Here is a 288,358-nt window from a genome sequence, read left to right as displayed (position 1 = left end):
TAGGGGTCCAATGTTACCCCGAGACTTCTTCTTGCTACCTATATACTTGAAAAGGACTTTTTGTTATCCTTAATCCCAGAAGCTAATCTAAGCTCTAGTGCTGCTTTAGCCTTCCTTATCAAATCCCTACAAGCTTGGGTCAGGGAGGTATACTCCTCCTTTGTCCCTGCCCCCTGCTTCTACCGCCAGTACACTTTTTTCTTTGCCCTCAGGCCAGCCTGGCTATCTGCGCTCAGCCATGGAGGTTTCTTGGACCCTTTTCTCGCCTTCCTGTGCAGAGGAATTGCGTCCTGCTGCACCCCAAGGATAGTCTCCTTGAGGAAGCACCACCTTTCCTGGACCCCCATGCTAGCTACCCCCTGGGCTCTGAGTGCTTCCCTGACTACTGCCCTGAGCACATCGAAGTTGGCTTTCCTAAAGTCAAGCATTTGTGCTGTGCTAGTTACCCTTCCCACCTTTCTCTGAATAGCAAACTGGATCATTTCATGATCACTGTCCTCCAGCCTCCCTTGTACTAGCACCTCCCCCACCAGGTCGTCCCCAGAAGCTAACACCAGATCCAGTATGGCATTTTCCCTAGTGGGGACGATTACCTCCTGCACGAGGTGTAGGTCCTGTACGCACGTCAGGAACCTTCGTGAGTGGCTAGACCTGGCCAACTGCTCCTTCCAGTTGACGTCAGGGTAGTTCATATCACCCATGACCACAACATCCTTTGCATGCACGGCCTCTCCCAGCTGCCTGGAGAATTCCAGATCTAGCTCTTCCTCCTGATGTGGTGGCCTGTAGTAAACCTCTACCACCAGATCCCTCTCCCCCTGCCCTCCTTGAAGTTTGACCCACAGGGTCTCAGTTAAGCCTTCCTCTGGTCCCATTTGGAAGGTAGAACTGTTCCCTAACATAGAGCGCAACCCCCCCCCCCACCTTTTTTCCCCTTGCTATCTCTTCTAAACACAGCTGTTTGAGGACTTCTGGTGCTTGGGCCAAGTCCCTGAGGACTGGAAAAGGGCCAATGTGGTCCCTATTTTCAAGAAGGGGAGGAAGGAAGAGCCTGGCAACTACAGGCCAGTCAGCCCTCTATGTCTACTGCCCAGTCAAAAGTTTCATCCCACCATGTCTCCACTAGGCCAACCAGGTCAATTTTACTACTTGCAAGCAGGAGAGCAAGCTCCTCCTGCTTGTTCCCCATGCTTCTTGCACTAGTGAAGAGACACCTTAATCCCCCCATGGGAGCCCTGGGCACCCCCCCTTCCTGAGAGACAACCGGTCCCTTGGTATATACCTGAGCTCTCACCTGTGCAGATCCTACACCTGGTTGAATTTTCTCTTGCTCCTGTGGATCCCCATCCCCCGATGAACTTAGTTTAAAGCCCGCCAGAGGAGATCAACTAGCCTGTAAGAAAACAAATTCTTACCTTTGGGGGAGAGATGGAGACCATCATGCCCCAGGATGCCCTCTGCTCTGAAGTTCAGGTCGTGGCCCAGGAAGCCAAATCCGGCGTGATGACACCAACTCTGGAGGCTCCAGTTCACCTCACAGATACAGGTGCTCTGCCACTGATGGCCTCCACTAACCGGGAAGAGGGATGAAAAGACCACCTGGGCCCCCAACTCTCTAAGCTTGGCCCCGAGAACCACGTAGTCATCCATGATCTGGTCCGGACTACTCCAGGCCACATCATTGGTTCCCACATGGATGAGGACCATAGGATAGTAGTTGGAAGGCTGGATGAGGTCAGTGATCTTCCCTGTGATGTCCCCAGTCTTGGCTGCTGGGAAACAGTACACTTCTCTCATATTGGGGGTCTGTGCGGTGGATGGGTCCCTCCGTTCCTCTGAGGAGAGCCTCCCCTATGACATGACCTGCCATCTCTTCCTCTGGGTCACTGGATGATGCTCAGTTGGTACGGATGCTGGCTTGTTCGATGACAGCATGGCTTCCTCCCTTCCTCCTCATGCCCAGTTTCCTCCAGCACTGCCAGTTGTACCTGTTCCCCAGTTGTACTGGGGTGATAGTTGATGCAGCTACATGCTGCCTATGATGCCACCTGGCCCTGGATGTGACCATCCTCCATTCGCCTCCTGCAGACTCCTGGGTGGTGACAGCCCAAGGGGACAGGCCCTGTAGAGAGAGAAAGTACCTGTCAATCTCGTCCTCCATGACCCTGATCCCCCGCAACCTGCTCACCTCCGCCTGGAGCTCTCTCACCTGCCCCTCCAGTGTCTCAATCCTGGCACAGGTGGGACAGGTGAGAGAAGTCTGTTTTCATTCCCTGTTCATGCAGCTTAGGAGCACGGCTCCCACCCAGCATGGCTAAATAGGGTCAGGAGGGGAAAGAGTCCCCTGCCTGATCACCAGCACCTGGCCCCAGTCACTCCCTTCCCCCGGCTTACCTCCTCATTGCCGCGGCTGTCCCTCAGCTGCAGATTGCTGCTGCTGCTGCTGCCACCGCCTCGGGATACCGGGGGCATGTGCGCTTCCTCTGGCATCCTCAGCCGACTGGTCAATTTTATAACAATAACTTTACCTAACAAATAGTAAATAGACAAAGCTATAAATAAATATTGCAATCTAGGCTTACCCATGAAGAGAGTCTCTAATATGATACACATTGGTATACATGATTAGAGGGCTCTATAATGTTTGGGCATGGCATTGTGGCATAGCTCCTTCCACTCACATAAATTGCATTTGATATATCACAGGAATTTGGGTTCCAAAAATACGGTTGACAAATATAGGATACTATGCTATTCAGATAAAATAACCATATGCAAAATACAGAAGTTTAGACATTTTTCATGACTTTATTTCAAAATCCTGTCTTATTTATGTTAAGTACCACATACACTTGAAAATAAGTATGTTGGGTACCTGATTCTGCAAAACTATAGGAATAGTGATGAACTTGAATAACATCCCTCTTGGAGGCAAGTGTCCATAACAGTATACTTAAAGTTATACTGCTTTCAACAGATTACAAACAACATAACTCTAAGAGCTTAAACCAGGTTGCACAATTTTTCCTAAATGAAACTTTGTTAAGAAAGAATTAATAGCTAATATTGTGTTACACTGGAATCTGTAGATAAGAAGAGAGACCTTGCCATATCACTTCTTCAATTTTGTTTCATCCACCCCTACCAAAGCAAGCTATCAAATACATACAGGCCATGTCTACACAAAACTGAATATGCAGAAGCTCATAACTACTGTGCAGTACTGTCATGTGGCACGAAGTGTTATGCAACAGTCTTCTCTTGTCCAGACTACATAGAACCAGTTCTTTCCAAACTTTTCCCATTAGTCATGTTTCCTAGACCTCTAATCATTTGTGCTCCTTTCAACTGGAGTCTTTCCAATTTTCGCACAACTTTCTTGGAATGCCTAAATCTAAAACTGGATACAGTAGTTTTGGTGAAGCCTCACCAGTTCCAATAGAGTGGAAGAATCACCTCCCTTGACTTGCAGGTGATATTCCTTTTAATATATGCCAGTATACTATTGACATTTTTGCAGCAAAAGCATACTTTGGACTTCTAGCCAGCCTGTAGCCCACTTTAATCTACAGGTCCATTTATGAAGTAGATTAAAGGATAGCCAGCCATTCCCCAGTCCATACTTACGTATGAGATTTTTCTATCCTATGTGAAGGACTTTAACTTGTTCTTATTGAATTTCATGAATTAAGTGCAGATCATATCTCCAGTTTATGAAGATTATTCTGAATCCTCATCCTACCCTCCAGAGTATCTTCTACTCAAGCTGGCTTGGTGCTCTCTGCAAATTTGCTAAGTGTATACTCAATCCCATCTGCCAAATCAATTATGAAAACATTAAACTGTACCAGACCCAGGACAGACTCCTGGGAAACCCCACTTCAGAGCTCCTCCAAAGTAGATAGAAAACCACTGATAATGACTCTGAGCATGATAATCTAACCACTTGTGTATGCACTCTATAATGCCTTTATCTAAATTAAACCTGCTCTCTTTTTCTTTCTCAGCCAGATCCCATCTTTTTTGTGTCTAATGTCTTTTCAGTATTTCAGAGAAGACAAAAGACCTCCTGTCCCATGTGTCTCTATCCAGATCTTTTCCAATACCTTTTCTCAGAAAACACCCTTCTTAAAAAATAGCCCTATCCCTTTTTACCATATATGTAAATTAAAAAACTCCAGGCACATATTGGTGTAGAAAATATATTGTTTCATGAAGGTAGGCCAACCAGTAAGTGACAATCAAAGTTGGCTTTAATTGCCCTGGAATGTTTTTTATAAATTAGTCTTTAACCTTGTGTCAGGCATCATTCCAAACCTGCCATGTCCCCAACAGAGTTAAACCAGGAGCCAAAGCAGATTTCCCACAGTTATATGGAACTCCGGGGAAATGTAAGAAATTAGAGGTCTTAGGATGTCTAACACAGGTTCAAGGACTGGAACCACTGAACAAGTGTCCTGTCTTCCAAGTGGAGCTCATACAAAAAATCTGTACCTAGAAATGAACCCTAGGAACCAGTCATGGAAGAGCAGGTCTGGCTGGTTCAATGAAAGCTCCTTTTTCTGCACTCAGTCAGATTCATGTGCTGTGCCTGGCTAGGTGAGGAAAGTGAGCAGATCCCATTGCCCCTTTTCCTAATACCCAAAGGCAGGATCTCCTCCAGTGGGCTTTAAACTAGGCTTGTCGGGGGAAGATGAGGGTGGAGGAAGTCTTGGACTACTAAACCAAGTAGCACTCACAAGTACAGCCCAGCCTAGACTGACGAGCAGAACAAATACTCAGGTAAGCAACAGGGGCCAGGGCAATGCTGAGATTAGGGGGCCAGTGCACACATCCTCAGGAGGCCTCAAATGCCTCTGCACAAACGCTTGTAGTATGGGAAACAAGCAGGAGGAACTTACCCTCCTGTTAGCTGACACCAACCCAGACATAGTGGGGCTCACAGAAATGTGTTGGGACCCAACGCATAACTGGGCGGTGAATATCAAGGGCTATAGGCTGTACAGGAGAGACAGGACAGGGAGGAAAGGTGGGGGTGCGGTGCTCTACATTAAGGAGGAATACACATCTTCATTAAGTAGCACAGGGTCAGAGGAGGGGCACACTGAAATACTCTGGGTTAGAATACAAGACAGTCAAGGGGAAAGAGACTTAACGGTAGGGGTCTACTACAGACCACCCAACCAAAGGGAAGAGCTAGACCAGGAATTCTTAAGTCAGCTCATGGAGGTACTTAGGTCAAAAGACGTGGTCATCATGGGTGACCTGAACTTTCCAAACATCTGCTGAGAAGAGCAGTCAGCCAGGTCTGACAGCTCACGTAGGTTCCTAGACAAAATGCAGGACCTTCATCTAACCCAGAAGGTGCACAGCCCCACCAGGGGAGACACCCTGTTGGACCTGGTGCTGGCCACAGGCAACTACCTGGTGAGGGGGCTGCAGGTGTTTAACCACCTGGGCGACAGTGATCATCGTCTGCTGGAATTCACCATCCAGCACAAGGTGGCAAAGGCCTGCAGCAAGGCAGCAGGCCTAGATTTCAGGAGGGTGGACTTCAATGAGCTAAAGACAATAGTCAGGGAGGCACTGAGGTCCTGGATGGGAGGGGAGTCAGGTGTCCAAGAAGAGTGGTCACTGCTTAAGGAGACCATACACCAAGCCCAAAGGGAGGTAATGCAACACGGCTCAAAGGGGGCAGGAGGGCACAAAAGCCCCCATGGCTCACCAAAAGCATCCGGGAGTGTCTCCTAGTTAAAAGGGAGGCATACACCCAATGGAAGGAAGGGGCCATCACCAGGGAGGACTATACTGCGGTTGCTCGGGGATGCAGGGAGGTGGTCAGGAGGGCCAAGGTGGAGATGGAACTGGGACTAGCTTCCCAGATCAAGGACAACAAGAAGTGCTTTTTTAAATACTTAGGGGGCAAAAAGAAGGTACTGGGTAACATGGGGCCCCTGCAAAACATGCTAGGAAATCTGGTCATCACACTAGATAACAAAGCTAACCTATTTCACAACTCCTTTTCCTCCATTTTCCTGAGCAGGGACGAGATCAGCCCCCACCACTGGGCCCCCCCTTAGGCCCCAGGGGAGGCGCACCTAGGCCAAGGGTCAGTGAGGATCTAGTAAGGGAACTTCTGGAGGGACTGGACATATTTAAATCAACTGGTCCTGACAATCTCCACCCCAGAGTGCTAAGGGAATTAGCTGAGGTGATTGCACGACCCCTGGCACGGCTTTATGAGCACTTGTGGTGCTCTGGTGTGGTGCCAGAGGACTGGAAGAGGGCCAACGTTGTTCCCATCTTCAAAAAATTGAGGAAGGAGGACCCAGGAAACTATAGGCCAGTTAGTCTTACCTCAGTCCTGGGTAAGATTTTTCAGAGAATTATCCTGGCACATGTCCATGAGGGGACAGTGGGGGAGGTTATCCTTAGGGGCAACTAACATGGGTTCATTAGAGGCAGGTCCTGTCAGACCAACCTGGTGGCCTTCTATGACCTGGTCACAAAATCCTTAGAGGCAGGGGTAGCAGTGGATGTAGTCTTTCTGGACTTTAGGAAGGCCTTCGACACTGTCTTTCACCCCATTCTCATTAAAAAACTGGGGTACTGTGGTGTCGACACCTACACAATCAAATGGGTCGCCAACTGGCTGGAGGGCCACACCCAGAGAGTGGTGGTGGATGGGTCACATTCGACCTCGAAGGATGTGGGCAGTGGGGATCCACAGGGCTCAGTCCTCGGGCCCACACTGTTCAACATCTTCATCAATGACTTGGACAAGGGGGTAAAAAGCACCCTGTTCAAATTTGCTGATGTGGGGGGATGTGGGCATGCTAGAAGGGAGGAATAGGCTGTAATCGGACCTAGACAGGTTATAGGGGTAAGGGGATGAGAGCAGGATGGGATTCAACACTGACAAGTGCAAGGTGATGTACCTGGGGGGAAAGAACCAGCAGCATACCTACAGGCTGGGGAACTCCCTTCTCATCAGTGCAGAGGCAGAAAAGGATCTTGGAGTCATCATTGATGCCAAGATGAACATGGGCTGGCAGTGTGGGGATGCAGTCAGGAAGGCCGACCATACTTTATCATGCATCCACAGATGCATCTCAGGCAGATCCAGGGAGGTGATCCTCCCCCTCTATGTGGCACTGGTCAGGCCGCAGCTGGAGTACTGTGTCCAGTTCTAGGCACTGCACTTCAAGAGGGATGTGGACAACATGGAGAGGGTCCAGAGGAGGACCACTTGCATGATCAGGGGGCAGCAGGGCAGGCCCTATGAGGAGAGGCTACGGGACCTGAACCTGTTCAGCCTCCACAAGAGAAGGCTGAGGGGGGAATCTGTGGCCATTTACAAACTAGTCAGAGGGGACTAGCAGGCACTGGGGAAGTCCCTGTTCCCTCGAGCACTACCAGGAGTGACTAGAAATAACAGTCACAAGCTGGCAGAGGGTAGTTTCAGATGAGACATCAGGAGGCGCTACTTCACGGTCAGGGCGGCTAGGATCTGGAACCAACTTCCAAGAAAGGTGATACAGGCTCCTACCCTGGGGGTCTTTAAGAGGAGGCTAGACAAACACCTTGCTGGGGTCATTTGACCCCAGTACTTTTTCCTGCCAAGGCAGGGAGTTGGACTAGATGATCTGCTCAGGTCCCTTCCGACCCTACAAACTATGAAACTGAAACTATGACAAAGATGTATGTTTTGCTCAGTGAAGCAGCTGGACTGTGATACATCGTGGCCCAGCTGATCCCTTTCATTTGGCAACATCTATTTCTAGCCCTAGTCAAAAACAGACCTACAGATGCTGACTTAAAAGCAATGCGGTCTCATTATTTGGGTCCACTTACAAAAGATTGCTGAGCACCCAAAAGGAGACTGGGGAAGGGCTTAACACAGATGACGGAGTTACATTTCATCCTGGCCAAAATGTAGAGTATTAGAAGGAAATTAAAATAGCAGATCAGGCCATAATATTAACAAGCATGATTTTGGCCTTCATCTGTATTTCTAAAAACTCCCTGGTCGCTTCAGTTCTTTTTTTTTACTTTTCACTGAATAAAATGGATAAACAATACTTGGAAAATTTCTGCTCCACTGAGAACAAGTTCCCAGACCACAATCTTAAGCCATCTTTTTCACGGGCACTATGCCCCCTCAGTGAGCCATATTCCCACTAGTTTGTTTCCCTTTGATTAGCCTCACATAAATTCACCATCTGCTTCCTCAGTAGGCCAGCTTCAAAGAAAGGGCTGAATAGGACTTTGGTTAATATCTAGCCCATGGCCTTCTGATTCAAACACTTAGCTAGGAAAATGCAAGTCCAAATTCCCTCTGGATGAAGAGTGCCTAGAAACTGAAACTTTCACTTTCTGAGCTCTAACCACCAAACTATTGAGCTTCAAGGTGGGAAGGTGCTTGGCTGCCTCTTCCTCACTTCCAGAAAGCAGATATACAAGGTGAGCCTGTTTCACCATAACTAAAATAGAATGCCAAAATAAGTGCCAAAAACTAGTTTCACAGCTGTGCAAATATAAAGTACCTATGTATGAGTGAGTGAAGAAGAAATAGGATTTAGCCCGATGAATCTTAGCCACTTCTAGCGATCATCAGCCAGGAAATAGATTTGAAATATTAAGCCATTACTATTTAGCAGTTGCTATTCTCACAATTTTTCTGAAACCACAAGACTGTATCTAAGACATGGCACAGGGGAAAATTCATATTCAGAATCTTCTGAATAAGACCTAATCATTTTAAAGAGTACTATAAACACTAAAACTTTGTAGATTAATGAACAATTGAGGCATCTCATCAGGAAACCATTCCTGTAATGGCAAGCTGAGAAGACTTCAGAACATTGAAAACTGACAATGTCAGGGGAGTCATTGTGGAGGAGCTGAAGTTAATCACATGAGGTTTAAATCATGCAGCCAGCCCCTCCACTGCCTTATGCTGCCACCCAGAGCCTGGGGCTAAACCCCCAGGCCTTCTGCCAGCCTGCGGCTGCTCTGCCCCAACTCAGACTGCTGCGGTCCTGGGTGCACATGTAAACGTTGCACTAAGAAGCAGCTGACTCCAGTGCGAACTGCACTGGAGTTTATTTCATTGCATTAATTGAACTGGTGGATGCACTCACTAAGTGTAAGATTTAACCTTGTGGAACATTAAAAAACTAATTTTAACCATCCACTTCTGAAAACAATTCATTGGTTTTCTTTCATATGAGGCATCTCTGTTCATTCAGACATTATATTTTTTTACTATATTAAAAAATTATACATTGTATATGAAAAATGAACTCACAACCTGAAATATTTTATGAGCAAACACAGGTTAAATATATATCTAGTGTCATCCTGGGTCTTTCCATTGTTTATTTGGCTCAGAGATAACAGAACTTTCAGAATCTCTACTTTATATAGCTGGTGTTGCCCATACAACTCAAGAATACAGCTTATAATGCCACAAAGAAGTGGGGAAGGAGCCAATATAAAACTACAGAGTACCAGAATTCCCTGAAGTAGAATATTTTTAAATTATATTTTTAGTCACATTACAAATCATACTGAACCTTCTGCAAGACATGGATGATGAGCTGCTGTGTAGTAATTGTATTAATATTATACCAAGACTGGTTTACTGATATTTTTTCTATATGACTATATTAGGATAAATATTGGCATGTTTGCTGTAGGAATATGCTAAGTTACATCAACAGAACTGTTGGGAAATAAACAGTAAGGCAGACAAAGGCAGCCCTCCCCAAGAAGCATTTGTGGGTTGTTACAGGACAACGGTAGCTCAGTTGGCCCTAAAGAAACTTGCTCAAACTCATATGGAGCCCACCAAACTGGTTTTGCATTTGCTTAGTCAGGCACCTAGCAACTGAGAGAATTCTGCAGGAATAACTGATTCTCTTGAAGTCTGCACTATAGATCCTCAATGGCAATTAATTTTATATCAAGCAAAAAATGAAGTACCATGTTTACTTGAATACAAGACAACCCTAAGTGTAAGGGAGTCCCCTAGTAATTAGATTCTACACACAGGAAATTTATAAATTTATTATAATTTTCCATTCATGGAATCTAATTATTGGAGGATCGTCTTAAATTCATTCTGCACAACTACTGCAGATGGTGGGGGCAGAGGTGATAAGGGGGCAGTAATGAAGCAAGTGGTAGGCAACAGTGTGGCAATAGTAGGAGGGGCATGTTGTAGGGCAGACAGAGGGCACTAATGGGGAAGGTAGTCAGGGGCAGGTCGTAGGAGACAGGCAGTGAGAGAGGCAGGCAACTTTCTCTGTCACCTACTGTCCCCGCACTTACTTCCCATTGTGCCTGTCCCCTCTGCTCTGCTGCCTCAGGCTGCTCCAATTCCCCTTTCTCCCATTCCCCCTTCTGCCTCTCTCCGCACCACTTCTGCCACCCGCAGCCTCAGGTCCCCACTCCCTTTTCCTCCTATCTCCCCCCGCAAAATCTTTTCCCCTTTGCCTGCCCCTCAAACCCTGCCCCCTTACCTTTGCCAGCTCTGTGCCTGTGGATTGCAGCAGGGATGGAGCTTGCCAGCACAGAGCAAAGGTACAGGGGGGTGCAGCACAGGGGGAGAGAGAGGGAAATGCAGCACTGGGGGGGAGAGTGGGGGCTGCAGAAGAACAGTGGCAGGGTGTGCTGAGAGGGTAGGAAGCAGCATTGGCTCCATCCTTAGCACCAGCACCAGCTCCAGCCCCAACCCCAGATTGGGACTGGAGCTGCAGGAGCCCCTGCCTTCCTCTCTCCCCCTCCCCCTGGCTCATGCTTGACTGTAAGGTGAGGGGCTTTTCCCCATGTTAAATGAAGGAAAAAACCTCATCTAATAAAGTAAATACAGTAATAAACTGGTATATAGAACAACATGTTGTCTTTTCTCTGGCACTGGTAACTCACTCTGAGTTAATATATGTTTTTAAAATACAATAGTTCCACTAAGACCTGCTTTTCCAGAGATAATAAACATAATATAAAGATAGGTACTGGATTTACGCAAATCCAGGACATTCTTGAATTTAAGAATTGATAGAATCTAGTTATTGGAGGAGTGTCCTAAATTCATCCTCCCCTCACGGCTGCAGCGGGGAAAGCATTGGCAGGGAGGCAGATAGTAGGGGAGGCAGTAGGGGAGCAGGTGGTAGGTGGGCATCAAGCAGCCTCTTGATACCTACCTACCCCTGCTTCTTGCACCTCCACACCTTGCCCTCTGCCACTTGTCCTCCCCAGCACTTTCCCCTCCCCACAGCCTCACATACCCTGCCTGCGCTTTCCCCTCCATGTCCTCCCTGAGCCATTTACCCTTGCTCCACTCTGGCAAGCTCTAGCCCTACCCCGGTTTGACCTGGTAGCAGTGGCAGTATCATAACAGCTGCATCCCTGGCTGTAGAAGATCAAAGGTAAGTAGCAGGGCGAGGGGGAGTGGAGTTGGGGAAAGGCTGCAGTGGGGGAAGAGGCTGTAGGGGCAGGCGATGAGGGCATCAGACAGCAGTTGTAGTTCCAGCCCCAACCCCAGGGTTGAGGGTAGCACCAGAGCTGCAGCAACTGCCTGCCCCACATCACCTTGTATTCAAATTCAAAACGAGGGGCTTTTCACCCCATGTTAAACTTGGGGGGCGGGGAGAAATCTCATCTTGGATTCAAGTAAATACAGTATCAGCACTTAGCTGAAGTGTCAGCTGTGAGCTCATACGTTCCAAAATGCAGTATGACAGTAAGCACAGAAACCACTGCAGTGCTGCCAGCATAGAAGCCCATAGGCATACTCATAGGGACACATCAGTCATGCATACACATATAAACAGATTTGTGAGGAAATGGGCATTATACAGAGGGATACACTTTGCTGTTCAGAAAAGTCCTTGTTGCATTCACACCCCTCCCGTGAAGCCTAGTTGTACTTATTTGGAGTTGTGGTTGTTCAGTCCTGTGACAAACTTATTGTTTAATTATCTAAAGATAGAGGTAGGATCCTAATTTGAGAAATGAAGTTTGATAATTTTGCCAATAGTACTAGCAAACTGGTCTAAATGAGCAACATAACATCCCCTGCAACTGCAGAAGGCTGTTGCTAGGTAGCAGTTTAGGGCAGGATGACACACAGTATTTGCATTCAAGCATATACCCTTTCTGAAAGCTATGACTAAAATGTTTTTCTTCTCCTGGTACTTCTATTAACTAAGCAAATAGCTAATATCTTTTCAGAAAAAATGACATTTCTGTAATGGTCACTATTGTATTTTTTTATCTTACTATCATGCTGATTGATAAAATACTTTCTAAGAACACTGTAAACCAATAAGCCTACAAAACAACACATGAATTTTTCTAGATTTATATCCTATGAAGTAGTAATCTACCTCATCAAATACATAGTTTAATGTGAGGGTTTTGTTTAATTGATATTAAATCTAACCCATTATTTCTCTATGTAATGAGCCACTTTAAATAGAAAGATAAAACTAGATCTATAATCTTAAAAATAGCTTTAAAAAATTTCCATGAGAACCTAAGAAAAAAATCTTTTTCACTTATCCTGTACCATGATGTTGTGGATAATGAAAATCTAATGATATTTTCATTAGATTCATAAAGTAAAAGTTACTCTCATTAAGGGAGGCAAGTAGAGGAGGCACTAGAGACGCAAATGCCTTACAAAGCTAATTTAAAAATTACATCAAACCTTTTCCCCCCACAGGTTACTAATTAGAGATGTAGGTCCCATGGTAGCTCTTCTACTAAAACCAGTAAATTATCAGTTTTAGTGAACAATGAATGTAAAAAATAAGATTAATCTAGTGCCCAACACATTAGCACAGATACAGAAATGAAACTTTCTAATTAGACTTCAGGATTACACACAGTGGTTAGGGACAGAAGAATTTACCCACAGCTGGCTACTCTGGGTTTCTTATACCTTTTTTGAAGTTTTTGATACTGGAAAAGAGGAATTTGGATCAGACAGACTTCACAAATGTGTTCCTGTATTTATTGTGGTAGACAAGAGGATGCTATGAGAGGGGGAAAAAAGCTGTTTATTAGGAAGCCAATTAATCAGGTATCATTTACACTGCCTTTACCTGAAGGTGTTAAAAAAGAGCAGTCTCATCCCCATTTCACAGAAGATCATTGACTTAAAATGTTAGTAACATTTTTTATTTGATTATGATACAAGCCTTTGGTTTTACATTCAATATGAGAACGTCCATCTAAATCATACTGTGAGCCTGTTTGGTAGAGAATTTGATGGGTCTATGTCAGTTGCATCCATAATCAGATGTAGGTGGTCTCCTCCTTAAAATATAGATCTAACTTGGAGTGTTTTTCAAGTATGCAACTCTTGAGAGAAAATTTAAGAGAAATTTCCATTGCATAGCACCGCAAAATGCTTGGCTGAAGAGAGATAATTCACCCCTCTGTTATAGTTGCAGACATCCAGACTGATTGCCATGGGTACTTAATGTTCATGTGAATGACAGTTCTTTTGAGTTAACCCAGATATTAGGGTTGCTATGCCAACAGTGGGAATAGCCAAAGCTTGACGTATGTGACTTGCCACCTTCTGATCTTTTTTGAGTTGGAATTAAAAGCTAGCAGATGACAAACCTAAGGCCTCCCTCTTTGTCAGGTGTGCCAAAGACCAGAGGGAACTGTGTACATGAGTGAAAAAGAGAAAAGCATTGATTTAGAGTATTGAGGAGATGGCAGGGGCATAAGAACATTTTGTGAGAAATAGAAGGAACAAATGAGTTTCTGTAGCAAAAAGAAACAGATGGATTTGGTTATAAACTATTGTCTGTATAAACAATGTGTGTAACTGCTTGGATAAAATGTGAGGGCATCCAGAGACATTTTGCTTGAGCTGACTTAGCCTGTGAATATAGCCCTGGCATGTTGTTTGTTATCTGCTCATGCCCAAGCTTGAGCTTGGATTATTTTAATGTGCTTTACATAAGGCCTACGCTTGACCATTCAGAACATTCAAGTATTATGTAATACAGCTGGCAGCTTGCTACACAAAGGGAAAATTACATTTGTACTTTAGTCCATCCCTGGGTGCCATCCAAGGTGCTTTTCTTGATGCACAAAATCTTTTACAGTTTGTGTCTTGGCTATCTGAAAGACCAGCTATCTCCTCAAATGGTGCTATAGCAATGGAGATCACCTAAGGTATCAAAGCTACTGGTGACCAGGTTAAATGATAGAAATGTAATAACTATATTCTCACCAAGAATTGTCAGTAATGAAATTGGCTTACCTAAAATAAGTAGATTCCTAGTCTGTTGCATAAAGCAGGGTTGACATTTTCATTGCTTTATTCTGAAAGGTTTGGATTGGAATTTAAGGTACATGGACATAAGGCAAATTGCTAAGTGTATTTTTAAGAATCAAAATACAGGCAGTCCTCAACTTACAATGTTTTGAGTTACAATGTTTTGCACTTACAACATTTATAAATTGACACCCTGTTTCAACTCTACGCTAATGCTTGTAGTACCTCTACACTAATGCTCGTAGGATGGGGAGTAAGCAGTGCCTCCTGATTGAGAGGGGGGCATGGCGAAAGGGACCTTATGGTGGGTGTCTACTACAGACCACCCAACTGGGGGAAGAGCTGGACCAGGACTTCTCCAGTCAGCTTATGGAGGCAGTTAGGTCAAGGGATGTTATTGTCATGGTTGACCTAAACTACCCTGACATTTGCTGTGGGGAGCAGACAGCCAGGTCTTACCGGAAGCGTAGGTTCCTGGCTGTATTACAGGACCTTCACATTATCCAGGAAGTGCACAGCCCCACTATGGGTAATGCCTTGCTGGATCTGGTCCTGGCCACAGGGGATGACCTGGTGAGGGGACTGCAGGTCCTTGACCCACCTGGGCAATAGCGATCATCACCTGCTGGATTTCATTATCCAGTGCAGGGTGTCAAGAGATTACACCAAGTCTAAAGCCCTTGGCTTCAGAAGGACCAACTTCAATGAGCCTAGGAAACTAGTGGAGGAGCCACTGAGGGCCCAGAAGGTAGAGGAGATGGGAGTCCACAAGGGATGGTTCTACCTTAAGGGGCGATCCTCCAGGGCCAAAGGATAACAGTCCCTGAGAGAAGCAAGGGGGGGAAGAGTGCTCAGAAACCCCCTTGGCTCAGCAAGGGCATTCAGCAATGCCTGAGGACTAAGGGCGGGGGTGCGTACAACCAGTGGAAGAGAGGATCTATCACCAAGGAGGAGTATCACTCATCCTCAGCCCATGAGGGCTATTAGGCAGGCCTAGGCAGAGATGGAACTCAGGCTAGCGTCCAGGATTAAGGACAACAAAAAGTCCTTTTTCAAGTACATTGGGAGCAAGAAGAGGGCACCAGGCAATGTAGGGCCCCTGCAAGATGTGAACAGTAATCGTGTGGCTATGCCAGACAAGAAAGCTGATATTTTTAACAGTTTCTTTGCCTCTGTTTTCTTGAACTGGCACCGGGACATGCCACCTACCAGAGGTAGGGACAAATCTCAGGGATAGCTCTGTCAGGCCAACAGTCAGTGCAGATGTAGTTAGGGATCTTCTGGAAGGGCTGGACATTTTTAAATCTGCAGGTCCAGATGCCCTCCACCCAAGGGTGTTGAGGGAGCTGGCAAGGGTCATTGTGGAGACCCTGGCCCAACTATATGAGCATTCGTGGTCATCTGGCCAGGTGCCGGGGGATTGGAAACTGGCTAATGTCGCAATTTTCAAGAAAGGGAGGAGGGAGGACCCAAGTAATTATATGCCTGTATGCCTCACCTCGGTGCTTGGGAAGATCTTGGAGAGAATCATCAAGGAGCATATCTGTGGGGGGCCAGCAGGGGAGATCATGCTCAGGGGCAATCAGCATGGGTTCATCAAAGGCAGGTCCTGCCTGAACAACCTGATTGCCTTTTATGAGCAAGTAACTAAATCCTTGGATGATGGTGTCACCGTGAACATAGTCTTTCTAGACTTTAAGAAGGCCTTTGGCACTGTCTCTCACCCCATCCTCATCAATCAATTAAGCAACTGTGGCATTGATGCCTACACAGTTGGATGGGTAAAAAGTTGGCTGATGGGGCGCACCCAGAGAGTAGTGGTGGATGGGTTGTACTCAACCTGGAGAGATGTGAGCAGTTGGGTCCCCCAGGGCTCAGTCCTTGGGCCCACACTGTTTAACATCTTCATTGGACGAGGGGGTGGAAAGCACGCTGTCCAAGTTTGCTGATGACACTAAGATGTGGGGCGAGGTGGACACATTTGAAGGGAGAGAGAGGCTGCAAATAGATTTAGACAGACTACAAAAGTGGACAGATGACAATAGGATGGGGTTCAATGTAGATAAATGCAGGGTGCTGCACCTTTGGGAAGGAATCCACAGCATACATACAGGCTGGGGAGTTCCCCTATTGAAAGCACAGAGGCAGAACGGAATCTTGGGGTCATTATTGACTCCCAAGATGAAAATGAGCCACCAATGCCAGACCACAGCCAGCAAGGCCAGCCATACCTTGTCATGCATCCAAAGATGCATGTCAAGCCGGTCCAGAGAGGTGATACTCCCCGTCTATGCGACTTTGGTCAGGCTGCAATTGGAGTACTGCATCCAGTACTGGGTGCCGCACTTTAAAAAGGATGTGGCCAGTCTAGAGAGGGTTCAGAGGAGAGCCACCCACTGGGTGAGAGGGCAACAGGAAAGGCCATATGAGTAGAGACTGAGGGACCTGAACCTGTTCTGCCTCAGTAAGAGGAGGCTGAGAGGGGACCTGGTGGCTGCCTACAAACTCGTCAGGGGAGATCAACAGCAAATAGGTAGAGCCCTTTTCTCCCCAGCACCACCTGGGGTGATGAGGAACAATGGTAATAAGCTGATGGAGAATAGGTTAGGTTAAAGATCAGAAGGCAATATTTTACAGTTAGAGTGGCCAAAATCTGGAACTAACTTCCAAGGGAAGTGGTCCTCACCCCTACCTTAGGCAAATTCAAGAGTACGTTGGATGATCACCTGTCTGGGGTCTTGTGAACCCAGCATTCATTCCTGCCTGTGGCAGGGGGTCAGGCTAGATGATCTGTTCAGGTCCCTCATGACCCTAGCTACTATGAAACTATGAAACTTTCTGATGTCAGTTTCGACTTTACAACGCTTGGTCTGATGCCACGCCACTCCAGCAAACAAGTTCACTGCATCGCCCATCTCCCTGGAGAACATCTGTCCAAACTTCCTTGGACATTTTCTTTAAGAAATTAGACACACTTCAGCCAAGACTCCTGAGAAGACTCCAGCCAAGAAGTCCCTTTAAAGACCCTTTAAAAAGTCCAGTAAGGTCACCTCAAAAAAGTCCCTCCAAATCAATATGGTTGCTATTTACAATATGAACGTTAATGTAGCTATATTACTCATCTGTAATTGATTGAGTACAAAATTCTGCGGTATTTTTGGTGAAAATAGGGTATCGGGCCTTGGTTCAGGAACCAACCCCCCATTTATAACATTGTTTCCTATGGGAAAATCAGTCCTGAGTTGCAACGTTTTGACTTAAGATGTGGTTTTCAAGAACCAATTGTAAGTTCAAGGACTGCCTGTATGAAGATAAAATATTTACCCACATGTTTTCATATACAATCAGGCACTGTCAAGGCTTTCACCTCTGCATCCATGTTGATTCCTGGTATCACAAGAGATCAAATGCTGTGGTGAAAGGTTGTCCATATACTGACCATTGGAATAAACTGCTATTCTATCAGCAGCAACACCTGTGTTGAAAGAAACCCTTTTTTTTTTGGTTATTTTTAATGCAATATTTAGATATTTAGCTATTGTGACAGATGCATGAAAACACTGAAATTTACAACAGTATGAAATTCTTCAAAAACAGTTTGGAGGCCATTATTATAGATATTTGAAGGGAAAAATAATCACTATTTTAAAAGTAATTAAAATCATGGTTACTCTGTTGTTACACTCATTTATCCCTGCATCTAAAGGTCAGAAGCAAACTTCAGGATAATCTAGTCTGCCCTTCTAAGAGACAGATGCAGGAAAGTGTGGAGTGCTTAACTCTCCATCTGACTTTAATGGGAGATGTATGTTCTCAGCACCTCTCCAAATATATGGTGCCTACATATTCCTTCCCTCTCTGTCTTCCCTCTTTCATTCCTTCTTTGGCAAAAAAGAGTTTAATTAAAAAACATGTAAGTCAAGGTTGAAAATACATATTGGATTTTATGCAACTGCTTTTTGCTACAGAGAATATGTTGGACTTCCCCGTGTATTCATTCATTAACTCTCTCTCTCTCAAGTTCCATGGAAAAAATAAGCCTACTAGCCATATTGCTAGAAGACTAAGGCAGTTCTAGCCCAGAAGCTAGAGCAAAGGGCTCCAGTGATGGGTGGTCAAAAGTCAGGTAGAGGTCATGAGCTAGAAGTTAATATTTGGAGATGCCCAGTCCAGGGGTGAGAGTAGAAGGCAAATCCAGTACACCAGGTCAAGATCACATGTCTATATAGTCTACAGCCAGGACATCAAGCCAGCCCAGCTGACATATATGCTATGTATCTCAGCTGTCCTGTAACTCAGCTGAGATATATATTGTAGACCGAGACTGTGTACAGTAAATCTGGCTTTTAAGCCTGTCCAAGGCTAAAAGGCCTTCCCATTACTGGAAGAAGGAGGAAGAGAAGAGGGAGAGCTGAGTCAGCTAGTTCATTAATTAAAGTTTAACTGTGCAACTGACTGACAGCAACAAAAATATTTATTCTTTTATGTGATAAACACTTCATACATATATAAGCTGTGGGGTTTGGTATATGAATGACACACGAGAGAAAGACATGGTAAGCACAAGTTTGTGTCATACTGGACTGAGTGTCCTATTCAGACAAAGGATTTAAAAATTCATGCAAAGGTGTTTGCAACATATAAACACCTAGGAAGGAGAATTATTTAGTGTTAAAAACTAATGGGATGAGTAAAAGAAATGGAGTATGAATTTAAAAAAAGATGCAGTTAAGATGCATTTGCAGTGTAGAGCCCTATGTTTCATAACACTAATCTCAACAGTTATCCAAGCAAACCAAAGATGAAGGGCTTGGCACGCTAAAGTCTTAGTCTTTCTGTATCCCAATTCTTGGTGTTGTTTATACCAACATAAAAAACACACCTTATATTTTAATGGTAATTTTATCGCATTTTTCCCTAAGCGTGCTTCAGGTATAGAGCTTTTAACATTCTCTAGAGCCTGAGCTAGGTAGTTCACAGGACTGAACAAATCAACTGACACCTTTTTGCCTACATAGGTTTTTTCCTAATAAAATGTTTGAAACTGTATTCTTTCTCCATAAAGGCACTCATATAATGCTATGTGAACAAATACACTTATACCAAAAACTTGCTTTTCCTTTCATATATATAGGCTATGAAGAGCAATAGAAAAAAGAAAAGATTGCAAATTGATTTCTAAAGCTTTAGGGACTACTTAATGGAAGATGTGTAGCCATTTACAAATGTTATAATTTGCCAATAAAAGCAAACAATAGCTCTTACAACTACAATAAGCTTCTGTCACATTTTCTCTGTGCAATACTATTACAAGAAGTTTTACAAGAATAAAAATAGCATTACTTGCACTTGAAAAAGCCCAGGAAGCACCACAGGTTTTTTTGTTTTTGTTTTTGTGTTTTTTTTATCTAAAGGATCATGAATTAACCTAAGCCACTCATAGGTGGCTATAAACCATTCAGGAAAATCAATTTCTGTGAGTTCTCATAAAACAAAACATATACAAAACATATGATGACTTTAGTTCTATACTGAAGCTTACTAATACAATATACTCTGGTTTCTCTTCAAATTGCATAAATCTTTCACCTTTACTGTACTAATTTGCAATATATAATGTATTGGCTTCAGCATACTGTGGCAAACCTAACCTTGTCTGCCTGAAGTCAACTATTGAAATATTCTTTGGCATCCTTTCATTTGTGAGAGACGGTGGATATTGCAGTCTATGACATTAACGGTTTGCAGTATCTCATGTGACTGAATAATCCAGTCTGAGATTCACCTGATCTGTGGCAGTGGTTGCAAGCGTGTGTCATGGCTGGATGGTTTCGGAGCTGCTTGATTCCTATGGTTTCTTTTCTTTTTAAGCTGCCATGGACTTTGATGCCCTAGTGGAGATGATGATGCCAGTTGTTCCAATCTCTTGCCAAGGTTTCTCATTGGTCAGGATCAATTCCAAGTGCTTTCATATTTTGCTTGCATGTGTCTTTGTGACGAAGCTTTGGAAACCTTGTTCTTGTTCCTTCCCATAGTTCCCCATATAGCACGTCCTTGAGTATACGTTCATCTACAGACCTCCCACTCAAAGTCCCGAGCTTGACCAGGAGTTCGCCCGGGAACTGACTGAGGCCGCTTGCTCTAGGACCTTGGTTGTCATGGGTGACTTCAATTACCCGGACATCTCGTGGGAAGATCACTCAGCTAAATCTGAGTGGCCGCAGAGCTTTCTCTCATGCGTGGATGACCTCTACCTGACTCAAGAAGTCTATGGGCCAACGAGAGGCAAAGCGCTGCTTGACCTGGTACTGGCTATGGGGGACGACCTAATCGGCGACCTAGTGATTGATGGGAAGCTGGGTGACAGCGACCACGAGCTGATCACCTTCACCATCCGCCGTAAAGCTGGCAAGTCAGTCAGCAACACAGAAGTCCTTGACTTCAGAAAAGCTGACTTTGATAAGCTCAAGAGGCTAGTCGGTCAGGCCCTCAGGGACCATGACCCCAGAGAGATGGGAGTTCAAGAAGAGTGGTTGCTTCTCAAGGAAGCGATCCTCAGTGCACAAGCCAAATCTATTCTAACACGGAGGAAAGGCAGCAAGAAGGCACAGCAGCCCCCCTGGCTCTCCAGAGACCTAGTGGACCTACTGTGGCTAAAAAGGAAAGCCTACAAAGGATGGAGGATGGGATTCACCTCCAAGGAGGATTACTCTGCACTGGTCCGGTCCTGCAGGGACCAAACCAGGAAAGCCAAGGCTGCAACTGAACTCCAACTAGCTTCAGGCATCAAGGACAACAAAAAGTCCTTTTTCAGATATGTGGGGAGCCGGAGGAAAAGCAAGGGCAATGTTGGACCCCTACTAAACCAGATGGGGCAACTGACAACTGACGCCCAGGAAAAAGCCAACCTATTAAATAGGTACTTTGCGTCAGTCTTTCATCAGTCACACGGGATGCCCATGCCTGCTATGGGACAGGGAAATCTGGGTGAGGGGGATCCCCTACCCTCCATCAATGCTGACCTCGTGAAGGAACACATTGAGAAGCTGGATACCTTCAAGTCAGCCAGCCCTGACAATCTGCACCCCAGGGTACTCAAGGAGCTGGCGAGCGTCATAGCCCAGCCCCTGGCACGGATCTTTGAAAACTCCTGGTGCTCTGGTGTAATGCCCGAAGACTGGAAGAAGGCCAATGTGGTGCCGATCTTCAAGAAAGGGAGGAGAGTGGATCTGGCTAACTACAGGCCCATTAGCCTGACTTCTATCCTGGGGAAGATCCTAGAAAAATTTATTAAGGAGGCCATCCTTGATGGACTGGCCCAGGCTAACATTCTAAGGGACAGCCAGCACGGGTTTGTTGCGGGTAGGTCTTGTTTGACCAATCTCATTTCCTTCTATGACCAGGTGACCTATCACCTGGCCAAGGGAGAAGAGATCGATGTCATATATCTTGACTTCAAAAAAGCTTTTGATCTGGTATCCCATGATCACCTCTTGGCCAAACTGCCCAGTTGTGGCCTTGGCTCCACCACGATCCGCTGTCTGGGAAATTGGCTTCGTGGTCGGACCCAGAGGGTTGTGATTGATGGCAGTCACTCATCATAGTGCCCTGTGACCAGTGGGGTCCCTCAAGGCTCTGTCCTGGGACCCATCCTGTTCAACATCTTCATTAACGATGTGGACATTGGAGTCAGAAGTGGACTGGCCAAGTTCGCCGATGACACCAAACTTTGGGGCAAAGCATCCACGCCAGAAGATAGGCGGGTGATCCAGGCTGACCTGGACAAGCTCAGCAAATGGGCAGATGAGAACCTGATGGTGTTTAACACTGATAAATGCAAGGTTCTCCACCTTGGGAGGAAAAACCTGCAGCACCCTTATAGGCTCGGCAGTGCTATGTTGGTTAGCACTACTGAAGAAAGAGACTTGAGGGTCATCATTGACCACAAGATGAACATGAGCCTCCAATGCGATGCTGCGGCCAGTAAAGCGACCAAAATGCTGGCGTGCATCCATAGATGCTTCTCGAGCAAATCCCGGGACGTCATTCTCCCCTTGTACTCGGCCTTGGTGAGGCCGCAGCTGGAGTACTGCATCCAGTTTTGGGCTCCACAATTCAAAAAGGATGTGGAGAAGCTTGAGAGAGTCCAGAGGAGAGCCACGCGCATGATCAGAGGTCAGGAAAACAGATCTTACGATGACAGGCTGAGAGCCATGGGACTCTTTAGCCTGGAAAAGCGCAGGCTCAGGGGTGATCTGATGGCCACCTATAAGTTTATCAGGGGTGAACACCAGGATCTGGGGGAACGTCTGTTCACCAGAGCGCCCCAAGGGATGACGAGGTCGAACGGTCACAGATTCCTGCAAGACCGTTTCAGGCTGGACATAAGGAAGAATTTCTTTACTGTCCGAGCCCCCAAGGTCTGGAACAGTCTGCCAGTGGAGGTGGTTCAAGCACCTACATTGAACACCTTCAAGAGTAAATTGGATGCTTATCTTGCTGGGATCCTATGACCCCAGCTGACTTCCTGCCCTTTGGGCGGGGGGCTGGACTCGTTGATCTCCCGAGGTCCCTTCCAGCCCTAATGTCTATGACATCTATGAAATCTATGAAATCTTCCAATTTGCTTTGATGACCTAGTCAGCACAGTCATCTCTGTTTGAGTAGGGCTGTTACACTTAGTAAATCTGCACTTTCAAGAACCTCTGCATTGGTAAGTTTATCTTGCCATTTGATGTTGGGTATGTGGTGTAAATAGTGCAGGTGGAAGCTGTCTGACCTTTTCTCTTGATGTGCATAAGTTGTCCATGTTTCCCCACCATACATGATAGTGTGGAGTATACAAGCTTTGTACACGAGCATTTTGGTCATAATTGTAAGCTTTGCATTCTTCCATGGTCTTTTAGATAATTCACTGAAAGCAGCGGCAGTCTTTCTGATGTGCACATGAAATTCATCATCTAGTGAGAGGTTGGTGGTCACTGTAGAACATAGGTAGCTGAACTTTTGAACTACTTCTAGCTGGTTTTCATTAAGAGTGACTGATGGATTTTGTGGAATTCCCTGTCCTAGTACAGCTGTTTTCTTCACGCTGGCTGTGAGAGAAAATGTCAGGCAAGCTCTTGAGAGGTGATTCATGAGTTCTTGTAGCAGGTCTTCAATGTGGGCTATAAGGGCAGCAGAATCAGTGAATAGAAGCTCCCTGATAAGCACCTTTGTATCTTTAGTCTTTGCCAGCTCCTTCAGCACCCTGGGATAAGTTTCAGCAGGCACTGCTAACTTAAATTCATTACATTTTTTCAAAACTCTGATATACTCTTTAGTTGTCATGATCCTCAGCCCTTTTTCTTCTTGTCAATGTTAATTTTGTTTGGTCATAATTAATTTTTATTGCAAAGAACAAGGAAAGAATTGGGTAAATCAACTTTCTTTACATCCTTTCTGAAGAGCTCCCCCTGGATATTGAACACTGGATCCACAGTTTCCTTGATCTTTCTTTCCTGTCTAAAGGAAGGGTATCTGAAGGACACACTCTGACCAAAACTTCCTCCAACATTTCTTACAGGCATACCATTCATCCCCCAAAAAAATGTAACCAAAAAAACCCCTTTGCTTTCCTGTTGTCTGATATTTTTATACAACCTTTCTTATTTTCCTTTGTTGTTTGTATCCCCTTTTTTGCCTTATGTTGTTAAATCAGTTAAGTGATTTTTTTAAAGATATCCCCCTTACCTACATTAATCCCATCCTCATTTGAATCTTGATAAATTATAAGTATTTTGCACTAACTAGTCAGTCACGTGGACTATTTTCTTCAAAGATCTGTTAAAAACATGTGGCTCACAACTCCAAATATCACGTACAAAGCAGTTGTTTGAAGAAGACTACCTAGATAAATGATCATTAAAATTAACAAGCCCAATTACAATTTTACTTTGAATACTGATGACATTTAAAAATTGTATTCATTTGTCTGATACAATTTCTCACAAGTGAGTTGTAGACAAGTTATCAAGTAAAATTTGGCCAGGCTGACTTCATATATTTATTTAACACTGAATAACACTTTAAATTATGTAGTTTTAGACAATTTAAAGACCAAATAGCCTGATGGTCTAATCCAGTATGGTAACCTCCATTTTCCTAAACTACCGCCAGTGTGCCTAATAGCTTAAAACTGTGAATCACAGCACAGACCACTTCACTAACCCTCATCTCTATCATTGCATAAGTTTAGCACTGAACAGTTACTAGAAACATACCCTACTGGCTGTTGATATTCGGAAAACCCTCTCCACCCCAAATAAGATATTTAGACAGGTAGAGAACATATTTTTTAAGAGCAATCCTGTAGAAAAATTCAATCAAGACTTACAGAAGAAATTATCTCTTTTATTAGACCAACAAGATTTTTGAAAAAAAAGTCTTTAATTGCAAGCTTTTGGGCAGAAACACCATTCATCAGGCATTCGAGCAAATATTGTAAAAGTTTTCTTGGGTAGAAATGAAAGTTCATATTTCATAGGATTTCACAGAGTCAATAGATGGAAAACTTCTCTGAGCAGTCAGTTCATAGCTGGTAAGAAGCCTCTTACCTCCTGTGAGAATCTGTGATGATGAAAATTACCTGGAAACAAAGGCAGGAGCAGAATCTCAGGTTTCAGGTGCTCACAGTTGCTTCCTGCTTGGGAAAATATGAAGGTTTCATTTTTTTAAAAAAGCTAAAATTTGATATCTTCCATGTGTCAGGTATCCAGGTTGTAGCCATATTGGTCTAGAGGAAAAGGCAATCAGAACTCAGAGATGATATCTTTTATTAGACCAACAAGGTTTGTGAAAAAAAATGTCTTTAATTGCAAACTTTCAGGCACAAACACCCTTCATCAGGCATTGGAGAAACCTGAGATCCTGCTCCTGCCTTTGTTTCAAGGTAATTTACATCATCACAGATCCTGGCAGAAGGTGAGAGGCTTCATACCAGGTATGAACTGACTTCCCAGAGGAGTTTTCTATCTATTGACTCCTCTGTGAAATCCTATGAAATATAAACTTTCATTTCTATCCAGGAGAACTTTTACAATATTTTCTCCAATGCCGGATGAAGGGTGTTTATGCCTGAAAGCTTGCAATTAAAGAATTTTTTTGCAAAAAACTTGTTGGCCTTATAAAAGATATCATCTTTACTATAAGTCCTGGTTGCTTTTTCCTCTAGATCAATACAGCTACAACCTGGATACCTGTAGAAAAATTCTTAACTTAAGCAATTCAAAGGTCAATATACATCCCGCTGTCTATAAAATTTGCCTTTCAGAATCAAAATTGGTATGACTTTCTTTATTTTGCCACATCGCAAAAAGGAGATGGAATAGTAAACATAAGTGCTGTATTATGGGAAGTTGTGCTAAAATGATTTCCATATTGAAAGCAAATTTGAAAATGCATAACTATGTATTGAAACACAGCAACCCTATCTTTAATAAAGCAGCTGTACACTTTGTACCTCATAATATTTAACTTGTATAATGCTAAGATTTTTTTTTGAGCTTGTGTTTTCCAAGTGGTGCTTTGAATCTAATAAGAAATGAAGTGAATCTAAAAAGTTTGAGAGCCACCGATGTACAGTAAAAATAAGAATGAGCATACTCCTCCCTTAAATGATTAAGCAGTTTAGAAATATGTCCCTTAAAATGCAACAAATGCAGCGGTGCACCTTGAGAAATGAAGTTTTTTGGCTTTGTAGTTACAGTTAACATGTTTAGGTGTCATGGTCAAGCCAGGTTTTGAACCAGAAACTCAAGTTTCACAATAGTTCCTTAATCTAACTGAACTGCAGCTCTTAGCTGTGAAAAACTTTATTATTTCATCATGTCACATTTTATTATTGCCTAACTTGCTCAAATGAACCAGATGTACATCAATTCTGGGGAATGCTAGTGCAACACCTTAATTTTGTGTGCGACTCCTGTCTCCACAGTGGGTCATATCTGAATGTTACAACCTGTGCCAATTTCTACTATGCAGCTCACCAATATTCCCCAATTATGCTTTTTGCTGAGTATCCCCAGAGGATTAAAGGTTGATAACTGCCAACTTCACTCTCTATTTGGGAGCAGAGCAATTTTTTTAAAAACCCTACAAAACTCCTGAAATATGTATTTTTCAATGAATTCCCTAAGATGAGACATCTTTGTCTTGCTATTTTCGTTTAATGTGACTAATCCAATGGATCATGTTCTGTCACTGGATGTGTCAGCCATAGAAAGAACTAAAAAGGCTTTACTCACAATTAATTATTTCAACAACACTCAGAACAAAAGCTCTGCTATAGATGAAAAGTGACTAACACTATGCATTTCCTTCATGATTTTTTTCTGCATGTAATTACTAGCTATAAAGCCTTTCCCACACACATGCAGCCCCTTCCATCCACACAAACACCCCTGCATGTACAACCACCTTTCCCCTACCCATACGCAAACACACTTTTCTAAAACATTTTAGAAACAATAAAAATGAGATGTGTTGCTCAGAATCACAGAAACCCAGGCAGCAAAAATCCCCATTTATGCACGAAACAGTAGATTGGCAGCATGTCTGAGAAATGATTTCCTGTTTCACCAGAGTTATGTTTAATGCATGAGTAACTTGCTGGCAAAAGGAAGAAAGGTGAAAAGGGTTTATTGAATGGGTACAAGATAAAGCCGGTAACTCCTGAGTTCTAATCCCATTTTTCATCAACTTGCTTTATGACTTCGAGTAAATCATATAGGTTCCTCATCTCTTCCTCTTTATGTCACTGGGAACATATAAAAAATTAATTATGGCCAGTTCTACTCACAGTAGCTATGCCTTGTCTTGATGACAAGGTTCTACTAAATGAAATGGTGGTGAAGTCAAGAATTAATACGTGTATGTGCTTTGAAAAAATACAGAATGCCTTAAAAGCCTTGAGAATCATTTGTCACAAAAAGGGATTTTGCATGCCTCACAAAATAGCAGCAAGGCAGATAGTTATTCACAGGAAGGTAGTTAAAAATGCAGTTTCTGTGAAAAAAATAAAAGCTACTTGTTTGAAAAAAATGGCTGGAATTAAGTACAGGTGACTACTGATGATGTAATAATTTGGGGCTCCTGCCTAGATTTCATAGATTTTATAAACATTAGGGCTGGAAGGGACCTTGGAAGATCATCGAGTCCAGCCCCCTGCCCCAGGGACAGGAAGTCAGCTGGGCTCATAGGATCCCAGCAAGATAAGCATCCAAATTTCTCTTGAAGGCTTTCAAAGTAGGTGCTTCAAACCACCTCTTATGGCAGGCTATTCCAGACCTTGGGAACTCGGACAGTAAAGAAATTCTTCCTTATGTCCAGCCTGAAACCGTCTTGCAGGAGTTTATAACCATTAGACCTAGTCATTCCTTGGGGTGCTCTGGTGAACAAATGTTCCCCCAGATCCTGGTGGACACTCCTTATAAACTTAGAGGTGGCCATCAGACCTCCCCTGAGCCTGCACTTTTCCAGGCTGAAGAGTCTCATAGCTCTCAGCCTGTCATCATAAGTTCTGTTTTCCTGACCTCTGATCATGCGCGTGGCTCTCCTCTGGACTTTCTCAAGCTTCTCCACATCCTTTTTGATTTGTGGAGCCCAAAACTGGACACAGCACTCCAGCTGTGGCCTCACAAAGGCCAAGTACAATGGGAGAATGATGTCCTGGGATTTGCTTGAGAAGCATCTATGGATGCAAGCCAGCATTTTGTTCATTTTACTAGCTGCAGCATCACATTGAAGGCTCATGTTCATCTTGTGGTCAATCATGACCCCCAAGTCCCTTTCATCCATAGTTCCAACCAGCTTAGCACTGCTGAGCCTATAAGGATGCTGCAGGTTTTTCTTTCCATGGTGGAGAACCTTGCATTTCTTGCTATTAAACACCATCAGGTTCTTATCTACCCATTTCCTAAGGCTGTCAAGGGCAGCTTGGATTGCCCTCCTGTCTTCAGGTCTGAATGCCTTACCCCAAAGTTTGGTATTATCGGCGAACTTGGCCAGTCCACTTCTGACTCCAATGTCCACATCATTAATGAAGATGTTGAACAATATAGGTCCAAGGACAGATGCTTGAAGGACCCTACTGGTCACAGGGTACCATCACAGTTGACTTCCATCAACCACCACCCTCTGGATCTGACCACGGAGCCAATTCCCCAGCCAGCAGATCGTGGTGGACCTGAGGCCACAGTTGGCCAGTTTTGTCAAGAGGGGATCATGGGATACCAGATCGAAGGCTTTTTTAAAGTCAAGATATACAACATCAATCTCCTCTCCCTTGTCCAGTTGACGTAGTATACATATCTAATTAAGCTCAATATGATCAATATAGAACCTTTAAATTTCCCACCAAGCATTCCCTCCTTTGTCAATAACTCAAAACAATATCAACATAATCCCTATCATTCATACCCATAACCCATGCCTCATCTTCAGTGTGGCTATCTGTCCAAATCAGGGGTTGGCAAAAATTGCCCATGGGCCACATCCGGCCTACCAGGCACTTTCATCCGGCCCATGGGCACCCACAAACAAATTGTAGCCCACTCAGCCCTTCCACCAACAAGGGTGGGAGCAAGGTTTCCACACATACACACACACTCCAACATACCCCATTTCACCTTGCTCCCACCCTCTTGGGCAGAAGGGCCCAGCCCAGCCAGCAGCAGCTTCCAGGTGGGGCTCCTACTGGCCCTGCTGCAGCCACCCCATGGGAATTTGCTTGGCTTCCTCAGCATCCAGCTCAATCCAGGTAGTAGGTAGGGTAGATATGAGAGTGGGTGTGGGGATGGGAGCAGTGAAGCTGCAGCTGGGAGGAAGTGCTGAGTGCAGCACAGAGCCCATGCTTGGGTGGGGAGGAGTATGGAGCTCGGGTTGGCAGGGTGTGGGTGTGAGGGATGGTGGGGGGTGTGGTGACCCCCACACACTCCCCCACATGGTGCATCAGCAGGCAGGGATGCTCAGGGTGGTTGTGCCAGGTGCAGGCACTGGCATCCAGGAGGACGCAGCTCCAGCCAGTGCCACATGCAGGGGTGAGGGGCGCAGCCAGCCTGGCTGCCTCTATGATGGGTTCCACACTGAGTACCTGCAGCTCCTGCACTCACACCAGGTTAAGCCATGTGCTGGAGCCAGCTCCCTTTCCCACCACTTGCTGCACAGATCCCTGGACTCCACCAGGAGTGGAGGGAGCCCCACCCCTGCTTCTGTGTGGAGTCCAGTGTGGGGCTTCCTCCAGTGCGAATTCAGTGTAGTATTGCAGTGACTCTAATTGCTTTAATTGCTTCTCTTGTTATTGACTATAATTGTTTTAACTGTTTATTTTGTTATTTTTCTTTTTATATAAGGAAAAGATTTGACCATTGAGATAAAGTTAGTATTTGGATCCAACCATCTATTTTAAAATTCTTATTGTTTAGCATAAAATATATTTAATATTGGTCTTATGATTTTAGACATGTTTGACTCATGACTTTAGAACTTAAATTTAGTATAAGGAGAATGCTTGTGTAAGGGTTTGTGGTATGTCTGGTGTGTGTGAATATGCCTGGTTTATGTAGAAAGCGGTAACAAAAGAATAAATGATGGACATATGTGCCAGTGACACAGAAAGACAGGCTTCTTGAAAATAGCCTTCTGTGGTTTAACTGGTAAGAGCTGCAGTGACCTAGAGTCAGCAGTAAAGGATTACCAAACACTAAATCATACTCCATCCTGATGGCTAAAGACTGCAAGCAATGGCCCCTAAAGATTCCAGACCACGAAGCCAGAAGTTCATGACCTACCAATCCCAGCCTGCCAACAGGACAAGAAGGACGGCCTTCGCATCTGACTCAGCGGAATCCATTATGGACAGCTATTACTGTAAAGAATGAACACAAAGACAAGGCTTTGGGTCTCTTCCATCTGCAAAAAGGAGTTTCGGGTACATCCAGCAAGACCTGACTCCAACTTTCTTGGTCAGCCTGGCTGGCCACCAGACTGCTCTTGAGCAACTTTGAAACTTGGTAACACCTTAACCTTTGCAGGACTGCCTAACTTCCGTGTGTGTGTGCTTGTCTCTTGAATGAATGGATGAATGAATGAGTAAATAAGTATGCATGGAAATGAGTGAAGCAAATAACCTTACTGTTCTTTATTCTTTTCATGTTGCATGTTTTATGTTCCAATAAATTGACATTGTGCCTTATCCCCCAATAAGATTCCAGCTTGTTTTTAATTCACACTGTACGCCCTGTGCGCACAACAGCAGGAGCTGCAGGTACACCTGTGCGGAGTGCCCACAGTAGAGGAGGATGGGCAGGCTGTGCCCCTCACTGCCGCACACAGCTCTGGCCAGAGCCATGCTCCACTGGGCACCAGCACCTGCACCAGGCACAAGTGCCCTGAATGCCCCCACCTGCTGCTGGCAACAGGAGCTGCATGCCATTTGGGGGAGTGTGTGGGGAGGTCTCGACTCCCCCACTCTCCCTGACATCCAAGCTCTGCCCCTACACCCTCCACCAACATACACACACACACCCTCAACAGCTCGTCAAAACTTGTTACGTGGCCCTCCAGCCAAAATAATTGCCCACCCCCGGTCTGGATCCTCACATCCAAGTTGTATCTAAACCTTACCAGTTCTTCTGGCAATACACCTCTCTGATATGCACTTTCCTTAATATCTATAGAGCTAAAATTCTTGTCCATTTACTGCATGATCCTCTTCTCTTGCCTCAGCAAAAGCCTTCCTTGGGTCCATTCAGAATGCTGCTACAAAGATAATTTTCCTAGCTCATTTCTTTAACAAAGTTTACCCTTTCCTGCCACATCTCTACTGTCTTCCCTTTCTCTACCACAACAAGCATAAGAAACATGTCTTCACTTTCAAAGCCCTTCAGCACACATCTATGTTCATCTCCTAGGCTTCCTATACACATGCTCATTGGTGCTTTAATGAGAACACATTAGAGCAGACTCTGTTAATCAAAGGGTCAAGGATTATTAATTGAGTCTGTCCACATTTTAATTAGACTACTGCAGCATCACTGCAGCATGACATGCATTAAACCCTTGCACATTTTAAAATAGCTGGGGGGTGCTTTAACTAAACCTTATCAGATGAGGTTTAGATAAAGCATCCAGTAGCCATTTTAAATGTGTGGAGGCTGAATACATGTGATGGTGAGGTGTTTTAATTAGAGCAGCTGCCTGGGAGCTGCTCTAATTAAAACAATCCCCCACCTCCAAGCACATGTATAGGCAGCCTTAGATACTAAGGACTTTGTCACAGGTTACATGTATAATGCTAGAAATCCAGGGACTGTTGTGATGACAAAGTTAAGGCAGTTTTAGGGCAGCCACAGGTGAAAGTTTCATGCCATTTCAGACCTCCACAATTGTAACTTTTCACTAGTAGAACTGGTGAGTAGGGGTGTGGAGAAAGTTGCCTGATAGGAGGATAAGTGAGAGGATGGGTGGGAAGCTAGCAGCTTAGAAGCCACTTCCCCAGGGATCTTTAGTCTCATAGAATCACAGAATCATAGAAGTAGGGTCGGAAGGGACCTTATAGATCCTCAAGTCCGACCCCCTGCCAGAGCAGGAGAAAAAACTGGGATCAAATGATCCCAGCTGGGTAGGCATCAAGCCTCCTCTTAAAGACCCCCAAGGTAGGAGCCAGCACCATTTCCCTTGGAAGTTGGTTCCAGACCCTAGCCCCCCTAACTGTGAAGTAGTTCTTATGGATGTCTAATCTAAACCTACTCTCCAACAACTAGTCTCACTGGGCATGTCTCAAGTGATATTGGTGTGCTTGAATAAACTCTGGAGCTTATTGCTGTTGCTGGTTGCTGTCACTTATAATTTAACATCCTTTAATCAGTGAATGCTTTCAAGTGCCTTTATGCTGGTTTTAAGGTAACCTGTGACAAAACCCTAAGAGAGAAAAGCAAAGACATTACCTTCTATGTAGTAAACATACTGTCTATTTTTCAGGGAAAAATTTTACCCTGGTTCTGATAATGTACTACCCTTAGCAGGTCTGCACATGGTGTATGTGCTTCACTTTCTATCATAAGTCAGACAAGCCAGATTTTATCTGTGAAACTGTACGTAAGGCATGTCTACCCATGAATTTATGTGCACCTAAGCTGAAGTGCACCTAAGCAACAGTTCCTGTGGGGTGCCACACTGCTGCTAGGTGCCATCAAGAAGAAGAAGCTGAGGGTGCTGTTGTCCAAGGTGCAGTTGCTGGAGCTGGAGTGACAGTTCCCATGGGCTCTGCACTACCACCAGGTGCTGCCAAGAAGAAGCAGCAGCGGTGCTGTTCTCCACAGTGCAGACGCTGGAGCTGGAGCTGGAGCTGGAGCTGGAGCTGGAGCTGGAGCTGTATTGGCACTTCTGGCAGCAGTGGCACCTGTTGGTGTGCCTACCAATGACTTCCCAGCTTGGTCAGCACAGTGACAAGTACCACTTCTGCCAGTACCACCACTCCAGCTTCAGCTCCAGTGTCTGCATCTTGGAGAACAGTACATGCCACTTCTTCTTCTTGACAGCACCCAGTGGCAGTGAGGGGCCTTGCAGGAACACAGCTCCAGCTCCAGTATCTGTGCCTTGGAGAACAACACCCACTACTTCTTTTGGGCAGTGCCCAGCAGCAGCAGGGAGTCCTGCAGGAGCCACCACTCCTTCTCCAGCATCTGCACTGTGAAAAACAGCACCCACTGCTTCTTCTTCTTGGCAGCACCCAGTGGCAGTGTGGAGCCCTGAGGGAACTGTCACTGTAGTGCCAGCATCTGCACCTTGAAGAACAGCACCCTCTGCTTCTTCTTTTTGTGGCACCTTGTGGCAGTGCAGAACCCCACTTTGGCCCACTCAGTCAACATACACAGTTTTAAGGTGCCTTAAGGTCCCTTAACTAGTTGCACCTATATTTGATACCTGATTTATGCATGGTTAAATGAAAATCACCATTTTTAAGGCTCATTAAGGGAATGAAGGTGTAGACACATGCCCTTAATGCACCTTAAAATTGGCTACAGTGCCTTAAATTGTCACATGTAGATGCACCCATAGTGTAATGAAACTGAAAACGGAATAATATACAGACAAATTTGAAAAATGTTTAAATTAGGGCTATTCCTTAAAAAAAAGTTCCAAGAGAGAAGATGAATCTATTAATGGCTTGATTGGAACAAGTTATAAAGTTATTTCACATTTTTGTGGAAAAACTTTCTAGCTTTTGGGGTTTTTTATCACATCATTAATTGATTGAATGTGTACCTTCATCACAACTTAAGCCATGATTACCTGGTTAATCACACCCTAAGTGTAACATGTAAAGGGGGCCTCAAAGCTACAACTGAAAAAGTATTTGACAAAGTATGTTATTGCCTACAGAAATTATTGCCTCTGTGAATCAGTTAGTCTCTAAGGACTGCTATACACATGCAGGAAGCCTGTTCCAATGCCAGTGCATCAGAGTAGACTCTGGATGGAAATTAACTTGCTCCAGGAGACTCTAGCATAATGTGTATCAGTGTCCCCACACTGAATAATGGTGGTGGGGCACTTTGAATTAAAGTTCACTCAATGAGCCTTAGCTCAAAGTGCCCAACCACCATTTTTCAACACAGGGAGGATGATACATGTCATGCTCAGGTGCTTTTAATTAGCTTGGCTCACTAATTAAAAAGCACTCCCAACACCTCCCAAAGAACATGTGAAAATGTCCTAAGATGTTACACTGCCATACCTTCACTCTGAAAATATGAGCACTTAAACTTAGCCTGCAAAATTTAGGGATTTAAAAACCTCACAAAGTATTTCCATGTACAAATTTCACTATGTTTATATAATATGTGTGTCATGTACAAGCATCTGGGTTTTCTGTTTCCCCAAGAAAAATGGAGAAAACCACAGATTTCCTGGTTTAATCAGAGAAATCAGATTTTCCCTCTTAGCAAGGAAACCCGCAGATTTACCCCTTTTGCAAAGAGCTCTGCAGGCTGGCTAAGTTCCAAAAGGGGCAGAAAACCCCCAGACCTCCCCGGAGGGGAAGATAGAGGGGGAAAAGGGTGGGACCTGACACTCTCACTTACCAGAGGCTGCCTCAGAATCACTCTTCATTCCTGGAGGTAAGTGGGGCTTGGAATTGTGGGGCAGGGCAGAGAGGGTAGCTGGCTGGGGATCAGGACTGGGGAGGCTGTGGGGGGGAGTGAGGGTTGTCCTTGGCGGGAGCTTTAACTTTTATCATGGTTTTTGGATTTTTTATCAGAGAATCTGATTTTTATATCAAGGAAAACCAGGATCCCTGATCATGTACAATGTGTGCAGTGCATATGTGGCAGTACACATATTACTAAATATTTGGACTACTAAATTTGGGGATAGGGAAAATATGAAAGACTTATGAACAACAAAAACAGCTTTCAGTTAGAAGCTGCAAAAGATGTAACAGATTTATGAGCAAGAGAAACAGTAAGAAAAAGCTTTCAGTCAGAAGGTGCAAACAATGTCTTGCCTTTTCAATATGCTGGCCAAAAAGGAAAAAAGAAGAAAAAGAAAAAGGAACAAATACTCAACATTCAGTTTTTCCCTTATTTATAACTGCATTCATAACCTTCCATAGCTTTGGGAAAGGTTTCTGCAGATAGAATTTTGCAACCAAACATGAATTTATCTTGTTCTATTCTCTTGATGAATTTAAGGAGGAAAATGCATAATTTTGTCATTTTCACATGTGCACCATGAAGAACTATTATTATTTGTAGGAGAGCATAAAATAGAAGTATATTTACCCATAATCTCCTGTATTGATGTTCTGAATTAATTCCAAATGTGCAAGGCATTTATGACTTGAACATTTCCAATAACCATTTCTGAAGTTGCTGAAAAGATAAGAAAATAACTCAGCAAAAATTAAACTGAAAAGGCAAATATATTAAAATTAAATAATAGAAGTTATTTTTAAACAAAATAGTTAAAGAAGGTCCCAAATATGAAAGTTCACTCACTACTAACAAAAAGATATCCCTTTTTAACATTTCCTTCCTCCCCTGAGTTTGGGACCTGCTCTCAGAGGAGATGCATGGGCTGACACCCATTGTGCCCCCAAGAACCAAAGACCCTTGAAAGTCACCAACCTGCTGTGACACTGACCCTAGGTGCAGAGCTAAGAGGTCTATAAGGGTCACAGCGGGTGAGGTCCAGCAGCTGAGCGGAGCTGAGGAGGGGAATGCCCCCATCCCCTGCCACCTACTTAGCGCAACCCCCTCCCGCCAGGAACTGTGCAACCAGAGCACACAGACAGACCCAGTGTGTGAGTTAGCATGGGAGATTGCATGGAAGAGCACATAGGAAGGTCACAAGGGGCTGGCAATAAGCATGAGGAGAAGCGAGTACTTGGTAGCAGTAAAAACTATCACCCATACAACGTTGGGGACACACCGTACCCCATGGGTTCCAGCTCCAGCTGGAACTGCACCCCTAGTACCACTGAGGTTTCCACCCAGATGGAGCCCTTGGCTCCAGACTGTGAAGGCTGCCTGGCGTGGCTGCTGGCAACTGGGCATGGAAGCAAGGTCACCCCCACTTGTGGGGTATGCTCCCCACTCGAGTCAGTCTCTGGAGTGCCAGATAAGAAAGCTCCAGGCTGACCTGATCAGGCTGCATACCATCAGAGCCTTGTACTCGGCCTTGGTGAGGCCACAGCTGGAGTACTGTGTGCATTTTTGGGCTCCACAATTCAAAAAGGATGTGGAAAAGCTTGAGAGAGTCCAGAGAAGAGCCATGCCCATGATGAGAGGTCAGGAAAACAGACCTTATGACGACAGGCTGAGCGCCATGGGACTCTTTAGCCTGGAAAAGCGTAGGCTCAGGGGTCATCTGATGGCCACCTATAAGTTTAACAGGGGTGACCACCAGTATCTGGGGGAATGTTTGTTCACCAGAGTGCCCCAAGGGATGACAAAGTCGAACGGTTATAAACTACTGCAAGACCATTTCAGGCTGGACATAAGGAACAATTTCTTTACTGTCTGAGTCCCCAAGGTCTGGAATAGCCTGCCATCGGAGGTGGTTCAAGCTCCACTGAACACCTGCAAGAGAAAATTGGATGCTTATCTTACTGGGATCCTATGAGCCCAGCTGACTTCCTGCCCTTTGGGCAGGGGGCTGGACTCGATGATCTTCCGAGGTCCCTTCCAGCCCTAATGTCTATGAAAGTCTATGAGCAGGAGATTGATGACTTCTGCTGGCTCTTCTCCAGAAGAATGAAGAGGAAACAAGGATGGCTGACGACATGAGGATGGACAACTGGAAGATCAAAGGAGAAGCCCAACCAGGGGTTGATGGAAGATGGTCATCTCCAGCCCCAAGACATGCAGCCCCAGGTGTCATGGAGTCACGTAAGTGCCCCGTGACTGTGAGTGTGATTGGCAGAGCTGCCAATCACCTGGGCAGCTCAGGTGCCGGTTACCAGGGCAACCAGGCGGGTCACATGGCCAGAAGGGGGCAGGGCCGGGCGTTTATAAACAGCTTAGGCCAGAGCCTGCCTCACAGTTCCCTTCTGGCGGCCGCAGGAGGAAGAGCTCTGAGTGGCCCGAGTTAGTGGTCACAGCCTTACCACGCTAACCAGCTGCGATGATGCGGGCAACAAGAAAGCCCTAAAGGGAGGTAGGCTTGAGAGCCTTGGTGGGGCTTGTGTTTATGTTCGGAGCAGGGAGACTCTGAGTGGTTTATGTTACAGCCGGGTGGCTTGAGCTTATGTTACAGTTTGCACCGGAGGACCGGGTGAGGCTGTAGGGGAGTGAGGAGGCCTCACGGGTGCTCCCCAGCAGCTTGGGGGTTCCCGGTGCCCAGTAGGGGCACAGTGCCAGTGGGGCACTATTGTCTGTGCCGGAGAGGCACCGTATTGTGCCGGGGGGGCGCGGTATGCGGGGTTGCAGACCCCAGCCCATAAGGGCAGTGTTTTGCCCAGTGGGGCAACCAGACCCAGAAAAGGGTCAAGGGGACAGGCACGGCGGCGATCGCCTGTGCCCCTAGTGTGTGGAGCGCGGTAGCGGCCCCTGAGAGGGCAAGGCCCCAGAGCAGGGCAGAGAGGGAGCGCGAGGCGCGCGGTGTTGGCCCCAGAGAGGGCAAGGCCCCAGAGCGGGGCAGAAAAAGAGTGCGAGGTGCGCGGTGTTGGCCCCAGAGAGGGCAAGGCCCCAGAGTGGGGCAGAACAAGAGAGAGGGCGAGCAGGCGAGGGAACGCAGGCCCGAGGGCGGCAGTAGCGAGCCAGGCCCGAGGGCGCAGGGAGCAGGCTGGAAGATAGGAGCCCGGCCCAAGGGGGCGCCAGGTGGGCGAGGAGCCCAGGGTGCCCGAGACAGAGAGAGGGCACCAGAGGGGCGAGGGACCATACAACGTCCCACAGAACAGCTACGAGGCTTGGGGCGTGCTGAAGGGGAGGTTTGGAGGCACACATAGCCCTTAAGGCGGGGCACATAGAGATACCCCATTTTCGGAGTAGGGGCAGGAACATCGGTACCGTCAACTAGGGGAACAGAGGCAGCCTCCCATACAACTTATTTGTCATCAAAGTCGTGGCGGGTGAGATTCTGAGGGTGCTGAGTCCACCCTAATGTGACGGTAGGGGGTGCTAGGGAGTTCACGGCCGCTCCTAGGCCCCACTCCCTCACACCAGGATTACTCCCACTCTTGAACTGTGCAATAGGTATGTACACCTCATGACACCAGCAGAGCCACCAGCAGAAGCACCAGTGCCTGAGGAATGAAGGCAGAAAGCTTCCACCTCAAAGAAGAAATACAGGGTGGTCATGGTGGGTAACTCCCTCTTGAGAGGAACAGGAGCGATCTGCTGCCCTAATCCCCTAGCCCACAATGTCTTTTGCCTCCCAGGGGCACATATTTGGGGTGTGGCAACAAGGATCTCTAAACTTATCCAGCCCTCCAACCATTACCCCATGCTCCTCATTCATGTGGGCACAAATCACATGGCTAGGAACAATCCTGGCCAGGTCATGAGTGATTTTTCAACCACAGCATGCACCTTAGAGACAGCAGCTTGCTGAAAAGGGATAGCATCCACTTCAAGCTACTTTTTTCAACTAGTCTGGCAAACCTCCTGGATAGGGCTTTAAACTAAGATCACTGGGGGATGGTCAGGAAACTATTAGAACAAACCCAGAAACTGGCAAGCAGGAAACCAGTAAGATGGAAAACAATAGGAAGAACACTCCAACTTGGATGAAAGGATCAGACACTCTTCAGCAAAACAGGAATTTCAGGGGCTCCAATGGTAGACTTGAATGCCTGTACACAAATGCATGGGGAACAAGCAGGAAGATCTGGCCCTTCTGCTAACCACTAAGGAATATGATCTTATTGGGATAAAAGAGACCTGGTGGAACTGCACCCATGATTGTACCACAGGTATAGAGGGCTACACCTTACTTAGGAGGGACTGCAGAGGGAAGAAGGGTGGAGGTGTTGCTCTTTATGTGAAGGAGCAGTAAACATCCCTGGGAGTCAAGAAAGGCACAAAAGAAGGGTGACTTGAGACCCTCTGAGTTAAGATACAGGGAAGACGTGATGAAGGGGTCTTGATGGTAGAAGTATACTACAAACCTCCGAACCAAATGGAGGAGCCTGCTCTGCAATTCTCCAGAGAACTGGCAAAGGCTGCATGCTTTCAGAACTTGATCATTATAGGTAACTTCAGTTACCCTGGCATCTCATGGTAAGAGCGCTCAGCTAGATCTGAATAGTCACATAGCTTCCTACCTTGTATCAGGGAACTCTAAATGTAGTGTAATGGCTGACCAGGGACAAAGCACTCCTCTATTTGGTTTTGGCCAAAGGGGATGATCTAGTGAGTAACCTAAGGATTGAGGGTAATCTAGGTGACACTGACCATGAGATGATCATTTTCATCATCCATAGTAAGGTAGGGAAATCAGTCAGTAGGGTAGAAGTCCTTCACTTTAAGAAAGCTGACTTCTACAAGCTTAGGAGATTGGTGAGTGAGACCCTGTGAGATCATGGGGATGGGCGTCTAAGAAGAGTGATAGTTCTTCAGGGATATAATACTTGGAGCACAAAGGAGGTCCATTCTCATTCATAAGGAACATAGCAAAAGTGCTGGGAGACCCCCCCCCCGGCTCAACAGGGAGATCATGGATCTCCTGAAAACAAAAAAAGAAGCCTATTAAAGATGGAAGCTGGGAATTACCCCCCAAGGAGTACACAGGTACAGCCTGCACCTGTAAAGGTTGGATTAGAAAAGCTAAGGCAGAAGCTGAATACAAACTGGCAACAGAAATCAAGGACAATATAAAGTTCTTCTTTAGATACAGAAGCAGAAATAACAATAAGGGAAACATAGGACCCCTGTGGAACACAATGGGACAGGTGACAACTGACACTCAGGAAAAACCAAACTCCTAAATGAATACTTCAAGATGGCATTCCACTAGACAAAGGACATTAACTTGCTAGACAGAAAGCTGGATGGACAAGGTCAGGATGATCACCCATGTATATTTAGCAAAGGTCTTGTGACAGAATACCTAGAGCGGCTAGATATCTACAAATCAGCAGGACCCGATGAACTACACCCTAGAGTAATGGCAATGCTATCCGAAAACTCATGGTGCTCAGGTGAGGCCCCAGAAGACTAGAAGAGGGTCAATGTGGTGCCTATCTTCAAGAAAGGAAGGAAGAAGGAGGATTCAGGGAATTATGGGCTGATCAGTCTGACCTCAATCCCTGGAAAAACCCTGGAAAAATTTATCAAAAAAATCCATCATTGATAGGCTAAAAGAAGGCAGTATTCTAAATGACAGCCAACATGGCTTTGTTGCAGGCAGGTCATGCCTGACCAATCTCGCCTCCTTATATGATCAAGTAACTCACCACCTGGATAATGGAGATGAGGTCAATGTCATACTCGGATTTTAAAAAGGCCTTTGACTTGGTCTCCCACTATGTCCTCATGGGGAAGTTGTGGCCTCAACAACTTAACAGTCCACTGGCTAGGAAACTGGCTCCAAGGACAGACCCAGAGAGTATTAATAGACAGAACCTAGTTGACATGCCAAAAGATGCTCATTGATGTCCCCCAAGGCTCAGTTCTCGGACCAGTGCTTTTCAACATTTTCATCAACAATTTGGACATAGGTGTGGAAAATGTACTGGCAAAGTTTTTTCAGATGACACCAAGTTATGAGAAAGTGTGGTCACGCTGGAAGACAGCTTCAGGATACAGGCTGATCTGGACAGGCTTATAAAGTGGGCGGATCTAAAACTGATGATGTCTAACACCAAGAAGAGTAAAGTGCTCCATCTGGGGAGAAATAATCCACAGCATTAGCCAGCACCATGACCAAAAGAGATCTGGGGGTCATGATTGACCATAAAATAAACATGAATCACCAGTGCAATGCTATAGGTGGCAAAGTAAACAACACTCGGGCATGCATCAAGTGATTCATCACAAGCAAGACTAAGGGTGTAATCCTCTTGCCCTACTCAGCATTGGTGAGGCTGCAGCTGGAATACTGCATCCAGTTCTGGGGCCACAATTCAAAAGGCATGTGGAGAAGCTCAAAAGAGTCCAAAGGAGGGCCACGTGAATAATTAGAGGTCTGGAGAACAGACCATATGAAGAGAGGGTGAGGGATTTGGGACTGTTCAGCCTGGAGAAGAGAAGACTCAGGGGGGACTTGGTGGGAGCCTTTAAGTATATAAGAGGTGAACATTAGGGACTAGAACACCTATTCACCAAGGCACCCTATGGGAATACTAGGAATAATGGTCATAAACTGATAGAGGATCACTTCAGATTAGACATTAGGAAAAACGTCTTCATGGTTTGTGTGTCTAGAGTCTGGAATAGACTCCCCACAGAGGTGGTACAATCACCTTACTTGGGGATCTTCAGAAGATGACTGGGTGCACACCTTGCTGGGGTCATTTGACCTCAGCAGTTTTTCCTGTCTTTAGCAGGGGGGCTGGAACTGATGATCTCTGGGGTCCCTTCTAGCTCCTAACATCTATGAATCTCTAAATCTAGTAATAATGTTTCCCAGCCAAACTATGTTCTTCATATGGCATAATTAGTTCAGGCTCGAAAGGCAGAGATTTCAATTTAGGGGACATTTTATTTTTTCAAAATCTGGTCTCAGTTTACATCAGACTGAAATAAGAAAAGTTTTAAATTTTCTGAAAAGCAGGAATTCTAGGACTATTTCAGCAATATATAGTTGCAAGCCTCCCAAAATTTATTGTTCTGGGACTTGCAGGCTCTAAGTCTAAGCTGAGGACTAAGAAACCTATAAGCACTAGGTTCTCAACACCTCCGGGCTTCCTGCTGTTGAGCTGGTACTTGCCAGGCAGCTCTTAACATGGCTGGCTGCCTCAGAAACCATGTGCTCTGGAGTCCCACGCAGTGGAATGCCCTTAGTGGGGGAACCCAGATTCCAGGACATTACTTGACAGGTCAGGTGCCTCTCTGTGTAATCGTGGGCTTCTGATTCTTTGTTCCTAGCTTCCTGCTTATTCCCTGTTGGTTTCTGGGTCCTGGATGCAGACTCCTTGTTCCAAACTCCATCTGGACCTTTTGCTCTAGACTTGCCAACTTCTTGCCCTTCCTTGCCTATGACTCCAGTCCAGGTCCCTATCTTTTGACAATAGGTTCCTGGTGGGTTTAGCTTGGCAGTCACCCATGACCTGTTCCCCTACACCTACAGCAGCCTCCTCCAGACCCCTGACCAGTAACATTGATCTGGATTGGATCCCTGCTTCCTACTTCTGACCCCCTTGTCTTATGGTTCTACCTCGGTGACCACCCATGTCTTGTTGCTATGCACAATCTCAGAGAAAGGAAACAAACTCCTTAAGAAAACCTATACCCTGCTCACCCTCTTCAAAACCAGTGGCAGCCTATCTCAATATTTTTTCCAAAATGATTGACTCTCCAAGAAGAAACATCTACATTACTACAGGCAGACCTGGACAGGTTGGACAAATGGGCAGAAAACAATAGAATGCAATTTAACAAGGAGAAATACAAAAGTGCTGCACGTAGGGAGGAAAAATGTCCAGCACACCTACTGCATAGGAAATGACTTGCTCAGTAGCACGGAAGTGGAAAGGGATCTTGGAGTCCTAGTGGACTCCAAGATGAACATGAGTCGTCAGTGTGATGAAGTCATCAGACAAGCTAACTGCACTTTATCATGCATCAGCAGATGCATGACAAACAGAACCAAGGAGGTGATACTTCCCCTCTATCGGGTACTGGTCAGACCACAGTTGGAATACTGCATGCAGTTTTGGGCGCCACACTTCAAGAGGGATGTGGATAATCCTCGTATGATTAAGAGCTTGCAGGCCAAACCCTATGAGGAGAGACTAGGGCACCTGGACCTCTTCAGCCTCCATAAAAGAAGGTTGAGAGGCGACCTTGTGGCTGCCTATAAATTCATCATGGGGGTGCAGAAGGGAATTGGTGAGGCTCTACTCATCAAGGCACCCCGGGGGTCACAAGAAATAATGGTCATAAGCTAGCAGAGAGCAGATTTAGACTGGACATTAGGAAGAAGTTCTTCACAGTTAGAGTAGCCAAGGTCGGGAATGGGCACCCAAGGGAGGTGGTGCTCTCCCCTACCCTGGGGGTCTTCAAAAGGAGGTTGGATGGGCGTCTGGCTGGTGTCATCTGAACCCAGCACTCTTTCCTGTCTATGCAGGGGGTCGGACTTGATGATCTATTGAGGTCCCTTCTGAACCTAATATCTATGAATCTATGCATCTCTTTTTCCTGGTTTTGCTTCTTAAACAATGTCAAATGGAAAAATATGCTGATTAACATAGTATGTTTGCTTTTTTGCAGATTTTAATCTCATAAATATCTAAAGGAAAGGATCCTTCCTTTGTGCCATGAGACAGAGGAATGTTTACTGTGTGCCTTTACATCCCAATTGCTAGGGAATGCAAAGGGTTTAGATATCTTCAGCTGATATCAAGGTACAAAGAATATCCAGGTGTTACTTAAGGAACTTGCCAGGCAGGACAGATCTGTCTCAGTCTTGTCTACCAAGTCCCTGTAAGACCAGTAGGAGTTGTACCTTCAAGATTTGTACAGTGTGACACAGGACACTCCCGTGCCCTGCTCCTAGTGAGTTATGAACTTAAAGGGGGAGGTGTGTTGCAGGGCACTTCAGTGCCCTGCTACCAGAAAAGGTACAGGTGCTGGTTGCCGGCCAAACTGCAGTTGGTCAGCTGACCGAAAGTTGGCAGGGCCTGGCCTATATAAACAGGCCAGGCTGAGGCCAAGTAGGAAGTTCCCCGCTAACATCCAAGGGAGAAGGAGTTCTGCTAAAGTAGGCAGCCTATAGAAGCTTGATGGCCTGAGCAGCTTTGGCTCGAGGATACTGGGAGGAGAAAGCCTTGGTAGGGATTTGATTCATGATTGGCCAGGTGGCTTAGAGGTTTACGTTTAGCCAGGAGGCTTAGTTTGAGTTGTAGCCAATTGGCTCATGTTGTTACATGTTGTTGTTTGTGGTTACACCGGAGGACCGGGTGAGGCTAATAGGGGTTGGAGGAGGCCTCATAGGGGCTCCACAGTGGTGTGGGGACCCCAGTGCCAGAGAGGGCACAGCATTTAGGGGTGCACTGACCCCAGCCCTGAGAAGGGGCACAGTGCATTGGGGGCCAGGTAAGGTCGAGGCCACCTGAGCCTCACAGGAGTTGTATACCCAAGGAGGGGATTTAGGGGCCAGGCACAGCTACGGCCACCTGAGCCCCAAGCACGGAGAAAGGCCCTAGTGTGGGTGGAGCCCAGGGAGAGCGCAAAGGTGAGCAGCCCCACCGAGGGTATTTGGGGGCCAGGCATGGCTACGGCCACCTGAGCCCCGATTGTGAGGCAGAGCCCCAGTGCAGGCATGAGAGAACCCCGGTGTGGGCATGACCACAAGAGAGGCCAGAGAGCATCCGTGGGAAGCGCGGGCAATAGCAAGGAAGGAAAGGCCAAGGAGCATCTGTGAGGACACAGGCCAGCGAGAAAGAGGCCCGAGAGCCTGTGAGGGCGTGGGCCAGGGGAAGACGAGCCCGGGGAACCCATGAGGAGCCATGGGTGCCTGCGAGGGCACAGTTAGGATTTCAACTAGACGACGTCCGGTACATCTGCGAGGCTTGGGGCATGGTATCACAGGTGGTAGGAGCCACGCGTAGCCCCTAAGGCTTTAGGGCACAGAGTCACCTTAGGCAGGGCACAGACTTGAATACTTCGGGGTGCCGTGTCAAGGAGGACAAGAGGCATCCTCCCTTAATATTCTTAACATCAAAGATGTGGCGGGCGAGAATGAGGGTGCATTTACACCAACTTGGCATGGTAGGGGGCTCTAGGAGAGATCACGGCCGCTCCTAGGACCCCGTGCCATGACACAACGCATAAAAGGAACTCCTTCCCATGGCAAAAGTTAGAAAGATATAACATCATAACCTCCTCTTTGACTAATGGAGGTGGTAGGTACAATGAAGAAAGACTGGAAAGGACTCTTCCTGACCCTCTATGCCTATTGCTTCTAGAGGGGATCCTAGCAGAGAGGCATCCATCCCTTGTACAATCTCAGAGGATGGGGTCACACAAAGGGTTTTATTTTTTTTAAAGTTATCTGTCTCTCCAATTACTTTTTTGTGATAGTTGGATTGGAACTAAAATTGAGTTAACATTGGGACAGATATTCCAGTCATTTTGACTTCAGTGAAAATTGTATGTTTAATGAGAGAAGGATACTTGCTACCTCACAAGATCAAACCCTTGTTTCTTGACATATGCTAAGTGAAATTCAGTTTCCTGCTGTATAAGACATTATCAGTAATTGCAGTCATCTTTAATTACTGCTCTTCATAAAGTTGACCATCCTTGCAACAAACTGCTAACACAACATATAGATGAGTGAAAAGGAAATCATTTGCTGAAGTGAATTAACTCAAAATTCTTAATATCATGAATAAATGAGTGGCATGTAATATGCATAAATTATTCTGAAGAAAGACGACAACATCTATATCTAGTAAGTAGGAAGCAACATGAGTACATGATGAATTTTAATTTTATTTATCAAGGTATATTATTCATAATGAATGAGATCAGGAATGGATTTTATACAACACTGAAAAAAACCTCTTATGCGTAAATTATGAATCACTCCCCTTCAAGTAAAATTATTCACATTTTAAAACAGATGATTAATAAAATGGAATGGCATTCAGATTTTTCAGTTCCTAATTGAAGAAAAAAACTGATTCAAAATCTGTTGCAAAACAAACTTTCCATGGACACTAGTTAAATTCCCCCATCAATAAATATATTTTGTAGATTTCATATTTCACAGATTTCAGGGTCAGAAGGTACCTATTAGGTCATTGAGTCTGACCCCCTGCCCTAGGCAGTAAAGAGTGTTGGGATCAGATGACTCCAGCCAAGTGTCTGTCCAATCTCCTCTTAGATACCTCCAAGGACCGGGGCAGCACCACCTCCCTTGGAAGCGTATTCCATATTTTGGCAACCCTCACCATAAAGAATTTTTTTTCCTGATGTCCAATCTAAATTTTCTCTCTTTCAGTATGTGGCTATTGTTTCTAGTTATTCCAATGGGCACCCTGGTAAACATTGTATCCCTTACAATACATCCCTCACAAAATATTTCCTGATTCTAGTTCATTAGGACTGAAATATGAGTTCATCATAATCTTTCCTAAATTTATAATTATGCCCTGCATGAACTGACTCTTTGGCAGGATACTGCCTTTGAGATGCTGCAAGAGGCACGTGTGGGAACAAAAAAATGTTCCCCGTGCTGCAAATTTGCAGTGCGGGGCAAAATTAGATGCTTGGATATCCAGGGGTGAAAAAAAAAAAAATGCGGAGGAAAAAAAGCAGGCAACTGGAGGCTGGATCCTCCACAGAGACACTCTGGTTGGCCCTTGCCCTGGTGCTTAAGCACACTGCCTTCTCATGCAGGGCAGGCAGCATGCCAGCTGCAGGGAAATGGACCCAGGCTCCTGCCAATAAGTGGGGGGTAGGAAGGGCTGGAGGAGGAGGGAGGGGACCATGGGGGGGACCCCTGCTGGCCCCACCCACTCCCCCAGCCCCAATCTCTGTCTCGCCCAGCCCAGTCCCATCCCCCACCTGCCCACTGAGCCCCCCATCCCTGTCCCACCTGGCCCCATCCCCCACCTACTCCCGAAGCCCTGCCAAAGGTTGTTCCACCTGGCTCCATCCCCTGCCTGCCCCCCAAACCCCATCAAAGCCTGTCCCACCTGACCCCATACCCTGCCTGCCCACAGAGCCCCCCAATCCCTGCCTTGCCCAGCCCCATCTCCTACCTGTCCCCTGAGGTCCCCTGCCTGCCCCCCCAAGTCCCCTGATCGGTACCCCACCTGGCCCCAGCATCCCAGCAATCAAAAAAATAGCCTGACCTCACCAGCAGTAGCAGCTGCTGTCAGGGTCACTGGGGCCTGTGGCAGAACCCCCCAGAAGTATGGGGCCCAGGTGACAGTCACAGCAGCCCCAGCTAGAGCTGCACAGTGTCCTGTTGGCCAAAGACCCCATAGCCTGCTACTGCCAGTGAGTATGAGGCTTTTTTCCCCCCTAAGTGGCAGGAGGCTGGGGCTTGGTGGGGCAGCCATTGAGGAGCTGGGGGTGCAAGCAGGGGGTGGGGCTGAGTGGAGGAGCCATCTCGGGGCTAGGCAGGGCAGCAATCCAGGAAGCAAGCAGGGGTGAGGCAGATGGGCCCTGCAGGGGGTGGCCGCCCCTGCAGGAGCCATGTGGCCCTTGTTGGGGGGATGTAACTCCTGTTACAGGACTGTAGCCTCTATGGGGGGATGTGGCCCCTGTGGGAGGCTGTAGCTCTGTGGGGGTAGTCCATGAGCTGTGTAGGAGGCTGCACCCTGTGGGGGGCAGGGTACCCACCCCTCCTGAGCAGCCCCCCGACAGTCCCTGCACAATCCACCCACACCTACCCACACACCTCAATGCCTCCCACATCCCTCCACAGCCACCCACATCCCCACACACCCCTTCTCACCCCTCTCCTGCAAACCCCACATCCCCCCAGCACACCCTGCATGCCCAGCTGCCAGACAGGATGAGACCTACTGGCAGGAGCTGTGGCTGCAAGGGCAGCTGTTGCCACATCCTGGTTAGTGAAGGGGTCACAGAGAGCTCTAACTGCTCTTTGGTAAGAAAACCAGAGGCAAACTGCAAAACATATAGTTATTTAGAATTCATTTTATTTTGATGATAGAAACACTAGTAGGCTTCCAAATTGCTTTAACACTGTAGAAATATCAATAAAACATTGATCAACTGATCTCTCTCTCTTTCTCTCACATATATATAATCTTTTGTTTTAATTGTGGAGGAGTATGGATTTGGGGGTATTTTACAAAGTGATTTTGGGATTTTTTTATCAGGGAATTTTTAGTTTTCAAAAAGGGAACACCAGAATTCCTGCTAGGGAGGCAAGAGGCAGGACCCAGGCAGAGAAGCCTGCTCAGAGCTGGCACCTTGGACCCAAACGGAGCCAAGAGGACATGCTTTGACAGTTCAAAGCAGGCCACCACACTGGGAACATCTTCCAGGCAATAGCTGTCCAGATGGCCAGGCGGGGTCACACATGGCAGTAGTGCTGCACAAAGGTGAACTCTGCAGCCACAGCCCACTGACAGCTGGCCCAGAGGGGCAGATGCCTCTACTCACTGTACAGTCCCCATGTAGGTCTGGCAGGTGCACAGCAGGTCACAGCCAGGCAGCAAGTCCCACTGCCAGACTGCTGCAGTGGGTAAAGGGTACATGAAACTCTCAGGGATGCTTCAGCAGTTCAGTTGGCACAAGCGATAGTGTCCCCAGGTACCAATTGGCTGGGCCCCAGAAACTCCTGAGAGTAAGTAACCCTGAGTTACTTGACAGGACAGCTTTTTGTACTGATGGGCCAGGACAGGACAGGACAGCTTTTGATACTGCTGGGGACAACACAGGTACTGACCCCGGGCTCTAGCTCCTCCTGGCTGCAGATCTAGGAGGATCCAGGCAAGGTTATTTGGCCCCAAGTGGCACAATTTGCCCAACACCAAAGTGCGGGGCAAATTTGCATGTCCAAGCATGTGTGCTGAGGCAAAAAGCTGTGGCTCAAATTTGCACTGCTCCTATTTGAGCTGCTGCAAGCACATGTGCTTGTATGTGTGGATGTGCCCATAGATTTAATCGTCACTGTGAAATCTATCATATGCAGAGTGATCCCCTATGCTGATTCTGGCAACAGTTTTATGTGCTGTCACCCCAAGAAAGTGATTGAAATTTAAACAGAAAAGGAAGAGGAAGGAAAGAGTTGATGGTATATGCAACTTACAAATCAAAAGCAGTACCTTTTTCTCAAAATCAAATTGTCCCAAAATATCATTATGTACAGTTTTTTTTCTGCAGTCAAGCAAAATAAAGACATTGAGACCAATTGAATATCTTCTAGTGATGAAATCAAAGGATTCTGTATATAAATGAGGAGTGAAATTGGCCCTGAAAACACCATGGAAAAAATAAACAGTGCCTACTACTGAATAGTCTGAGGGCCTCTCTACACATTCAGTTAAAGACACAGTGGGCTCTAATGCATGATCCACACAACTGTGCTTCCTGCCATGCTCCCCCTGCACCAGCAGAAAGCAATCTCATATGGCTGGGAGCCCCCTCACTGCTACAACTATCTCCCAACCACGAAGATGAGGGAAACTCCTGGAGCTGGAAGATTGCAGCTTCTTGATCTCCCAGGCATGGAACTGTATGAAACCCTTGGGGGCTGCCATGATCTCCCAACCCTAGGAATTTTATGAATCCCCATGGCTTGGAGATCATGCCAGTTGTGATCCTTAGTGTGACTACTCATCCCTAATTAGGTAGGACAGTCCCGGCATGGGAATTACAAGTCCCAATCCTGGGTGGCATGACTCCAGGACAATATTTGTCCAAGATTTGCAGTACTATGCAGGGATCCAGGTTTCCCCTTGCAGGTAGGCAACATTCTAAGAGCTGCCAGGAGTGGGGCATGGGGGGTCCACATTCATGTCCACACCCACACACATGCATGTGGCTGGGAATACAGCCAGACAGCAAGGAGAGTCACTCCCTGCAGGTAAATCTGTTACACAAATTGCCAATTGCTCGAGACCACTATGGCTGGCACTTTTACCACTGGGTGGTGTGCATACCTTCAGATAGACAAACACATACACAGACAAAACTTACTATACAGATAACATACTGATGATCAATAACCTCAGCACAGAACTTTATTCCCCCCACACACATTCTACACCAAAAATGTTACACAAATTGCCAATTGCTCAAATCTCAAGAGGGACTCTATAAGGCAAGGTGCTGCCTTTATTGATCAGATGAGTTACACATAGAAGTTTGGGCACACCATTCATACAAACATCATATTCATGTTTATTCATGATACACATGAATAATTCATCATACACATCATTAAACACAGGCATACACACACACACAGAACAAACATTTCGGCCACACATACACCAGATATAGTTATCAGCAATAGTTGCTCAATATCAGTCCAGGGTGGCCAACCCGGGCTTATTGAGTAGATGATTTCAAGATAGCAGATTTGAAGATAACATCTGGAGTAGGATGAACAAATGGATCTGTGCTCTAGTGAAACTGCTGTATAGAAAGAGACTCACCCAACTTGGCATTTTCAAAGTGTTCTTTTATAGGGATTGGCATCCTTTGTTTCTGTGCTTTGGGGTTTTTTCATACCCAGCTTCTGCTTTTCTGGTTGTTGTTTTGCCTTCAGCTTATCTTAGCCTTGGAGTGTTTTTGTTGCCCATCTGGCAGGATGGGTGCATTCCTTCTCCTTATCTTTTTTGTGTCCTAAGCCTAAAAGAGATTCTTCAGCCATTCATTAATTAGCTTACTGACTGGTAACTTACATTTGGCACCTTGCTGCTTACATAAATAGTGCTTACATAAATAGTGCTTACATAAATAGTTAAATCTTCTTCTCCCATCACTATGTCATTCTCTTACCATTCACTCTTTTACACACACTCATACATAAAGGCTATGCAGAGTTTATTCACTTAAGTCAAGCAGAAGGATACAAAATGGAGTTTTCAAGTTGCTTACAGGACAAGACTAACATGGTTACATTGCACTATTATTACACTCTATGTTAACATCAGTTACAAGTTTATGGTGGGAGGGGTGTCGGAAGGCAAGGGGGGCAGATTGAGGACCCCATGGTGAGGATGGAGCTGGGGGAGCTGCCTAGCCAGGGCAGTGCATGAGGCCAGGAACTGGGGTGGGGAGCAGCACAGAGCAATGGGTGATTTGTCCGGGGGGGATGCTCCCTACTACTGTGTGGACTCCAGGGGCAGAGCATGGGAGGGCATGTGCCCCCACAAAAAAATTTGTGCATGGGGTGGGAGCTTATGCGGGCTACCCATGTGATCTTGTGGCTCCCCACCCTACTACCCTCCCCCCACAAGCTCCACACCACCATGGTGAGGTGCCCCCTGCCTACCTGGCAGCAATAGGACAGCAGCATGGAGTTCCTGCCTGGTGGGCAGGGGACATGAAGGTAGTAGGGCAGCAAGGGGGAAAGGTAGTATGGCAGTTTGCATCCATCCCCACTCCACTTGGTGGGGGTTGAGAAGGAGATCAGGAATGTGTCCCACCTTGCCAGGACCCACTTGGGTCTCAGCACCCAGCATCTGCAGCTGTGGGACTCTGGGTCCCCCTGCTTCCAAGATCCAGAGTTGACAGCTGCTGGGCTGAGAGTCTCCTCACTTGCAGGACTCTCAGAGAGTGCGGTGCACACCTGCCACAGGGGAGACCCATCTACATGTGCAAATTAAAGCTTGATAGAATCATAGAATCATATCACAGAATCATAGAAGTAGGGTCAGAAGGGACCTTGTAGATCTTCAAGTCCAACCCTCGGCCTGGACAGGAGAAAAACTGGGCTCAAATGATTCCAGCCAGGTAGGCATCAAGCCTCTTCTTAAAGACCCAGGGTAAGAGCCAGCATCACTTCCCTTGGAAGTTGGTTCCAGATTCTAGCCGCCATAACAGTGAAGTAATTCTTATGGATGTCTAATCTAAGCCTACTCTCCAACAACTTGTGGCCATTATTCCTTGTTATGCCAGGGGTCGCTAGGGGAAACAAGGTCTCTCCCAAACCCTTCTGGTCCCCCCTAGTGTGTTTATAGACAGTCACCAGGTTCCCCCCTCAGCCTTCACTTGTGAAGGCTGAACAGGTTCAGCTCCCGCAGTCTGTCATTGTAGGGTCTCTCCTGTTGTCCCCAGGTCATGCGGGTGTCCCTCCTCTGGATACTCTCAATGTTGTCCACATCCCCCCTCAAGTGGGGCGCACAGAACTGGACACAGTACTCCAGCTGCGGCCTGACCAGTGTTGCATAGAGGAGGAGGATCACCTCCTTGGCCCTGCTTGAGATGGACCTGTGGATGCACGACACAGTCCGGTTAGCCCTGCCAACCGAGACCTCGCATTGTCGGCCCATGTTTATCTTGGAGTCAGTAATGACTTCAAGATCCCTCTCTGCCTCTGTGCTCTCAAGAAGGGGGTTTCCCATCTTATACGTGTGCTGCTGGTTACTACTGCCCAAGTGCAGCACCTTGCACTTGTCAGTATTGAAACGCATCCTGTTTTTATTAGCTCACCCCTGTAACCTATCCAGGTCTTGCTGCAGTCTTTCCCTCCCTACTAACATGCTCACCTCACCCCAAATTTTGGTATCATCAGCTAATTTAAACAGGTTGCTTTTCACCCCGTCATCCAAATCGCTGATAAAGAGATTGAACAGCATGGGTCCAAGGACCGAGCCCTGGGGGATTCTGCTGCCTGCTTCCCCCCAGGTCGAATATGACCCATCTACCACCACCCTCTGTGTACAGCCCTTCAGCCAATCTGCAATCCATCTGCTGTGTATGCATCAATGCCACAGTCACCTAGTTTTTTAATGAGGATGGAGTGGGAGACGGTGTCAAAGGCCTTGCTGAAGTCCAGAAAGACTATGTCCATGGTGACACCTGCATCCAATGCTTTTGTGACCTGATCATAAAAGGCAATCAGGTTGGTCTGACATGACCTGCCCATAATTAAACTGTTCTGTTCTGGTTGCCCTTGAGCACCATCCCTGAAGCTGGCCCATCGCAGATGTGCTCCTTGATGATCTTCTCAAAGAGTTTCCCTAGGATTGAAGTAAGACTGATGGGCCTATAGTTGCCTGGGTCCTCCCTCCTCCCTTTTTTAAAGATGGGGACCACGTTGGCTATCTTCCAATTATCTGGCACCTGGCCCGAGCACCATGAGTGCTCATAAAGCCACGCCAAGGGCCCTAATATAACCCCTGCTAGCTCCCTCAACACACTGGGGTGGAGAGCATCTGGACCCGCTGATTTGAACATGTCCAGTCCCTCCAGAAGCTCTCTAACCCAGACCTCCCTAATCTGAGGTCTGGAGGCATTCCCCTTGAGTCCGTCTTGCATCATGGTGGGGAAGTCCCGGTCCCTGCACAAGAAAATGGAAGTGAAGAATTGGTTAAAGAGGTCTGCTTTCTCCTCTGGCGCAACCACCAGATTGCCCAGCATATCTTGCAGGAGCCCCAAGTTTCCCGGTGACTTCTCCATCCTCCCTATATATTTGAAAAAGGACTTTTTATTATCTTTGATCTTGGACACTAGTCCTAGCTCTATGTCTGCCCTTACTTTCCTGACAGCCCCCCTACAGGCCCGAGCAGAGGAGGTATACTCCTCTCTTGAGATAACACCCACCTTCCACTGGGTGTACACCGCCTTTTTGGCAATCAGGCATTCCCGGATGCTCTTGGTGAGCCAGGGGGGCTTTTGGGCACTCTTTACCCCCTTGCTTCTTGTTGGGATGGTCACCCCTTGGACCCTGAGTATTGTCTCCTTAAGGAACAACCACTCATCTTAGGCACTGAGTTCCCCTGCCCTCGAAAACCCAAGTACCTCTCCCACTAATCTCAACTCATTGAAGTTGGCCCTCTTGAAGTCTAGGGCTACCGCCTTGCTGCAGACCCTTGACACCCTGAGCTGGATGGTGAATTCCAGCAAGTGATGATTGCTATTGCCCAGGTGGTCAAGGACCTGAAGGCCCCTTACCAGGTCATCACCTGTGGCCAGGACCAGGTCCAACAGGGCATTTCCTCTGGTGGGACTGTGCACCTCCTGAATTAAGTGGAGGTCCTGTATCTCGGTCTGACCTGGCTGACTGTTCCTCCCAGTAGATGTCCGGGTAATTTAAATCATCCATGACAACTACATCCCTTTCCTTAAGTGCCTCTGCAAGCTGGCCCGATAATTCCTGGTCCAGCTCCTCCCATTGTTGGGGGGTCTGTAGTAGACCCCCACCGTTAAATCCTTCTCCCCACAGCCCCCTTGTATCTTGACCCAGAGCACTTCAGCTTGCCCCTCCTCTGACCCCATTCTGCTGGCAGAGGATGTGTATTGCTCCTTGACATAGAGCACCACACCCCCACCTATAGCCCCTAATGCTAACTGCCCAGTTGTGGGATGAATCCCACCACGTTTCTGTAAGCCCTATTATGTCTGGGTTTGAACTGGCTATTCTGAGGGCAAGTTCCTCCTGTTTGTTCCCCATACTATGAGCATTGGTATATAGGCATTTAAGGCCCTGCCTAGCTGCGTGTCCCACCCCCAAATTTGGGAGACTGTCTGGACCCCTGTTTCTTACCTGGGCAACCCTTGTATTTGTCACCTGTCTTATTCGGGTGGTGTCTCCATGTCTTCCTGCAGTCCCCTCCCCTGGTGATGCTAGTTTAAAGCTCACCGTTCAAAATCAGCCAACCTGGAAGAGAAGACATGCTTGCCTTTAGGAGAGAGGTGAAGCCCATCCCGCCCCAGCAAGTCCCCCACCCAAAAGCATAGGTCATTATCTAGGAACCCAAGGCCTGCCTGGCAGCACCAACTGTGTAAGCACCGGTTGACCTCGCCAATGCAGGCCTCGTGTCGCCATCCCCGTCTACTCACCAGAAGAAAAGAGGAGAATACCACCTGCGCCCCCGTTCGCCTTAAGCTTGTTCCCCAGAGCCTCGAATTCCTTCATAATGCGGTCAGGGTTGCCCCTGGCCATGTCATTCATTCCCATGTGGATGACAACCATGGGGTACTGGTCTGCAGGTCGGATGTAGGCCAGGATCCTCTCCATGATGTCCCTAACCCAAGACCCAGGCTTGAAGCAGACCTCTCGCACCATGGGAGTGAGAGTACATAGCATAGTAACCTGCTATAAAGTTAGAACACATTTGCTAGGCCTAATTTATAGCTGGTTGGAGCCTTTTATGGTGTGACAGCTACTTTGCATGTGTAACTGGTCTCAAGGTAATTGCAATTGCACATTTAAAAAGTAATTTGTGCCATACCTGTAACATTTAGAAGGGGCCTGAGAGTCTTAAATAAAACATTGAGTTTAAGTACTCCGTAGTCAAATAAACCATCTAAAGCATTTTAGTTTATAGGATTTTTTTTAAGGAATAAATTATTCAAAAAACACTGCAATTCCATTCTGCTTCTCCTGTTCTTCATTTATTTTAATTCCACAAATTATTCTTAAGTTGTTGACTGTTTCATCCCTCTCTTCTATATTTTAAAGTTTGTATATATATGAAAATATGCAATAAACAAAATTTAAGAAGTTGATTTCCCATGACTATAAGCTTTTGAATACCCAAGGAAACAAATAAAATAACCATGAACTTCTTTTGAGATCAATAAATAAATTGAAAACAACTCCACGTTGAATATAGCAGGAACCATAGGTTGAAAATAATCACTATGTGCAACATCTGTGCACAGTACAATAGTTGTGAAAGATGGCAAACATGCACACAAATTGGATTAAGAGGGAAAGGTAGAAACTGGATTCCACATCTGCCTTCTTTCACCTACCATTTTTCTATTGCCAGTCTTGCATCTACTTAGGTAGACACTGCAAAGTCCTACTCTGCCAGTGAAATACTGCAGCATTGTACATGTGTGAAACAATTTGTAGGATCCAGATCACTGATTACAAAGCGCAGAAATGAAACAGAGGTTCTCATTATATATGATTGGAGTGTAATACAGTAAGCCACTTACTAGCATGAGGCCAATAGGCAATGCTACGTTATAAGGAAAAAAATAAACAAATGTCTTACCCCAAAACAAATTCTTTATATTAGTAAAAAAAAAAAAAAACCCATAAAATTCTAATATGTTTTCTGCTGGTTATGCTGTGTGTTCAGTCCATGTAATTATCATGTACTATTTGGTTGCCTGGTCCTAAAAAGAATACAGGACCCTGAGGAATTTTCCATGTCCTTTACTTATACAATACTAAACATTTTCATTGGTCTTAGATTTGTTAATGGGTTATTTTTGTCTCAGCCCCAATGTGATATGAAGGTCTCTTTCTAGTGGGAAAATGCTTAAACTTAAATCCAGGTTCTAAGACTTTGAACAAATTTCTATTCAGGAAAAGACCTGAGGAAAGGAAAAGTTATTCTATGCCACTTTTGCATAAAGTAGCTAAATTGTTAGCTTTGTTCATTTCTGTGCTAGCAGTTGGTTCATCCCTAAATGCAAGTCAGAATAGCTAGCTGGTAATAAGCCATAAAAAAGGCATTATGATAATGGTTCAGGTCTCGCACCTTGACTCTTGTTGCAAGGATTGATCTTCAAAATATGGGAAACCAGTAGAAATCTTGTGACAGATTCTTTGGAAATCAGGACAACAATCTATAGGACCACAAGGTTACAAGGTACAGAGTTCATCACAATAACAGAGCTTTTCTGGAAATGTACAGAAAAGTGAAATTATCATCTCTTCCTGGACAACAGTCTCATAACTTACAGAACACTTACTCTATTAGGGCCCTTTTAGGTCTGGTCCACCTTGAATTGTGACAATCTTCAGTGGAATAGACTTTTTGTGGCAAATGACCCCTGGAGACATATTGCTTCTCTATCCACACTTCTGTTGCAATGCAATCCAAAACTACGATCTGGCTTTTGTTCTACATTCTTCACTATCCAACAATCTTCATATAGTTTCCCTGTGTTGCGATATGAAGATCACTGATTTAAAATTCTTTAAATGTGAACTGTCAATATAAAATCTCCAGCTATTATTCAGAATGAAATCTAAACAGAAACTTGCACATGAGCATTTTCGTTTAAGTGCAGATTCTTTGTGTGTTAAACATTAGACTTCAATGTTATAATCTACATTATTTACACAAGATGATAAAAAAACCCACAATCACTTGAAATAGAGCACAACTTTATTCATCTGTTAAAAAGGTAGTCATGTTCTCTTGAAAATGAGACATATTGTAGTACAGGTAATTATTATAGAGGGGGAAATATATGACTTAATATTTGTTATACTTTTTAACTTCCAAAATTAAAATATTATAGTGTCAAACAAGGTATGTGAAAGCCAGATGAAACAAGTGAAGTTACCACTCCTTCAATTTGTAGTCAAGATATTTCACTCTGAATGAATAAATCCTGTGCATTTGTAATTGCCTTGAAATTAATGAAATTGCCTTGAATTTTCTGTTCTGCATCTCCCCTTGTGGAAACCCATGTTCAGACCACAGAAATGCCTGCACATAATTTAAAAGAAAAACCAAGAGATTTAAATAGGGATCCATAGTGTCAAACACATTCTGGTAGTCTGCTGTGGCCTTTATGAGGGTTTTTTCCTGCTTATTATTTTTTCAAATAATAGTCAAAAAATGAATTCAATTACTTTTGGAAATGGGGTGCCTTTAAATTCAGAAAAGGTCTGAAGAGGAGCTTTGAGTCTAAGAAGATTGAGAACCACTAGTTTAAAGATGAATGTGTTGTTTGAAGAGATCTGATGAGTTTCAGCTGACTCCATGAAAGATATTTGTGAGGATTTATCATAAGACAGGGGCATCCTATTCTTGGTACCAAGGTACGGTATTCTTTACGGCTGCCTTTAAACAAATCAGATCTTTTCTTTATGGATTTATAGAACGTACAACAGAACCTTTCTGCTTCTGGAACTAATGTACATACAGATTCAAAGTTGTATCACCCAGCACACTTAGGTAATGACCCACTTGTTATTTTTAGTTAAAAACATTTAAGATGCAGTTTCAACTATGAAACAGTTGCTCAGAGCTGACACTCAGCAAATCCCTTGTTTGGGATAGAAGCAAACAGACTTGCGAAGTAGTACAATGTGGCTTTTAAGGACTGTGCAAGTGGAAGCATTATTCTATGCTTATAGACAGTTTTATTTTGAAATGTGAAACTTTGTCTTGTATAAATATAAATATCAATTTATATTTATAAATATAAATATCATCAGATTTTTCAGGAATCTGTTGGTTTATGTATAACTCTTAACAATGCTGGAATACAATTTATTGTGGACATGTATATCATATCTTGATTGTTTATTTGTAATTAATATCTTGGCAAAATATTTTGCCATTCTGTGTGAAAGAAAAATGTTAACTTACTATAAGTATTTAGTATTTTCTCTTGGTGACTGACCTATTGAAAACAAAAACTCATTGTAGTCTTTACTATTTATGGCTCAGTTCTGTTCTTTTATAGTAAAGCACAAATATCTTTAACTTTAGAATTGATTCAAAGCCCCCTAATTTAAAATAATTGACACTGGTATTACCAAGACACCTTTCTAAAGTGCAGGACAGGATTTGCCATACAATGGGCATTTTTTTAAAGTGAGGGATATATTTATATATTTCAATAAATACACTGACCACTTTTAAATATCTTTCCTAATCACTAGTTGCCTCAGTTGAAAACACTAGATTAACCTCTTTAAAGACCAGCGGACTCGGAGATGCACGAACCTCCAAAAGCTCACTTCATCAGATGCTGTGTGACTTTAAACTAACACAGCAAACTACCTCTCTAATGTCTTCAAAGTGATGACAGTCTACCAAAGTATGGCAAGGAGGTTAGCTCCTACCCAAAAGAGGTGCACATGAAGCAAAAATTAAAGTTGTTAAATGGTGACATGTCCAATATGCAGGTCCTTGAATGTACCATAATTCCCAGATATAGCATGATATTAGCTATGTGGGGATATGTACCGTTACGAAACTGCTGCATGAGACAATTTAAACCAGGTATTTTATGTGCACCGACTCAGATTAAACAGCACGAGGCAGTTAGAACTCAGTGAACAAACCAGATGTAATATACTGTCATGCTATAAAATAAGCTACAACTCCCAAAAGCCTCCATGGTACCAGAGAAAGAAACTGTAGTCTGGACTGCAATTCCCAGAAACCTCCAGGGGCCTGGGAAAATGAACTGCAGCATGCACTACAACTCCCAAAAGTCAGCTGGAGAAAAGGGGAAATGGAAAGCAGCAGTGGGGCATGGCAAAGAAAGGCTTGTGGCATGAGAGTGGGAAGCAGCTAGGAGTATGGGCTGCAGCAGCAGGGCTCACACATGGAGCCCAGACAGATGGCAATTAAGTGTTTTGGGACCAGAAACTGGTTTGGAGCCCTCTGGAGCTGTGGAGGGACTTTAAGGTTGTTCAAATATGTATACAACTGTGTTAGTGTTCCCTATTTGCTACCTGTTATCTGTTCTTGGCTGTTTCTCCACCTTGACACCATTTATTATCTGTTATATATATCCCAAGTGTATGTACGGTAATGTTCATTTACCTGTGCTTTTCCCAGTCTCTTTAGCCCATTCACTTGTGACCCTAATCCCAGCATCCCCTATATAAAAGTGGAAACCTCCATTGGCAGTTTTCTGTGCCAGTTCCTGGGATTGCAGGGTTTGGTCCACCGCTTTCACCTGGAGTCCTTGTCTCTGCACAAAACACTCAGACTCAGTTCAGGGCCCCAGAGCCACCCACAGGTACCAAGCCCCCCACAGAGGCTACAGGCGCCCCCAACAGGGGCTACTGCCCCCCCTACAGGGCCTAGAGCCCCCGCGCTCCAGCCCCCCAACCCACCCCCCCACATGGCTCCAGTTCCGTTGCCCACCCCCCGCACAGCCCCAACTCCTCGGATGGTCCCATTGCCCCACATGGCCTGCAGCTCACTGGCAGCAGCAGCGACCATCAGGGAGCCTGGAGCACTCAGCAGCCTCATGGCACGCCCCCCCCTCCCCCCATGCAGCTCAGGGTAATGGAGGTGCAGCAAGACTTGTTCCCAGCTGCCTGGCACCCAGCACTGCCTCTGCCACATTGCACAAGTGCAGTGCAGCATGGTGCCATGTACCTTTGGGCAGCTCCAAACCACTCAAGCTGTGACCTGGGGGCTGGCACTACTTGTGGGGACTGCCTGTTGTGCCAGGCCAGGTCCTGCCTCCAGCAGCAGTGCTGCCAGACCCATGGTGTGTGTGGAGAGGAGGCATGAGGTGGGACCCAGCCAGGCACAGCTCGCTAGCGTGTCTTTGCACCAGACCAAGAGGTATGGCTCTTATGCAGAGGCATGCTAGCTGCATGGCCAGGGCCGGGCTGGGTCAGGTCAGGTCAGCAGGGTGCATTTTCCATGTGGCTCAGGCGTCATAGCTGTGCACTGAAAATGTGCCCCTTCCACCTGACCCAGCCTGACCCACACAGCCAGCTTGCCTTTGCATAGGAGCTGCGCATCCCAGAGCCTTGCCTCCTGGTCCAGTGCAAAGGCATGCTAGCAGGCTGCACTGGGTTGAGCTGGGCTGGGCCGGGCCAGGCCGGGTTGGGTCCCAGTGCATACTTTGTGGAGGGCCCTGAGTGGGGGCCACCCCACACCTGCCTCCCACCCACTCCCCATGGCCCCTGCTCAAGCCCCTCCACAAACCCACCCACAAACTGCACATCCTCCCATCATTCCCCATACCCCCCAACTTCCCCCTCCACTCCCAACACCCCCCAACATCCCCCTGCCACTCCCCCCACCCCAACATCCCCCACCACTCCTCATACCCCGCTAGCCCCCCACCACTCCTCACACACACCTATAACCCCCCCCACCCCAACGTCCCTAACTTACCCATAACAGCACCGGGGGCAACAGGAGCACTGTGGAGCTGCTCTGGCCAGAAAGCAGAGCACCTCTCTTGGAGGACTGACTCCTGGGTTGCCCCAGCGCATGGGTCAGGGACTGTGCCCTGCCCCACTTTTTTCACCTGTGGTTTATTTTGGATTTCCGGGTACCAAATTTTGAGCCTGTACTGCAAATATGTAGTGTGGGGAATGTTTTATTGTTCCTGGCATGCATCTTGCTCTGTCTCAAACTCCTTTGAGATGCCACAAGAGGCATGTGAGTGCTCGTCTGGATGCGCTCTCAGAGTACATTGTAATTGTTGTTTATCTCTGGATCCCTCCAATTTGGTAATATTCTTCTAGTAATTAAATGTCAAAACCCAAACCTTCAGATGCATCTGAGCTGCACTTACGGCAAAACAAACAGGTTGCCAGATCTTGCAACTGGATTCAACTTACATGCGTAAGTGAAAGCAACCTCTGTCTGCTACAGTAGCCAGGACCAGCTGAAATACAAAACTATATCACCACTACACCCTTAAACATGGCCCCATCTAATCTTTCCAAATGAGGTACCCTCACAGCATGCTAAGGTAGCCCCTGCTACTGATTTTAAAGCTGTTCTTCTGCCAGAGGTGTGGAGAAAAGCAACAATATCGCAGCAGAAGTCCTTTCAAGATGTAGTTGTTTCAGATCTATATGGAAATTACATTTTCTATATGTTAGTCGAGAAAGGGACTGCAACGTATTGGGGATTCCACTGCGTATTTGCTTCATTCTTGGTGTGATTTGGACAGGCAGTAGTGTCAATGGGCATTTATCTAAGTAAAAGCTGAATAAACATGGAGAAGGATATCAGGATTTGGACTAAAACTGTTACATCCTTGTATTTCCATTAATGTTATACCTAAAAAAAAGGAATCCAGTCTTTCTAGCAAGACCTCTCATCATAATCTTTCCTTAAGAGATTTTTTTCTCTTCATATTTTTTCAATTTCTTTCCTAGGTATAATTGCCAATGCATTCTCATTTTTCATTTCATGACAGACATCATTTTCATAGTTTCTAGGGTCGGAAGGGACCTGAGCAGATCATCTAGTCCGACCCCCTGCCATGGCAGGAAATAATACTGGGGTCAAACGACCCCAGCAAGGTGTTCATCCAGCCTCCTCTTAAAAACCCCCAGGGTAGGAGCCAGCACCACTTCCCTTGGAAGTTGGTTCCAGATCCTAGCTGCCCTGACCGTGAAGTAGCGCCTCCTGATATCTAGCCTAAACCTGCCCTCGGCAGCTTATGACCATTATTCCTGGTCACTCCTGGCGGTGCTCGGGGGAAACAGTGACTCCCCCAATGCCTGCTGATCCCCCCTGACTAGTTTATAACAGGCCACAAGATCCCCCCTCAGCCTTCTCTTTTGGAGGCTGAACAGGTTCAGGTCCCATAGCCCCTCCTCATAGGACCTGCCCTGCTGCCCCCTGATCATGCGAGTGGCCCTCCTCTGGACGCTCTCCATGCTGTCCACATCCCCCTTGAAGTGCGGCGCCCAGAACCGGATGCGATGCTCCAACTGTGGCCTGACCAGTGCCGCATAGAGGGGAAGGATCACCTCCTTGGACCTGCTTGAGATGCATCATGACAAGGTGTGGCTGGCTTTCCTAACTGCCTCCCCACACTGCCGGCCCATGTTCATCTTGGAGTCAATTATGACTCCAAGATCCTTTTCCACCTCCGTGCTGACAAGAGAGGAGTTTCCTAACCTGTAGGTATGGTGCCAGTTGTTCCTCCCCAGGTGCATCACCTTGCACTTGTCTGTGTTGAATCCCATCCTATTCTCATCCTCCCACCCTTGTAACCTGTCTAGGTCTGATTGTAGCCTGATGCTTCCTTCTAATGTGCCCACATCCCCCCCACATCTTAGTGTCATCAGCAAATTTGAACAGGCTGCTTTTTACCCCCTCATCCAAATCACTGATGAAGATGTTGAACAGTGTGGGCCCGAGGACTGAGCCCTGTGGAACCCCACCGCCCACGTCCTTCCAGGTTGAGAAGGACCCATCCACTACCACCCTCTGGGTGCAGCCCTCCAGCCAGTTGGTGACCCAATTGACTGTGCGGGTGTCAACACCACAGTCCCCCAGTTTCTTAATGAGAACAGGGTGAGAGACAGTGTCAAAGGCCTTCGGAAAGTCCAGGAAGACTATGTCCACTGCTACCCCTGCATCTAATGATCTGGTAATCTGATCGTAGAAGGCCACCAGGTTGGTCTGACAGGACCTGCCACTGATGACCCCGTGTTGGTTGCCCCTAACCATGCAGTCCCCTCGTGGATGTGTGCCAGCATAATTTTCTCAAACAGCTTGCCTAGGATCGAGGTAAGACTAACTGGCCTATAGTTTCCTGGGTCCTCCTTCCTCCCCTTTTTGAAGATGGGGACTACACTGGCCCTCTTCCAGTAATTATAGTTTTAATAACTATATTTCCAATATAGTTTTAATAACTATATAAGCTCATTTTAATATACAAAGACACAAAAACACAGAGAACAAGGCAGAACTGAAGCAATTTATGTGTGTTGCATTTAACTGCCTTTTGCAGTTCTTTATTAGTTTTGTATTCCATCCACTTATGGGCTTTGGTCTACTAAGTTTCACTTCCCTAAGCTTTAAAACATGCTATTGGAATACTTATCTCTGCCAGATATGCAAAGCAGTCAGGGGGGATTCTGGCTTTACAAAGATAAAATCCAAGCCTGAGGAAGGCATCAGTTTCTGAAGAAAGTGAAAAGAAAAAAGTGAAGCCTTGGGAAAATGTGCAAAAGCTTATTAAATGTTTCCAAACCAAGTCACAGAGAGCATTGTTGTTCAAAACAGAGCATTGTTCTGCACTGCAATTAAGAGCAATTTAAAAGTTATTTTTAAACTAAATGTAAAAACTTTTAAGATCTTCTTAATATCTAGACTTTCAAAAGAGTTATTAAAAGATTGATCCATTAGACACACCTGCTTTTTTAATTTATCTGCTCTTTTTCTCCATTACCGTATTTTTCGGACCATAAAACGCACCTGACCATAAGACGCACCCAGTTTTTATGGCAGGAGAGACTGTGTGTGCCAGTGGCCGGCCATTTTTATTGCCGGCTTCCGGCCACTGGCACGGGCGCCAGCTTCCAGTGTAAACAAGTGGTGGATGTCCTGCTCGGGCTCCGCCGCCTCCCCAGGACATGGCATAAACAAGCGGCAGATGTCCTGCTCGGGCTCCGCCGCCTCCGCGGGCAAGCTCCGCCCTGTCTCCCCGGGACACACACCTTCAGACCATAAGACGTACGCTCGTTTTCCCCCCACTTTTGGGGGGGAAAAAGTGCGTCTTATGGTCCGAAAAATACGGTAATTCCAAACCATGTTGAGTTTATATTCAGAAATAGTGTCCTGAACTCCTTTAAACACTACCTTAGTCATTTTTGCCATCTATTTGATGGCTACATCCTCCTCCAGATGTGAGCACTTAACTCCTATTACTCTTTCTTGGGAAGTGGATTTAGTGCAATAGTACTGGTATCTTTAGCAATCCCTTCCTACTAGCACAAAGGAGTGCAATGCACATGCATCTATTTCCTATTTGTGAAAGGTTTTACATAAGTCATTTTCTCCCTAATTTACAAGTATAACTTCTTATCATTAAATTGGTCAAAAAGGATTCAGGACTGAATTCCTGTAGAATCACCACAAAAACATAGGGACTTTCACCTGCTGGTTAGTAATGAAATGCAATCCAAAGTAGTCATGTATTAAAATAACTATGGGCCCAGAGCTATAAAATACTAAAAAAACCTCAGTGCTTGGTAAAGTTTAATCACTTTAAAAATGAAAACACATAAATCTTATTAGTTTATGAACTAGTACATTTAATTTATTTATTTCATTCAAACACAAAAACCTAATTTCCATTGAAGTCTAACTAGCCCTAGACTTCAGTCTTAGACTGCTACATCTTTAACACATGGCAGTACTCTGTTAGTCCACCCAGGCTCCAAAGCTCCTGCAAACTGGGTACATCAGAATACATTGTCTGACAGTATGTGCAGAGGGTTCCACTCCTGTGACAATTCCTTAATTTAGGGATCAAGAGATCACACCCAGAAAACAAGCCCAGACTGCAGGTAGATTAAAAAAAAAAAAACAAAAAACCTAGTTTCCTTTGATCCTTTACTCTTCATACTACTGTATCTTGTAAGCATATTATGTAGGGACACATTCAAAAAAAAGGGCTCAGTCTGTGCCTATGTACACACATTCAAGTGATCTGGGAGAACTCCCCCAGGCTTGTGGTCCTGACAGAAAAATTTACACAGAGACCTCTGACAGACATTTGAATGCTGAGCTGCTGTGCAACTAGGATGTCATTATGAACACATCCTAACCTGCTATGGAGACTCCCAGTATTATACAGGGTAGCCTTGATTGGCTGATCCAGATTGCTTCCCGGGCTCTGCCTCCCTGCAGCACAATGAGGGGTTTGCGAAGGGGCTCCCTGTACAGCTGGAGCAGTAGAGTTCGGCAGGAGAGACTTACTGTGTCCCTGGACTCACAGGATGGGTGGGAGCTGACAGCAAAGCAGGCTGGGTTGCTGGGGGACTGTGCTGCTGTTTCTCTTAGAAAGTTCATGTACACAAGTTCACTCTCCCAGGAGCCATTTAACCCTGATTGTATCAAAATTATTATTCTCTGTGTGTGCCCCCTTTTTTTTTTTTTAATCTGGGAAAAAAAAAATCCTGAATTTCTGTACACTTGTGGTTTCTACTGGGACAGTAGTCACTTTCTCAGAAGAAGCTGAATATGTATACACAGCCTATGGAGATGGTACAGTTTATAAAACTAGCAGTCTTTTTAAAAAAAAAGACTACCACACAATGTTGATTTTTCCTTACAATCAGTATCTGCAGCTATCCAATCCCTAATTATTTGTCCCGAAGTCTGAAGGCTGGAATTGATGCCAATAGCCAAAAGGTACATGAATATTGCATGACAAGAAGAAAGATTCCAGAGTTACTGAGCATACTGACTGCAGTGGAAAGCGGGTGGGGGAGGACACCAATGTGAAGAAAACAATTAACTTCCTTGAATATTTCACAAAGCCTAGCTGCATAGGTGACAGTGAAATGTTGCTAAAATAAAAAGTATGGAAATATCTTGTTGCCCATCACATCAGTATCTGTTGTTTTCAGCATGTTATAACATTTGGAATTAGACTTGCATGGGAAAATGAATCACAATAACCAGATAGTAATATAGGTACAGTCCAACTTTACTTAATTTCAAAATACAACTTGTTTTCTAAAGAATATGTGCTATGTGCCATACATTAAAACTATAGCAAATGCTTCAGGAGGTTGTATACAAATCTCTCGTATTCATTTATAGATCTCTGGGGCTCTTTGTGCTAGTACATTCCAGATTATCTCTTAAATATAGCTTCAAATGCTATTTGCTGCATAGCAGTTATATATAAAAGCAATCTTAAAACGCAACCTTTATATCCATCTGTTTCTTGGATTTCATCACAGCTTTGGAATAGGCTTCAAAATACTACAGTTTTAGCTTCTGATCCTAGTCACAGCTGCAAAAGAAAAGAAAATTATTTTCACATGGATATAACTAAATAAAAATAAAAACAAAACATTCTAGGTTGTACCACCAAGTGTAGCTTCTCTAAAGTAAATGTAGCTTCTCCAGTTGATATCACCTGATATTCTAACTGATAAATATAGATGACAGAATCACAGAAATACATATTTCGAGGGCACCTCAGGAGATCATCTATTCCAAGAGTGCACAACTCAATCTATTGAGGGCCACATATAAGCTATATTTGAAGTTTGTTGATCCCATTCTTAAAATCTCCCTAAACAATCTGTTTTAGTGCTTATCTGTCTTTGCAGTTAAAACATTTTTCCTAATATTTAACCTAAATAAAACTACAGATTATGTTGATTACACTAAAGCAGCTACATTTTCTAAACTTCCTGTTTTTCTGTAAACTTTCTTTCTTAAAAGTGTAGTGCCCCAAACTGGACACAACAGTACAGCTGTAAATGTATTCAAGATGATAGGCTAAAATGTACCCCAAGGCATTTAAAGAGCTGCTTCTTCACCAGTGCTGAGTAAAGCAGAATAGCTGCTGCCTCTTGTTTTACATACAACACTCATCTTCAGTGCATGCTTCACTGTATCCTGAACTCCTTTTCTTCAGTATCGTTGCATACTCAGTCATTCCCCACTTTGTATTTGTGCATTTATGTAGTAGCTAGCGTTTGTCTTTCTTGAATTTCATCTTATTCTCAGGCCATCTTTTCCAATTACCAAGCTAAATTTGAATTTTTAGCCTGTTGTACAGTATGTTCACAGACCTCCCAGCTTGATGTCATCCACTTATTTTAGAAATACACCCTTGATTTCATCATCTGTGTTGTTAATAGAAATATTGAATAGACCCAGACCCAACGCCAACCCTTGTGTTACCTCACTAAATAAGTCTTTCCTGTTTGACCGCAAGACCTGGATAACTACTCTTTGAATACCGTTTTTCATTCATTTGGGTATCTGCCCCTCAGAAATTTCATTTAGACCATCCTTCTCCTGTTTGCCTATGTGAATGACATGACTGAGTTAAACCCTTACTTAAGGCAAGATATATCACATCAGCTGCATCCTCTCAATCCCGTAGGCCAGTTACCTTGCCAAAGAAAGAAATGAACTGGTTTAATACGATTTGTTCTTGACAAATCTATATGTGCTCTTTCTTGCCACCTAATTATAGTCTAGGTGCTGACACATTGATTAACAATTTGTTCCAGTATCCTTCCAGGAAATGAAGTTCAGGCTGTCTCTTCTACAGGAAGGAAACCTTCCTTCTTTTTTTTTTTTTTTTTTTTTTTTTTTTTTTTTTTTTAAGCACAGGTCATACATTTGACTTTCTCTTGTCTTTTGGGACTAAACTCATCCTCAGTGGATCTTAAAGATAATTGCTAATGGTTCAAATACTGCTTTGGCAAGTTCTTTAAATACTCTAGGATACATTTAGCCTACTATCTTGAATACATTTAAATTTATCCAGCTGTCCTTAAATGCTATTTCTATGTTCTGTCCTGTTTCCCATGCCCTTGTTGTCAAGATTGATTGTGCTAGGCATCTGGCCAGTTAACCTTTTTGTGAAGACTGGATCAAAAAAAGACTTCCCTATATCAGTTATTTATCGTGTTCCCTATTTAGTTATATCTACATTCTCATCTCATGTACTATCTGAAAGACCTGCATTAATTTACCATTATTAACTTTAATGGACCTACCCAGGCATAAATTTACCTGTAACCAAGTACCTAGTAATCTGAATACATCATTTGCCATTCAACCCTATTCTTTTGTTCCTGTTCATTCAATGCATTGCATGAAAAAAAATACAGCCTTTGGGGGAAGAAATTTATCTTTGCATAAATTCTCTGAAGTTGTGTAAATTCTATAGCACATACTTAAATACTATAATATATTGAATAAAAGCTGCAAAACACAAAAAGGAGAAAGTGATTTTTTAATTAGGGAGATTCCTTACTAGTTGTCCTTTAAATTTGTGCTCTAAAGTAGCTGTATTTTTACTCTACTGTATGACTAAGTAGAATTACTATATACTAGTAGATACTGGTAGAAGGGACTGTAATTGACAGAGCATAATCAAACCAAATTATTAATTAAAATAATGTAGCTAGAACAGTCTATCACTTAATTTTAACAGCATTTTGCATGTGTTGCAATAAAGTTAATGTTAATGTTGATGAAAATATATTAGTGGTTTGAGTATAAATCAAGACAAAACTGACTTTAGCTTAAGCAAAAAAAAAAAAAAAAAAGGAACATTAAAAAAGGCCAATACTTGACCTGGCAGAGACAAAATTGCCTCTTTGGAAACCTGTAGGAGAAAGATGGTAGGAGAGTGAAAATGAGTAGAAGAATATAAATACTGCAGTACATTATATATTACAATGCTATGAACACTTCCCTTGTAAGTAATTTGACCTATACGATCACTTCCATCTTTCTAAACACAAACTTCTCTACAGATATGATCCCCAATTTTGTTTATTGTATTCAGTATGATTATTCAAGTGTGCAAACATTAGTAGGATCATGCCTGTAATGGGTTTGGGGGTCCACCCCCAGCAGCCGATAACCCCAGGTGGTCAGACCTACCCACTGCACTCTTCAGCCTCCCTCACCTCCTGTCTCTCACCATCTTTGCTGCTCCCCCCTCTTAGCTCTGTCCTTGAGGCTTCTTCACCCCCAAGTTCAGTCCCCGGTCTCCATACTTCCCCAGGCATACTCCACCTTTAAGACAGCCCCTACAGGGACTTAAAGACTAAATATGGTCTTGCAGACCCTAAACATGCTCATTGGTCCTCGTGGTGTCTTATGGGGTATAATTGTGACCTCCAACTGCCCCCATAGTCATCCCCTTGCCTCACAGATATTATTGGGTCCCAACCCAGAGCAGGGCCCTCTGGCCCCAAACCAACACTCAGCCCCTCAGGGCGCAAAACATATGTTTGGGCTTCAGTCTCCACAGCTTCAGCCCTTTTTCAATGGCTGAGCCCCCCAGCCCAGGTTCACCACCTCAGACTTGACCTTATCCTTTCATATTCTAGCCCAGAGTAAATCTCAATTTGTAGAGCACCGCTGGCACCCTACTATATGGCCTCCAAACTTCCTCCATAGCTGCAACCTGGTCCTCTGGCCTAATCTGAACACAGAATGCTAAGCAAATGGTTCAACTCAAATGTGAACTCTTCCTTGCATTTCTACCTTCTATAGCTCTCCTACCTTATGGAGCAGGCTTGTTCCCCAAGCCTCCCAAGTACCTTGCTTAGACTGAAACACTCCTTCCAGCAGCCAGTTTTGTTCAGAATTCCTTCCCCTTTGACAGCCAGGGCCAGGCTGCCCACCCAAGCTCAGAGGCCAGGCTTATATGCACCTACGACCTTCTCTTTTCTGGTCACCTGACCCAGCTCTCTACCAGCAGGACCCAGGAGCTGCTGACTCCCCAATCAGCATTTTTGCATTCTGTGGCCTGCAGCTCACTTTAAACAGGCTACTCACACCTGCTGCCCCTTGCCATTAGGCTTTCTGCAAGCTGTCCTGGTTTTGTCCCCCCTTCCTAATAACAGCGGTAGGGTTCCCCTGTTAGTGTCTCAACTAGTAAAAAGCCATTTCAGTAGATAAGGTTTGGTTATTAACTTATGCAGTATCTGAATAGATACAAAGTAGCCTGACATATAATAATGTAGACAACAATAAGGTTTTTACAGAGTATAAAACCTTCAGAAAACTACAGTTTAAAATGCCTGCCTCTGAGTAAGCTCATGCCTCTTTTTATTACTTGTATCAAACCAGTACAAAAGCCATGCCTGAGAAATGGATAGAATTCATTAATGATAGCAGTTAAAATGGCATAAACTGAATGTGAAACTTCAACATGTCAAATTTACATAGCACTGCTATCCTGTTAGAGATGTTGTATTTGAACAAGTGCCTAAATAATGTATTTCCTATAATTTTATCCAGAAGACATTTAGGAACAAAGCTTATAGGCATATAAACTATAAATCAATGCTTATTTTTTACAGTAATACCATCATAATCCAATAATATTTTTTGTCATATTAGGGTAATAGTCATGGCAATGGCAAAAAAGTGTTTTCTATGTTACATTCTTCTGGATACAAACAAATTTTACTGAAGCCAGTAGATTTACCTGAGATTTACTCTGTTGCAAGTGGACATATTTGGGCTCTTTAAATATTACTCCTAGTTCTCCTTCAGCATCTGGTCCATTTAAGAAGTTAATGACTATGCACAGTCAACATTTGCAGTTATTACTTCCTTACGTTAAGCAGCAAAAGCAGCAACTGTTAATGCTTGTTTAGGCATTAATTAAATTTTTATTCCACTAAACCATTATAGGAGCATTGAGTGGGGCTAGTAATGTGGTGCTTGCTCAGTGAAAACTCATGAAAGTTAATGAGAATTTTGCTTTATGGAGGGATACCCACTGGCCATGTCTATACATGAACTTAACTGCAGAGTAGACTAATTAGCTGTGAAGCAAAGCATCACCATCTACACATGCAATGCTATTAGGCTACAGTAAACTAATTAATTCTGCTGTCAGGGACAGTACTATCTTACAGTGGAGTTATTAGTTGTGATTAAATGCATGCATAGACACTGACCACAGGCCTAAATTGTACCCAGTCAGCCCATCTAGCAGGGAGTCAGGCTCCTGCCTGGCCATATGACTCTGAACTTCTAGCATGCTCATGCCCCAGTAAGCCCATCCACCCACTGATGCTGCCATCTGGAGCCTGAGGCTGACCCCTCCCTCCCACACACACTCCCTGCCAGCAGGGCAGGAGTGGCCTTAGTATACACTGTTCCACCCTGATTCAAACTGCTGCTGTCCCAGGCACATGTGTAGACACTACACTCAGAAATAGTTTAGTCCAGATGAAACTGCTCCAGAATTTATTGCTTTGAATTAATTGCATATGTAGATGCACCCACTTTGACTCAAAATATTTTTTCCAAATTTAGAAGAAAAGAAAGCAGAATTAGTGTTTCAGAGATCGTTGTGCACTGGGATCTTACTGTATCTTAGACTGTTTTTTTTAATTGTGTAATTCAGGAGTCTTTTAGCTTGCTCTATGATGCTACATGTTGTCTGAGTTCCTACATCCATTATTTAACCATTTACTACCAACTAGGCCTTTAAACAGCTCTACTATTTGAGCCTGGGGAAGGTCAGAGAGGGAATATTGACTTTGCTTTGCCAAATTACACACCAAACAGAGTTCAGGTTGGCTATATATCTGGCAAAAGATTGACCCTTAAAATGTAATTTTTAGGACAAGGACTCCTTTATACTGTGGACATGTTACCCGCTGTGGACTTCTATGTATAGAAAACCTAAGAATGGTTATCATTAACAATATCTAATGCTGATCTTTGACCTGGGATATTCCATAGGGAAATATATACAAGAACAATGCATAGCATCAGATTATACTAACATTTTCATAGGTTTTATATATTGCAGAACTTTTCCCATTAGAGTAAATCAGAAGACTAGCTTCAAGGGGAACAGGTTGTTATTTTTATAATCTGATGAAACAGCATGAATGATTGTGACTATCAGTGAACTCAGTGGAGCCAAGGAGCCTTCATTTCTTTTCTTTTTTTCTTTTCTTTTTTTTTTTTTTGATAAATCAGGACCTTACATCACTGGATACCAGATATTTATTGTAGATGCTTTAGAGATCACAGGCAGAATAACATCAGTATATTGTTTAAACAAAATAACTCAGCTAACATCATATGAGCCTAATGAAGCTTTACAATGGAAACAAGATCAAAAACTTAATCATAATGGCATCTGAATCCCATATATTTTAATATAAAGGCAATGAGAACATATACTTAACAACAGTGTGTGGAAGCTTTTATTGACTCTGCATTGATATGTTTTGCACCGTGTCAAAAGGCAAACTCAGTACAGAGCATTATGAGTGCAGTTATAACACATGCATCATGACTTCAGAACTCTACAGATCTGTTTACTGTAACAGATGATGTTAACTAACTGGAATGACTGGCATACCTCTTAAGTGGATTTTAAAGCAGTGTCCCTCTGCTCTTCTGCAGGTATGAATCTTTCACTGTAGAGAGTGTTTTCAGGCTCTGGAAATTTTCCTTTGCTTGTTTCTTTGCTTTCATGGGTAGGCAGCAGGTTTGATTTGTTTTGTGCTGTTGCAGAATGAAGCTAAATGTGCATAAAAATAAAGTATGGTTATTCTAATTATGACTATATTTTCAAATGAGTGCTTCTTTGGTGGGGGGGATAAAAATGACTTATTAAATGGAAGTGCTACAACCCCTCCATACATCTCTCCAAAATCAAAATAATTTATAATTATGTGCTAATAATAATTCATAATTCATTACTGCCATGTTGATATTATTGACATTTTCTTACCTTTTAATTTCTTTAAGAAAAAATATATCTGTAGATGATTTCAGAAAAAAACATACTGGTGCGAAAAGAGGCTAGAAGACAGAAAGGTCTGGGATTCTCATTAGAGCACAAAGAGTCATGTCAGCTTTGTCACTTGAGTGACTTACGCCTCCATCCATTCAACTGTACAAACAGGACTTTGCTAAGAAATATATGCCATAGCTAGGGCTGAGCTCTGAAGTTTATGAAAGCTATAAAAGGGAGTATGGGAAACAGAGCATAAGAGGGTAAATTCAACATACTTTGTCTCTCCAGTAAGGAAAGGGTTGTGATGTATTTTCATATTTCTGAACAAGTACTACTGCAGATGCTTTACCTTGATCAGCTCCTGCCTGTTTTTCTCTGAGGTGAAAGGCAAGTAGAAACAGCATAACTATTGACTTGAGGATTCCCCAGTGTCAAACAATAGCCAGGAAAAAAGTATTGTGGCCAGAAAATGCTGCTATAATCCAACCAACAGAAAGTCTTTATGGGTGCATTCAGACAAGATGGGTGCATTCTTGTGGTGCTGCAGATGGGTGCATTCAGACAAGAGTGCACCACATACTGCATATACCACATATGCAGAAATTGTCACACTGCTAATTTGCAACATGGTAGATTTTTTTGATACTGGAAGATCTCAGTATTAAAAAAACACCGCATCTGAAAAAAGTGGGGTGGTGCATGTGGTGGCAGTGTGAGCTGCCCAAAACCAGAGCCTGGCCAGCTGGAGTCAGACCCCAGCTGCCAGCCAGGCTCGGCACACCAGATCATTGCCACTGGAGCCCCAGAAAACCCCCAGGACTGCAGGTAAGGCTGCTGGGGCCAGCCCAGGTGCTGGCCCCAGTTTCTCCTACTGGGAACAATTTGCTGTGTGCCACAGTGCACAAGTGTTCCCAGGTTCAAGTAGCAGTGGCACAACTATATTTGTCCTCATTTAAATGCATTTATGTACTCAGCTGGATGTACCCTATGTGGCCATTACTGGCTGGTGCCATTCAAAAGAGTGTCCCTAATGTCCTCCAAGCCAGCTTCAGGTTTGAGGATATAAAAAGTGCATAAAGCCACTGTCTACCACACCCAGGTAATATCTCCTCCCCTGTCTTCAGGCTTCCTTCTACCCCCAGAAGTCTACACCCACTGGAGCTACAAGCAACACACCGTAATGGGAAAGATACTTCTGATGGCATCCTCTAGACTAAGACTAAGCTCACTCTTAGGCTCCAGACATACCTTGGCCTCAGCTCTACTTCTCCTTAGACACTAAATTACTTTGCTCCCTGTTAGGATAGCCTGCATGAAGTTCCCAGCCCATGGTTCTTCAGAGAAAATCAGATTAAAACAAAATTAAAATAAAGCTTTTGCATAAGATGCCTCAAGTGAATACTTTACAAACCTTAGTGAAGGCTTAGTGAATTCCCTTTGGTTTTTTCCTTTCCTGACCACCATATGGACCACCATTCAGTCCTTCCATTCCGTTGGAAACATTAAATAACCCACTGCCTATTAGATGGCTACTTTGCTGGTAAGAGAGGGTGAGGGTATAGTACTGTACCTTTACAAACTCTCCTTTCCAGCAATCTTTTCCTTGTCCGCCTATGTCCTTAGACCAACATGGCTACAACCTATACCCCTTTCCAAACTAGGATTTTTGTGTTTTCACAAGGTATGCAGTATTACTCAATAATTCACTATGTAGAATAGGACGTCACCAGCACGGAGAAGACATTTTTAGCTGAAAATAGCAATGTCAAGATTATCAGTGTCCTTTCAAAATTTTAATAAATTGGTTGATAAAAAGTGACCAGAATGTTTGTTTAAAATGAGAAATATTAGCAAAACAGTTCCACAAATCTTAGCTTCATTTTAACACAGCTGTTCCATACCATACAAATCTTCAGAATTCAACACTGATCATCATCATTCTAGAAAATGGTGAAAACTCCACACTTTCAAGAGTATTTTCAGAAGCAGTACAGATTTCTCTATTGGATGTAGCATTTCTAGGAGTGTCTTATCCCAACGGTGCGCTGCCAGTACTTTTACAAAGCCTCCTAATTTTTTTCTTTCAGGACTGCAAACCTTAATATCCAGACAGCATAAATTGCTGAGAGATGCAACAAGAGAACAAATTATCTGTCCATTTGTTTGTTCTCTATATATAGCCATAAGCAAGGAAAAACAGTATAAATGGAGAAACAGACTCTCTGAGCTATATATATGTATGTTTTACTCCTGAAGGGTACACAGACCCAATAATAATGCAGCAGAGTGATAAATGTGTATCATTTAACAATGTATAAGGAAAGGAAAAGACTTTTGGAGAGAAACCACAGAACTCCTCCAGGAATTTTTTTTAAAGTATCTGACATACCTCGTATCTGTTTCATTCCCAAGGGAAAGTCATACGATCTCAGAAGTACCTCAATAACTCTCCAAACATGATTGTTACTACTGTACATCCATAAAAGGAACTACAAAGCATGCAAAGAACTACAGAGAATAAAAAGACAACATGAGTTGTAAATTCACTATGGAATCTTAAAGCAAAGCCAGCAAGGGACTAGATGCACTCACCATTCTCCTAAATTTTAAAAAAAGGCATTATACAGGGCAGATCACAATTTAGGGAGATACAATGAGAATGAGAAGAAGAATTGCTCTGAGGAGGAAGAAGAAAGCTGTGGAGGGGCATAGATCAGATGACAATAATCAAATAAAAGACTGGAAAAGAAAGGGAAATGGACAAGATGAAGGTATAAGCAAAAAGAGAGATGGAGCAGTTTTGGGAAAGGGAAAGGAGTGGGTAAGGAGTCAGATAGAGAGACATAAAGAATTACATAAAAAACACAAATGTGAAGATGATGTTTTGAAGTAGGTCTCTAAACCAAGAAAGACCTGATGAAAGGTGTAGGAGCAGGCACCAGTGTGGTAAAGTGGCTCAACAAAACTCCTGATAGCTTCCATTCAGAACCCATTCTAGTAATCCTGATTCAAAATGAAGGGCAAAAGTAGCCCCTCAGCTTAGAGAGGGGTGGACATCATGAGATTCAGAAAATTGAAATGATATGATTGAAAAATATCTTGCCTCACTTGGGGATTGATATTATACTCATTCAGAAAACCCCTGTGATTCATGTTGGATACAAAGGGGTATGCAGAAGGGAATTTTTTCCCTTGGAACTTTGGAGACTGAGTGATTTATCCCTGAGCAGGGGTCTCCAAATTCCTAAGTATTGGGTGGAATTGGGAATTTCTGGGGTGACATTTGGGTTGCAGAACTCCTAGTCAAAGTAGCATCAAATTAGTCCTCCTTGTTTTCCCCTTCCTATAGTAGGAGGGAGAAGGGAAATTGTAAGCCATGGTCCCCTAGCAACTTTGTTAAGGGTGATACATGTAGGGGTGTAACAGGGAACCCTATCCCTGTTACCAAGAAATAAGAAGGTTCCTTTAAATCCAGAACCTTCCAGGCACAGCTGGCTAGTTAAGTCGGGGTTAAGGACTGAGCGCTGCCTGCTGCTCAGGTAGCAGGAAGAGAAAGACCAGAACCATATAAACTGCAAGTGGAGAAGGCCAGGGAGGCAGCAGAGAGGGGGACTTTTGATGACTGTGGTATAGCTGTAGTGGCCTCTTTGGGAAGAATATGCTATGCTGTGAGACAGAAGCACAATCACATAAAGTAAGCAGGCACTTTGCCTCTCTTATTTCTTTATTATTATTTTCATTATATGGCCATAGGAGCCTATGGTTCATATTTGATGTTAAAAAGGCTGGTGGTTTGTGACTGAGGCTGTAGGGGTGGAGGAAACCTCATTAGCAAGGGGTGCCATGATAGAGGGCTCAAGAAGCCCTGCTCTACTAGGGGTGCTGCACTAGGGCTGTGAGCCCAAAGTTGCTTGAAAGGGAGATAAGAGCCTTGAAACCAGGTCCTAGCGGGTGGGCTTAGGCAAAACACCCTAACTACAGAAAGAGGGGAAAAGCTGAAGGGGCCTAAGGTCCCAACAGTCTGGCACCACAAGGGTGCACAGTGTAGAAGGGCCAGTAGGTCTGGTGTCATGGAGAGCATGTAACGGAAGGCCTTGAGCCTGAGTGCGTTAGAGAGCTGGAGCCTTGGGGTAAAGCCAAGGTTAGTGGGTTTTGACTGAAAGGCCTAGCTAGAGAGAGAGGGGGTAAGCCCACAATGACTGAGACCCCAACATAAAGGGAAATATATAAAACCATCTGTGAGACATGGGGCACATCAAGGGGAGGTAGGAGCATGTATTTTGCCCTTAAGGCAATACCTCATTATCCTATGGGTAGTGAGCCTGGAGCCTGTCTGGGAATCTGTGGGTCAGCCTCCCTCTTTCTTTAGAACCAAGTAACATCAAGTCATGGCAGGTGGCTAAAGGGGGGAGAAGCTGATCCCCAGGGAAGAAAAATCCAGCAAGATTTGACAGGGGCACACTTACCAGCATATATATATATTTTTTTCTTTATTTTATTTTTTTTTAATGCAGCTGAAGATGGCCCCCTGCCACAGAAGGAAAGGAACTGGAGTTACAGTAACAAATGAGGGTTCAGTGCCAGCCTTAGAAAAGGCTGAAAAGTTTAGGAAGCAGGGCCAGTCTTTAAATTTTTATGTTGTCCTGAGAAACAGCACTTTATTATTCCCACTCCCAAACAATAAGATTTGTGCCCACTATTTGGATGCCACTACATGTAGAACTGCCCTGAGAATTCAGGAAAAGGGAACTTAGTCAAATGATTTTAGAGGATCCAACTCTAACTTTGACTTATTTTCTATTGAAGGTGTATGAACACGTATGAGGAATCCCAAGCTTCCTAGTAAGGACTATATTTTAAAATGAATACTTCCCATGGAAAAGAACTGAACTTGTTTTTAAAATGTAAACTATTCTAATCCCCTAAAGGCAGGCTCTGGTAACAAAATGTGGGCTCACACACGTGATCTCTAGCACATTAGCTTCTATTCCCCATTATTACCCCCAGTCCTGTATTTTGTGGTATCCATAGGCATATGACTGTCTGATTTTTTTTCAAATCCCAGTTCATGTTTAGTGCTTTCAAATAGACTATAATTTCCCTTTTCTAATGATAAATGAAAAGAACTAGGTCAATGATGAAAGTGCAATTAAAATTTGAGGAAGATCTTACTTACGTTGCTAAACTCATCTAAAAAACTTTGAAATAATTAAGAGAATTCTGCCTTTGGTATAATGATGCCTCAGTAGTCAATAGCCCCTCATCTCCTATAGTTGAATTCATGCTGTAGCCAATAGATAGAAAGGAGGTTATGCCTTTTTATGTGAATTTCTAAAAAACCCTCCATTTTTTCTTAATTAAGATTTTCACTTATATTTCAAAGCTTACAATAAAGTATCTGGTAGTTAATTAGAGTACACATGTTATTTCAAAGTTGAGACAAAGATTTAAGTTCATGTTGATAACCTTACAAACAAGCTGCCCTCTTTTGACAAAAAGGTTTTTTTCTATTTTTCTATTTTATTTTTCTCTATGCTCTTGCATACAGTGAATTAGCAGCATGTAGGAAAGGGCTTCAGAATCATTCAAGAAGTGTATTATCTGATTGTAGACATTATGGTTTTAGAGCTTAGAGCTAGAAGAGACTGATATTAGGTCACTAAATCTATTCTGCAGCAAGTCTTATCTGATCTACTCTAAGATATTAAACTGTTACTGCATTTTATCTTAGCCAAGAAAATGACAGTGGGCAATACATGATGCAGCTTCCTATATACTGTCTGTTGTATTTTATAAGAGGGAACTGTCACATTTTGAAAAACTCAACCTGTTCACAGTTTCTGCTACTTGCTGTGAAAGTAGTATTTTCTGATATTTAGAATAAAGAAAGCTACTAGTACAGTGACTGCAGGGTGTGAAATGTTTGTTTCTTAATGGAGCTCATTATATACATTTTAACAGTTCCCATTTGCAGCTATAAAATGTGTGACAAGTATGAATCAGAAACCTGAAAAAATGGAACATAATACTACCTGAATTTCTTATAAAGGGCAGAGACACCAAAATGTTATTTCATTTGTTTGTTAATGGCAGTAAATCACAAACTTTTATGCGGTCCATGCATTGGCCCCAAATATTTTTGCACACTTTTATACAACAGAGGGTACCATGTGTCGTGGATATTGCAAAAGGAAGTCTAAGTTGGCATTTGTAGACAAGATACAACTAGAAATATAAATAAAACATTATTTGCTTACCTCCTTTGAGCTTAGTGCTTCATTTTCTGGAATAGGCACGATAGGATGACTGGGCTACAGAGTAGAGACAAGGACATTGAAGCAAGAGTGTACATGGAAAAAAATATGCAGGTGTGAATTACATTTCAGAAGGCAAAGTGATAGGGTCAAAAATGCCTAACAACTAAGGAGAACACTCTCAGATGAACAAAGGGCACGGAGGCATCCAGTTCCCACTGATGTGCAGTAAGAGAGGGGTACCTTTATGCCTTCGATTACATAGCCACACTGCCGTAGAAATAAAGAGCCACTTTGAAGAGACACCTCAGTCAGAATCACCAAAAGGGAAAATCCCTACATAAATGTAATATTTGGTACAAGCTATAAAATTATTTGGAACTTAAAGTCATTGTATTTACAGTATTTATCATTTACATTGTCTAAGATAGCTCTCAAGAAAATGCTCTTTAACCTTAGATTTAAAAGACATCAATCTTTCACCATTTAACTAAAAATGCTGTTTGACCATAATTAGTCCATGCAAAAAGGTTTGTACATTTCTGTTTGAGTACTAAGGACCTAATCCAAAGACCACTGAAGTCGGTATATAGTCCTACTGATTGCAAAGGCTTTTGGATCAAGCCCTAGGCGTACAAATAAACCAAAATATAGGTAGTTATACATTCAAAACTTGGTAATAATAGCATCATTATTTTCTGTTGTTCTTATTCATAGATGTTAGGGTCAGAAGGGACCTCAGTAGGTCATTGAGTCCAACCACATGCCATGGGTAGGAAAGAGCACTGGGGTCAGATGACCCCAGCCACGTGCCTGTCCAGTCTCCTCTTGAAGACCCCCAGGGTAGGGGAGAGCACCACCTCCCTTGGAAGCCCATTCCAAATTCTGGCTACCCTTACTGTGAAGAAGTTCTTTCTAATGTCCAACCTAAATCTGCCCTCTGTCAATCTGTGGCCATTGTTCCTAGTTACTCCAGGGGGTGCCCTAGTAAATAGAGCATCTCCTATTCCCTGCTACCCTCCCCAACGAATTTATAGGCAACCACCACCAGATCACCTCTCAGCCTTCTCTTGCAAAGGCTGAAGAGATCTAGGTCCCTCAGTCTCTCCTCATAGGGCCCTGCCTGCAGGCCTCTGACCATATGAGTGGCCCTCCTCTGAACCCTCTCAAATTTCTCCGTATCCCTCTTGAAGTGCAGCACCCAAAAATGGATGCAGTACTCCAACTGCTGCCTGACCAGTGCTGCACAGAGGGGAACCATCACCACCCTAGACCTATTTGTCATGTATCTGCTAACGCGTGATAAAGTGCAGTTAGCCTTGTTGATCACTTTGTCACATTGATGACTGATGTTCATCTTGGAGTCAACTATGTCTTCAAGATCCCTTTCCGCTGCCATGCTGCTGAGAAGGCCATTCCCCAGCATCTAAGTGTGGTGGTGGTTCTTTTTGCACAGGTGCAGAACTTTGCACTTGTCTTTGTTGAACTGCATCCTATTTCATTCTGCCTATTTTTCCAACCTGTCCAGAGCCACCTGGATCCATTCCCTACCCTCTGGTGTGTTAACTTTGTCCCATAATTTGGTATCATCTGCAAATGGTATCATTGTCATCATCATTATTTTCATTGTTATTGTTATTAATAACATTATTAACAACAATGAAGATGATGATGATGATGACAACAATAATAATGATGCTACTATTACCAGATATTAACAATGGTAATATTACCAGGTAATAACAACTACAGGTATTATTGTGAGATAATAATAATAATTTTGTAAAGTCTCTCTGAGCATATTGGATTTTGATATGTTGGAATGTATTCATATTTTCAATGAATGCCAAACATACCAAATAACTGTTCTGGTCTTATTATTGGTTATGAATGAGAAATTAATATCACTAGTTCAATTGATTAAACAAGTAAAAAGCCCTGGCTTCATACTGAATAAAGAGTCTTGAAACTTTATTGAAAGAAACAAACAGTGTATTTGTCAAACTGTTCAAGTGATGAAGGTGCATCATGTAGAGACTGATACTTCAACATGTCCAAGGTAACAAAGACATGATTGGTCTGTTACATGAAGTTTTATTATGATAGTCAAAATAAGTCCCAAATGACTTAGCCCAAACAAGTGTCTACTGATTCCAAGTGCTATTTTGAGGTTATGTCTGATAAATAAGAGAGCTGTGCCTGAAATCAACAAATAAAACTGGGTGCTTTGAAATAAGACCTAATAAATGGAACAAAAACTATATATATATTTCTGCCCAACACTCCTTTTTCAAGTACATAATTTGATATCGACATCTAGAAGGAAGTGCAAACTCACAAGAGTCAAATTTAACATCATAGCTACCACATCCACTAGCTCCTGGATCCACAACAGCAGTGCTGGGTCTTACTCATCCCGGTCCTCAAAAATCTCCTGACCAGATTGAGTGATCCTAGTAACTTTACCCCCTCTATCAGCTCCAGCAGTATCCCCAAAAACAACTGAAATATGAAACTTGCATTGCTGTTCTCACATCTCCCTCATGTCTGCCATTCCTTCCCATCTTATTTCATTGCTATATCTTTGTTTTTTACTTTGTTTAAAAAAGTCTGGTTCAGCCAACCAAGACTTTAACCAGAAAGGCAGATAAAAGTAAATCTTTAAACAACCTGATACAGACACAGGTTTGACAGCTCTTGGAGCAGCCGATAAGGCTGTACACTTGCCAGTCTTCCTCTAGTAGCAATACTGCACCTTAAAGTAAGCACCAGAAGCGGAAGCTGCATTTTCTATCGTTGCTGTTCTTTTGTCTCCCCTTTTCTGTATTTATATCTTGTCCTGTCTGCAAGGAACCAGAATAAGACTAATACAAGGGCAATAGATGCTCCAGCCCATTGCATGTAACATTTTATGTGGTCCACAAATTAGGTATTTATTACCATCATCAATATAGTCCAAAATATTTATTAAATTTGGGGCTTCCTTGTTAAAAACTAAAGGAATGGGCAATAAAAGATACTGCTAAAATGAAAGCCTTAACTAGCATATACCATTTCAAATGCTTTAATGGGTTTTCCTTCTTTTCCCTGTATCTTTCATAAAAGTTCTAAAAGAGTTTTAATAGTGATTATTTGGTGACCAAGCAGACCAAGGTCTCTCTGCTTGAAACCCCAAATTTAGCTCATAGGTGGAGTGATGTACAATGGCGTGGTACTGTCAATACCTTTGTCCCTCTGCACTTATTTATTGCATTGCAATGAACACAACCAGTGGATCAAGTATTATCTCAGTGGGATTTATCACTTCTGCATGTAGAAAAAAAAGAGTTAAATACAAAAACAAGAGAGACAGTCTTAACATCTTCCATCAGAAATTCTTTCCTAGCAGCATAAACACTAAAAATACTGGTACCAAAAGATAAACTGTAAACTGTAATTTCTTTCGCAATAGCTTAAGGCTCATCCATTTATCAAATCCCAAATAAATTAGCCCATGACACATGCTTTGGTTAGCTCTGAAAGGGCATGAATATGATTGCACCTATTTGACAGTGAACGTGCTGCTTATGAGCTGTTCATTATTTGCCATAATACAAAATTATATGCAACTTTGGTAAGATATATGCAGTCAGTCTGGATCACCAGTGCAGGTGAATCGCATTTTAATTTACCCATTGGTCAGCAATTGAGTTCTCTAGGAGGTATGACTTGCCCACCACTTGCTCAGAAAAAGTAGTTCTGTAAGCAGGTGGTGAGCTGAGGTTGCAACTATCATTTGTCTCCATTACGAAAAAAAATCCATTCTATGTACAAATTGTGCACACAGCAAGTCCATGAAAAAAATACTTTTATTACTGTGCCTTTGTACTGGTCTATCTTCTTGATTCAAATTCCGCACCTTATCGATTTTAAAAATATTCTCCAATGGGAAGCCCCATTGTCCATATGTCACTCTTCATCCACTACAACAGTGCCAGCCTTCTTCATCCTAATCCCAGTCTTTATCTCCTTCTCTAACTTCCGTTTTGAGCCTTCTCATTTTATAAATAAAATACATAATGGTCCCAACACAGGAAAAAAATTTACAAGCAGCTTTCATAAATTATTAGCTATCAATGCCCTTAAAGGAGACAGTTAAAAGATAGAGGGAGTAATGAATTGAACCAGTCAATGAGTATTTCAGTGAAAGAATGAAATAAAGAATTCTAATACCCTCTGAAGACTTAAGGAAATACTGGATATAGAGTTCATTGAGGTCTATTATTTCTAACTTCTGTAATATACAAATGCTCAGTCACTATCACTGAAGACTGTGTGGTCTAGTCGTTAGCACTATGAACTAGAAATCTGGTGACCTGACCTGGTCACTGAAGAGCTGCTCAACCTTTGGAATATCACTTCAGTCTACAGCTACAAAGGACCTAAGGCACTTGAAACTGGGCTTTTAAAAGAAAGAAATTCTTCCAGTTCAACTTTTGAGTGTCTAACTCTTAATAAGGGGCTCATCTCCTCATAACCCAAATTTACTGTAAAATTATAGCAAACGGGAAAGAATAAAAAATCCTACAGCATGTTAAAATTATTTAAAACTATCAAAAATGTATAGCTAGTATGAGTAATTATGTTATTACTGCTTCTCTACTGCAACACTGTAATATAGTGTTGCTAATATTCTTCCTGCTCTTTGGGAGATTTGTGTTCAGTTCCATGCTTCAGAGACTCAGTGATGTTGGCCATTCTATTCAATACCCATGTGCCTCAGATAAGAACGCTTGATTTTGTTCATCTTTCCTATTTAGCCTTCAAGTTATATGAGCAGGGTCTTGCCTATCAGTCTCAGGGTTTTAGTCACTGTCATAATACAAATAAAAATACAGTTAGACCTTGATAATGTCATAAGCACGCAAGTGAACAAGACCTGTGATACTAATTTGAACCAACAGTAACTGGAGGTTCACACCACGTGGCGCCTATTCCTGTTCCAATTGCTTCAAGGGCATCGCTATTGTATGTTTTTGTTAGCTTATGCAATACCTACTTATGGTGTGTATCTAAAATCTAACATAAGAAATGAGGTAAAAAACATAAAGTATTCTACGTTAAACATTCTGTGCATATTAACTGGAAGAAGGAGAGGCTATATCACCACATTAAGCCCTTCAAGGCTTCCCCCACCCCATGGCATGCTGTCTATGCTTCACTCACTCAGAACCTTTATTAATTTAGGGGTTTCTGTCCACACTCTAAAAGTTACACTATAACTCTAAAAGTTACCCTATACTATAAGCACTCAGGCACCCCATACAATTAAACTATGAGAGAAATCAGTAGGGCCCAACCACTCCCTACCTGATCTATTGCTCTGCTTTCTGCTCCCTGCCCTATTTAGCTGTGTTACCCATGCCTTCCCCAATTTGCCACGTAACACACACAAAAGCTTTCCATGCCACTTGGGGCATATAAGCCACATGATGGACATCCCTGAGATAAATCAGGTATGGCAGTAAAACCCCAGGCTTTAGGGTAACCATGAATCTCATTTTTGCTAGAACCACTGCATTTTAAATACTACCCTGGACATCCTGTCAGTTCATTCAAATGAATTATTTGTTTTCAGTGGAGACAAGTTTTTAAAATAGGACTAACCTGGCAAAAAATGTCCCCCACCCTCCACATTTATCCTACTCTCCAGTGCCCTCCACTCCTGCTCTCTCTTGCTATGCACACACCCCCCCCACTTAGGTAAGACTGGAGCTCAGAGATTGCTGGAGAGCTGGAGGGGGAACAAAACATCCCATTTTGAGACTAGGGAAACATGGTCACCCTACCTAACTTCGCAAGTGCTGAGCAACCACTTGACAAAACTCTTACAATTATATATAAAACATCTTTTTTTTTAGCTTTTATATGTCTTTACCTATATTTCTTCAAGACAAATTATTTTGCCAATAATTTTCTACTAACTTAGTCTTGGCACATCCATCCATAATTTCAACAAAAAATAGTAAACAACTCTGTTATGGTTTACAGAAATGTCTGGAGTGAAAACAAACAGAGGGTTTTTTTATTAACATTATGTATGGAAGTCAGCCACTGATGATGGAAGCTGAGATAATAGATGTATGATACAAAGAATGATATTTCCCTGGTTTGACGGCATTTCAAAATGAAGTATTATCGCAACCGTAAAACAAAGTCTTTATCTTGCACAATGACAAAAATAAACCCAGATCTAATAAGGTGAGAAAAAAGCTATTTCATTTTGAGACGGAATAAACTGGATTGAATGAATTAGCTGCCTTGTGTCTCTAACACTTTAAGTTCTTGCAACCATTCTAAACATGTGGAAGAAATAATATTCCAGCAAAGTATGATGATAATTTCTCTAGAAAGATAAGAATGCAATTTGGAAATATTTAGGTTGGGATAGTGCTCTCTTGAGGACCAATTCATAAATGGACATCATCACTCAGACATATCTGAGGATACAATTTATGTTGCATTATCATACACCACTTTTGTTCTTGTTGTCTATCTATTACCCATTCCTTTGAAAAGTGTTATATTTTCCATTGTCCTTACATAGTTTAGATTTAATTAAACTGTTACATCAGTTAAATTGGACTGTCTTCAATTTGCTCAGTTCTCCAGTAAACTGGCTTTTTTTCTTGACTAGGGATTGTAAATTGAATGGAAGGAGTATTTAATACTGTGAAAACTACCCTGACAGTTAGAGAATATAATGTTAAAAATAATCAAATGTATAAGTGCAAGTAACATAAAAGGGACAACCGTACATTGTGCTTCATGTGGCCTTTGCCCTATCTCAGAATGGAGAAGATTGTATAACAGCTTAATTAGACCTTTGCTCATTTAGCTCCATGGAGTAATCAACAAGCTGGTTTTGCCTTTAAAAGGTCAATTTATCTTTATTGTGCTGTAAATGACAGCAGCCACTGAACTAATAGAAGGTTTTCTAAAGTGTTAGAAGTATAAGGGATATTCATAAATCTAATTCATTCTCTAGAGGTTCTGTAATATTTGCTAATTGAGACAGAGGTGCAAAACTCTCTGGGAGATAATGTACATAAAAAATAAGAATGCTGCAACTATAGCAACAAAAATGAATCATATCTGCACTATTATTTTAATTATTTCATTAAGTCTCTAATCCACTCTGAAAATTTAAATTAGATGCTCTAAGCATTTATAAAACAAAGTTATTCCTTCCTGATATAAAGGACAGAAAGTGGCCTGGCTAATCTGTTTATTAATTCAAAGAATAGGAAATGTTTGTTTATAATAGCATCGTAAATTAACTTCTGGATCAAACTGCAATTGTCTAAGGCCCTTTTTAATTAGACAGCTAAAATTTAAAATCAAAACAGAACTTGTAAAATTATGACAAGGATAGTTATGTTAAAATTCCACACTATAAAATTAATTTAAAATTCAGCCAGTTAAGCCCATGTCTGTTTGGTATCTTTCATCTCTCTGTACAGGTACAGGTGGGATAAATGAAGTGCTGAGAAACTAAAAGGGAGATTCTAACATAATTTTATATAGGGATGCAGGTGATATGAATGAGTTTCTAAAAGTTTCCTTCCTATCACATGCCCTATCTATAGGAGTTGCAGTGATGGGGATAGGACGCAGATGGGGATTTAGTCCCTCCTGCATAGCAGCCAGTGGAAATGGACAGCAAAAGGAGTGAGAAGGGTGCAGCATAGAAAACCATGGAGAAGCGTATCTGAGGGTGTGTATCCTAGGTCTGTGTGAAGCTTTGGTCCCTGATTTGATTCAGCAGAGATTTGGTCCGACTTGGTGGCTGAATCTCTTAATCTGAATCAAATCAGAGGACCCTTTAATCTCTCCAAATTGAATTGGAACCCTCTGAATCAATTCAGACATAAACATGGCTTTAAATGTTTTTCCTACATACCTCTAGATAATAGGTGGCTCATGAATGCTGCGATGCTGGGGCACATGAAGCGTCCCACAGGATGGGGGGCTCCCCAGCGTGCTCAGCAGCAGACCCAGAAGTGAACCAGAAGCACCTCCGGCCCACTTCTGGGTCACCAGGGAGAGTGCGGGGGACCCCCCCATCCCCCAGCTCAGCCACTGGTGCCTCCTGTGTCTGGGGGGGCACCCGGGGTCCTCCCATGGCTGATCATTGAGCTGGGGGAGGTGCAGGACCCCCCCCCCAGTGCGCTACCTGGTGGACCTGGAAGTGGACCAGAAATACTTCTGGTCCACTTCTGGGTCCGCCACCAAGCATGTAGAGGGGCCTCCCACACTCCTGTGTGATGCTCCATCCACCTCAGCATTGTAGCGATTACAAGCCGTGCTGGTACCTCAAGGTATGTAGAAAAAACATTTAAAGCTGTGTCTATGTCCAAATCACTGATTCTCTGAATCAGCATCGAATCTTCAGATTTGGATTCAGCCAAATTGAATCAGGGACAGTGATCTGAAATCAAGGAATCAAATCACTGCCCCTGATTTGGGCTGAATCCAAATCAAATAGGGCCCACTTCATACACACCTTGTGTTTCCCCAGATGCCCTGAGAAATAATAACAGTCCCTTTAGTGGTGCCTCCTGGTAATGGTTAGCCCCTCCATCCTGATGCAGGATTCTTCCTAATACACAAAATAAACTCATAAATGACCATAGTTGCAATTCTTAGGATGATATCTTTTATTGGACCAACTATGTAGCTGGGATAAAGTTAGACAAGCTTTTGAATGCAAGATACTCTGTCTCAGGTTGGTTGGGAAATTTCTGTAACTTTTTTCTATTAAAAACACAAGACTAACCTTTAGTGTGTGATGACTTTGACTTTGACATAATTTTTTTATTACTCATATCAGCCCTATCAAGTAAGTATTATTTTCCTTAAATCAGGCTAGAGGTGCAGAATTGGAATTTGGCCAGGTCTGATTCTTTTTATAAGCTTTTCCAGTGTATCAAGACAGAGAGATAATTAAGAACATATTTTAGAGTCTGAATTCCATCAGTACTTGTAATAAAAGTAAAGTGATTTTTAATTGCATCAATTTGTTTTTGAACCATGATATTTGCAGAGGTGTATCAGATTTCTTTACTCTTCCGCTCTCCTTGATACCTCTAAAGACTTCCAAACAAAAGCAAAGAGGGAGGGGCCTCTGGAAACTTCAGTATTCCAATAGGACAAAGATACACATTTTGCATATTCCTAAATCTGAATTTCTTTAGAGTCTGGAGGTTTTTTATTCTAGGACTTAGTCTCTAGTCATCATAAATACAGAGCTCATGGCTGATTTAAAAGAAAAAACATCCAATTTATTTTTTTCCTTTGTAGAGCTTGGAGGTATTTAATTCCAAGCCCATCTATTCAAAAAAGAAGAATCAATATATCATTTTTATTTCCTATGTAGCTTGCCTATTTCTGTGTAGCCCTGTCCAAAAACTTGATTTTCTTCAATTAACTATTTGAATTCTGGTTTGCTGCTATGTAGCTTTACATCAGTAAAATAATAAACCAAAACAAAGGGGTACTTCCCAGAGTTTTTGTATACTTGAAAACATCTTGTTGACAAAGACATATATTGTTCTATAGTGCCATTACGAACTGGGGAACAATTTCTGCTAGATAGAAAATATGCTAAAATACTAACGTTCTATAGCTTCCAAGATTTAATGGAAATAGAACTAAAGCCTTTTCATGTTGTCTGCAGAATTATAATCGTAGGAATGTGAGTGACCTCTGAGTTACTGGGTCCAGTCTCCTCCTATCAACAGTAATCATGTCATATAATCAACCTCATAAATGAAAAGGTGAGGAACTCTAGAAGCAGAAACTAGGACTTGTGTAGTCTTTGGATTATTTTTTCGTTTGACTTTTCTCTTAGGACCATACATTCAGATATTATGTGATAATCACAAAGCAAAAGAGAAGATGTTTACTCAAGAAATAAAAGCAAATCATCAGTTAGAATAATTTCTTCTCCTCTCTTGTGCTGTTAAATATAAATGTTGTTTTTTTTCTCCCTATAATGATATAATCTGCAACTACAGCTATCATAGGATAGCTATATCAAAAGTAGGGAACAATACTAAAGGGCATGTAAACAAAGAGCTTTGAATAAGTAAGCCTCAGGATGGCTCAGTAAACCACATGCATGAACAGCAAAGGTATTTTTGGTTAATTTGGGGAAATTTTGAGGAATAGAAAAGCATTAGCTGTTACGAAGTTCTCAACTTCATTTTTAAACATCATTCTGATACAAATGATGATGTCTATCGAAGTGTATGCTCTACAGTTTGGAAGCATATAAAATAGGCAAAGCTTATGCACAAGAAACAATTACTGGGTATTTGAAGGGTATCTGCCCTGCTTTCTGCCTTGGTTTCAGTTGAGTGAGAGTGCACCTTAACACACACACGCTCACTCTCTCACACACACACACACACACACACACACACACAGTGTCACCCACCCATGTCACGAATTTTGTCTGTCAGCAGTTAGAGGTGCAGGGCCCCAAAACCCGGATTCCCCCTGCACCTATCTCCTTGACAGCTGGCAGGCTCTGTGGCTCAGTGGGGGCTAGCATGCCTGAAGTTTTCACCTTGCCATGCCTTAACACACACAGTGTCACCCATGTCACGAGTTTGCTTCTCCACAGCTTGAGGTGTAGTTTCCCCAAAACCCCTGCACCTATCTCCGTGAAACTTGGCAGGCTTCATGCCCTCAGAAGAGGCTACCATTCCTGCAGGTTTCAACCAAATTAGGCCAGACATGACAAAGTTATTGGGTATTTAGGGGTTACCCATTATAGTCTCTGGGCAAAATGTTGCAAGAGCAACATTGTTTTGAGGAAACAGAACAGAGGTACCCAAGGCCATCCCCCGCCACTAGCTGTACACCCGAAGTGTGCCCCTACTTTGCGTGTCCTAGGTACCATGTGAGGAGCTGTTTGCACAGACCAAGGGGTGCCTTACCCACTACACCTTGCTGATGATGATCTCCATGGTCCCCAAGTGAACCTGTGCACCTGGCACTGGACCATGAGCCCTGATGTTGTGGGAGGCAAGCCCAGGCTGCCCTGTAACCTGCACCCTGCCTGGAAGGCTCCTTGTGGCTATTCTTCTATACCTCCTCCCACAGCCAAGGAGGACATCACTGCCAGCATGAACACATTCTTCAGCATGTGGGGCATGTGCTCACCTAGCTGCAGGAGCACAGGCTGCTCATTAAAGTTTTGCACTGTCTCCTGTCTCCCTGCTTGCTGTGAGGAGGCAGAACCCAGTTGGCAGGGGAGCATGGCCAGGCTAGGCAGGTAGTGGTGGCTGGGGCTAGGGTGTGGAGGGCCCTCCCCCCAGTGCAGGGCTTACCACATAGCAGGGGCTGGAGCACTCAGCAGCTCCAGTCAGCCCCAGCTGGCAGTGACATCATGTGACTCCCCATGCGGTCATCAGTCAGATGGGTGCAGGTGTCCATCCAGGCCTTCCCTATCCCTCCCCCACCTCCCAGGGAGGAGCTGGTGCTGCTGGCAGCTGATGGTGCCATAGACAGCCACCCCTCTTTTGGCTGGGGCTGGGGCTGGGGCTGAGGCTGCAGAGCTGTCAGGGCAGGCACTGGCTGAGATTCCCCAAGCTACTGATGGAGCTACTACAGTCTAAGATTTACCCCCCACAGGGGTAAATCTTTATGGGGGGTAAATCTTAGACTGGGTTCTGCCATTTTTAAACCAGTCTGTGTGCCAACCTTCTGTTCTGTTAGACAGAATATAGACTAGTTTCTGATCACTTATATCAGTAAAAGTGTAATGTCTATACCTGTATTCTACTCATTCCTGGGTGCCTATATTCCTTGCTGTGTGGGGTAACTTGCAAGAGAAGTCCACAAATTCAATTACCAGATTGCAGTGTACAAGCAGATGATCTGGTTCTTAAAGATGTATGGGAAAAGAATCGCTTATTTGCTTTATCGATTCCAGAATCATAAAAATGTCAATGCAAATACAATATGAACAGAATAGTCTGCTTATCCCAAGCATTGCCAGGAACGAATACTCCCAAGAAATACTACAGTATTAGGATTAAAATTCCTGTTAGCTTCATGCTCAAGACTGCAGATGACTTCTCCAGTTCTCGCAGCTTTGGTTTGTCAACATGGAAGCAATTGTTCTGGATCATAGATAACATTAAAATGATCAATCACAATATGACTACAAGGTTACAGAAGTTGAATTTCAACACTAAATATCAAAGGTCAAAAGAAAGAAATTCTTTCTTTAGAAATAAAAGAAAGCAATGCATAGTCTGGGGAAACACTTTTCCATGGCAACCCTGAAATGCTATCTCCATTCCCAGCAAAAGTATAATTAGTAAATAATATCAATCTCCAGCATAGACTCCAGTAGATAAGGGGATTGGATGGTAAAGTAAACTTCACCACTAAACCACTGATATTATTAAACTACAACAACTGTGCAGTATTAAAAAGATTTATATTCCTTTTTGGTTTCGGGCACCTCCTAAGTTACAGGAGTGTAGAAATATTTTTCAACTTCTACTTGTATAGAGGAACAATATGATTCCAGGTTGGTTTTTGGGGGTAAACACGTTGGGCATGTCTACATGGGCAATTAATGCAACTGAATTGTAAACTAACCCCAATGTCACTGTCTATATGAGCATTAAATTGCAGTAAATGCCAGGAGCAGGTCTGAGCTGCATGAGTCCAGGCCTGTTACTGGCATTGTTTTCGGGGGGGAGGGCTCTGAGGGCTCTGGGTGTTGGCCAGCTGGTGCTGGAGGGTGGGACAGGTGAATTGGAGCCTCCTCTCACACCTCAGGGCCACTTTGGGGGGGTCCAATCCTCCCTCCCCCACCCTGCAGTGCTGGCTGTGCAACCCCCAAAATGAGCTTCCTCTGCTCCCTTCCTCCCCATCTCCAATGTGACTGTCCCATTCTAAAGACATCACCAGGCCTAGGGGAGAACAGCTGCAGGCTCACAGATACTCTAAACTTTAGCTCACTCCCTCAACCCCCCAGGACTCAACAGCAAACATCTGTCAGGTTTGGGGGAAACTGCTCACGGTGCTTCCTGCAAAGTGCCACGAGTTACAGGGGGAAGTTGCACTTCTCTCTGTACCCTAAGTGCTCAACTCTCACTGAACATAAGGCAAATGGAGTTTGAAAAGCAACAGGAATTGGATGCCTAGCTCTCTCTTGTGCTTTAACAACTCCCCATCTCTCAGGTTATATTTCATGCCTTTCCTTGCCCTGAGTGGCCAATTAAATGAATTATTTCTCCATATAATAAAGAGTGTTTGCAACTGGTTCTATGAACAGAAATACTAAAGAAAGTGCTCTTTAACATGGGTCCCAGCACATAGTGGATCCATTTATACAGTTTTAAGGTTGGAAAATAGAGGATCTGAACTCAGGATGACCCCTAAGGATAATCTACAAAAAAGGCTTTTCATTCAAGGAAGAATGAATGGCAACCAAATGATGAGCTGGTGGCATTGCTCCTTGGCTTCTTGCATCACTTTTACATTATATAGCAGGGGACTATGTTGTTTGTATTAAAGAATCTAAAGTAAGTACATGTGATTTGCTGTCCTATAATACCCGTTTCTCTAGGCCCTGTCTGTCTGTGACTTGCATCTCCTCTAGAGAGGTGGGAGCAGTAGCACAGTCCCCTCTTCCCTTGTAAGAGAGACTTGCTACCAGAATGGTTTGTGTAGCAACAGGAGACCCTCCATTACCTTGCCCAGCAGCTGGGGAATATCTGCTTGGCTGGGCTTGCTTTGCCAGCTGCATTCTTCTGCCATGCACAGAGTTCTCCGGTGAGTGATCGTGCTCCCATTCCTGAGGGTTCCATGTGCCATAATCACAAGGACCAGAAGCTTTTTTTAAAAATGTAAGCTGAAATTCTGAAGAAAATACATAACACTGTGGCCTAAGGAGTTAGACATGGGCCTATAATTCTTATATGTTAATCTAGTTGTGATACCAATATACACCAGAAGTCAGTGATAACTAAAAATCATAGGAGTAATCTTGTCTTACACTAAAGCAACAATAAAATAAGCCTTATGGGAAGGACCAGGGCCCAACACAACCAAAAACAGGTCATCTGAAGGAAAAATGTCTTATACAGAGATAACTGAAAAGAGAGAGGGGGAGCTCTAGCACCTGTCAGTGACAAATGCAATCTCTGCAATTTCTCTATACCAAGCCAATGCCACCCTGTAAAATGATTTTAGATATCCTATACAAGTTCAACAGCCCCAAAACTCACAATTTATTATACCGTATGAATATCAGCTGTATTAACATTGCATTTGGCTTTTCAAAAAAATCATAATCCTGCTGCTAGATCTAGGTGGTCAAGAAACCTTTCTGCCTATGCAGAACTAGTTGTAGTACCAGAACCTGACAGAGAATTAACGCTGCCTACTGAATTTCTAATCAACACAGGACTAACACCTGAAACCTTTTCACTGAAGTATTTCAGAAAAAGACACCCGCAATTTCCATGCGCCCTGGGCTAATAAATGAAGCGATAAAGATTCTCCACCTGACAAAATCTAACAAACAGATACTAATGCATGGAAAGATGATCTTTCTGTTTTTCATAAAACTAATTTAAGAGTGAATTCCTTTATGAGATAATTTCAAAATAAATGTTCATAGTACAAATAGCAAATCTATTCACTGTACCTCCCCTGCATATGTTAAATTGTGTACTCACAGTACATATATAAAATGATAGAAGTGGCTTATGACAGTGAGTCTTGCCCTCTAGTGGAGGATCAAATAAAGTACAGCATGTGATAGAATCAAGAAATTCTTCCTTTTGATACTGACCGGGTCCTTAATAGTCAGGAAATAAAGGTATTTAAAGATAGCTAGGAGGAAATAGAGGAGACAGATTATGGCTCAATCTTTAGGAAATGTTGCAGTACCACAGTTTTATCACTGCTATCAACGTTTTGCAACTTGTTACAGATACAAAACTAACTATAACTAGGGCAGGCAAGCAGAATCTCATCCAAAGGTTGGCAAACTCAGTGGAAAGGTGTCATTGACTTCAGCAGGAAATATATTAGGCTTCTTGAGCCAATTGACTGAGTTTTACATAAACCCTTGTTTCATTTGCTATTTAGCTCTGCTGTTTCTGCTTCTTTTCCAGAGACAAGCAGAAGGGTACTGTGGTACTCACTAGCTTGTCTGCAACCCTACATACTATACAGTTGGCCCAATAAAAGATATTGTCAACAAAAATCCTTGTGTCTCATATTTTTCCTGCACCAGCACAGCTACAACATTACCCCAACACTACCAGTTCTAATTTAGCATTTTGATATCACAGTGATAGGCACCTGTGAAATGCTTTCAGTTTCACAGAACACCAGCCATGTTTTGTTGCTAAAGAATTATATATATATTTAAGTCATTGTCCTGCAGTGAATAACATACATGCTTCATTAACATTTGAGTAATCCCCGACTTCATTGAGGCTAGGCAGATGTTTAAACAGGTACATAAGTATTTGCAAGATCAGGGCATTAAGGCTGTTTATCTATATCACAGTTTAAATAATAAACTATTCTACTATCAAAGAATATTTTAAACTGTTGTGATCCATTTCTAAAACAACCATTTTACGACAGGATAAAAGTACGACAATTTAAGAAAGGTATTTTGGAGAAAAATCCTTAAGTTCACAGGAGTTTTGCCTGATTCAGTATTATTGGATTTCTCATGTAGCACAAGTCTCGCTTTCACCATTTATTGGTCTTTTAAACTTTTCTTTCTACTTTAAAGTTGCTAATTTGTTTGATTTGAGGTTCAGTAGTTGATACAGCTATTGCTATATTAGTAATATTATTATATTTGTATATTATTAGTCACTACTATATTTTGCTTTCCCATCTTTATTAGATCACACTTTTTAATAAACGAAATCATTACTTTTGTCCTGACCAAAGCCAGGAGTCCATTGTACCAGGTATTGGGTACACCGTGCTTCACATTGAGCATGAGAGGAATTTGCTGTTGGTAATAGCCAAATGATGGGAAACAAAACAGAAACACTAAAAAAGTGAACTGTCTTGTCCAAAGTCATACACAGATCAATAGCAGAGTCTGGACCCAGGTCTTCAGACTGCCACTCTGTTGCTCTAGCACCATATTATGCTGTTACCACGTCAATATTAAAAACATTTTTTTAAAGTAAAATGCTCTGCTCTAATAAAAAGCACCAATTCGTAGGCTGCTTAGTTCTTCTACATCTCTCAATGCTGCTTGGCATAGAAAATATTAGAGCTGAAATAAAAAGATACCTGGTCAGATAAATATCTGTATACAAACATAAGAAGTCTATAAAGCAAAAAATTGTGAACTCACTTGCCTAATGATAGAAGAGGACCTTGGTTTAAACAGGCAATTCTGAAACATGGTAGTATGAAAAAAACAGTTAATGGGATACTGTAATAGGAAGGACAGATAGGCCATAGAGTTATGGCTGTATATATAAACTGTCCCTAAAAGATTGCACAGTCTAGTGAGATAAAAGTCCTGAAAGGAAAGAACTGCACAGTGGAATACAAAATCCCAAGCTGCAGAAATGAAAATAAAAACATAAGGCTATACTACCACTCTCTGGCTCAGGAGGTGTGTATTGGTTGCATAACATTAGCGAGATCAAAAAAGCAGAAAAGTCTCACACAGCATAATAATAGGAAAAGCTTCAACAGCTCCCACCCCCTCCAAAAAACCCTGAAAATAGTCAAAACTTACAGAAACAATTTCTTTTCACTAAATATTTGCATTTTTAACAGATAGTTCTAGAACACAAAAAGGGAGCTTATTCTCAGCCTAATCTAAATAACAGAGGCATCATTCAAGAACTAACATTAAATAAGTACTTAAATAAGACACCTGATACAAATAGAAAGTGTTGTTATAGAACTCCACTCCACTGTACTTTGGCCTGCTACATCCCTTGTATATCAATCCTATTTACTTCTGATGGTTATGTCAGTGGGATGCTCTTCTCCATAAGGAAAGTTCTCTTGCTGGCTGTTTTTGGCAAGAATCCATCCACAAATCACTTTTTATGTGGCTTGTACCTGTCAGTCTTAATTGGCTATCTTTCATTTATTCTATATATTATTACAGTCAATTGAAAGGTTGCTTTAAGGGATAGATCCCAATTTATTTGAATTTAAAACATAGAAAATAAAACTTCCTTATGAATGTCTGGCGTGAACATAGGACTGGTACAATAATATGGGTATCTCTAAATATTGCCAATATTTTCAAAGCCAGGTAGTTAAAGTTACACACTAGTTGAGCTTCCAATTAAAAATGGCCTGACTTTCAGAAGTGGTGAAAACCCACAAATCATTGTGAAGTCATACAGGCATTGAAATGTATTCAGCATCTTTGAAAACTAAATGATATTTATTAAAATACCTACATGGATTTAAGAACCTAACTTTGCAAATGTTTGTCTACATAACTAGTCACTGTCCACTTTGTAGATCCTCATGAACATGGAAATATTCTAGCTTTTAATTTGTATCCCATCTGCAGAGTTGCATAACAGGTGAAATGCCTACAAGAGACAAGTATTTTTAAATAACAGAATTTGTGGAAGCATTGATGGAAGCAGCCATATACATTTCTAGTTAATTATGTAAAAACTGTAGTTTGGATCTTTGTGGTAAGTTAGAAAATTCTCTTTATCACCGAAGTTCAGTGAAATTGTACTATATTCTTACAATGTGGTATATTCAGTGCCAGATTTAGGCACAAACTAAGTAACCTACAGCTTAGGGCCTTACATTATGAGAGGCCTCTAAATAAGGGGAAAAAATACAGTTAACCTCCCAAATACAGCATGCTCAAGACCGAGCATGTGCCAGAAATTTGAAAGCCGTTTTTTTAAACCAACACTGCAGCTGGTCACGGAGCTGAGGAGCTGCAGGAGGATTGTGGCAGCCAGTCTGGAATCACCAGCCACATGCAGAGCAGTGGCATGAGGTGCTTAATGGAGGTGGCAGCAGCCACATGCAAGCTTCCCCCACCTATTCCATTTTGGCCGGGCAGGAGTGGTGGCTCGTCCCAAAGCGGTGGGGGAAGTACCAGATTTTTTTGGTAATGCTATGGGGCCTCTTAAGCTTGACGTAGCTTAGGGCCCCAGCATGTCATAATCTGGCCCTGGGTGTATTTATTTCAGATCTATAGAAACATTACTCAGACATTTACTTGTAAGGGAAATAATGGGAAATAGAGGCACTTGTATCAGTTCTTAATTATATCAGTTCTTAATTCTTTAGTATCTGGGGCCCCTCCTCCTTTTCAAAGACCTGGTTTCTTTACATGGGCTACAGATGTCTTTGCTGTTTATTAGTGGCAGAAAAATCCCACTTTAGAAAAAATTACTCTTTGTCTATTGCCATCTGAATCAGTCTTAAAAAAAAAAGAAAATCTTGAGCCAGTGGAAAATAACTCATCATAATATTATCACTGAATTAAATTATCAGACAGGGTTAATAAAAAAAAATTAGTAAACAAAAACCACCATAGAGGAAATCTTTCATATTTGTTTGGAGTGCCAAAGGGTGAATGGAAATCTGCTTTCTAATTTTGTAAAAATCCAAATAAATACATAGACATTAATTAGGTGTGATTGGATCTCAGGAATTAGTTTCCCTAAAAGAAGGAACTATGGTGCAACATAAAGAAAAAGCTCCCACATCCTTTTTTCCAGCAAGTTGCTTTCATATATTCAACATATGGTATGTCTCAGGACAATTTGATGCTGAGATCATTTAAGTACCTAACAGATTCCATGCCAGCCAGTGAGAAGATGAGAAGGAGCAAGGGTGCCATACATTTAGCCCCAAGCAGGGGCTGGGCACACTCATAGGCTCCAGTTCTGTAAGCACTGAAATACATACTTCAAACATACAAGTAGTCTCTTTGTTTTAAACAGGACTACTAAACTGAGCAAAGTTAGGCACAAGTGAGGAGGGGGTGAGTAGGGTCGGTGGGGAAAGAAATGAGGGGGGGCAAGGGGAAGAAGAGCATGGGGAGGGAGCCAGGACTAGAGGAGGGAAAGATTGAGGAAGGTTGGGGGAAAAGCAGGTGGATGGCAAGTTGCCAGGCTGCTGCCCACTCCACTACTTGAATTGCCCCCGCCCCCTCTGAACCTCCAACTCCTGAATCATCCCCTTCACTCCCAAATCTCTTCCATGCCAATCCACCCTGACACCTGGACATTGCCCTACTGCTTCAAACACCTCTTCTGCTCCCCCACTGCCTCCCCCAATAGTTTCTTCTGCACCGCACTGGCCCCTCCACCCCTGGCTCTCTGTCCTGCCACCTTGATCAGTTTGAGTGGCAGCAGGCTGGAGGGGTTCTCCTGTCCTGGCCACTCCCAGGTCCCCTGCAGACTGAACCAGGGTGGAGGGATCAACTAAGGGAGGCAATTCAGGGAACAATGGGAGAGTAAGTAGGGGGGCCGATTTGGGGGCTAGGGAGGTAGGAGAAGTCATTCAGGGGGCTAGGAGGTGATTCAAGTAGCATGGGAAGAGTTCCTTCCCCCTTTGCTCCCTGGCCTATGCTGCAGCTGGAGAACCTGCAACCAGGGCAGGCACAGAGCAGCCTTGCAGCCCCTAGCCACACCACTGTTCACCAGCCCTCCAGCAGCAGGTCCGAGCAGTACATGTTAGAGAGGGTATTAACACTTTACATACCACTGTGCTAATGTGCTTAGCAAGACTGTGCTAATGCTAACACTGACTAACATTACTTACAATTAGTACTTAATAACTATAACATGTAATCTTACCCTAAGGCTAGGGACACACATTACAAATAAACCAGTTTAGGTGATCAGGAACTGGCTTAAACCTGTAACAGAATAGATGTTCAGTGCACATAACCCAGTTTGAGAATGGCTGAAACTGGTTTGAGATAAACCTGGTTGAATGTAGTATCAGACTTAACTGATTTGGCTCAAACTGGTTTATGCAGTGTCTGTCCAAAACCCCTTGTTGGTTTCAATTAAACCAGACTCCCCCAGCATCCTGGCATGCTCTCTGGGCTTGGTGGGTCTCTCTGCTCCACATCAGGGCTGGCCCCTCCTCTCTGCTCCCTGGCTGCAGCTTTGGCAGTCTCTGCAGCCTGGCTTCTGCTTCCCCCACACCCTCCTGCTAAGCAGGTATTCCCCCATCCCTCACAGACACCTCTCAGTATTAGCTATCAGGCCACATGGTAAACTGTGGCACACAGGACAAAGGCAGAATCAGTTTCCCCGATTTCTGCTAATTTCCCCGATTTCTTAATGGGATGATAAACATTGAGTTAGAGGTGATAAACATTCCCTGCTGGGCTGCTCAGTAGTGGGGGTGGGGGGAAACCCTCCCTAATCACAGCATCCTGCCTGGTCCTGGCCACACCCCCTCAGCTCAGCTCTGTGCAAGGGAAGGGACAGCTGCTGTAGTGCCCCCCAGCTTCTAGCCTGAGCCACTGCAGGCATGTGCCCACATTTCTGGGATATCTGTCTGGTTACAAAACTGATTTAGCCCAGCCAGGTTAAACTAACCTGAAAAGATTGAATCAATTCAGGCTGAGGCTTTTTGAATGTCTGTCCGTAGCCTAAAAGTTTAGAGGATTTGGGCCGCACTCCATGAATGCAAGAAGTGTGAGGTTCTTGCGCCTGCAGAGAACTAGAAACCCCAGAAGTGATGGAGAAAGAAGAAGACCATTATCCTGTTCATTACACACATTTGCAAAAACAACCTTTGGTGGAATGGACAATACAAGTTCTAGTGTATGAAAAGGTAATGATGCAGATATTATGTCTACTAACTCCAGGTGGTATTGTACCTGAGGCACATATCTCTCAGGGATCCCACTAGGAAAGTGACTTAAAAAGCCACTATTGAATTCCATCTACTTTTAAGTTTATTTTTAACATTAAAAAAGTTGTATTAATCATATCAGTATTACACATGAAAACAGAGAATGCTCACCTTATTATACAAACTGTTGTGACTGTAAGGACTATAAGAATTCTCAGGAACATCACAAAGGATGCAAGACAAATGACTGAAGGGTCCAGGGGTTAGAGAGTCAGCATGGGAGATAGACTGTGGATGTAATGAGGACTGAGTTGGAGGGATCGGTTTAGTCAGATACAGAAGGTGGCGGGGAGCAGTGTCCTAGAGAAAAGAGAATTTTGTTAGTGGGGGGTGGGGAAAAGCCTTGTATAGAAACTTGCACTCTCTTCTCAGGCCTTGCTTACATTAGAAAAATGCACTGGCAGAGCTATATTGGTAAACTCTCCTAGGGTAGACAAAGGTTAGCCTATTAGAATGAAAGAGGAAAGATAAGAGGAAAAATTGCGGGATTGGCATGTACACAAATCAACCTTCTAATTGTAGTTTAGTGAAGGCTGAATGCACCACTGATTTTCTGCCACTGATTCAGTTATGCAATCCCAGGATAACTGTTCAGACATACTTTGCAATGCCCTCGGACAAACTATTAGTACATATAATTCCATGAATCTTTTTAGGATTTAACCCAGGATAAAGGACATGGACATCTGAACAACTGCACTTTATCCAAGGATAAATTTCCCCTGGGACAAATTTCCCCTGTGTTCATAGCAAAGGTTTCAAAATGAATGTCATCCTCATCAACACCACTTCACAGGGTCAAACAGGCAGGCTTGAAAAGAAGTTTAGAGAAAAAAAAATCAATCAAATGGCACAATTAATTATTATCTACTCTAACTGTTTTTTTTAGGTTTTACCACTAACACATATTGTCACTTCAGGGATCTTGTAGGTGTAGGAGAATGATGGCAGAATGACTTTGGAGAGATGGTAAGTTTGTAAGAGAAGAATACTAAAACTAGGAGAACAAATTGAATGATGGTGCTGCTTAAAAAGTGAGTAGCTACTTCTAAAACTCTGATTTCTATGATAAAGGAGGAAGGACAAAGGCAGTAGAAATTTGCAATTATATCATGCATAATCTTGCAGGATTCCATCTCACATAAGCAAGGGAACGTGAGTCAGAGAGCCTAAGCAAAGAAATATCATCATTGGCTATCTAAAAAGAAGTTGATTGAAAAAAGAAATCAAAGCCTTGATTGATAGGAGCACTGAGAGGAGGGTCATCCATAAAAAATGTGAAGGAAGCATTTAGATTTTGTATTCCCCTTTTGACTTTCAACAATATTATAGTAGTAGCCATTGGGAAGAAAAAAGATGAGTTGGTCAAGTGGTCTACTTAGATAAGGTTTTAGATCAAAGAATTATCCACTAAATATATTTAAGTATTGATTTTTTAAAAAAATTCAAGTATTTTAAAGAATAAATGTTTGGGATTTAGTCCATTATGTTAAATGGAGTCATAGTAGTAATATTGTTATGTATGTGTCTGAAAACTTTGTAGAATTACTCTTCTGATTAATAAGTTATTCTATGATTTCCATGGAATTATGCCAATTTACACCAGCTTCTGCTGTGGCACTTAGTCACTATTCTCCATCATCCCTGGACTTCTTTTCCTTTCTCTATACAAATAAAATCCATTTCTTTCTGATAAACTCATTAATCTATTTGAGCAGAACCTAATTAATGCATGGTGTTTCTCACTAGAGCAAGACTTTATAAATATCACTGAAAAATTATAAGCCTTTTACAACAAATTTATATTTCACAATTCATGACAAATATTTATTTTAATCATTTTAAAATATACCGAAAACTCTTTTTACATAAAGAAATAAAATATATTTATTATGAAATAAACTTTTCCTTTTGTCAGTCAGAAGCCTATTTATTAAATGAAAAAAATATTTGTTCTTTAGCGGAGTCTTATTCTGGCTCTTGTTATAGCAGTCAGATTTTTGTACTGTTTTATTACTTTCCCAAAATTTCAGTAATACTACTCTAAACAGATATCAGTTAGAGATCTGCAAAAGATTGCATACAAATATAATTTGTTTTTTGTTGTTATGCAGGATGAAAAAATACCAAATCTCTTACTAGAAGTCATGGGAGGTGGGGATAAATAACTCAGAATATTTCCCAAGTAATATGTCTTGACAAAGGCCTGGCCTAGATGACCTCATGAGCTCCCTTCCAGCCCTATTTTTCTATGATCCAATGTCAGCTGGAGATATATTAATGATACTGTGCCATCTTATCTTTGAAACCAGATGCACTCAACCATCATAGAAATCTTTGACTTTCAAGACAAGTATATTCTGCATGTATGCTTAGCAGTGATCTGACAATTCCTACTATCAAAGGTAGGCCAACACTGGATGCTTCTGAACATTATAGTTATATCATTTAAACCTAGGAAATTGTTTTATAGTTTTGGAACAAAAATAAAAATTGGTAAGTGTGACACTTTCTTTTTTTTTTGTACTTATACAAGCCTATCAACAGATGGAGGTAAGTACACAACAAAATACAGCATCATCACAAATAGAATTTATATATGTGTACAATTTACTAAAATGCCATAAATTAATTTAGTCAACATGGCTAATCTTCAATGTCAGAAAAATGCAAGAGACAAAAACAAAATCCAGCCTGTCTTTGTTTTAAGATACAGAATTTCTTTACTTTATCAAAAATACTGTGCCACACAAGATGAAATTCATGGGTAGGATCAGCTATCAGATGAGTGGAGTTGGAAGCAAAGATAGGGAAGGAGATAAGATAGCCTAGAGTCATGGAAGATAGATTACAGATTACTTAGAGAAGGTGGATGCTTTCAAGTTGGAAGGGCCAGAGGGAATACACCCTACTATGCTGAAGGAATTGCCTGAGGAAACTTCAGAGCCATGAGCCATACTTTTTAAGAATTCGTGGAGGTTGGGCACGATTGGAAAATGGCAAAAATAGTGCCTAATCCTCCTGACTTGAATTCTAGAAAAGATCATGGAGTAGGTCCTCAAGGAATTTTGTATGAAGCACTAGAGGAAAATAAAATGATCAGGAATAGCCAGCATTGATTCACCAAGAGCAAGTTGTGCCTGACTTCCTTCTATGATAAAGTAACAGGCTCTGTCTACAGGAAGTGGGGGGAGAAGACAGTAGTGAATGTTTTATACCTTGTCTTTAACAAGGCTTTTGACACCATCTCCCATAGCAAATTAATACATTATGGATGAATATGCAGACTAGATGAAAATACTGTAAGGTGGTTATGTAACTAGATGGACAATCATGTTCAGCAAGTAGTCATTAATAGCTCAATGACTAGTTGGGAGAAGGTATCAAGCAGGGTTCCCCAGGGGTTTGTTCTGGGGTTGGCGTTATTTAATATTAATGACTTGGGATTAAGTGCATGCTTAAATAATATGTAGATGACACCAAATTGGATGGAATTGCAGACACTCTGGAGGGAAGGACTAGGATACAGAAGAACCTGGATAAACTAGAGAAATCATCCACAATCAATCAGATGAAATTCAACAAACACAAATGTGAAGTCCTACGCTTGGGATGGAATAACTGCATGCACAAATAGAGACTGAAAAATAACTAGCAAGGTAGCAGTACTGCAGAGAAGGACCAGGAGGTTATAATAGACCATAAGCTGAATATTAGACTGTAACAGCACGCTCTTGTTGCAAACAAAAGACAATCCAGTCTACTGGATTGTATTAACAGGAGTCTCTTGCATAGCAGGAGAAGTGATTCTTTTACTCTGTTCAGCACTGGTGAGATCTCGCCTAAAGAACTGTGTCTAGTTTTGGGGCCACATTTCAAGAAAGGTGTGAACAGATTGGAAAGAGTCTGGCAATGAGCAAAAAAAAAAAAATGATTTGGTGCCTGGAAAACATGATTTACAAGGAAAGCCTGAAAGAATTAGGTTTATTTAATCTGGAGAATAGAAAACTGAAGGTGTTCTGATAACAGTTTTTAAATACCTGAAGGGCAATTATAGATTGACTACAAGACTAGTAAAAAGTTGCAGCAGAGGAAATTTATGTTGGATATTAGAAAGAACTTGCTGACTATGAGGGTGGTCAGGAATTGGAACAGGCTATCCAGGGAGTGTCCATCACTGGAAATCTTCAAGGAGAGGTTAAACAGACACTAGGTTGGGCTGCTTTAAATCAAGGATGAGCTTGCCTTCAGCAAACTGATTAATTTAGGTTTAAATTACACCTGTTCATCATGACCTCATTGTCCATGTCCATGTCCATGTCCTCATTGGATTTTTCTTGAACAATATTTCTCATTCAGTGCATAATGTCAACCCCAACCTCTCCAAGGGCTTAGAAAAGATGATGATGTAGGAGGTCAAAAGGCGTATGATAACGTGATTATACCATTTTTATTATGATGACTTAAAAGCAATTTTTGCTTCCATTATCAAACATATCACTTAGAGTAATATCCTTAAGACCACTTCATAATGATTACTTATTCTTTCTGAGGCATTTGTTAGTTGTAGATAAACTGTCTCAGAGTAACTCAATGTATGTGATTTTTATTTTAATTCTTTCATTCCTCCCCATTAGGCTAATTCCATTGACCTTCCCAATAAAGATGTCTTGGTGTAAATGAACACTAAATGTATTTGTAATAACAATGGGCTCCAAATCCTGTCTGTGTAGCGCTAGATTTTAGTGCCTCTTTAGAAGAGAGGACTTGGCACCTAATCCCCAGATATAACCACCCTAATGTCAATTATTGTTATATAATCTTGTATGTGATGTGCTATAAGGGTTCATCTACACATTGCTCTATGCTGATGTTATTACTTCACTGCGCTTAGTACTGCCTTTTGGAAGGACAGTAACTGCCCATACTGCACCGTATATAATTTTTAAAATATTATACATTGCAACAAGATACAGTACTGCACTGGCTAGCTCTACTGTTGATGGTCAAAAACACACAGTCCTAATATGATTAAAAAATGGATGATATACAGATATTTCAGAATAACTATGATCGCAATTGTATGTAGTACAGGTCTGTATTTCCTTATCCAAATGCCAAATCAGACAAAAATAATACATCATATAAATTGGTTCAGTTTTAATAGTAAACTATTTAAGTAAAAAAAAAAAGAGGGAAATGCAAATGGTGCCAGTGAGCTAGATCCAATAAAACCCTAATGTGCACAAATCAAGATTTAGGCAGGATTGTGGAATCTAAGTTCAGAGTTAAGATCTAAAATGTCTGCTCATCAGGCATCAAACATGGCAGTATCTGAAATCATGAGGAAACTACCTGTTTGCTTCTACAGTTCCTTAGGCACCTGGGCTAGGGACAGATGTTACACATAAACCTGTGATCAGAAACTGGTTTAAACCTGTAACAGAATAAACATTCAATACACATAAACCAGTTTCAAAATGACTGAAACTGGCTTAAGATAAACCTGGTTGAATGCACTATCAGACTTAACTGATCTGGGTCCAACTGCTTTGTTTATGCAATATCTGCCCCACACCGCTTCCTGGTTTAAGTTAAAACAGAGTTCCCCAGCATCCCAGATGCTTTGCAGCCCTGGGCTGGGCTCTCTGCTCCAGAAAACAGGCTGGCCCCCCCGTCCCTTGTTTAGCCAGAGCTCGGGGGCAGAATGCATGCCCAGCAGAGTCTGCCTGGCACGAACTCTCGAGGAAAGAATGCTAGGTTCTGGATTCCACTGTATAAGCAACCTTGCTACCCAGCTCTGGCTTTGGGGTTCACCCTAGGAGTTAGGTGCCTAGATCCTATATTGGATTTCACCCAATTCTTTACTATTTCTTTTCTGAAAATAAAAGAATTTGGCCAAAATAATAGATCAAGATTCAATTAATCAGCTTACATGGGAATGACAACCACCAAAGGCCCTTCAGAATGATGTTTAATTAGAAAACTTACCTGTTCAATATCTGGGTCTCTGCTTTCTTCAAGATATTTTTTGAAAGGATTTGGTTGATATGGTTCCTCTTTTTTTAACAAGATTTTTGTTTTCACTGGTGCTGGACGAATGACACCAGGTTTTGTCTAGAACCACAGCAAGTCATGGGAAGAAAAAGACAGAGATTAATACAATTTAAGTAGCAATAATCTATAGATCCTATTTGGTTAAGCGTTCAGGAGTAGAGAAAGGTAGTTAGCCACGTTTGTCAGAAGTCAAACATAGTGGTACCCTGCTAGTTTCTGAAGTGCCACCCTGCCTTATCTTCAACTTCAGACCAACACAGCTAAGTATTTCTCTCTAGATGCTATTTGCTAGCTAGACCAGTTCTAGTATTATAGAAGCTATTATATTTCAAAGATTTCATTTAAAAAATTCAATCACAAAAAATGATTCCATTTTCTTATTGACTGGCCTTGTATTTTATTTCAAAATACAGAAAAAATGTGACATCAACTATTTTTGTAGCACAGAAACCTCTTCATTAAGATCCATTTGTTATCAGCACAAAAATAGAAGCTAGCCTGTCAAACTGTTGTTTGTGCAACCTTTTGCTAGCTGTTCAACTGCATCCTAATGACTTAATCAAGTCACAGTTTATGCATAGCCACATGTCTCTTTACACATAGCAAATTCCATTCTGAAGTTTTCAAAAAGGCGACTGAAAAATAAACAACAAAAAGGCCAACTGGTGATGTAGGTATCTTTACTGATACCCAGGCACTACCATATGGAAATAAAGCACTTTTTAGTAAGCCAAAACTTAAATTCCAGACAAATATCATGTGAGATATCCAAACATACCAGATATTAATTTAAAACAGATGAATAACGGAATCTTGGCATCCATTGGCACAGATGTAATTAGAACCCTCATTGCTAATACTGCAATATAGTCACTCTTCAATCATAGGGGAGAAATGAAGAAAGAAATGAGTGGGAAAGGATATTCACACGCTTCCCAAGGTGGGGTTCCTGGCTGCAAAACAAGACTCCTGACCATGGAAACAACTGAAATCTGGTTTCACTCCATATCACAGAGACAGACAGAAAGCCTCAACAGACTAGTCAGCGGTCCAAAGGGCAGGACTTTACCCTAGGAGTTAGGAAGCATGGGTTGAAAACCCTGCTCTGAATTGGGCAGATCTGAGGCTCAAACTCCCACAGGAGTGCCTGATAAATATGTTTCTGTGAAAAGTTTTGATTTTCTGGCAAAAGTCTTTTTGTCAAAATTGCTGACCAGCTCCTCCATTAGGAACTATTGCCCATTTCTAATGTTTGGGCTCCACTATCTCCATTTCAATTTGGCCAGAATTATCGTATGATGATCCACACAGAGAAGAGTCAAAACTGCAGGGTACATAGTAGCTAAAATAAAATCATCTAAGAATCCAAGATGAAGGAGTAATTCTTCCATCCTTATGGGTAAATGCCATCAGATCTAGAGATTAACTGTTCTCAGGAACTGGTCTTGGACTGTACAGTGAATTCACCCAGGAACTAAGAAAAAACACGAAGTTCCCCAACTTCAGTTCAAAGAACAATCTTCAAACTTGCCTTTTCTAACAAACACAGAGCTGTCTGTAGATAAAAAAAAAAAAAAGAGAAAAAGTTCTTTTTTATGTTCCTCTCTTCCAACCTCCCCCCTCAAAAAAACCCAAACCAAAATCCATAGGTTAAAATAGTTTTAAAAGTTTCACTGTTCAAACATGTACTGGTAGGGCAAAGTCAAGCTCTCAGAAGTTAGGAAACACTAGAATTAAGGCTGCTTGTGCATTTATTTGCCCTACCACTGTGCCAGTCTCAGTCTTGCCTCTTTCCCACTCCAGTACCATGCCCATCCTATTGGCCTCAACTACTCCAGTCTCCATTAATCAGTTATCTAATCCCAGTCCCAGTCTGTATAGAAAGTCCTCTTGACTTCCTATCCTTGTCCCTTCTCACTCCCAGCCCCTGTCACATTTTTCCAGACATTTCTAGCACACCACCAAGTGCCTGGCTCCTGACCCTAGTCTCTTTCCCCAGTCAGTCTCAGTTTCCCTTCTTCCTGGCTCTTGCTTTCATCTCTTCCCCATCTGATTCATTCAGCCCTGACCTGTAGTCACTGAGGTGAGAATTAGGCTGCTTCTTTAACACTGCTTGGACACAATAATGGTAACAATAAGAGCACAGAAGATAAAAGGTTCTTGCTCCCACCTGACATGCCAAAGCTCAGTCTCCTACAGGAGCATGCAGTTGCAGCTGCACAGAAAGTCCTGCTTCACTCCACACTTTGGCACGCTTAGTGCAAACAGAATCTTCAGGGAATTTAGCTCCAAGAATCAAAATTTCTGCTTGTTACCAGCTAACCACAATTTTTCTAAGAGTTGTAACTTGGGTGGGTTTTTATGGGAACAGCAAAATTTTTTTCCCTTGCAAAAAACCCCCAGTCCCTGCTAATTTTCAAGTCCCGGATACAAAGGATGGGCATAATTGTACTTTTCAACAAAAAGGCTGCTAGAGAGTTTTAGCTGACAACAATCTCAACTTATAGTAGATAACCCATATGAAAAATTTTACCTCAAAAGAGTGAGTATTGGCAAAGTTCTAAGCAACTGAAAAATGGTAACCCTAATTTTATTTGGTAACCCTAATTATACATGGTGGATGCATCTACATGTGCACTTTACTGCAGACTTGATGAATTAGTTCTACAGCAAAGTTTCACTGTTCACACATGTACCGGTATTAGGGTGCAGTAAATTAATTAATTCCACCATAAAAGAGTACTGTTGGAGACAGTGCTACCTCATGGCAGAGTAATTAACTGCAATCAAATGCTTGTGTGGATGGTGACTCCCCCACCGCAGATGCAAACTGCACCGTATCAGTCCAGCCAGCCAGGGGCCAGACCAGATTATCTTTGGTATTATTTTAATTAAACATACTACCAGTCTAGATAGCATCATATTTTCCAGTTTTTTAAAAAACAAACAATGGATGAGTAGGCAGAGAACAGAAATGGGAAGTAAATGTGTATTCTTGGTGAAAGCTGAGTGTTAGGGAGCTTTGGGGCTCTATGTTGTAATTACAGTTTTCAAATTACTAAGCCATGGCCTTGTCTAATATGGCTACAAAGAACAGACTAAGTACCCATCTGATATTTGTTGGAGACATGTATATTTATAACCTTAAGGCTGTTCCTGAATTGTTTTATAGGTACAGCTCATAGGAGCAATTTGCATAAAGAAAATCAGATAGATGGAGTCATGGCTTCCAGTACCCTTACAGCAGCATGTGAAGCAGCATACAGACAACCAATGCTCTGTAGGATTTTCTACAAAGCCTTAAGTAACATGATGAAGATACTGTGCTATCTCATTATTACCAACAATATAACTAGGTAGTTGTCTTTGAAAAAAAAGTTTAAGAGTATTTAGAATGTGGAACAAGGTTGAGAACTAAAGTAGAAAGACTTTTAAAAAATCAAAGAAATAGACAAACTGTGAACTCAATTTTAATGGAGGGTGGTTTAAAGCTGGTATGAGTAAAATGTTTAAAATTAGAATGGTTAGAAAATTTTCTAACAGTTAGAAAACTAACTTCTAAACAATTCATTTGAGATTGCTAGACTGGGAAATAAATGCAGCAACCTTGCTGTGTAATTTTAAATGCTTGTTTCATTAATTTTAAGTTTGCATCAAATTGACACCCATGGGTGCCCATCCCTGACATTAGACATATAATACAATATTTTTTTTTAAAACTGAAAAAAAAAAAACCATAACAAAAACCTCTTTGCCTCCCCTTAGTCACTTCCACAAAACACCAACTGTTCCTTACCTCCAGCTCAGAAGTCACCCAGGAGCCCTGCTGCCCAAGAGCTCCTCTCTGTGGCTCTCAGGGCTAGATTCCCTGAGCAGCTCAGGCCCTGGGCTTACATGCTTCAAGCCTGGCCGCCTTCTGGTAAGTCACTTGCTAATTGGCCCCTGCCACACCTAAGGGCTGCTTCTCAGGCAGCCTCTTCACCTCCAAAAATGACAGGCATGCTAAGAGCCCCGTCACAATCACTCAGTGCCATCCTCCCCCCACACTCCACCCCATCACCCCCCAAGTGGCTGGAGAGGATTTGCAAGGGAAGACTTGTCCTTTCAACAAAAAGTTAAATACATAAGAAATAAAAACAAAGACAAGATCAAGGTGGTATAGCTGTCACAGAGCCATTACCGTACAGACAGCAGGACCCATGGTCCTACACAACTGTGTAACTATATAATTAGTAGCCTATTGAGCTACCTCAGATCATCAAGGATAAGCTGTCTTTACATATGAAACAGCCTACAAAAGCGTGCTGTAGGAATGCTTTTAGAGCTGCATTTTCTAAACAGCATTGACTTCAAGTGCACCCAGTTAGATGAGTCATACCTGCCAACTGTCTGACACATATCAACTAGCAATCAGATTTGAAACACATTATTAGCTACCTGCAAAGTTAAACAAAATCATTGCTTCAAAAAGGAGAACCTGTACTCTTCTTTCACTAGCAGGAAAGACAATAAAGTCCCTGTAAGCAAGCTGAGATTCAGCTTTCCCACACTAATCTGAATCACAATGCTGTCACAAAAAATTCAAAAGATTGTTATTGTGTGGTAACAGCAAGCATTATAGATGAATAATAAAGTGTTAACTGAAAGAGAGGCAGGTATATGTTCGCCTCACTTTTTGTTACATTTAGAGTAGTTCCCAGTAGCCTTCTCAGCTTAGAGGCTGCTTCTTTATCAGGAATGAAATGGGGCTGCCGTTAGTAAATCTGATCCCAGCAAGACCTAGTTTTTATCTCTCAGTTCCTATGAGATGACAGCTGAGTACTTCTGGGCCCTACTTTCCTATAGCTCAGGGCATGGGCTTGTTATAATTGTGCTGAGCCCTTCTCTGGTTCCCTTCCTGTCACCGGGCCATTTCTGCCAAAGGTCAAGTGGAAGGGCAAGCATACTGCTCACCACACAGACTAACTCCTATGACTTTGCAGTAGTAGTCTTGAAAGCAACAACAGGTGCATCTACATGTGTAAATAATGGGGTTAAATTTTCTAAGCAGAAAAGTCAAGCACATAAACTTGCACCTGGGCATGCATCTGAATGTGTGTTCATAGGCAGCAAATTTGCTCCCAACAGGAGTAATTCAGTCCAGCGCTTCTCCTGCCTTGCTCTTCCCCACTGCAGCAGCCAGGAGGAGCTCCAGCCTCCCCCCCCAGTGCCAGCCCCAGACTAGTAGTAGGAACAGGGCCCCGTCCCAATCTCCATGGGCCAGGAAGAGCTGTCCCACCTCTGCTCCTGATATCCATGTGGTGGAGAGAGTGGTCTTGGCTCTGGGGGAAGCTGTCCTGCAGCTGAGACATCTCCCCCTACCCCACGGAGACTGGGGCTTAGCCAGGCAGCAGTGGCTTTCAGTCAGGGTCTACATGTATGCTTTTACTTTTACATCATCCTTCAAAAGATCAAGGAATGAAACAGTAATTTACTTCAGATTTTGTGCCATTAATGTGCCGTTTTTCTAGTACCTGTGTGTATTGGTACTAGCAAACAGTGTATTAGACTAATTTAATGCACAGTAATTGACATGCACATGTAAATACTGATGCTTTACTATGCATTAAATTAGTCTAATGCACAGTACAGCATCTTGTATAGATGCACCCAACATAATTTATTGATGCGTGACAGGAATGTCTTTTCATTGTTGCTTTGGGTCCATTTGTCTCTTCAACCCACATTTCCAAATCTAACTACAAAAGAGAATTAACACCATTGCAAAATTCTCTTCTTCTTTTCATGCTGTTATTTATTTCACTTGAGATATCACCAGAAGATACAGATTGTTTTTCTTTCCATTGCAATTTACTTGACAAATAGCAATCACTGAGGTGTGCTGTCCTTTTCACAGATACCATCTGTCTTCAGTTATTCCATTTAGAACCTCCTTCATAGTGTTAGGAGCCAGATCCTAACCTCTGTTCTGGCTCCTCTTCCCTAAACATTCCTTACAGCATAATCCCCGGTGCTTTGCCTAGTCAACTTTTCCCTACTATTCTTCTTCTGCCATGAGCTATTTTTCATGGGGTAATAGGAGTGCCATTGAAGCCATTTATACATTTTAATGTGCCATTATAAAGATCTTAAATTTATAAATGCAATAAAACATTCCATGGTATGAATCCAAGTATAATAATTTTCTCACTTACTGCACTTGAAGACATGAAGGCAAATACCAAGTGTAAAAATAATTTATATTATTTTGGCTACATAGTAAATTATTCACATATATCTGTAAAGACCTAAGAAAAGGACAATTATTTTATCTGCTGTTGTGCTGATGGAACAACACAACAGTGTTCAAAGAGTCACCACTACGTAGTGCAGGTTGTTAGTACCTTTGGTCACACACAAACATTTGAATTGCATGAACCCTGTAAAATTTTCAACTACTTTTATATATAAATCATAACTTTTTCAACTAATGCCGCCATTTAGGAAACAGGAAGATCTGATCAAGATCAACTGTAACACCTGAGCTTCCATCTACAACGCACAGATGACTCTTGGAGGATATACTCCTTAATAAAGGAACAGCAGTTGGCCTCCAAGTCAGCCGAACATTTACTAAAAAAATGTGCATCACTCCAGCAAAAGTTTCTAAATTTTCTTCACCTACCTTTCCCCCTGCAGTTTCAGCAGTCTAAAGCAGTGGTTCTCAATATTTTTAGACTTGAGGCATCTTTGGATAGACTGGGCAAACCCCTCAGAAAATGACACCTCTTCATTTTTACTTCTTTTTTTTAACTACAGACAAGTAATAGACCGATCCTTTGTTTGAAAGACCTCAGAAAAGCCACAAGAGATCAGAACTTTTTAACACTATAGATTCCCATATGAAAACTCTGGGTTCATCTTGTGAATCATGTTTGTATACCCAGTGCTAACACTGGGTAACATCCTGCAGCACCCCTTAAATGATCTCAAGGCACCCAAGGGTGCCCCAGCACCCTGATTGAGAGTCACTAGCTTAAGAATTTATTCTTTTGCTCTCTCAAATTATTGTGTAGAGTTTCTGTGTGGAATGTTCATATGAGTAATCCCCATTTCTTCCTAAATATAGTGAGAATTCAGTAATGGATAAAGTAATATGATACTGCTGTAAACTAGGCCTACCCAAACATCATTTATCTGCATCTAAATGTCAAACAATCAAGCTGGGCAGAGTACTGGGACACAAATAGATGTGCTGAGCAGGGCCAAGAAGAGGAACCTATGTCCAGTAAACCTGAGGTGTAACTTGGAACGATGAAGTGTTCTACACTACAACCAGCTCTGGCCAGAATTTGGTACATTAAGAGGTTACAGCTTGCTTTGTATCAAAGGGAATTATTGTGACATAACTCTTGAGGTTTAATTGCCAGTCTGCTCATTCAACATTTGATTTAGTTCACAGAATTTGGTGTTCAGCAACTTTGAAACTAAAAATGTTAGTAGCAGTCTAATGCATAGACTTATAATGAATGAATCATAGAAAAATCACTTCAAGGTGTTAAATCGTATGCAGTATAACTCAGGACTGATTGACTGCTTTATATTTACTGAGGCTTCCACACAAGTGTATCATGCAGAACATTATCTACTTTTCTCTTACTCCTTACAAACATATTTGACATATTTTAGCCTTCTGATTTATAATGCCCTCCACCCACATCTAGAATTAATATCACTAACCTGAAAGGATTTGAGTTCTCTGTGAATTGTTAATGCTGAAAACTAATTAGAGATGAGGAAATGTTGGAAGCTCTGCTTTGGATGAATATAAACACTAATGGATATAAACACCAACTGTTCTTCTATTGCTTGTGATTATACATATCCATCTGTCAAACCCTGCCCTTGAATAAATATGGACAATACTGGCAAAAGAAGGATTATAATATATGAACATAAAAGACTTAGAAAAATAAGCATGTGATAGGAACAACCAATGCAATTTGACTTCAGTCATATATACTTCATGTTGCAGGAAGAATGTTGCTATTGCTGGTGATGATGATAACGTGCAATTTTGGTTTTATAGCTATGGCCCTGGACTGGGTCATCATGGGATAATTACTTTTAGCTAGATTGTCAAGTCTAGTCAGAAGTGGCACAATATGAACATTTTGCTGAACATTTTGTCAATCAGCCCCCAGGTAATTGCATGAGCTCAGAGCCATACTGAAAATCTGGTCCTTGTCTTGCTGTAGCTCAGTTCCTTTCCCTACCTGTATACTAAGGATAATAAGATTCCCTTATCTGTTGTAGGGACAAAATATACAAACACTTTGGTTTTGCCTTCAAGTACTAGTTTGGATCTTATTCTCCTCTCACTTTTCACTGGTTAAACTACTCTTGAATTAAACATGTGAAGAGGAGTCCAGAAAACTGAGAAGAAATTTTCAATCAAAAATGAAAGTTTGAATGATTTAAAAATGGCCACCAGGAGGTAATCAGCCTCCAAATTACCAAGATCTCGTTCTATGTAAAATCTTGAAGTCTGTCCTATGTTTACAGCCCATTTGTAGAGTTTGTCAGGCATTTGTAACAAATCCATGTTCAGTATGGAGTATGGTAATATACTGCTTAGTACTTACATGCTAGAGTATGAACTGCAGAATCCTTCAAAGGCTCAAGGAATGAAACAGTTATTTACTTCAGATTTTGTATTTATCAGTATTTTGAAAAACAGCATAACTCAGACATAATGATACATACCAGCTGACTCTCTGTCATTCCAGGTGCTGATAAGTAAAGATTAGCCTGCAAAAAGTAAATATATACCATATTACATAAAGCAACATAAAGCCTTATAAAAGCCACACAAACTGAGACAGAAGAGAAAACTGATTTACAAAAGAGAGAATCCAAAACAAAAACTGTTTTCACAGATTATCAGTGGTTCCTGGATGATGGAAAGAGAAAAGTACATATATCTGTCATTTCACTTGCAGTAATTTTTCTGTTGCTGATTTCTATTGAAAGGAAATAGATAAATGATAGCCCATTTGCCTGTAGAAGTCTTTATGGCAGATGTAATGGTTTCCGTCAACTGAGTAGACATATAAAAGAAAAATAATTATATGCCTAGTTATAACTCATGTGGTAAAGCAGTTCCATAACCCTGGGAGAGGGGAAGAACATGATTTCCCTTTCCTCACTAAAAAACTCTGGTGGCTGGTGCCTACTGAGAATGACTCAGAAACTGGGCAGTTCCGTACTCTTTGGCCTTTCTGAATCATACAAATATGAGTAATACTGCTATTAGTCACATGCAGACTCTGGGCACACTATAATGTGTCTAGCCTCTGAATGTAACCTATTGAGGAGGAAAGTTCCTAGTTCCTTTCCCCACTTGCACAGAGATAGCCACAATTTATCACTCAATCCCGTGGCAAAGATGCAAATAAAGGCAGCATGAAATCTAATGTGTGATTCCCACAAACTCTTCCAGCCATGCCACACAAACATAGCAGGAGGCATGATTGTGGAATTGAGCATTGCATCCCATCATGACTTATCACTAGTGCATCATGATCCTGGGGTCTCCCTGAACCAGCAAGTAGGAAGTTGTGCAGCTAGAAGTCCTGTCAGCTGATGGGTCTTCTAGCCACAGGGACATGCCATGTTCTCACAGCTGAGAGCCCCATTGACTGAGGGAGCTCCCAGCTGCTGGGATGTATCATAAGCTCCTCTTGGCTGGGAGCCCCAACAACAAAGGGCTACCAGCTGCAGTGGTGCATGGTGTGCCCCCACAGCTGGAAGCCCAAGGCTAGCCACATGTTCAATTAATGGCATGATGGGAACGAGCCACAAAACTGTTACACATTTTTTGTGTAATAACTTTGTGGCTTATTCCTTGTTTTATCATGCTATCAATTTCATTAACTTGTATCTGAGTGTAATTAACTGGTTAATCACATCTTAAGTGTACTGTGTGCCAGGCAGCTCAGTGTACAGTAATAGGACTGAAAAAATTCATTGGACAAACTACATTTGCATTGGTGGCTCGAGAGTATGTTCACATGTTATTGAATTTCTTTCACGCACTCACCCTAATCTGCCACTGGATCTTATTGTAAACTTTAAGAAATTGAAAGAGCCCAAGGACTAAGTAATGGGAAATCTGTCAGTATAAACTACTGGAGCCAAATTTTGCTGTCAATTACACTAGTGTAATTTCAAAGTAAATCTGGTTTCAGTGGAGTTGATCCAAATTTACATTGGACTAACAAAAAAGTGTTAAAGAAACTCATTTATTTTCAGACATTGACATGAAATCTTGAGTCTTTTTTATTTGCCTTACATTGTCTTTAGGAAGCAAAGCCTGCAGATTTCTGCCTATTTCTTTTGCCGTAAACACTTTTTATCTATAATCATATTTTGCCTATAGCTCCTTTTTAGCACTTAGGTAAAAGATAAGGCAAAAGCACAGCAATAATCTGCATGTTAATACTCTTCCTATTGATAACTGGAAATCATAATGGCTTGTTTGAAAATAACTGAAGAACCATATGAGAAAATTCTAATATAATAATTCTAATACAATAAAGGGCTTAATCTGTCTGCCTGTCTGTCTGTCCATAATGCTCTTGGAGCACTCAAATTGGTTACTGAAACAACCAGTCAGAGTGCTCCAAGAGCATTACAGACAGAAGGCAGCTGACCGTCGCCACGACAGCAGGGATGGAGGGGACTGAGAGGGGGGCGAGGCCAGCTCCCTGAGGGCAGCAGCAGTGAGGGGTGCTGGCTGATGGGATGATAGAGTAAGGTCCCGTTCCTCCCCTCCTCCACCACTCCTGGGAGGAGGCGGGGGTGCTCTATCCCTGCCTGTCCTCCCTGATCCACTCCCCATGTCATTCCTGATAGACAACTGGCTAGTAGTTAATAACAGAAGATTTTGGAATTCTGTTGCAAAGAAACTGTTACTTTGTCTTTTCTGCAAAAATTGTTTGATCTTTATGACTTCCAAAATCCAAAAAACAAAGCTTCTTCTCGATTGACAGCATTTAATGAAAATAAAATGACCAAGGGAACTAAAATGCCACAGAAAAATGCTTATTTGAAATGTGAATTTGATCTTACACTTCTGTAAACAAGCAATAACTCTGCTAGTCAATGGAGATACACCAGTATAAAATGAAAGTAAGTGGGATTACACTGTGGCCATTAATAAGATTCTAAAACTAATTGCTGAAAATAGTGAGCCAAATTATCAGCTGGTGTTACCTACCATTGTTCCATCAAAGCCAATAAAGCTAGACAGAAGCTGGGGATGTGGGTAAGTTCCATAGCATATTAATAATGGAACAGACGTGTTTCATTGCTGATTCTCCACTACCTTGCTCAATCATGCAATTATTTACATTAATGGGAAGTTATATAAAATGAGTATCAAGTGAAAAAAAAAGGATAGCTGAGAACTGAGACTCTATTCATTTAGTTTCTAATTATGACCAAGTTCTTGTTAAGCCATTATTCAACAGTGTTCCATGCTGCACTTTCAACTGCCCAAATGATTGGTTTTAATGCTAGCTTGGGTTTGGAGCAGTCACGCATTAAGGCTAAAATCCTCCTCTGTCTTCCACCTGCACAGCTATGAATTGCCACTACAGGGTTGGTGAGCCAAGACTGGCTTCTATCCCTGCTCTTGCGGGGGGCAGAAATGGGTTGCAAGGATGGGTAGCTGGGAGGCATAGTGTTAATGGAATGAGGGTGAGTAATGAAATGGGAGGTGGGTGGGGGAACGTTGGTGAAATGAAGGAATTCAACCACTAAAGGAAAAGAAAAAGTAAAAAAAAAAAAGAATTTAAAAAGAAATAAAAAGGAAGTAAATTAAAGAATGCCTCATGTTTTAATAAAAAGGAATTTGGGATTGGTGTGGGGGGATACTGGTCATGCTTCTCAGGGTGACTGGGAGGTGGGAGCAGTGTGGGAAGGCGCTTTTTGGGGAGCTACTCTTCCTGCCATGGGAAGGAAGCTCCAGCTCATGGGGACATGATCCAACATCCTACCTTGTTCTCCCCCACCCCCTAAACTCCAGTCATCCATGTACTGACTGGCTTGAAGGCGCTCTGCTGGCTGTCTGCATGGGGTTGCACCCCTGGGGATGGCAAGGCCCTCAGGCTGGCCATTATCACAGGACACTGCTAGTCAAATGTTATATTCATATAAATACTAATGTTATGTAAAATATGCAAAGGGATTTAGCAGGAAAACAGCTTTTGCTGGGTCTGATTCACTCACCCACAAAGATAATCTATTTTTCTCTTAACCAATGACATATTCAAGACTTCTTTGTATTAAACATTCAACAAAAGATAGCATGCACATAAATAATGATAAGTATATTGTTAAAATACCATGCTAATCCTTCCTAAGTAAAAATGAATTTCAGACAAACAAGTTAAAAGCTACTTCAAAAGAAAGAAACATAATACAGATCTCTTCTAAGAAATTAAAAAATCATCGCTCCAAGAAAGGTCATCAGGCACAAGTCAGAAGGTAGTGAGCATGCTGGATGAGCTCACAGTTTGATATTAATACAACAAATGCCCTTTCAATATTCAGTCCAAGCAGTATATCAGGAAGCTCCTAGCTTTTGTATTGTATTAAGCAGGTTTTCTAACCTAGATCTAATTCTAGATTATATTATGGCCCCTTTTTGCTGTACTAAACAGGCAAAACAAACTACCAGGGAATAAACCTGGTTTCTTGAATACCCCAAAGCTGTGTTAATGGCTCAGCACTGGCCTGTATTGCAGCCATTGTTGCAGGCTACAGAGTTGATAGGGATTGTGAGTTGGTTATTCTCAGGTACCCAGTGGTTTCTAGGAGACCATTGCCATGGAATCTAACTTAGAGCTGCCTTAAGGACAAATGATTAATAATGAGCCCAATCAAAAAGGAGCTTTGGGACTTCTTCATCTTTGTAGTATTAGGGAGTGGATCCTTAGAGAGACAGATTTGTATTGGGGCCTTAAGGGTTTAAAGCCGTTTTAACCTCCACAGCTTCTCTTGAGTCAGAAGCTATGTTATCCTCTGAGGAAAACCCTAAAAGCGATCACTGATTTACAGTAGTAGAAGCATTATACATTGCAGGAAAATGTGAAAAACTCAGCATAGAGAAAGAAACTGCTGTTGAGAAGGGCTATCTAGAGAGGTGTTAGTTAAAATATCATGTCTGAATTGAGGTGTGACTTTAATTCTCAACACATTTGTAAAGGTCATAGAGAAAATGAACCTGACTAACTTTCTGTGTTAAATGGTCACACAAAAGCAATCTCCAAAAATAGCATCTCATTGGGCAGCATTAGTCACTGTATGTCACATGCTGAAAATTCCACTTGGAAAAATGTTGGGCACAGTTTAGTGAGCATAAGGATTACAGTGGTGAGCAATATATGTTATTGTCTTCAAGATACAGACAGCGAGCTTGTTTTTTATATCACTAAAAATTATCTCTTCCAGTCTCCTTCCTAATTAGGCTGAACCAGCACAATCTGTCAAGTAGAATCACAGTCCAAAGCACATAAGAAAAATGCACAACACTTCTTTTGCTACCCATTCCAGAAACAAAATTTTATTGATCAAATAGTGTATTGGTAGCAAGTAGCAATCTTTACTGGTTTTACCTACACTGCTCCTGATCTGTGATTCAAGAGAAAGACTGAGCAATGAATAATGGGCAGGCCTCTCATACAAATAAATGGGTTGTAAGTAAAATAAATCACCAACATTAACTGTTTATACTAATGAGAATGATAATAATATCTGAGTTTAAGGCTTTCATACTTATTAGAACAGATTAATTAACTTAGAGTGGTTATTGTATGTGTGTGCATGTGTGTGTGTGTGTCCATGCTGACACACTTGCCTGTGTATCCACACAACAAGGTAGCTTGTACATATTTAGGGCTAACTTGCATAATCCTAACCCAGTTGCTCTCAACCTTTTTAGACTCAAAGCAGCCCTCAATAGACCCCTCAATAGACTCAAGGAACTCTGTGGAAAAGGTCATCTCTTAAATTTGCACTCATTTTTTGACGACAGAAAAATAATAGAGCAAATAACCTGTTGAAAAGAACTCAGAAAGACCACAGCGGGACAGAATGTTTTTATGCTAAGGATTCTCATTTGAAATCTCTGGGTTTACCTTGTGATAAACATTTGCACACCTAATAATGTCAGAGTTGCTTAGCACCCCATAGCACCCTTGAAAATGATTTCAAGGCATTCTAGGGTGCCATGGAACCCGGTTTAAGAACCATTGTTCTAATAGTGTAGCAGGTGCTGGAAATTTCGGTAAGCCCCAATTTATGGTGTATGGGCAATAACTAAAAGGCATGATATGGCAGTAATGCACATTGGGTGCCTATACATGAGCAGCAAGGCTGCTCCAATGCGCTGTAATTACAGTGTGTCAGAGCAGGCTTGATTAATTGAGTCTGCAGATTCCAGCATCTCATCTTAAAAATGGTTGTGGGGGCACTTTAACTAAAGCTTGGCAAATGAGCAACCCTGCCACCATTTTTAAGTGTGGGGACACTGATACGTGAGATTCTCTGGATGCTTATATTAGAGAGGCTCTCACAGACACTCTAATTAAAGCACTCCCTACCTCCGCCTGGAGCACATGTATAAATGCCCAACAATTGCAAGGGTTTTTGGTTGTAGCCATGTTGGTCTAAAGACATAGGCAGGCAAGGTTCTTTGGGTAGATGTGACATCTTTTATTAGACCAACTGAGTAGTTGCAAAAAGGTTCTTAGCAAGCTTTTGGGCACAGTCACCCTTCATCAGGCATAGGGAGTCTCTGCAGATCTGAGACTCCAAGGAATGAGAGACATTTAAAGTGTGGAGGGATACTTCATCCTCACACACAACAACTTCATTTTTAACAACCAATACTTCCTCCAGACCATGGGTACAGCTATAGGCACCAAAATGGCCCCACAATATGCCAATCTTTTTATGGGCCATCTAGAAAATTTCTCAAGAACTGCACCATCAAACCCTTATTATACCTGAGATACACAGATGATATCTTCATCATTTGGACTGAAACCCTGCAGTCTCTGGTGGACTTCCACCAAAAATTCAACAATCATCACCCCTCCATCAGACTATTGCTTGAATACTCCAACACCAGCATTTCCTTTTTTACATGCCATGGTCAATATCCAAGATGGTAAAATTCAAACCACCATATACAAGAAACCCACTGACCAACATACATAGCTACAAAGAACCAGCAATCACTTTAAACACACCAAGAAAGCTGTAATTTACAGCCGAGCACTCCCACACCACTGAATTGGCAGCAAGGAGAATACTCATGATCACACCCTCACAAATCTCAAAAGGGCCTTCAGCCAACAAGGACACTTTTCCAGAGATAGATTGCACTTTTGAAAGAGCCACCTGGATACCACGTGAAGATTTGCTGCAGAACAAAAAGAAAATCCCCACAAATCACACACCATTGGTGATGACATATCACCCTTCCTTGGAACTTACATGGAAAATCATCAACAATTGCAACCCATACGAGAAGAAGACCTAATTCTCAATGAGATGTTTCCAGATCCACCCATCCTAGCCTCATTAACTTTGCTATCCCGATCACCAGAAGCAAACTCCCTATGACCCAAACCACACCAAATGGATCCAGACCATGCCAGGACAAGAAATGTAAAATGTGCCAAAATATCTCCACCACCCCCACAATTACTACACCCCACAACAGAGCCATCAGCATTCCTGGATCCTATGCCTGGGCCTCCAAAAAATGTAATATTTCTCATCCAGTGCACTAAATGCCCTCATGGAAAATAAGTAGGAGAAACCAAACAACAATTGCACACCAGAATGAACGCACACCAGAAATCTATGAAAGACAAGAATACCTAGCTACCTGTGGGGACATGCTTCTCACAGGACAATCACTACCTCTCCGATCTCTCAGTTCTAATCCTTAGTGGGAACTTACAACACATCTTTCATAGATGAGCCTACAAACTTTACTTCATCCACTTACTAGATACTAAAAATCATGGACTCAATACAGACATTGGATTTATGACACATTACAACCTGGCTTCACATCACAACATTACCTTGTTATTGCTAGCCTCTTTTTTACCTTGTATTATTATTACCTCTATATTGTTTTTCCTTTGGCCTTTTTTTTTGTCCTCTGTTTTCTTCCCCCTTCTTTACCTTTTGTTTTCCTACTTCTACCCTTTTATATTTTCACTGACATTCTGTCACACTTTTAGCTTCTCCCATTTCTGCTTTCCTGATTTCTAACTATTCCCTTTATCACAGACTGTCTCTTTTTCACCTTGTGTTTTATCTCTGTGTTCTCTCTCTGACTTTTCCTTTCCCCTGGTCTTCACTACTTTCCTTCCCCCTTTGTCTTGCTTATCTCTACCTGTTTACATTTTCACTGACATCCCTCCACACTTTTAGGTTCTGTCATTGCTTGGAGTCTCAGAGCAGCAGAGACTCCCTATGCCTGATGAAGGGTGACTGTGCCTGAAAGCTTGCTAAGAACTTTTTTCCAACTACTCAGTCAGTAACAGACATCACATCTAACCAAAGAACCTTGCCAAATATTGCAAAATAGTGTCCTCAGACTGTCTTCTCAAAATTAAACAAAAAAAGGAAATTAAAAGAAAAAAAAAGGCAATTAAAATTACTTTAAACTGGCATTGAGCTTGGCTTTCATTTGGCCAGGGATAATAATCATCCTGTGCTGAAGAGCCACCAAACAGGATGAATTTGAAGCAAGGGTCAGAGGTTTCGTCATTGCCAATACCCTGGCTGACTCACTTTCACATTCATAAAGAACTCATTTTCTACACCAGTTTCCACCCTTCTCTCATGCAGATCCAACTGGCATGGAGGGATGATTATTATTCCTACAAAGTAAAACATTTTTGTAGCTAAAACAGAATAATTATAAGGGGACTTACATATTTGGTTTCCCTTCCAGCTGTTCTCTGTGGCACTGTAGACATCTGTACACAACATAAATTGATATAGTAACATGCAGACAACACTGGAATAATTCTGTAAGCTTTTATCCTGGGTGTAAGATATTAATTGCTTAAAACTGTAAGACATGCTTATAATATGTCCTAAGTGAAGAATGATTCATTAATGTTTAACTCTAAGGCTCAGGTCTTATTCCACCTCTAAGATGTTTAAGTGACACTTAAAAAGAAGTCCCCAGTTCCTTCGTTGAAGAACCATGTTGAATGATTGAACTTGAGATCATGCTTACACCTAAACGGAGGAAAAAAACAAGCTCCCACCGCCATTTTGTCCAATTTTGGCTACAGCACTTTCCCAGATAGGGTAAAAGGGAGTTTGAGGCCCCACACCTATATCTCTCATTTCCCAGGAAAGTGCCCTAAACATGGGTTCCCTGGACAGAACAGGATTGGTCTCCTGAGGCAAGATACATGTTTTTAGGGTGACTTCTTGCAAAACCTTAATGGTCTCATTGCTGCAATAGGAAGAAGAATATAGGCATAGGTATTATTGTTTTAAAGATTATGAGGTTGCCAAAAATCTAAGTACAGTAGCTGACCTCATTCTGTTAAAAATGACCTTGATATTGTTAAAAATGACCTTGATAATACCTCCAAGGACTCCTTCTGTTAATCTGTTAACAGACAAGGGATGTATCCAAGCACCATGAGGGAACTCACTTCTATTTGCCTAGGACATTCTCCCTCATGCTGTCACTTGGCAAAAACTCTCATTTTTTACATTTTCTTCTGCTGCCTATTTCATCCAATGTTGAAATTGAAATGTTGGTAAGAACTAACTGATGTACATAGGAAAAAAAAACCCCTCAAATATTTATATACAATGATGGGCTCTAGATCAACAGTCACCACACAGAAGGTGCTACATGAGGCATTTACTGAGAAGTAAACTAATTAGCTCTGCAGTAAATGTCAGGCCTCTACACATGCCCTCTTCCCCCTCCCACCAATTAGGCTAAAGTTAACAAATTAACTCTGAAGCACAGTGGTACTTATACATACAAGTCCTATCCTGCTGCAGATTTTTTTACTCAGCAACGGTATACTTGTAGATGCTACCGCAGCTGGCTGGGGCATGAGGGTGTTTCAGTACGGGGCTGCCTGCTAGCAAGCCCTGCACTGAAGCAGTCTCATGCCCAGCCAGCCGCTCTGCAGCACATTGAGCCAGGGGAAGCAGCCCCAGGCTGGCAGGCTGATCCCTGGGGCCTCCTGCCAGCCAGGGCTGCTCTGACTCAGCTCAACATACTACAGTCTTTGGCACACGTTCAAATGGTGCACCCAGAAGCAATAAACTCTGGAGCTTTAATTGCATGTGTAGAGGCACCCAGAGTGAGGTAGTTAGCTATGATAGTCTAAAGTCAGGCAGAAGTCAATACAAGGTAGCATCTTCGAAGACTAATTGATGAAGTAGGCTGTAGCCTACAAAAATATATGCCTTTCTAAATAAGGTAGAGACTTTAAGGTGCCATCCTGCCCTACCATATAGGAAAGAGATCTTGGAGTCATTGTGGGCTGTTCACTAAAACAATTTGCTAACCATCAGACAAAAGGCAAATCAAATGTTTGGAATGATCAAGAAAGGAATTGTAGACAAGTCCAAAAATATAATTCTCTCCCTTTCTAGATCTATGGTGCATCCACACTTTGAATACTGTGTGAAGTTTTGGTCCCCACACCTCAAAAAGGATGTATAGGAATTACACAAGGTACAGAGGAGGGCAACAAAGATGATCAGGGGTATGGAGGGGCTTCCATATGAGGAGAGACTAAATAGGCTAGGACTTGTTAGCTTAGAAACGAGACACTGGGGGTGGGGGAGGGCAGGACACATGATAGAGGTTTACAAAATATTAAATGCTGCAGAGAATGTTCATAAGGAATTATTATTTACCATCTTTCCAAATACTAGAAGTAGGGGTCATTAAATGAAACTATTGGGTAGGAGGTTTAAGACTAACAAGAGGGAGTTCTTTTTTGCAAGGTATGTAATTAACTTGTGTAACTCATTGCCACAAGATGTTGCGGAGGCCGGTGGCTTAACCTAGTTCAAAAAAAGAATAGACAAATTTATAAAGGAAGGTGTTGAACAAGGTAGGTAGGAATGCAGTCTCAGCTTCCTAAACCTCTGAATGCTGGAAGCTGCAACTGGGAGAAGAGAAGGGGTAGAAGATTCTAGACATGCCCTGCTCACCTTCCTTCTCAGCATCCACACACTGCCACTGTGTGGGACGGGACTCTGGACAAGATGGACCTATGGTCTGACCCAGTGAATAGAATTTTGCATGTTCTTATGCCCATGGCATTTCTAAGGCTCTTACGTATATTTTCTTCTCATTTACAACTATTTCTCCCCCACTCTAATCTTCAAAGCCAAAGTCTTTATTCCAATGCCTACTTCTTATCCCTAAACTCAGGTCACACCCAGACTGCAAAGAGATATGAGCTGGCACATGGCCCCAACAGCACCTTCTCCACCCTGTGCATGCATTCTTCTTTCCTGTGCCAGCAGTCCCCTCCAGTGTCAATCCTTTCCTGCTCTCTTGCCCCACTGCAGTTTCTGCTTATCACATCTCCATTGTCAATGGCAATGGACAGCACTTAGTGTGGAGCGCAAGCAGAAGCTCCAGTAGGGTGGCACAACAGCAAGGGAGCAGCCCTTGGCACAAAGCAGGAAGGACTAAGGTAACCCAACTGCATGTCACCCTTAAAGGTTGCAAGCCTGTGCTTTAACTTGTTGTCCAAACCACATTGTCTTCTTCTCTCGTTGCCTCTGTTTCCTTTACCTGACCTCTTTTGTTCAGAACAGACTTTTCCACTGCCTTGGATCTGGTTTAATTATTTATACCAGTACAAAGTGGGTATAAATACTTTCTACCTATCAGAAAATTCATTCACAGTTACACTTCAAGACTTAACATCCACTTTACTCAACTGTAAGTAATTGTGCAAGGTATAGGCAGAAGAATTAAAACTTTCTACCTACAGGCATGTTCAAATATCTGATGCAGTAAAGAAAGGTGGGAGGGAAGAGAAAGTATAGAATGACCTTTCCTTAATTCCCAATTTTCTCTAAGAATTATCCTATTTCTACCACCCTCTTTCTCTTCAGAAGCCAATGGCTTGATTCACCATTGTCCTGTGTCACATGCATAGGGTATATAATATGTGTTTGAGCTTACTCACTTACTTTGCCTGTATCTGAATCCATGGGTGTCTGCAGGAAACTTGGGGAAGATTCACACCGGCGCTGAAAAATGGGATTCAAAAGTGCACAGGCTTAATTAATAACAGAAGGAGGAAAAGTGGGGAAAGACTGTTCTAATACCAGTTGACCGGTATATTACCATAGGCAATGGATCCTGTAAGACTTGATCAATAGTTGCGCAGAGTTCTTCAGTTTGCTGCCTGAGCTGGGCAGGGGAGCACATCTAGAAAAGTAGAAGCAATATGAGGATTAACCCTTAGTGTTTCCAGATAAAAAGATAGAGAGAATCATTGTTACCTCTGAATGTGTGTCCAAAGTGGTGAGCTCAGTCTCACTTGCTTTCTTAGTTGGCTCTTCTAATGCCTAGAAATAAATTTAAAGGGTTATGATGATACATCATCTTAAAATAAAAATAAGTTTTGCAGTATGACAGTTTCCATATTTGATACTACTTAGTGGAGTAAAAAATGGCAAGTTGACACTGTCCTAAGCTTCCTCAAAATAAAGTTAGTATATCTTGAAAATTAAAGTTGTTCTGCAAAGACAGAACACTAAATTCCAGTGACATTAAGAGGATACAGAGAGCCCCCATAAAGAATAAGGTTATGGAAACATCTCTATTTTTGGAATTCATTTACATACCAATGGTGCAAAGATGTATTTGACAGCTATATGTTATCTAGCCACTAGAAGCCTCTGTGTGCTTCTAGTGGCTAGATATTCACGCATTCTAGGTAAAGTGTTAAGCGTTTTGGTTTGTTAACTTTGTCTTTTTTCTTTAACAAATGCCCCCTGTTTAAAAAAGACTGAGATTTCAAATGTCAAGGCAAAGGAGGAATCAAGATTTGGGGCTGGTTTTACACAAAATTGGGTAACAGGAGACTTCTGATATGATAGAAATGTACAATATAATAGCTCCCTAGAGCCTGGGTGGCCCAAGTAGGTGCCTTGTATACACCCAGTATGTGTATAACTTTCCAATAGCTATTTCTGTCTCCAAAGCAGAACTGAAACATAATGAGGTCTGAGTACAGGTCAAGCTTTTAGACCTAAAAAGTTGATTGAGTTTCAAATTGGTCAAAATGAGTTTTCCCATCCCTAAACTTAAGCAATAAACCTAACCACACAGCAGTCAGGCTGAAAGGAAGGCTTAGATGAAAATTCAACATATTATTCCTTTTTTATGTTCTTCCAGGTGCTATGACGTACAAGCTAGCTGCTGTCAGCCTGTTTTTGCTTTGAAGTGACTTCCATGCAGGCTCCATGCTGAGATACTAAAATTACTCTGGAACCTTGCTGAAGCATGAAGCTGGAGTCCAGAGGGTCAGAGTCTGTGGATTTTTTAAATATACTTTGCTTTTTCACACTGTTCTTTTTTATATTATTTAATGGAAAAAGAAACTATAAATAAAGGAAAATGTGGTTCTTTCAAATTGCTTTCCCTGCCCCCTGCATATTTTACACTTCAGTAGGATTCTGCGGCAAATATGGCATCTCAGCATGGTAAATGCCAGAGATTCACATCACAGAAAATATAGCTGCAGCTGGAAGGGTTGTGGAATTCTGAACACTAGGGATAATCACATTTAGGTATTAATGCAGCAAATATCCCTCTTTTCCCAGCTGTTGAGGGAATGCAGCACATTGTTGAAATGTTACTTAAAACTGATCTTTCTGGTTATTTTTAACTGCATCCACAAAAACCTCATATACAATAGGCATGTACTTGGAGCAGCGTGTATCCAACCAGAAAAAAGAACATCCCAGTAAAGGGGGATTTTGCAGTCAAATGTGTTGCCCTTTTCTCTTCTCAAGCATAACTCCTACAAATCAAGAGACATTTGCTGGTCCTAAGGCAACTGGATATAAATTATAGGTGGTGCGTAGTAGGGAATGGGGGAGGGGGTACGTGCACCCCTGAGATTGGCCCTTGCTGGCCATGTGTATGTGTACATAGGGGGATAGTGGGGGGAAACAGCTAGGACTGGCACACAATTTTTTGGGGTCCCCTGCAATTTTTTGGCCCCCCCAATGTGAAGAAGGCATTGGAGGTGGGTGGTGTAGCAAGCATAAAGGCGGATTAAGGTGTACTGGGGCCCATTGGCAAGCACAAAATTGGAGGCCTCCTCTCCACATGGGAACTGGGCTTCATGGGGAGAGGGGTCCCTTCCCTTCCTAGTGCTGGCAGAGGAGTCTGGATGGACCCTGCCAGGCTAGGAGGTACATGCCTGCCACTTCTCCCTGCTCCCCACCCCCTGCCAAATGTATACATACACATGGCAGATAAGGTTCTTTGGGTAAATCTAATATCTTTTATTAGATGAACTAAATAGTTGGAAACATTTTTCTAGCAAGCTTTCGGGTTAAAAAACCCTTGAGCAGGTTATGCTCTTCCTGGCTGGAATGAATAATAAAGAAGCCAGAGGCTGGTCTGCATGCAAGCCAATGAGTGAAAATTTAAATTAGGGAGTCAGCAGATGAGAGAATCAGTGGGTGAGAGTCAGTGGGTTTCATGGTGAAAGAGTGAGTTTTGTTCAAGACACTATGGACTTTCTACGAAAACTTAAATACATAGACCACCTTCCTAGCAACACCCTCCTAGTCACCATTGATATTACCGGCTTATATACCAACATCCCACACCAGGACGGCATCAAAGCCTTCCTTACATACCTACAAGAGCAAGATAACAACTCTGAGTACAGACCCAAAGATATTACTGAAATGATATGTTTCATCCTCTCACACAACAATTTCACTTTTAATAACCAACACTTCTTCCAGACCGTGGGCACAGCTATGGGCACCAAAATGGCCCCACAGTATGCCAACCTTTTTATGAGCCACCTGAAAGAATTCCTCAAAGACTGCACCATCAAATCCTTGTTATACTTAAGATACATTGATGACATCTTCATCATTTGAACTGAAAACCTTCAATCTCTGACTGAGTTCCGTCAGAAATTCAGCAATCATCACCCCTCCATCAACTATCTCTTGCGTACTCCAGCACCAACTCCTTTTTAGACACAATAATCAGCACCCAGAATGGAAAAATACAGACCACATTGTACAAGACATCCTCAGACCAACATACATATCTGCACAGAACCAGCAATCACCCTAAACCCACCAAGAAACCTATGATGCACATCCAAACCCTCAGATCCCACTGAATTTGCACAGAGGAGAACACCCGAGATTGCTACCTCACAAATCTGTAAAAGGCTTTCACACAACAAGGACAGTCCTCCAAAGAGAGAGATGCACATTTGAAAGAGACACCTGGATACTACATAAAGAACTGGTGCAGTGCAGAAGGAAAACTCCCATGAATCGCACACCTTTGGTTATGACATATCACCCCTCCCTCGAACCTATATTGAAAATCCTCAGACAATTGGATTTTTACTATTCATTCTATCCAGGAAGAGCACACACCAACTGCAGATGCTTCCCCAGCCTGACCAAGGGCTTTAAAGACCAAAAGCTTGCTAAGTAAAAAGGTTTCTACCTATTTAGTTGGTCTAAAAGATATCACTGGAGGATGTTGGTCGCATGAGGCCTCTTGGCTGTGGGGCTCCTGCAGCCACAGGTTTCACAGGCATGAATGGGCCAGCCCTGGTAACAGCCAGTGCCCCACACCCTGAGAATGTGTGGATGCCAAAAGAAGTGCTGGTGGTACTTCTGGATTTTCTGCCAGCACTTCTGGATTGCTGCCGATACTTCCAGACCCTCCTGACCCCGGTTGGCAATCGGCCGCTGGTCCCCCCCTCCCCGAATCATGAGGTACCAGTCACCCATGATATCAATGATTTAGAAAGGGATAGAATTCCTCTCCTTAAATTTCTTTTTGACATACAAAGTTAAAGATATCTTATCTTGTGAGACAAAGCAGGATGATTATGATCTACACAGGGGATGTGGGTGGTTCAGAGAATAAGCCATGATCAATGTGGTATACCAGTTCTAAATCACCAATTCTATTTCAGCCCAGATTAACAGTGCCTAAAAGGTTCTACCTGATGTTTACATGTCTATACAAAATGACCTAGTAATCCCAGTCCAGTTCCTATTAGGCAAGCATTCTCCAAATCAACCTGTTGTGTATGAGGTAACTGGTAATGAGTTTATAGGTGATTAAGAAAAACGATCCTGTTTCTAGTAAGAAATGTAAATCAATATGTGCATAGAATGAAACTTTGCTTCACCAAACTCAGTCTTCAATAGAATACTGACTTCACTCATATATTATATCCCCTAGTAATATATATATATGTTCTTAGCTGGGCTGCAGCAAGTGTGCATGTGTGTGTTTGTGTGTGTGTGTGTGTGTGTGTGTGTGTGTGTGTGTTCCCCTAATATAGTCCTATACATCCTCAGAACACACCTAGGAGGTGAACTTACTCTGAAACAAGGAAACAGTTACCTAGGATCTATTGATTAGTGTTTCCAGAAGCACTACCTTTACAAAAAAGCTCAAGTCTGAGCAGCCTGAGAGCACAAACACCAAGGATTACTAGTCCATGTAATCTTTCTGGAAGAACAGCACAGTGTGGTATCCATTTTATAGAAATTTAAATTGCTGTCACCTTCGCTAAATCTGTAGAGATGAATTATTCTGAAGATTAAGCTATCAATCTGGGTTCTTTCACAAACATAATATCCACTATTTTAAAAGATAAAAGCAATGAGTTTTATCACTTTCCAGTTAATACTATTTTCTTTTCAATGTGGACAGGGAGAGCCATGGAAGATAGAGTACAGATAAAGTTGCTGAAAACATAAGAGGAAGCTAGATCATAGTTAGTACATCTAGTACAATGTTTGTATAAAAGAGTTCCTTTTTATATGAATATCTCTTCAAACTATAGCTGAATTTTTTTCTGATCAATGCAATATTTTAAATTTCCCAATGGGGAAGAACAGCATGTACATTCTCTAAAATATTTGAAAAGTAAGATTTTTATAAAAATTAATATTGTATTTTGTGCTACCAAAAGTGATATCATTTAATAATATAACTTTACAGATTTTTTGTTAGCAGCAACTCAAGCTTGTCATCCTATGCCTCTGATTTAACAATCTGAAAAACAGAACATTTCTGTTAAGCACTTCAATTTTTGTTTATGTATTAAGCAGTAGTAGCCATATTTTCAGAGTCAAGTGTAAGTTAGAGAACATAAATGCATTCATGAGCGAATCTGAGTGCAGAGCTCAGACAACAGCATGCTAAATTGCTTACTTATCCTTATGAATGTGAAAGTTTGAGAGTCCGATGCAGGCATCCCATTTATGACAATGATAATGATAGAGCCCTTGCTATCTCATTATTTAAGCAGAATGAAATCTGGTGACTAGTCTGAATTTAATTCTGGACATTTGATTAATAGAACCAGAACTTCTGACAGCACAATATGTACAACAATCACTTCACCTCCAATGAAAAGCATCAATTTTTCTGATGGAATTGGGCAGATATGGTAATTTGTACCAGCAACCCTGCGTAAGTTTCTTCTTATGCAAACGTTTGGAATCCTGCATTAAGCAAAGCTGGCAATGTTTTCTTTTCCCTTATCTCTCTAGTTCATTTCCTTATCAATGCATTTCTGAATCCTGAGCATGCAAAAATGTTCTCACTCATGTGAAACAATATTAGTTATCTTCAGCTCATCTTATCATCACACTACTCTTAAAGATTCTAGGAAATTACATTGAAATGATCCCATAACTTTTATAAGGAAGTTAAAAATCAAGTACTACAATAGCTTTGAAGGAAAAGGGAGCTCCAAAGCCTGCTTTGCAAAATCCATATGTTGCCTAGTTCTACCCAGAAGGCAACAGACATAAAATAATCCATTTAAGCAACAGAGGAGGGACAGAGGAGTCATTTCCTTAAACTTAAACATGAGTCTTTAGCTGTAAGAAGCAAGTATTTTTCCTTGAGGTGACTGTGTTTCTTTGTTATATTATCTAGAAAATGTGTCGTTAGATCCAGTTGGAAAAAATTGATGACACTTTTTGCCATTAAAACAAATGTTTCACAGAACTGTTTCAGTTACATCAAATATCTGTTAAGAAGTTTATCTGGTCTACAATGGAACTGAAATAGAAAGACCCACTTCAGAATAGCCCATAGCCTTGTAGGTGGAGCAATCTCCAACCTAGCAGAAAACTCACATTGAATTCCTACTCTGTGGCTAAGTAAAGACATTCAAAAAGCCCCTGGTGGAAGTGTTCTAACTTATTGTGCTTTACTCAAAGCACAATAATTTAGAGTGGGAGCTAACTTTTGCTGTTTGGTGGGAGGTGGCTCACAGCCTGGATACACTGGCCACTGGGAGCACTCTCTTATGCCTCCCAGGAGGCTGCCAGAGCAGCCCCACTCCCCAGCTCCACCCTGCACCACCAGCTGGCACCTGTCAGCAGTGGCTAGGGAGGTAAAGCAGAGGAACAGAAACTCCCCCCCTTTTCTTCCCTGCCCCCACTTACTGGCTGGATCAGAGGGGTGGTCTGGGTCTACACAGGAGGCTGCCTCCCTACCAGCTTCTTGACAGCTACAGCCAGGAGCTGCAGCATGATACAGCCCAGCTGGAGCTGCTGCAGGGGAAGGGCTCTGGGGTCTGTGTCCCCCCCAGAAGCCCTGCACAGACAGTGGCATGCTGCTGCCTGGCCAGGGCTATTGTGGCAGGGGATGGAAGGGACCCTGTGTAGCAGGAACTGAATTAAAGTAGCTGATATTAACACAGAGTGTCATAGTACTGAAATGTAACCATGTTAGTTTTGTTCTGTAAGTAACTTGAATACTCCATTTTGTATTCTTTTGCTTGACATAAGTTAATGAACTCTGTATGCCCTTTTTTGAATGAGTGCATGTGAAAGGCTGAATGGTGAAAGAGTGGCATAAAGACAGGAGAAGACAATTTAACTGTTTATGTAAGCAACAAGGTGCCAAATGTAAGTTGTCAATGAGTAAACTTATTAATGGGCAGCTGAAGAATCTCTTTGAGACCTAGGGCACAAAGAAGATAACGAGGAGGAGGGAAGCACACATCCTGCCAGATGGGCACCAAGGACACTCCAAGGCTGAGATACCAACTTTTACAACCAAACTGACCTTGGGCTGAGATAAGCAGAAGATAAATGAAGAACAACTGCAAAAACAGAAGCTGGGTATGGAAAAACCTGAAAGGACTGAAACAAAGAATGCCAATGCCTATAAAAGAGGACTTTGAAAATGCCAAGTTGAGTGAGTCTCTCTCTCAACTGCTGTTTGTTCAGAGCACAGACACATCTGTTCACCCCACTCCAAATTTTCTGTCTCTCTCTCAGTAAGGCCTGAGCTGGCCAACCAGTGCTATTATTGAACAACTGCTCCTGGTGACTATAATGTCTGAATGGAATGGTTGTTTTGTGTTTGTGTGTGCCTGTGTGTAATTATGTGCATGATGATCTGTGTGTCTATATGAGTGGCGTGTCTGAACCTCTGTCTAATTCATGTAACCAATAAACACAGCATTTTGCCTTATCCCCCTTTATATGGTCTCTCTCTTGATTTGGCAGTTGGAATTTAAAGTAACACCTGGAGCCCTTCCTCCACAGCAGCCCCAGCCAGGCAGCAATGCATTACCACCTGGCTAGGGCTGCTGGGAGGGAGAGACCCTGGAGCTCCCCAACAGCCCCTGCACTGCCTCCCAGGCATCTGCGGGGGCAGAACCCCCACCCCACCACCACCAGAACCACTAGGCTATGTGAAAGGCTGGAATCACAGGCTGTCACTGACTCAGGTCCAGCACTTGTGCAGAGCACAGGAGTTCTACCAGGGCTAAGGTGCAGCCCTGCACAATGCTGCCTGGGATGGCACTGATCACACTCTAAGTTAACTCTCAATGGAATCTGGCACAGCTGTTCAATACAGCACTCTAGCAGAAAACATTTTAGGTTAGTATACATCCATCCTAGATTAAGTCAGGGTGGGATCCACCATTTTTAGAGTACTTTATATGACATGTTCTATTCTGTTCTGTTACAGCTGTAAAGCACTTTCTGCAAGCTTAAAGTGCATTAAGTATAACATCTGTACCCACCCTATGTGATTCAGAGCAGCAACATGGATCTGAATGAACTATCTGAATAGAATGCCCTAAACACTGAACTACAGAATCAAGCCATCTCATTATTTAGATCATCACACTCTTAATAATTATGAGTGGGAAAGTTTCAACAAAAGAGAAGAGCTGACTCTGTAATCATTAAGGCACTTGTCCTTAGGATTAAAGAGACAAAATTTCACTTCCCTACTCAATCAAACAGAGCAGAAACCTGAATTTGAGTCTACTACATCTCTAATTAATGAAGTGTTGGCCGTTATACAGACCGTTCCGCTTGTTTTTTCCTCGGATCCCTCATTTTCTTTCTTCCTCAGATAAAAAATCAAACCTCTAAAGTTTTTGTATCCAATTCTATATGTGATGATGAGTAAGTGAATGTCCACATTTTCTAAATGTTTTGGTTTTTCTAGATGGATAAACTTAAAAAAAAATTTAGACTTATTTGCTGTTAGTCAAATAGCATATTTCTAACAGATCTATAATAAATATAGCTACAGATAGTTTAATTCAAATACCATATTTTCTTGTCTATAACACACTCCCAAAAAAACATGCACTTCTTTTTGGAAGACAGAAGGCAGGAAAAAAGGTTTTTCCAGAGTCATGGCTGACTCTTTGAAATAATGTGAGACATCCTAGAAACGACGAGTGTTCAGGAAGTGTGGCATCCCAGGAGACAGTCTGGGTTAAGCAGCAGGCAGCAGGAACTTCCTGGTACCACAGCAAGTTAGACCCTAGACCATTGCAAGGACAGCAGCAAGGCTGTTACTTCCCTGCACTAAATAGTTCTTTATAAAGTTCCTGTAAATAAGGTTTTGTTTCCACATCACAAGCCTCTTCAAGATACTACTAGCAGAGCATTTGCTGCTTTAGGCATAAGCTGCAGTGCTCACCCTACAGCTGTGGCTGTGAGAGGGTTAACAAAGGAATCTACCCCTTCAGCTTGCTGTGCAAGACACAAGTGGAAGCCATTTTGACAGCTTCATGAAAAACAATGTCTCCAGCTTCCTTCTTTTCCACCAAAGAAAACGGCTTTGCTGTTTAAGATATACACCCCAATCTTAGGGGCCTGATTTCAGGGGGAAGTATGTATTGGATGTGAGAAAAATAGGGTACATTAAAATCATTCTCAGTATATCCAAGCCAAAATATAGTGTCATCTTTGTATGCATTTTTTTTACTACTGCAATGGGAAGTCACAGACACTAATAGCACTTCAACTTGAAAGAATCAATTAGATCTAATCCTATGCAGGAGACTGAATGAATAATAAAATGTAAAGATCAGTGGAGTAGTAGGAGGCAGGCTTTCTTGGCTTATTGGTTTATAGTTAAGAAAGATATAATTGAAAATTTGGGATTATTTTCAAAACAATTATTTTTAAAACTTTTATTTAGGGTTCATCTATTTAAAGTATGTATTTTAAAAATCATTTCTATTCAGGGAAAAACATTATAACAATAGCATCTTGAAATCATAGGTCATGTCTAAATGTGCATGAATGTGCTGTAATTACAGTGCATTAAGTTTAGTACCTGTTATTACATCAGCTGTCATCAGCACCACTGCGCAGTAGCTCCAGCTCATCTCTTTTACATGATGCTAATGCTCAGTAGACTAATTCTACAGCTCGTTATCACATTAGCATGGGTTTTGCTGGACATGCACAGTAGAATTAGTCTAATATGCTTATAATGTCTCATGTAGACATAGCTATAGAGAAGTAGGGGTGAAAGGGACCTCAAGAGGTCACCAATCAAACCCCCTGCCTGAGGCAGGGAAGGTCATATGTCCCATATAGGGACTGAGCCTGTGACCTTGGGGTTATTAGCGTCACATGCTAACTATTGACAAGTTGATTTTAAAAAATTGCATACTAGATCATTTTGAGATAATTTATCCAGAACTTTTTTCAAATAGAGTTCTTTATCCTAATCTACTATAAGTAAAAGATATGTTTATAGAACATTTGATATATTAAATTTATAAATGATATACTACATTTGAAAAAGAAATACTCTTTCCCCAAAAGCTGCAATTCTGAGATAGATTCTAACCTCATAGAAGTTAAATTAAAGAAGAAATTCAAGTGTCAAGGCTACAGAAGTTAATTGTGAATATAGTCATTGATAATAAGGTGAGAAGGGACCACTGTGCTCCTCTTCTTCCTTCTTCTGCAACATAGGCCAGAGGACTCCCATGAATTAATTCTTAGTTGAACTAGATTATATCTTTTAGAAAAACATCCAGTCATGATCTGGAAGTTTCTAGTCCTGTTTTGAAGAACTCACCATACAACACTTCATGACTTGTTTCAATATTTAACCCTTTTCACTATGAAAAATGCATTCCTTATTTCTGGTCTAATTTGCCTGGCTTCAACTTCCAGCCATTAGATTTTGTTTGGCCTTTGTCTACTGGACTGAAAAGCCCATTAGCAAAGGCTTTTTTCCCTTGTGTAGATATTTACAGAATGTAATCTAGTCATTCCTTAATCTTCTAAAGCAAAACAGATTGTATTTCTGGTATCTTTCTTAGTAGCATGTTCTCCAATCCTGTAATCATTCTTGTGGATCTTCTCTATCCATCTCCAATAGTGGTTACACAAGTGCCAAATACAGATGTAATGCACCTATTACTTCTACTAAAATTTCCCTGTTTGTGGTTGCATCTACATGTTGCCCTGCTCCAAAAAGAAGTACTAGGGCATGGCACCATAGCAATTTTACCATATGGCAACATGTAGACGCACCCTATATATCCACAAATGTCACATACCCTTTGGACTACAGCATTATATTGGGACTCATATTCACTTAATTATTTATTATAAACCCCCTTTTGTCAGAGTCACTACTTCTTGGACAATTATCAAAGGCAATATATTTACTAAGTTACATCACGGTCAATCTTTCATATCTTATATAGGCAAATCTTTTATTGTATGTATGTACATTGATTGAAGGAATCTTTGTCTGATACTGAAATATGCTGACATAACAAGAAAGGAAATATCACAGTAATAAAAAAATATACCAGTGTGGGGTGAGTGTTCAGTACAGTATGCGAGGAGATAAGGATACATTTTCCAAACAGGTATCGAGAATTAATCATGCCAAATGTTATAATGTGCCAATTCTTGGTGAAGACATAACCATTTAACATGTCAGAGTAAACCTCTGTATCATGCAACATACTTAGGCTCATTTATGATGGCTTCCATTATCAGATTACTAGGTTCCCTATCTGAGAGTCAATCTACTAAGAAAATGTGATGACAATAAGGTCATGCAACTCTGTATATGAAAGAATTATAGTGATGTACCCTGGTTTAGGTAGATTTTTTAAATACGTGATTTCTGATTTTATAGCAGCTGTAAAAATCAGAAAGGAGGAGGAAGTAGTATAAACTACCTCTTTCATGGACAAAGGAAGCAGGATATGCTTGTGAAAAAATGATTACTAAAGATAACTATCAAAATTTATTTAGTTTAACTAACTTGCATTAGGCACAGACAGTACACTCTTACGGGTATAAGTGATCAAAAACCAGTCTACACCTGTAACAGAACAGAAGTTGGGCACACAAAACTGGTCTATACCCATTACAGAACAGAAGCTTGGTACATATATACTGGTTTAAAAATGGTGGAACTCAGTCTAAGATTTGCCCCCACAACAAAAGGGCAAATGTATGTTCTGCTCGCTATCAGTCTAAACTACAATGCTTACAGAAAACCTAAGCAGTAATTTAGATTGATTCTGCTTTGGGTTTTTTGAATGTACATACCTAACCTTAGAGTACTACAAGTAGAACTAATGCCTTTGGATTACAAAGGTTTGTATTTTCAGTTTCACATGCAAGGTACAATCTAAGAACATGCTTGTTGGCTTTTATTTCTCTAGTCTAAAGAAGAACATTTTGCATCTGAAAGGTTGTCTAATTCTATCCCAACTATGCAATTGGTCCCATAAAAATTATCACCCTAAGAAATCCTTACCTCTCACGTAATTCCTAGACCATAGTGGCTACAATATCATTCTTAACACTACCATAAATCTTGCTAGTCTTTCACAAACCATAGATAACCAAGATAACAATTAGTGATGGGAGAAAGATTGCTACTCCCATTGGTGCTGGGCTTGCTAGGGAAAAGAAAGTCACGTGATGTACAAGACGCACTATTTAAAATAAAAAATCCTTTCAGTTGTTTCTAGGGCTGTGTGAAGCTTCAGTCACTGACTTGATTCAGAGGAGATTTGGCCTGGTTTGGTGGCCAAATCTCTGAATCCAGTTTGAATTGGGAGACCTGTTAAAAGGTCTGAATCAAATCTGAAGCCTCCAAATCTACTGGAAAAAGAGTCAGAGAGATTTGGAGTTTCTCAGGACATCAGAGGGTTGCGGGGATTGCCCTCCCCCCCCCCCGCCTGGCACCTGTGTGGCAGCTGCCCCATGGTGCGGGTGCAGTGTGGCTTGGCAGGGTGTCACACACTGTCTGGAAGCTGGGGCAGATCCACCTGTCAGCTGGATCCTGGCACTGCTCAGCCTCAGCAGCCCCAGGACCCAGACAGCGCACAGCACCCTACTGAGCTCCACTGCACCTACACAATGCAGCAGCTGCCACACGAGTGCCAGGCAGGGGGGTGATCCTTGCTGCCCCCCACTGCCTCATGCTGCACAGGAGGGCTCTGCCACAAGCCCTCAGAGGCCCTGATTGCTGCTGCTGCAGCTGGTGAGTGCAGGGGTTTTTTGTTTTTTTGTTTTTAACTGCTGGGGCTGGGCGGGGGATGGGGCCGGGCAGGGCAACCAGGGGGGTTCCTCCTGTGGCTCCCCCACCCAGGGAGAGACAGACACAGCTGGAGAAGCCACAGGAGTACGTGCAGCCACCTGGCTGTGCCTGCCTCTTTCCAGCTGATTTGAATCTCTGAATCAGCACCAAATCTCCGATTCTGATTTAGCCAAATTGAATGGGAACAGTGATTCAAATCATCAGATTGAATCACTGTCTTCTAAACAGGCCAAATCCGAATCAAATACTTTCCTATTCATACAAGCCTAGTTGTTTCTACTGTCTAGCTTGTGAAGAGTCTTCCTCTACATCACCTAAACAGCTTCCGGTAAGTGACAGGGGTGGATCCAGGGGGCATTCACTGGTGCACTTGCACCCCAATGCCCCCTCGGATTCCTGGTCAACCCAAAATTTAAAACCAACCTCCAAGCAGTAGCAGCATTATTTCTAGTCAGGCAGTGCTGAGGCAATCATTTGACTTTATGGCTCATTACAATGTACCTGATTCCTACTAAACTCTTCATTCCATGGGTGTTAACAACCCTCTCCTTTTTATTGGTCTTGATGTTCCACCAATCAAGTTATCTTTGCTCTGCAGTTTTGCTGTCTGTTAGCTGCCTGGTAGTAAAGATCCTATTTCACAGTCCTCCAGATTGTTTTAAGCTCATTCCAATGGGGTTATTTTTGCTTTTGCTTCAAGCTTAAACTGAATAATACAGGCCTAGACCCCTTGCATATTAGTAAAGCTTCTAGTTTAATTTCAACTGGAAAAAATGTGTGTAGTATTATATGTGATGATCAGGGTTCTGGGTTTTCCATTTGCCATGAGAAACATGGAAAAAATGTGGATTTTCTCCTTTAAAGGAAAACAGCTGGGAAACCATGAGTTTCCCCTTGCAGACTGGCAGAGTTCCAGGGGCTGCTTGGGGAAGGAGACGTAGTGTGCACCATGTGCATATCTGCATGTCCACACATTCACATGGCAGCCAGGCAGCACTGGAGAGCAGCTCCCACAGCTCCCTCCAGGTAAATCTATGGGCAGGGGGGTTACAGATGACACATCGGGGGCAAAGAGGTACAGGTGACATGTCAGGAGGCAGGGGAACACATGCACCCCCATATTTCTGTGACCAAAGTGGGATGCAGGTCATGGGGTTGCAGCTGGGCCAGATGAGCTCCAGGCAGAAGCCACCTCCATGGCCTAGCAGGCAGGACCCAGGACAGGAGGGAGCGCTGCACTGTCATGACCACCAAGATGAGGTGCACCCTGCCTGCCCAGCGTATCAGGACACCAGCATGTCAAGGATGCTTAACACTACAAAGCAGAGGGGGGAACAGCCGCATTTGTCTTGCATCCTGATGAGCAAAGAAGCGGCAGGGGGATGGGGGTGGGGGGGCTCTTGTTTTACATGATAATAAAAAAACAAAATCAAACACCAAAATATATAGGTATTTAGAATATATTTTATTATAATGAATGAGCCACTGGTAAGCTTCCAAACGACTTTAATATTGTAAATATATCAATAAAACATTGTGTTCAACTGATACCTATATATATAGTGGTGTTTCATTTTAATCGTGGATAAACATGGATTTTTTATTTTTAATCAGAGAATTTGTGATTTTTAAATAGAGAAAACCAGGATCCCCGGTGATGATGAATCTCACCATTTGCACATCCCTTTTCAAAATCTTAGGTCCCCCCAGGATAAAAGAGTATCCCAAAATGTAAATCAATACCATGTAGTGAAGGGCTATTTTGGTATAATGGCTCCATAAAAAAAACACTGGTTCTCCAAAACATATGAGCATGTGTGCAAACCCCACACAGATAAAGATATAAATTGATTAAACAAAAAATGTTAGATACAGGGAGACATATTAGAAATAGAAAGCTAAAACAGCTTAGACAGAGAGCAAAATCAGCATATGAACTACTGCTTTATATGGACAATAACTAGATCATAGGCTTCAAGGAACTCATAAACACATTTCATAACACAACTCAAAGGATTTGCTATTACTACTCAAGTTCTGGAACAAGGACCCACTTTTATTTTTACTTTGAACATGCCTTTCAGATTCAATTGCGTACCAAGTTATTGCTTCTGATATAAGCAGACAATGCATTCCCAACCTGTGCTCAGCAGAGACTATCATGACTAATGGATGTCTTTGTTGAATAATGCAGACCAGAATAATGCAAACCAGCTGCAAGAAACATATCTGTAAACTGTACTTCTCTTGAATTATTTGCTTGAATTACTTTACTTGAATAAAGAAACTGTTTATATAATTAAAATCTTGTTCTCCTGAAGCTCTTACCACAAGAGTGCTGGATTCACAAATTTAAAAGATCATAGGTGTAAGAATTCGTAGCAAACAGCAATATCTAATTTTAGTCTAGATTGTGATGTGAATAAACTTCCTGCCAGAGGTGCAGAAGGGCAGGTATGTGCTCTGGGCATCAACAACACATGGGGCAGTGCTAGCTGCCATAGTACTGATGGTGGTGGCGCAGTCAGCCTCCACTGTGGTGGGAACTATTTTTGCAACACCCTCAAAGGTGGTGCTGTGGGTTGCTGCCCTGGTCACGTCCTCCCTCACCTCCCCTAATTATGTTATTTTTCCCTGATGCATTAAAGCCTGTGTAGACTACCCACATATTAGATCTGGGGGCCCTAGGTTTTGTACATTTTCTATTTCCTGGGTTAGGTTGCCCAAGAGGTTATGGGTCTAATGCAGCTGAAGGAGGGTGTTCTGCTTAGCTGCCAGTACAGAACAGTAGCTAATTGTTATCCTCTCTCTAAGGCAAGGGGGAAGCAGAGAAAGTTTAACATCAGAGATAGGTCAGAGCCACAGTGCCTCCTGTGCCTATTCTTAGCCGGAGGCAGTTTACAAGCCCCTTTTCGTCATGTTAGGGCCTACATGTACAATATAACCCTGCATATTCTAAATCACTAGAGCAGAAGACCTTAAAACCTCAAATAAAGCCAAATCCTAAAATAGAAAATCATATTTCTAGCAATGTTGTGTGAAATACGTTTTGTTTATTGCAGGATATACCAAGGTTAGCATTTTTAATGGAAAGGATAATCACTAAGGCTAGGTACAGACATTCAAAAAGTCAAATGGAGAATTGATCCAAGTTACTTTATTTTCTGTAAGCCGCGTAATTTAGATTGGTAGTGAACAGACCACATATTTGCCCCATGGCCATCAGGGGGACAAATCTTAGAAATCTTAGACTATGCTCTGTCATTTTTAAACTAGTCTATGTCAGCAGAACTTCTGTTCTGCTATGGGTATAGACCAGTTTCCGATTCCTTATACCTGTAAAGGTGTAATGTCTTTCTTGGCCTAAAGGTTCCTGTCTCAATGCAGGTGTTATTTCAGACAGTGCCTTCCTTCTTTTTTATCATCATAGGCATCACCTTTCTGCACACTTAACTCTGTGTGTTGGAAATAAGGTCCACAAAGCTGAATAAATATAGCAATTTTAGAGTGTTGCCAAAATAATTTCTAGGATGGCATTACTCTTCCCTTCTATATGTGAAATCAATATTCAAGAAAAAACATTTCATCCAAATTTAGGTAAAGGAAAACATTTTCTATGAACCTATATTTTATCAAAGCCTCGTTCAAAAACTTCAATGACTTTTTTTAAATGAGTGTATTATATGTTTTCAGTAAAAAAATCTAGATTGTATGTGCTAACACATTATTGCCTACTTGTCCACAATTAATTAACAACAGTTGACTGGAGCAAATATTTCAGAAGTACCCAAATGCTATTTTCAAAGCACATACGCTCATACTTTTAAGCTATTTCAACACTTAAATACTCATTTAAAATAAAGGAAGTTGGCAACTAAATGCCTTTCATGATCTGAGCTTTAGAAGTCTAAAGCTTGTTGAAATGTAATGGGTCTGATATTTTCAAGAGCTAGACTTACAAAGGTATTTAGATGCTATAGGATGCAGATCCATGCTTAGTGAAATTCATAAAAGCCTCCAAGCAGGCTAGATGTCCAACTTGCAGTGAAACCAGTGGAATTAATTGGATACAATGGGAGCTTTCATTCATATCAATGGAATCTGTTGAATGCAATGGGAGTTGGACTTGGCAAAATTAACTTGGGGAAAAAAATTGCAAACAAAAAAAAAAGAAAAGAAAGAAAAAATCAATGGGTGCTTTGAAGATTTAATTTTCACTGAAAATTTAAATTTCTACCAGCTGAATCATTGGTTGTTTTGTCCACATAAGGACCAAAACATTTGGTCTTTACTATATAGTTAATGTCCGGCACAAAACCCTTGACAGTGTTTCAAACTATGAGAAATTGGCTCTTTGAAGCTTTCAGAGGAACCTTTGTTGTAGACCTTATGTTGTAATCTACAAATTTATTTTAGAAGAAATGTTTTTTATAGGGGTTTCCTTGGAGGAATTCAAGTTACTGAAGTCTCAGGTTTTTTTATATGAAACAACTTGGCTTTGAGTAATAGTACCAGGTATAATTCTGAATAGTCAGCATGCAGAGTTTTCATTTTTAAGTATTCCCAACAGAAGTGTCAGGAAAGTATTAATTATGAAGTGTTATGTGAAGCACAATGTGTTTGAAAATATAAAGAAATTTTACATATTTGTGAGCTAACACTGACCTTCTGCTCCATAAGCAATGTGTTTGTAGGGATTGCTGCAAAAGCCTTGTAACTTGTCTTGATCTTGTATTGCTAGAAGGGTTAAACCAGAAAGCAGGAATATGAATAAAAAAGGGGAAAAGGTATGCTAGAATTAAAGATAAGGTTACCAGTCTCCCTGACAAGTTATCAATAACACAGTGATTGCAGGTTACCTGAAAAAGTCATTTCTTACAGAAGAACAGGTTTGCAATCCTTGGCACTACCTTCACTTTTTTATTAATATTTTAAAGAACTAATATCTAAATATCTTATATATAAGAAATAAACAGAGCTGGGTGAAATATGAGTAACAGCACATGCTTTCTTCAATGAAGTTGACCATTTTCTACTTGAAGTATTCTCTCCATTAAGCCATTTAGTCTTTTACAATTTTTGTTGTAAAAGATTTAGTGAAATTATTGTGCAAGTATATCTCTGCCTATAACATATATCTTAAAATTTACACTCTGCACCTGCCATATGGTCCTGGATCACTGAAGCCAATGGGTCATTGACTTTACTGAAATAGACTAAGATTCCCGTAGCTCGAGTTATTTGTTATGTATATGCTGTGTAGATTAGTTGAACAATCCATGCGATACTGTTTCTGACCCAGACTGGATAACTCCAACCTCCAAAAAACTTTTTCAAAAACAGGAAATGAACCTTTCCAGTATAAACAGCTAGGAAATATCAGCACATAAGCTAAGCATAAGTATTTAGCACGCATCTATTTGCATTGTTATTTGCATACACTTTGGTGCATAGTAATCTGATTACACCTGAAGTCAGGTGGTGAGGCATCAAAATGGGTATATCATATACAATTTTGTGTGAACTTTATTGCTTGCTGAAAATCTCTGGCATGCTATATAAAAAAGCACAAACACATTAAAGGGGAAGAAAGTAGCATTTTGCTACTGACTTCATTGGCAACGTAACCTAAGTCAATAGGGTAATAAATAAAAAGAAAAACAGATTTGTAGAGGAAAAATAACCAGTAAAAATATAATTAAATTAGGCAATGCGATAATATATAACACATAATGTGACAAACTCCCAAGGTGGAAAAACCTGGAGCTAAAGATTTTTCATTAATCTTTGAGTCATTGTTTCTGGCATGCATATGTTGCTTACAGCTCCTGTAAAACTTGTGCACAATACAGTAAATTAAAGGCAGAGTGAAATACCTTGATCTTGAATAATCTGACATTTCTGGTTTTAGCTCAGATAACAATAGAGCAAAATTTTAGTAGCTGTACTCATTAAACTGTGAAAACCCTAGAGCACATCAAGTAATTACATGCCTATTTGAATGTTCATTTACTTGATTTTCTCATATAAACACAGTCTGCCAGTGAACAGCTATTAGTTTTGTAGATATACTAATTTCAAGCTTAAAACTTCAGGTATTTAGTGTTACTTTCATGCATATTATTTTTTGTATATTTAATAGTTTATATGAGTATGTTTTTGCATATGTATGTGGCCACACATGCATGCGCCCATATACACATGCTCACACACACTGACCAAAGCATAAAAACTGGTAAAAAAATTGTGTAGTGTTACCAGAAGTGTATCAGTCAATTATGACTAACTGTTCTTTCAACACCATTATTGTGGTCATTCCATTGAGACCATAAAGGCTTTTCAAGGTCCTTCAAGTTATGCTGTGTTAAAACAATAATGAGCAAATCTCATTCTTTGTGCATGGGAAAGAAAGAGAAGAAACTAGAAAGTTTTCTTTTCCCATGCTGTCTCTTCCACGTGGAGGAGTCAATGACTTTGCCTATTTCTACTTCAGGCCTAATGAAAAGCAAAATATTCCTCACTCCATTGGTGAACCTGTGGCTCTACTGAAATCAGCACAAGTTTTGTCAGGCTTTCACTCCAGAAGGACATCCTTCAAGAAAATCAAGGAAAGTCCAGCTGAGTCTTTTGTTAGGGACCATAATCTCAGACCCATACTTCTGGAGAAAGAGCAGGCAGCCAGAAAACAAAGTTCCATAAGAAAGAGGTGAAGACAAATGAGTAGATTAAACTTTTCATGCACATGGGAAATAAACATGATGAGAGGCAATGTAAAGAATGGAGAAGAGGACAATATGAAATGAGTTATATATATGCAGTTGATTTGGGGGATAGAAACAAAATCTCCATCTTCTACAGCATGAATGTAACTAGAGATAATTTTCTTAACTTATCATAAACAACTTTTTTTTCTTTCAAAGTTTTACATGAAGCAGATGCAACATGGGTCATCCATCCCTGTTCCCTGGGTAAGTCTTCCACTAATGTTTTTCATTATTATTGAGCACAAATGACCATTAGAGACTAGACTGTACCTTTACAGTCAGGTCAAGCCTGCCCTTCTTACAGGATCAAGTGATTTTTATGAATATTTCAAGAGTATAGGATGTGAAAAAATATGGGATGTGAAAAAATGATTATTAGAAAAAGAAGTTTGCTAAAGCATTAGAAACCTCAGGACTTTTTCTTTTAGAAACTCATGTGCTTGAGAGCTCTTCAGTAGGGGAATGATGTACTCAGCAGACCACATACCAGAGATGTCACACTGAGTGGAAGCCAAACGTATACAAAGAATAAAAAAAAAAGTTTAATAGATTGTACTTCATGCTATTCTTACCCAGTATTATTGTATTAATCAAAACAATGTTTCCTACACAGCAGTAAAACAATGAAGAGGGGGATAAGGAAGTTGAAAAATATATATATAAATAGGTAAGTAAAAAAAAAATCTTTTTCTAAATACAAAGAAGTACAAGATAGAATGTATCTTCATCTCCTTCTCTTGAATTTAAGAATAACATGCTAACAATATTTTTTGTTATTTGTTTTTTCAAACCTCCTCCCAAAATTTTCAAACAAAAAATTTTTTTTTTGAGGAAAATAAGCAATCGGAGGGAGGGAAGAAATAAATGCATTGGTGCATTTAATTTTGAGGGCAATATTCCAGCACAAAAAAAATTGGATGGGTAATTTCTTAGCAGCTCTAGTAATAAGAAAAAGCAAGTGTAGTTTCAAATCACATACTGTATTTTAACTCAAATCCAAGATGAGTGTTCTTCTCCCATTTAGCATTGGAGGAAAAAAACTTGTCTTTGATACAGCTATGAGGACCAAGGCCAGGGCCACAGCAGCCATTTTTCTGCTCCATGTTTGGGACCAGGGTAGCAGGGGACAGGGCATGCAGCAAAGGCGTGCAGCAGTATGGGGAGGAGTTACACATGTGAGACCATACAGTGTGGGGTGGAAAGGAAGCACAGAGGAGGCTGCATGGGGTGGGGGGGCAAGGAAGACCACATAGTACAGGGTGGGAAAGAAATTTTAGGTACATCCCATAATGCAGAGGGCAGCACAGGGGTAAGCACACAGTGTGGGGAGGAAACCTTGGGGAGACCACACAATTCAGGGGGAGAATTGTGGGGGAAACTATACAGTGCAATTAGGGGGCAAAGCAATAAGAAGGGCAGGCAGTAGAGGGGTAGGGATCAGAGGAGGCAAGTGACCAGGAGGACAGGGAACAGGGAACAGGTGCTGGAGGGCTCAAGCACTCCGAGGTTAAGGAGCAGAGGGGCAGGCAAGGGGCACAGGGCAGGCCACCTGCCCCCACTGCTTTCCCCACAGGTATCCCAATTTATTACTTGCCACTATTAACACCTGACTAAAAGTGTTTAGGTTGTATAGTGACAACAATGGTGTAACTAGGATAGGGTGACCTAGGCCACCAGCCAGGGGGCACCAATGGGTGGGGGAGGAGACAAAAAAACAGCAATAGGAAGTCACAGCTGCCCCTGTGCCTCAGGAACCCCATCACATCCCTATGCCATTGGGTAACAGGCAATCTATAAAGAGAGGTGACTGTATTAGAAATACATTGCTGTCAGTACAGCTATCCTGGCTTACATATCCAAGGGTGTGTCTACACTGTAACTGCAAGAGCAACTTCAGTGTACTTCAGACCTGCCCTGAACTAGCCTTAAACTAGATACTTCAGGTTCCAATAGCATTCAAGTCATAGCAGCAAGGAGCTCAGAACAGGGTTATTTACTGTGCTTCTCAGGCATGTTTTGCAACCTGTGGTATGCTGCAGCTAGATTGCTACTGCCATATCAGCTAGATTGCTCCTGGCACATAAACTAACTTATTGAAAGCTACCTTATGGACCCCAGCAATAAAGTAAGGCTGTGGTAATGTGGGAGCTAAAATGAATGGTTGACAACCCAGAGTTGCGAGTTTGAGGCCATAGCAGAAGCACTTGTAGCATGGCCCTGTCAGATTCCAGCAAAACTGAATTCTGCTAAATATCTTATCACAAGGATGTGAAAAAGGAACCACAAAGCAGTCATTATTGTGAATATTTCATCGCTGTACTCTGGCTAAATACAGGGCTTTTTTCTGCACATTCTCATTTATATTTTGATATAGTAATATACGTGGCAATGTAGCCCCCATTCATACAATTATTCTATACTATATAAAAGGGCCATTGTTACAAATGACATGATAAATACTGCTGTCTCCTTTTTGCATGGCAAAGAGCTACTGAATAAGGAATGCATGTAGGAATGAGGTCAGAATCAAGTGAATTAGGGCCGTAAGGACTCCTAAGCCACATTCACATGAGCGCACATGTGAATTTTGAGGCACCACAAAACGCAGCCCACACACAATTTGATTCTCCACTCTGCATATATCGAGTGTGGAGCCAAATTTAGACATGGGGAAATCCCGGCATCAAGAAAAAGCCTGTGGGAAAAAAAGCAGGGCAGTACACATAGCAGCAGCCTGCACCTCCTGAAACAGGAGCCTGGCTGGCCAGACCCACGCTCTAGCTGCTGGCCAGGCTCTACACACCTGGATTGCCACCACTGCAGCCCCAGGAGGCCCCTAGGACCCCCAGTAAAGCTCCCCTAACCCATCAAGAGCATTTTTCCCCACACTAACCCCACGTGCTGGGATGTGCACCAGGGCAAAAAGCACTGGCACTAATTTGTATCGCTTCTTTTTTCACCATGGCAACCACATGCCCCTGCTTGTAGGGATACAGCCCTAGAGTTTCTCCAAAACCTTGAAAACTCCAGTCAAAACAAGGATTTATCCAACATGGAATCTAATTAAGTTGGACTAAAACTTTGAATCTGTGCAAATTAGTCACTTTTGTAAAGTACAGTTGGGAATATTAAAATAATATTTTGATATACAGTATAGTCTACTTTCTAGATAATTAAATAATGTTTATAATTGTATAAGCCATTTAAACATGTGTGTATACATGCCTACATATGCACACACATGCATATGGGTAGGTGTGAAAAAGTGAGAGAAAGGATGCATGCAACATAAAAATCTCCCCTAGTACTATCCTGCTAATCAGAAACTAATATGAAATAGGGGAGACAACTGAATGTTTTGATCGGTATTTAATATTAAAGTTGATTCTGCCACATGTTAAAAATAAAATCAGGTCAGTATTCTCTCTGTAATCTCAGTCTCTTTTCTTGCCAATTTGGGTTGAATTAGTGACTGTACAAATGACTCAGTACTCAAGCCTGTCATATTGCATTAAAAGACTTTTTGTATAACCTATGATCTGCTGATGAGAAAGTATATAATCACATTGATTTTGTGCTAATTAAAGAGTTTGGAAGTGGATACTGAAAGCACATCAGATTGGTAAAACTGACGTTTAATGGTTAGAAAACTGCATTAGTGCTTGCAAAACCTGAATCAAACAATTCCAAAAGTTAAAGTTAGCTACATTACACAACATAAGCTATACAGACATGTTAAGCATCAATAAAAATCAGCCAATGTGGTTTAATGCTATACCCAGTTCTAAAATCATACCCACTGGGACCAGAGACCTGAGCACATTGCTGGAATTGCTTCATCTCAAACTTCTCAATAATTTTCCATGAAAAAGGAGATTTGAAATAGGTTGCTTACTGGAAAGTTTACTAGCATCAACAAATGAGTAAGAACCTACTAAAACTACTGAGGTTATACAATTCTTGGATCAATTAAGTAGAAACAGGAAGGAAGGGAGAGGGTTGAATGTACACTATTCAACTTCAGATAAATGCTGTGGGTTTTAGATTTAAAAGCCAGAAGGGACTTTTATGGCAATCTAGCCTAGGGTTGTCTAATTTACCTTGTGCCCCAGGCCAGATCTGGAAAGCAGGGCTTTATGAAAGCTGGATCTATTCCAGGGCCGTGGGTGGCTCAGGTCTAGGGCAAATGGCGATATCACCAGCCCAGGACACATAGCAGCAGTGAAGAGAGCAGTGGCAGCAGCAGGTCTGACTACAAATCCAGCCCAGGATATATAGTAGGACCAGATGCAGAGGAGACAGGACAAGCATGTGGTCCAAGTGGCTGCTTGCTGCATTGGCAGTGATAGATCAAGTGGCTACAGGGCAACCAGGGATGCATCAATCCTTGACTGCCCTCCTGCCACTGAGTCCCAAAATTCTCAGCAGTCCATGTACCCCATCCCCACCCTCCAACTTCCTGAGTAGCCTAGCAGGCCAGATAGAGTGGCTTGGCAGGCTGAATCCAGCCCACAGCTGTATTTTTGCCACTCCTGATCCAGTCTGACCACCCAGATTAACATAAGGCTATAATTTCACTCTAATTTTTATATCAACCCCATAACTTCTGGCTGAGCCTAATTTAGAGACTTTCAATATAAAGAATCAAGGATATGGCTAGGAAAGTTATTTCAATGGTTAAATATTGCTAAGTCTTACTGCTAGAGGCTATGTTGTATTTCTAGTCCCAATTTGTCAAGATTTAGCTGGTTATAACATTCACAATTAGCTAACACAGACAAATTCATTCATATATATGAAGGCTCTATGGAAAATCTTATCAAAGTTTGGCTGCCCAGGGAAATTTATTACCATCCTAAGACCCCTTCATGACCAGATGACTTCCTCCATCCTATGCAGTGGTGCCACTGTGGAGCCGTTTGCAATTCAAACTGGCGTCAAGCAAGGCTGTGTGACTACACCAAGTTTGTTTTCCATCTTTCTTGCAGTCATGAAGTTGCTCATCAGTGACCTTCTGCCATATGGCATTGACACAGAGCACAGGATGGATGGGAATTTTTTCTGTCTCTACTGCCTCCATGTAAAACAAAAGTTACTTTGGCCTAAATTGTAAAACTTCACTACATTGATAATTGTGCTGTTGGCTTGACCCTTAACATTGGAAAAACAAAGGTGCATCACCAGCCTGGCCCATGGTAATCAACCCCCCCAGCAAAGAGTCTCATTGACGAATAGGAGCTGGAGAACATTGAACACTTTTCATTCATACCTCTGCAGCCATCTGTCAAAGAAAGACAACATAAATGAGGAGATTCAGTACAGGATCTGATGTACTAGTTCTGCCTTCAGAAGACTGAATCATTGTGTGTTCAATGATCATGACATCAGGAATCAAATAAAGCTCCTACTATATAAGGCTGTGGTAATCCCAACTTTTCTTAAGAGATATGAAGCTTCAGTGACCTACAGGGACCACCTGAAAAGCCTGAACCACCGTCACCAGCTCCGGAAGATCCTTGGCATAAAGTGGAAGGATCACCGCAAAAATGCCAGTGTTCTCACTAACGCTAACACCACCAGTATGAAAGTGTTCATTGTTCAATATCAGTTGCAGTGGACAGGGCATTGTGTGTGCATGTCTGATATTTGTATACCAAAACAATTGCTATACTCCCAACTCGGTCAAGGACAAAGTACACATAGGGGCTAGAAGAAATGTTTCAAGGGATCTCTCAAGGCAAGCTTTGAGAAGTGTAGCATTGACTCTACAAATTGGGGAAAACTAGCCTGGGACAGAGCTACATGGTGGTCCCCTTTGAAAAAAGGCATCTGTTACTTTGAGAAAAATTGTCTCGCCCTGGAGATTGAAAAATGATAGAAAGAAAAGCAATGGAAACAAGACCAAGAAATCTGTGATCTGATCCTCCCTTTAACCACCACTGGTGGCATTTGCCAGAGAGTCTGTGGTTCTAGGATTGGCCTTCCTAGCCATCAATGGACACATCTACAGCTCTTTACTTGACCCATGGGAATGATCATCCTTGACAATGAGGGATCACCAACAACGACATGTTATATACTCCTGCCAGTATGCACTCCTGCCAGTGTTAAGCGTTCTTGTTATGCAATCCTGCCAGTGTTATGCACTCCTGCCACAAGGTGGCTGTATTTCAAACTTGGTTTCTCCTCTGTACTGTCTGATGTTTTGCTTGAAAACCTGTCAGATAATCCTCTTTGTTTTGTATGATAAAGATGACTGCTCTGTTGCTCCCTGTCTGATCTCACTGGGACAAACAAAACTTTGCAATACACAGAAGTCTTGCTTGCTGCTGCACATGTGACTGCCCTAGCCTCTACCAAATCTGCCATGGACCCTAAGTTGACTTCAAAATATTCCATAAAATAGTAATTCTGAAAAAATATCTTCTGAATTTTTCAGATTTACAAATGTTCATATCATTTCACAGCGTATTTTATATGTATTATATGTATATTATTTAATGACAAGTCCATGATAATAATAATAAATAATATGCACTACTCTCACTAGTCTGACATGTGTTAAAATGAAAATAGAATATTATATTTTTAGAATCATTAAGAACAGCTGCTACATCTTATTTTCTTTTCAGCATCTCCCAACTATGTTGTAGTGAATATATTTGCTGTTTGTATACAAACAGAAGACATTTTGATTACACAAAAAAGATGATGCATTTTTTCAATCAGTGAACTTTCAGTAGCCCTTAGTTATTTAAACAAAATAAAATAAAATAGACTAATATAATGCCATATATCAACTGTTATATTCTGTCATATTCAGTGCATTACATGACAACATGCAGTATTGAGAATCAGGTTATGTTATCCCAGTCAAAGCATTACATTAACATTGCTATACTCCTTCCAGCACCCATGCTTACCTAATGCAGATATAGATATACTCATTCTGGTACATGAGCAGCACTAGCGCATATTATGTACTACTTCTGCTATTAATATGTCATGAAATAATGTAAAAATAACATAACCATGAAATAGAATAAAATTTTGAATTTTCAAAATTAAATTTTGAAATGAAAAATGTCCAAATTTTTAAAAAATCAAATTACTCCATAGGAAAATTTCATTAAAATCTGTAAAATTTTAGGAAACAAATGAGAATTCTTGAAACAGACGAAAGTATTAAAAAAGAAAAAAAAAAACACTTTCAATGGCAACCAGATCAATCACATCTACTATGGACATATATAGTTTGTTAGGAGTTCTAACTGATGCAGCTTGACACAGAAGAACCTATTATAGATGACTCAGTAAAGTATGACCTCTCTTCTAAGTGTGCTTCAGGTTTAAGTGGAGGGATGAGAGATAAGGAAGAAGAGGAATAACAAAAACTGCGAATACATAATACACAGTAAGATGAACAAAGATACCCTTTGACCAATTTTACCTCATCTCTTCTTTGTCTTTTCTAGTTTCTTTCATTTTCACATGTACATGTCTATTGCATTATTTTTAACCAACCTATTTTCCCTTTCTTTTTTCTCCCTCACACTGTCTTCCCTGTTCATACGTTCACATGAAGCATTTTTAAAGAATATCACTGATTTCCAAACCCTTTTACAGAAATTTTCATTATTGCTTATTCTCATGCGGCTGGTTCTCTTTCTCCTTCTAGTGAATGACATATAGAAGGCAGGTGGCTGATTCATCAGTGTGTGAGACAGTCACATTTATAGCAGCAAGTGTAGTCAGGAGATTTCTTCTTCCTTATACAGAATTTACAACAAAGACACAGAAGCAGAAGGTGACAGTCTAGAATTTACTAATCAAACTAGTTGTGATGACATAACTATAGCATATAGAAACAGCAAAACAAGAAAAAAGGATTAGAGCATAATGGGAGAAAGCAGAGACTTTAGCCATAAATGTAACACATTGCAGGAGCATCTACACGAGACGCTTACTGCACATTAGCCTAATAACACTGAGCAGTAGCGTAGCAGTTATTAACCATGCTGACAGCTGTAACTCTAGTTACTGTGCATTTAGTTTAGTACTTCTTATTGAAGGTACCTCATTAGAGCTACTAAACTAAATGTGCACCAACTAAGGTGCATTAATGAGCGTGTAGACACGCCCTGCCAGGACCATGGCCAAGAGCAGGAGAGATCAACAGTAGGAAAGAGAGAATAGATTTGGCACAGGGAAGTACTGAAAAAGTACGTACGTTTAATGGTAAACTTTGAGACACACCTAGTTTTCCATAGGAAGAATGGAAAATGACAGGAATAAGCTACGGGCCTGTTCTCTTAATGTGCACAGAATAAATTTTCTTAGATTTCATAGACATTAGGGCTGGAAGGGACCTTGAAGATCATCAAGTCCAGTCCCCTGCCCTAGGGGCAGGAAGTCAGCTAGGGTCAAAGGATCCCAGCAAGAAAAGCATCCAAACGTTTCTTGAATAAGTCCAGAGTAGGTGCCTGCACCACATCTGGAGGGAGTCTATTCCAGGCTATTTGGGGCTCAGACAGTAAAGAAGTTCTTCCTTACGTCCAACCTAAAATGGCCATGGAGCAGTTAATGACCATTGGTCCTTGTTATCTCTTGAGGCACTCTGCTGAATAGATGTTCCCCCAGATGCTGATGCACACCCCTTACGTACTTATAGGCAGCCACCAGGTCACCCCTGAGCCTGCACTTTTTTAGGGTGAAGAGTCCCATAGTCCCATAACTCTCAGCCTCTCATCATAAGGCCTGTTCTCTTGCCCTCTGATCATGCACATGGCTCTCCTCTCAACTCTCTCAAGCTTCTCAATATCCTTCTTGAATTGTGGAACCCAGAATTGGATGCAGTACTCCAGCTGTGGCCTCACCAAGCCCAAGTACAGTGGGAGAATGACATCCTGAGATTTACTTGAGAAGTATCTATGGATGCAAGCCAGAGTTTTGTTTGCTTTACCAGCTGTGATATCACATTGGTGGCTCATGTTCATCCTGTGGTCTATCATGACCCCCAAGTCTCTTTCAGCCATGGTATTAGAGAGTTCGCCACTGCCACGCCTATAAGAGTGCTGTGGGGGGTTTTTCCCCAAGGTGCAGTATCTTGCATTTTTTGGTATTGAACGTCATCAGGTTTTTATTCACCCACTTACTAAGCTTATCCAAGTCATCAAATTTATTGATTTCTATTTCACCCAGCAATGTATTATCTGAGTTTTCAAAAAATTGAAAGAAAATCAAATCCATGTCCAAGCAGTTGTAACAAATTGATACTTCATCAGCATATCTTCCCACTCACTATACCTTTTATTTTTATGCTAAAGACCTCTTGAAGTGGCTGCTCTTTTACTATAAAACACAGATAGCAAAATGTGATGTTACGATTTTAAAGTCATGGCATTAATATAGGTAGTAAATTTTGTTTCTTTAAAAACTTTAACCAAATTCATTAATTTTACTGTCTCTAAAATGAGCGTCATTTTCCTCTGAAGACAAAGGAACATTAGAAAATAAGCATGCAAGATGAGTACCTTAGCTTTTGTGTTTTCATGGTCAGAAGACAGTGAAAAAGTCTGTGGTGAAGTCAGCTCTCTGGATCTTGATAGAAGTGGACAAGGTGACCAATCTGAAACAGGAGGTCTACACTGTGCTACTGATGGGGTAGCTGATTGCTCAGGTCTCAGAGGTGAGGAATAAACTCTATAACTTGGGTGCAATGATGAGGAACTAAGTTTTGAGGAGTGGGGATGACTATAACAGGCTGAAGGAACAGGTGATGTAGAATTAGGACGCGAGGAAGACAATTGCATTGAGGCATTTGAAAGGGCAGGGGAGGCATCACCAAACTCCTGAGCAAACCTCTGTGCTGAACTTGCTTTGGATTTATATGTAGAGTTTAAAGGATTTGGAGAAGGAGAAGAGCATCTCTCAAAAGAGGGGGGAAATGTGCCCCTTTGATTGGAAGGAGAGGACAAAGGATGTGATTTACAGATGAGGGTGGGTGAGTAGGTATGTACTCGCCTTGACTTCTCAGGTATTTGGGATTTGGAGATAGGATAATGCATCTGTTTTGTAGAAGAAGATTCAGGGTTCAAAGAAGAGCGTCTTGGGACACAAGAAGGCATTGAATAAGTAGGTAAGCTTGGTTGTAATAGTGGAGAGACGACCGTCTTTCTATAGGAAGAAACAGTGGATGACAGAGGACTTAATGAGTCAGGAGATAGGGGTCTGGCATAAAGGTGATTTCTAGGGGAAAGGGATCTAGCTCGAGGTGGATGATGGGCCTTTGAAGATAAAGGCACATGAGAAAATCCCAGTGGCTGATGTTCTTCTTGGCTTGGAGAGTCTGACCTAACAGAAAAGCCTGAGACATATTTCTTAGGGGTAGGCGGAGTTGTTATAAACTTTTGATCTACTGAGAGTGTTGAGGAGCCAAGGGAGTTAACTGAAAACGTAGCAGGGCAGGAAGCAGGGGATAACGGTCTTTGCTGAGAAGGGTGTGCTTTCAGGACAGCAGTTAAAAAAGTGAGCCTTGTTGGCAGGGAGGCTCTAATTTCTGGCTTCAGTTGATTTCCAGTAGGTGACATTTGGCTGTAAGGCTCATTTATACTACAAATGGTTGAGGAGGAACTATAAAATGGAGAGGACAGAGGTTTAGGACTAGGTGATAATAAATGTGCTGTGACATGGACAGGTATGGCAGATACAGATCTTTTAAAAGAACATGAGGGCAGAGACTGGGCTGACAAGTCTTGAATTTTGCTTGAACTAGGAACATCTGAGGATAAACCTCCACTCCCATTTGGAAGCCCTGACCTAGTGACTTGTGATGGCTTGTAAACCCAGTCAGGTATAGAAATGGTTGGCACTTGAGAACTACCCAAAAACTGAGAACTGGAAGAAGGGCTACTTAATTCATAGTCAGATCTTTTGGACTTGGAAATGGGTGAACTATGAGTAGTAGCCTGAAAACATGTAGACGAATCTTGTTTAGAAGACCCAGTTGCAGACTGACACTTGTTATAGGATTCTTCCAGTGAAGAGGCTTGATTTAAGTTAACCAGGTCACGCTTTACTTTCAGATTAGTTGGAGAAATTAAACGGATAGCAGGTGGTTTATGGAAAAGATGGTCAGAGGTAGAAAGAGAAGTTAACTGGAGAAAAAAAAAGAAACAGTTAAGACAGGGTGGAATTTGTAAACTTTTTAAAATCCCACATGTTAGTTCCAAGAACATGCAGGTAGTGTTTCCACTAGCACTGTTCTGTGGGTTAAATGCAGAGGGCTATCTAAACTCTCAGAGATACACCTGACCCGAGATATGACTGTGGACAACTTTTCCACAAAAGTTAATCTGATGAGGAATTTGTTGTGTAGATACTATACTATATCTCTAGATTCAAAACTACTGAATTTTATACCTAAGCAATATCTAACACAAATATACCATCAGTAACCATATATTGTAACTAGAAATTATCGTACTGTGAAAAAGATATTTTTACTTGTATAACAGTAATCACTAAAATAGCCATATTTCTTTGAGAGAATAATGTGCCCCTAGATTGATAGATATATAGATAAATTAAGTGCCCAGTGCATCTACTGTGCATTGCTTAGTAGTACCTTACTCTGCCTGAGGAGGGCCTTACTGAATATGAGTGATAATGGCAGAACCAGTACTTACAGTAATCAAAATGATTTTCTTTTGTATGATATGGAGGCAATGTTATGTATAAAACTTATGTTCTATTATAAGAAATCATTGACAACTCTTCAGTGAGCAGAAGTTAAAAAGTACCTACAATGAAAAATCATCCTCTGTTTAAAAACAGGGGATACCTCTACTAAGGATATCCTTAGTCAGCAGTGATTTTCCTAAGTACCAGAGGATTCAGAACCCAACCTTAAGGTGTTATAATATCTGAAGTGCATACATTTAGGCACTTGGACACCTAAATTCTGGATATCGTAGCCTCAGAGAACAACTGATTTCTAATAGATTTAAGTGTTTCAGGTTCTTTATATAGAGATGTAAGAAATAACCCAGACAGCTTAAAGCAGGGTGGCAAACATGCAGCCCACAGGCCATATCCAGCCCATATAACTGTATCTTCTGGCTCACAATGCTGCCAGCTACATGAAGCATGCACTGGCACAGGTCCCATGAGGCGCATGTGACCCCTACCATGACCATGCTGTGTGAAGGCCATGCCAGCATATGCCCCAGACTGGCCACATGCCGTGTGAAGCCCGTGCCTATTATACATGACTCAGTAAAGTATGACCTCTCTTCTAAGTGTGCTTCAGCACCTGTGCCAGTCCATGCTTCATGCTTCAGCCATGGCAAGTCTGGCATGGGCTTCACATGGCGTGGGGCCAGTCTGGGGCATATGCTGCATGTGGCTGCTGCACCAGACCTCCCTTCCATGCTAGATCCAGATCAGTCCCACAGACAAGCTATCCATGTGGGATTCAACGTGCAGCATGGGATTCAGCGTGCCTTGTGCAGTGCATGCCTCAGGCCCTGCATGCTGTGTGCATCCCAAATTGGCCCCATGTGGCATATGTCACATGCTACACACCATGTGCCACGTGAGAGTCAGTGTGCTGCATGCATGCTTGAAGCACGTGCAGCTGTTCCAGCATGCATGGTACATGTAGTATTGGCACCAGACCACCTCTGTGGGTCTGGATGAGTTTGACACCCATAGCCTAGAGGAAATGATAAGGACAACTACACCTGGAGTGGCATCACTCTTCAAAGTTTAAGTGCCTGATTCAGTGTACCCTTAAGCCATTATAAGCCATGCTTGTCTGTACTCCTGAAATTCTGAAAACCCTGACTTTGAGGTCAGTGCCAGTGGGGATAATGCCCACGTTTTGTCCAATAACCTCAACAGAAAGCAGGAGACCTGAATTCCCAGCCTTCCTCAGCTTAAAGGCATGCACATCTCCTGCTTCCCAAGAGACAACTCTCACCATGAGGCTGTAGCATAAGCTTGATAAATGTACTCTCTATATCTACTATTGAAGCAAAGCCACTGAGCACCCCAGGGTGCAAAATGCATGGGGCCAGGAGAGCAAGGAAGAGGGCGCAGGCTTCTGTAACTTAGTTGCACTCTCTTGGAGGTAAGGAGAACAAAGTTCAAAGGACTTGATGCATTTCACAATAAGCCAGCCATTGGCTTATAAACACAAACAATTCTAAGAACAGGATTAACTCCTTGTTTTGGTGCCCCTAAAATCAAACTGGGGTCTGGCCTTTAGTCCATATAAAAGAGACTGTGTCAGATATTTATTTGAAGTGCCCCTTGATTTGTAATTAAAAAGCAAACTAGTGTTTGCAAGACAGCCACAAAGAGAGAAGTTGTTTGAGAAGTGTTTTACACCAATTTAACAAATTCCACACATCATTTATTAAGTTTTAATTTTAAAAATACTTGTAAGTAACAATAAAATATCTAAAGCTGGCATAGCATCTTTCATTCCAAAATCAGTTCTAAAAAACTTTGGGCCCAATTCTATTCTAGTGAAAGTGTATGGAATTATTGCCCGCAACTTTCCTAGGAGCAAGACCTGGCCTTTTATATGCAGGGATCTCCATTCATTTTTTCCATCATTAGTTTTGAAAAGAATGTTAAAACAAAACAAAACAAGAATAACCCCCAAAATTAAAACTGAGCCATCCTTTTCCAAGAATCACTATTTCAAATTCTAGGGACAGGAAGTAATTATATTAAGCAGTGAATATTATTCACCATTTTAAGTGGTGGTCACTATATCTGTGTGTAGAGATTATGTCACCCTGCTTAAAGGAAACCTTACCCAAGGGAGGCTTCCACAACTGTATATTACCACAAAAGGGCAGGAAAGATGAAGAGAAAAACCACTTTAATATACACAGCAATTTTAGAAATCCAAAATATAATTGCTCAAAGAAAGAGAGACTGAGGTGGGGCTGATACCAAATTCTTGCCAAAATTTAAAAAAGAAAAGGTTATTGGGACTTTCAAATATTAGGAGCCTTATTCTCTTGTGCACTAGACCTTTTTTTTGCATGGCTATTTTATAAATACATTTTTTAAAAAGTGAGTATAGGTGTGGGCTGTTCCCACTTTAATGTCCCTTCATACTATCTGACCAGTGTTGGTTGGGACTTTATTCTCATATACAGTGTTTGGGTCCTGATTTTTTGTTTTGCATCTTAAAAAAGAAACACTATAGAATGGTGTTATCACAATAGTAAGAAAGTAATTCAGTAGCAAATTGCAGGAAAAAATGTCACCTGTATTCAGTCTGTTTCTTACCATTCTTGAGAGAGAGCGGTAGCTGTGTTAGCCTGAAGTCAAGTTGAAAGCAGGGTAGATTTGCATCTTATAAAGTAACCAAAGTGTGCGTGCGCGTGGGGGGGGGGGGAGAGAGAGGGGGGGGCGGGGGCGGGGAGAATCTATAAGGTGCAAATCTATCCTGCCTTCTTACTGTTCTCATAACTTATGAAGCAGGCATTTGGTACACATATAAGCCAATATGTGCCCCGTGCCCACTCATACCTCAGAAGTTTCTTTTTCTTACAATCTAGTTGAAAATGTAGTGAATTTATTGATGCATACCTATTTCTAAGGTTTATATCTAACTCCTAACTAGGCTTTGTCAATAATGCATATGCATATTTCACAGAATCATAGGAAATTAGGGTCAGAAGGGACCTCAGGAGGTCATCTAGTCCAACCCCCTGCCCAAAACAGGACTATCCTCAACTAGATCATTCCAGCCAGGGCTTTGTCAAGCAAGGCCTTAAAAACCTCCAAGGACAGAGATGCTACCACCTCTCTAGGTACCAGTTCCATTGCTCCAACACCCTTCTAGTAAGATAGTTTTTCCCATCTTCCAGATCATTAATGAAGATATTGAACAACGCTGGGTCCAGGACCAACCCTGGGGGGACTCTCCTTGGTACCAGCTATCAACTAGACCTGGAGCCATTGATCACTACCTGTTGAGTCTGGATTCATATTGTTCATACTGTTAAAGAAAGGAATTGCACAAGGTAAACTTTTAAAATTTTGCAGACTTGCTGGGGAGACTACAGCAGTGTGGTTAATAACTTAGAAATATCCATTGCTTAGTACTAAAATGTAATGTGAAATACTGGGTTAAGAAGTCCAATTGTAAAGCTAAACCAAAGGCCTCCAAGTATGATATATGGTATAGTACCATCACAGTGCCAACACTATTAATCTATTATCTGGCATTTGGAAAAATATATGCAGTGTTATATCATTTAGTATCCACAGAAATATCCATTCCCTTCTATATGAAGCTATCCAAAGGCACTAGACTTAGACTTAGACTTAGACTCTAGAAGAGAAAAAAATCACAATATGTCTATATAGAGAATAAGGTAATCAATATATGTAACTAAAAAAACCCAACAAAATAAACAAAACAAAAAACTCTTAGGCAGTCTTACATCTGAAGGAAGACCAGAAGTTCCTCAGGAGAACAATATTGCTTTTCCATATAATGACAGAATCATGGAAATTTAGGGTTGGAAGGGACCTCAGGAGGTCACCTAGTCTAATCCCCTGCTCAAAGCAGGACCAACCCCAACTAGGTTATCCCAGCCACAGCTTTGTCTACCTGGGTCTTAAAAACCAAGGATGGAGATACTACAACTTCTTTGTAGGGCTTTGTGAAACGGCTAAGTTTTGTTTCGGTTTTGGATTCAGCCGTTTCAGAGGGACAGTGATTGGTTTCAGTGTTTTGGATCACTGTTCCATTTCAATTCAGCTGAATCTGTTTCAGTTTCAATGCGGTTTCAGCACTGATTCAAAGATTCAGCTGCAGCACAGGTGCCAAGTGGGGGCGGTGATCCCCACTGCTCCCTACTGCCCCTCACTGCACAGGGGAGCTCTGCCATGAGCCCTCAGAGGCCTCAATCTCTGTTGCTGCAGCCAGTGAGTGCAGGGCTTTTTTTTATATATATAAGTGCTGTGAGGCTGAGGCCAGGGCTGGGCAGGGCAGCCATGGGGGCTTTTCCTGCAGCTCCTCCCACCTGGGGAGAGGTGAGTACAGCCAGAGGAGCTGCAGGAGATGCCCCCATGGCTGCCCTGCCTAGCTCCATCCCCCGCCTGGCCTCAGCCTCTTAAAAAAAAAAAAGTCCTGCATTCACCAGCTGCAGCAGCAGCAATCGGGGCCTCTGAGGGCTCATGGCAGAGCACCCTGCATGCAGTGCATAGCAGTGCAGGGCAGTGGGGATCGTCCCCCTGGTTGGGACCCATATAGCAGCCATGTGCTGTCTGGTAGCGGGGGTGGCTCCACCTGTCAACCAGAGCCTACCACTATTCATCCTCAGTGGCCCCAGCTCCCAGACAGCGTACAGTGCCCTGTCAAGCTGCATTGCAGCCGCACGATGAAACAGCTGCCATGCGGGTGCCAAGCAGGTGGGGCAATCACCACTTCCCCCCCAGTGTCCCACACTGTGTTCGGGCACTCTGCCATGAGCTCCCAATTGCTGCTGCTGCAGCCAGTGAGTGCATGGTTTGTTTTTTTTGTGCTGGGAGGCTGGGGTTGGGCAGGGGATTGAGCCAGGCTCATCCCTGGTGGGGGGAGCTATGGGAGAAGCCCCCATGACTGCTCTACTTGGCCCCATCACCTGCCCGGCCCCAGCCTAGTCCTGGCACTTTAAAATGAGGGCTGCGGGGCTGTACCAGACTCTTCCCAGGGCGCCTCTGAAACATTTCAGAACATCCAAAACATTTCCAAAATGTTTCGGATGTTTCATTTTGTTTCAGAGATGGTTTGGAGCCTTCCATTTCATTTCAGATTCAGTGTTTTGGGCACCAAAGTGGGCCAAAACATGTTCAAAACTAAATGGCTGCCGAAATTTTGCACAGCCCTATTTCTTTGGTAATCTGTTCCAGTGTTTTACAACCCTCTTAGTGAGAAAGTGTTTTTCCTAATATCTAAACTAAACTTCCCTTACTGCAACTTGAGACCATTGCTTCTTGTTCTGTCATCTGCCACCATTGAGAACAGTTTAGCTACATTCTCTTTGGAGCCCCCCTTTAGGTATTTAAAGCCTGCAATTAAATCCCCCCTCAGTCTTCTCTTCTCCAGACTAAATAAGCCCATGTTCCTTAGCCTCTTCTCATAAGTCCTGTTCCCCAGCCCTCTAACTATTTTCATTGTCCTCTGTTAGACCCTTTCTAATTTGTCTACATCCTTTCTTCAGTGGGGTGCCCAAAACAGGACACAGTACTCCAGATGTGGCTGCACCAGTACCAAATATAGAGGAAAAGAATCACTTCCCTTAATCTGCTGGCAATGTTCCTACTAATGCAGCCCAGAATGCCGTTAGCCTTCTTTGCAACAAAGACACACTGTTGGCTCATATTCAGCTTATTGTCCACTGTAACCCCCAGGTCCTTTTCTGCAGAGCTGTTGCTTAGCCAGCTGTTGCTTAGTCGGTCCCTAGCCTGTACCAGTACAAGAGATGGTTCCATCCTACATGCAGGACTTTGCCCTTTTCCTTATTGCTTCTCCAATACTTGAAGTAAATTACTTGGAGTAAATGATTTTGTTCCAAACTATAGTGCTGTTGGAATTTTCCTCAGAGAGATATAATTTAACCTAATAACATTGACAGAAATAGTTTCAAACTATTATCTTCTAATTAACTGAAAGTTAGGCTAAGCATATGGCCATAAAAAGAAGACTTCCTTCTTGTGCCATCAGAAATATTAAAATCCCTTTCATGACAGCAAACAAGAAGTAGGTTCCTGGATATGTGCTTTCCTATAGCACCTAAAATGTTGTCCTAATTAGAGTTGTATTTCTGCACAGATACTCTTGCATTTTTATGCCCTAAGGTTATTGTAATCATTACTGAAACCTGCTAAATGATGTCTGCTACCATTTAAAGTTGTCAGATATATATGATTAAGCCCTGTTAGGACTGTATTTGAAATTGTGTCTTTCCTATACCGTTACTGCATCTCTGATAGCTGCATAACAGTACAAATCTGTTCCTCTTTTAAAAGCCTATTTTCTCAAACTCCTGCTTTGCCTTTCTCTACATTTCTTTTTTTCTTGCACTTATTTCCCAAACTAGTTTTTGAAACAAGGCATTGTTCCTTCCTACGTTCAAGTAACTGAGTGACAGGTAATCTCCCATTCTGCTTCTTCATAGACTACTGAACACGCTTTGAGTGCGTAGACATAGAGAAATAAAAAAAATAATTTCTCATTTCCCTTTCTCATTTTAACTTTGGCTAATCCATACATATGATAAAGGCCTAAAAAATCTTTCCATATACTTGTCCTGTTTACAGGTATTCCAAGTAATTCATACTTAAGAATGTATGAAATCTTACCAAACACTGTTGGCATTCTAATTCAAGAGGATCTTCAGAATGTAACTGAAATGTCTTTGTCTAATCCAACCTCTGATAACAAATTGCATTTTATACTCCTTTTGCTTTTTAGAATTTTAGTATTCACACTAGAATATTATCTGTTTCCTTCTAACACTTTTCACAGAAATATCCTTTCCCTATAGATAAGTAAACTGGGAATACGTTGCCATAATCCAACATTGCTTCATAAGCATGCTATACTTCCTTGATTTAAGCCTTAATTTTACCCAGCTGCATTGGACAGTAATCAAAGTTTCAACACTTTTCAACATCTAATTAGCTATACATAGTCTTTAAGTAAATACATTTTTTTCACTATTGGAATATCCTGTGAATTGTCACTGTAGCAACAAATGAAGATGTGTATGTACTAAACATTGCCACCAAGTTTACACAAGCAGCATAATTTAAATTTCTGTTTCCTTCAATCTTACAATTAAAAGACATTTCCCTGAAGGCATTCAGAAGTTATTTGGTCATGATAAGGATTATTTGGTTTTATGGTTTTGAATTTCTAGGTTTAAAGGCTTTGCTGTAGTACGTACAAATTTAATGGGATGAAATGGATTTGCATGCATTCATTTTTGTGACAAGTGATTCATTAAAATTTGCATTTGCTGATATGATTGTTGGAATACAGTATTGATTTACCATATTTTCTTGCATATAACACATACCTTTCCCCCCAAAAATAGCCCCCCAAAATTTGGAGGGGAAGGTGTATTAAGTGAAGAAGCTGTTCTCTTCCCTGAAAAAAAAAGAATGCCTAGAGAATCTGTGCATGCTATGCAGCTACCGAGATGCTTACTACTGCTTTGGCTCAGTAAACTGAATGGGTTAACTCCTGTGTTAACCCTCTTACAGCCATAGTTATTGGCTGAACAGTAATTCATTCTTGTGCCAGAGGTAGGAAATGAACTACTGGTAGTATCTTGATGAGGCTTATGATGTGGAAATATAGAAACTTATAGAAAGAACTACCATTCTTTTTACTGTTGTTTCAAGGGTCTATGGCTTAACATTGTGTGACATAAAGTAAGTCCTCCTGGTAACAGTCTGGATGAGACAAGTAGAAAACTTCCAGCCATACCAGGAAGCTCCTGCTGCCTGCTGTTTCACCCAAATGTCTCCAGGGATGCCACCCTTCATAGATACTCTATGACACACAGTCAGCCATAACTCCAGAAAAATCTATTTTTCTGTATTCTGCTGTTCAAAAGGCAGTATATTTAGGAGTGTTGTAACTGCCCAAACGTTGGTAGTCAATACTCACCTGTTGGCTCTCCCCCACATTCCCAAAGTGCCTTTCTCATGCCATGACTGAAATTAAGCAGTAGGACCTCAGTTCTGTAGGAGGAGCAACTTTATGTTCCCCTCTCCATAGGCACATTGTTGAGCTACTTTTACATGGGATCTTCCATGATTGGATCCCCTATGATCCCCTCTCTGGCCCCAATCTGTAGCCTAGGGGGCTGGACTCACTCATCTGGTTCTCAGCTAAGCTGAAACAAAACAGATTCAGGATGACCACCCTGCCTTATTATCTTGATATTGCATCTCCCTTTCAACCTACTCCTAGAATTCCCATCACCTCCCACAATCACTTCCACAGGGCTTACCCTGCATGCAGTCCCAGCCAAGGTGCCTTTTCCCATCCACCGGGCTTCCACCACAAACTCCTGGGGCTAATTCTATCACAACCCTCCCAGACATATTCCAAACAACCAAGTCCCAGCACCACTTCTTCCAACTCTGCCTATGTCAGACTGCTCTTCTCTGCCCCGGGCGCTAGGCTTCTATCCCTAGAGCTCCCCTCTTCTGGCCTCCCAGCAGCATACCTTAAAGACACAGTCTCTTTTTTCTTACTCTTATATTTTGTCTCTAGTAATGGGGCAGGGTTATTTGGGGATGTATTGTATGTGAGAAAATATGGTACATGAAACAGGTGTGGAATAAGCCTAGATCAAGTCAACAGTCAAGTGCTGTTTTCTTTTTATTGATTATTCGGTATAATATTATGTCGTAAATAAATGGTGATGTTTAATTATAACTATTCATTGTACTTATTCTTACTTAGTTTTTTTATCTAAAAAAATCAATTCACACTATTCTGATACGCTACTTTGACTTTTTCACTTACTATTTATGTTACTTTGACCTTGATATAGCACAAGAATGTATGGTCAAATTTGGGAAAGTGTATAACCAGCATTATATAACTCATTTATTTATCTTTTACATCTGTAATCCATTTATTTTTTCTTTCCTGATGATAAAAGCATATTTTCTTCTTTTCATATTAATTTTCTCCTTTTACCAACTTTAAACAAACTGTTTAAGTTCATTTTAATGTTAAGTTTCTTTGTGTAGTTGGAACCCACTAGCGCCTCTTCAAAAACTCTTGCCAATAGAACATTGGATCACTTTCCTTGAATTAACTCATAAATTAACAATGATCTATATTTCTGTCTCTTAATTTTCTTCTTTCCAAAGTGAATAAGCGGTGGTCAATAATCCAATCTTGCTTTTTTGTTTGTTTTCCCTGACCTAGTTGTATAAGAAACAAACAAGATGAGATTTTAAAAAGCAGCATAGAAGGAATATGGGCAAAAGGAGGATTTCACAGAGATGCTTTCACTATAATGCCTAAGACTCAGTAGTGCACTATGGGGTGGACGAGTGGGACATATGCCATTGGAGCCCCCTGAGGAAAAGGGCACCAAAAGGAAGGGGGCCACCTCATTCTCATCTTCTCTCCACTTGCATGGAGGGCTCCAGGAAGCACCTGGCACAGGCAAAGTATGTAATGAAGTGCAAGAACTGGAAATCACAGTTCTGTAGAGCAGCAGTGGCATTTGCTGCTTCTAGGGAGAGAACTGGTCCCATTTTTCCTGCCGAAATCAGTATTTCTTCTTGTTGTTGCTGTCCTCTTGCCAGGAGCTTTTGGAGCAAAAGAATGGGGTGAATATTTCCCCCTGGCAGCAAAATTTACAGCCATGCTAAAGAACTAAAACTTCCCAAAACGCCTTGGACTCCAGGATATGCTGCCTGGCCACAGCCAAAGAAGAAAATATTAGTCACCTTTTACATAATAGTCTAGAATTAGAAAATTTTAGTCAGGAAGTGTGCTCTGGCTCTCCTCAGCCTGAGGGGCTCCATTTCCTTCCTCAAGGAACCCGCCAAGCCAGAGACCAGGTTAGGAAGAGGACTTTCTGCCTCTCTTGCTGAAGCTGCTGCAAGTAAACCCTAGCTTCACAAAGGCACCTCATTCACGACTGTTCCTTAACACAGAAGAAGTATGGAATTTCAGCCAGCCCTCTTCCCCAGCACTTTTTATTTAGGTATATCCTCCTTAGACTTATTGACACTCCCCATTTAACGTATACAGGACTCAAACAACCAATTTTAGTGTATTTCTCTTCAGACATAGTTTCATTTGGCTCATCAGAAATTAAAGCTTCACATCCATGGATTTGTTGCGTGCAAACACAAGGCATTCGAAGACATGTATTGAGCCAACAGATGACACTGCAACTTTTTTTGTAATTCACCCCTTAAAACTGCTTTCACATTCAAATTGCTTCTGCTTTTTAAAACTAACACCCCTTGGACATAGTTTATTTATTTTTTCTTGTGTGGTTTGAGAGCTTCCTGCTTCCACAGCTGTGTAGAAGGGCATGGGCATGGGGTGGATGGGAGGCCCCGGGCCAGGGGGGCAGTGTTGGACTGTCCCACTGTCCTATAGCACCTGCCAGGGACCCAGTTTATTTCATTTGAAAACCTATTGTGTGTAAACACAGATGCACCACTCCAAGGCTTCATTCATTTGAAAACCTAGTGCATGTAAACACAGATGTAACACTCCAAAATAAACAAGTTTAAATTTTATCAACCTATTTAATTTAATGACGATTAAAACCCTTGGTGTGTACAGACAGTGCCTACAGACAGCTGACACTCCTCAGCCACAATAACACTGTATTTGTACAAACCCACAGGAAAGGAAGAAAAGAATGTTCTCTGTGTCCTATCACACAGCTATGAAGGTTTAGCCACCAGGTGGCCTAAGTGTACCGGTTTTTCAAATGAATCTATACTTGTGTATAGTATATCAGAAAAGGATAATTTAAGAAATAATGATTATTCAGTTCCTCCATTTTAATAAATCATGTATTAATAACATATGAGTTGGTCCAGAGTTTTCCCATTTCTTGTGTTGCAGGTCTTCCATTTTATGGCTATAGCATGAAGATTATTGAAACAAAATGGAGATTACTGACTACTTTATGGTAAATACTTCCCAACTATAAAACCTTTGCTGTTTCCGCAAGCTGATGGCAATAAAAACATAATTCCCTAGGACAAAATTATGCAAGTAACATCTGTGGAGCCCAACTTCAGCATGAGAAAGACCCTTCCTGAACTGCCACCAAAACTCAGAATCAAAAACAAATAATGAAAATAAATAATAAAAACAAACAAATAAACAGCATTGGATCACTGATCATTGTTAATTTACTCCAGGGAAAACAGCCAGAAGTTTTTCTGATATTTTTTATAACTATTAAAATAAATGTTAAATATTAAATCATCCTCCATACTTTGAATAGAACATGATATTTTCTAGTATGGGTCAAATGTACCAAGCCCTCCAAGGACAATAGGAGTTTCTTGCTATTTCACAGACTAATAAAGCCAGTAGAGATCACTGTGATCATCTTGTCTGACCTTTAGGATGAATCTTTTTCCTCCTCTCCTCAAAAATAGGAAATCAATGAATATGTTATTGGGTTTTTTTAAATGTTCTTGTGTGTGCACAATCACTGACTTTGTGGATATGAAGCTCATTCTCAAGTCTAGAATTTCTACTGGTGGATGAGATCTACTTATGAGCTAGCCCTGTGTAAAACACTCCTTTGAATATAGTACCCAGAAATTTACTAGCAAAAAGTGAAACAGCTATTTTAAACTTTTTATAATTTCCTTTCATTTCAAAATAGATCAATATATCCTATACTAAATACTAGACTATAGAGAATGAAAGAATAATGGGAAAATATCACGAGAGGAGATTTGAAGAAAGTTTTGAACATTAGGGAAAAGCAACTTAGTCCAAATGTAGTAATTTATTGCATACATAGTTACAAATGTTATGCAGAAAATAGATATGGGAAAGGTACATAAAGTTGTTCATCTGTTATCATATGACTTTGAAACAATGATGGGGAAATGCGTTTCATCAGCTATAACACATGCTACCTTTAAATAAACTCAGCTAATATGATTAATACAGTTTTATAGACTTTATTGGAATTTATTTAAATTCCAACTCCTGTGAAGGCCAATGAACATATATTTTCTCTGACACTGCAACAAAATCCTGCTCTTGTAATATAAGTACAATTATTTTTAACAAAAACGACACCACACGTATTTTACTGTCTGCCCTTAATCAAAGTGCTGTGTAATATTTTAGAGAAGCTAAAGTTCTTATTTTCCCAGAATACAGGAGCTGAAAGTGTTAGAAGTAAATATGCATTTTCCTTAAGCTTTCATTTCTTACATTCTGCCTCCATAAAGACATTTTCTTCACCCCCCACTTGTGCAAAATCCCACTCATTACACTGGAAATGTTAATGTCCAAATGAATAATTAATATAATTGTAAGGCTCAATCCTAAAGTCCTGTCTTATCTAGAATTTAATTGGTCAGAATTAGCTTGACTTTTTCTACATAAAAAACTGAAATAAGAAAACCAGGGATATAATCTCAGGACACTGAGATCTATTCATTTAATAGGGAAAGTAACTGGACTTACTTACTTTCTCTTTAAAAAAATGTTAGTATAAATTGGCATGGACCTACTGAAGTCAAAGAGATGTATCAGTTTAGTCCCTGTGAGGATCTCACTATATTAGGTTAATATATATATTGGGTCCTTCTCTTGTCCCTGTTTTGCTTTACTCTGATGTTTCTAGAAAGGTCATTGATAGTCACTATATACGTATGTATATATGTATATAGTGACTATCAGTGACCTTTCCAGAGGGGAGAAGGCCTACTAAGTCTGTACTACCTACTCATCTTACCCCTTTACATATCATCTTTATAATAGAAGATGTGTAAGATGTATACCAACTTTAGGTAGAAGGTTAGGAACTACTGACTAGGGCAAAGAGGGGTTAGAAGTTAGTAATAATCTTTAAAAGAGCCAGTGAACTGATATCCACCCGAAAGCAGAATGAAGTATCATATCTCAAAACCTTTGCCAAGTAAAATTTGACATGCAGAGCCAAAAACAAGCACCAGAGTTAAAAGAGCAATGTACCTGAGCAGTAGAACTGTGAGAAAGCGCTGCACCTTGTGACCGTGGAGCATTCATGTCACTAAAAGGTTTGTTCGATGCAGTAGGATCAAGAGATGTGTTGGAGGACTGGAATATTGTATGCCCATAGCTCCCTACAGAAGGTGGTTGAACTTTGTTTCTGGCAATAGTTTCTTCATCTTCTTCACCAGAGTCCGTAATAAAGATAAATTCAGCCTTAAAAAGGTCGTTCTCCTGCATTTTTCTTTTGCCTGTGTTATGCTCTTGGGGCTGGAAAATCTTTTGGGTGCTCTCTGGGTGAAAGGTAGATTTACTGTCCTGCTGGAATTGATTTTTGAAGGCCAGGTCACCAGAAGGTATGTGAGACTGCAAAAGAGGCTAAGATTAATTTAAATCCATTGCGGTTATTTGTTCTCCACAAAAACATAAGAAATGTTTAGTTTGCAGTCTGGGTTAGCACTATGCTACCAACAGTTGAAAAAATAAGTTAAAAACTCCCAACCCATGTTGTGAGGGAGTGGCAGGTTAGCAGAAACTGGCTGTTCTACTGCCCAGCTTCCCACTCCCAGCATCCTCCCTCCCACCAATACACTGGCTGATACACAATGTCTGTTTCAAAGGGAGACACGCATTGCATTTTTCCATGTAATGCAAAGCAGAAGACTCAACTGAATATGATAAATAGGACTTGATGTTTGGAATAACACTGGAATTGGAAAGAGGGAGGGCGGTGTCAAGCAGAATGAGCTGTAGGGCCAGGCTAAACCAGCCATGATAGGGCAGGAATCCTGACTGTAGAGATTCACAAGAGCAGACAATACCCATCACAACTGTCTGACAGAGAAATCTGGGGCAAAACCAATATGTGGTAACAAAGGACCTCAATCCAGGGCATTCTCTGAAGAGGAAACAAAAGGAACTGAGGTTAGAGAGATTTACTGTACGTTTGAGTGCTATCCTTCTAGAACAAAGCCTAATTGTTCTTTTTTATGTTCCGCATTTTTCAGTTTCCAATATTTAACCCCTCAAGTGCCCTGCAGTTGTGAGCCCATATATTGTCCAGTTGCCCAATAACTGAAATTACTAATATATTTTGTTTTCCTAGAAGGAGAGACAAGACAAAAGAACAGATTTACCAGGTGCTGTACAATAAATGCTGTGTAAGGGCCAGCCATGAAAACAGATCATCACTGACTGCAATTGAAATTACTGGCACTTAGCTCTTTTAAAAATAAAACCATCTATTTCGATAGCTAAATATTGATTTGGATGCCTCCTTTCAAAAATCTTGTCCAGGTTCTATACAGTTTGGAAAAGAGAACAAAGGATAGCATGAAGATGTTAACCTTGCACCATGCATCTAATGAATGTTGTCCGCATGCTGGAACAAGACAGAAACATCAGGGAATCCTGTCCTGACTTAATAAGAATAGTACTAATAGTAAATAAGTACTAATAAGGCCAAAGAGTGGAACATGGAGTTAAGTGACTATATTGCATTCTGAGTAATGTATTAAAAGTCATTTCTTCTCAGACGTGCTCCTTATGTGCCTATATTCAACCTATTTTTAGTATCACACTGTTTAATTAAAAAAATGTTCAAGGCATTTGAGACTTCCTTCCCTTCAGTTCAGATGATTATGTCTAGGACAGGACATAATTTCCATCCCTGTATGGCTCTGCCTATTTACATGGGAATATAATAAAACTGCAGCCCCATCTATATGCCATGCAAGGGCCTCCAGGTGCAAGATCAAGTGGGCATTATGAAAATGAATTAGTCATTATTATGTTATTATAAAATAACATAAAATAAAACTAAAAGAGAAGCGGGGAGGAAAAGAAAAATATTTCTCCATGTAGTGTATTATCAGCTTGTAGAATTCACTTTCACAGGAATCACTGAGGCAAATGTCACCATATGATCATGAAAAACATTTGTTCTTCCAAAAATTACATAGGATATTGGTTTGCGAGCAACTGAAGTAAAAAAGAAACGTCCTCCTTTTTTAACTGATTTTTAATTGCAGTGCAAAAATCAGAAATGCATCTCTATCAATTACATATACATCAATTTGTCCTCAGATTCATAGTAATTGCTCTTGTGTTTAAAAGATTACCCAGTTAGCAAAAGATACCTGCTTCCAGTGGCATCCCGATTTTAAGGAATGAGTTTCTTTCACAAAGTCATGAAAGCTTTCAAAACAGAGAAAACTTAAGTTGACCAAAATTGGACTAATTATGCATGTTGGCACCTTTATTTGAAGTATGAAATACTGGTCATCGGCAGGACTCTGTGACCAACTACTGATGGATTTCAGTGTGAGAATTCTACTCATCCCCCCTGTGGAAGTCAGGACGGGTTTTTCCCTCATGTGCCAAGGTCATAGTATTACATAATTGGCAGAGCCCATTACACAGACTGGGTAGGGTTTGTTTCGTGTACGAACTCTAGCAGAAACAGACTAATCAATTGCTCATTTCATTGTCTCCTCTGATTCTATCTATACAGTGTGATGGGTTCAATGGTGGTCCTGGAATTCACAATCAATTACCAAGAGCAAGGAGACTGAGGAAGATGAACAAGAGGGGTCCAGGAGGAATTTCTCCAGGACTTCTAATTATCAACGTAAGTAAATATGAAATCATACCTTATTTATAATTTCTTGTCTGGTGTCAGCATTTGGCTCTTCTGAAATTTTCACAAGGAATTTGGAGGCATCTACAACTTCAAAGTGAGATGGAAGCTGTCCAACATATGGAACAAATGTGAAGGTCAAGGGTTTGCTTCCAGATTCACCAGAAGGGACCTACAAGATACATAATGAATTCACCTTTTAATTTGCATGGAGATTAGCTCTGCAAAAGAAGAAAACATCTGTTAAATTTTTAGGAGTTACCCAACATAACATCCTCAACCTTTTAGATTTCTTCAGTAGTTATATTGATCACAGAAAGTTGTAGACTAGCAAGATATATTCTCTATAGAAACAGAGAAATTAAGCCATTTTTTTGTAAGAGAAGCATTACGTCCTGAACATCACTTAGCACCACCCTATTAATTGCAGTAGACTTGCAGAATGTGTGTCAAGGGAATACTTGGCCTCCAGTTTGATGTTTATGCCAGAAAGAGATGAATTCTGCTCAGTCAGTGTGCATATATAGCAGCGTGACATGGAATTCATATCAACATTTCTGAAAGCAAAATATGGCTCTAAAGCCTTATGTGGAGTTGCAAATGAGTAGCCTGAAAACTGAAAAAGCTGTTGTAGAAAGAAGAAGCTTTCAAATTTAGCAAATGAAAAAGGGACTGTGTATATGAAATATGCTTAAATGGAACCACAGTCACTTCTCACTTCTTTGTCATAATGCAGTTTGCTTTAAGTGTACATTGAACTGTACAAACATTTCATCTGTGAAAAATAATTCATGGAACAGAAGAAAACCAAACACTGCAATTTTTTGCCATGGTGAAAGGTTCTACAAATTACACACTTCCCAGAGTAACTACTGATGCAGAGCCAACATCAATGCTTCAAGGAGATAGTCCAGGATTGCAGTATACTCCATTCCCTTCCCTTCCTTACAGGCCCTTCAGTTTTATAGGCAAATTGTATGTCTGTAGCGGGGGAGACACAGAAGCAAGGAATGGCTCACCTCACCCCACTGAAAATTCTGTTTAGGGTACCATGCATATGGATTGTGCAGGAACAACATAGAACAAGATCAAGAGAGGGTGAGCAGTGTGCATTTGACTCCCCAGCACATAACAGAAACTCCATCTGAAAAGTTAAACAGTGGGAAGCCTTTTCATTGCCCTCTCCATCTACTGAAATCCTCCTTCATTGGGACATATCCTAGCAAAAGGAGCCCTTCTAATGGAGCTGTCCTATCAGAAATGTGGATATAGTGTTGCAAAGAGGTCTCTCAGGGTAGGTGTTGACTAACAGAACCCCAGAGAAGGTCATAACACCATGGATCTCCCTAGATCAAGACCCACTAATTTTGATCTATTGGTGACAATGGTTCAAAACTCATCCTTTTGAGACAAGACTAAGGAATTTATGTTTGCCTAACTTCAGGCAAACTACTAATCCAGCTCTTGGACTGAACCATAACAAAATAATTGAACTCTATTGCTTTTAATTTTTCCCCTGCTCATTTATTTACATTCAAACAGAAATTTGAGCATGACAGCTGTAGTTATGCTCCGTTGTAATTTGCATATGTTAGCAAGTAGCAATTTTAGAACATAAAGAAATACATTTATGTGACTCATGGAAGCAAGGCTAGGTCTGCAAAGCTTCTAGAATATTAAAAATGATAACCAGGGATTTTCAAATTAAAAAAAAAGATGCTGGTTTTCATTGGAAGCATTCAAATGAACCATAGGAAGTCTTGCAGTTTTGTTTCCCAGTAGGATAACCTACTGGTAGAGCAGTGTACAAATATTTGAGGGGTTGGGCAGATGCCATGCAGACAACCTGCACTGCTGATGGCCCACAGCCAGGCCCCCTGGGGAAGTCCTGCTCACAGTCCCCTCTTCCTCTTTCCCTATGGTAAGGCTTTGAGAAAGGATATTTTGTTAGTTATAGGCATATGAATTTCTGTTCCTGTACCCTGCAGTAAATCCCAACCCCTTTCACACAAGGCAATGGAACTTGGAGCTACACCTGCGCCCCCTTGACTTCCTGCACCCATCTTGCTGGATACTTAAGGAGATCTGGCATGCCCATCTTGCAGTGATACAACTTATGCCTATAGTAGCACACAGCCTCCTGTGCTGGGCTCTGGAACATGCACTCCCAGGTAAGACCACTTACCAGCACTTATGGCCACCAGGCCTCAAGGATCCAGTTGATGACTTCCATGTGGCTGTGGAAAACAAGGCACTACTGGATACTGTGCACTCTGGGGTGCTCTGGGAGGACCTCCAGACTGTCAACTGGCACTTCAGGACCCAGGGAATGAACAATGATTGGAGGGAGCATATCATCTTGGGGAACCTGGGACACCTAGCAGGGGCTGCAGAACTTCTGCATGTGGTGGACCACCTTCATGGAGATCATCTCTGAGTTGACCCCATACACTGAGCAACAGGATATCATGCATAAAGCCTCCTCTGACTCCAGCAAAACACATAGCCAGTCACTATCTGGAAACTCACAACTCACTGCAGCCTCTACTCCAGTTCAGTGTGCAGAAATCCATGACCAAAGTGGCAGTCCTGGAGGTCTGCTTGATAATGCAGGATGTGCTAGCAGACTGTCATCTGCCTCAGCAACCTGTAGGACCAATTTCTGCTGGATGGGCTCCCCAACTGCATCTGAGCTATGGGTGCCTCAAGGCTTCATCAGCCACAAAGTCTTCTTCTTCACCATGCTGCAGGGTATTGTGAACCACCACTGGTTTGGGAACATCACTGTCTATACTAGGACCAGGAAGAGTGGTGGGTAGTCTCTGGGTCTGCAGCAGGGGCCATGGAACAAACTTGCCCTGACATGGGAAATGGTGTCTCTCTGCACATGGCATCCCTCAGATTCTCAGGGGTGGAGGTCTATGGGGGAGTAGGTGCATGTTTTGAGGCTATCAGCAATGTAGATGGCACTGGGGTCTGCATGTTGACCACGAAACTGTCAGAGTTCTGCACCATGACCTGCCCCTCAATGCTCATAAAAGAACAGATTGAGAGATGTCAAAATTGGTTCTATCTCCAGCTTTAGGGTAATTTCTGTCACCTGCTACCCCATCTTCATTTCAGTGGCAAAGGTATATACAATGTTGATACTACGTTGATGCACAGTCCCAGTCATGGCCCTGCACTCTCATTTCCATGGCATTCCACAGATTACTTTGTTCCAGTGGCTCTTGCAGAAATCCTCTTGATTTTTCTCATCACCCCCCCAGGGCAAGGAAGTCCCTGACCTCTGCCTGGTTCCAGTTACTGGTAGGGGGCAGGCCCTGCCATACTGCATGGTTGTCGCTGGGTGGGTGTGGATGTCACTGCATATTAGGGCTGTGCGAAGCTTCGGTTCCTGATTTGATTTGGCAGAGATTTGGCCTGATTTGGTAGCTGAATCTCCAAATCTGAATTGAATCAAAGGACCCTTTAATCTCTCCAGATCAAATCAGAACCATCCAAATCAATTCAGAGAGATTTGGCGATTTGAATAGACACAGCTTTAAATGTTTTTTCTACATACCTCTAGGTAGCAGATGGTTCGTGAATGCTGAGAGGCTAGGGTACATGGAGTGTCCCACAGAAGTGCTGGGGCCTCCCCAGCATGCTCAGCAGCAGACCTGGAAGTAAACCAGAAGCACATCCAAGCCACTTGTGGGTCCACTGGAGAGCACACGGGGGGCCCTCCCCATGCCCCCCTGACTCAGCAACTGGTGCCTTCTGTGTCTGGGGGGGCACCCAGGGTCCCCCCATGGCCAACTGCTGAGCCAGGGAGATGCAGAGGGGGGCCCCCAGCATGCTCCCAGGTGGACCTGGAGGTAGACCAGAAGTACTTCCAGTCCATTTCTGGGTTTGCTGCTGAGCATGTGAGGGGCCCCCAGGCTTCTGTGGGATGGTCAATTTACCCCAGCATCACAGCATTCATGAGCCATGCCTGGTATCTCAAAGTATGTAAAAAAAACAAACAAACAAACATTTAAAGCTGTGTCTATGCCTGAATCCCTGATTCTCTGAATTAGCATCGAATCTTCAGATTCAAATTCAGCCAAAGCAAATCAAGGACAGTGATCTGAATCAACGAATCGAAACACTGTCCCTGATTTGGGCTGAATCTGAATCCATATCAAATAAGGCCCATTTCACACACCCTTACTGCATATGTATGAGTCCAGGCCAGGAGCAGGCAATTATTTGGGCAGAGGGCCACTTACTGAGTTTTGGCAAGCCATCGAAAGCTGCATGACAGGCAGCCCAGGGAAGATTAATATTAATTTTCTAAACTTTTTAGGGGCCCTGCAGGCTAGACAGAATGGCTTAGCAGGGCTCATCCAGCCCATGGGTCACATTTTGCACACCCCTGGTCTAAGCACAAGGGCCTCTTTCTCTCCAAGTAGGTCTAGATCTGATCAGGTTTGTCCTCCACTCTGTAATGACCCAAGCCAGTGTCTGCTTCCTGCTGACCCGAAGCGGCCTGGCCCTGCCCACCCAAGCCATGAGCCCAACTCTTTGCTGACCCAAACCAACCTGTCCCTGCACTCCCTGAACCTGAAATGCCAGAACTGGTTCATGTCCAGTGGTGGTGGGGCCAAACTGGGCTCAATTCTCTTTGTGTCAGCTACAGTAATGGGGGCATGTGAATGTGGGTGTGGGTGTGGGTGTAGGTCTGGGTCTGGGTCTGTGTCTTGGAGGCCTGGGTCATATGGAGGGGACACAGCTGCCTCAGCACCCTGTGCTTCCCGGCAGCCCTTGGGCATAGTGCTGGGCTGGTGAAAGAGGCTGGCTTTTCTTAGTCCTAAGGCTGTAAAGGGGAGGGGTTTGCTCTGTGCTCAGCTAGAGCACTGGAGTCCATCCTGAGTCACAGACTGTCTCCCTGGACGGTCGGAGGAGGTGTGGACAATGCATGGTGAGATGCTGGAGGGCTACAGACTATACCAAACTGAGGCAGATGATTGATACAAATGTAGCCCATCAAAATTTGCTTTGCAGTTTAGGATAAGACCTCTAGTCTACAAAACACAATCAGAACAATTATGTATTTGGCCAGCTCTAATTCCAAGAGTAATGTCTTAAGTAAAAATGCTGAATACAGAGATGTCTGCAAAAAATATAACTTCACAAGTCACACTTGCCCTTTTATAGATGTCTTACTACATACTATAAATTTTCTTCTTGCTTTCAGATACAGGTTACAAAGGGGCAAAGAAATAAATGGATTCATTGCCACTTGATAGCAACCAGTATAGCTGCCTGTAGCCAGGCTAAAATCTTCCACAAAGGTGGTGAAATAATGTACACTGGGAGTTCTTGGTGGTATTTTTGCTTCAAGGAGTTACAGTGTGTCCTGGAATTTACAGTACAGCTCACCTTTCTTTACATAATGCATGTAACTTAAATAGCACAATCTGGCCCTTGCTTTTCATGGATCAGAGCTGTAATTATTAAAGCCAAATGGGTTCTTCTGTAATTTCTTCCCACAAACTGATAAATATTCAAATTATTCTATTAACTAGTCATGTGCATAAATTTGGGTGTGGCCTTGTTTTTTCACAGGATCAGATTGCTAGAATACAGCCTTTTTGGTAAACTCCATGCTGAGGTTTTTTGATGGCACTTTTTTAGAATGAGTGCTACTTCTGAAAACTGTATTTCTTTCGCTCTTTTGTGTTTTACAATAACCCTGAATAATTTTTCAAGAGATGATAAATGTGTAAAAATGATTTATAGAAACTTACAAGAAAACTTTTCACACCCTGGGACATTCCTGAGCAAATATTTATGATCTTATCTACAATTACCTACACTCAAAGGCATCCGTCAGATTAGATTGCTGTTGAGTGAGCTTTTAAAGTTGACATCATCCATCACAGTCTTATAAAAAACCAGAATCTGAACTGAAACCTCATGTGACCAGCATTTTAACTATCCTTTTAAAGCAAATATTGATCTGTGATGGTACTTTCAAATTCCCACCCAAGTTAAAAATAAAGATACCATAATACCCTTGCTAGCCAACACTTTTTTGCTAACAATTTTGTTTCCTATCTGCCCACTTATACTCAAACTTATTTGACACTTGACATCAAATCTTATGATCAGATGTGGAGGTAATGGACCAATACTGAATAAAGATATTATTAGGTAGCTTTCAGTCCTTTCCTTTACCATTGTGTTATTCTGTTGGAAGATGCTATTACATCATACCTATGTTAAAGACACACCCCCTCCCAATCTATTTCACCTTTATTAAAGATTATAGAAAGGAAAACTACAATTAGAATTTTTTCCTGTATTTAAAAAAATCAGATTGCCATATATTTCACAGGATAGAATAAAAATTCATCTACTCAAAGAACCGTGCTTGCCACATCCTATTGATACATTCAACTAACAGCAGCATATAAAAACCAATCATGAAAACCAGACTAAGTAATACTAGCAGCAGGACTACAAGAACTGTAATAAAATTAGTTAAACCAATCAAAAGTGACCAAAAAAAATGAGCTTGACATCAAGTATTTGATAAGAAACAGAGCTATGGGACTCCATAGCCTGGAAAAGCACAGGCTCTGGGGTGAACCTATAAGTTTATCAAGGGTGCTCACCAGGATCTCAGGGAACGTCTGTTCACCAGAGCACCCCAAGGGATGACAAGATCGAATGGTCACAAATTCCTCTGTGACCAATGCAGGCTGGACATAAGGAATAACTTCTTTACTATCCAAGCCCCCAAGGTTTGGAATAGAGTGCTGCCAGAGGCAGTTCAGGCACCTACTTTCAATGCCTTCAAGAGACATTTGGATGTCTATCTTGCTGGGATCCTATGATCCCTGCTGACTTTCTGCCCTTTGGGCAGCGGGCTGGACTTGATTTCATAGATTTCATAGATTTCGTAGACATTAGGGCTGGAAGGGACCTCAGAAGATCATCAAGTCCAGCCCCTCACCCAAAGGGCAGGAAGTCAGCTGGGGTCATAGGATCCCAGCAAGATAAGCATCCAATTTACTCTTGAAGGTGTTCAATGTAGGTGCTTGAACCACCTCCAGTGGCAGACTGTTCCAGACCCTGGGGGCTCAGACAGAAAAGAAATTCTTCCTTATGTCCAGCCTTGTAGTAGTTTATGACTGTTCGACCTCGTCATCCCTTGGGGGCGCTCTGGTGAACAAACATTCCCCCAGATACTGGTGGTCACCCCTGATAAAGTTATAGGTGACCATCAGATCACCCCTGAGCCTGCGCTTTTCCAGGCTAAAGAGCCCCATGGCTCTCAGCCTGTTGTCATAAGGTCTGTTTTCCTGACCTCTGATCATGCAGGTGGCTCTTCTCTGGACTCTCTCAAGCTTCTCCACATCCTTTTTGAATTGTGGAGCCCAAAACTGGACACAGTACTCCAGCTGTGGCCTCACCAAGGCCAAGTACAAGGAGAGAATGACGTCCCAGGATTTGCTTGGGAAGCATCTATGGATGCAAGCCAGCATTTTGGTCGCTTTACTAGCCGCAGCATCACATTGGAGGCTCATGTTCATCTTGTGGTCAATGATGACCCCCAAGTCTGTTTCTTCCGTAGTGCTAGCTAGCATAGCACTGCTGAGCCTATAAGGACGCTGCAGGTTTTTCTTCCCAAGGTGGAGAACCTTGCATTTTTTGGTGTTAAGCACCATCAGGTTCTCATCCACCCATTTCCTGAGCCTGTCCAGGTCAGCCTGGATCACCCGCCTGTCTTCTGGTGTGGATGCTTTCCCCCAAAGTTTGGTGTCATCGGCGAACTTGGCCAGTCCACTCCTGACTCCAATGTCCACATCATTAATGAAGATGTTGAACAATATGGGTCCCAGGACAGAGCCTTGGGGGACCCCACTGGTCACAGGACACTATGATGATTGACTTATGTCAATTACCACCTTCTGGGTCTGACCACAGAGCCAATTTCCCAGCCAGTGGATTGTGGTGGATCCAAGGCCACAATTGGCCAGTTTCGCCAAGAGGTGATCATGGGATACCAGATCAAAGGCTTTTTTGAAGTCAAGATATATGACATCAATCTCTTCTCCCTTGTCCAAGTGATAGGTCACCTGGTCATAGAAGGAAATGAGACTGACCACGCAAGACCTACCCGCAACAAACCCGTGCTGGCTATCCCGTAGGATAGTGGTGTCAGCCAGTCCATTAAGGATGGCCTCTTTAATAAACTTTTCTAAGATCTTCCCCGGACTAGAAGTCAAGCTGATGGGCCTATAGTTAGCCGGATCCACTTTCCTCCCTTTCTTAAAGATAGGCACCGCATTGGCCTTCTTCCAGTGTTCAGGCACCACACCAGAGCACCAGGAGTTTTCAGAGATCTGTGCCAGAGGCTGGGCTATGATGCTCACAGCTCCTTGAGTACCCTGGGGTGTAGATTGTCAGGGCCAGTTGACTTGAAGGTATCCAGCCTCTCAAGGTGTTCCTTCATGAGGTCAGCATTAATGGAGGGCAGGGAGATCTCCCTCACCTGGACTGCCCTGTCCCATGGTGGGCATGGGCATCCCATGGGACTGCTGAAAGACTGACCAAAGTACCCATTTAATAGGTTGGCTTTTTCCTGGGCGTCAGTTGTCAGTTGCCCCATCTGGTTCAACAGGGGTCCAATGTTGCCCTTGCTTTTCCTCCAGCTCCCCACATATCTAAAAAAGGATTTTTTTATTGTCCTTGATGCTCGAAGCTGGTTGGAGTTCAGTTGCAGCCCTGGCTTTCCTGGTTTGCTCCCTGCGGGACCAGACCAGTGCAGAATAATCCTCCTTGGAGGTGAATCCAATCCTCAATCCTTTGTAGGCCTTTCTTTTTAGCCTTAGGAGGTCTGCTAGATCCCTGGAGAGCCGGGGGGCTGCTGTGCCTTCTTGCTGCCTTTCCTCCAAGATGGAATAGAATTAGCTTGTGCATTGAGGATCACTCCCTTAAGGAGCAACCACTCTTCTTGAACTCCCCTCTCTCTGGGGTTGTGGTTCCTTAGGGCCTCACTGACAAGCCTCCTGAGCTTGTCAAAGTCGGCTTTCCTGAAGTCAAGGACTTCCCTGTTGCTGACTGACTTGCCAGCTTTACAGAGGATGGTGAAGGTGATCAGCTTGTGGTTGCTGTCACCTAGCTTCCCATCGATCACTAGGTCGCTGATTAGGTCATCCCCAGTAGCCAGTACCAGGTCAACCAGCGCTTTACCTCTCATTGGCCCATAGACTTCTTGAGTCAGGTAGAGGTAATCCACGCATGAAAGGAAGCTTTGCAACTGCTCGGCTTTTACTGAGTGATCCTCCTATGAGATGTCCAGGTAATTGAAGTCACCCATGACAACCATGTGGCCTCAGCCAGTTCCTGGGTGAACTTCTGGTCAAGCTCTTCACTTTGGGTGGGAGGTCTGTAGTAGACTCCCACTGTTGTATCCCTGTGCCACATTCCCCATGGGACCAGAGGGTCTCCAGTCATCCACCCTGGTTGCCAATATCAGCTTGCAGGGATGCATAGCTTTCCTTAATAAAAAGAGCTACACCTCCGCCCCTTTTATCTACACAATCCCTCCTGTACAGGGTATAGTCATCTATACCCGTGGTCCAGTCATGGGTGGAGTCCCACCAGGTCTCTGTTATCCCTATGACATCATAATTATTTGCATTAAGCAGGAGGATGAGCTGGGGCAGGGGTGGGCAGGGGTGGGCTCCCTTAAATGCCTTGGCCTGCTGGCTTTGCAAGGGTTGCTCAATGGGCCAGCAGTAGCGGTATTCCCCCAGTCTCCCAGCAGGCTTAGTTTAAAGCCTGGTGGAGCAGGTCAGCCAGTCTGGCTAAGAAGAGCCTCCTCCTCAGGGGAGAGAGGTGGAGGCCATCTCTTCCCAACAGCTTGCTGCCTTTCTTGTCAAAGAGCAGGCTGTGGAGATGGAAGCCAAAGCCTTCCCTATGACACCAGCGCCACAGTCTTTGGTTAACTACGTGGATCCTCCTCTCCCTCCTCAGCCCATACCCCAAGACTGGGAGGATCAAAGAGAACACCACCTGTGCCCCCAGACCCTTTAGCCCTGCTCCCAAATCCCTGTAGCACCTCATGACCTGGCTGGGAGCTCTCTGAGCTGTGTCACTGGTGCCCACATGAATAAGGAGCCTGGGATAGTGGTTGGTGGCCTGGAGGAGCTTAGGGATCCTCTCTGCAATGTCCCAGATGCAGGCCCCAGGAAGCAGCAGACTACCTGGGCTAAGGAGTGGGGGGCGGCAGATTATACCCTCAGTCCCCCTCACGATGATCTTCTGAGGTCCCTTCTGGCCCTAATGTCTATGAAAATCTATGAAATCTATGAAGGTAGGAAAAATGAAGAATGGTTACAACCAAAAAAAATGGCTACATTTATTCTCTACAACTATTAATCGGGAAAATTCAAAATACTTCATGTCAACAAGACTGAAGTGCAGTCTGAAATTTCAGCAGGTGCTTTCCTGAATTAGGGTTCATATCATGAACTGATTCTTGAAAAGAAACTTTAAATCTTTTCCCTAAATTTATCTTATTTTTTAATGGCCATTCACAATCATTGGAACAAATATGAAAAATTAGTGGGAAAAAGTAGATACTACTTTTCAGAATACTGTGAGAAAAAAAAGGAAAGAATAGAAACTCACCAAAAAAACGTAAAGTTACAAGAATGGAAACAATTGCAATACATACAAAGAAATAAGACGCACTCAACTTTTAGATTACTCACATACATATATGTGCCCATTTCCTTTGCTGTACTTTCCTGGCATATATTCCTATTTCTTTGTTCAATAAAAGTGTATAGGATGGTAATTTAAATCTATATTTACATTAATTTTGTAAGGTCCCTAACATCTATGACTCTATGAATCTATGTAATATATAGTATAGAATATTTTTATTACCAGTTTCTCTGGATTCCAGAAGTATATTTGCTTCTCAGATTATAAATACCCACAAATTCACCTGAGCTGTATAGTAAATTCCAGGACACATTGTAATTCCTTGAAACAAAAATTAATTGAAAACTCACAGCAAATTGTTGTACCTTCAGAGCACACAAAAACAATAGAATGTATTCAGTGACTAGATTGTATCAATATACCTTAGACCATGCTTCAACCACTGGAACTGATGTTGTCAGACAGAAAATTTGTCCCATAATGACTATTCCAGATAGTGTTAATGAATTACTTTTGTGTTATCTCATCAGGTCTATTCTCAATGAATAAAAATGCATAGCTTTAAATGTGTCTTTTTGTGTGGTTTAGGTCTTTGAACAATATTTGTGTTTGATTTAGTTGGCACAGTCTTTCTATAAAATAATCACACTGGAAGGATGAAGGCTCTGGCTGACAGGTTGCTTAATAGTTCTGCAAGAAATGATTGCCAAGGCCTTCCTTTTATGTGAGCAGTTTGTAAACAGGTTTAATACATAGTTAACACTACACATTTGCCATTAGCCCAAGGAAAAGAAATGAATGTGTATTAATTATTATCTGTATTACCATGGTATCTAGGATTCCTAGTTATGGAACATAATGTTATTGTGCTGTCCTAATACAAAAAAAAGTAGAAATTAGAACTTCATTTTTCTCTCTCTCTCTTCCCCTACTTGTAAATTGTGAAAATTTGTGGTTAGGAATTAAAATGAAACCTAGTGTCAGAGATTAGTTCTTCTGGATTTCCCACATGACTGAAGGTTGTTAACATGAAATTGACTACTGTTGTTGAAATAATGACCTCTTCCAGCTATTTGCTAAAGTAATCGATTCCAGTAATAGCAGAATGGCAGCTTAGTGGTATTGTGTCAGAAAGTCTAAGTATTTTAATAGCAAGCATTTCCTCTTATGGTTTTTAAAAGGGGAAAAAGCAAATGCATATATCTAATATCACAGTAACAAATATGTTCATCTTTTCAGATTAATCTTATTATATAAAATGTCTGTTGACAGACATTGTCCATTGTTCTGAGTGCAAGTACATAATTCCTCATCCTTAAATATAGCTCTGCCATGCATAGTACATGCACATGTATAAAGAGTTACCTTTCTGAAATACACTTTCTAAAATTTGGCCAAACTCCATCTAGGCTACATAATGTGGGCATATCTCAGAAGGAACCATACCCAAGAATGAAATGTATATATTTCTGTAAACAAAGGACTACTTTTACCTGTTACTGCAAGTGCATTTATTCATTCATCATTTTCCAGATACTTAGCTTTTATTAGTTAAGCACATATAATTAAGCAATGTACAGCAATGTTTTCACAAGATACCATATTAAAGAAAATAAATTAGTTGGTCAATGTGCAGTGTGCGCTCTGATTTAGCTAAGAGTCTGTACAGCTAAAAATGACTGAAGTAGATAATCGGGTTAATTTAGGACTTGTCTATATTTTGTCAGTGACACACCAGAAAGCATGGGGCTGATCACGATCCACTTATCTACATCTGTTGATGTGCTCCAGAACTGGAAGTGCTCCAGTAAAACTGCTTTGGATGTGTACCAAGCATCCAGTCTCAAGCTGTCAGTCTCCCACAAACCTAGGTGGGAGCTCATATCCTATTTGCCCACACATTGTTATGCTGATGGTTATATGACCTGTCTGCAAGACAGATCCTAGATCATCTGTGGTGTCTTCAGCTGATGTCAGGCAAGACAAAGCGTGAGGAACTATGGAAAGAAACATTGCTAAAAGGGGAACACAGATTTTGTAAACTGATGACCTACAATTCCTTTGGCATTATGACACAACATCTCGTAATGCACCACTCAAATGTCCTGCAGTATATTGTACTAGAAAGTGACTTGGCCGTGTTAGACACAACCTCAAACCTGAGGCCTTGGCCTGCACAGTGCAGCCACTCACCCTGGCCTGTCTTCTCTCCATCTGACCATTCAAGTGGAGCAAGCCAGCCAGAAATCTTCATCCTTATCTAGCCATCCAGCTGCTCCCTGCCACCAGAGTGGGCCAAGGTCAGCTGACCGATCTCTGCTACTCATATAATCCAAAGAAGAGAGAGTGTCTGGGCAACAGAGTTCAACCTTTATGTAGATTGTCTTGCTGTTCCTTATGGCTTGCACCTCTATCTGCTCTTCACTTAATCTCTTGGCACCCAACTGGGCTCACTCTTTTACTCCTTGCTCTGCTTGAGGGAGCAGGGAGGTGTCTACAGGAAGCCTCACAAGGATGACCGGCCTGGCCTAATGGTGCTTGGACTGGGAGTTGTGTGCCATTGGGCTGGGTGGGAAGCCACACATAGAGGCACAGAGTCATGCACAATCAGGCTGGGTGGGCTTCTACTTGCCTCCATGTGCAGCTTCCCACTAGAGTGCTGAAAACACCATGAGGAAGCATGGAGCCTGCCCAGCCTGATGGCACATGCTTGCCGATCCATGTGCCATCAGGTTGGGCCGGCCACCTCTGTGCCTCCATGTGGGGCTTTCAGTACTCCAGAGGGGAGCCACTCATGGAGACACAGAGCCTACCCAGCCTGATGCAACATGGCTCCTGCCTGCAGTGCCATGATCTACATGGATTAGCATGACCCTCTGATCAATACCCCATGGTCCTTATCCATGTGTGAACAAATGATGTGGCCAGGAGCAGCCTGGACCGCGTCATGAGGGACTACAAGGCTCTGGGGCCCAAGCTCAAGGAGATGGGGGCACAGGTGTTTTTCACTTCTATTCTTCCAGTGAGCAGACATGGACAATGCCACAAGGCATGCATCCGTGAGGTCAACTAGAGGCTTTGGAGCTGGTGTTACCAGGCGGGCCTTGGGTTCTTGGACCATTTCTGCAGAGAGAACATGCTCAAACCAGCTGGGCTTCATTTCTCCCTGAAAGGTAAGGGTGTTTTTTCTTCCAGGCTGGCTGATCTCATACGGTGAGCTTTGAACTAGGTTTGCTGGGGGACAGGGATGCAGAGCAACATGAGGACACTTTGCAGTCAAGCAGGTGACACACGCAGGTAGTACCCAGGTAAGTGACAGGGCAGGCTTAGGAACAAGGGGAAGCACATGGACCCACAGGAGGCCTCAAATGCCTCTACACAAATGCTCAGAGCATGGGTACAGACCTACTGGGGCTCACAGAGACCTGGTGAGATTCTACCCATGACTGGGCAGTGGACATCAAGGGCTACAGGCTGTACGGATGAGACAGACCAGGGAAAAAAGGGATGGGGGGCATTGCGCTCTACGTCAAAGAGCAGTACACGCCCTCGATGATCAGGATGGAGTCAGAGGGGGGGCAAACTGAGGCACTCTGGGTAAGAATGCAAGAGGGTCATGGGGAAAGGGACTTGATAGTATGCGTCTACTACAGACCACCTCACCAAAGGAAATGAGCTGGACCTGGAATTCTTACGTCAGCTCAAGGAGGCTGTAAAGTCAAGGGATAAGGTTGTCATGGGTGACCTAAACAACCCAGACATCTGCTGGAAGGAGCAGTCAACCAAGTCTGACCACTCATGTAGGTTCCTAGCTGGTATATAGGACCTCCACCTAATCCAGGAGGTGCATAGTCCCACCAAAGGAAATGCCTTGATGGACTTGGTCCTTGCCACAGGTGATGACCTGGTGGGGGGTCTGAGGGTACTCGACCACCTGGGCAACAGTGATCGTTGCCTGCTGGAATTTACTATCCAGCACAAAGCGATGAAAGCAAGCAGTAAGGCAAAAATCCTTGGCTTCAGAAGGGCCGACTTCAAGGAGCTAAGATTAGTAGGATAGGCATTGGGGTCTTGGAACTTCAATGAGATGGGAGTCCAAGGTGGGTAGTTGTTCCTCAAGGAGATGATCCTCTGGGCTCAAAGGGAGTCAGTCCCAATGTGTTCAAGGGGGTTAGGAGTGCTAAAAAGCCCCCATGGCTCAGCAAAGGCATCCAGGAATCCCTGAGGGCAAAAAAGGAGGTGTACAAGAAGTGGATGCAAGGGGCTATCACCCAGGAGGATTACCCCTCCGTTGCTCATGACTGCAGGGAGGCTGTTAGGAAGGCCAAGGCAGAGATGGAGCTAGGGCTAGAGACTAGAATTAGGGATAACAAAAAGTCCTTTTTCAAATACACAGGGAGTAAGAAGAAGGCACTGGGTAATGTAGAGCCCCTACAGGAAAAGTTTGGCAACCGGGTGATTGCAGCAAATAAAAAAGCTGACCTCTTTCCAAATTCTTTGCCTCCATATTTCTGAATAGGGACTGGGACATCTCCCCCACTAGAATTACGGATGGACCCAAGGGAGGCAATGCCATGCCTAGGGTCAGGGATGACCTAGTTAGCAAACTTTTGGAGGGACTGGATGTGTTTAAATCAGCAGGTCCAGATGCTCTTCACCCAAGGGGGCTGAGGTAATTAGCAGGAGTCATAGTGGGGCCCCTGGCACAGTTTTACGAGCACTTGTGGGGATCTGGCCTGATACCGGAGGTTTAGAAAAGGGCCAATATGGTCCCCATTTACAAGAAGGGGAGGAAGGAGGACCCTGGCAATTATAGACCAGTCAGTCTTATCTCAGTCCTTGGGAAGACCTTTGAGAAAATCAACAAGGAACACATCTGCAAGGGCCCAGCAGGGGAGGTAACGCTCAGAGACAACAACATGGGTTCATTGAGGAAAGATCCTGCCTGACTAACCTGGTTTCCTTTTATGATCAGGTCACAAATTCCCTGAACAAGGGTATCAAGATGGATATCATCTTCCTGGACTTTAAAAGGCCTTTGACAGGGCTTCTCACCACATTATCTCAAAAAAACTAGGTGACTGCAGCATCAATGCCTATACAGTCATATGGCTGGCAAATTGGCTAGGTAGACACACCCAGAGGGTGGTGGTGGACAGGTCATTTTTGACTTGGAGAGATGTGGGCAGTGGAATCACCTGGGGCTTGATTCCGGGGCCTGTACTGTTCAACATTTTTATCAGCAATCTGGATGTGGGTGTGGAAAGCATGCTGTCCAAATTCACTGATAACACTAAGATGTGGGGTGAAGTAGGCACGCTGGAGGGGAGGGACAGAATCCAGCTAGATCTAGACAGGTTTACAGAGGAGGGCGGATGACAATAGGATGGAATTCAATGCAGACAAGTGCAAGGTGCTGCATCTAGGGAGAAGGAACCAGCAACAAACCTATACATTGGGGAACACCCTTTTTGTCAACAGAGGCAGAAAGGGATCTTGGAGTCATTGTTGACTCTAGGATGAACATGAGCCACCAACCTGAGGAAGCGGTCAGTAAGGCTAACTGCACCTTGTCATGCATCTACAAAGGGTTGTGGGGGACAGGTACTGCCCCACCAGGCAAACCCTAACCAGGATCTGTGGCCAGGGAGAGAGGTTAAACTCCACTTTTCTTAATACAAAGTTTCCCTGCCCTGCTAAACTTATTAAAAGTTACTGCTAGCAGTGACTGTGAACTACAAATCCCAGAGGCACCTGAAAGCAGAAAGATGAAGTGATGAGCAGCCCTGCAGAGTCCGACTTTTGTGATCCTGAGGTGCAAATCCTAGAGACCTTGGGGCGGCAGGAAGAAGTAATGAACATACAGCCCATGCTGGCTACATGCCACAGAGCCATGCTCTAGCGCCCCCCAGTTTCTGGCCTGAGCCACTGTAGGTATGTGTCTGCATTTCCTGAATCAAAAGTGAATGTCTGTCAAGTTGTTTTTCGGTTTAATCTCTGCATTTTTGACTTACCTACAAAGACTGAATTGATTCAGCCTCAGGCTCTTTGACTGTTAGTACTTTGTACCACAGGTCATCTAGTCCACCTCCTTCCCTGAGGCAGGATCATCTATATCCAAATCATCTGATACAAATGGGGTTTTTTTCTAACTTCCTACCAAAGCTACCCAGTCAACCCTGACAACACAAGATTCAACACTGTAACCTGCCACATCCTGCTGCTCTAAAAGTTGTCAATATATGCTCAAAAGATCCCAGGAAGAGGATCCCATCTCCACTACAGAGGAAAGCAAAATCTCCCACACTCCATACCAACCAGACCACAGGGTAATATCCCATCCTGATCCCAAATATGGCAAGAACCTCCAAGTTTAAGTCTCAGCAGGAGCACTGGCACAGCCCAGTCAAAATCCCCAGCCTTGGCTGTAACCAACACCCAATATCTCTGTGAAAGGCTTAAAAAATCCTCTGATACATGTAGCAGTGGGAGGATGGAGGGGGGAGGAATTCCCTCCATTCCTTTGTGGCACCCAGCAAAGCCCAAAAGCATGGGAAATACTAATAATACAATATAAGCATCCCTGACCTGTGGCTGTCCAAGCTCTTCTTGAACACCTCCACTAATGTAGAGTCCACAGCTTCCCTAGGTAGTCTATTCCACTGCTGCCTTCTTCACAGTGAAGAAGTTTTCCCAAATATCCAATATAAATTTACTTTGCAACAACTTCAAGCCACTGGTCCATGTCCTTCTCTCTGTAGCAAGAGAGAAAAGGTGCTTTCCCTCTTTTTTATGGTATCCCTTCAAGTATTTGAAGACTATTATGTCACCTCTCAAGCATCTTTTCCACAAACTAAACATGCCTTCCTCCTTCAGCCTCTCCTCATATGCCTTGTCTTCCAAGCCCATGATCATCTTTATTGCCCAGCTGTGGACCCTAACTTCTCCACATCCTTTTTAAAATGTGGAGCCCAGAACTGCACACAGTATTCCTGATGAGGCCTAACCAGTGCCAAGTAGAGAAGCACTATCACCTCCCATGTCTTGTACCTAATACTTTTATTGATGCATCTCGAAACCACATTTGCCTTTTGAACAGCTTCATCACACTGCAGACTTATACTGAGTCGGTGATCTATTCAGAGTCATAGCTCCTTTTCCGTAGTACTGCCATCCAGCAAGGCATCACTTATTTTGTATTTGTATTTATGATTATTCTTGCCATGGTATAGCACCTTGCATTTGTCAGCACTGAACTTCAGTCTGTTAGCTTCAGCCCAGTTGTCCAATCTGTTGAGATCACTCTGAACTGCATTCCCATCCTCCAATGTGTCCACAGTCATTCCTAGTTTCATATTGTCTGCTCAAGAAACATTCTATGCCAGCCTTCAAATCATTAATAAACATGGGCCTAGGACAGAATTCAGTGGGAATCCACTTTGAACCTCCTGCCATTCTGATATGGATCCATTTATAATCACCCTTTGCTTGCAGCTATTAAGCCAGTTGTTTATCTGCCTTATATAGTTTGTCTAACCCACTTTTCTCCAATTTGCAAATGAGGAAATCATACAGGACCTTGACAAAAGCTTTGCTGAATCCCAGATGCATTATAACCACAGTATTTCTTTCATCTGCCCAAGTAGTTACTTGGTCAAAGAAAGATCAAGTGTGTTTAACATGATTTGTTCTTAGTAAATCCATGCTGGGTGTTTAGGATCAGCCTTTCCCACTCCAGATACTTGCAAATGAGTTTCTTTCAGATATGCTCAAGGAATTTCCCAGGTATAGAAGTGAGGGTAACCAATTTGTAGTTCCCCAGGTCCTCCTTTTTGCCTTTTTTTTTTTTTTAGAGGGGCACCAACTCTGGCCCTTTTCCAGTCCTCTGGCACCATACCGAACTCCCACAAGTTCACGAATATCCAAACCTACTATCTTAGTACTGACTTAAACATCCCTAAGATCTAGCTCTGATAGTCTGGTCAGCAAGAAATTCATCATCATGTCATATTACACCAACATCCTTGGCTGCTTACAGAACTCCCCCAAAAAACAGGTCTGTAAGCTGAAGTGCCCCTACACCAAGCACAGGACATGCCCGGAAGAAGCATCACATTAGTTTTAGCCAACTCACCCCACATGTATAGATTGGGTGCTTCCATGGGGCTTTTGGGGGCTTTTATCTAAAAGCTGACTGAATCAGCTGTTAGTTAACAGTGAGAAAAAGCTCTGCCGAAGTGCCCAGCCTATACAGATACTGTGGAGCTGGGTCAAACTAACACGCTTCCTCTTCTGGTAAGGTGCCATTTCTTCATTTTTTTCCACATGTGCCCATAATTCCTGGTCCTGTAGCCCTTCCTATAGATGACATCTGATGAAGTGAGCTTCAGCCTACAAAAGCTTGTGTGCTCTCTCTCTCTCCCTCTATATATATATTCTTAGTTAGTCTGAACTACCCTGCCTTCTGGCTGACTTCGGATTAACATGGCAAACTACTCCTCCCTACAGCCCTCAGATAAAATAATTTGGTCATCACACCAGATGACAAAGCCAACATATTTAACGATTTCTTTGCCTCCATTTTCCTAAGCAGGGACCAGAACAGTCACCTCCCCCATGGGCCCCTAAGATCCCAGGGGAGGTGCACCTAGGCCAAGGGTTAGTGAGGAAGAAGTTAGGGAACTTCTGGAAGGACTGGATGCATTCAAATCACCTGGTCCAAATGATCTCCACCCTAGAGTACTGAGGGAATTGGCTGAGGTCATTGTGGGACCCCTGGCATGGCTTTACAAGCACTTGCGGTGCTCTGCTATGGTGCCAGAGGACTGGAAGAGAGCCAAGGTGGTTTCCATCTTCAAAAAGGGGAGGAAGAAGGACCCGGGAAACTATAGGCCAGTTAGTCTTACCTCAATCTTGGGCAAGCTTTTTGAGAAACTTATTCTGTCATATCCACGAGGGGCCAGCAGGGAAGATTATGCTTAGGGGCAGTCAACACAGGTTCATTAGCAGCAGATCCTGTCAGACCAACCTGATGGCCTTCTATGACCAGATCACCAAATCCTTAGGTGCAGGGATAGCAGTGGACATAGTCTTCCTGGACTTTCAGAAGGCCTTCGACACTGTCTCTCACCCTGTTCTCATTAAGAAACTGGGGACTGTGGTGTCGACACCCACACAGTCAAATGGGTCACCAACTGGCTGGAGGGCCACACTCAGAGAGTGGTGGTGGATGGGTCATTTTCAACTTGTAGGGATGTGGACAGTGGGGTTCTGCAGGGGTCGGTCCTTGAGCCCGCACTGTTCAACATCTTCATCAGTGACTTGGACGGGGGGGTAAATAGCACCCTGTTCAAATTTGCTGATGACACTAAGATGTGGGGGGATGTGAGCACGCTAGGAGGGAGGAATAGGCTGCAATTGGACCTAGACAGGTTACAGGGGTGGGCGGATGAGAATAGGATGGGTTTCAACACCGACAAGTGCAAGATGATATACCTAGGGAGGAACAACCGGCACCATACCTACAGGCAAGGGAACTCCCTTCTCGTCAGTACAGAGGCAGAAAAAGATCTTAGAGTCATCATTGATGCCAAGATGAACATGGACCGGGAGCGTGGGGATGCAGTCAGGAAGGCCAACCGTACCTTGTCATGCATCCACAGATGCATCTCAAGTAGGTCCAAGGAGGTGATACTCCCCCTCTATGCGGTACTGGTCAGGCTGGAGCTGGAGTGCTGTGTCCAGTTCTGGGCATCACACTTCAAGAGGGATGTGGACAACATGGAGAGGGTCCAGAGGAGGGCTACTCGCATGATCAGGGGGCAGCAGGGCAGGACCTACAAGGAGAGGCTACAGGACCTGAACCTGTTAAGCTTCGATAAGAGAAAGCTGAGGGGGAATCTAGTGGCCTGTTACAAACTAGTCAGAGAGGACCAGCAAGCACTGGGGAAGTCCCTGTTCCCCCATGCACTACCAGGAGTGACCAGGAATATCGGTCACAAGCTGGTGAGTGTAAATTTAGGCTAGATATCAGGAGGCACTACTTCACGGTCAGGGCAGCTAGGATCTGGAACCAACTTCCAAGAGAAATGGTGCTGGCTCCTACCCTGGGGGTCTATAAGAGGAGGCTAGATGTACACCTTGCTGGGGTCGTTTGACTCCAGTACTCTTTCTTGCTATGGCAGGGAGTTGGACTCAGTGATCTGCTCAGGTCCCTTCTGACCCTAGAAACTATGAAACTATGAAAAGCCCCAATGGGTGTGTTCAGATGAGTGCACACGTGCTTCTTGCAGCATCTCAAAGCAGTTTGAGATGCCACAAGAGCCACACTGGGAACAAAAAAAATGTTCCCTGTACTGCATATTTGCAGTGCAGACTCTAAATTTGATACCTGAAAATCCAGGTATCAACAAAAAAAGAACAAAAACCCACAGAAAAAAAGGAGGGCAAGGCACAGTCCAGAACCGTGGCCTGAGGCCACTTAGCAGTGGGTCCTTCAGACAGAGATGCTCTGGCATAGAGCATAGAGTTTCTCTATGGTGCTCCTGTTGCCCCAGCATGCATCCTTAGCTTGCAGGGCAAACAGAAGTGAGGCAAAACTGCAGCATGACTTGGCCCCTGGCACTGTCTCAGGTAAGCAAGGACTGGGGGTGGGAGGCCTGTGTGGTTTCTGGGGGGGATTGGCTGTCAGGGGTGAGTGGTGAAGGGGTGCGGGTGGGATGTGGGGAGTGGCAGGGATGTGGTGGTGTGTGAAAGGATGTGGGGTTTATGCAGGGTTTGAGCCAGGCCGCCACATGCTCACCCCACCCCACCCCACCCCCTGTGGGGCCAGCCATGCCATGCCCACTACAGCACTTCCTGACCTAATGTCTGTGTGGGTAAAACAGGCCTGGCCTGACCTTACCTGACCTGGCTCAGCCAGCACAGCCCACTAGGGCACCTTTGGACAGAACTGGCTCTGGGATCTGTGGCCCATTCTCCATGAGGGTCAGGTGGTGATACACAGCCCCACATCACCACTGACCCTCTTGGAGAATGGCCCTGGCCTGACCCAGCCTGGCCTACCCAGCTAGTGTGCACCATCCAAAGGCAAGCTAGCAGGCCATGCCATGGGGTATCAGGCAAGGTCAGGTTGGGCTGGGCCCAGCCCTTTCTCCCCACACAGACTGTGGGTCAGGCTGTGCTGCAGCAAGCACAACATGGCTGGTCCCATGCTGCAGGGGTTTGGGGGTGGGCATTTGGAGGCCCCCCTTCAACTCCCATATCTCCCCCCACACACACCCCCACACACACACCCACACCACCCTACATTTCCCCACACCTTCCACCCCCTCCTTCAAGCCCCAAATACCCTCCACCCACACCCCACATACTCCTGCAAACCTAACATCCCCCACACCCACACCTGCCCCTACCAACATTGCCCCACATCCACATACCTCACACCATGCCCATTCGACCCGCATTCTGCCACATCCCTTCTGCAAACCTAACATCCCCCTATCACACACCCAGCATGCTCAGCTGCCAGACAGGATGAGACCTACTGGCAGGAGCTGTGGCTGCAGGGGCAGCTATCCCCACATCCTGGCTAGTAAAGGGGTCAGGAGGCGCTCTAATTTTTCTATGATATGAAAATGAAAAGCAAATATCAAAAAATATAGCTATTTAGAATTGATTTTATGATGATGATAGAAACAGTGGTAGGCTTCCAAATTGCATTTAAATTGTAAATTTATCAACAAAACATTGCCCAACTGATCAACAACTCTCTCTCTCTCTCTATGTAGATATATAGTGGTCTTTTGTTTTAATTATGGAAGAAAATGGATTTGGGGGCATTTTAAAGATGAATTTGGGATTTTTTTTTTTCAGAGAATGTGCAGTTTTTAAGTAGGGAACACCAGGATTCCTGCTAGTGAGGCAAATGGCAAGACCTGGGCAGAGGACCCAGCTGGAGGACAAATGAGGTGGCTGATCTCCTGGCCATTTGACAGTTCAAAGAAGGCCACCACACTGAGGATATCTTCCAAGTGATAGCTGCCCAGATAGTAGTGTAGGGGCACACATGGCAGCAGTGTCGCATAAATGCCAACTGTGCAGCCTCAGCCCATGGGCAGCTGGCCCAGAGGTGCAGATGCCTCTGTTATAGTGCCCATGCCACAGACCAGGCAGCTGTGTGGTCCCTATCCAGATCTGGCAGGTGCACAACCTCAGGGCCACATGCTATCACAGGTGGCAGCAGGTCAGCCAGGCAGCATCTCCTACTGCCAGACTTCTGCAGTGGGTAGATGGAACCCTAGGTCAGGGCGGCTTTAGCAGTCTAGCTGGCACAAGACGCTACTGTCTCCAGGTACCAATTGGCAGGCCCCAGAAGCTCCTGTCTATTTATATCTTTCATATTAACCTGGGCCTTAAGGCCCACCAGTTAACTATTAGCCCCCACTGGGTGGGGCCAAAGGTTGAAGGTTGAATTATACAACTAATAATTATTTTTTTGTGAGATAACTAAGGAAAAAAGGGGTAGGGGTGATGTGGGGGGTCAAAGGTTCAAAATGTGAAAAGAACTTCTCTGGAGCAGGCCACAGAGCAGAGCCCCCCAGGTCACACCCACTGGTCCTCAAAGGCATCCAAGGAGCCAGTGGATGCCGCCCACTGGTGCTATGCCCAGAAACTTGCTCAGACAAGTAAGAGGAAAGCATTCCCACAGTCTCTGGGCACCTTCTCAGCCAGAGCCTCCTTCCTGGTCAAGTATAGGGCCCACTTGGCCAGGGCCAGGAGGAGGTTGACCAGGAGATCCCAGGACTTGGTGGGGGCCGCAGACAGAGTGACCAAAAACAAAAAAGTGGGGGATGAAATTCAACAAGAACATCAGGAGGAGGTTCTGGAGGTGGAGGTGGAGGGGCTGCAGCCTGGCACACTTGAGGGTCACGTGCACCAGGGTCTCCCTCTGCCCGCAGCAGGGACAGGAGACCAGGGTGTCTGTGAAGCTCGCCACATACATGCATGGAGGATCTGCCATCTGAGGTCCCCACTGGCTTGTGGGGTAAGGATGGAGTATACACTCAGCCACTGGAGTGCGCCAGCTATGCCCTGACCAAGCAGGTTCCACCACTTAGTGTCTGGGCAGGACACAAGGGTAGCATGATGGATCATGCAGCACATGAGCATATAGAGGTGGCAGCAATGGGCAGTGGAAAATCAGACCAGTCTGGTGTCCTCCAACTGGCTCAGGTAGGAGGGTGGGGAGTGCTGTGAGGTTGGGCAAGGCGCCAGCCTCACGGACACAGGGAGGCAGGTACCAGCACCATGCAGGATATTGTCAACAAATGCAAGGGCATAAGGAGGTACGGAAGATTTCACCTCCTGGCCAGACAGCAGGTTGCATATGTCATGGGTAGACCCATGCACTGGGTCAGCTCAGCAGGGTCCACCCACTCCTGCCTATTGTAGTTCAAGAGGTCTGTGATACAGGTGACACCAGCCAGGATCATCTTCTGGGGCACCTCTGCTGGGAGTTCCAGAGGAGGGGCTCAACGAGTAGATCCACACCCCAAGCAAGTGTTGCAGGGGACCTGGAGGCAGAGACCAGCCTCCAGGCCCAGATGAGGTCCTGGTAGAACTTTGGCAGCCTTCACAGTACTGCAGAGAGAAGTCCCACAGGCTGAGGAGCTGCCAGTCATATCAGAGCCCCCCAAAAGTGGCAGAGGAAGGTGTGCCCCAAGTGATGCCATGTCATGTGGCTACTCACACGATATAGCAGCCACTGCACGGCCTGAAGGTAGAACATCAAGACCTGGCTGCATAGGCAAACCAGGCCCTGGCTGCCCTCCTGCAAGGGAAGCTCAGGAACTGTGCAGCGACCCAGTGGCGTCCTGGCCAGAAATACTCCAGCACCCATCTCTGGAGCCCTTCCAGGACCTTAGGGGGTACAGGAAAGGTGTGTAAGCAGTGCCAGAGCATGGACAAGACCAGCTGGTTCAGCACCAGCACACTCCCACAGAGGCACAGACACCTCAGGAGCGCTGCCCATGCTCAGAGCTGCTCCATCCTTGCCTCCAGCTGGGGCCAGTTCTCTGGTGGAGAGGGTCCTATGGGGGACAGGTAGACCCCAAGTAGAGCAGCAAGCCCGCGCTCCAGCAGATCCCTCAGAGTGTGGGTGGGAGCAAGCCCACCTGCCACCCATCACCCACTGCCAGGCCAAAACTCTTGACCCAGTTGACCCAGGCAGAGGAAGCTGCCAAGGGCAATGCCTAGCAGGCCTCCACCTGAGCCAGGTCACCTGAGTCCTGGACCGCGAGGAGTATGCTGTCAGCATACAGTGACAGGACCAGCCGCACTGCTGGAGGAGGTTGGTCAGACTGTCTCTGGGGTGGGGGCTGTGGGTGCATGAATCCCCTTGGGGGCTTGGCTGGGATCTGCCCCCATAGTGGGGGGCTGCAGGAAGCTCTGTAGGGGCATCTGCACCCCTATACGATTCCTGCCCTGCCATTGCTTCACATGAGAGAGTGGAAAACAATAAAGAAAAATCAAAATATATAGTGAGGCTAGTGAATCTAATAGGGGCAGGCTGGGGCTGGGGGGAAATTGGGGCTGGGGGGGAAGGGGGCTGAAGTTCACTGAGCTACAGCCCCACAAGAAAAAAAAATGGGAGGGCTATGCTTGGGAAATGTGGGGGAGGGGGAACACACACACAAGGGCTGGGGAGACTCAAGCTGGCTTACTCAACCACACACCAAACACCAGGACAGGGTGAGTGGACTGTGGGATTTACCACACAAGGGCAAAAACACACCGGGAAGGCTGCTGAGGCAGATGTAAATGATGGCTGGTGCTGTGGAGGGTCTTTGTTTGTTGAAAATCAGTCCAGGAGCCCCTCAGACCTCCAGCCAGGCACTCAGCAGCAGAGCAATAGGCAGGAAAACAAAGCAGGATCAGATGCAGTAAGTGCAGGAGCAATCAGTCAGGCAGTAATCTAGTGCAGTTGTGGTGTTGAGTGGTGCAAGGTGGTACAGCAGGGAATCTTCCTTTCTCCTGAGAGGGGGCAGCAGCAGAACAGATGGCAGCAGTAGCAGCAACAGGAGCAGCAGCAGTGGTAGCAGCCATCCAGTTCAGCCACTCAGGGTGTGCTTCAGGTGAAAGTGGAGGTGAAGGCAGGGGGTGGCCTGCTAAGCAGCTGGGACAGGCAAGGCACCTTTAGGCTGTGGCAGTGATGGTGGAGGAGGGGTCCACAGGCAGTGTAGGCTCCCACTCCAGGCTGTCCCCCAACTGCAGCTTGGTGGTGGGCTGGCAGCAGGCTGGAACAGGGGTGCAGAAGCTAGGGTGCAGTGCAGTGCAGTGCGGTGGGCCCCTCCCCAAGCAGCAGTGGCATGCAGCAGAGGACCACCCCCATGGGGGGGGAGCAGCTCAAAGCAGGAAGGGGTGCAGCTAAATTGCCCCTAAAAGCTCTGAGAACAAGCCAGCAGCTAGCAGTAGGCAGAAGCAGGAAGGGGCCTGGCAATCTTCTCCACAGAAGCTCCTGAGACCAAGCTTGCAGCAACCAGCAGCAGCAGCTTGGGACAAGAAGGGGCATAGCCAACTTCCTCCCAGAGGCTCCTCCCCCAGAAGCTCCCGAGAGTGAGTAGCCCTGAGCTTCTTGCCAGGGCAGCTTTTTATACCGCTGGGGCTAGCACAGGTGCTTGCCCCAGACTCTGGCTCTCACTGGCTGCAGATCAGGGAGGAGCTGAGCAAGGTCATTTTGCCCCAAGTGGCACAACTTGCCCCACACCAAAGTGCATGTTCAGGCACATGCGCTGCTGCAAAAATCTCCAGCACAAACGTGTGCCACTCCCATTTGAACTGCTGTAAGAACACGTGCCTGCATGTGTGGATGCGCTCAATGAAAACAAAAGGTCAAGGATTGTTGTATCATGCCTCAGATATATTCTCACTTACAGTTTCTTCTATCTTCAGCTAAGCCCCATATAAATATAAATGAGAAAGCAAGTAGTAGGATATTACTCCATCTTCTATAGACCCTGAAACAGTTGGTCCCTGTCTTATACCCAAATTTTCCTAAATTTTCTTTTGAAGAATATTTTGTTGGTGATGGACTGATAAAAAGTGAATACTTTTTAATTTTTAAAAACTGGCATTTTTTTTAAATTTTTGGCTTAAGATTATCTAGGGATTGATTAAAAACTTGAACATTTTTTACAAGTTTTGCTTCATTAGAAAGTAATATTTTAATCAAAATTATTCTGACCAGAAATAAAATCAACTAGCTGTGCTCTCAGTTGCCTGTCTCCTAACATTCACACTATCCGTGTCCTCCTGTGCAAAGCATCCATCTTCACTTCTTTAGAGTACTTGAAATATTTTCAATGGATATCTGCTTCTGAACACCATGCTTATTGCCCTATTTCTGTGATGGTATCTTATAAAAATTATACATTCTTAGAACAGAAACCAATAAGAATAAAAATCCCATCTACATTTATAACATTATGACTTGGGTTTTCAAAGTGTAAAAGTGAAGCACCTAAATGCTACAACTAAAACTGTAATTGACAATATTTGATACAAAATGCCATCATTGTTCAAAAATCAGTTCAATATTCCCAAATATCTTACTTCTTAAGTTTTCTAAATCTATTAATAGAACATGCTAGAAGATAAAGTTTTAATACTTGCAAAACTATTGCTTTCTTGATCAATTGGGAAAAGAGCTTTATGATGAAGCTAAATCAGCATTTTAAATAATATAGTTTAACAGATTTCATACAGTATAAATTAACCAGTGGCACGCAGGTAGACTGTTGTTCTCATTTACAAGTAAGCTGTCCAGAGCAAAAGTTATGGGTCCAAGTCTGCCTTCTGATACACAGTGAGGGAGCAATGAGTGTCTTATAAATATCTATACAACAGATATGTGGTCTTACCAAATGCAGATCTATCTATTACAGAATACAACTGAGACCTACCTAAAATGTTCCACATTCATGCTGTATTCTAGATTCATGGAATATTTTGGAAAACACCAGAGGCAATCTCCTTTGATCTACTTTGATCATGAACTGAACACAATTAAAGCCAACTGGGATTTTCTTCTACTGATGACTACAGCACTTAGCCCTCTATAATTTGTACAAGAATTAAAGAATAAATTGTAAAAGTTGAGATAATCTAAATATACTGCCTCATAATAAAATAACTTTCTCAACTCTCAAGACATGTTACAAAGATTCAAAGCGATAATGACTAAAAATCTCTTACCTGTTCTGTATTAAGGAACTTCAGTGGACTGGCGACATGAAAATCTCTTTCCTCTGTCCGTTGTCCATACGTAGCATGCAGCTTGGAAGGGGAAAAAAGGGGCTTTAAACAAAAATGTGAATATGTGTGACAGAATGGGGAACAGATTATATTTTCCACTGTCCAGCTTTCTAGAATTTAACAGACTATTCATTTAAGGCAGTCTGTGTGGGTCTAAAAGAATTTTGGATACAAAGAGTCATTGTTAAAGTACACAACATGTTTCACAATAAAGAAAAAATTATTGCTTGCATATTTAATAACTGTAATAGAGAGGAGAGAGTAGCAACATATAATTTCCATGTTGTCTTTGACTGAGCTAATCAAAATCATTAAAAAATTGTTGGTTTTAGATTATTCTATGTGACTGGATTCTTAAGTTAGTTACCACACATGCCAAATTTAAGTGTACAAGGACCATTTTTGGTATGGATTTGCTTATGTACAAGAACACTAACACTTGTAATAAATTATTTTTAATCAGAATGGTTGTATTAGGAGTTTTCATATTTGTTTTTTTCAACCTTCACTTTGTCTTTTTGGAAAAATATATATTTTCTGCTTTTCCAGTGAGCATAAGCAGTTACTAAACATGGTCATGGTCCATTCTTCAAATGTTTTAGTGTGTGGGAGAAGGAATGGAAATAGATTTTCAAGGACATTGTGCATTTTGTACTGAGAACAAACCAGGAAGTAATGGAAGTTTTTGTAGCTGAGGACTGGACAGCAGAAAAAAATAATTCTATTCCTACTTCTGAATCAGACTTCTTGTAGGGCTTTGGGCAAGTCTCTGTAACCTTGTCCTAACCAAAATAGTTTGACAATACATGAATAATTTCAATTCCTTGGTGTGTCTGTAATCCACAATGTATCAATACAGTAGCATAACTAGGGGGAGCTAAGCAGGAACCAGACGTAGACATTGTTTTAGAGGGGGCACCAGAATTGCCCCCTGCACCCCAGGAGTCTTTCATAGATTTCATAGACACTAGGGCTGAAAAGGACTTCGGAAGATCATAGAGTCCAGCCCCCTGCCCCAGGGGCAGGAAGTCAGCTAGGATCAAAGGATCCCAGCCAGATGTCCAAATGTTTCTTAGAAGAGTCCAGAGTAGGTGTTTGCACCACCCCTGGAGGCAGTTTATTCCAGGCCTTGGGGGCTCAGACAGTAAAGGCATTTTTCCTTATGTACAGCCTGAAACGGTCTTGGAGGAGTTTGTGACTGTTTGACCTTCTCATTCCTTGGGACGCTCTGGTGAACAGGCATTCCCTCACATCCTGATTACTCCCTTATATATTTGTAAGCAGCCACCAGGTCCCCCCTGAGCCTGCGGTTTTCCAGGCTGAAGAGTCCAATGGCTCTCAGCCTCCCATCATAGGGGCTGTTCTCCTGCCCTCTGATCATACGTGTGGCTCTCTTCTGGACTCTCTCAAGCTTTTCCACATCCTTTTTAAATTGTGGAGCCCAGAATTGGATACACTACTCCAGCTGCAGCCTCACCAAGGCTGAGTACAGTGGGAGGATGATATCCTAGGATTTGCTTGAGAAGCATCTATGGATGCAAGCCAGAGTTTTGCTCACTTTACCAGCTGGCTTATATTCATCTTGTGGTCAGTCATGACCCCCAAGTTCCTTTTGTCTGTGGTGCTAGCAAGTGTAGCACTGCCAAGTCTATAAGCCTGCTGTGGGGTTTTTTACCCCCAAGGTGGAGTACCTTGCATTTTTCAGCATTGAACGCCATCAGGTTTTCATCCACTCATTTTCTAAGACTGTCGAGGTTGGCCTGGATCACCAGCCTATCCTCATGTGTAGACGCTTTACCCCAAAGTTTGGTGTCATCAGCGAACTTGGCCAGTCCACTTCTGACACCAATGTCTAAATTGTTAATAAAGATATTAAAGAGCATAGGCCCAAAGACAGAGCTTTGGGGGACCCCACTGGTCATGGCACACCATGATGATTTGCTTCCATATATCATCACTCTCTGGGTCTGACCACAGATTTTAACCCAGAGTTAAAATGGCAGGAGTTGTCCTGAACTGCCCAAGCAAAGGAGACAGACAGGCATGGCCCCTCACACAGTAGTATATCTAGGCAAGATACATCTCCCTGGTCAGATTTTGCCAGGGAAGTTTCATAGTTTCATAGTTTCTAGGGTCGGAAGGGACCTGAGCAGATCATCTAGTCCGACCCCCTGCCATGACAGGAAAGAATACTGGGGTCGAACAACCCCAGCAAGATGTTCATCTAACTTCCTCTTAAACACCCCCAGGGTAGAAGCCTGCACCACTTCTCTTGGAAGCTGGTTCCAGACCCTAGCTGCCCTGACTGTGAAGTAGCGCCTCCTGATATCTAACTTAAACCTACCCTCTGCCAGCTTGTGACCATTATTCCTGGTCACTCCTGGCAGTGCTCGGGGAAACAGTGACTTCCCCAGTGCCTGCTGATCCCCCCTGACTAGTTTATAACAGGCCACAAGATCCTCCCTCAGCCTTCTCTTTTGGAGGCTGAACAGGTTCAGGTCCCGTAGCCTCTCCTCATAGGGCCTGCCCTGTTGTCCCCTGACCATACGAGTGGCCCTCCTCTGGACCCTCTCCATGCTGTCGACATCCCTCTTGAAGTGTGGCGCCCAGAACTAGACATAGTACTCCAACTGCGGCCTGACCAGTGCCGCATAGAGAGAGAGAATCACCTCTTTGGACCTGCTTGAGATGCATCTGTGGATGCATGACAAGGTGCGGTTGGCCTTCCTAACTGCCTCCCCACACTGCCGGCCCATGTTCATCTTGAAGTCAGTGATGACCCCCAGATCCTTTTCCACCTCCGTGCTGACAAGAGGGGAGTTCCCTAACCTGTAGGTATGGTGCCGGTTGTTCCTCCCGAGGTGCATCACTTTGCACTTGTCTGTGTTGAAACCCATCCTATTCTCGTCTGCCCACCCTTGTAACCTGTCTAGGTCTGATTGTAGCCTGTTGCATCCTTCCAGTGTGCTCACGTCCCCCCACATCTTAGTGTCATCAGCAAATTTGAACAGGGTGCTTTTACCCCCTCGTCCAAATCACTGATGAAGATGTTGAACAGTGCGGGCCCGAGGACCGAGCCCTGCAGAACCCCACTGCCCATGTCCTTCCAGACTGAGAAGGACCCATCCACTACCACCCTCTGGGTGCGGCCCTCCAGCCAGTTGGCGACCCATTTGACTGTGTGGGTGTCTACACCACAGCCCCCCAGTTTCTTAATGAGAACGGAGTGAGAGACAGTGTCAAAAGCCTTCCGGAAGTCCAGGAAGACTATATCCACTGCTACCCCTGCATCTAATGATCTGGTGATCTGATCGTAAAAGGCCACCAGGTTGGTCTGACAGGACCTGCCACTGATGAACCCGTGTTCATTGCCCCTAAGCATGCAGTCCCCTGCTGGCCCCTCCTGGATGTGTGCCAGCATAATTTTCTCAAACAGCTTGCCTAGGATCGAGGTAAGACTAACCGGCCTATAGTTTCCCGGGTCCTCCTTCCTGCCTTTGTTGAAGATGGGGACCATGGTGGCCCTCTTCCAGTCCTCTGGTACCTCACCAGAGCACCATGAGTGCTCGTAAAGCCGTGCCAGGGGACTTGCAATTACCTCGGCCAGTTCCTTTAGAACTCTAGGGTGGAGATCATCCGGACTGGCTGACTTGAATATGTCCAACCCCTCCAGAAGCTCCCTAACTAAATCCTTGCTAACCCTTGGCCTAGGTGTGCCTCTCCCAGGGCCCAAGTGGGGCCCAGCAGGGAGGCGGCTGTTCTGGTCCCTACTTAGGAAGACGGAGGCAAAGAAATCATTAAACATGTTAGCTTTGCCGTCTGGTGTGATGACCAAATTTCCCAAGTCATGGTCCTATGTCCCATAGAGTATATGGGTGGGGGGAGAGAGCAAGCAGGGCACCTGGGCACAAGCAGCTTAAAGCAACCCTACCATGCAGCAAAAGCAGCTGCAGGGCATGCTGTTACAGCAACAACCATGGGTGACTGGTACTGCCTTAGTCGGTGGGGGAGGCAGACTGGAAGAGAGTCCCCCCGTGTCCAGTCCTGCGAATACTGATCACTGCAGCCAATTACAGCAGCCGCTGCCGGCAATGGCTGTGGCCACTTCTTGGAGCAGCTGCAGACATCAACCGGCACTTGCAGGGGGGGCACTGGCACTCTCATCTGCCCCCCCGGCCATCGCCTAAGCAGCCATCATGGCTGGTCAGGGGGTGCACTGTCACTCTCAGCGTGTGCATGTGCACCCCCATGCACCCCCTACATGTTGCCGCTGTCAATAGCCACAACAGTAGCAACTGCAGCTTGAGTACGGAGAGCAGGGACAGGTAAGACTTCTTTTCTCACCAACCCCCACTCTACAGTGATCTCCATATTCCCTTTCCCACACCTGCCCCTGGTGCTTAAGGAGCTCACTACCCTGCTGCACCCACAGACAAAAGTGCTTGCTAAGGTATGCAAGCACAGATATTATTGAAATGACTGTGTTTGCATTAAAGAAGTTGCCTTGTCGTTTAGCCCTGTGCCTTTGTAATGTTAGTGGAGTAAAGTACCCCCAATGCAGGCCCAAAACAATTCCAGAGTCTTCTTGAACACAATTCTCCCTGCATTCCTATACAAATTACACAGTCATTTATTTAGCTAAAATTCCCATTTGAGCACACAGTTCAATTTTTCAATTAGAACTATCCAGTTAATGAGCAGTACACAAATGCAACTGTCTTTTTCCCTCTGCCATGGAATATCCCTGTCATGATTGATCTCAGTAGTCAATATTTATCTCAATAGTCAAAGATTTCCTCCTCTGGCCTCTTCTAACTGGTTGGCCTTCTAGTCCCATGTCAGCTGGTATGGCAGCTGACCAATTCACCTGCCTTTTCTTCCTGTATTCCACACTGTCCTTGCTAACCTCTTTGTCCTATCCTTTACCTATTTCTTTTCTCCTTCAACATTGTATTCCCATCCACAAATCTTTCCTCCTTTACAAGCTCTACAAGCGACACAAGCTAGATTCTGCAGCACTTGAAATAAATCTGTAGAATGTGGCCTGCCTGATGAAAGAAAGTCTGCCAAAGGTTTGGTTTGATTTCTCTATATGTTCCCAATGTCACACCTTTATCACAGATATTTGCAAACATGAGAACAAAGTATAAAAGGCTTTGCCAAGAGGTGTAACTAGCATTTTGGGTGCCCTGGGCATGAGAGCAGGGAATGGGTTAGAAGGGGTATGCCCAGCTACTGTTGCTTTGGCTCATGCTTCCCACCCCCCTGCTGCTGTCATGCAGGCTCACCAGGGGCCAGCACTCCCTCTAAATTAGCAATGGAGCCAGTGCCCTGTTCATCCTGCTGTACTTATACTTTGAAGTTAAAAAAGTATTTAAAAAACTGAGCTGGTATGCCATCTCCTCATGTAACTTGATACTGTCTATTATCCTATCGCGGGCTTCCTTCTATTTTAAACAACATAGCAGGTATTCTAAGACCTTTACAAAAGAAGCAGAAAAAGAAGTTATAGAACTCAGAATGTCATGCACAGTCACCTCCAGTTACACAATGTTCTTGTCCTGCTTTGAAAAGCAGCTGTGTATATGGAGTCAATTATACTTCACAGTTAAATGAGTTTGATCGTTATTTTCCTAAATGGATCAAAGCCAAATGGGTGTTATTTTGTTCAAAGAATCAAAATTCCTTTAACTATTTTAGACTTTGGGCTGGCAGCATCTGTAAATAATATTGTCCACACATTTAATTAACATAAACTAATCAAAACATTTATAGTATTTGAAAAGTGGCTAGACCCCCCCTTTGATATGAACAGCAGTTTATCATGGTCACTGGTTCCATATCCAGATTTGCTGCTTATTTTTTTAGTTTAAATATAAAAGAAATTTTTTAAAGAAAATGATATTGAAATATTAACACAAAAATGCAGATCCAGCATTTACTTCTTATGTATCTGAGCTTTGATTTGACAGCTCTAAAATGAGTAAGGAATGGGAACTATGGGCAGCTATATCTGGTAGCTGCAGATAAGAAAAACAATTCAGGTAATTTATTGTCAGAACTACCACTCCAGGGGATTTTTATAAACAGTGGAATCAATTTTAAAAAACAAAATAAAAAAAAATAAAACCTTTCAAACCCCCAATTTCCCACAATATATAGAAAATCATCTTGTGGTATTACAAGGTGTTTCTAACATTAGCCATTCCCATCTATTCTATTCAGGTTCTTCTACTATATCTCCATTGCTATAGTATTTGAGAGCCTTCCAGCAGCCCATTAAATAATGTCACTAACATATTTCACATGTGGCTAGGGGAATCGTACTTGGAGAGTAATGTTTTAATTTGGCTGGGTTTGAGCTGGGTTTTTTTTTTTTTTGGATTTTTGCTTTGAAGTTGCAAATCTACAGTGTTTTGGGCTGTCTTTTCTTTACAAATTGTCAAATGAATACGTCTGTATTTGGAGCAAAAGGTGGCGAAGTTGTTGCAGTCCTTAAATTCTATGATCATATCAGAGATGGCTGGGGTTTTTTTACCTTAGCTATGGACAGCACTACTCTAATATAATAAAAGTCATACATAGTCTATGTGTCTGTCTGTCCATAACACCCTAGGCTTTCAGGGCATACGCTGCCAAATGGGCAGGTGCTGATTGCTAGGTGGCCCAGGCTGCCCAGGCCCAAGTTTGAGCCGCTGATGAGGAAATTTGGTAGTGGGGAACACGCCCTGGCCACCCAAGCAGTGGGGCTGCCCACCATAACAGTTGGCAGTGAGGTGAAGGCAGTGAGCAGGAAGGGAGAGGAGGAGAGGGGAGGCAGGCAGATAAGGGCCAGGTGGACACAGAGCAGCAGGGTGGAACAGGGCCAGATGTGGAGGCAGCGCAAGGCTCATACGCGAAGGGAGGAAAAAAAACTGGGGGGGGCTGAGCATAAACATGCGTGACCTCACACCCCAACCCGAAGGAAAAGTCTGCGAGGGGAGGGGGAGAGTGCAACTGGGAGTAGACAAGGATCGGGAAGGAGCAGAGGAGAGCCGGGATCAGAGCCCACTGCACCCGTACAGCCGCCCCTTCCCCAGACACAGGGCCACTGCCCAGTGCCAGCAGCCTCTGCAACACTGCAGCTCCCCCAGCCCTGCACCAGCCCCAGATGCCTCCCTGCACCGCCCAGGGGGGCCCAGAGTGGAAGACCTGTATGGGGCCAGCCTTGGCTGCACTGGAGGGGATGGAGAACTTAGGGCCCCCACACCTGCCCCAAGTCTTCCCTGGGAAGAGCCTGGCACAGCCCAGTGGCTCCTCCAGAGGTGCAGCACTGGGGTGGAGGGGCATGGGGCAAGGATGGCTTAAGCTGAGGCTGGGCTCTGCCTGCTCACTAGATGCGCCCCTCGCTCTCACCTTTGACAGTGGCGTGGCACCATGTGCATCCCCTCTGGGCAGGCTGGGCAGTGAGGCACATGGCACCACATCGCAGTCAAAGCAGCAGTGAGGTGTGCAGGCAGGGAGCAGATAGAGTCCATCCCGCTGCTGCAGCTGCCCTTACCCTGTGCAAAAATTGGGGCTAATATTCCCCGCCCCCCGACCCTTGACTTCCCAGTGCCATGCCTCTGGAAGAGTCACTTTCCGGGCATGACCCAGGGTGGGGCAGGCATGTGAGTCCATAGGGCTCTGGCTCAGTGGTGCAGCTGAGGCTGGCCCCGCTCCAGCCCTGGATCCAGGCCCCCCTGGGCAGTGCGGGGAGGCAGGCTGGGCCAGGAGGGCTGTGGTTTTGCAAGGTCTGCTGGTGGTGAGCAATGACCTCAGGCATGAGGGAAGGGGTGGCCACGCAGGCCCCTGGTCCAGCTCTGCTCCAGTCCCGGCTCCCCTCCCCCCACAGACTTTTCCACCTGGAGGGGAATGCATGCTTGCATGCTCAGCCCCCACAAAATTCTTAATCTCCCTCCACATGTGCACACATGCATGTGTTTGTGTGTCTGTTCATGGCAGGAGGGAGAGTGTGCTTATGTCTGTCCATTTGCAAAAAGTGAGTGAGTAGGGTGCACACGTGTGTGTGTGTGTGTTTATGTACATGCACGAGTGTGCATGCATGTGCCTGTGTTCATGGCAGAGAGAGTGTGCTTGTGTTTCTGTGTCCATGTGCAGAGTGAGTGAGAGCACGCACCCATCTGCATGTGTGTGTGCATGTGTTTGTGTGTGTGTGTGCATGCGTGCACCTGTTCATGGCGGGAGGGAGAGTGTGTTTGTGTCTGTGTGTCCATATGCAGAGAGAGAGTAAGAGTAGTGTGCACCTGTCTGCGTGTACCTCTGCTTGTGTGTACCTGTGTGTGTATGTTTGGCCATACTGGGACAGGGGGGCAGGGAGAAAGAAGAAGATGCGGGCCTGTGCCCACCCACCCCCAGTCCAGCAGGGTCCTCCCAGCCTTCCCCGCCAGCACGAGGAGGCGAAGGGGCCCTGCCCAGCCCCCCCACCCCCATAGCCCAGCTCCCAAGGGCAGAGGGGGCCTCCAATTTTGTGTTTGCCCAGGGCCCTAGTACACATTAATCCACCTCTGGGTGTGGGACTGGATGCAGAGTAGTGGGGGTTGGTGTGGGGCTGGACACTGAGCAGCAGGGGTTGGTGCAGGGCTGGATGCGGAGCAGCGTGGGGAGGACACAGGACCAGATGCAGAGCGAGGGGCAATGTGGGACACCGGCTGGCAGTGGTGGCCACTGCATGCAAGCTTCCCCAGCCCCTGCATCCACATTCCTGGGCGGCAGCAGTGGCATGGGGTGGTGGGTGCCAGTGCTCTGTCCCTGCCCACCCCCTTCAGTCCCCATCATTCTTGTTGGGGAATTGGCTAGTTTGTCATATACATCATCTGCACTTGATTCAACTACCCCCACACAACCAGCCACAGTTCCTTTGAGAATTACTTTGGAAAATAAAAGGTAAAACTGTACTAGCATAAGCTATCCCAGTTTAGTTGTCATCTACCATGTTCATCTTGCCATTTTTTAAAGACAAAGAAGTTATTGCCTGTTCAATTCCAACTCTTACCACACTAGACTGATAGCCACCTATTAGCAACTTCCCCTAGGTAACTGCTCATTCACTAACCTAGTATGGGGAGCTTTAAACTACATTCACCGAGGGATGTGTAGACAAAGACCTGGATAGACAAAGCCTTGGCTAGGATGTTCTAGTTGGGGATGGTTCTGCTTTGAGTAAGGGATTAGACTAGATGACTTCCTGAGGTCCCTTCCAGCCCTAATTTTCTATGAATCTGTGATTCTATGATCTCTCCATTCCTAATCCCGATGTAAACTTACATCAGTATACAAAACCAATATAACTTATACCACTGTATATGATGATCTCTGTAGGGCCAGAAATTCACCAGTGAGGATTTAGGGAAAACCAAAATAAGGATTTTTACATTTAGTGCCATTTTTTTTTTTTACAAGAAAAGAAAGAAAATACGCAATGCCAGATTGAGTGATCTTTAGCCTTTCATTTCCTATTTTCATTAATATTAAATAAACAACAGTTACAAGCATGGTTATTATTATACCCATGCAAAAAAATGGTTTTTTTTAGTTTGTTTTAATTACTTAAGTTATGAGCATTAAAAAAAAAACAGATGAGGTCAAATTTGAAATTTTGTAATATTTTCAAAATGTTCAGTGAACCAGAAAGTTCAAAATCTGTCTTTTTCCTGAACAGCAATTTATTTTCATTTTATTAAACTTATAAATCTTTAATAAAATGGAAGAAAAATGCAACATGAAGTGTTATATAGAACGTGCAAATTAAAAATATTCATAAAAATATTTAAACAAAACTTTTACATTTGTAAAGGTTTATTTATGAACACAATTCAAAATAACAACAAAATGAACATGCATTCACAAACTGTCTATATGCAGCTTAATTTTTGGTGATAGTATCAGCCAAAAAAAAAATTCCCAGTTCTAGTTATAATTGTTAATAACCTATCACAGGGGTAAGCAATTATTTTGCCTGGAGGGCCACTTAATGAATTTTGGTGAACTGTTGAGGGCTGCAAAGATAGCCCCACACCCTGACAGTTGCCCCACCCCATGGTTGCTATTTTGTGACCAGAAGTCCTGCCCCTTGCCCCTGGAAATACACCTGGAGGGCGGGGGTAGGGGTTGCTATCCTGGAACCAGAAATAAACAAAATCTTATACTAAAAATCAAACATCTACTATAACATATTTTAATTAATGTTTTTGAATATTTTTGACCTGGTTAGTGGGTGTTTGCATAGTGTATATAGAGGCAATTGCATAATAGCTCTAAATAAAGTTTTACTCTGGTATATTGTGTGTGGAGGAGAGGGTGGTTGGGGGTGGGTATGTGTATGTGGTGGGGAATGGGGGTGTATGTGTATGTGTGTGTGGGGGTGTGGGCAATGGTGTGAGTGGGGGGTTCATGGAAGGGCTTGTGTATGGAGGGGCATGGGGGAGTTTGTGATGTGGGATTTGTGGAGTGTGCATCTTATAAACTGTGGGATATCAAAGAAACTTTAACTTAAGCATTTAAATATGAAATAGGAAATATGAGTTGTCAAGTCTAACTTCAAAAGTTCTGCCTTCCTTTTCTCATGTCCTTGTGACAAAATATTTTGTAGTATTCATGGAATTGGTGGAAACTGACAGGGCTGCACCATGAGTGCTTCTGCTATAACCTCAAACTTGAGACCTCTGAGCTGTCAACTGTCACCTTGGCACCCATGCCACCCCAGCCCCCAAAAGCTCTACAAAACAGTGCAAATCATTTTATACATAAGTGATTTTGAGAAGTGTCTTTTCCCCACCCTTCACTTGCACAATAATGTTTTAAGAAAAAAATAGTGAAAGATAAGTGATTCAAACACTAGGAAGTACAGGGGCAGATCAGAAGCATGTGCAGTGGTGCAGCCACACCCCCACCGCTACCCTTTCTTACCATGCTGCCAGAGCAGCAGGACTTAAATCTTGCAGGAGGTAAGCATCCGCCCCATCCTTTCCCTTCCATGTTCAAAGGCATGTCTCTTCACCTCTCCATCTCCCTCCTCTCCCATTCCCCCCTCACCTGCCTGGGGCTGGGACAGTGTGGTGAAGGGGAGCTTCTACCTGCTCCAGCTGGGCTACACTGGGGTTGCACCCAGCCCAGGACAGCAACAACAGTAGCTACAGGCAGATGCATTTCCCCTCCCCATGTTCTACTCCAGGTGTTCCCTGCCAGCCGAGGAGCAGTCATGTGGGGGTGAGACACACTCCCTGGCCATTGCCACTGCTGCAGGGTCTCAAATGAAGGCAGCCCCTGCACAGCTTAGCTGTCAGTTGCACCAGCATGATCAACCACAGCCATAGTTGTGTTATTTTTGCACCCCTCTACAAAGGTGGTGTCTGGGGCTTCTGCCCTAACTGTTCCCCTCCTCCCCCCCAGTTACATTACCACAGTTGGAAATGTTGTGGTGGCATAGGAAAGCCAGATATTACAGAAAGCTGAGCAACATGGTGTAGAAAATAAAAACTTTTTAACAGACCTTCTATCTTTTATTATAGAAGTCATCTAAACACTACAATAGCAGCAAAGGTAAACATGTTGCTAATTATGCTTACACATAATTTGTAAAAAAAGTATTGGTTGGAAATGTATGGTGCCAGTGTGATTTCCTTAAATACTTAAAACTTCATGGTGGGCAAAGGCACAAACACAAGGAATGCTTAATGTAATCATTTGACTTCTTTAATTAATTAATTTGAGCACTTTAATTGATCTTAACTACTTTATCATTCAAGGCAGCTGTCATTTTGGGGTACAGAATAAATGCTGCCCTTTCAAGAATTTTCCACAAGACCTTCTCTCCATCTTTGTGGACCTTTACCTTGCAGAGAGGCACATGGATAAGAGTAATTCTGAGTGACCCTACACGTTAAGGCTGGCTGGAAAACATACATTCCATTTCCATAATAAATAAATACATAAATAAATTGAATCGAGTTTTTTGACGTTTGTTCCTATTCTAATGCAGACTAAGAATGATTTTTGATTTTTTTTTGTGAACTCTCTGTGTATGTATGTGTATAAAAGAGAGAGAGAGAGAATTCACCTCAAAAAACCAATAACTGAATGGGAGGGCCACTCACCTGAGATGCTGAGAAAACCAGGTTAAAACCCTGAATCATATCAAGATGCTAGGCTATTCTTATATTGGTCTCTCTTTCACCACAAGTTCTATCCTGCACCTGAGAAAACTTCCTGGTGGAGCTGATTCAAGACCAAGAGTTTCTGTGAGAGGTTTCAGTTTCTACAAATTGGCATTTTACAGTGGAAAAAAAATTAATTGAAAATTTTCTGATTACCGCTAGAAGTATGTTCAGCTACTGCTAAGGGGATGAATCCTTGAGTATATGGACAATACAGAATTAGTCAAGGTAGCACAGGGCCATTAGGTTCAACACTTTATTTCTTTCATTTAAATTAAAAGCAACATTTTTAAATAAATGAAATAATATACACTATCAGAATTTTAAATAATTTCCTACAGGGATTTTAGCCAGGAAACAGAGGGAAAATACTAGATATAGGAGGGCTTATGAGTCACTTTCAGAAATAACCAGCTTCATTTTCTTTACTCTTAAATGTGGGGTTTTTTTGCAATGCCAGCTTCTGAAGGATTATTAGCAGGGGGTGGGCTTTGAATACAAGAAGATGAGAGAGAATTTAAAGACTGCCTCGCATGATGCAATGGCTCATTTTGATCGCCTGTCATTTGATTAAATTCCCTTTGAAAATCAGAAAAAAGGGCATTTCACAAAGGTTAATGGTCTGATCCTGCAAACAGTTGTGCATGTACTTAACTTTTATACAGATGAGCAGTACCACTGTACTATAACCTCTGTTATAATTGAAACTCTATTTATGGTAATGTTTCCAGGAGTGAGTTCTAAAACCCTAATCACAATTCTTTCTGAGGAAGCAGATATAATCAGGAGGCATGTAAAAATATTAATCCATAAATATAATATAGCAATAATAGAAATGGCAAACCAAAACCCTTTTGAAAAGAAAATTTAGGTAGGATTTTAGTGCGTTTATGCACATTACCTGAATAAGTATACATAGATTTCATCACAAATAAATTAATTAATATGTGTTTAGTACAATGACTGACTAACAACTTATGTTCTCACTGTATTTTAACTTATTGTTTAAGTCTAGGCTTTGAAAATTGTATGTAAAATAACAATTTCACAAATATGAAGCTTGTGGCTCACATAGTGTTTTGTGCACAACATTGAAAATTTATTTAAAACGTGTGATTCCTTAAACTGGGCTGTAATTGTTTTATTGTCTGGAATAAAGAAGCAATTCTTAACCAGGGTACTGCAGCACCCTCATTTGCCTTAAGTTTCTTTTAGGCGTACAGCAGGATGCAACTTACTGTTTGGACTCAAAACCCCTCCAACCCTTGACACGGTGAGGAAAGTCATCAAGCAGATGAAGAAAAATAAGGCATGAAGAGCCGATGGAATCCCTGCTGAAATTTTCAAGCAGGGGGGAGACAAGCTCACATAATAGCTCCATGCCCTCATCTTAAGGATTTCAAATGATGAGGAAATCCCAGATGACCTCAGGGATGACATGACTGTGACAATCTTCAAGAAAGGAGACAAGCCCAACTGTGGAAACTACAAAGGGATTACCTTGCTGTCCACCACAGGAAAAACCATTGCAGGAACCCTCCTGAAATGTTTTCTTCCACTTGCTAAAGAGATCCTTTCCAGAATTTCAGTGTGGGTTTAGGGCCTCAAGAGGCACAACTAACATGATCTTCACAATTTGCCAGCTGCAGGAAAAATGCTAGGAACAACATAAACCTCTCTACATAGCCTTCTTTGACATCATGAAAACTTTCAACTCTGTCAACTGAGAAGCACTGTGGAAGATCCTTCTGAAGCATGGACGCCCACCAAAATTTATCACCATTCTTTGCTTGCTCTAAAATGGTATGTAAGCAGTGGTTCTCAGTAATGGGTCTATCACAGATCTCTTTGAGGTTAAAATGGGAGTTAATCAAGGCTGTGTCATCGCTGTAATAGTCTTCACAGTATTCCATACTGCAATGCTACATCTGACCACCAACACATTTCCAATTGGCATGGAGATAAGCTACTAAATGGATGGTAAGCTGTTTACTGTCCATCCAGCCAACTCCAATCCAAAACCAAGACCAGGAAATGGGATTGACACTGAACATCCAGAAGACTAAGGTCCTCATTAGCAAGCTCTTAATGAGCAGTCCTCAGATCTGGAAATTCAGATTCACAGTGAGATTCTGGAGGATGTTAAAAAATTCTCTTACCTTGAAAGCCATCTCTTGCAGAAGGCTAACATCAATGAAGAAATCCAACATCTCTTCAAATGTGCAGGTACAGCCTTCGGGCTCCTGAGGAAACAGGTGTTCAAAGAGCACAAGAGCAAATCCAAAACCAAGCTCATGGTTTATCAAATCAGTTGTGATCCCCACCTTACTGTATGGAGCTGAGACAGACAACGTACCAATCTTCCTTAACTATGAGGGATTGCTGATGATGACTATGACAGGAGACACCACAAGTCATTGGAGAAGTATCAACAATGCTGCCTGCAAAAGATCCTTCAAATGAGGTGGGAAGACAGATGCATGAATATTAGTGTCCTCTTGCAAACAAAGACCACGAGCATTGAGGTGATGATCATCAGACATCAACTTTGCTGGGCTGCCCACATCATCCAGATACCTGACTCAGACTCTTGAAACAAGTTTTATTCTCCCAGATCAGTCAAAGCATACACTCAAGAAGAGGGCAGAGAAAGTGCTTCAAGGACATCCTCAAGGCCAACTTCAAAAAATGCAACACTGACATCAACTCATGGAAGACTATCAGCCAGGACCACCCCAAATGGAGGAAGAGTTTGCTGAAGGGCTCTCAGTACTTTGAAACCTTATGACAACAAGAGAAGATGGAAAGAAACAGTGGGCACATCTACACAAGTCATTTAGTACTTGCTCTAGCTGGTGATACAGTTTGTACTTTCCAATGCTGTGTCACTGTAGTGATGACCTATGTCACTGCAGCTTTTTGCTATGGCAATGTAGCATCTCATGTAGATGTGCCCAGCCCTGTGTGTCGCAGACAGAACCAAGAATCCAGAGCCACCCATCATACATGGAAACACATGCCTGAGTTGCAGCAGTGTGTGACAATCCTGGATCAGTTTCCTCAGCCCTCTTTGGACCCACAGATAAGAATCTTGGAAGACAGTCATCTTCAATTGCAAGGAATTGCCGAAGAGGTGTACAAACATGATTCACAAGATAAACCTAACCATTTCAAAAAAGAATCCATAGTGTTAAAAAAATCCTGACCCATTGCAGTCTATGTTCAATTAAAAAAATGCTATTATTTTCAATAAAAAAATTGGTATTATTTTTCCATAGTCAAAAAATGAGCAAAGACTAAGAGCTAGCATTTTCCTGGGGGTGTTTTGAACCTAATTAGGGGTACCTTGAATCTAGAAAGCTTGAGAATCACTTCAATAAAAAATCTTAGTAAAAAATGATTTTCTGAACCACAATAAAGACAGTTTTTATTAAAGTTGAAATCTAGTGATATCTTTAAATCTTCTTGCTTGTCAAAACACTGGGTGAGAGTGTAATATATAAGTGATATAGTCTGTTCCTTTGAATTTAGATGAAGGATTTATTCTTCATTTCTAGTTTAATGATTTATGTAAGTGGAAATTAGAAAAATACACAAAATACTAAAAATGACAGATGGAGAACTGAACATTAAACACTGCCCTTCTTTTAGTTGTTAACATGCCTTCTACTTTCTCAGAACTGAATCTAGGATTTTACAAAGGGGGGTGCAGTTGCAGGTGTCAAAGATCAAAGTCTTCGATTTCAGATGCCGATGGCAAAAGGTCTGATGACAAAGGGTCAGAAGCTAACACAGCAAACTCTGTGGTTGTAATTTATGCCTCTGTATTAACAGTGTTGCATATACACACCCCTATCTGTGCCTCATTTCAAATTACTTAAGTTTTCATACGAAAGAGACAAACTGACCTTGACAGCCCAGCACAAAGGATAAAGTATCTATAGTAACGAGATTAGCTGACTTTAATAAAGTTGTAAAATTAAATATACTATGCGCGCCATCCTGTGACCAAACAGAACCAGTACCACCCAAGTAAAAATAACCCCCCTTTTTTTATGAAACCTGAGCAAACAAAGAAAGCACAAGTGCCAACTCATTAATTATTTATAATTGGCGTATAGTAATTGGTCACCTGTGAAAAGTATAACTTTGAAAGAACTTCTGCCCAAAGCAGAGAACAGAGAACTGTGTATACACTCAAGAAGAACAGATCGTGCATGAATATTTCTCTCTGCCTACGTTATCTTTCTGGCGTATCCCCGTTTATCTCTCTATCTCTGGTGTTATCTTTCTTATCAAGAGCTCTCGGTAATCTGCAGACTGTAACGGCTTATATGAATCGCTCGGAAGCAACTCTCTTACCCACCCTGTAAATGCTGGGTATCATGATATCTGCATGCTGTAACTGAATGAATAAATCAACTCCACTGCCTACGCTCTAGCCATCAGAAGCTTAAGTAAAATAAATCTTTTGTGAAAACATCACGCTGTGTTTAAATCATCCTGACTCCTGTTCACCGTTATCACCCACCTGCCCGGTCATAAATCCCCCTCCTCGCGCCAAGCTGGTCGTGCCGACCCAGGCTCGCAGGTCAAGGGTGCACCGGCGTTATGGGGCACGGCAGCAGGGACTGGTGCTGTAGGGGTGTCTGTACCCCCTGCTCATAGCCTTCTCCCATTGCTCCCCCTCACTGGGGCATACAAACGGTGCTAAGGATTTAAGTCCCAAGGAAGATAAATTGTCCCGCACCTTCCCCCCCATCCTCTCTCCATCCTTTTATTTCCCATTCCCCACCTCGCCTTCTGCTACTACCAGTTGCTGTCCTGGGGGTCAGAGTTGTTCCTTGGCTAACCTGTGTGTCACACAGATGCCCTGTGCATGGAGCTGTGCTGCTATACCTCTGCTCTACTGCATTTTTTGGGAGAGAGTGTCTGTGGAAGGGCACAACAGGGAAGAGCTGCATGGATAGAAAAGGATTCAGAAAAATTTTAGTCCCTGATCCTGCAAACAATTCTGTGTAAACAGAACACAGCAAACATATGACTCCCACTAAAATCAATGGAGCATGAGACAAAGAACTTGTGTCTGATCTTGTGTGATGACATAGGAGTATTTTAGATTTTGGTCCAATTTTTTGTTATGCAATTTGTAGATTAATTCATTTTAAGAAATCAAAATAGATTACATTGGCAGTCTAGAATTAGAGGGAAATAGTGAAATGTGTATGTAGCAGGCTTGCCTTTCAGAGCTTGGGTTGAGTTCCAGGCTTGAAATCTTGCTGCTTTGATTGGTGGAGCCCATCCGGACCTGACTGAAGACTGAATGCTCAGGTCTGAAAGACTTCAGGGGCAGAGCCCTGGAGAGTATAAAAGGAGCTGCGTGCCCAGCATAAGGGAGATGAATCTGGGACAGAGAAGACAGGAGAGCAGGGCTCAGAAGAGTTAAGGAGAGCTGCTCAGCAGGGTGAAGCAGTAGCCCAGAAGCACCCCTGAAGACTTCCATCAGCAGGAAATGGCAGACAGCTCTAGCAGCTAGATTCTCGGTGTGCAACATGGTGTTCAGGCCCTGAGAGCTGTGTCAGATGGTTCAGGTCTGCAACCTGTGGCATGCAGCCAGAGACACGGTGCAAAAGCCAGTGCATGGAGCAGGATCTTTTGAGCATTTGGGCGGCTCAGGTCTTCAACCCCCAGAACAAGGCTGGGAGCTCAGTGCAGGAGGCGCTGCACAGAGTCCGGGAGCAGACCAAGCCTGGTGCTGCATGAGGCAGCCCAGGACTCCAACCCATAGCAAAAGGTTGAGTCCAGGGAACCAGATGGTGGTCGAGCTACTCAGCCAGCAGACAGGGCTGAGTCAGAGGCCCCATAAGACCTGCATAGCAAAGACCTGTTCCAGGGGACAGCAACCCCCCCCGAAGCCCACCTCAGGTGAGAAAGTAGCTTGGTGCAGAAGACGAGGGCCACCCCTCTCCAGGCCTGGGAGTTGTGAGTTGCAGGGAAAAGAGGATTCCCACAGGGGAGGGAGAGTCTCCCCTAGTTAGTTAAGGGCTCCTGAAAGTGGAGGTCTCACTGGGAGGGCCCCCCTAATGTTACCAGCTTCCTTGTAGGGCTTGGGAAAAGCCCAAGGGCATTGGGGTTTCCCCTTGGGATTAAATTTATCTTTGGGGTTCTTGCACCATAAGTGGTGTGATGTCATGCCTTATATTTTGTGAACACTTAATGTTTGTAAATTTGTAGATAAGTAGAGTCCTGGGCCTCTGCTGTTGCTGTTATTTCACCTGTTGTTTATTTTTATTTATTTGTGGCTTATTTATTGTTCACCCATACTTATCTATAGTTTATCTGTTGGCTAACTGTGTTTATTTGGAGGTTTATCTGTTTCACATCAGATATTTCCCTGTATCTGAAGCACTGGTGTAAGGTTTTATAGCATTTACCCAGAGGGTATTGTTTATATTATTTGTTTAAATATCCCATATATATATTGTACATATGTTTATATCCATGCCTCTTTTCCTTGTGATAACTATATACAAATTTATTTACATTAACTTAAGTCCCCTGACTGTCCTGGCCTAGTTCTGTAGGGACAGAGGTAAACTGAGAGGTCTGCAGTTCGCCCACAGCACATCTGCCAGCTAACAATTCCCTTCAACTGGAGAAGGGGAGTATATATACCTGAGTTACCTGGGCTATGTGTATATTATGAGAGGTGACTTCACGAACATGACATTATTTCCTTACGTACAAATCAGGGGCCCAGTCCAGAAGTACAATTCCTGTTCATATGAAAACAGATTGGAAAGAGTCCAACAGATAGCAAGCAAAATTATTAGAGGCCTGGAAAGCATTACTTGGGAGGAAAGGCTAAAATGACTAGTGTTATTTCAGTCTGGAGAAAAAAAGACTGAGGGGGGATTTGGTAACTGTCTTCAAATACCTGAAGAACAATTATAGAGAGGATGGTGAGGGACTTTTTCCTGTGGCCATAGGGGACGGGACTAGCAGCAGATGTCTCAAGTTTCACCAGGGAAAATTTAGGTTGGAAATTAGAAAGCACTCCCTGACTGGGAGGGTGGTCAAGCATTAGAACAGGTTATCCAGGGAAGCTGTGGAATCTTTATCACTGGAAATTTTTAAGAGTAGTTTGGACAGACGCTTGGCCGTGATGGTTGAGTCAGAGATGATCCCATCTTGAACAGGGGGCTGGATTAGATGATCTTGTGAGGTCCCTTCCAGCCCCACTTTAATAGGATCCTATTCATATCAGTAGGCCAGATCCTAAATAAGAGATCCTTTTCTAATCCTGATTGATCTATGAAAGATACATTTTAAAAGATGAACTTGCTAAGACTGATTCTGGGCAGGTGCCAAAAATCAGGATTTTAGCTAAAGCACAGCTAAAGTATCTAAATCTCTTGCATTTGTGAGATGAACCTGCTTAAGATTTTTTTCCAGTATTTCCTGTACTTTTAGTCTGACCATCAAATCCATAAAAACTGTCTCACTAAAAATGCTCTCACATAGGATCTGACATATTATTCCACCCAATGAGAAACAAAGCTGGTGAAAATGCCCAACTCCATGTTAGATGGCCTGAATATCGTTATATTTAAATACCATGTAGGAGATCCTATCCAAACAACAGGTCAGTAAATGGACTAGCATTGATGTGTCTAGTATTGACTCCACTGGGGTCAGAATTTCATCCTTATTTTAAGATCATAAAAAAAAAAACATTGTCTCAAGCACTCTATAAACCTCAGTCACTTCAGGAAATCAGATTAGAGAGCTCCATTATTTCTCTTTCACTTTGACTTTAGTGGGGGTTTCACCAAGAAACCTACAGGCTACCTATTGCAAGAATTGAAAGAAGGCCATGACAAAAAGCGACAAAGCCATATCAGTTAGTGGTTACTGTATTCGGCAACAATATACAGCAGCAAGTAACTGCAACAACTTGGAATTTTGAGTCAGTTATTGTATTTTGCCACAACATTAAAAACCTGCCACTCAGGAGCACATTTTTAAAAGTGCATTTCTGCAGAGTCATGTTTTTCATGGATGCTGATCAGCAAGAAAAATAAAAGACTCGCTTCACTTGCTCAGACTTCTGACTTTAATTCTTTCAAGGTAGAAATTCAGTCGTGTGTGGGGTCAGCACAATATCTATGAATCATTTAAATTATCAAAGTAGAACTTAAGCTACTTTAATTACTGGCTATTTTGTGCTAGTTTTCTGCACAGAAGTGATGTTTACCCTTAATGACATAAATCTAAGAGCATAAAACTTCAGGATGTTTCTAAGGAGGACTCAGAAGTAGACCACCATTTCAGCTGAAAGTTAATAATATTATCCATATATGAAAGAGGGAAGTATTTGTACTGCACATCATCTGCAATTTCTTTCTCAAAAGATAGTTTTGTTTTATGTCTGTTTAAAGGGATTAATATTTTAACAATCTGAAGATCATTAACAGATGAAAAAATTGATGAGTAACCAACCTCTAGAGAAAAGGAGCTCATATTAAGTACATTTACTGATGAAACAAGGAAAGATATTTTCCAGAATTAAATTAGAATTAATTATGTAGCACTGATGTGTTAATTTGACACATTAATGGAAATGCCTAACATGCAATTACAAAGCATCTGGGGTGTAATTTTAAAAGGCAACAAAGGAGTAGATATATTAAGGGGAGTGGGACACTTAAGGCTAACTATGAAGACACTTAAACCTCCACTCAGTTGTATCTACTCCTCTAGGTATCTAAATACCCTCAGCACCTATGTTTCTGTTGGTAAAGTCCTCTACATTCATCAGCTGGATGGAGCACATGCATGATCGCCCAAATCCTGATACGACTGAGCTACTCAGAATCCTACCTCTCACATAATCCCCAGATCGTCAGAGTAGACAATGCCCCTACTTACAGTGCCTGTGGGGACACATCTGGCAGGCAATCCCATAGCATACAAAAACAGCTACAACAAACTTTTTTCTGGCTAGTTGTGACAGGAATGTGTGGGCCATTTTATTCAATAGCCCAGTGGTTAGGAAACAGACATAGGAAATGTCAGGCCCACTATCAAATCCCCCTCCACCTGATTTGGAACAAGAACTTGAACCAGTAGTGAAAGAAGTTATAATTTAAAGAGGTTTTCTAACAGGAGACTGAGAGAATTGGGAAATGGGAGATGATCTCACAGGGTACATGCAGACATTTGCTGCACTTAGTCTATGATTACACAGATTAAAGCAAGCAGCATGATCATATCAGGAGTGGCATGTGCCAGTGCTGGAAGCTGTGCCAGAGACATGGTGTGAGTAACTTGGGGTGAGCAGGAGGGGCAGGAGGGAATGGGGTGGGTCCTAGTAGGTCAATGGCAGGAGTTGGCAGGTCCCTGGGAGGGTTTGGAAGTATAAGGGGTAGGGGATAGCGGGTCCACAGAGAAGGTTGGTGGGTCCATGGCAGGAGTTGTATGGTTGTGGAAGGGGGATTGAAAGGGGACTAAAAATAGCCCGTTCTGGGGGGAAGGGTTCTAAGAGTGCAGCCCTGGGGTTGGTGTAAGCAGCTGGGCTTCCCCAGGCCCAGGGTTGTGCTCCAAACACATGCAGAGGTTCACTAGATCAACCCGTTCCTGATCTAAGTTAGTTCATCTCAAGTGAATTAATTTAGATCAGGCCCACCATTTTTTTGCCTGATTTAACCTCCCCAAACATAGGCAATGCATAGAGGGGTACAGGGGAGCACATGCCCCCCCACAAGATTGGCCGCCACCAGCTTCTGTTCACTGCTCGCATCTGCCCCCCACCTCGCTGCTGATGGGGCTGGCTATGGCTGTGGGCAGTCCCCACTCACTGCTCACCCCCCACCTCCACCACTGCTCACCGCCATAGTGCGAGAGGCACCAGTCATTCATGTCCCCAAATATCTACACAGATCAGCATTTAGATCAACCTAACTGTAGTTAAGTGAATCTAAGTGTAATGTTTGCATGTTCCTGCAGCTGAAAGCAGCTATCTTGTTAGCTAGAGCCAGACACAGGATTTATAGAAGCTTACTTACTACTCCACAAATTAAACTTGCTTTTTAGCTCTCTTTCATGAACACCTGTATTAACTGAACTCAGTGACCCCTACATGATGTTAGAAGTGGTGAACAAGAAAGAATTTGCAAGAATTTGAGTTCCAACTGGAAAATAATTTGTGAAGGAGGAAGCCTTAGCTGCTTATAATACTTTCACCTGAGAAAACGGTCAAAATATGAAACTAAGTAAAACACTGTCTACTTGTGAGGAATACTGCATGCCAAAAAGCATGAGGCTATTGAAAGACACAGACTTTTTATGTGCAGACATAGGTGAATAAAAAAAAATGATTGGGGGGGCTGAGCACGTGCACACGTGCATGCCCCCTTCTCCTCCCTCCCAGCAGGTAAGTCTGCGGGGGAAGGGGCAGGGGGAGGGCCATGTGGGGCTGCTGATCAAGATGCCCACATTGAGGGAAGGATCAGGGCACAGGCAGGGGCTGGGGTGAATGGAACCCGGCCGAGCTGGGTGGTAGGACAATCATAGCCCAGGCAGCCCATCCAGGGGCATGGAGGGACTTCTGTCACTTTGTGAAACCCAGCAGAGGCCTGGGGGGCATGTGCCCCCCACAATCTATGTGTGGGCCAGTGACGGCTGCCACTGAATGCTGGGCTTTGCACACCACTGCAGCTGCCCCAGGAGCAGCATAACACCACATGTGTCCCACAGCCGGGCCAGCAGGGGGAACAGCAGAGCCCAGTGGCAGCAGGCGTGTGGCATTGCACCGCTCCTGTGACAGCTGCAGCTGGAAGCAAAGCCCTGTGTGCAGCTGTGGCTGCCTCTGCCCTGCACACAGATATGGGGGAGACACATGCCCCCCAGACCTCTGCTGAGGGTGTGCGCAGTGGTGGGCCCTGGATGAGCCACCTGGACTCCAATTGCCCCATTCACCCCAGCCCCTGCCTGTGCCCCGCTCCCCCCACTGTAGGGTCCTTGATCTTCCCCAAGCCTTGTCCCCTTCAGAGTAGACTGATGCTTGCCTGCCATACTGCCAGTGATCCATATGCTGAACTGCAATCCTGGCTGCATGCGCTCCCCTCCCCACCTCTGCTGAAGCCATCTGGAGCCTGTGGCTGGGCTGCTTTGCAGCCCTACCCACTGCCCCACATTTGGGGGTGCTGAGCCCCTTTAGTCCCAGCCTTCTGCCACCTATGTGTACAGACAAACAACAAGAGAAAGTATATAACTGTATGGCCACTAACAGACATGGGGGGAAAAAACAGCACTTTTCCGAAAGAGGAAGCTTATCAGTTTGACCTGGCTCACCCAATGTCTGTATAGATCACATGCTTCAGCAGGGCTTTTTGGTGCTGTTATCTAATAGCTGATTTCAATTTGGAAAGCCCTGTTTTAATTGTAACAAGAGGAACCATTTTTCCAAGTACTACAGATCCCAAACATAAAAACCTTAAGTGCATACAGTTGAGAGCATGTGTTACAGTCAAATCTAGCAAAATCAGTGAGTGGATTTTGATTTTGCCAGTGGAAAGAACAGTGGTTCACTTAAATTGGACACTGGAGCTCAGGTTAATATTTTACTAGATCATGAATATAAAAAATAAAAATTGGGATCAAAAGAGAGTCCAGGAAACATAAGAATATTGACTATTATAAATATCCCAGGTACAGAGATCCAGCATCCAATATAAAACTAGAGCATACAACTCCTATTCATTGTGGTACCTAGGGAGGTGACACCAATTTTGGGTCTGGAAGCCTGTGAAAAACTAAATCTAGTTAAGTGTGTGCTTGCCATACAAGACATCACAAAACTCATGCCTCCTGACGATCCCTGTTGCCACTAGAGTAAAAATCTACACAATTTTCTTAGGAAAAAAACAGTTGTCCCAGAACACAAAAAGCAACTGTCCTTATGGGAAGAAATGCACATAACAACACAAATGAGAACTCAGTCTCAGAGGTAAGCAACCAACAGTAGCAAAAAAAAAAGGTTAGGGACTACTTAGAAAAGCTGGATATGTACATGTCAAAGTGGCCAGATGCAGTGTATCCAAGGCTGCTGAGAGAATTGGCCTATGTGATTGCATAGCCACTGGCCATCATCTTTGAAAATTCATGGTGACTGGGAGAGGTCCTAGATCATTGGTAAAGGGCTAATACAGTGCCCATCTTTAAGAAAGGGAAGGAGGATCCAGGGAACTACACACAGCCTTACCTCAGCCCTCAGAAAAAATCATGGAACAGATCCTTAAGGAATCCATTTAAAGCACTTGGAGGAGAAGAAGGTGATTAGCAGGGATCCAGGTTTTCTGTTTGCTGCGGAAAAATGGAAAAAGGCAGGGTTTTTTCTAGAAGGGACAAAAACATGGATTTTCTCCTTTAAGGAAATCACAGATTTCTCATTTAAAGGAGAAAAGCTCAGGAAAAAGTGGGTTTCCCCTTGCAGGCTGGCAGCATTCCAGCCTGCAAGGGGCTGCTTGGTGCTGTGGGGAGCAGGAGATGGGCGAGCCATGTGCATGTTCATGCACACACATGCACATGGTTGCCAGGCAGAGTGGTGGTGGAGAGCAGCTCCTGCTGCTCCCTCCAGGGAAGTCTATGGAGGCAGGGGAGGAAAGGGAGCATAGGTGATGCATTGTGTAGGCAGAGGAGCACAAGTGATTTGTGGGGCAGTGACTTGGAGGACAAAACAACATGGCAGGGAGGTACACCCCCCCTAGATTTCTGTACCCACAGTGGTGTGTGGGGCTGCAGATGGGCCAGATCAGTTCAGGACAGGAACCACTTCCGTGGCCCAATAGGCAGGACCTCGCATGGGAGGGAGTGCTGCATTGCTATGGCCTAGGTGAGGTGCCCCTTGCACACCCAGCAGCAGTGGGGGGGACACAGCTTTGTGCCACTGCTGCATCACACCTTGGCAGCCATGACAGCAAAGCACTCCCACCCACACCAGGTCCCACTTGCTGGGCCATGAAGGTGGCTCCTGCCCAGAGCTGGACCAGCCTGGCTGCAGCCCATGATGCACTATGGAAGCAAAAATCTCAGGGGGTATGTGCTTCCCCACCCCTCTATCACATTGCCTATGCCCCCCTGCCCCCTCCACATGTTACCTGTGCACACACAACCACTCCCTTTTTCACACGCTGGGGGGCGGTGGATCAGGAGTGAGCAGCACCAGCAGGACTGATGGGGCTTTGAGTCAGGAATGAGGGGCATCAGCAGGGTTGGGGGGCTATGGGTCAGGAGTGAAGGGCACTGGCAGGGATGGGGGGGAGGGGAGGCTGTGGCTTGGGAATGAATGGCAATGGCATGGGCCGAGGCAGGGCACCAGCATATCAGGGCTGCTCAGCACCTCAAAGTAGTGAGGGGGGACACTGCAGTTGGCCCCACATCCTGGTGAGTGAAAAGGGCAGGGGGAGCTCTGATTTTCTACAATAATTAAAACAAAATCAAACACCAAAATATATAGGTATTTAGAATTTATTTTATTATAGTGTTTGTCACTGGTAGACTTCCAAATTGCTTTAAAATTGTAAATATATCAACAAAACATTGTGTTCAACTGATACCTTTATATATAGTGGCATTTCATCTTAATTGTAAAAAAACGCAGATTTCAAGGGGTTTTAATAAGAGAACTTTGGATTTATTTATCAGAGAATTTGTAGTTTGTAAATGAAGAAAACCAGGGTAACTGGTGATTAGGAACAGTCAGCGTGGATTCACCAAGAATAAAGCATACCTGACCAACATGATTGCCTTTTAGACAACTGGCTCTGTGGATGAAGGGAGATGAGGGGATGTGATATACAGAACAATCTCATGCACCACTACTGTCTGAGGACCTGCAGAAAAGGACCTGGGGGCTACAGTGGACAGTAAGCTGAATATGAGTCAACAGCATGCCCTTGTTGCAAAGAAGCCTAAAGGCATACTGGGCTGCATTGGTAGGAGCACTGCCAGAAGACTGAGGGAAGTGATTTTTCCTCTCTATTTGGCACTGGTGATGCCACACCTGGAGTACTGTGCTCAGTTTTGAGTCCTCCCCCTACCCCCACTACAGAAAAGGATGTGGTCCAGCAGAGGGCAACAGAAATAATTAGGGCGATGTGGCACATGACTTATGAAGAGAGACTAAGAGAACTGGGCTTATTTAGTCTGGAAATGGGAAGACTGAGGGGGGATTTTATAGCAGCCTTAAACTACCTGAATGGTGGTTCCAAAGAAGCTGGCACTAGATTGTTCTCAGCAGTGGTGGATAACAGAACAAGGAGCAATGGTCTCAAGTTGCAGGAAGGGAAGTTTAGGTTAGATATTAGTAAAAGTTTTCTTACTAGGAGGGTAGTGAAACACTGGAACAGGTACCCAGAGATGTTGTGGAATCTCTGTCCTTGGAGGTTAAATCCTGGCTAGACAAAGCCTTGGCTGGGATGATCTAGTTGGGGATGGCCCTGCTTTGAGCAGGAGTTTGAACCAGATGAGCTCCTGTGGTCCCTTCCAACCCTAATTTTCTATGATTCTGTGATGTGGCTGGATCAATTGACTGGCTTGCCAACCCTAGTTATAATCATAAGAGGTTCTCTAACAGGAGATTGTGAGAGTTGGGAAACAGGAGATGGTTCCTTAGTTGGGAGCAGCTAGCCTGCTAGTTAGAGCGAGACAAAGGTAGAAGCTTGCCTACAGCTCCACAATAAAACTTGTCATTTTAATCCTTCATATGCCTGTTTTTACTGAATGTGGTGATCACAACAGGAGTCACATCTCACATATCCCAAGATTGTATACTAACTAGTAAGCCAAGGGTGTCACACATATGACACGTCAGCCATATGACACGTCAGCCAGATCATTCAATGGTATCAGATACGGGCAGTCCTCGACTTATAGCACTCCGACTTGTGGCAATCCACACTTGTGGTGCTCCGCTATTTACACCTATGTCATTACTTACGGTGCTGGATCCTCACACTTACGCATGCTGTAAATGCAAGGATACAGTGCTGCATGTCATCTTGCCTGCAGCCCGCAACCCACTCCAGGATTCATGGCTGTGGTACCTTGGTAAGTCTCGCGCTGGGGGTCGGGTGGTCACTACTATGGTCGCCTCAGAGAGGGGCAAGAGCACCAGCCTGTCTCAGGACCTGGGTGGCCCTGGCATGGGGGAGAGCAGGGTTGGTGCCTCGCCTCCTGGCAGGGTGGCTGCATGTGGGGCTCCCAGACAGAGCTCCAAACTCCGTGGAGAAAGGCTTTCTCCCTTCTGCTCAGCAGTGTAAGTCAGGGGGCAAGTGCCTTGTGCGGGGAGGGGCCCAGAAATAGCTGTTGCTGCAGCTGGCAGCTGGGTGCTCCAGTCAACACTGCCCCGTGCACTGCCCTGGTCCCAGCTGCCCTGCTATGCCTTCATTGTGCTGGGGCCATGCTGGTTCCTACACTGGCTCCATCCCCACTGACAACCTGCCCTAGCTTGCTCACCACTCCTGTCAACACAGGGTTATGGAGGGCTCTGGCAGTTGCTGCGTCTTGGCCTTTCATCCCAGTGTGAGTAATTATTTATACAGTCAGAATCAACATGGTCTATAGTAAAACTGAATAGCTGATTAAATAAAATTAAATAATTGATTTAAATACGGTGTTTATGATCATTTCTATAAAAAGTTGGGCATCAGATTCGACTTACATCGTTCCGATTTATAGCGCCTGCTCCTGGAACGTAACCCACTGTAAGTACGAGGACTGCCTGTATAGCACATTTACCAGAAAGGTGCATACAGACAAATGGAATGAATTAAAATGTGGGAGCATCTTGGTATGCAGGGAAAGTCGAGGTGGGTGCCTGCAAGCAGGAGTTCCACATGCTCCTTGTAGCAATGAGATGTCCAGGAGAATTCCTCTGCAAAGGATTACCTTGAGGGCACCTGCAAGCATGTGGGTAACTCTCATAGGGGGATCCCCCGCTCCATGCTTGCAAGTGTCTACAGGGAATATTTCTCATTACGTTATAGAATAACTCGTAATGTCTCTTATCAGAGTATCCTTTAGGAACAGCCACTGTTTGTTTACAAACCAAACACATGAGCTTTCCTTCCTCTATGAGAGCCTCCATTTCTTCAGCAAGTGTGGAAAGGGGAACTCTCATAGAAGGATTCCCCACCCCCATGCTTGCAGGTGCCTCCATGCTCTCTAGCACCCCAAGTCAGAGGATGGCAACTGGGAACATATGTAGATGTCCCAGTAAATGTAGATGGAGTGCGCTTAGCTGTGCAGCAACATATCACAGCAGCTGACTCCAATCCACTTAGGAAGTCTATTTCCAGCCACGGTGCAATGTAGTATGTTTTCTCACCTTGAAGTAAGTCATGGCTCAATGCCACTGGGATTAAAGATGGAAAGAACTTAAAGTATGTAGTTAAGATTACCAATTTTAGGCATGAATGGCAAGACAGATTCTCCGAGTTCTGGAGACTTGAAATAAAGTTCAGGATTTTCAGCATCCCACTCTCTGTCCCTATTGAAGATGCCCCACAGGAGCTGTAAATGGAACTTACTGATTTTTGGTGTAATACTATACTGGAAGATAAGTTCTCATGAGTTAGGATTCACAACTTTTACCTACCCTTGGAGAATACTATCCGTCACTACATCAAGGATGCTATCCATGTTCACAATCACGTGTGTGCAAATAGGTCCTTTTCAGTGATGAACCTGAACAAGTAAATTCTGCATTCAGGACTCAGTGATCAGTACTTGAATACCATCCTGAAAAGTGGCCACAGCACAGACCTTGCAACCAAACTTTGAGGAGCTGGTTGCAGTGTGGAGGTGTTAGGTGTCTGGGAGTAGCAGTAACATTTTGTGAAATTATAGCACATGCATAGGAGTTTGTTGTTCTTCTTCTTCTTGTTTTGAGTTCCTCTAATGATCTCTCCATTTTACAATAAAGGCTGTAAAAAATATTTCTTGAAAGTAATCATTTTTTCACACATCTAGGGGCCTGTTTCTAACCAACTGGTATGCATCCAAAATTTAAAAATTGATATATGCTGAAAACTGCTCTTGATGTGCAAAAAAAAAAAATAAAGGTATTGCCAAGTGTAAACTAAGCCAACAGAGGAAATAAGAAATTTCAGTGAAAAATTATGGGTGTAGCCCTGGGGCACCTGAAAAGTGGCAAATGTGGCCAACTGATTTGAGTTTGACATCTCTATGCTGGCTTATTCTGTGATTAGTCTCACCTCATAAATATGTTCTATGATATATGAATAATAAATTACTCATTGGCCAGAGAGAAAATAAGTAGTTAGGGTATTCATGGATTTTAAGAGTCAGACTCTAGTCTATCCTCCCATCAATTTCTACAAAATGGAACAGTTCCAAAAGGAGAAATTGAGATTTGACACAAACAGACCCAGAAGATCTAATAACCTATCTCCATTCTTTAGCATTTCCCATTCACTTTGCTTAAGCAGCTTCCTGCTCAGCTTGCTCTCTTCTATGAATCTCATTCTTAGGTGCCCAACTCTCCCATGCACTGCATAGGAAGCCTGACTGCTTAACTCAGAGCTACAGATTTCAGCAAATAGCAGGGTGCTAACTTGCTAAAACCCAGTGCAAACCTTGAGCATTGCAAAACCTTTGCAATCCTTTGTAGATATAGCACTGTGTGATTTAGGTCTGGAGATCAAGTCTCACTGGAATTTCAATGGAACTTCTGCTCTGGGATCATTTCCAATCTTAGGATACTTCTCTTATATTCCCTCACTATCCACATAGTGTCAATAAGTTAAAAATCTAGAATCAAGCAACTTTTTGCAGGTATTTTAGAAAATTTAACCCAAAGACGTTATTCCTTATTTCAGTATGTACTCTGATCGTGTATAAACCGCAAGACTGGTATCTTGGCAAATACAAGGCAGAAGGATGTTACAGTTTTACTTCTTTGTAATTTAATGCATTACTCTGATAATACTATACAGGCCGACTATATTTTTATATATAATAATAATTGTTTTCTTATACAATACTAGCTTTTCATTGTCACCTTAAGGATATGTGCTAATTACATCTCTGAGACGTACTAACTGGTACATTAGAGATGTCAAGCAGCTTATAGGATACTTATTTAATTGCTCAGTGTTAAAGCTACCTAATATTTTTAGTATGTTTTAGAAATTAGTTTGAAATTGATGCTGAGTTATGTTTTCAGACACATTACACAAAAACATTGTTTTATAAATAGAATTATAGTTCAACATTCAATTGTAAATATATACTTGCAGATACCCTATAATATACCTTTATAGATAATTTTGGTGGAACTGTTTGCCTTCAGGTATAAATCAATGTGAGAACGTTTTGTAATATCATGAACTGTTTATAATGAAGTTGTATCCCATAATCTTTTAGTATAGGGACAAATGTGTCATCTACAAGGTAGCCTATATTCTACCTGCTAGTGTTAGAAAAAGCCTTGTTTTCTGAAATGTATAGTGAGGATAATACCAACAGATGAATTACATCATTAGCAGTATACACTAATAATATTAATGTCAAAACATTTATCATGATGATAAAAATGTAATATCATATATTAATATATCAACAGTCCTAGGTCAAGCTTCTGACTAGTTACTGTTAAAAATGGGAACTTTGATATCAAGATCAATGATCGAAGTACATTATTGGCAAATAATGTGAATAGTGGGTGCATCTATGCAAGGTTCTGACTGCTCAGTAACCAAATAATACTGTGCAATAGTGCATCATAATAGTGCTAATATGCAACTGTGCAGTATTATTAGACTACTGTGCAGTAGCATTACTTAAAAAGGATTTGCTGGAGCTACTATGCAGGAACTCCAGTTACTGTGCATTTATTTATTTATATGCTGAAATGGAGGCTCTCATAGAGAAAGGAAAGTTCATGTGTTTGATTTATAAAAAAGCAGTGGCTGTTCTCAAAGGATACACCGTTAAGAGACATTATGAGTTATTCCATGCTGTAATAAGAAAATTTCCCTGTAGACACTTGCAAGCATGGAGCAGGGAATCCCCCTATGAGAGTTACCCACTATGTGCTTGCTGGTGCCCTCAGTGTAATCCTCTGCAGAGGAATTCTCCTGCATATATCATTATTTATCTACTTGTATAATAAAGTACTAAATAAATGCAGATCAACCACTGCCTAGTAGAATCTTGTGTAGATGCATCCATTGAGACTTAAGATTCAGAGCTATAATTACCATATACAGCATGCCCTTTTCTCTGCAAATATCAAGCTGCCAATTAGAAAGCCCAATGGACGTCAAAGCCTTCCGGGCAAAATCTTCAATCTGTATATCCTTTAGAAATGTAAAATGAAAGAATCAAGGCTATCTACATCATGAGAAAATTGGCTTCACTCATCTAAATCTTCAGGGGTTATAAATTTACTGAGATTCTTCTAAATATGAGTTACCAAGAAAGCAAAGTACATAGGATGTAGCAAAAGCTTTGTGTGTTAGGAAAAACTCTCAGGGTTGTACTAACAGCTTTAACGTCCAACTGTCACTGTAAAATTAAAACAGCAATGTGTTAGATGTATTTGATTATCTATATGAAAACCTCTAAAATATATTACAAAACTTCCAAGTAAGTGTTGCAAGAGATAGAGTGTTTACAAGATCTGAAGTATTTCACGGGGATGGCCAGGTGACGCACGTTTCATTGTTGAGGCTTTGCTATAAGACTTATGATGTATAGCCCTGAGAGTTTGAAAAATAAAGGAGACACTGTGCTTTATACAATCATTATGGCTATAATACTGGATTTTAAACAGTGAAAGCTGTAACAGCACATATTCTTGTGTAAAAGAATAGACCAAAATATCTGTAATATCAGCTTTTTCAACAATGTTAATTTGATATGGTTTTTCAAGTAATATAGCCACCAAAATGAGAATTAATTTTCATGACAGTAATCCACTGGATATTGTTAGGGATAGGTGCTGTATGGCTGTGGTCCATGTCTGCCTGGCATCTTACTTGGTAAGCCTTTGGGTCACCAGACTGTACTGCCAAAACCAACTAACATTATTCTTCTCTCACCTACCATGTCTTGATGTACTTTTAATTATCGGGAGCTGGCTGTGGGGTTGGCAAAGGTCTTAATGGGTCCCTTTTTTGAGGGGTTTCTTTGTGGGGCTCTGCCTCCCCTCACACCCCACCCTTACCACATCCTGGACTCCCTATGTGAGGACTTAAGTATTGTGTCACCCTGATGCTGCTGACAGATAAATGCTGAAGGACCCAGAAGTTTATCCCCCTTTTACTCAGGCCACCTAAGGCCATCTTCCAAAGCCCAGCCCCACTTGAGCTATGAATCTTTCCAAAATGAGATCAGCCCACTACAAGTCTGCTAGGCCAATGGCCTTAAATCAAGAGTTTCCCAGATTCTGGGGTTATTTAGTCCAGGTTGGCAATTAGGAACCCAATTATATAATCCAGAGGGTAACAAAGGGTGGGGGGGAAAGAGGAAAAATTAACTTAAAGCATCTCTCAGTTCTCAGCCCATCTTAGCCTTTCAGAGTCCCCAGTCCCCAGTTAAGCAGACAGCCAAAAAAAATCAATGGGGCCACTGCCTCTTTAAGGATGGCTCTTCTCTTTGCATGGGAAAAAAAACCTTCTTGCTGATCTCTGCCCCCTGGGTTGGCTCCTCAGGGTGAGGACCTCCCTGGATTCTTGCAGGAGGGGAGTTTTCCTTCCAGTCGCCTTACCCCCATGTCAGGGAAGGGAAGCACGGTCCCCACTCACTACAGGAATGAACAAAGGAAAAGAAACATAGAGAAATCACTGGGGCCATGCCCCTGGACTCACGGACTGCTTTCAGTGGTTTGGCTCTTTAGTCTTTGGTCAGCCATCTACACAGGATTCCTGTCTTGGTGGGTCCTGAAGTTTTGTCAGCAGTCCTCTGATCACTCGGTGGGGAAAATCCATCTTCCTCTCTTGCCACTGGCCCTCAAGCATCTGCTCGCGTGGGAGACTCCCAGCGCTGTCTCCATCCACCGGACATAGTCCTGCACTGACTGCCCCTTCTGGATTTTCTGCCAAACTATCCACAGGGAGCACATGCTACAGAAATGTGGCAGCATGTTTCTCACTCTGGCCAGGCCTCTGGCTGCACCTGATGTAAGTGTTCTCCATGTGGGTCTCTCGGGGGGTTCTCTTGCCCTGCTCTTTTCCCCTCACAAATATAATAATCTCTTGAATTAATCCATTAAAGAAAGTTCCCTAGACTATTCAGATTTTTAATCGCCAGTTTTGAGAATTTAAGCCTGAAAAATATTGAACAGCATTGTATCCTACTGAAACAAACCTGACTTCAATAGCAACCCAGAGCAGTCATGTCCTATGAGTTCAGGAGTATGGCACAATTAAGGGTCATATTCTGATCTCAGATATAGAAATCTTAATCTAAATAGTTCCATCAAAAATAAATGATGTCCTTCTGAATTTATTCTGATACAATGAAGAATAGGGGTGGGAACACTGGACATTTATACACGTGCTCCAGGAGCGGGGGCAAGGGGGGAGCTCTAGTTAAAGCACCCAGAGCATCTCTTATATCAGCATCCCCATGCTAGAAAATGGTGACCAGGGCGCTTTAACTAAATCTTGTTGAATGAGCTTTATTTAAAGTGCCCCGCCACCATTTTTCAATGTAGGGATGCTGATACACTAGAAGCTGGAGTCTGCTGGAATGTGGTAATTACCATGTTCCAGCAGACTCTATTAATCAAGTCTGCTCTGACACGCTGTAATTACAGCACATCAGAGCAGCCTTGCTGCTCCTACATAGGTGCCCACTGGTTCTATTACCACTGAATTTAAGGGAATGTTGTCATTGCTTTCAATAGAGAGGATTTAATTGGAGAATTTGCCTGAAGTGGTCTTGTTAAAATACTATAATAAAGTATAATGGGGATTGCTTTCTCTAGTGAGCAAAAACATATTGGCTGGAGTTGAGTTGTGCACACTGAGAATAGTGACTCTTCATGTGTATGTTCTATTTTCTCATTTTAAAGTATAAAATCTTTATCACAGGACCCTCTACTGGAAGCATTCAGCATAAATACTGACTCTTTGGGTTCCCTGGGACTCAAGCACCCATCAAAAAAAAAATAGTGGGTGATTGGCACACACGAGCCACAGTCATGGCTGCTTGCAGACACTAAAAAAAAACACCAAAAAAACTCTCTTTATTGGAAGAAGCAGTGCATTACTTCAACCTGGCTCTGCAGTGTCTAAAGATCAGGTGCTTCAGCGTGATTTTTTGGCAGTTTTAGGTAAAGCTGAGTCAATCAGCTATTAAAAGCACCAAAAACAGCCCCATAAAGTGCCTGATCTTTACAAACGCTGCAGAGCTGGGTTGAAGTAACGTGCTGCCTCTTCTGGGCATGTCCGGGGCTCAATGCAGAAACATGCTGAGTTCAAAGTAAAATGCTTTTTTTTTATATATGTGCAAGTACCCACCAGCAAAAACCAAAGCCAATGCCTATTACATTCATAATATGTGAACTACTCCATCCCAAACAGAATTTTCTGAGATTGCGAAACAAAAGACCACATTGTTGTGAACTGCTGCAAAGTCTATGTAATGCCACACATTTGTACTATGTGACATTTGGCACTGATCATACAAAGACTCGGGAATATATTTTAATCTACAAATCAAAGAAGTCATCAGAGCATAGTTGTTTCTAAAGACTTTATCCATCCAGGGGCAGTGAAATAGCACAGCCTCACCTGCATTTTGAACCATGTTATAGGAGAAGCAGCCAGGAACTTCTTCAAAGAGAATTGTGCATCTGCCATAACTCCTCTTCTTCCTTCCATGCTTAGCAGGACCTCACCTCCCTTCTCCATCCCGCCTGCTCCACTCACTGCTGACACTATCCTTTGCTGACTCAGAGGCGGGGGAGCTCTCGAGCTGCTCCTACCCTGCTCCATCTAGGCTGCATGGGCAATCTAGGCTCAGCTGTGGACAACAGCAGCAGGTGCCTGCTGCTCCTGTACCCCATGTTTTGAAATCCTGGATCTGCCCATGTGTCTATGACATCATTTTGCTCACTGTTAAATTACTTAACAGTCTTGGGTCTGGCATGGTTACTACCATTTGTTTTAGCCTCTCAGTTTTCCCAGGTGTGCTGATATATTTACTGAATACCTCTTAACTTATCCATTTTTGTCTCTTTTTTATTTTTTTCATTTATGCTTGCTGTCATGTTTCTAAGCCTCCCTGATTATTGTGAAAAGAGGACTTTCAATGGTGTTCTACAGTGGCTGTCATTAGTGCCCTACCAGGAAAGTGGAGAAAGATAACATGTCTTGGTAAGCATATCAGCAGAATTCTATGAAAAAGGCAATATTCTGGGGGACTTTGCTCATATTTCTAGTTTAAGATATATTTATAAATAGTTTATTAGATTATTAATTCATAGATTTATGAAGTATGAGTGATATATATATTGGATGGTTATAAGATCAGTAGAAAGCATTATGTTTAGGACGTATATATTGACTTGACCAACTATACAATTGAATAACTAACAAAATATCTACCAATTCTTGCTTAACTCTTTATATAAACTAATCTTCATTTTTCTCTCTCTCACCAGATTTCAAGTTTATGACGCTTAGTGAAAATTAATGTACGTAGTAGCAAAATATATTTGTAGTCTGCCATACAGCACAAACCTTATTCCTTGTCTGTTATAGAAAGGAAAAAATATCCAAATTCATTCCTGGTCTTACCTCAGCAGTTGCTTCAGGATCCTTTTGACCTATTATTCTAAAAATAACAATTACTCTTTAAATATTACACCAAAATTCCTGCACTTTGATTAATTGTATTTTAAAAGAATATAACTTCTACATACTAATAGCCTATGAGTTTCCAGAAAACGTACCTATCCTGTAAAAATGGAAACCAGATTAAAAGCAAATCAGCTTCAGTGGAACTGATGTACTATGCATCTACAATGGACAAAGTGAAAAATTAATGATACTCAGGTCTCAGACCCTGTAGCAGATCACTAGGGTGCCTGCTACTGGTAGCAGCAATAGGAGCTCAGCTGCCACTCACCAGGGCAGCACAGGTGGGGGTTGCTGAGACAACCAGTCCGGTCAGCCGACCAGAAGGGGGCAGGGCCTGGCCTTCATAAACAGCGAGGCCAAGGCCAGAGTCAGTTCCCCTCTGGCAGCCTAAGAAGCAGCAGCCCTGCTTGAGCAAGCAGGGCGGGCATAGTAAGGAAGCCGGATGGCTTGAGCAGTGTTGGCATGATGATACAGGGTGGAGAGGACCCTGACAGGGATACGGATGAAAGATGGCCAGGTTGGCTTAGGGTTTACATTATAGCCAAGGGGCTTCATGTTTTCTGTTTTGGTTGTTGTGTAACACCGGAGGAACGGGTGAGGCTGTAGGGGTTGGAGGAGGCCTCATGGGAGCTCCCCAGTAGTGGGGGGGGTTCCTGGTGCCAGAGAGGGCGCTGCGTTTTGGGGTGTCCCAACCCCGGCCCCAGTGTAGGCGATATCCGGAGGAGCCCAGTGTGGCCATAGGCAAGAAGCCCCAGTGGGGCATAAGACCCAGGAAGGGGGTCTGGGGGCAAGGTAAGGCTGAGGCCGCCTGAGCCCCAATTGTGGGAAGCCCCAGTGGGGCGTAAGACCTGGGAAAGGGGTCTGGGGGCCCGGTAAGGCTGAGGCCGCCTGACCCCCAATTGGGAGAAGCCCAGTGGGCGTAGGACCCGAGGAAGGGGTCTGGGGCCAGGTAAGGCTGAGGCCACCTGAGCCCCGATTACGGGAATCGTGAGCAAGGCTCTGGTTGGGGGCGAGAGCACGAGGCACAGGCCCTGGTTGGGGGTGAGAGCATGGGGAGCGCAAAGCATAGGCCCCAGGGAGGGCGATTCGTATAAAGGCCAGTGCGGGCAATATCGGGATCGCAAGGCAAGGCCCCAGTGCAGGCGGGAAATCGCGAGGCAAGGCCCCAGTGCGGGTGGGGAATTGCGAGGCAAGGCCTGGTGCAGGCGATGGTATAAGGGCAAGGCCCGGTGCAGGCAACGAGAGCCATGGGAGACAGGCCCCGGTGCGGCGAGGGCCGCGTGGGAAGTGAGGGGGCACCTGTGAGGGCACAGGCAGGCAATTGGACAGAGCCCCAGTACAGCAAGGCACCGTGCCAAGGAGGCAGCCTCCCTTTAATGATATTTACCAGCAAGACATGGTGGGCGAGATAAAGAGGGTGCATTTGGACCCGATTTGGCATGGTAGATAGGGGCGCTAGCGCCCTGTCACAAGTGGTGCATTGGCCGGGAAACGCTCGGCCATGCGTTGAAGTAGGAGCAAGAATGAACCCGGGGCTGTGATTGTGATTGTGGATGGACACTTTGGGAGTTAGGCAGTGGGACCACGATTCAGGAGTGGGTCCAAAGGGAGTGTACCCATTGCCCAGGTAAGGCCTAGATAAAAATGATGCACACAAGGAATAGGGGAGGTTGGAGAGCCAGCCAATTCATGGAACAAAGAAAGAGAGAGGAACTAGAGGATAAAATAGACCAGCTAGAATGGGAGCTGGAAGTAGCCCAGGCTATGAGAGCACAGGCAGAGGATAAGCTACAGGAAAGTTATGCACGAGCAGCAGAAATGGATCAGGTGCTCTCGCAAGAGGTAAAACAGATTAAGATGTTTAAAGCCAACTATGAAATGCTGGAAAAACAATGGTTGTCCTTGGAAGGAGAGTTGAAAGTCCTAGGGAAGGAAAAGGAAGAGATGTGCACCCCATTGCAGAAGGCGGAGCCAGAGAAAGGAAAACTGGTACAGCAGGTACAATACCTTGAAACCCACCTAGCCAACAGCCGAGCTAAGGGAGAAGAGGTTAGGACCGAGAATGAGCGGTTACAACTCAAAATGCAAAGGATGGTTCAAGAAATTCAGGAGCTAAAAGGGGAAATTGAAGGACTGCGGGTAGAGCAGAACAGGAGGATAGAGAGCCCTAACCTGGTGGTCAAAACAGATCAGGAGTCTGACCAGGAGTTGGGGAAAGGGCAAGAATTTATGAGGCATTATAGGATGGTCTGTGAGCAAGGGTTGCCCCTCGAAAGAGAGCAGAGGACCGAGCAGCTGCAGGCTCAGTTGTGGACTGTAATGGAGATAAAGGAATGCCCGACAGAACAGATGCAGATCCTTGAGAGAGTCCGGGACCGGCTGGAGGGTCTTGAAAACCAGTTAGCAGAATACAAGGGGGCAGGTGAAACAGAATGCCCAGATAGAGAAGTGCTGAAAGAATCCCTGAAGGTGGTAGAGGCGCAGTTGGGGAACACCTGGCCTGAGATTGGGACAGACTTTGGACTAGAGCAAGTTCCCAGAGACCTTGGCCCAGGCGACTCAAGGGAGGAGTTCAGATCAGGGCCGCAAAAGAGCGAGACGGTGGGGAAGAGACCTGTGGGGGAAGAGCCAGAGACCCTGGCTAAGGAGGCCCTGTTGACCTTTCTGACAGAATGGGGTCAGAAGTGGGAACAGTGGCAGAGGCAGAATGTCACAGAGATGAACCAGCTGAGAGAGCTACTCCTGTGGCAAGAGAAGGGAGAAGGTGTAATACCCACACAAGAACAACTGAGGGCAGGAGAACCAGTAAAGGCAGGGCAGCTGGAGAGAATGCACTGGTTTCCCCAGGGAGTGAAGCAGATGGCGCAATGGACCCAGAGCAGGGCCTGGCGTGAGAAAGACCTAGGGCACTCCCGACAAAAAGGGAACAAGCAGAACCCAGTAAAAGGAGTGCCAAGGGGCAGGAAATGAGGGGTAAAAAGCTATTACCCACAGGGGAACCACGATGGGAGGAAAGACCAGAGATCTATGTGAACAACCTCCCCAGACAGGTCAGGTGGCAGTCACTGAAGAATGTCATTGAAGAGAAAGTAGGAGTGAAGATCTATAAGGGGCCCCAAGGAGGGTCTACAGGCCGGGGGAAAGTAAAGTTTTGGAGGAGAGAGGATGCCCTGAGAGCATTAGACTGACAGTGGAAGATCTGGGGAAGGATCCAGGATCTCCAAAGGGCTATATAGAGGCAACAGCCCTCACAACAGTCTCAGAGGAGAAGACCAAGAGATGAGGGGATGGAGCAGAGACGGATGAGAGCAACCAGAGAAGGAAACCCCCAGGGGGTAGGACAGGTCTCGATGGTCGAGGAAGACAATCCACCAAGGTTGGCTAATGTGGGGGGACTGCCTGTGGCGGGGCAAATCCCAAGAAATCCCATATGTTGCACCTTGGGTAAAAGGTGAGGAGGAGGCGCCTCAAAACCTCCGCCAATGTAAGGGGAGAAGACTGAAGAAAAGAACCCGAGCCTGAGAGATGGATGGGCGGTCGTGATATGAATAACGCGGAAGACTCGGCTTGGTGAGTCGTGAACTGAAGGGGGGGAGATGTGTAGCAGGGCACTAAGGTGCCTGCTACTGGTAGCAGTAATATGGGCTCAGCTGCCACTTACCAGGGCAGCACAGGTGGGGGTTGCTGAGACAACCAGTCCGGTCAGCTGACCAGAAGGGGGCAGGGCCTGGCCTTCATAAACAGTGAGGCCAAGGCCAGAGTCAGTTCCCCTCTGGCTGCCTAAGAAGCAGCAGCCCTGCTTGAGCAAGCAGGGCGGGCATAGTAAGGAAGCCGGATGGCTTGAGCAGTGTTGGCATGATGATACGGGGTGGAGAGGACCCTGACAGGGATATGGACGAAAGATGGCCAGGTTGGCTTAGGGTTTACGTTATAGCCAAGGGGCTTTGTGTTTTCTGTTTTGGTTGTTGTGTAACACCGGAGGACCGGGCAAGGCTGTAGGGGTTGGAGGAGGCCTCATGGGAGCTCCCCAGTAGTGGGGGGGTTCCTGGTGCCAGAGAGGGCGCTGCATTTTGGGGTGTCCCGACCCTGGCCCCAGTGTGGGTGTAGGCAAGAAGCCCCAGTGGGGCGTAAGACCCAGGAAGGGGGTCTGGGGGCCAGGTAAGGCTGAGGCCACCTGAGCCCCAATTGTGGGAAGCCCAGTGGGCGTAAGACCCGGGAAAGGGGTCTGGGGGCCAGGTAAGGCTGAGGCCACCTGAGCCCCGATTACAGGAATCGCAAGCAAGGCCCCAGCACGGGGAACGCGAGGCACAGGCCCCGGTTGGGGGCGATTCGTATAAAGGCAAAGGTAAGCCCAGTGTGGGCAATATTGGGAGCGCGAGGCAAGGCCCCGGTGCGGGCGGGAGCGCGAGGCAAGGCCCGGTGTGGGTGACGGTATAAGGGCAAGGCCCGGTGCAGCGAGGGCTGCAAGGGAAGTGAGGGGGCACCCATGAGGGTGCAGGCGGGCAATTGGACAGAGCCCCGGTACAGCAAGGCGCCGTGCCAAGGCGGGCAGGAAGGCAGCCTCCCTTTAATGATATTTACCAGCAAGACGTGGTGGGCAAGATAAAGAGGGTGCATTTGGACCCGATTTGGCACGGTAGGTAGGGGCGCTAGGGGAGGTCATGGCACCCCTAGGGCGCCCTGTCACAGACCCATTCACCCTAACTTGTAAGCTTTTCTGAACTATACATCCACCATTCGATACAGTAACAAGATAAGCCATGGGCTCGCTATCTTTTAATAACACAGGCCAAAATTTGCTGCCAGTCTCCAAGCAGACCATGGAGCAGAGGCTGCAGTGAGAAACAGCCCCCCCTCCATGCAGGCTGGAAAAGCCAGAGGAGACAGTCATGCCATTAGCAAACCATGGACCACATTAAATGTCTGGGGATTGGCATGCTCTTAGCAAAATGTGGACCAGATCATAACTTTGTGGTCTGGATCCAGCCCACAGGCCATAAATTGTTGACCCCCTGAGTTAAACCAGTAATGATACTTAGCAGTTTCTAGGTAAAAAAAATATCCCAACAGTTAATCCCTTTGGGATAGGTAAATCCACACCACTTTCCATTACCTAAATCATTTCAACCCCCTGCTCCAAGCCAATGTTAAATAACTCTGCTAAATGCCAGGCGTGAAGTTATCATTTCTTTTGTTATTTCCAAGTTGAGGCAATGTACTGGGCTGGTGTATCACTGTTTCCTTAGAACAGCTATGTATTATGACTATTAACACAGGAGTCAGGAACACTGTGGTGCACTGTTCAACACGTTTACTTTTGTAAAACTGGCATTTTTTACTAAGAAAAGGTTTCTACTATATCAAAAGTAACAAACTCAAAAATAATTCTGAAACTATCAATTAGAGGGAAATCAAAACGCAGCAATAACTATTTATAAAATATTTACAGACTTAATTCATAGGAACATTTTAAAAAAATGAAAAATTGTCAGTCAGTTTGAAGGATTCTGTGGCTTGAGGAGGGAGCCTGCACCCCTAGTAGCTAAAAAAGGAAACATGAAAGCAAAAAGATAACTTGCTTGAAGTGATATAAAGAGGTATTGTGGGCCACATCACCTTAGCTTCTTTAAACTGGTATACTCTCTTTTCCTCAATGTAGCTACAGCAGATGGGGCTCTAAGGAACTAGAAGCACTAAAATAAAACTGCAAAGAAATATTTAGGTTGGATATCAAAAGACCTTTCCAACAGTAACATCTATCATGTTGTGAAATAATCTCCCTGGATAGCAATGAAAGCCCCATGCTAGAGTTACTTAAACCTGGACTGAATACTCCAGAATAAGAAAGTAAAAAAGAAAAGTAGAAAGGGATCCCACAGATATTTTTCATCTCAGATTTACGTGGAACTATGAGTAGAGCTTATATTCCTTTCTTAAAACTATTTTGATTTAGTCCATGTTCTTTTCTAAATATTTCTGCTATTTAAAATTTTACCATCGTATTTCAATAGCACAGTACAAAAAAAAAATCACTCATAAAATATTTATGGCTTGTAGGGTCCTATGGGTATGTGCAGTATCAGCATACTCTTTGTACACAAATACTAATGTTATAAAGGCTGGCGTCATTTCCTTTACTTCAGGGTTTTTTCTTTTGTTTTGTTTTTTAAACAAGAATTCACAATAACTGTTATTTGATTTTTTTTTCAAATTGAAAGGTATATTGCAGTAAAATAAAACTAGTCATCTATAGTCTTAACTTCACTGAACAGGACTTGACAACAGAAATATATGATCCAGAGACGTATTCCAAGATAAGACGTAGGTTTACACTCTTCTGAGGACAATTAAACCTGCGTAGAGTGGGTCTCCAACATGACACTAGTGTGAATAGAGAATTCAAATGTGGTAAATGTTTTATACGCTGCTTTTTTGCAGTATAAGTAACTAGGCAGAGTAAATGCATGAGTTTTGTAGTCAGTATATACCACACATGTAAGCATTAACACTAGCAACTAGATCTAAAGTGGATTTGGATGCCACAATGCTGAGTGTTGCAACCTCTTGCATATACATTTCTGTCCTTGGAAAGGAAACACATACTCCTGTGTTAGGTACCCAGGTTGCATATACAGGACACACCACAGAGATAGGCATCCTACAATGGTATCCATGCTGCAAAGGGATCTGCCTAAAATCCACACATGAACCAAGACCCACCTAATACTAACACACAGGAAATTCTGAGAACATGGAAGTGCCAGAAATTCAAGTTCTCTCTGGAGTTTAGGCATTTTACTCAGGACCTTGGGGATTTATTCAGCCTCAAGGGATTCAGGCCACGCTCCCCACTTCCCTGAAGAGTGTCAACATGCCCAAACTACAGCCAATTCCAGGGGTGGAGGAAACCTCTTCCACCCATCCTATTGGTTGAAGATGATCCACTGTGACTTATTTAGGCTGCTTTGTTGGCTGCTAGTCATGGCACCTGACTTCCTGGAAAAGACCTGGTTTCCAGTTCCTGCTCCAAGGACTGCTTCATGTAAACTACTGTTTTATAGAGATATAGACCTCTCCACCTCCTGTAGTTTAAAACATAGTGGATACCACTTTATATGGAGCCAGTAAGTATATCTCAGAGAATGACTCCTCAGTTGAGATCCTTAGGGCCTTAAGCAGAGGAATGTCTAGTTTGTAGATCTTGACAGGGTTTAGATTTCATCTAGACACCAAGCTCTGCAGTGTCATCAAGACTGAAGTACCTGTACACAAGCAGAGCTCTATCTATGTACCTGGAAAACCTTAATATTAAAAACAGAGGTAGCTATGAAGTTTAGGTGCCAAAATCTGTCTGTCTTTCAATGTGACCCAAAATGTTGTTCCTTTGCTACTGTGAGTCAGTTATATCTGTTTACTTTTTTGCTCCTTGCCATTGCTAAATAAAGTAATGTAATATAAACCTTGAAAATAAACAAGAAGACATCATATTTGTTTATAGAATAAACAAACTAAAAATAATCTGCCTGTTAGGACATCAAGTGAGCTCCTTTCATATATTACTAGTACATTTTACAAGTGACACAAGTTTTGCTTTCAAGAATTTGAGGTGCAGTTTCCCAGAAACTCTTGTACTTATCTCCTTGAAACTTGGCAGGCCTCGTGCCCTCAGAAGGGGCTACCATTCCTGCTGTTTTCATCAAAATCTGCCAAGAATGGCAAGTTTATAGGCAATTTTGTGCTTCCCCATTATAGCCTATGAGCAAAACATCAAAACAGCATCGAAACAGCAAACAGTTTCGATAAAACAAAACAGAACAGTGCTTTTGAAACAAAACAAAACTTAAAACACTGTCCCCTCAAAATGTTGAAATGGCAGTCAAAATGAAACAGTGCCATTTTATACAGCCCTACTGGACAGACTGTAGAACTGGTCTGCAAGCACTCAGATGAGATTCAAAAAGGATAAATTCTGCACTTCAGACAGAATAATTGCATGCACAAATTCAGACTGGGGAATAAGTGGCTAGGCTGAAGTACTGTGGAGGCCGAAGGACCTGGAGACAATAGACCATAAGCTGAATATAAGCCAACAGTATGCTCTTGCAAAAAAAATGGCAATATCATATTGGGATTTACATTAACAGAAAATGTCACTTCCAAATCAAGGGAAATATTTATTCCATTCTATTTAGTGCTGGTGCGGCCTCACATGGAGCAGTGTGTCCAGTTTTTCCCACACTTCAAGAAGGATACAGACAATTTGAGAAGAATCATAGAAACATAGAAAATTAGGGTTGGAAGGGAACTTAGGAGGTCGTCTAGTTCAAACCCTGCTCAAAGCAGGACTATCTCCAACTAGACCATTCCAGCTGGGGCTTTGTTGAGCTGGGCCATAAAAACCTCCAAGGATGGAGATTCCACCACCTCTTTAACCCATTCCAGTGCTGATCAGCCCTGGTATAAACTGCTCCAACCCAGCTCATATTGTTGTTGTCCTGGGTGTATGTGTAGACACTATGCCTGGGAGTAGTTTAATCCAGCTCAAACTGCTCCAGAGTTTATTACTTCATATTAATTGCATGTGTAGATGCAACCAAAAAATCAGCAAATTGCAATTTACCAAACAGTTCGCTGTGTATATCTTAGTCTAGGGCCACCTGTCTTCAGGCAAACACTACTCAATTGCATAAGTTTGATGTGTAAACTTTAACAAGCCATGTAGTAGGTTTGAGATGAGAATAAGAGCTGTCTTCAGCTTGCACTATGTCTACTCACTGATTCTTTACGTACTACTTCTTTCCTGTTTAAGTCAGATTCATGCATCAAATGAATTTTGGGTGAATTTTGTTTTCCCAGCCTCAAACATTTTGTCTTTGTAGACCTAAATTGCAGTTTGAGTAGTACCAATTTTCCCTTTTATATAGTGTTTGCACTGAGCAAACTAGTGTGTTAACAGAAGGAAATATAACCAGAGACTATTGATTTCCTCTTGAATGAATTATAAAGCAGGTTAGATAAGTTAGAGGATGATTCAATAGTGCTAAAAATTTGGTCATTGAGCAATGTCATATCTAAATAGATTAATCTGCAATAGTAGTTTATGACAGACATGTGGTGCAAATCTTGGAGGCATGAACTGGGATTCAACACCCCTGGTTTTCTACTATTTCTGTCACAGATTCATTGCTTATTCCTTCATGTCTCAGTTTACTCTTAGGTAAAATATGTTTAACAACACCGCATGCTGGCAGAATTAATTGATATTTGTCAAGCTTCTAAGCTCTTGAAAGGCAATATAAATGGGCAACAATTCTTTGCTGATTTCCGTCAGGCAACATGAGAAATATTTCCTCATCTTCTCCAGGCCCACTCCCAAGAAAGTTAGAGGGTCCTTTTTTGTACAAGAAAGCACAAGCACCCTGTGTACAGTGAATTTAAAGAAATATATTTTTCATAAACATTATCTAGATCTAAAAGACTTCTTTAGTGAATCTGGAAAAAAACACATTCAAAATGTATTGATAGTTTTGTCTCCTGTGATGGATAGAGCTGCTGATCAGATCCATTAATATACTTCAGTTAGCCACTTTGATGAGTCTGCTTCTGACAAATTACTGCCAGGATTGTTTATTAGGTGTACAAAATGCATGCATTGGAGTTTTCTCACTACATATGTTTCAATTTTCTAAAAGCAGAATGTAATTTTCAAGTAGTAATTAAGAAGCAGAAAGCTTCTTCTACCATATAACAAAATTTCTAGAGCAAATATTTGAACATCCAATTATACCATCTCAAAAGGACAGTAACTCTGCACATCTTCACCTGTTGTCAAGTTGCCACTTCATAATATCTTGGATACCCAAAACAATTCTTACATAAGTGACCCAACAAAAGGATCAGCCTCCCTCATGTCCTATTTACTCCATGGAACAACACATGAACATATGGGGATTACAGGAGGATCCCTTGGGCGCCAGTGAGATTTTACTGATTTTTCCTATGAGTAAGGGGCATAAACAATGGTTTTTATGTAAGCAAACAGCAGCAGACATAAGTACATAATCAACTGTATAAATAGAACATCTACTTCCTAACATGCATGTGCAAGCTGGAAATAAAACATTAGGCTTCTGTTAGACATCATAATACACTTGCATTGACTATAATACATAACTATGGTATGGGGGAAATGACTATGTGAAACATATACCAATATTCAACTAAATTTGATTTTTTTCCTAAAATGTGAGATGCGTAAATAGGCAACTCAAAATACAAGGTGACAATAACGCTATGAGCCTTTGTACATGCCACAAAATTGGCTTTTAAAGTGGCTTAAATGCCCTTTCACACTGCTTTAATGGCTTTGCTGTTTGCACGCTTGATGGCATATTCTACTTTGAATGACTTTGGTATGTAACAAAATAAACACCTTGGAGGTGTTTTAGTTTGCTACCTAACAAAGTGCAACAGTGCACGGGGGTACTGGAAGCCAACATGCTCAGGGCTTGGCAGGCCCCACATAGCTCAGGGCCTGTGGGACCTGGTGGCAGCCCATGCTGGCAGGCTTCACTGAAGAAATAACAAAAAATTATGAGCCCGATTTTTTTTTTTTTTGGTGAGACTGATCTTTTATTTTTCTTTTCTCCCCAGAGCCTGCCTGCCTTCCTGCCTGAGGTGGGCAGGGGCCCAGTGCTTCCCTGTGTAGCTGCGTGGGGGCAGCGCTTCCCTCCACAGCTGCAGCACCCCCCAGGACGACCTAAGCCAAGCACCCCTACCTGGGTGGCCCCCACACAGCTCAGGGATCACTTGGCCTGCTGGCAGCTGTATCCCCCACACCTGCTGCCAAAAGGCAGATAAGGATCTGGCCCCCACCCTTGTGTACACACCACAGGGGTTTAGTTCAGTTTAATTCCCCCTAAATTGAAGTAATGTTTTTAAAAACCCACCATTTCAATTTAGGGAGAACTAAACTGAATTAAAACCCCGTGGCATGTACAAGCAGCCTATGAAAGGAAAATAGATACTCTGCAGTGTGTGAAAGTAAACAAGAAAAAGGTTTTACTATAGTAGGGGAGGTTTATGTGAAAACAATACCTATTACTGTGTCAGAGTTTTAGTTTTTCTAAAAATTATACTGATTAAAATTGTAATGACATTTTTCACAGGGGTGGGTATGCTTTACGTGTAGTCCTGCCCATATCTCCAACTACCTTTTCCTGACATTTCATATATATATCCATAACATCCCATCTAAAATGTTATGCACCATTAGCCAGCCATCATTCATATTTTAATCAAAAGATAACTGTATTTCAGGAATGAAGGAAATCATTTTGTATGCAATAAAAATGCAATAAAATACAGTAATGATATAGCTATTTATGAGCCAAATTCTCTGTTGGCATAAATTTGTGCATCTCTAACTAATTTGTTCAAGCACAGTTAAACATTTATTAACTTACAAATTATAAGACCTAGGACTGGGTCCTGCACTGCTCTGTGCACCCAATCTAGTGTGCATGGCCATGGCCTACAGGGCTCCCCTTAGATCAATGGGCTACCCCCCATGGGCCACATGGTTCCAGGAGCCAATCTGGCCCACAGACTGAGGGTTAAGCACCCTAGCCCTATGCTAGCAAGGGAGAAAAAGTTAGAGCTGTTTTGATTGGTGTAGCCCATCCACCAATCAGGAAGCAGCAAGAGAAATAAAGTCATGCCCCTTTCCTGAGGGGAGGGGGAAAAGGGCTCCCGCAGACCTAATTGAAGACTGTAAACTGTCAGGTCCAGAAGACTTAGGGGCAGAGCCCTGGAGCATATAAAAGGAGCTGCATTCCCAGCACAAGAGGCAGATGTGGCAAGGGACTCAAGAAGAGTGGAGCTAAGAAAAGCTGGGGAGCTCTCCCCCAGCAGGCAATAGGCCCAAGGCTCCTGAAGCTGCCACTGGAGGAGCATCCTTGGGAGTGGTGCTAGACCACTTGGGCTGTTGACAGCCCTGGGAGCAGTGTGAGACTGCTCAGGCCCATCACAGTGCACAGTTCAGTGCCCAGAGCCCAGGCTTTGGAATCCACAACCCCAGCAGGGCCAGCAGCCACACAGTGCACAGGGCAGAGCATGCGGCAAAGGCCTTGGGGCTGCAGTGAGGTAGCTCAGACCCCATCTCCCAGCAAGCAGCCAGGTCCCACGGTGTGCAGGGCGGTGCACAGGCCCGAGCCTTGGGAGCAAGGGAGCAGCAGAGGCTGCCTGAGTTAGCCACCCAATGTGAGGATGACCAGGCAGAGCCTGAAGGGGCCAGCCTGTGCTAAAAGAGCCCTTGGTGCCAAAGCCTGGGCACAGGGAAATAGTAGTATTGCGGTGTGAGGCCCAGCATCCAGAAGCCAGCAGCAGTTGTGCAGCAGCTGAGAGGAGCTGAGCCCTTGGTGCCCAGAGCAGGGCACAGGGTGGGAAGGATCCCAGCAGTGCAGGAGAGGCCTGAAGAGGTGCTCCATGATAGGAGACCCCATCGAGCTGCGCCCTGACCACCACCACCTAAGGGAGTGTGAGCCATTGGGCCTTTGGGTCCCACAGGGCGAAGATGTTTGGGGTGAGCAAACCCAGAGAAGGGGCTGGGTGAGCAGCCCCTGCCTAGCCAAAACCCTAAGGGGAGGGGCCCCTGGTGCTTCCTGGACACCCCCCCAAGGGACCCCATTGGAAGGAGGACTATGTCTTGCTGTGGGTCAGGGACTATATTAAGGAATAGGTGTTATTAAGATTGTTCATGTTTGTGCCCTATATTTTGTAATTGAAATGTTGTATTGTAATGTTGTAAATAGTATTATTTAGGGCTTGACCTTGGTTATTGACTAATGTTCACTGTGTAAATATATGCATATGATATTTAGTTTTATGTTTATGTATATTATAACTCAATAAATTGTATATAGTTAAGAACTTTGGGCTTGGGCTAACTCTAGGAGCACATCTCTGAGGGACCTGCAGGGGGGCATCATGCTTAGGGGCAACCAATATGGGTTTCATTCGAGGCAGGTCCTGTCAGACCAACCTGGTGGCCTTCTATGACCAGGTCACAAAATCCCTGGACGTAGGTATCGCAGTGGACATAGTCTTTCTGGACTTTAGGAAGGCCTTCGACACTGTCTCTCACCCCATTCTCATTAAGAAATTAGGTGACTGTGGCATCAACGCCTACACAGTCAGATGGGTTGCAAATTGGCTGGAGGGCCTCACCCAGAGAGTGGTAGTGGACGGGTCATTTTTGACCTGGAGGGATGTGGGCAGTGAGGTCCCCCAGGGCTCGGTCCTCAGGCCTACACTGTTCAACAGTGACTTGGACGAGGGGGTGAAAAGCACCTTGTTGAAATTCGCAGATGACACTAAGATGTGGGGAGAAGTGGGCATGCTAGAAGAGAGGGACAAGCTACAACTAGATCTGGACAAGTTACAGGAAGTGCAAGATATTGCACCTGGGGAGGAAGAACCAGCAGCACACCTACAAGCTGGGGAACTCCCTTCTCATCAGTGCAGAGGCAGAAAAGGATCTTGGAATCATTATTGATTCCAAAATGAACATGGGCCGCCAATGTGGGGAAACGGTCAGAAAGGCTAACTGCACCTTGTCATGCATCCTCAGGTGCATCATGAGCAGGTCCAAGGAGGTGATCCTCCCACTCTATGCAACACTGGTCAGGCCACATTTAGAGCACTGTGTCCATTTCTGGGTGCCGCACTTCAGGAGGGATGTGGACAGCATCGAGAGGGTCCAGAGGAGGGCCACTTGCATGATCAGGGGCAGCAAGGCAGGCCCTACAAGCAGAAGTTATGGGTCCTGAACCTGTTCAGCCTCCACAAGAGAAGGCTGAGGGGGGATATGGAGGCCATCTACAAACTGGCCAAGGGGGACCAGCAAGCTATGGGAGAGTCCCTGTTTCCCCAAGCCCTACCAGGAGTAACAAGGAATAACAGCCATAAGTTGATGGAGGGTAGATTCAGGCTAGGTATTAGGGGGCACTACTTCACAGTCAGGGTGGCTAGGATCTGGAACCAACTTCCAAGGGAAGTGGTGCTCGCTTCTATCCTGGGGGTCTCCAAAAGGAGGCTAGATAATCACCTAGCCGGGGTCGTTTGACCCTAGCACTCTTTCCTGCCCATGGCAGGGGGTCAGACTTGATGATCTTTTTAGGTCCCTTCCAACCCTATCAACTATGAAACTATAGAGGAAAGGGGGATCTGCTCGAAATTCTGGCATCCCTCTCACAGCACCCCCTCCTGCTTACCCATCCCATCCAACTGAGAACAGGGACACCCTTGGGTGTACCTGGGTTACATTATATTATGTTATCCCGTTAGTAGTATAAATTAAAAGACTAAAGGTAAGTATGGAACACATGCATTATTACAGTAATCATCTGTTGTAAATTAGAAATCATTACAGCAGTTACAGACTACCAAAAAATGTGAATCCAACTATGGGTTTTATGGTAGAAGCCCATGTGTTTTGACTAGACCAAAACAAAACTGTGGGGGCTCATCCAGATGAGCGTGCGCATGTGGTATGTGGTGCCACAGACCCATCTGCAGCACTGACACTGCACACACTGCACATGCAGGCATTCCAGGTGCTAATTTGCAGCATGGGAGAGGCGAGGGGGAGGGATTTCACACCAGGAGATCACCCGTGTCAAAACTCAGCCTTCCCTACCCCACCCAGGACACCTTGCTGCATGCCAAAACATGCATGCATATGTGTTTCACAGGGGCAGGCAGTAGTGACATATATTATACCGCTGCCATTTGCCCCTGTGGAAATGCATGTGCACAATAATATAGATGCACCCTGGGAGTTTTGATACAATTCTGGACTTCTGGATCTGAAACCAAGTTTCACTATTTGTGAAATTTCACCAAATTCACTGGTGATGAATATTGTAGTGACTAAACTGGGTTAAATAGGTATGAATTTAAAAAAACATAATTTCTCTTTTTTTTTTGAAGGAGCATTCTTTATATACTATTATATTCGATCAGAATTAAAACATATTTCCTCATTAGCTCTTCAAGAGGCTTCAACATCCTACAAGCTGCAGAAGTTGATTCTCTGCAAAACAAGAATGCTTCAAATGCTAGAGATTTTTGGAAGCTTGCTGGCTGGTTCTTCTGAATGTGGGATGATTTCTGACATAGATCAATTTCTTCCACCCTTTTTCACTTGGAGGTAATTAAAATCAAAGTATTATTCTCAGTTCCCTAGCAGAATTCAAGCAGTTCAAGATTTTTAGAGATTTGATATCAAAAGAGTAAGATCAATTGTAAAACAATGAGCAATACTTTCTGCCAATCTATGGTACTGCAGCAATGAATTCTCCTGCCATTGGGAAGATCAAAGCTTTGGAATGGATTTGGGTTGTCATGTCCTGAGCCAACAGAATGACACCATGGTTTCTACAAACTGATGTTCATAATCTCAACAGACTGGCCTTTTTCTACTCTTATAGTACCTTTTGTCACTGATCCATTTGGCAGTGTCTGCCGCTTAGAAAAATATTCACTTGCCATCCTGCTGAAGGGTAAGGGGCAGAATGGTTGCCAACAAAGAAGACAGAAGTAGAAAAGTGACAAAGCAAGGCACGAAAAGCAAAATCACACACAAAAGAGAAAACATTAATCAAAAAGTGCTGTGAGACCTTTAGAGAGCAACTGCATAAGAACAGTCCTTTAATTCCAAACTAAACATGAAATCTTCCCCAGATTGGTTTCTCCTGTGATTAGTGGATAAACTCTTAACTAGTAATTTCAAAAATATTGCTACCCAGGGAGAGTAAAAAGCACCTGCCTTCATATACACTGTTTTCAGATGGATGAGCTTTTGTTGTCATTTTTCTCTGACACATGGGAGAACTAAAACTTTGAGCAAATACGTAGCTCCAAATTCTTCTCCACCCACTCACAGCTTTTACAACCGGGTCCAGAAAAATAGCATAGACTACCATATAGTAAAATGAGTTGCATACAGAGCACGTGTAGTAGTGTGGGTGCACCCCTGCCCCTTTCTGACCACATGGCAAAAGCATCAGCCAGGGACTTTTTGCAGTCCTGAAGAATGTAATAATTCCCTCTCTTTTACCCCCACCCCCATACTCTCCTTTCCTCCCACTCCATGACCTGCCACTGCCAATGTCCCTGCTGTCTCCACTGTCCCAGAGGCAAGGAGAGCTCATATCCTGCTCTAGCCAGCCTGCACAAGGGCTGAGTTCAGCCTGGAATAGTGGCAGCAGCAGCAGCAGGACCAAGAGAAAGGTAGTTCCACCTCCCCATACCTGCTCCTAGGCTGTCAAGGAACACCCAGAGGGAGCAGGTGGAGGGGGGAGCCCACCCAGCACCACCACTGCCACTGTCCTGGGCTGAGTTCAGCCCCCATGCAGCCCAGTTGGAGAGGCCTTGGAGCTCCCCTTGCCCCTGGGTTAGCAGAGACACTGAGAGTAGCAGGAAGCGAGAGGTGGGGATGGCATGTGGATCTGAGCAGGGAGTGGAAGGAAGTAGGGGAAATTCTAATCTTCTTCAGAATTTTAAAAAGTCCCTGGCTGCTGTTCCCCCATGTAGTCTGCTTACCTTGGCAGGGAGAAGAGGAAGAGACGAAGGTAGGAACAAGGGGTGGAGCCACCCCTGCAACAGAGGTCACAGCTCCTGCACACCCCCTTGTAAAATCCTGGATTTGAACCAGCTGCACCAACCTGTTCTCCAGGATCTACTACCTGTGGCACAATCACTTCCTATAAGCAGTGCTTTGCCCTACTATGACCAATGGCTACATTACACAATTTGGACCATGCAATAAGTTCTTCAGTGGTCTGAGCCCAAGGTCCCCAAATCAGATTTATACTTCCTGAAAGTGCTCATGCAAAACACACGTAAGTTAAAAGTATTCATCTCAGTGCTCATGGCTGTGCAACAGCACAACAGCAGCAAAGATGGCTCCCCTACAGGACTACCCCCAGTAAGCTTTATCTTCCAGGGGGTCCATAAATCAGCTATGCTTGCCATACTTCTGTGACTCCCCAAGGCTGAATTAATCATCAGGTTGGCAATTAACCTGGTTTTACAAAATTGAGGGCCAAGAGCTGGCCTGCTGTTACAACACTAGCATGCTATCACCTGAGCTTGGTCTGGTTCTTTGTAGATTATTTTAGGAGAGCTGTTTACTTGTAAGGGCAGCTGGGGTAGCAGCCAAACATCTACTTGACATTATCCAATCTGTTTGTCATCAATGTGACTCATCTGCAAGAGGCTCACCTTACATTCTTCTGGGCAAAGGGTGAGAAATTGCTAAGAATAGGAACAGACCTTGGCTACAGACAACTTTGCTGGGGAACCCGAAACTCCTATTGCGTGACTCCCCCTGGAAATTGAATTGATATAGCCGTCCTGCTATGGAAAGAGGCATCCAGTAAGACATGTTTCTCTTTAAAGTGGTATTCTATCTACTAGGCATTTGGCTTTATCCCCTCTATTTCAAAACATCTTCAGCAGCTTCCAAACATGTAATAGAATCCTCCACATAGTGTTTTGAAACTTGCAGGGATATTTTCGGAGAACGACTGAACCTCAGAAATCACCTGGAATCACGGGCTCAAGCAGCATGGAAGTTTTGTGGACCCTTGTGAATAGTTTGTGATAAAAAGTATGTTTTGCACAGCCTCCTTATTTACAGTGTCACCCATAAAAATGAACTGCTATATTTCAACAGTGACCATTATATGATATGCATAACAAAAATGAATGCCTGTGACATCCTGAACCCTGGACCCTTTCGTACACAGAGCCTATGTTAATACCTGAAAAGAAGACAGAATATAGAAAACTAAGTATCACTTCTATTACGGAAATTATTTTACTTCAACATGGAGCTCTGTATAGGAGAAATCTTGAAAATCCAAGTGAGCATAAGAACCAAAACATAAACATTTTGTTGTATGCCATGCTTTACACAAGGCCAGAAAGCTAGAAGTTACAGTAATCATATGAGAAGTCTAGAATCAATGTATTATCCCCTCAAAACTGATCAGAGATGACAGAGACCAAAATCTGCCAATATTCCAGTGATGATAAAAAAGAGTAGCATCTTTAAACACTTAAAAAGGCCTTATAAGAAAGATAGAATCTAAAAGTTTTTACTGAGGTCACAATTTCCAAGAAAATGTGATAGCAAAATTGATAATGGAGAAAGAAATAGGAATATGATCACCTGAGATACCTAACTGGATAAACTCCTGTTCATCAGTGTTCAGGTTTAGAAAAGTATTTGATACTTCATTGGTCTTTATCAAGATGGAATTCTGACAATACTGCTACCACAGCTGCTTCTTTAGAAAAGGCAAAGTAAAACTAAATATCATACCCACAGAAATAACTCATTTCACATTCACAAACACAATGGCACACCAGTTGTGATGTATGTTACCATGGAATTACCATAATTTTCAATGAAATGATAATGTGAGCAACTTGCTTGCCTAAGCACTGATCCTACAAAATTTACTGACATCTTTAAATATAGTGTCACTTCATTATAACAAAACCACAGGAGACTATACAGAAAGTTCATTAAAAGAGAATGTTCTTGATAATAGGGTTAGTCCATTTGCTGCACCATAATAATTAAAAAAAAAAAAACTACTCCTGATGCTGGGATACTAAAACTGGGAATTTGTTACAAATGGAGTTGTTTGTCATAGAGTTGTACTGTATTTGCATTTAAGTTGTCCAAATGCAGTCAATGGGGTGCTTAAAGCTAAGCATAGCCTTGGCAGAATCTTAGCTTAGGTATTTATAGAGCAACAATTACCACAATGCCAGGATGTAGTGGCAGAGCAGTTAAGGCAGTGGTTGGCAATTCTTCAGAGCCCTGGGCTGGAACGCCCCAGCTCGGGTTGGAGGCAGGCCCGTGTTTTGACATAGCCATGGCTGCAGCCACTTTTTCCTGCTGCCACTTTTCCCGGCTCCCTGCCCAGCACAGGAAAAGGCAAAATCGCCCACTCCCAGAACATTGCCATAGCCCCGCAACTATGCAGGCTAGATACAATGGCCCAACAGCTAGATATGATCACTGGCGTATATGTTGCTAGTCTATTAGTTAAGGCAACCTACTGTGGCTCCTGAGGCCATGAATTCAGTCCAGATTTGTGCCAAAGGCTGCCGTCAGTCAACTGAGCTAAAAGTGGTCACTCACGTGGCGAGTCAAAGGCAGGCAGAAGCTATGTTGGCTATATCACTTCATTGAATGCCATGGATTATGCTTTGCTTTGGTCACACTAATTAATGAGCCATTCAGCCATTCAAGCAGAACATTAGCTCGAATTACCACAATATCCTGATGTCTAGAAAGGATGTACTTACCGAAAAGTGTCATCAAAAGAAGCAATTCTATTATATGTAATTTTATCCTTAGCTGATTTGTCACCACTTAACTGTAGAAAGTTTTATGTTAATGTAAAAGAACCAAAACAAAACCAACAACCAAAAGAAGCTTTACCAGAATAAGTGAAGTAATAACTTGGCAATATCCTACTTCAACTTGCTTCAAAACAAAAGTGAACCCCTTCATTTATATATTTATATCATCCAATAGTACTCCATGTGTATGTCTAAAAAAACTCAACTGATCATGGGTACCAACCTAGAGTAGATTCAAAATCCATCAAAGGAGAAATTGCCTTTTAACCTCAAGACTGAAGTCTATCTGGATTGTAGCCATGGTTTTAACATATCTGGAGGCATACTGTGATCTGGGCCACAGCAAATTTCTGTTGAAACTTCAAAAGAAATGGGAAGTTGAGGGTACTCAACCAAAAATGTAATACACTGTCTGATAATGAAGAATTAGAAGGTGACTTCAATACTAAAGTAGCAGCAAAGGAGGAATGTAGCCTGATGTCAAAGAAACATTAAACATTGAAAGAAAAATAAGTAAGTAAATTAAGCAAAATGCTGAGGCATTTCTGAAAGAGATACTATATGTGGTCATGTCTATTGCCCCTTTTTTAAGCTGACATTTTTCTCACACTAAACAACGTTGTATTTATACAGTTGCATGAGGATATCAGGGAGTTTTACTGCTGTCTTCCCAAGCCCTAATCACAGTGCAGTGCTGTTATGGTGGAGAGCAGTAGCGGATCCAGGATAGCAAAAAGGAGGGTGCAGTGATAGTGGAGAGCTCACTGCATACACACCTGGCAGCTGAGACTGGAGTTCTCAGCAGCAAACCAGCAGCAAGTGGGATACAAGACAGCACTGCACCCCACTCCATATCAGCCCTGTTGGGGGCACCTCCCATCTCTAGTGTTGAAGATGTACAAAAGAAGTCAAAATTCATTGTGTCCAAAATAGAGCAAAGGCTATGCTTCTGTAGTTTAAAGATGTAGTCTTCAGTTTCAGTTATTAACTGGAACATGGGCCCCCTTATTCAGACTTCTTGTTATCTTAAAGCAGCAGTTCTCAGTCTTTTTAGACTCAATTCATCCATGGTTAGGCTTAATAAGCCCCCAGAAAAATGACAGTTTTTAGACTGACTTTTTTTTTTTTTTACTATGGAAAGATAATAGACCAAATTATTTTGTGGAAAAGAACTCAGACACCAGATTGTCTTGTTTAACTGTAAAGACCTTTGAAGAGATCTCAAGGCACACTAGGATGCAACAAAAAACGGACGAAAATCACTGTCTTAAAGGGTTCAATGTCTAATGCGTACAATAAAAAAAGTTCTAACCATAAGTCTGCTACATTTCAAGAACTGAGGGAGTCACTGTAAAGCATTTGGTGCTAATCTGAATGGGAGTTAGATATCCTAGCACTTTGAAAATCCCACTACGAATGACATTGTTAGCAGTATGCAACCTCATATTTGGCTATTGTTCTATACCACATTTTAAATCAGTTATACACTGCCTTGTGTGGGGGTTTGAATGGACAAGGAGAAGCATCTTCATTATTTTTCAGAATAGCAACTTTCATTCTTATTTGCATTAAATCATGGTGCCTCATTTTCCTGCACAGAATAATTTATACAATTCAGGGCTTTGCACAAGGCGGACAATTAATATTATGGCAGCAGCTTCCAGTAACTAAATGGGATGAATTATCTGCATCCAATTAGACAAATCTCTCTTGCAGATTGTATAATGATATTGGCATGCTAAGTCATAAAATGGGAGAAGCATGAACTGCTTAAAATCTCCTGGGGATTGTTTTAGCTCTCACAAGAGTGCTTCTTCTGTCTTAAGGGAAATACACCAAATGAATGCACAAAAACAGCTCTATCATCTAAACTTGCAAGAACTGATCTGAACTTGAATACAGAAATGTTTTAAAAGTCCACAGCTAGAATCATGCACCTCAGGGGTCATTTTGTGTCCATATGTTTATAGAGTAAAAAGTACAAATTGGCCTCAACCTAGTCAGCCTCTACAAGCAAAAATAAATAAAAATAAACATTAAATAAAACAACAGCAAAGCAAGGAGTTAAACAATGTATACTGTACAAAACATATTTAGTGTATTCATAGAAGCCTACTTTGAAAATCACCACATAATCCTTCAAAATATTTAATTGACAGTATTAATTTTCTTCATGTTCAATAAGCCTGAACGCTAATATATCAGCACTAAATGCTAGCAGACTTCCAGACAGCTGACAAAATGTGAGCTGAACACCAATCAAGTTAAAAAGTCAAGCCATCTTCTTACTACATGGGGTGTCAAGCTCTGAAGAAGTCATGCCCTTCCTTTTTGAACAGAAGCTAGACTAAACATAGAGATGGCATGCAATGTTGCCTTACAACATTGCTCCCCACCTCTTGGCCCCTGGGTAAAACAAAAGCCTGTTTAGAAAAACAACTTGTCAGCTCTGTTCACACTTTCTTCCAGCAATCTTCCTTGGGGAATCTGCATAATCAAATATAGCAAGATATTTCTTAAAGGATTTTATAACTGCATTTTGCTTCAGGGCAATGTCTTCAGTGGTTTAAACTCACCAAATATGTCATATGCTGTATTAATGTACTTTCCACAGTTCCTATATTTCCTATATGGGAAATATAGGCTAACAATTAATGGCTAGCTCACTAGTCTAACAATGGATGACTAGCTTACTAGAATTATATCACCCATCCATTTAGGCATTCAGTGGGATGGAACACTACATGAGACACTACTGTGCAGTGGTTACTGCATATTTATTTAGTACTTGTATAATCAAATACTAAATAAATGCACAGTAACTGGAGTCACTGCACAGTAGCACCAGCACATGCCTTTCAAGTGATGCTACTGCACAGTAGCCTAATAATACTGTGCAGTAGCATACTAGCACTCTTGGTGCTGTGATGCGCTACTGTGCAATATTATTCAGCTACTGTGCAGTTAGCATCTCATGGAGGCATACCCAGTATCTTACTTTGAATGTAAACAAATGTTTTTGAATGATCAATTAATCCTGTAAAATTATACACAATGAGCAAAGACTGAACGAACTGTGATTATCTAGGCCAGAGAAGAGAACTTTGAGCAGGGATTTGACAGACAATCTTCAAACATCTGAAGACTGATTATACAGGATAGAGATAGATTTGCCTCTGTGACCACAATGGACAGGACAAGGAACAATGGTTTCTAATTGCAGCAAGAGAAATTTAGGAAGACCTTTCTCACTATGAGGACAGCGAAGCTATGGAACAGGCTATCCAAAGGAATTGTGGCATCTCTATTCTTGGAAGTTTTTAAGAGTGGGTTAGTCAAACACTTGAATAAGATAATTTAGTCAGGGCTGATCCTCCTAAAACAGGGAGCTAGACTAGATAATCTCTGGAGGTCCCCTCCAGCCCTACTTTTTTTAAATTTAGTGATTGAGTGAATATTAATAAAAGTTGGACTTCACAGAAACATGCAATTAGCCAAGGGTTAATTAATCATTTTTAAAAAACTGTTGAGCAACCATGCACACTGAAAGTTTTAAAACGTAAGATAGTCACCACCCAATACCATATAAGATATTGCAGCATTTTTCATATACTTAGACAAGGAAATATATATTAGAAACAGTTAGCTAAAGAGACAGTGATGAAGGGTTTGTTCATAGACATTAATTTCTTACATAAGGACTGCCACATTAGGTATTATTCCTCTGGGGGGGACAAACTGTTTTCTAATATCTAAGTACTGAAAAATAGATACTTGAAATATTTCATACTCCTATTTTGCTAACAAGAGAGAAGTTAAACACGCCAAAATATTTTGTAAAAATTATTAAGCAAATTAGAACTGAGCCATTCCTTTAAATTTCTAATATAAAATTATACAGGTAAATAATAATTTGCTAAGAGTATGTCTACACGTGCACTTATTGCGCCAGAGTTTATTGCTCTTGGGCATGCCATTTGAACATACACCCAGGACCACAGCATGTTGAGCCATGCTGGAGCAGCCCTGGCTGCTCCCACCACAGCTCAAAGTGCTACAGAGGGGCTGGCTGTGGCACAAGGGTGATCCAGTGTGGAGCTAGTGAGCAGGTGGCCCGTGCGCTGAAGCACCCTTGTGCCTAAGCCAGCTGCTTTGTCATGCTTTAAAATAAGTTTTAGCTCTGGAATTTAGACATCTAAATAATGTTAGCATTTGTTATAATATCTTGATAATTCAATTTCTAGATTCTGACCTTATTTAGCATACATCATTTAAATTCTGACTATAGAAATATGGAATTGCCTTACAGATGTTTTCCTAGAGCTCATCACTACAGTATTTGAACACTTTACCAAGATTAATGGATTTATCTCTACAGTGCCCTTATGAAGTAAGGTTTTATCTCAATTTTATATCTGTGGAACTGCGGGACAAAGAAATTAAAATAAAATAACTAATAATTTGAATACATTTTAATACCTAGGGGCTATTTTTAACGTATTTAACCATATATAGCATATTATATGTTCAGCCCAGAGCTCACATTAACTTCATTTGCAGCTGTGAGTGCTCAATAGTAGAGATGGTAGAAATGCAAACTTTCCATTTTATTGGAAATTTCAACATTTTGAAAATTCTTCTCTAAAATAGTCCTAAAAACAACAATTCTGAAAAAAATTTTAGAACGAAAAATATAGCAATAAATTAAAATATTCTATGAATTCATTCTATGTTATGTTAGTTTATTTTTAAAATTATTAAGGGTGATTGCACAACATCTTATTTTCTAGGTCAAAGTGTCTTCTATATAAATTCAAATTAAACTGTTTGACAATTTTATCTAGAGAAAGCTGGTACGCAATCAGTAGGGACCTACCAAATTCCTGGTGGAAGTGGAGTGCACAGTGGATTCTTTAATCTGCCATGTTCCCCCATGTGCACCTCAACCCTTGCCTCCCCCCCACCCCATGCTGATTAACAAAGCACCCTGCCACTCCCTCCTGATCAGTGATCAGCAGGAAAGCTAAAACCACAGTTTTAAACTTGGCGCCATTTTTGCCTCCCTGCCAGTCAGCAGCAAACAGCAGGACCAGCTGGAGCCCTTCAGCCAATCAGTGGCAGGAGGAAAACGATGCCATATTTAAAACCAAAGTTTTGCCTCCCTGTTCATCAGGACTGAGCCACAAGTCAGGCCCCTCCAACAATCAGTGGCAGGGGGAGGTGCAGGGGAACGAACCTGCAAGACTAAAGGAACCACAGTGCACCTCACTTCCACCATGAATGTGGTAGGTCACTAGCAATCAGCATCTTAAGTAGAGAAGCAGTTGTTTTCAATACCCTTATATAAGCCTAGAAGCTGGTTCATAACAACCAACAACATTTTGATCTAGAAAATTAAGTGTTGTACTAGTTTCCTACATTACATAGCCATGCGTTATCCCTTAAGAAAGCCCTTCCAGTTCATTGAATGATACAGAGTATGTGAAATGAAATATGAAAATAGTATATGATGCCATTAAAGAAAATATTACAATGAAATATACTGACAGGAAGGATTGAAATAACATTGTACAAGCAATCTTATTTACATTTGAGTATTTGACTTTGTACAGACAATTTAAAATAATGGGTTCTGAAGAGTGGAAATACAAAGTTTCATATTACAATTTGGGTCATAAATTAAAAGCAAACTGTTTAGTTGAATGTTTTTGAAAATTCCAATGTTATTACTGAGTTTCATTTTCTCCTTACTCTAATCATTACTTAAGAATTTAATTTAGATTTACCTCAGGGTAAAACAGGTTGTAGACTTTCTGTATAACTGTTGCAGGAAGTACAAACTGAGATCAGATTCACTAACTTGAAAATTCAGCCAACAGTAGCCAGGGTCTTTTCTGCACAGCCTCTTCCACTCGCAGAGCCTTGCTCTACATACACTGATCAGTGCCACTTCTTTCCTACGCTGTAACGGCCAATCTGAGGACTTGCCATGGAGTAGCAATTGTGCAATTTACCACCACAGTTTTTCCATAGGTAGATTTGTCTGTCCACAGAAAGCCCTCTCCAGTCTGGCAAATCAAGCCCAAAGACTTTATTAGAAATTACATTAAGATTGTCCATTCCTTTCACAGTATCAGTTATATCAGTAGCTTTTATGACATTTTGTATCATCTCAAATATATTGGACAGGGTTTTGAACTTAGTTAGGCATGTGAAAATGCAGAGTAATTTCCATAAAAACAATCTAGGTTTACATTTGCGTAACTGAGATCAAACACTGTCTCACTGAATTACATTTGGTAATTACTGGACCCAAACACCTATTACATGAAAGGTTTGTCTGATTGAAAGACAAAACCCATTCTTTATTGTTGGAATTCTGTATATAGAATCATAGAAAATTAGGGCTGGAAGGACACCAGGAGATCATCTAGTCCAACCCCTTGCTCAAAGCAGGACCATCCCCAACTATATAATCCAAGGATCCATTCAACTTCTATGGGTAACCTGTTCAAGTGCTTTACTAGACTCCTAGTGAGAAAGTTTTTTCTAATATCTAATGTAAACTTCCCTGGCTGCGACTTGAGACCATTGCTCCTGCCACCACTAAGAAAAGTCTAGCTCCATACTCTTTGGAACAACCCTTCAGGTAGTTGAAGGCTGCAATTAAATCCCACCTCAGTCTTCTTTTCTCCAGACTAAATAACCCCAGTTCCCTCAGCCTCTCTTCATAAGTCGTGTGACCCAGCACCCTAACCATTTTCATTGCCGTCTAGTAGACTGTGTCAGAGCCAACATGGAAGAGGGGAGAAATGTCCCACTTTTACCCCCTTCCTTACCTGTGGTGTGTCCAAGATTCACCCAGATGGTGACACCCTCCAGGTGCTGGGAGAAAAGGGCTAAGAGGAGCTGGGAAGCTGCAGGGCAGGGGGCGGAGATTACAGAAGGTGCAGGGGGGACACCTGAAAACAGAGAGACGGGCAGCAGAAAATCACATGAAAAGCAGCAGGCAGCAGGGATAGCAGGAAAGCAAGGAGAGGCTGAAAGGTGGCAGAAAAGGGGAGATGGAATTGGGAGGAGATCGGGAAACTAGCAGAGAGGGTGGGAACTGGAGCTGAGAGAGAGAAAGAATGAGGCTGAAATATAAGATAGGGAAGGGACTGGTATTCAGTAAAACATGACCCAACTTGGGGTTGCAAGTGACAGTGGTTTTATTGAACAGGGGAGATGGTGACACAATGCCAAATTGGTTCCCTTGCACCCACACGCACACACACACGCACGCACGCACACACAATGGCAGCAGGGGTTAAAGAGGCTCGGTGCAGGGGCTGAAGTCCAGGAGGAGAAAGAGAGAGAGAGAGAGAGAGTCCAAATTGTAGGAGGAGGTGTGCAGGTAATAACTACCTATCCCAGGCTGGAAGTTGATCCTTGATGGCCAGTCAGCATCTACTTCATCTCGGCGTAGTCCAGAGGGGGTCACCAACAGGGCCTCTGGGATGGATAGGTGATGTGAAGCTGGTCTGATCTGGATGGAAACGGCATTCCCACTGAGTCTGTCTTCACTGCCCGTCTTTATAGGGGCAGACCATGTGTGACCCTAGTGACAGAAGGCATGCCCAGGCAAGGGTCAGCCCCTGGCGTACTGAGCATGTGTGCTCTATGCAGGTATGTTCAGTTTCGGGTGTCTGTAATGGTGGGGTACAATGATAGAGTTGCTGGTTCTGCAGGATCTTTTGTTTTTCAAATGCTGGTCTTGTCTCTTTTCCTGGGTGAGGTCCGTAGTTCCTGGATGAATCAATGCGAGGTGATGGCCCAGTCCTTACAGGCCATTCAGTAGAGGCCTGCTACCATTGTATTTCAATCATGCCCAATCATTCTCATTCATCGGGGAACCAGTGTCCATGGGAGGGGTACAATGAATCATATTGTTGCAACATGGGATGCCCAGGCAGAGGACAGAAGATGGCCACTTGACATATAAAATGGAAACTTGACATGACTTTGGTTCACTTACAAACACAGGACTAAACCATACAATATCCATATGAAACAATAAAAATCAATACAAAAATGATACTAATACAATATACAACAGTAAAATTAATACAGACCTAATAATTATAAAACAATGGATATCCAAAACCAAAAATTTGCTACCAAAATAAAAATGTTTAAAGCTAAGTTGGAGCTCACTTATACTTATCTATAGGGAGTAGAGAGGGAGAGAAAAGTCAGAAATGGTTGGGGAAGGGGAGGGAATGCATTTTAAAATTAAAAAAAAAAAAGAAAAGAAAAACTGGGGTTTTTTCTACAGTCTCTGCTCCTTTTCCCTCCACAGTTTAGAACTATTCCCAGGCTGAACACCACCTCCTGTAATTTTTCCATCTAAGTCATAGTAGGTAAAACCAAGTGAGGACTAGAACAGCCTCACCCAAAGGAGGGAATATCCCGGCACCACCTTGTCAAGGTTTGGACCTGCCTGGTCACTGAGACATTCATAGCCTACCCTTGGAGGTCAGCAGCAACTCAGTGATATAGACTCTCTCCAATTTGTCTTCATCTTTTCTGTAGTGGGGGCCCAAACCTGGAAACAGTAATCCAGATGTGACCTCAAAAGTGCAGAATAGAGGGAAAGAATCACTTCCTTCAGTTGGCTGACAACACTCCTACTAATGCAGGCCAGTATGCCATTAGCCTTTTTCACAACAAGGGCTCATATTAAGTTTATCGTCCACTGTAACCCCCAGCTCCTTTTCTGCAGAGCTGCTGCTTAGCAAGTCAGTCCCTAGCCTATACCAGTATTTGGGATTGTTCCACCCTATGTCCAGTACTTTGCACTTCTCTTTATTGAACTACATGAGATTTCTTTTGGTCTAATCCTCCAATTTCTCTAGGTCTCTCTGAATCCTAGCCCTACCCTCCAGTACTTTTACTACTCCCCACAGCTTGGTGTCATCTACAAACCTGCTGAGGGTGCATGCTACCCCATCTTCCAGGTCATTCGTGAAGATATTGAACAAAACCAGCTCAAGGACTGATCCCTGGAGCACTTCTGTTGATACTTGTTGCCAACTAGACATTGAGACATTGATTACTAGTCCCTTTTAAAGCACGATGTTCCCGCCAGTTTTCTATCTACCTTACAGTCTATTCATCTAATCCATACTTCCTTGGCCTGCTTGCAAGAATGTTGTGGGAGATTGTCAAAAGCCTTGCTAAAGTCAAGGTATATTTTATCCACTGTTCCCCTACATCCACACAGTCAGTCTTCTCATCATAGAAGGAAACCAGCTTGGTCAGGCATGACTTTCCCTTGGTGAATCCATGCTGACTATTCCGAATCACCTCCTTCTCCAAATGCTTAGACATGGATTCCTGGAGGATCTACTCCATGATTTTTCCAGGGATTGACTGGTCTGTAGTTCCCTAGATCCTCCTTCTTCCCTTTCATAAAGATGTGTACTAGATTTGCCCTTTTCCAATCACCTGGGACCTCTCCTGACTGCCAAAAGTTTTCAATAATAATGGCTAGAAGCTCTCCAGTAACATGGGCCAACTCCTTCAGCACCCTCAGGTGCATGATGTCCAGCCCCATAGACCTGTGAACCTCCAACTTTTCAAAATAGTCCATAACCTGTTCTGTCACCACTGTTGGCTGCTCACCTCCTCCCCAAACTGTGCTGCCAGGTGCAGTATTCTGGGAACTGACCTTGCCTATGAACACTGAGGTGAAAAAGGCATTGAGTACATCATCCTTTTCCTCATCATCTGTCACTACGTTGCCTCCCCATTCAGTAAGGGACCCACACTTTCCCTGATCTTGCTCTTGTTGGTGACATACTTGTAGAAACCCGTGTTGTTACCCTTCATGTCCCTTGCTAGCTGCACTATGTGCACTCCTTTCTAAAATCAGCTACTTCTGTTATTTGGGAATAAATAGAACAGTTTGGTTCACTGTATCTGTTCTGAATCACCATTTGTGAGTTTGTCACTTGTGTGATTTTCACCTAACTCAACAATGTTTGACTTTTGTGTTTATTTCAAAGTGCATTTACTGAGAAAGATATTAAGTTATTTTGGGTGTTTATATATGTGCTCTGGGAGCTGAAGGAAGTGGGCCAGCACTTTAATTAGATATTTAGTTAAAGCGCACAGAGCGTCACATCTATCAGCATCCCCATACTGAAAATGGCAGCGGTGGTGCTTTAACTGAAGCTCATAGAATGGGCTTTAGTTAAATTGCCCTGCCACCATTTTTCAGTGCATGCTGGAGTCTGCTGGAGTGTGGTTATTACCATACTCCAGCAGACTTGATTAATCAAGTATGCACCAATGCACTGTAATTATAGTGCATCGGAGCAGCCTCAATACATGTGTATAGGTGCCGTTTGTTATTACTTCATATAGAAAATGTAAAAACATTACAGAGAAAAGCTTTATCATAGGCAACCCCCTAAATCTTATGAGAAATAGTAAAATACAAATAAATGTGCCGTCCATAAATTTTTTCAAATGTATGCAACCTCTCACGATTACAATTTTCAATCTATTCAGCAGGAAAGCAAGTTTTGATGTCTCTTTGCAGAATCGCCAATTGTAAGTACTTGAAGTGAATCCAGTTGCTTTATTTCACATGATTTAAAAAACTATCATCTCAAACTCCCTGAGTTTTTTGGAGTTTTTTTTGGAGGGGGGCGGGGGTTGGTATATTTGATATCCCAATGTTCTTTCATGGTCAAAGCACAAACACTAACAGCCAAGAAAGAATACTGATGATTTAATGTGTGTCTCAGAGAAAGAAATATGAAATTGGCATTTCAAATTTCTGTAAAGTCCGTCAGTTCTCCAGTACAAATATATTTTGTTATGCTCAATTCAGGATACAAAAAGCTTATATCTGTCAAAATTCCAAATGACTCTAAAGCAGTTGAACAGAATTAATTTTTCATCTAAATTCAGATAGTCAGCTTTTTTTTTTGCTTCAGTAAAATCTTCAAGAGTGGATTTACATGAGTTCAACCTATGTTACATTAATCCATTTTGAAGTCTACTAACTAGGGATGAATGCAGTTGAAAAAAAGGAAAGATGTTTTCCAGGAAAGGGCTAGGAGTCTGCACTGCTTGCCACAGTCTACACTATGGAAATGCTGCAACAATCATATCTCACTCCTGAGTAACATGATAATGTATTTACTATTGAAAGTTTTCCATTACAGCCATTCCATTCAAGGGAAGGCATTATAATTAAAAAATATAGGAGATCTTATGAAAAAATAATTAAGATGTTAGCAGTAACATAACACGAGCTGTGTCAGGGGGCATCCACTCCAGGCACTGATTTAGGGGGGAGCTGGAACGATGGCCCCCAGGGACTTATGGCTCTGGGGTTTGCTGAAGCTGCGATGTGGAAACAGCAGCTCATGGAAACAGCAGCCCTGAGCCCCTGCCGGGTTGGCTGCTAGAGCCCATGTGCAGTGCTCCTATATCACTACAACGGCACCCAGGTCTTTGAATCTCAACCCCCCCCCCGCTACACCCCCCCATACACCCTCCTTTTCCCCCCTCCACACTCCTAGGGTACCAAAACAGCTCAGATAATGTCTTGTAACAGGCACTAAATATTACAAGCACATAGTTTGGTATGTACCATGTGTACTGTGTTAAGATGCAATAAAAAATTAAAAATAAGGAGAAACATTTCTGGTGGGAATTGAAATCCCTTGAAGCAAAACCTGCTGAAGTCTGATGAACAAATCTAGGTTCAGCATTATAGCGCAGTGATGATTTCAAAGCTCAGCTATGACAATATGGGATCATAAATGTACCAGCTTTTGTCCTGCTCTCCATTTGGATTGGTGAAGATTAATGAGTTGGGAGACCCAGGGAGGGAATAGTTCATACAAGATTACTTACCTCAGCAGTCAGGCTCCAACTGGTTAGGCAGAAAGCATGCTGTACCTGTTTCCTGCCATACCCAGAATACTCTGCTCAGCTAGTGTTGGCAGAGACCTCCAGAGCAATGGATCTTGGACTTCACAATAGAACTGGTTGAAACAACTTTGACAAAAATAAATCAATTGTGCTTGTGCTCTGTTCTTTGCATTGGCTTCCCATAAAATATTCAATGAAGTTCAAAATCTCGGTGCATATCTTAAAAGGCACAGCATGGGCTCACATTCCACTCCTCTGATACTGGAACTAACTACAGGCATACCTCAGAGATATTGCGGGTTCGATTCCAGACCACCGCAATAAAGCGAATATCGCAATAAAGCGAGTCACACGAATTTTTTGGTTTCCCAGTGCATATAAAAGTTATGTTTACACTATACTGTAGTCTATTAAGTGTGCAATAGCATTATGTCTAAAAAAAAATGTACATACCTTAATTAAAAAATACTTTATTGCTAAAAAGTGCTAACCATCATCTGAGCCTTCAGCGAGTCGTAATCTTTTTGCTGGTGGAGGGTCTTGCCTCGATGTTGATGGCTGCTGACTGATCAGGATGGTGGTTGCTGAAGGCTGGCGGGGCTGGCAATTTTTTAAAATAAGACAACAATGAAGTTTGCCGCATCGATTGACTCTTTCTTTCACGAAAGATTTCTCTGTAGCATACGATGCTGTTTGATAGCATTTTACCCACAGTAGAACTTCTTTCAAAATTGGAGTCAATCCTCTCAAAGATCACAGATCACCATAACAAATATAATAATAATGAAAAAGTTTGAAATATTGCGAGAATTACCAAAATGTGACACAGAGACACAAAGTGAGCAAATGCTGTTGGAAAAATGGCGCCGATGGAAAAATGGCGCTGATAGACTTGCTCGACGCAGGGTTGCCACAAACCTTCAATTTGTAAAAAACGCAATATTTGCGAAGCGCAATAAAGCAAAGTGCAATAAAACGAGGTATGCCTGTATAGTAACAGTGAGCACGAGGGCTGTGCGAAGCTTCAGTCGCTGATTCGATTCAGCGGAGATTCGACCCAATTTGGTGGTCCCCGCCCAGACCCAGGAGGCACCAGTTCCTGAGCCAGAGGCTGCTACATTGCCCCCCCAACACGCTCACTGGCGGACCTGGAAGTGGACCGGAAGTGCTTCTGGTCCACTTCCAGGTCTGCTGCTGAGCGCACTGGGGACCCTCCCACGCTTCTGAGTGATGTTCCATCTGCCCCGGCATCACAGCATTCACGAGTCACACCTGGTACCTTGGGGTATGTAGAAAAAACATTTAAAGCTGTGTCTATGTCCTAATTGCTGATTCTCCGAATCAGCATCAAATCTTCAGATTTTAATTTGGCCAAATCAAACAGGGGACAGTGATCTGAATCAACTAATTGAATCACAGTCCCTGATTTGGGCTGAATCCGAATTCAAATGGAATAGGACCCATTTCACACACCACTAGTGAGCACGTCTACAAGTTCATTAATGTACCTTAGGTACTGCACATTTAATTTAGTTACTGCACAGTAGTGTCAGTGCATGATTTTTTTAGTGACTTTCATTGTGCATTAGCCTAATACCCGTGTGCAGTAGGCTATTAGCATGGTTAAGAACTGCTACACTGTTATTAGACTAATGCACAGTAAGCTTCTCTGTGTAGATGCACCCAGTAAAGCTATCCAGTGTCTGTTCAGGACACAGGACGTCCTCGGGGACCAGTCTGAAACCTTGGAATGAACTCTTCCAAGAGCTAAGAACCATTACAAAACTCATCACCTTCTGTTTCAAGTGCAAAGCACATTTCTTTCAGCTCTCCTTTCTTAGCATAAATACACAGCTACATGAATATTTGAAAAAAAATCCATATCAAGACAGACCACTGCTCATGCATCTCCCCCCTGAGAATAGGATGAGAAAACAACACCATATGGTATAATGTTAATGCATGACTGGAAGTCTCTCAAATACCATGATCAATGCGGTATAGAAATGTGTAGAGAATGTAAAAGAAGATATCCAGCAGATTTTTGAGGAGTGAGCTTGCTGATAGCACTTCCTAAATAAAGTTCACTTATTCCCATCTGGGAACTTGAAAAATATCATTTCAAGTTGCTACATGAAGCTTGACAACTACATGTCACTCAAATAGCACCATCATTGTATCAGAGGCTACAGAGAAGATCATGCACTCAAATGCTTTCACACAGTCTTGTATAAAAGGGTCATTGTTTTTTTTTCTAAACTAAGACAACCCAAAACAGAGCATGTGTGTTTCAGAAGGTTACTATCTAAAAATCACTTTGGCTTAATCATTAAGATCTGCAATATACAGATATAGATATAGGTATTCTTGTAACATTTCAAAATTAATTTAGAACTATAACCTTTGAAAGTTTTGATCCTGAGTTACCCATCCATCCATCAGGTTAATATTGGCAAAGTAGCTTGCAACTCAGGCAAAGTAACTCAGGTATGTGACAGTCTCTGTAAATAGAATATGGAAATATTTTTGCTTCATTTACTAGATGTAATAAATGTTATATTGAAATCACAGCTTTCCTACAGTCCACCAGCACCTTCCTTTTACATTAATCATCTCCCTTCTCTCATTACCTGTCAAAAAATTCCATTGCCCAAAACTTTATTTCAAAGTGTATTAGTGACAGACTTAAAACAATTATTGCTGTAACACTGAGCAGGGAGATTTGTTTATACAAGAGCTATTTTGAGGACTTGATCTTTATTACAGGGCAGTTTCATTACCTTGGGTTAAAGAAGCATTAGGGATGAGAAACAGAAAAAAAAAATTCCTCTTTCTTGAAACCTATACTCCTCAAAAATGTCAGCACATGATACAGAAAACTCCACAAATATTGCCTTATTTATAACCTCATGTTCCTCAAGAAAAAATCATTGGAAACGTGGCATTTCCCAGCATTCTGGATGCTTCACAATCCAGCTTCTGGCTGGTACACAAGCTGTATCTTCCTGTTAAATTCTACATGTCTTATATGTATGTAAGACATGTTATATTTCACTGTTAAATTCTCTACATTATTCTTTATAATGGATCACATTGTGATCCTAATCCTGACTTCCTATGCTGTAAACAGATGTCTGACATGAAGCAGTCCCGATTGATCAATCAAAACCTGTGACTAAAAGGAGCAGTGGAGCCCTTTGTAGGCATAGCCTTTCTAAGCTGCACTGCTACTCTTTCGCCAGTAGATGGCCAGGGAGACCAGACAGCCAGACAGACTTGTGCCTGGGCTGACTGGCAATTAACTTGAATAAATCCTGATACATTTACAGGCCTACAAGTGGTGCCTTCACTTCATAAGAGACAGCACATTATCTCTCTTACTTCACAGGTATTTGAAGCAGGGCAATGGGTGTGACCATCTGTAGGATCCAGGCACAAAAGGTTTACTCCCTGGAGAAATGCTCACACCCCTGGAGTATGCTTTGCTGCATAATGCTCCAGTCTCTCTTCATCCTAATTCACAACTAGCACTAGTTCTTACAAGGCTTCTTTAATAACACCCAAATATTCTCCCTCTTCAGCTTCTATATGAGACCAATTAGTAGATACTTCAAAGAATCTGCTGCCCACAATGTGCTATTGACACCTATCTGGGTCTCTCTTTTCCACAGAAGCAACACCTTAAGGATTGAAATCCACTTTAAGGATTTCGACAATGCCTGAATGTAATTAGCATCTGTCTTAAACTCGGTTAAGAGAAGAAGGAAGTAATAGTGATTAGATACAGGAAAAGACTTTAAGGTCTAACAAAGATCCTGTCTGTTACCCTTACTTGTCAAGACGGTGCAAAACTTTGGTGCAGTTTGATTTATTACTAAATGTTGACAGACAGACAGTGTCTGTGATGCTGAAAACGTTATTCCACTTTGCAACTTGCTGAAAAATTCACCCCTTCCTCCTGGATAGAGATTTCTGTTTCTATACCTCCAGGCACTATTACTATATCTTACCACCCTTGGGTCTCCAGGGGTTAACAATACAGAAGCTTTAGCGTATACATTAGCCCACCTCTTCAGTAGGACTGACAATCTTGAGCATAACATTTTTGTACTCATACATTCCTACGCTCTTGATCTATTCCCGTTTCTAATTTCAGACCTTGGTCTGCTCTTCAAGCCATCAAGAAATAATGCCCCAGTTACTGCACTGACAATCTATGACTATCGAGGCAGTTATATTTTCTAAGAACAAAACAACTTAGGAAATCCCATGCAGCACGTGGAGCTGTATGTAGATAAAGCATCTTCAAATGAGAGAGAGCAGTAACTATGATACAGGTTCCCCAAACAAAGGACAGGTTAATCCAGAAGTGGGTAAAATATGGACCCCGCAGACAATACCTGGGTTGCCAAGTGTTTCTACCTGGCCAGCAGGGAGCTAAAGGGAGTGTTGTGCCCCACACCAATCTGCTCTGCCTCAGCCAGGGCTGGTCCAGGCTGTGCAGCACACAGGCTCCTCCACACCGCCCCTCTCCTCCCCTCGCCCAACTCAGCTTCCTGTTGGCACTGCAGCTGGGTGGTCCTGGCACTACAGCTGCCAGCAGCCAGGCCCACATGGGATGGGTGCAATGCAACACGATGATTAGCTACCCCATCCGCCCTCCCACCAGTCGCAACGAGCTGCTGCCTGAGGCAGCTGCCCTCAACTTTCCTGGTGCAGCCCTCTCTCCTCAGGCTCCCAGCAGTGCCTGGTGGGCTGGATAAGATCAAGTGGCATCTCCCTGCCCCCCTCCCTGGCCCTCAACAGCTCACCAAAACTCTTTAAGTGACCCTCCAGCCCAAACAATTGTCTGCCCCCATCTTAAGCTGAAATCTGAGCAACTTTAGACCTGACTACAAAACTGACCTATTAGATAAACTCGAAAGGGTCTCTTTCTCTCTCTCTCTCTCTCTCTCTCACACACACACACACACCTGCAGGTGGTATACACTAGATATACTTATTTAGAATCTGATATACAATACTGAGACCAAGTCTTCTCTATCAAAATATTAGATGATAGAAGCCAAGGGACAAAGATGGATGCTGATAAACTAGAAAGATTCAAACTCCTTTAAATTTAACATTTCATATAATTGGCTCCAGTCTTCCAAATCATGGTTCTTTACTGGTGCTGTCAACTTTCTACATGCATGCACACACACACACGCACTCACACTCAAATTGACACTAACTTCAACTGTGCATTTTATAATGTGCTCACAAAACCACAAAGGAATAAAGGGGTATCTGACCTTGGACTCTGTCCAGTAGATTCAAAAGTAGCAAAAGAATCCCAAAAAATGTTACAATTTTTTCTGTATCACAATTTCCCTTATTATCTCATGCAATTATACAACAGTAACTTAGTGCCAAGATTATTAGATCAAACTTTCATAATCTATTAAACTAAACTAAGAAGTTTAATGAATGAGACTCCTCATAAAACGACTGTAGGATTAGCCGATGTTGAAATAAGTAACATAATAATTACAGGAACCTATGTAACCTACAGGAAGTCTCTAGTTCAAGGTTTAAGTGCATTTTATTGGATAAATGCTAAAAGAACTTTTTGAGCAGTTAATTGATTTAATATAGAAATTAATTTCTCCTATGTGGCATCCATAGCATGATTCCCCCCCCCCCCGCCACCCCCCCATGCATGCTACATCATCTCTCTCATACAACATTCTAACTGAAATCATTTTGGATCTGCCAAAAGGGAAAAGGACATGCTGTTGGAGGGCGGGTTGCAACACAACCATATTTTTGTGTGACCTTGATCTCATTCTTTATTGAGTAGCATAAGCAGAGTCCTGGGAATGACGATAGACAGAAGCAAATCTAATTGGGTGAAGGGCACCTCACTGACGAGAGGGAAGTGATCACAGCAGAGATTGGCAGCTGAGACCAGAGTCTCAGCAGCAGAGATCTCACTGTAACATGCACTACACAGTTGGAAGGTGACCTAACCACACCACAGTATACCTACTCTGGATCTACAAATGATACAAACACGAGCTGCAAACAACAGAGCATATTTTTTAGTGGGAGAAGTTAACGGGCAGCTACAACTCCTGCTGATTCCAAAGCATTTTCATTTTCTTTGAGTCAGAACGTACCCCGTGTTCCCCAACCTTCAACTTCTTTTGAAGAATTAGTTCTTCTATCAGGGGTCCTTGCCATCTAGCAGGAGGCACAGCCTTACGATTAGCTGTGGGTGTAGCGGATAGGCAGCACAGTAAATCTGTTCTGCTACTGATATTGAGATAGCCTTGAACAGCTAGACAAAGGGACTTTTCACAGAAGCAAGCACACAGTTTAAGATCCTTGGATAGTAGAGCTTATAATTATCTATCATTATAATAATTATATAAACTTCTACTCATATCTGAGAGACTTGTGGAGATCTTCCAGATGGGAGTGAAGAATCATGCAGTTTCCTGAAACAATTACAGGCAGTCCTCAGACTTACGACACAATTGGTTCCTGAAAAACGTGTCTTGAGTCAAAAAGTTGTAACTCGGAACCAATTTTCTCACAAGAAACAATGTTATAAATGGGGGGTTGTTCCTGAACCAAGGCCCAATACCCTATTTTCACAAAAAATACCCCAGAATTTTGTACTCAATCAATTATAGATGAGTAATATAACTACATTAATATATTTATATTGTAAATAGCAATCATATTGATTTGGAAGGACTTCTTTGAGGTGACTTTGCTGGACTTTTTGAAGGGCTCTTGGTTGGAGTCTTCTCAGAAATCTTCGCTGCAGGTTTTTCTGGAGTCTTGTCTGCTTAAAGAAAGTGTCCAAGGAGGTTTGCACAGATGTTCTTCAGGGAGATGGACAACACAGTGAACTTGTTTGCTGGCATGGCATCACATTGGATCAAGCCTTGTAAAGTCAAAACTGACATCGGTGTCAATTTATAAATGTTGTTAAGTGCAAAAACATTGTAACTTGAAACGTTGTAAGTCGAGGACTGCCTGTACTGAGCATGTATAGCCACATATCACCAAAATAACTAGGGTCCCACTGGGACATCTCAAGTATGTTGGTGACTGTGGAGATTGGCTAAGAATGTGGGAACATGGAAACAAGGGTATTTGCTGTTAGTCTGATACTCTGTTGTTTTAAGAAACCTTTGTGTACCCTCCAAAAGAAACTTCATTCCCTTCTGCTTTGCAGTAGGAGTTCTTCCTATGCCCCTTTGAACTGGTTCGTTGGCTCCTCAGAGCATAGAGCTTTTGTACTTGCTGTTGTTGTCTGAAAGATATTGTTTCCTAGGATCTGCAGCCTCATGAAAGCTGGAGTCAATGGGGGGGTGGTAAGGCAAAAGACCTCTGATCCTGCTGCCACTGACCAGAGAACAATGGCCCAAATTGAACTCTCCTTTAGGAAAGTAAGTTGAGCAGTAGCTTCAAATGTCCTCTGGCTGAGGATGACTAGAACCAAGTGCCCCCTATACACTAGGCAATGAGGCTAAAAGGTGTAAGCTCTCTTTTTTGCAATGGAGTTAGACACCTTTCAGGAGGAGAAGGGGTCATGGGCTCAAATCTAGAAGTGGCCCATAGGTAGCTCAGACTTTCCCCCTAAGTGCTTCTAGTCTGTCTAAAGGTGAAGTTGAATTTGAGCTAATGTGAATAAGGTGAAAGACATCCAGGGCCTCTGAAGCCCAGAAGTAAGTAACAGCAGGGTGTCTACAGGTGCTATTAAGGTGAAGCAATAAACTCTGGTATGCATCTCACTGGAATTTATTGCTCCTGGGCACCGCATTTATACATGTGCCTGGGACCACAGCAAGTTGAGCTGGGCTGGAGCAACTCCACCTAGCTGGGGGCCCAGGAGGTCAGTCTGCAAGCCCAGGGTTGCTCTGCCACAGCTGAATATCCTGCAAAGACAGCCCCCACACTGAAGCACCCTCATCTCCGAGCCAGAACTTTCAGTGTCTACATATGCATTGCTGTGGAGTAAAGAACTCTGCTGCAGGATAGTACTTGTTTTTAAAAAATACAAGTACTATCTTGTGGGGGAGTTAATTAGTTCAATCAATCCTAATAGCATCATATGTATAGACAGTGACATTTTACTGCAGAGCTAATTAGGCAGCTCTGCAGTAAACATCTCATGTAGATTGACCCAGCAAGTAGAATACTAATTGTGATTCTGATTTTGTCCTACAATATTTAGGTACTGCAAAGTGGGTCTTCACCCCTTCCTCCTTTTCTTGAATCCTTTTCTATTAGACTCGTACTTTGTCCTTCATGCTGAGCTCCATCCCACACTCCCTCCTCCATCCCACACTCCCTCCTACTTTTGCGGATTTGCTTCATATTTTGGTTTGGTTCTAGCTGACTCCAGATATTGCTTGTGAGACACAAATAATAATTTACTGAACTGCAACCCTTTCCAGTAGTACATGATATCACTTGGAGAATAAGTCTAATGCTATTTCAAGCAAAGCATGCAATTTTCTTCCAATCCACATATTCATTGGCTTATTTTGTTTTCTCTTCGTGGCTTTTCTTTTCTTCACCATTAATTTACTGAAAAAGTCAAGACTAATTTAGAATACTGAAAAAGCCACAGAAAGATTGTGTGCTACCTCTTAAGGAACACAATGTAAAATAGCTTTCAATGCATTACTTTTTTGACCATATTTTTCTGGTGTGGTGAGGAGTAAAGTGGGACATAGACAACCTGTAAAATATAATAAAAACCTTTCCACTAACTGGGAGGGATACTATCTTTTATTGCATCATCATACAATATTTCTCCCACAGGACTTAAACAAAGCTACAAAAGATACATTATTTGAAACTTTCCCAACAGCTTTTATAAATCATATCATTATTTTAACCTTCAGTGTGTTTTCCTTACATCTTATGCATCATAGCATAAATGAGATTCAGAATAAGATATTCGGAAATGCCTGAAGAGTCCATAAATTAAATTAATGAGAATAAAAAAACTTTGAATTGCTTAACAGAGCTCCCAGTATTTGGCATAAAATGTGAGCATCAATGTGATCTGTAAACTTCTTTAAATAATACTTTTAAAATAAACATTACATTTCTTGCTTAAAAACACATGCAGTTGAAGCAAGGGAACATTTCATTTGAAATCTGCCTACACTTCCTGTCAAATCTATCTTGCCTCAGCTAGGCTACACTGCATTTTTAAATACAATTTATAACCAAATTTCTATGCCTTCATTCTTATCAAGTCTCCATGTAGAGTCTCTCCATATAGGGTCTCATGTAAATAGAACCCCTAGGGAAATAAGTTACTACAAAATATGAGAACAGACTGGCCTATTGTAAAGCGAAGTAATCAAACCATTAACACAATAATAATATTGCTGTGATACTCAAGATCATGATATCTTGCTTGCTTGTGTCTTAATAAAAGTGATTGTCATCTTTAAAGATGGTTTATTAGTGTGCTGAGTCAAGAATAACAAGTCATTTCATGATGTCAGGAGAATGACTTTTACTTTTAGCAACATCTATTTTGCATTGTATTTCAAACCTGTACTATTTATTCAAAGATAAAACTGCATTTTTACCAGTTTCATTTAGTCACCTATTTTGGTTTTATTCCTCTTCAACTACATAGTGAATAGCAGCTAATGTGCCAATAATCCCATTCTTCACTAAATTTCATAAAATAAACTGGAAAGGCATGAAAATACACTTTAAAAATAATCTGAGTGGGGACAGGGGGTGGAGAAATCCTAATAGTCTTGGTGTTGAGAGTTGAACTATATAAGGGTTTTTACACTTTGTAAGCATACCAATCCTATTAATAAAATCCCATTCTTTCCACTGAAATGTATCAGCATAATTAATTTCAGCATAACCAAAGAAGTGCTAATCTTCAAGGTCACAGCCGGGAGGAAGCATGGAAATGCCACTGCAGCTTTTAAGGTGTAATAGCTGCTTGCATCTCCTCTTCACTAAGTTAAAAATGTTTGAAAAGTAAACTTGAACAACATGTCTTACCGTCAGCTTTTCTTTTAAGGTCTCTTTTGCTGGGATTTCCTTTTCATGTTTCCCTAACTCCATGTCCCAGAAAAAAAGGCTCAGATGCTGGGTAGAAGTGATTTAATCTGACTACATGTTAGATGTCACTGTACGTTTCAAGTTGTGAGACAGAGCTCTATCAGGCAGCACTGGTGATAATTTCTGGTTAGCTAGTGTTTCCATTTATAGCTGTACAAAATTCACAAATAGAACCCCAGCGAGAAGACAGACAGCTGGCCTCAGATAACAATAAATGTTGTTTTGGCATCAAAGTGAATGGTTTGACATGAGTACTGTTGTAACAGGGCACTAGTTATCTGGTCCCCCACAAAATAAACTTGTGCTTAAAGACTGCCTGAAAAGGACATGAAAATTAAGAGCTAAATCTTAGTAGAACTAATTCCTGTATGTAGAACTTACCAACTGAAATGATAGATATGATTAGCTTGTACTATGTGATGTTACAGTAACTCTCAAAAAACCCCAGAGCGACACTTGTAAAAGGACCCCTTCACTGAACTACTGAACTTTCCCAGATACCAGGGTCTAGTGTTAAACTTTCCCTTTATAATGTAATGTTATTGGATGCACATATTCTCTTTTTCTAATAATAGAACATGCTATATTAAACATCTTCTTGACCTTTTGACATGCAAAAATTAAAGCAGAAGTTTGTATCTGTACTACAAGTGTATCTGTATGAAATTCAGGAACAATCCAATAGGTATATATACTACACTTAAAGGCTATTACTTTAGGGAGATGGATTGTGGGCTTTGAATGTTAGTTAACTGTAGAAGAATAACCTGGCTTCAGTTCATGATGATAAAGTCAGGAGTCCAATATTAGAAACTGTGGTGGGAGGGAATTCTCTCTCTGGCTGTGCTGCAGAGTCCAAGGTTTACAACACATCCACTGGTTGCTACATCAACTAGGCCACTGTTAATGTCTTAGAAGAGATTCATGTGCAAGGTTTGCTCTGCAGTTGGCAGTAACTGATAGGGATAGTTCAGATAAAAACAGAGCTCCACCCTTCACCCCTCCTCCCTCCCTCCGCCACCCCCACCCCCAAAAAACCCCCAACACATTACTGCTAGTAGATCAGAGGAGTCTCTTTGCTGACTTTGATCCATATCATAAAAATATAAAATAAAAGGTCCTATATAAAAACTGGTACCATAGGTTCTACATACCTGCTGACAGTATTAAGAAAAGGTCTATCCTAAGAAAGAACAACCTACCACTTCCTGCTGGAACTAAGACCAGAAGCAGATTTATCTCAACATGGTTTTCACATTTTAGAGTTGTAATTCATGTCATTTGGAAGTGACAGTCAAAACTCAGCACAATCCTTCCTGAAGTGCTAGCTTTTTTTATATGAATGGTAGCCACATGATCTTCAAATTGTCAAATGGGAAGACAAGAGTGCAAAAGAGTTAGCTGACAGTGGCCACAAAATTCATTAAAATTCACATTGCTCCTCCTCTGAGGTGTTGTTCGTAACAAAGAATCATTTATTTCAACATCCATTTTTGTCTTATGGTCTCTTTTACCACTCTAGTAGTGCAAGGTAATAGGTGGAGGGAAATATTTAAAAAAAGTTATCAGAGATGGAATATTAGACAAAAATCAAAGTTGTAGACTAAAAAAATTTCCCGCATTCTTTTTTATGGAAAAGTAAAAACCAAAAGGAACAAGTGACACAGAAAGAGGAAAATTATAGAACCTCTTCTCTTTCTGTTAGGAAAGATACTAAAAGTCTATAGCTCAAATCTAGGCTGACTGTCTTAGATATCTGTTTGTATGAAGTGTGTCCTTATAGGAGGGACTAACACAAAACCCATGAACCGCTAATGTCTTCACAATTGGGCTTAAGGAGGATTTAAGTACCAGCTTGTAATATATTGTTGCAAAGCAGATGCATTTCACTGGAAGTCATTAATCTTCCCATGAAGTAGTTCCACAGAAGCAGGCCAAAGTAGCAAGATGCTCCTTATTCTCCAGATTTTCAAATTTGAGCATGCCTAGGCCGAGTGGATTAGAAAATTGTACCATCTGGTTTCTAAAAATTCGTATAGACAATAGAAAAAAATGAAACAGCTCTCTTACTATTGATTTGAAGTTAGAGTCTGAAGAAGTTTAAAGTTAGAGAGAGAAAACAGCATGTCTTGAACAGAAACATTCTGCCCTTGTGCAGCAGAGTAAATCAATGTGCAGCAGTGTAATATAAAGTCCACCCTGGCACCAAGGTTTCTGTTATCACTGCATCCTGGGTATCATGCAGCCATTCCAAAAGAGCACTCAGGAACCTAACATGTAATTTTGGTGAAATTTGGCATCTTCTATCTTGATACCCCTCCAGGCACACTGAATGCCAAAAAAATAATAATAATGTAGCAATTTTTGGTGCTTTCCCAGAGCACAACTGGCATTGTTCCTAGGCTGACTATCAGAGTATGCCCAGCATCAGCTGTATAATATAGATATAGGTATAGGTATAAATAGAGGAACAGGTTGTATTCAGCACATACAAAGTGGAAGCAGACAGAGTCCCTAGCATGTTCAAACATAATGGAGACATGCCTGCAGAAGAAAATATTTTACCTGAAGTGTATGATACACAAGACATGACAAACCTCCCATCTATGCTAAGAAGGGAAAGGACTATGAAATACAAGATATATATGTAGTCTGATGTTATAGCTATAGTAGTGAGGGACATGTTGTTCAGCTACAGAGTATAGCAAGATGTCTGCTGCATGATACCACAGTTTCCATTATGACTGCATCTAGCTGCACCATCATTCACATGACCATAATCAACAAGTACTTTTTCTATCCAAAAGGATCTGATGTCATCTTCAACCACTACTTCTTACTGGTAGAATTTATAATTAAAATAGAAAATAAGAGAACTAAATGAAAAAGCAAGCCTAAATTTTGCTCTACAGACAATAAAGTTAGTAATTATCCTAACCTCTGTGGAAAGTAAGGACAGTAGAGATGGGTTAGCTTCTGTATCTAGTACTAGAGTCTTATGTTCTATCCCAGTACAAAGTAAGCATTAATGAGGGAAGGTCTGATAATAACCTTGTGAGATGAACCATATATTATTCTAGGAGTACATTCTCACTCCCATGCATTCTTTGGATCGGGGCAACACACAGGGGGTGCATGCGGGTGCATGTGCACCTCCTGAATGTGGCACTGCACCCCCTACAAAAAGGCACCAACAACAGTGTTGGTGGTGCCTGCGGGCGATTGCCGCTCACCACCCTGCCTCCAACACTGCTGGTGGCACCTGCAGGCAGTCCATGATCCCCACTGGCCACCGCTGATGCAGCTGGCAGTCGCTGCAGGTGGTCGCTGACCCTTGGTCGGCACTCACCACCTAACGCTGACAGCGCCAGCGGCGTCTGCAGGAGCTCCCCCACTTACTGCCACTATGCTCCCGCCACTCCTGCTGCTGTGCTCCCACCACCACCATGCCCTGCCGGACACCAGAGGCACACATCGTTCATGCTTTGGACTAAGGAAAGTGTTTGAACCATTGTATTCATGAAGTAAAGACATTAATCTGAGGATTTTGTAATCTCCTGTGAGACTGACTTTCATATTCTGTATTCTGGTTTGTAAAGAAGAAACAATATGCTTCCTGGGGTTCCAAATAAAATATATTTTATGGGCTTTTTCTCTACAAGTTATTGCACTGTTTAGAGTGATTTCTTCATACTAGAGTCATGGTGCTTCTGGAAACCATTTATCTTTTTAGAACACAGCACCAAAATGTGAACACATAGCAGGAGGCCAAGAGTATGATAAAAAAAAATTTTGCAATCCTAAAATAGCAGCAATTTATAGGTTACCAATTTAATTGGATATATTTTCTTGCCTGCTTAGTGCTTGGAGAAGAAAATAGGTTAGTACTGTAATGATTTCTGTCTCTCACTGGGCCACATTTTCATTCACACAACTCCTATATATATATATATATATTTCTTAACTATACAAATCCTCAAGATCACAAATACTTTGACATGCAACTGGATTCATGGCTCATACGTGGCATGTACCTGATGCGTACCACCCTGTCTAATCTTCATGGCTTTCTTTTTATCTTCATGTATTGCATGCAGTGTTTGGGGCTCCACATTTTTAAAAAGGCATGGAGAAGTTAGAAAGGGTGCAGAGGCAGGCAACAAAATTGATAGGATGCTTGGAAGACAAGCCATTCAAATAGAGGTTTAAGAAAGTAGGTATGTTCAGCTTGCAGAAAAGGCATTTAAGAGGGGACTTGATAGTAATCTTTAAGTATATGAAGGGCTACCATAAGGAAGAGGGAAAACATCTTTTCTCAGAGAGGCTCTTTGAAGACCAGTGACTTGAGGTTGTGGCAAAATAGGTTTAAAATGGGTATCAGGAAAAATGTCTACACAGTTAGAACAGTGAAGCAGTGGAATAGACTGCCTAGGGAAGCTGTGAAATCTCCATCATTGGAGGTGTTCGAGAAGTTGCATAGGCACATGTGAGGGATGATCTAGGAGTAGTTATGCCTATGCATGGGTATTTTCCATGCTTCTGGGTTTTGCTGGTTGCTGCATGAAGACAGGAAGGATTTTTTTCTCCTTGTTTTGCCACATATATCGGCTGGGGGATGTGGGGGAGAGAATAGAGGGTCACCTTCCTTAGAAGCATTGAGTGTTGGCTGCAGCTAAGGATGGGGATTTTGACTGGAACATGCCAATGATCTTGCTAGGACTTAAACTCAAAGGTTCCCGACTAGAGGGTCTTGCTCTCTGACCCTCTGCTCAGGGTCAGACTGATCACTACGTTTGTGGTTAGGAAGGAATTGTATCCCATGATCAGGCTGATATGGACTGTGGGGAGGGGAGAATCTTTCTCTGTAGGAGGCGGTGTGTCCCTCTTCCTTGGGTCTCTTGCATGTATTTTAACAACCCTTGCAGTAACAGGACATTGGCCACCATTGCCCCCCAGCTTTACCTATGACAGATTAGGGTATGTCCCATGGTTATTTCAGGGTTGAATGTATAGTTTTACTAATAGGTTAGATGATGGATTTATATAGAATGGTTTGGTAGGCATGATCCTACCTCTGGCAGGGGGTTGGATGGTTGGACTAAATTATCTCTGAAGGGCCCTATCAGACCTACTTTTCTACTATTTCTATAGTGGTAAACACGACATTTGCACTCAACAATTAAGTTCCAATCTGAATGGGTTTGCTAATAATTTACAACATATGTTTAAATTATGTGTAACAGCAAAAACATTTAAGTTAAATACAAAAATCATATTAGTAATGGCTCATTTTCAGATGCCTGGTTTCGAAGGAGTTTTATGCTCATTTAAGTAAAATGGCAAATTGAAAGGCTTAAAAAGCCTCCAAAACTCAAATGGGTTTAACCACCATCGGGAGACTGCAGTTCAGGAAGCAATTATAAGTTAATCTCTTTTTTTTTCCACACTAGCAATTATTTCTGTCTCTCCCACACAGTTTGACAAATCAGAAAGCGTCTGTACAGCTATGCCAGTGCACATATTCCAGGGTCACGGGCACATGAATGGAAATGGCAGGACTCCAGACTCTTTCTGTAGCATGTAATTCTCAGTACCTCAGCAGAAATGAAACACACACTGAAGCTACTTCCCCTTATATACTGAGAATGCTTACCTCTCAGCTGACATGGAATCCGAGGGTGGGAAGCTAATCCTTATGAGAGGTCACAATTCACATTCCAGCAGCAGCACCCAGCAGCTGCTGCTGTCGCTCTCTAGTCAATGCTGCTTACTCTGTAAATACTCAGAGGTGGAAGAGATGACAGGCATGGGGAAAGAGGGCAATATTATGTGCAGTACAAATTGCTGCTTCATATACAAGGAACCAAGGCATAAAAGCATGACAGATCATACATACAGTATAAGAGTTTCCTCAGAAGAAGAACGTTCTGAATGCATTAATTCTAGGAAGAATGTTGTAAAGGATATCTATCAAACTACATTGAAGAGACCTTTTAAAGGAGCTACACTTTCTCCAAATGAAGTTGGTGGGAGTCAAAACATTTTATTTTGTTTACTAGAAGTCTTAGAAGTCTCCTAGCAATTGTCCTGAAGTGGGGAAAAGCATATGTTATATCTTACTGTTAAATTCTTTACAGTCTTCTTTACAGTGAATCACATTGTGACTCTAATCCATTTGCCTGACTTTCCTAGGCTGTAAACAGGTGACTCATATGAAGCAGTCCTGATGTCAATGAAAGCATGTTGTACACACTACTACCACAGGGAATATCTCTGAAATCACAAATCCCTATTTTGATAGTTATCACACACCTTGTCCCTTTCACCCATATTACAAAAATATTGGTCTACATGAAGGGCACTCAAACTTTCATACTATAAGCCATATTTAAATATGTATATACATATATGTGTGTGTATGTATATCTGTGTATGTACACACACACACTTATAAAACATACATACAGAAGGAGAGAGGGAGAGGGAGAGAGGGAGTGAGTGAGAAATCAGCTTGCAGCTTAGCTTCCTTCCATGTAAAACAGTATGTGTAAGCTCATACACATGCCTCTGTGGCAACGACAACGATTACTTATGAGGGAAATATATTATTTAACTCATTCTTAAACATTGTTTAATGGAAATTAGCAGCTGGAAGCAAGGAGAAGCCAGCTTTCCACAAACCACCAGCAAGTGCTCCAGAGAGATATACTGGCTCAGTATGAGCATCAATAAGCTAGGCTCTCATTTTTCCAGTTTTATAATTATTCCATTAGTACAATGCCCAATAGTTAGTTATATTGGGCCAATTCCCAGTGTGCTTGTTCTATACTCTTATTGGAGTACTCAAATGAGTGAACACAAACTTAACATGAATAAGGAGAGGCAAGAATATTATAATTTTGCCTTTATTATTTTTGTAGCTTTCCCTGTACTAATAAACATGCTGGTAAATTAATTATCTTTTTCAGCAAATGCTAAACAAGTGCTTAATATGAGTTCCAGGATTCAGACCAATATATTTTGTCCAGTACACATACATTTATGATGCTGTCTAATTATGACTACAATAATAGTCTGCATATGTCCAGTTGTGTTATTCAACCTAACTTGTGTTCACCCCTTAGTAGGAAAATTACTTTTATATGTTCATACCTGCAGCAAAATTTTCCACTCTGCAATCGGAACTTTTTCCTGAGTTCTACATGTTTAATTTGATGTATATAATTTTCCATACATACACACAGATACACATTATATATAATGCAGGAATAGGATCATAAATAGGTGGAGTAGTATCCACTAACAGGTGGATCTAGATCTTGGTGTCTGAGAGGGGCATCCCCAAAATAAAGGTTACAAATCCATATAAACACTTGAATATATATATATATATATATATATATATATATATTTCAACTGCTAGAGCCCCAAACATGCTTTAATGCAAATATTTTGTAACAAATTATCATTTTAGCCTCAAGACTATGGCACCAAAAAAGAGCAAGAACAAAGAGAACCCACACATCCTTTCTATTAACTTGTTTTTGGGAAGAAGCTTGAGCAGGATAGAATAGGATTGTACTTAAGCACCTAACAGGTGGAACAGAATCTGGCCCCAAAAGTCATATTTTTCAGTTTCACAATGCCAACCAAAGTCAGCAACAAGAAGATCACCCAAAAGCTAAATCACTCAAACTAGAAGCTGCCTTTAAGTCTAGGGACAGACTTTCAAAAAGCCTGAGCCTGAACTGATTCAATCTTTGCAGCTTAGTCTAACCTGGCTAGGCTAAACTGGTTTATAATTGTGCAGACATCCCAGACATGAAGGCATGTGCCTACAGGAGCTCAGGCCAAAAGCTGGGTGGGGGAGGCTAGAGCAGCCCTCCCATCCCTTCCACAGCCAGACCCCAGCAGGATGCTTTGATTATCTCAGCAGGGAATTGATAACAGTGTTTATTACCCTGTAACTCAGTGTTTATCACCTCATTAAGAAAACAACAGGGATAGGGACAGAAGTTGGCAACAAGATGATCACCCAAAAGCCAAAGCATTCAAACTAGAAGCTGCCTTTAAGGCTACGGACAGATATTCAAAAAACCTGAGCCTCAATTGATTCAGTCTTTCCAGGTTAGTCTAACCTGGCTAGGCTGAACTGGTTTGAAACTGGACAGACATTCTCTCTGGACTGAGGAAATTCAGACACATACCTGCAGTGGCTCAGGCTAGAAGCCAGCGGGTGATAGAGCAGCCCTCCCTTCCCCTCTGCAGGGAACTTAGCTAAGGGGGCATGGTCAGGCCAGCAGGACTCTCTCATTAAGGAGGTCTGTCTGCACAGTCCCAGGCTTTTCCCTGCTGCCTGCTCAAGGGGTTGGAGTGTTGCTAGCCTGCAGTCCCAGGCTAGCACTCTGAGGCAAGGGGAGGAGGGGGGAGGAGGTACAGTGCATGCATCTGTTGATGATACAGAGTTTGCAATCTCCCTCCCTGCTTCGTCATACTGTCTCCAGCAAACTGACAGGCAAGCAAGCCAGCTGGGGCAAAGCAAATCACCTGATTAGCAAAACAATGGCCTCTCTCCATTCTTAAACAGCTTACCAGCAGACATGTCTATTAGCTCCAAACAGCCCTAATCAGTCACTGTTCTGTCTGCCTGCCCCAGTGAAATTGGAGACACCTCTTGGCATTAGCTAGCATACCACATGCCTAAGGTCCATGGGGCTGGGGCCCTTGCTGTGGGAGATGGAAGGGAGGAAGAGGGGATTTCCTGCTTGAGCAGCGAGGGGGAGGGAGAGAGTAGGGGGGATCCAGGAAGACCCTGCTGTGTCTGCAGTCTCTGCTGGAGCCTTACACATGCAGTATGCTATGATGTAGAGCAGAGTGCCCCGTCCAGCCCAGAGAGCATGCTGGGATGCTGGGGGACTTTGATTTAACTTAAACCAGCAAGGGATCTGAGACAGACATTGCATAAACCAGTTTGACCCAAATCAATTAAGTCTGATACTACAATCAGGTTTATCTCAAATTGGTTTCAGCCTTTTTCAAACTGGTTTATATGCACTGAACATCTGTTGTTACAGGTTTAAACCAGTTTCTGATCACTTAAACCAGTTTATATGTAATGTCTGTCCCTACCCTAAGAATGTAGGTGGAACCAAAGTGTAGTGCAACATACAGTCACACTGCCTCTCAAATATTTTGGAAAGCAATGTTGAAATTGTATATCTAATGAGAAACATAAGTGCATTTTTCTGGATGGAATAGAAAGAGACTATGAAAATCTATAATGCTTACTATATCTCCCATTTCTTTCCTCTTTACATATAAAGCAATATGTATATGTTTCTTATTTATGCAATCCAGTAGGGCATGATTCTATTAAACTACAGTTTAAAGAGTCAAAATTGCATAACTGCACCAGACTGCTAACTATTATAGGTACAGAAAGTCAATTCTTAATAATATTTCTGCGTTGACCTAAGATTATCACTGTAGAAATACAAATTATTTTTTGTCAGGGAGAGTGCTGATGAAAAAATGTCATTTTTTAATTTTATTTTATTCACTGATGTCTATCTTCTCTGATAGAAATTAGAAAGTTTATGCAAATTATATAGTTCTTATCGCAGCACCAACAGATTGTATAG

At 42.8% G+C, this 288,358-nt stretch overlaps 1 protein-coding gene across 13 annotated transcripts; it reads right to left on the bottom strand.

Annotated features, from left to right (window-relative positions):
- Positions 1 to 65,730: 65,730 nt before the first annotated feature.
- On the bottom strand, positions 65,731 to 278,817 carry MLIP (muscular LMNA interacting protein). 13 transcript variants are annotated; one of them, XM_090033893.1, is made up of 17 exons: positions 278,658 to 278,816; positions 201,080 to 201,181; positions 173,130 to 173,288; positions 170,482 to 170,844; positions 155,267 to 156,889; positions 143,635 to 143,706; positions 126,366 to 126,431; positions 126,208 to 126,291; positions 126,051 to 126,110; positions 122,783 to 122,827; positions 114,522 to 114,566; positions 105,711 to 105,836; positions 99,831 to 100,019; positions 78,786 to 78,839; positions 72,148 to 72,309; positions 68,376 to 68,406; positions 65,731 to 66,063 (listed from the first exon to the last, which is right to left on the bottom strand). In XM_090033893.1, exons 1-15 carry the CDS (start codon positions 278,718 to 278,720, stop codon positions 72,151 to 72,153), a joined length of 3,210 nt encoding a protein of 1,069 aa, XP_089890019.1. In that variant the 5' UTR covers positions 278,721 to 278,816; the 3' UTR covers positions 65,731 to 66,063; positions 68,376 to 68,406; positions 72,148 to 72,150. The 13 variants fall into 13 exon arrangements, with proteins under 13 accessions (XP_089890019.1, XP_089890079.1, XP_089890096.1 ...); XM_090033953.1 differs by lacking the exon at positions 68,376 to 68,406 and adding an exon at positions 269,064 to 269,210 and having other exon boundaries at positions 201,080 to 201,160; positions 278,658 to 278,797; XM_090033970.1 differs by lacking the exon at positions 68,376 to 68,406 and adding an exon at positions 225,599 to 225,699 and having other exon boundaries at positions 201,080 to 201,160; positions 278,658 to 278,796.
- Positions 278,818 to 288,358: the final 9,541 nt, after the last annotated feature.

This window comes from Crocodylus siamensis, chromosome 1, assembly GCF_052110815.1.
Source record: "Crocodylus siamensis isolate JL-2025a chromosome 1, ASM5211081v1, whole genome shotgun sequence".
NCBI classification, from domain to species: domain Eukaryota; kingdom Metazoa; phylum Chordata; order Crocodylia; family Crocodylidae; genus Crocodylus; species Crocodylus siamensis.
This window is presented reverse-complemented; position numbering and strand designations above follow the sequence as displayed.

Coding starts and splice junctions, on each gene's coding strand:
- MLIP (XM_090033893.1), bottom strand. CDS start 278,720: ATGGAGTTAGGGAAACATGAAAAGGAAATCCCAGCAAAAGAGACCTTA. Junction 122,828..126,050: donor TGGATTCAGATACAGGCAAA/GTAAGTGAGTAA, acceptor TGTTGTGTACAG/ATGTCTACAGTGCCACAGAG. Junction 72,310..78,785: donor AAGCACTAAGCTCAAAGGAG/GTAAGCAAATAA, acceptor ATGCACATTTAG/CTTCATTCTGCAACAGCACA.